At 44.0% G+C, this 285,966-nt stretch overlaps 11 protein-coding genes, 2 long non-coding RNA genes and 1 pseudogene across 56 annotated transcripts; 6 read left to right on the top strand and 8 right to left on the bottom strand.

The window, feature by feature from the left end:
* The first annotated feature begins 32,170 nt into the window (after positions 1-32,170).
* LOC103558218 (olfactory receptor 5P55-like) lies at positions 32,171-33,118 on the top strand. The gene has a single exon (XM_070566047.1). It carries the CDS (start codon positions 32,171-32,173, stop codon positions 33,116-33,118), a length of 948 nt encoding a protein of 315 aa, XP_070422148.1.
* Positions 33,119-54,338: 21,220 nt separating this feature from the next.
* Positions 54,339-55,310, top strand: LOC103558233 (olfactory receptor 5P58-like; annotated as a pseudogene).
* A 23,185-nt stretch (positions 55,311-78,495) lies between these two features.
* On the bottom strand, positions 78,496-82,110 carry LOC139074359 (uncharacterized). Its single transcript, XR_011523890.1, has 2 exons — positions 81,963-82,110; positions 78,496-81,032 (listed from the first exon to the last, which is right to left on the bottom strand). It is a non-coding gene; the product is annotated as an uncharacterized lncRNA (long non-coding RNA).
* Positions 82,111-85,508: 3,398 nt separating this feature from the next.
* Positions 85,509-87,877, top strand: LOC103558219 (olfactory receptor 5J3-like). The gene has a single exon (XM_008531077.2). The coding sequence runs from the start codon at positions 85,667-85,669 to the stop codon at positions 86,624-86,626; it is 960 nt and encodes a 319-aa protein (XP_008529299.1). The 5' UTR covers positions 85,509-85,666; the 3' UTR covers positions 86,627-87,877.
* Positions 87,878-88,430: 553 nt separating this feature from the next.
* On the bottom strand, positions 88,431-100,286 carry LOC139074358 (uncharacterized). Its single transcript, XR_011523889.1, has 3 exons — positions 100,172-100,286; positions 89,480-89,590; positions 88,431-88,680 (listed from the first exon to the last, which is right to left on the bottom strand). It is a non-coding gene; the product is annotated as an uncharacterized lncRNA (long non-coding RNA).
* A 14,109-nt stretch (positions 100,287-114,395) lies between these two features.
* On the bottom strand, positions 114,396-165,915 carry CTNND1 (catenin delta 1). 33 transcript variants are annotated; one of them, XM_070563943.1, is made up of 22 exons: positions 165,800-165,915; positions 165,132-165,280; positions 138,387-138,503; positions 136,868-137,156; positions 134,767-134,838; positions 133,674-133,826; positions 132,769-133,304; positions 128,817-129,280; positions 127,520-127,703; positions 126,552-126,669; positions 125,914-126,067; positions 125,497-125,514; positions 124,996-125,064; positions 124,042-124,169; positions 123,789-123,939; positions 122,861-123,053; positions 122,392-122,506; positions 121,730-121,817; positions 118,964-119,026; positions 118,093-118,196; positions 117,592-117,678; positions 114,396-117,304 (listed from the first exon to the last, which is right to left on the bottom strand). In XM_070563943.1, exons 4-22 carry the CDS (start codon positions 137,060-137,062, stop codon positions 117,293-117,295), a joined length of 2,904 nt encoding a protein of 967 aa, XP_070420044.1. In that variant the 5' UTR covers positions 137,063-137,156; positions 138,387-138,503; positions 165,132-165,280; positions 165,800-165,915; the 3' UTR covers positions 114,396-117,292. The 33 variants fall into 33 exon arrangements, with proteins under 33 accessions (XP_070420044.1, XP_008529300.1, XP_008529302.1 ...); XM_008531078.2 differs by lacking the exons at positions 165,132-165,280; positions 165,800-165,915 and adding an exon at positions 161,018-161,259; XM_008531080.2 differs by lacking the exons at positions 138,387-138,503; positions 165,132-165,280; positions 165,800-165,915 and adding exons at positions 141,510-141,552; positions 161,018-161,230.
* On the top strand, positions 165,740-174,272 carry BTBD18 (BTB domain containing 18). The gene is made up of 4 exons (XM_008531088.2): positions 165,740-166,481; positions 166,639-166,713; positions 167,612-167,779; positions 170,446-174,272. The coding sequence occupies exons 3-4, from the start codon at positions 167,656-167,658 to the stop codon at positions 172,515-172,517; spliced, it is 2,196 nt and encodes a 731-aa protein (XP_008529310.2). The 5' UTR covers positions 165,740-166,481; positions 166,639-166,713; positions 167,612-167,655; the 3' UTR covers positions 172,518-174,272.
* Positions 173,270-175,542, bottom strand: SELENOH (selenoprotein H). The gene is made up of 4 exons (XM_008531087.2): positions 175,058-175,542; positions 174,825-174,970; positions 174,556-174,686; positions 173,270-173,448 (listed from the first exon to the last, which is right to left on the bottom strand). The coding sequence occupies exons 1-3, from the start codon at positions 175,174-175,176 to the stop codon at positions 174,586-174,588; spliced, it is 366 nt and encodes a 121-aa protein (XP_008529309.2). The 5' UTR covers positions 175,177-175,542; the 3' UTR covers positions 173,270-173,448; positions 174,556-174,585.
* Positions 175,543-175,791: 249 nt separating this feature from the next.
* TMX2 (thioredoxin related transmembrane protein 2) lies at positions 175,792-185,000 on the bottom strand. 2 transcript variants are annotated; one of them, XM_070563976.1, is made up of 8 exons: positions 184,542-185,000; positions 178,621-178,681; positions 178,283-178,396; positions 177,946-178,022; positions 177,611-177,717; positions 177,394-177,459; positions 177,185-177,314; positions 175,792-176,644 (listed from the first exon to the last, which is right to left on the bottom strand). In XM_070563976.1, the coding sequence occupies exons 1-8, from the start codon at positions 184,728-184,730 to the stop codon at positions 176,498-176,500; spliced, it is 891 nt and encodes a 296-aa protein (XP_070420077.1). In that variant the 5' UTR covers positions 184,731-185,000; the 3' UTR covers positions 175,792-176,497. The 2 variants fall into 2 exon arrangements, with proteins under 2 accessions (XP_070420077.1, XP_070420078.1); XM_070563977.1 differs by lacking the exon at positions 175,792-176,644 and having other exon boundaries at positions 177,190-177,314; positions 177,405-177,459; positions 184,542-184,730.
* A 114-nt stretch (positions 185,001-185,114) lies between these two features.
* Positions 185,115-191,967, top strand: MED19 (mediator complex subunit 19). The gene is made up of 5 exons (XM_008531103.2): positions 185,115-185,382; positions 190,035-190,291; positions 190,454-190,550; positions 190,867-190,961; positions 191,157-191,967. The coding sequence occupies exons 1-5, from the start codon at positions 185,115-185,117 to the stop codon at positions 191,223-191,225; spliced, it is 786 nt and encodes a 261-aa protein (XP_008529325.1). The 3' UTR covers positions 191,226-191,967.
* An 845-nt stretch (positions 191,968-192,812) lies between these two features.
* ZDHHC5 (zinc finger DHHC-type palmitoyltransferase 5) lies at positions 192,813-216,300 on the bottom strand. 4 transcript variants are annotated; one of them, XM_070563972.1, is made up of 13 exons: positions 215,641-215,831; positions 213,654-213,896; positions 210,763-211,957; positions 203,568-203,689; positions 199,901-200,058; positions 198,944-199,116; positions 198,687-198,789; positions 198,089-198,180; positions 197,512-197,644; positions 196,689-196,812; positions 195,915-196,027; positions 194,618-195,477; positions 192,813-194,145 (listed from the first exon to the last, which is right to left on the bottom strand). In XM_070563972.1, the coding sequence occupies exons 3-13, from the start codon at positions 210,864-210,866 to the stop codon at positions 193,980-193,982; spliced, it is 2,148 nt and encodes a 715-aa protein (XP_070420073.1). In that variant the 5' UTR covers positions 210,867-211,957; positions 213,654-213,896; positions 215,641-215,831; the 3' UTR covers positions 192,813-193,979. The 4 variants fall into 4 exon arrangements, with proteins under 4 accessions (XP_070420073.1, XP_070420074.1, XP_070420071.1 ...); XM_070563973.1 differs by having other exon boundaries at positions 214,465-215,647; XM_070563970.1 differs by lacking the exons at positions 213,654-213,896; positions 215,641-215,831 and adding an exon at positions 215,862-216,300.
* YPEL4 (yippee like 4) lies at positions 216,297-234,287 on the top strand. Of its 3 annotated transcripts, XM_008531090.2 has the most exons (7): positions 225,785-226,008; positions 229,021-229,648; positions 230,594-231,999; positions 232,086-232,410; positions 232,583-232,626; positions 232,978-233,086; positions 233,299-234,287. In XM_008531090.2, exons 4-7 carry the CDS (start codon positions 232,270-232,272, stop codon positions 233,386-233,388), a joined length of 384 nt encoding a protein of 127 aa, XP_008529312.2. In that variant the 5' UTR covers positions 225,785-226,008; positions 229,021-229,648; positions 230,594-231,999; positions 232,086-232,269; the 3' UTR covers positions 233,389-234,287. The 3 variants fall into 3 exon arrangements, with proteins under 3 accessions (XP_070420079.1, XP_008529311.2, XP_008529312.2); XM_070563978.1 differs by lacking the exons at positions 225,785-226,008; positions 230,594-231,999 and adding an exon at positions 216,297-216,376; XM_008531089.2 differs by lacking the exon at positions 230,594-231,999 and having other exon boundaries at positions 225,766-226,008.
* Positions 221,621-225,758, bottom strand: CLP1 (cleavage factor polyribonucleotide kinase subunit 1). Of its 6 annotated transcripts, none has more exons than XM_008531093.2 (3): positions 225,486-225,758; positions 223,666-224,293; positions 221,621-222,742 (listed from the first exon to the last, which is right to left on the bottom strand). In XM_008531093.2, exons 2-3 carry the CDS (start codon positions 224,269-224,271, stop codon positions 222,071-222,073), a joined length of 1,278 nt encoding a protein of 425 aa, XP_008529315.2. In that variant the 5' UTR covers positions 224,272-224,293; positions 225,486-225,758; the 3' UTR covers positions 221,621-222,070. The 6 variants fall into 6 exon arrangements, with proteins under 6 accessions (XP_008529315.2, XP_008529319.2, XP_070420076.1 ...); XM_008531097.2 differs by having other exon boundaries at positions 225,550-225,709; XM_070563975.1 differs by having other exon boundaries at positions 223,666-224,287; positions 225,550-225,696.
* Positions 234,288-257,996: 23,709 nt separating the features above from the next.
* SERPING1 (serpin family G member 1) lies at positions 257,997-271,149 on the bottom strand. Its single transcript, XM_070563933.1, has 8 exons — positions 271,017-271,149; positions 270,448-270,525; positions 268,215-268,638; positions 266,611-266,745; positions 264,257-264,460; positions 263,922-264,061; positions 259,427-259,646; positions 257,997-258,506 (listed from the first exon to the last, which is right to left on the bottom strand). The coding sequence occupies exons 2-8, from the start codon at positions 270,499-270,501 to the stop codon at positions 258,253-258,255; spliced, it is 1,431 nt and encodes a 476-aa protein (XP_070420034.1). The 5' UTR covers positions 270,502-270,525; positions 271,017-271,149; the 3' UTR covers positions 257,997-258,252.
* Positions 271,150-285,966: the final 14,817 nt, after the last annotated feature.

Below are 285,966 nucleotides of genomic sequence, written 5' to 3'. Positions count from 1 at the left end.
TATGGTAAGAATGCTTGACTTGAATTTCAGACATTCCTAGAAGAACTAGGAAAGGAGAATATGACAACCAGGAACAGCCCTTAAAACCAATTATGAAGAGATTCAAAAATAAATTGCATAGATTTCAGGACTATCTGTGTAATCCCCATGTACTCAGAATGTAGCCGGTTTCCCAGTTCTTTAGAGGTGAGTGACTGGGATGATAAATGCCATTTACCATACACGTGCCATCGGGGACGTCATTTCCCCCTCTCTGATCCTCAGGTTCTTTATCCATGAGACCTTGTCTATCAGAAATATGTTGGTTACAAATAACAGAAAAATCAACCCAAGCTCACTTAATCAAGAATTCCAGTTTATGGTCCTGTATAACATAAGAGTCCTAGGGATGTAAGCAAGATTCCCAGGGTCAACTTTCTCTATCCCTCTGTTCTGTCCACCTCTGTGTTGGTGTCACTCTCAACAAGCCCTCTCCACTTGGTGGCAGAGTGACTGCCAGCACCTCCAGACTTATAACTCACACATATAAGTCCAGTGGGAAAGAGAGCACACCTCTCCCACAATCAGAGTGGAAGTCATGAGATGGCATCTTACTGACTCCAAAGGGATCCGGTCAACCACATGGCCAGAGGGATGCGATGTTCTTATTCCTCTCATCTGACATGAGTGCTCACTGCTGGCTTTCCCCACCAAGATGCAACCAAAGTGTCCCATCCATAATCCCGCATTGCTTTATGTGTTCAAGTGGAGTCTTAGGCTGAGTCTTGGAAAAGGTGTTTTAACTGATCAGTAACGTCTGCTAAGGAGCCAAGGCAGTGACTCACAAGTAACACACATTTGCCATCCCTGGAAGACACTATCCAGACCTTCATTCCCAGGACCTGAAGACAGAAAGAATACCAAGTGTGCTTTTATAATTCCAGAGACTCCCAGGAACCAAGACTTTAATTGTGCTTCTATGCCCGATATGGGAAGGCAAAAGGAAGACTTGGGAAAAAATTCATGAAGAAAGTAGCAATTGGAATAATCTTTGAAGAAAGGAAGGAATTATGTTTTAGTTATATTAAAAAGAAAAAAATAAAATCAGAATAAATCTGGCTTCAAACTCTCAATACATCTCTGACTAACTGGCTGAATGCAGAGAACTTAATTAATTCTATCCCAATACCTAGTACACCATCTGGCAGATAATAAATGCTCTTTAACAGTATGTAGAATAAATGGATAACCCCAAGCATATTACTACATCCTCTCTGCCCTTCAGTGTTCTTATTTGAAGAGCCTCAACAGCACTTCTTTAAGGAGTCATTATGAGGAGTCCGCGGGATTATGTGTGTACAGAGATCACCAAACAGTGGAAACTCATTAAGACACTTGACACCTTCATCAGAGTTGCTGTTTTAAAACGTTAATCAATAAAAACATTTACTAGTCTCTAGTATATACTCAGCACCTGGGAATCAGAGGGGATGGAGGTGTGAAATATCAAGAAGAGAGGATGCAGGTCATAACCGTAGAGACCACCAGAACATAAGGTGTTCATTGCAGCAACTTCTCACTCAATCATAACTGCAGAAGTCAGGAGAGGGCAGCAAAGAGCTATGGGGCTAGAAGGAACCCAGAAATCAAGGGAGGATAACCCTTCATCTCTGATGGGGTCCACTCTCCAGGAATGCAGGATAAGGTCTGAAACAAAGCCAGGAATCAAGACCCTCACACTGGCATCCTGGTTCAGCCACTTACTTGCTGTGTGACCTTAGATAAAGCACATAACCTCTCCAGTCTTCCTGTCCCATTCTCTAAAGTGAACATAATTAGGTCTCAAGGCTGTTGTAGAGATTAAAAGAAGTGGAAGAGTTGCTGAGTTCCACAGCAGAGTTGCCTCAGGGCAAAAATGAAGACTGCACACACCCTAAATCAGAAGCAGAAGACAAGAAGAGGTCTGACTTTGAGGATTACATAAATAAATTTTGGGTTTTTTTTTTTTTAACGGTGATCCCTATGTCATCACCAAAATGTAAGTATGCTCCATGATGGTACATATACTCCCTTTGACCCTCAGACACATGCATCCTAAAAAGTGACTGAGTCAAAGACCATGCTTTTTTTTTTTTTTAACTTTTTATTAAGATTATGATAGTTTACAACCTTGTGAAATTTCAGTTGTACATTATTGTTAGTCATGTTATAGGTACACCACTTCACCCTTTGTGCCCTCGCCCCACCCCCCCTTTCCCCTGGTAACCACCAATCAATCCTCTTTGTCTCTATGTTTAACTTCCACCTATGAGTGGAGTCAAAAGACCATGCTTTTGTTCACCAAATTCCATTTCTCTTCCTCCTTCCTGGGCACATGGAAGACTGGTTCTGGCCAATAAAATGTGAGGGAAAGAGATGTCTGTCATTCTCAGAATGAAGTAGTGGAGAGCTCCTATGTGACCCTCCAGCTTGTCTCCTCTTCTGCCACAGAAACTTCAGTTAGCCTCAGCCCCTCTTGTCAACAGGCTTTGGATATCTAAGATGAGTGAGAAATAAAACTGTGTGTATCAAGACAAGGTGTTTGGAATCTATGTTATTGCAGCATAGCTGAAGCTATCCTGACTAATACAGTAACAGAAGGAAAAAATGTTTAAAAGGGAATCATGTGTGGGAACATTAATGTAATAGGATAGAACTTGAGGCCAAAAAGGCATCCAATTTTACAAGATCATTTTATGTTGAGCAAGGATATACTTCACCAAAAAGATACACAATGATACTTTACGAATTTAGGCATGTAACTTCAAAATGTTATAAAGAACATGTGTTAAAAATGTAAGGAATAAAAAGGCATTCCTAAGGGAGAGTCATATGGGAAACAATTGAAGAGGTATGAGAAGAAAAGTGGCACGGCTAACTTGAATTTTGAAAGGATTGCTCTGGCTATTGAATTTTTTTAAATAGACTGCAAATTGGCAAAGACAGAAGCAGGAGGACTAATTTAGAGGCCACTGCAATGATCCAGATGGAAAGCCACAGTTGGTTTGAACCAGAAAAGTAGTAGTAGAGGTGATGAGAAGTGTCGGGTGCTGGATACATTTGGAAAGTAGAGACAGCAGGAATTTTTGGCTGATGGGAGGTGAGGTTCAAGAGGAAAATACCAAGGTTGACCTGTTCCACTAGAAGGATGGATTAGCCACTAATTCATGTGATAAAGGCCTTGGGAAGAACAGGCTTGCTGGGGAAAGACCAGAAGTTTGGTTTCGGACCTAATAAAAATGACCTTTTCAACATATCCAAGTAGAGAGATGAAGCAGGGAACTGGATCAGTGAGTCTGAAGTTCAGAGGGGAGATCTGGGCTGGAGATATAAAATTTAGAAGTCTTTGTCTTATAGATCCTATTTAAAGCAATGAGACTGCATGAGTGCATCTAGGGAGTGAGTATAGGTAAGGAAGAGAAGCCACCCAAGAACAGATCCCTGGATACCTCTACATTATAAGACTGGGGAGATGAGGAGGAACCCACAAAAAAGACAGAGAAGGAATAGCCAACAGTAGGAAGAAAACCAGGAGAGCGTGCCATGTGGGTGCTAAATGGAGAAAGTGTCTCAGGGAATCCGATATTGTCAACTGTGTCAAATGCTGCCAACACATTAAGTAAAACAAAAACTGGATTCACTGGATTTAGTGACATGGAGGCTATTAACAGTCTTGAAGGGCCAAACCCTGGTGGCCTAGTGGTTAAGTTCAGCATGTTCCACTTCAGTGGCCCAGGTTTGGTTCCCAGGCATGGACCTACACCACTTATCTGTCAGTGGCCATGCTGTGGTGGTGGCTCACATACAAAAAGAGGAAGATTGGCAGTGCATGTTAGCTCAGGGCAAATCTTCCTCAGCAACAAAATTAAAAATAAATAAATAAAAATAAAAGTCTTGAAAAGAGCTGTTTTTAGTAGAATAGTGGGAGTGGCTGTTTACTGTTTACTGGAGTGGGATCAAGGGAGAAGAGTTAAAGACAATGAATCAGGACAACTATTTAGAGAAATGTGGCTGTAAATGGATGCAGAGGAATGGGGCAATAGCGGGAGGGGAAAGTGGCATCAAAAGAAGGTTTGGGGTTTTTTTTCAGCTAGGAGAAATAACCAAATGTTTGTGTGCTATTTGTGTGTTTGTTAGTCCTTAAATGTAGAGTGAGAGATTCCATACCCGTTTCCATCCCTTGGTTCCCAGACCCTGTATTCCCACAGAGAGTAAAAGACCGTGATAAACTCGTGATGGCTTCAAAGAAGATACCACATTCCACATGACTCAGTCCCAGTGATGCAGCTGTCTCCAAGCCCTCAATGTCAATCCCACACCGTGAGGCCAATTCATTACAGACGAGTGGTATAGAAGAGCATCACCTCTTTAGCATACTGCTTTTTTTATTAGTCTTTTATTATCAAATGACTTCATTATGCAGAGTCAGTACCACAAGGTTTATAACAAGAAAAAGTTTCCCTGCTCCAATCCTCCCCAAGCCCAGTCTTCACACCCCAAAGCAATTACTTTTAAGTCCTTCATTTGTTTATCATGATTACTGTCATATTTCTAGATCACATGCTTACAGTTTTTTATTTTGTTTTTCATTTAAAGATTTTAACTTTTGACTTCATAAGATGGAAAACGAGGATTTAGTTCTTTTAATCCACATACCACACTCATGTCCCTATAGCCCTTCTGTATTATTTTCTCAACAAAGTTATATCAAGATTTTTAAGGTATTTAAGACTTTTAATTGATATTTAATGTTTACGTTACTAATTATAAAAATATAATTCATGGCTGAGACATTTGGTATGTTATGATCACATACCCTTTCCTGTATGACTTTGTTTTTCCTGAATTAATAATTGCCTTGGTTTTTCATTTGCTTGGTTTTTTATGTACCTATAATTGGCGTATGTTAAACTATCCCAAAACTATTTCCAACCAGAACTAAAAACCCATCTCCACACAAATAGATCAGATAATCCATTAGTTCAGTGTATTCCTCAAAGACACATTTCCCGGGGCCCTGCACACTCCTGCTCCTCTCCAGACTCGTTGCCCTCTTGACCTGATGCACAGGGGCCATCCTAGCACCACCCTTAGGATGGAGATTGCTTTCCCCTCTGTCCTCTTTTGTCCTTTGGATGCTCTGTTTGCTGGATCCTAGCTCTTCCTCTTTCTTAGTTTATTTCCTAATTTTCTACTTTCTCTGTGCCACTTCATGAGGCAGGATGCATGAGAGGTATGTTTTTATCAGCTGCATATCTGAGCAATTCTTTATTTTACCACCATATTAGTATAATAGTTTGTCTAAGGAAAGAATTCAAGGTTGGCTAACACCCTCTCTCAGTCTTTTGAATATGTTACGCTACAGTCTTCTGGTTTTCAAGTGCTGCTGTTGAGAAGTCCACTGCCATCTGATACTCATCTTTTGTTTGTGGTCTCTTTTTACTCTCTGGAAGTTTTGTAGGATCTTCTCCTTACCCCTGCAACCTAAAATTTCATGATTATGTGCCTTGAGAAAATTCTGTTTTCATTTATTTTCCCAGACATTCAGTGAACTTCCAAATTCTGGAACCGAATATCTTTTAGTTCTGGAAATTTTTCTCTATGATTTTTGTGATAATCTTTCACCTGATAGCCCCAAATCCAAAAGCACTGTGGTTCACCTTCTCCACAGAGAAAAGTTACTGTCAATCTTTTGCTGGGGCGAGGTAAGGAATCTAGAGTTCAATCACTCTTCGTTTGAACTTTCAATTGTCTTCCTGTTTTCAGCCCCAGCCTACCCCTACCTTTGAAATACTTCTGTCCCCAACTCCTGAGTCTTTAAGGACTTACTCAGCTAGTGTCTTCTTAGCTTCTCCTTGCCCCTTTTAGGGGCTTAAGAATTAGCTTTCTCCATCTCTCAACTGCTCTGCTCTCCTTTCATGCTCTCTTTGTCCTTGTGGGTTCATATCTTTTGTTTTTCTTTTGCTGACATTTTAGTGGAGTCATGGAAGGGAACACACAAAATATCATATTCTCAATTCCCCATGTTTAACCAGAATAATTCTTTTGTGGAAGTCATTCTTAATTGCTGCTGATAAAATAAAAATAACAATTTCTGAATCATTGTGAGGGTTAGTCTGAGTTCACTGCCAGACAAAGCAGGGAAAAATCTGATCCAACACAGAGAGATCCAGCCCTATGGGATGGGTTCTTCAGATTAACTGTCAGAACAACTCAGAGACAATTAGCCTAAGCCTTGAGGGTATCAGTATACACCAAGCAACCGCCCAGGACCCCATGCTCAGAGAGCCCCATGCTTGGTTAAAAGTTCCACAGTCACTATCTTGAAATTCTAAATAATTTTTAAACAAAGTGCCCCCCAGTGTCTTTTTTCCTGGGCCCCACAAATCATGTAGCCAGTCCTGGATATGCAGGAGGTACAGGAGCCCTGTGTGGACAGTCCCACCAACCAAAGGCAAGGGCAGGATGTATAAAGTCAAAAGCCACCAAGTTCACAAGGAAAGGAGGTTGTCTGAGTCAAAGAATTCATTATGTTGTCAGTTCAGGATTGACCAGGAGTGGAGCTCAGCTCAGGCCAACTGTCAAATCTCCAAGTCCACTTTTGGTTTTTAAGAATTATGTTGTCCCATCAGATTCATTACGTGGGGCACAAATAAGACATCTGAGTCACAGACAGAAAGCAGTTACAAGTTTGCCATCAGGCTGTTTCTCTGTTGATTCTGATCAATTTTCTGAGAAGCAGTTGCTCTAGTTTTTTTTTCCTGATCACTTGCTATCTATCCATCTCTCTAGCGCTCTCTCGCCCCTTCCAGACTCAGGGTCTTGCATGGACAAATCTACATGCACATGCCGAAGATCCAGCAAAAATTTTCTTTATTGCTGCTCAATATTCATTTCTTTTCTTTTTTACTGACAGAAAACTAATATTTGTGTGTGTGTGGCAGTAATGTGGCCAGCTGAAAACTTTGTGTCCCAGCCTCTCCTACGGGCAGCCCTGAGCTCCAGCCATTGCAGTCAAGTAGATTGAGCTGTGGATTTCAATTCATTGGCTATGGATTTCCTGGGGATGCTTTATTTTCTCGACATAGGGGTGATCCCTTCTTTTGCATCTTCACTTCTTTTCTGCTGCCTGTAGCTAGTAAGTGACAGCTAGAGCCGCAACAAGCCACGCAGCAAACTTCCAAACTTCAGAAACTTCCAAGTTTGTGAGTCCAAGTTTGTTGACTTCCAAAAGTGCTCCATTCAGCATTCTTCCAAGTCACAGAGATACAACAATGACAAAACAAACAGCCCTGCCCTTGTGGCGCGTGCGCTCCAGTGACCATCCTGCACTGCAAAGGACAGCAAAGAGAATCACGTGAGCCTAACCTCAGCCTCAACACTCCTCAGCAGCTGAACTAAAGACAGGAACTTACTTGAGAAAAATTAATTTTATTCAGCCCCTTAGGGCTAGCTAATTGGAATAGGAAATGTTAGAAATAGCTTTGACTGGAGAAATTAGAGTTGTGATTTATTTTGGATCTGTGGTTCATTTTGGAACCACAATTAAGAAATAAAATTAAAAGTTTAAATATATGCATATATGTTTATAATTTGTATATGTATGTGTGAGTGTGTGCACATATATATATGCATATATTCTTTTTTAGAGTAAAAGAAAAATAGGCAAAGTAAATGTAGGAAAATGTTATCTTGAATCCGAGTAAAGAACATCTGGGTGTTTGTTATATTGTTCTCTCAATTTTTCTAAGTAAGAAGGGGGAGGGAATCTGTGATTTGCTTGGATCATGTAGGAGGGCTCATGGCCTTCCTAGGAATTAAGTATTTAAAAAATTTCAAGCAAGCCAAACAGTCCACGTGGGGAGGGGCTGCTTGAGCTCCAAGGCCCCTTGGGCCCTTTTCTCTCACCTTCATGGAGGAGTTTACCAATCCTCTTGTAAGAAGTACCTGCTCGGAAGCAAGCCTTTCAAGCCAGTGCTGCCAGTGTCCCTGACGACTGAGACAGAGCCCCCTTCCCAACTCCAGACCAGTTGTTAGTGCCTGCTCACCAAGCAAGGGCTGTAGGGCTGCTGGCATTTGGTGGCAGACTTGCTCCCACACCAGCTCTCCAGCCAGCAGCGAGGTTGTGTGGGCAAAGATGTGGAATGTACCCCCACCACCTGCTCACGGCACCATTCACCAAAAATAATTCGACACTCACGTCATGTCAGTTGGCAACAACAGGACACCAACTGTGGAATGTGTGCCTCTCAAACTCAAAGAGGCATAAAATGATGTAATGTAGGGTGAAAGAAGCAAGCGCGGAACAGTATTTCAGAAGGATCCCACGTGTGTTAGAAAGAAAGGAGGGATGGAGGGAGGGGGAGAGGGACTCAGGGGAGGAGAGGAGGGGAGATGGGAGGGAAAGAAAGATTTGAAAGGAGAGTGAAGAGAAAGACAGAAAAGGAAAAAAGAAAAGAAAACCTCTATTTGGATGTCTGTATGTATATACCTGTTATACACATACACACACAGAAAAATCTGAAAAGACATACATTAACAGTGGTTATTCTTAGAGTATGTTTGAAGGAGAAGGTAAGATTTTCACTTTTTTTCCTACTTGCTCTTGTCTATCGTATAAATTTTCTGAATTAGTCTATCTTAATTTGTATTTCTTTCCAATGAAGAAAAAATAAGCAAAGGACTACTGAATTTAGTAAAAGGACTATTCAAGGCGTCTCTTCCCTTGAAGAAAAAGGCTATTGCTGCCACTTTGAAGCAAAGAAAGGCAAAGTGCAGTCAAGATCAGAGGTCAGCAAACTACGGTCAGTGGGTCAACTGTGGCCTGCCTCCTGTTTTTGTAAACAAAGTTTTATCAGCACAAAGCCACCTCCATTCATTTACATACGGCTTGTAGCCACTTTTGTGCCACAAACAGCAGAGTTGTGTAGCTGTAAGAGAGAGCACATGGCCTGTAAAGCCAAGAATATTTACTATCTGGCCTTTTACAGGGGAAGTTTGCCAATTCCTGGCCTGGATTCATATTTCCCTCTGAAATGAGAGTTGTACAGTCTCCATTAGAACACTGACCAGAAAATTCTTACTCTGAGAGGAAGGGGTAAAAGATCAATTTGAAATTTATTTCTTGAACTTAAAGGGTTAAATCAGCAAATGTCACCTCATCATAAAGGCCATTCCTAGTCACTATGTCAGTAGCGCCTAATACAGCCCTGTCTGTCATTCTTTGTCAGTTTTCTTCGAAGAACGTATCACCATCTGACACTTTCTAGTTTACATCTGCCTCCCCCATCGCAATGTAAGAGCCTTGGGAGCAGGAATTTTCTCAATCTTGCTTGTCCCTGTGTCCCCAGTGCCTCGAACCCTGCCTGGGACATCTTAAGTGCTCAATAAACATTGAATGAATGAATCACAATTCACTGGCAAAATTTTCATGTCAGAATGAAGAGAGATAAAGACTCAGTCAATGGCAACAAGAACCAGACTCTAAAGTTAAAGAAAAAGAGCAGTCAAGCTATGAACAGTCCATGAACACATTTCAAAGATATGAGCTATAATGCTTAGTAATTGTGTATGTGGGTGGGACTCTTCCATTTGTAAGTTGCATTCAAAACTAATGTAGAGAAGAATGTCTGCCTGGGGGAATAGACAGTGAAATTCAATTGTGTCAGGGGTGGGGTGGGAGTGTTTATTATGGTTTATGTGTCCAAGGCAAGGCCCAGAGGTCTTCACCTGAAAAGCGAGGTGAGAAGATGTGGAGAATTCACCCAAGGATGCTCTTTCTCAGGGTTTAGGAGCAGTCAGTAACTTGGAGGAAAAAAGAAGGGGCAGAAGCCCCAAATTGAAAATCCGATCCTTTCTCTTGCTCTTTTTGAACCATAAAGCTTTCAGGAGGGAAAGAACAAATCCCTAAGCTCAGCCTCATCCCCTTAACACACAGGGCACAGAAGGGGTTGAACTAGAAAACGGTGTCCAAGGCGTGCCTGTGTCCATGGGGCTCCAGTTCTGGGGAGGTAGAGGGCTCTCTTTTCCTTCATTCCCTTCATCTCTCTGAGAGCCAACTGGACAGTCAGATGCCTGGAGGTGGTTCACCAACTACACACCGATCTCCCTTCTAAGGGGAGTGGATTTTAGGGAGGGTCCTTCATTTTCCAGCAGAGGGATGGATGAGAGGATGAAAAGACTGGAGACTGTGAAAGGGATTAAATTGCTTTGCTTAAGAACACGGAGAAAAGAGATGAAGGAAATGTGAAACCTTTCCCCTTTGGAAGGAAAACATATATGACCAATGGGAATTTTTATTAGGTTTTGTCATGGATCAAAACTGTCTCCTCAGGATTCATAGAGCTTTTCAGTCTCCCTAAGGCGTTTTCAGTAAAATTGTCATTATTCATTAATCCTTTGTTGCATTTGATTTGCTTTCTGGGAAATGATAACAAGTTCCCACTTCAAGGTGGGTGCAGGGTCAAGAACAGAGGCTACTCATGGTGCCCAGTCACATCTGAGTTACAAGAATAGCCTATTGTATTCCTCAGCCCTGGAGTTCTTATCTCTGCCCAGACTAAACGCAGAAAAAATGTGCAACCTTGAAAGACAGAGACCTATTCACTCTCCTAGGTGAAACCAAAAAACCATGCACTGTTTTAGAAACAAATTAACTCCCAGTTGGCTATTGGATACCAAAGGAAGACAACAATCCATTCAAAGGTAAATTAATTCTTTGTACAAATAACCACACTTGAATACCAGGACTAGTGTGGACCCAAATATGCATTTAAAATTTCTCCAAACTTTGTACAATATACCTCATTCTCTCAGTTGAACAATATAATTGTTTGTCTAAAATGAACTCTGTCTATAATCCCAGGATCCAGGGATTTTTCATTAACCCTTTCACAACCGTTTCTTCCCAGGCAGATACATTTCACCTGGTTAATTTCACCTTCAATCAGAAAATGGAACAGTTACACACCCAAATTTACAGTTTACGATCTTAAAGGAATCCAATTCAGAAATTCCTATTTTTATCATCTGTAGGTCTTTGCTTTTCCCTGCAGAATTGACATCTTTCATCTATAGCTTTTCCCCATGGGTAACGTGATATTTTATACCATCTCAATTACTGATTGGAACCCTCCGGAAATTCATAAAATAAATGTGCAGATATACCTTTTCCCTGGGAGCCTGCATTCCCTAATCTTTGTTTCTATTCAGATTTGGCAGCCTCCATTTCAGAGATTCATCTAGATTTAGACCAGACTTTGCCAATATTTGCTCCAAATTTTGAGCAGTCACCTCCTTCTCCTTTGCTGAAGTCAGGTGGTCTTTATGCATTCCTTTCCATCTGTTGTTAGAGTTGAGGGGAGTGGAATAGGAGGGTGGCATGGTACATACATGATAGCTGAAAAAAATTCAGAAACACAAAAGGGTATAAAGTGAAAGTCCACCCATCTTCCCCTGCCCTGAGGTGATCATCCTTACAGACCTTTAGGTGGATATGGTTAATGCACACACACACACACATACATACACACAGGATCATATTGGACATTTGGTTATATGAACTGCTTTTTTTCACTTGCTCTATATATTCATTCATTCCTCACACATTTAATGAGCATCTATGCTGTTCCAGTGCCCTCTAGACCTTGGAAACACATCAGTGAACCAAACAGACAATTCCCGTCCTCATAGAACTTACATTCTTGTGGAAAAAGCAGCTCAGAAAAAAAAAAGTAAACATATGCTATTGCAGATGAGAATAAATGCTGTAAAAAAAAAAAAGGAGGGAAGGTAAAGAGTTGAGTATTGCTATTTATGTAAGATCAGAAAATATCTCTCTAATAAGATGATATTTGAGCAGAAACCTGGGATTCAAGTCAGACAAGAAACCTTTGGTGGCTGGAGAAGAATGGGCAAGAGGGAGATACAAAGAACCATATGGGGAGTCGGGGAGAGGGCGGAGGTGGCAGGAAGAGGTGGAGTAAGGATTGTAGACTATAGGAGGAGCCTTGACTATCATTCTGAATGAGATGGGGACCCATTTGTGGGCTCTAAACAAAGAAATACTCCTTTTTCTCTCATTGGCACTTCCAACCCATTTTCTCTCCCCCACCACCCTCCACTCCACCTTAAAAATTAAAAAAAGCACTCTCATGCCATCACTATACCATCCAATAGCCCTCATGTGTCTGTCATGTGCAGCCCCAGGTCTCCCCACTCATTTTGTAAAGATTGTTAGCTCTTGGCTCAAGATCACTCTTTTGGTGATTCTGACATCCCTGCAACTCAGAGGTTCTCAATCCTGGATGCACATCTGAATCATCTAGGGAGCATTTTTTAAAAAATACCCATATTAAGGGGCTGGCCCCGTGGCCGAGTGGTTAAGCTCGCGCGCTCCACTGCAGGCGGCCCAGTGTTTCATTAGTTCGAATCCTGGGCGCGGACATGGCACTGCTCATCAGACCACGCTGAGGCAGCGTCCCACATGCCACAACTAGAAGAACCCACAACGAAGAATACACAACTATGTACCGGGGGGGCTTTGGGGAGAAAAAGGAAAAAATAAAATCTTTAAAAAAAAAAAAATACCCATATTAAGATCTAACCCACAAAGATTCTGTTCAATTTGGTCTAAGGAGGACCAAGATATCAATTTTTTTTTTAATTCCCTAGGTGATTATAATATGCAGCCAAGGTTGAGAACAATGTCGTAACTGATTCTTTTAATACCCTGAACTTTCAGCTCCTGACCTTCTTCTTATATTCCATTTTATCAGCCATTCATTGTTATGATTATGCCATAGACTTTGACACTATCGATAACAATCCTTCCATAACCTCAGTTTTAAGCCTTCCACTTTCTTGCCAACACTTCCTGTCTCTCCAGCCTACGCTCTCTAGAATCCCAACTGTCATAAACCCCTGAGACCTAGAGCCCATTGATTCTACCACATTTACAAAGTCTCTCAACCTCTCTACAGCCTCACTTCCCTCCTTACTCAGTTTAGATTCTCTGGTCAATCATTACCATCACCCTTTGCATATACCCTCAACTCCCTCGTCCCTTTATAGTTTCTTCTGTCCCTCCCTGAAAATTACCAAATCTGATTCATGGGCCAGTCTCCTCTGATTATCCCCCAATTCCCAAAGTGTTGAATTCTTCATCCTTACCTCCATGGCGCCTTCAATCAGTAGTATGTAATTCAAAGAATTGTAAGATGATTTTCTTTGCTCTATATTCAGAATATTTCTACTCAGACCTCTAGTCACAAATTTTCTCTATTCAATGCCATGTAGCCTTTTACCTAAATCTTCACTGGGGCTTAACTTGCTGACTTAGGAAGTTATCTTAATAGAGACCTATACCTAACAACATTCAAAAGAATATCTGGTTTTTTTATGTGTTCAACTGATATGAGCTTATGCCACCACATAAAAAACAGGTGAATTTTTAAAACATTGTTAACAACCAGGTTGTTGGTGCCCATCTCCCAAAAATACAGAATCAGCTAAATGCTTTGGGTTCTTGTTTCCTAACCTTATCAGAGACACAGGACTATTTGAGCAGTTTCAGATCCACGTAGAGGTAGATCTTAATTTCCATAAGCCCCTGCCTAATACACAGTTATAACTTCCTGCCAAACACCATCAAAATACTGACCTGGGTCCATTAGTCACATCTGGGATTCCTCACCCACTTCTCGGGCTCCATCCACCGAAAGATGGAGGAATGAAGCCCACGTGAACTTCTACTTCAGCATCTCTAATATCTAACAAGCTTACCAAAACTTATACAAGAAGAGTAAGAATACTTATAGCCCTATAGCTCATCAAGAAATTAAATCCGTACACAAAACTCTCCCACAAAGAAACTCCTGGCCCAGAATGCTTCACAAGTGAAAATTTCAAACATTTAAGGAAACAATAAAAAAGGTAACTTCCTAACTCTTGTATAAGGCCAGCATGACCTAAATCCATATTGGTACAAAAACATACAAGAAAAGAAAATTATAAGTCAATCTCTCTCATGGTAAAAGATGCAAAAATTCTGAGAAAAATATTATCAAATTAAATCCAGTGATTATACATCTCAACATTACGTTCCTGTATCAATTCTTGTGTTTGTTCCAAGAATAGAAACAAAATTCATTTAACATTTGAAGATCAACCAATGTAAGTGACCACATTTTCAGAATATAAAAAGAAAAATTATATGATCACCTCAGTAAATGTAGTATAACGTACTTGATAAAATTTACTGCTTATTTGTGGTTTTTTTTAACCTTAGGTTTTAACAAGCTAGGAATAAAAAGGCGTTTCTTTAATCTGATAAAGCATATCCAGCAAATCAAAAAACAAACTACAGCAAACATCATACTTGATGATTATGTATTGAAGCCATTCCTCCTGAGATCAAAAATAAGACAAGGATGTCCACTAACACCATTATATTCAACATTGTATTGAAGGTCCAAGCCATTGTAATAAATATTGGAATAAAAGAGTCAATATTTGCAGATGATGTGATTGCACACACAGAAAACCCAAAGGAATCTACAGATAAGCTACTGTGAATTGAGCAAGGTCATTGGACACAGAATCAACATTCAAACCTTAATTGAATTTCCATAAGTTAGCAATAAACAATTGGAAAGAGAAATATTTAATTATTTACAATTACATCAAAGTACCTAGAAATAAATCTAACAAAAAATGTGTTAGGCCTCTAACAGAAAACTATAAAACATGACTTAGATAAACTAAAGAAAAACTAAATAAATTGATGAATACACTATGCTCATGTTCAATATATTCAATATTGGAAGGATATTAATTTTCCCCAAATTGATCTATTGAGTTAACACAATTTTAATCAAAATCCAAGTGGAATTTTGTGGAAAGAGACAAGCTAATTTTAAATTTTAAATATTTCATTAAAAATGAAAACATCAACTAGATAGCCACAAGCAAAAGAAGGAAAGTCAACCATTATCTGTTGCGATACACAAAAATTAACTCAAAATGGATTAAAGACTTGAAGGTAAGACATGAAACCATGAAACTCATAGAAGAAAATATAGGCACTACACTCTTTGACATCAGTCTTAGAAGCATCTTTTTGAATACTCAGGCAAGGGAAACAAAAGAAAACATAAACAAATGGGACTTTATCAGACTAAAGATCTTATGCAAGGTAAAGGAAACCAGGAACAAAATGACAAGACAACCCACCAACTGGGAGAAAATATTTGTAAATCATATATCTGACAAGGGGTTAATCTCCAAAATATATGAAGTGCTCACACAACTCAACAACAAAAAAACAAACAACCCAATCAAAAAGTGCAGAGGATATGAACAGACATTTTCCCAAAGAAGATATACAGATGGCAAATAGGCACATGAACAGATGTTCAACATCACTAATCATTAGGGAAATGTAAATCAAAACTATAGTGAGATATCACCTTACATCCATCAAAATGGCAATAATTACAAAACAAAAAATAACAAATATTGGAGAGGATGTAGAGAAAAGGGATCCCTCATACACTGCTGGTGGGAATGCAAACTGGTGCAGCCACCGTGGAAAACAGTATGGAGATTTCTCAAAAATTAAAAATAGAAATACCATAAGATCCAGCTATCCCACTACTGGGTATTTATCCAAAACACTTCAAATCAACAATTCAAAGAGATTTATGCACCCTTATGTTCATTGCAGAATTATACACAATAGCCAAGACATGGAAGCAACCCAAGTGCCCATCAATTGATGAATGGATAAATAAGATGTGGTATATGTATACAATGGAATACTGCTTAGCCATAAAAAAGACAAAATCATTCCATTTGCAACAACATGGATGGACCTTGAGGGTGTTATGTTAAGCGAAATAAGCTAGACAGAGAAAGACAAACACAGCATGATTTCACTCATATGTAGAAGATAAACAAACACATAGACAAAGAGAATAGATTAGTGGCTACCAGACAGGAAGGGGGTTTGAGGTGGGCATAAGGGGTAAAGGTGACTGAGAAATAACAAAGTACAACTGAAATTTCACAATGTTATAAACTAGTATGACCTCAATAAAATAATTTTAAAAAATAGAAAACATCTATTTTTCAAAAGAAGGCATTAACAGAGTGAAAAAGCAAGTCACAGACTAGAAAATATTAGTAATGCATATATCTGACAAAGGAATCACATCCAGCGTTTATAAAGAATTCCTACTAAGTAAGGAAAAAAGAGACAATCTGACTCTTGCCCCACAAAAATGGGTAAAACACTTGAAGAGAGACTTCACAAAAGAGGCCACCCAAATGCCAAATAGTACATGAAAATGGTGCTCAACATCAGTAGTCATCAGAGAAATACAAATTTCAACTATAATGGGATATCATTAAACACATAAAATGGCTGAAATTTTTTTTTAACTGACAATAGCAAATCTTGGCAAGGATGTGGAGCTCATATTCTGCTGATGGAACTGTAAATAGGTAAACCACTTCCAAAAACAATTTGAACGTATGTACTAAATCTAAACAAATGCATACCCTATGACCCAGAAATTCCTCTCCTGAGTATACACCTAACAGGAAGACATAAGCAAGAAGAAACATACAAGAATGTTCATAGCAGCGTTATGCATACCTCGGCCAAAACTGAAAACAATCCCAGAGTCCGTCAAAAATAAAATGAATAAATAAATTATGGGAAATTCATTCTGTGGAATATTATACAGCTGAAGGATGACTCTCACGAGCATAACGTTGAGTGAAAGAAGTGAGTCACAAAGTATACATCCTATATTCCATTTACTTGCAGTTTAAAAACAAGCAAAGCTAATACGTGACAATAGAAGGCTGAATATAGAAGTCAGAATAGTGTTTTCCTTTGGGGGAACAATGACTAGGAGAGAGTACAGGGAGGTTTTGGGGTGCTCGTAAGGAAGGGTAGTTACACAGAGCATTCACTCTGTAAAAGTTCACTGAAGTGTACACTTAAGATTTATGCACTGTATATACAGAATACATCAATTTTTTAATTGTTTTTAAAAAGCCAATCAAAGGAGTGTGTGTTTCTGGTAATAGGGCCTTTCATATCGTTTCTGAATTTTGGCTAAAAGTACAAGCAAAAGACAATTACTAATAAGTACCTACAAATTCTAAGAGTTACTACACATGTTCTTTCACGACTTTTTCAAAGGTGGCCTATGAGTCTTCCCAATCACCCACTACTAAGTTACATGAAGAATAGAGTAGACACTTGAGAGACTTTCATTGGAGCTGGAAGGTTCTTTGGAGGAGAGCTCCTTTGGGGAGAGTGCTCTGGGGAAGGAGAGGGTGTGCTTATTGTTATTCTTATTCACGCCGATAAGGAAGGCTCAAAGAGAAACGTGTGGATATCTTCATTTCGTGAAGATTGGGAGTGCCTACAAGAAGGTGAGACAGCATCCTCATTCCCAGTTGGATTCTTGCTCTGCTAGTACGGGGAGGGTCATGGAAACAGAGTAGAGTAAAGTGAGGAGATTCTAGGAAAGCTGGACAAAGAACTCCTGGCATTTGGAAGTATACATGAACATACAGACTAGAACTTCCTTCTCACCTAGAGAATTTTGAAAGTGGGAAGCTAGTTCTAGCAGGCCAGAAGGAGAAGAGAGAGGGCAGCTCTGAGTCACTCTCTTTTTGCATCATTTTATGGCAGGGAGACGCAAGTTTCCTCAGGCCAACCCAAATTTGATCCATCTTGGAGGTACCCTGCCCATTAGAGCTATGCTGGGCAAGGGGACCTCAGCAATAGAAAGAGATAGAGGTACAAAGGGGCAGAGCTACCGTGAGTCAGAAAAGGTCAGCAAGGGCACACAAAAGGTAGCCCAAATCACAGGGCAGTTGTGCAGAAGTTCCAGGCTTTCAATAGAGAGCATAGAAATAATAGAAGATTTGAGAGCAAAGGAAATTTACTTTCAAACTCTCCAAGAAATGGTTTATTCAGGATTGAAAATACATAGATAGATACGTGATCACAAACAACCACACATCCTACTTAGGGGAATGCTGAATCAAGGGGTTTGGGAAACAAGAATCTCCCCTATCATCCAATAAAGGCCCTTCTTCTCTGAAGGATCTTAAAGCTATAATAGGGAAAGAAAGAAAAAAGTGAACAAGAAAAAACATCTAACCTCTATCCATAATTTTTGGTCCTCCTCCATGAGCTTCTGTAGCCCCACCCCTCATCCCCAACTCCTCAAACATATACATACTCTTTCCCTTTCTCATTCTTCTTCTCTGACCTGGACACATTTGTGAAAAAAGACTAAGAAAGTTCCCAATATGATTTCTCCCAATTTGGGAGAAAAGATGGACAAAATTCAGTAATAATGAAAACAAATCTAAATCAACTGTGCCTAGATGAAGTCTTCCCGTACCTATTTCTCCTCCACTGCATTGGGGTAGACGGTGGTTTCCTCCACTGATTGATCAGTACCTCAGCAACGACTAACATTTCACAGAGAAAGATGGATAAGAAAATAGAAGTGACTCTGAAAAACAGTGGAGCAACTGGAAAATAAAATACCAGTTAAATTTTTTAAATAATAAAATAAAATGTCAGCAAGAGTGAAGAATTCCCTTCAGAGAACGTGGGGCAGGAATGCCTTAGTCCATTCAGGCTGCTATACAAAAACAATGTTGACTGGATGGTTTATAAACAATAGAAATTTATTTCTCACAGTTCTGGAGTCTGGAAGTCCAAGATCAAGGTGCTGGCAGATTTGGTGTCTGGGGAGGGCCCACTTCCCGCTTCATAGATGGCTGTCTTCTCACAGTATCCTCACATGGTGGAAGGGGCAAAGGAGCTCTCTGGGGTCTCTTTTATAAGGGCACAAATCCCACTCATGAGGGGTCTGTCCTCATGACCTAATCACCTCCCAAAGGCCCCACCTCCCAATACCAATAGGAGATGAGGGTTTTGCTTTTTTTTTTTTTTGAGGAAGATTAGCCCTGAGCTAACTGCTGCCAATCCTCAATCCTCCTCTTTCTTTCTTTTCTTTTTTCTTTTTTCTTTTTTCTTTTTTTTTTTTTTTTTTTGCTGAGGAAGACTGACCCTGAGCTAACATCCGTGCCCATCTTCCTCTACTTTATACGTCGGACACCTACCACAGCATGGCTTTTGCCAAGTGGTGCCATGTCCACACCCGGGATCCAAACCGGTGAACCCCGGGCCGCCGAGAAGCAGAACGTGCTCACTTAACCGCTGTGCCACTGGGCCAGCCCCAGGAGATGAGTTTTCAAAATATGAATTTTGGGAGGACAAAAACATTCTGTCTTTAGCAGGGGAGATACTCACAGGGCCTTCTGAAGACCCCACCCCTGATTCTACATGAGAGACCAGTAGACCAAATGCCTACCATGTGGATGTATTGGTGGATAGATTAAAATAACCAGTTAGACAAAACTTGGCCCATTTTCCACATCCCTCTTCCCATAGGCCAACACTCCAAAGAAGGAGAGGACAAGGAGGGAGAAGGAGAAAGAGGAAAAGTGTGATTCCCTATCTCCGTTTCAGGTCCAGGAGAGACACAAAGGCTTAAAACTGATATGAAATTGAGATTTAGGCTTAGACTAGACTCCTTAATATCTATGATAGATAGTCTCCAAAGTTAGACCCCATCAACTCCTTCTTTTCCTGTATGCACATACTGCTCCTCACATCAAGAGGTGGACCCTATTTCCTTTCTTCTTGAATCTGGGTTGATCTTATGACTTTCTTCTTTAAACAACAGAATGCAGTGGAAATGCAGTCCCAGGTCCAGCCTTTAAGCAAACTGAGAACTTCTATATCTTTCCTCTTGAAAGCCAGCTGTCATATAAGAAGCCTGACTATATGAAACCATCACGCTATGAGGAAGCCCAAGCTGGCCACATGAAGAGATTACAAGAAAAAAAGATGTCACCCTCAGCTGCTACAGCCACCCCAACTGAGGCATCAGACATGTGAATGAAGAAGCCATCTTGAATGTTCCAGCCCAGCAGACATCATGTGGAGAAGAATCTCCCAATGGAGCCCAGCCCAGATTGAAGAATCATAAAAATTAATAAAGTGCTGCTGTTTTAAGCTACTAAGTCTTGAGATGGTTTGCTATGCAGCAATGGATAACTGAAATAACATCTGAAAAGGAGGTTTAATTATAAGACTGAAAATGTATCAATAGTTCTTGCTGTGTAACAAGCTACCCCAAAACTCAGTGGCTTAAAAGGCAATAACTTTTCATTGCTCACATATCTGCAGGTCAGTTGGGATTTGCTAATCTAGAATAAGCTTAGCTGAGGCTGCCTCTACTCCACTTAGGAGCCCCAGACTTGCCAGTATCTTCTGGTAGCAATGGCAAAAGGACAAAAGAGCAAACCCTAAAGCACAGGCATATTTCAACACCCTCCCCACCTGCATCACAAATATGAACATCGCATTGGCCACATAGAGTCACCTGGTCAAGCCCAAAGTCGAGCTAATAGGAAGTATACTCAGCCTTGTTGTGACAGAGACTGAAAATCAAATAGAAAGTGTGTAATAAAAAATTTGGCCTTGCCCAAAAGAGGTCTGGCCTTTGCCCTCTACTATAAGGGCATAATCTGTATCATATTTCTAGCAGTCTCTTTGTTTACGATGAAGCTGCCACACCTGACAGTCTTAGGGTAGAAGCTGCCCATGCCAGACAGACCAACCATGTGTTTTCAGATGGGGGCTTTGGATCATGCAGTATCAGTCAACCTGGAGACTGCATCCAACCATACGGGCAATAAATCAATCAATCATACCTACATAAAAAAGCTCCAATAAAAACTCTGGACACCAAAGCCCAGAAGAGCGTCCCTGGTTGGCAATACTCTTGTCACACATCAATGCTGAGAGAGTAATGCATTTTGAGGACTATAGAAGCTTTGCATTTGGAACCATCTCAGACTCTTGCCTACTCATCTCTTGCCTTGGCCAGCTGTCCTTTTGTATCCTTTCCCTGTAATATACCATAGCCTCAGGTATAAGTGTTCAGTGAGCTGTGAATCCTTCTAGAGAATTATCTAATCTGAGGGCGGTTTGGGGGACACCCTCGAATATGGAGCTGCTGTCAGAAGAAGGGTGGTAGTGTATAGACTCTTCCCTCTAACTTTGTAGTTGGACGCTAACCCCCTGAGGTTGTGTCAGAAGTCTCGGGCAATCGTGTGGAGACTGCGCCCTCTAACTGTATAATTGGTTAAACTCTTGCAGTTGGCCTAAACGCCTCATAGAAAAAGACACAGATACAGAAAGAGGTGAGGAAATTGGGCTACTAGTTAATCCACTCTGAGTCCTTCCTTTTATACTTGAAAGTAATTATACATGACCAAGATATCATCAAGGGGTGGAAAGAAAACTCTGCCAGAAGAAAAACGAAGCCATTTCATGTTTCTCAGCCTGTTCATGTTATTCAAGAAAGTTCAGGTTGCTGTTGTATGCTGTTATGCAGTAGAATGTAACAATGAATGGCATATCTGAGGAAGATGGGTGTGATACCTGATGGTAGGTAGGTTAGTCAGGATCTGTAGGACACTCCAGACTCAAACCCTGGATCTCTCCAGACAGCATCCTCTGCCTTTTCCAAGCCCTCTGCAAATCTCTCTGCCCCAGGGCACCATCCTAACTTCAGGAGTCTAGACACTAGATTTTCTTCACACAAACAAGCTATCTGCTTAACAAAACTCTGCGCAATAATTACCCAGTGGGGCAGTGGGACTAAGGGTCTCCAACTGCATAGGAGAGGAGCCAATGCCTTATATCTTCCTCCTGGAGCAGCACCCTCACTGTTGTCCATTCTTATTAGCTCTTCCAGTCCTGAGACTCTATCTCAGGTGGGCTAGAGGTGGATGGAAAAATTGAAGAATCAGGCAGAGAGCCCACAGAGAGGCACCTGGACACCCACAACACAACTTGGTACAGAGAGCCCAGGATTCATTTCTGACCTCTCTCTCACCTCCCTGCAGTTTCCTTCTTGTGCCAAGCTGCCTCATCTCCATGCCCCCAATGAAACCACTGATGGGACAGAACCTGCTATGGCTCATAAGATGGATGTAAAGTGGACTTGCCATGTGGGAAATTACTTTGGTGCAACAGCAGCCTCCTAGTGCATCACCAGGGAGGTTACTGAGCAGAAAGGCTCATGGACCAATTAAGATGCTCAAGTCAAATGGTTTATTAAGTCAATAAAAAAATAGAAGGAGAAGCAAGGGGAAAGGAACAAATTTAGGAAACAGTTCAAATAGGGCAAAAGAACCACCCCACCTGAATCCTGTGTTACACAATGTGTGTGTGTGTGCATGCCTACACACACTTATGTGTGTGTGCCTCCACCTCTCACTCTGTCACTCTCTTGCTCTCTTTCCCTGCCATATCAGCTTCCCTAGTGACATACAGTCATGAGAACATTGAGCTGAAGATAAACAAGGAGAGGACAGGGGTGCCTGGAGCCAACAGATGTTCCATCAGAAAGATTCAGGAGCAAGTATGCCTCACCAATAGCTGTCACTCACCAGTGACTTACTAAGCAAACATGCCCTTTATCTGCATGTCTTGGGCAGAGAACAAGTGGAATCAAAAACGGACATCGGGGGGCCGGCCAGGTAGCACAGCAATTAAGTTCATATGCTCTGCTTTGGCAGCCGGGGTTTCGTGTATTTGGATCCCAGGCACAGATCCACGCACTGCTTATCAAGCCATGCTATGGCAGGCATCCCACATATAAAATAGAGGAAGATGGGCACAGATGTTAGCTCAGGGGCAATCTTCTTCAACAAAAAGGGGAGGATTGGTGGCGGATGTTAGCTCAGGGCTAATCTTCCTGAAAAAAAATAAATAAATGAACATGAGGGCCCAGCCCAGTGGCATAATGGTTAAGTTCAGCACACTCTACTGTGGCAGCCCAGCATTCACCAGTTTGGACCCCAGGTACAGACCTATACCACTCATCAAGCCATGCTGTGGCGGTGTTCCACATACAAAGTAGAGGCAGATTGACACAGATGTTAGCTCAGGGCCAACCTTCCTCACCAAAGGAAAAAGAAAACTGCACATCACCCAAGGGTGCCAATTTAAGGCCTCATGAATATTGAGTGCTTCATGAAACTGCCTCTTGTACTTCATAAATATGTGCTGCTCCTTGGTCCTTTCATGCCTCCTATAAATATTCATCACACATATTCTCTACTTCCTTTCTCCCAAGCTCCTTGGCTCTATACTTAGTTTCTTTTATTTTCTATGGTAGAATCATTCTTAAATAATACAAACATGCATTATAGATCCCTCTGTCAGAAGGATATTCAACCTTATCCTCAAGATAGGGAAAGCAAAAAGCTGTCACATCTCAGGGCCACTCAGGCATGACTCAGATACCTGTGGCCAAATAGAAAGAAATAGAAACGGAAGCCTCAGAAATTCACAAGCAGAACAAGGTGCGATATCTCAGGTGTCAGAAGACAGACTCGGGAGCAGCAGCCGTGAGAAAAAAAGGCTGGCCACACAGGAAAGCAGCCAAAGCCTGTGATAACAACAGGTCTAAGCTGAGACAAGCAGCCAGTATCATTGGAGTGCTCCAGGAGGTGACATTCACAAAGAATGCAGTGTGAATGAGGTCCCCTGAAGTTGTGAAATGTGGCACTGGACCAGAGGTGAAAAAAACAATCAAGAGGTATGCTGGCAGAGAGCACTCAGGGAAAAAGTTGACATTTTGGAGCTAGGCTGCAGCCACCCATTTAGGATTCAGCAACAGGTTCCAGGTCCTATGACAAACAGGATCCCAGTCCTGCAGGGAACACAGATCTAGAGGGAAAATAATAGGAATTCTGTTATCAGAATCTGCTGCTAAAGTGCAGGGCAGGAATCTCATCAAGGACGGTGATGCTGTGGCACAGAGCATGATACTGAATCTGCTTATGCCTCCCCTGAACAACAAGGTGGACTATTTCTCTAGACTAGACCAGTAATATCAAGTAACTCCAAGATGACTGAACTCTGAGAGCCTGGGAGACGTGGAAGGAAACAAAGATCAAAAGCCAGAGATCCTGGCTTTGGTCTTGACTTTGCCGCTTACCAGCTGTGACCTTAGACTGGTCAAGTCACTTCCCTGAGCCTCAGTTTCCCACCCCCCATAATAGGTAGACAATAATGTTTGCTGAGCAGACCTCTGAGGGTTTGTACAAAGATAAATGAGGTAACATACATGCAAGCTATTGTTAAATTATACAAATGTTAGTTACTATTATTATTATTATTAGCAGTGATTTGCTATGCAATCAGAAAAAAATTAGTGAGCCTTAGTGAGTCTCAGGTTTGTCTTATGAAAAAGAGGAAAAAGATCACCAACAACCCCTTACTGTTAAAGAGGGGGAAAACTAATTGCCTCAAGCCCCTAGGAAGATGACATTGTGTGAGCACTGCATGATGGGTTTCTGTGCAATTCTCCCTCTCTGGAGTCTCACGCGCATTAAACTTAAGTTAGAAGCCCTCAGGGGAGAGACTTGTTAAATGAAGAGCGTCAGCCCTGGACCAGCAGCCCCAGAGGTTCCCAGACCTCACACACCAACAGGAGCTCCATCTCCAGGTGTCACTCCCTGTGTATCCTGGACCGCTAATCACTGGCTTCCTGCTCAGCCCCTGGGACCAACTAAACTGAGGCAATTCTCACAGGTCCAGATGGAAGGATAAGAGCTCAGCCAGAAGGTTTCCCAGGGAGGAGAGATCCAAAGATCTGCCAAGACTATTTGAGAGCACCCACCCCTAGAGTGGTCCCAGGTAGCCAACATCATAGAGGGGAAAGTCACTCCCAGGGGTCTCTACGAGCTGGCCTCAGAAGGAGATGGTCCCTGCTTCTCCACAGGTCAGTGCGCTCACAGATGATCCTCACCTCTTTTCCTTTGCTTCCCTTTTTTCCCCCGTACCCTCAAGCCCCTATTTAGAAATAATAACAAGCATTGAATATTTACTCTCTGCCAAAGACTATGACAAGTACTTCAAATGCATCACCTCATTTAATCCTTACAGCAACACTAAGGATGGGTACTATTATTTCCACTTTGCAGAAGATAAGATGGAGTGAGGTTTAAAAACTTGCCCAAGGTCGCAAAATTGTAAGGGCTGGCACTGGCATTCAGATCCAGATCTGGCCAATAGCAAGGCCCATGCTCTTGACTGCTAGGAAATAATGCTTCCCAGAAACAAGCCACCAGCCCCAGGAGCCAGCAGTAGATGCAAGAAACCCTTCTAAAAGGCAATGAAAGGTTCACCTATTTGGTGGCACATTTGCAATGGCTGGGGGTGGGTGCGGGAAGAGTAGTGTAGAATCTCTCTGTCTCCCAGCTGTTCTAGGCCACTTAGATTGTCGCCATTACTCCATGGAGCTGGATTCTTGATGCCAGACATTCAAAGTCTGCATGTCCTCCTGGGCTCTGGGACTGCGGATCAGTAAGTTGTCCCCTGAAATCCCATCAGTGAGGCTACCCCCAGGCCTGGTTATTTAGTTCAGTACCTCTCTTCCATTCATTTATATAAAAATGCATTTTTCTTTAAAGCTAGTTAGATCAACTGCTAATTGCTGTTCTCTGGGTGCACATATGAGCTAGAAAATCCTGTAAAGAAGACCATGAGTTCTCCTCCCATGGCCAGGATTCTCTCTGACGTCCTTGCATCCAGGCTGGAAGAAGAGTGTCTGGTTCTTGGGGGCCTTCCCCTTCAGCAAATCTCCTGCCTTCATGACACTCTCCTCATCCACCCTCCCAAGTCACACTCAGATTCACACGAAATGTGCAGTCACTTTCAGGATCAGCCCGGACACAGAGGTCCCTGTTAGGGACCTTTACAAATAGGGACCGAAAGCCTCCTCCTCTCTGTCCCTCTCCACAGGCATCCAACTGGCACTTGAGCTAAATCCACTCAGGCTGCTAGTCAGCCTGGCTCAGACTCTAAGAGGAATCAGCTGCGGATCTTGTTAAAATGCAAATCCGATTCAGTAGGAGGTCTAGGGTGGAACCAGATTCCACATTTCTAAGGAGCGCCCAGTGATGTCTGTGCTGCAGGTATGCAGGGCACACTTTGGTAACCAGGTGCTAAAGATTAGTGACCACAGCTTGTGAGCATCTGTCCCATCCGGCCTGGAGAGAAAAAGAAAAAGAAACAAGAGAAAGCTAGAAAGGGTTCCCCTGTGAACTGCCAATTTTCATCCCCCAAAAAAGGAATATGCTGAAAAGTCCAGCGTGAAAGCCAAGTCAGAGGCTGCTTGTTAATATTCGTTCTGAGGACCTCCACGCTCTAGATTCCAAACTGCTTCAACCCGAAGGTGCTTTAAGAAAGGGGCTGTTCTGTTGCTAGGTGCTGTTTTGTTGGTAATGGTAAAAGAGCTGCAACAATTTAAACGTCTCTGCTTACCAGACTGCTAAAATGTAACGTTAGGTGGGCAGCACTTTACTGACGTGGAAAGAGCTCCAAGATATGTTGTTAAATAAAAAAGAAAAACAAGGCGTAGAACAATGTGTATAGTTTGCTACCATTTGTATCTTTTAAAAGAGAGAGGAGAATACATATGTACGGGTCTTATTTATAGAAGCAATGACTAACTGGAAAAACACACAAGAAACTGGCAGCTTCTGAGCAAGAGAGCTGAGTGTCTGGGGAATCAGAAGGGGGAAGATGGAGAGGACTTATTTTTGCTGTAGTCCCTTCTGAATTTTGTACCTTAGAAACATATTTCCCATTCAAAAAAACAAAAACTGGAATTGAAAGATAATCCACTTGTTCTTCTTTCTATGCCTCCATCCACCCAAAAATTCAATGAAATTGATTCATTCAACAAACATATTCAAGTACCCTCCTGGCTAGTCCCCAGCAGAGTTAGTTCTTGGAGCAAGTATCAGAATAGCATTTTGTGTTGTTGCTGGGGAAACCCCAAAAGGTATGTGCTCAGAGTATGGAGGCTCTGGGGGTCCCGATTTCCCTTGGGAGATCCAAGAGACCTGCCGTCGAGGGTAAGAACTGCCAGTCTGAGTTCTCTGCAGGAGGAAAAGATTCTGCACACCCGGGTCACCCTCAGAAGATGGGTGAATGGTTAGAGTCTAGGATCCTTCTACAGTTGGATGGCCAAACTAGAATCTGTGACCAGGAACTTCAGATGGGAGAACGACTACTTCCCTTAAAAGCTCTTCTTGTAAGGACCTCATGCTGTCCTTGGAACATGTTCCGTTCTCCTGAGTTCTTTCTGGTCTAGACATCTGACTTTGGCTAGCTGAATTATGGAGTTTTACTGTTTTCTCTGGTCACCCTATTTCATCTCTTGGTTCTCACTAAGTAATTTCTCTAGCTTGTGTCATGTATTTTCCTTTCTGAGGCAATGATCCCTACCCAGTGAAGAGGGGATCATGCCAACTGCTCTCCATACGGTCATCTAGGTTTAAGTGGCAGTTCATCCGTTTGTGATCTCAGCAGGTTACTCAGTTCTCAATGAGGTCGGGATGGGGACAGCACCTCACCCAGGGAATAGCACAAAGAAGAGATTCAACAAATATTTGTTTCCTCCATCATAATGTTTCTTCCTCACTCCACAACTACCCAGGATTATTATAAATACTTCATTCTTTTCACAGCACCTCTGTTTTTACTGTCTCAGTCCTTCCCTGAGTCCCAGAACCCCAGACAAGAGTCGTCCTCCACAATTCACAGAGGAGTACGTAGGGCTCAGCTTCCTACAGTGAGTTGCCCAGTGTCACATCCCAAAGCACAGAAGAACCCAGAACCATACCCAGACCTGGCAGCTCTCAGGAGAGTTCCCTGCACCACACCCCACTCCTCAGAAAGTTAAAGTTCTCAGTCCTGTGGCTCCTCCATATTTCTCCACTCTGTACATTCAAATCCACAGCAAGCTCCCACAACATGTCCTGTTACAAGCAACTTTTTTTTAATGTCCGGATCTTTTGTGCATGGAAAGGATTAAATAAAGCCATTTGCTAGTTGATTATAATATTTTAACTTGTAAATTTAGAACTTAGTTTTCCTTAGGCCATTAAATGCAATTTCCAAATATAATATTTAATTACCTATGTAGTAATGTTTGTGTTAACATTTAAAATAATCACATTTGATCTTTGAGTAATGTTCTCTTAGTCCAAAATCTAATGGATTAAATTCCCCCAAATAATTTAAGCACTGTTCACAATCAAATTCTCTAAACAATTCAAAGTCAAGTCACACACACAAAAAACCATGGAATCAAATTCTCCTAAACATTTAAACTCTATTTATAAACTTGATTAATTAAATGCTCTTAAAATTTTCAAGCTACAGTCACGAATTTAACGTACCTGATTTCCCAAGCCTTTCAAAGAGCTTCATAAGCATTTAAATAATTTCTGAAAATTACTGAATAAAAATGTGTACATTTAATAAATCCAATGTTGTTCAGTATTCTAGCAAAGTCAATCAAACATACATTTAGTTAATTCAGTTTAGCTAATCATCCTCAATCCTGATCATCCTCAAATTAAGCAGATACTCTTAAATGTTTCAAACACCTTAAATAGAATACATACTCAGTATGTGTATATTCAAAGATGTATTGAAATTCATATTGAATAATTGTTACACAAACTTATTGTCTTGTAAATAGATCTTACAGAAAATTATCAATATAGGTAATGGTACATTCATCTGAAAAGAATCATCCTAAGACTTCCACAGAAACTGGAATTACATATTTATGGTTGTCAGTGATTTAAGATGAGTGTTATGGATTCAGGAGTTTGGGTCAAAACCTCAAGATTGGAAGAAGGGAAATGGGTGCTCTTCCCCAGAGGGTTCAACCCACCTTGCATGTTACCAGCCGAGCCCTCTCCTACAGTCAGGTTCTGCTGCTATGACAACAAGGCCCTACAGGCCCCAGCTTTCAGCTGGGATTGAGTTTCACAACATAGTGAATCATCCTTCAATTCTTGTTATTAGTGCTGTTGAGTCGATTCCAACTCCTAGCAACCCTCTGCACAGCAAAGCAGAATCCTGCCCAGTCTTTCTGTGCCATTCTCTACTTTCTAACTCTATATCAGACAATTTTCCACTGCTATTCATAGGGTTTTTATAGCCAATTTTTTCAGAATTGTGTGGCCAGGTCCTCCTTCCTAGTCTCTCTGGTCTAGAAGCTCCACTGAAACCATGGGTGACACTGCTGGCATTAGAAATACCAGTGGCATAGCTTTCAGCCTCCCGGCAACATGCGGCCACAACAGTATGACAACCAACAGACAGGTGGTGTTGTTTTCTGACCAGGAAATGACCCTGGGCTGCAGCGGTGAGAGTACTGAATCTTCACCATTAGACTACCAGCTTTCAATCCTACCCTTACCCCATTCTTATCATAATCCTTCTCCAATTTTTATCACCTGATTTGGGTAACCGGAATTCTGCACTCACTCATCTGGGTAGTCACTATCCTCTTGGCAGCCTGATTTGTCCTGAAGCATCTGTATCTTCCTTGTAGCTTTCATTTACCCATTCAACAACTGTTTACTGAGCGCTTACTATGTGCCAGGCACTGGAGATACAGCAATGAACAAAACTGACAAAAATGGCTAGTTTCACGGCTCTTGCATCCTAATATCAAGACAAAGATCATAAACACAATTAATAAGGCATGTGGATATAGCATGTTAGAGAAGAATAAATACTATGAGGAAAAAATTAAATAGAGAAAAGGGTAGTGAGTGCTAGAGTAAGAGAGGGTTTAGTTTTCCTTTTGCTGTTCCTCCCCAAAGTCCCCAGTACATGGTTGTATATCCTAGTTGTAAGTCGTTCTAGTTCTATGTGAGCAGCCACCACAGCATGGCAACTGACAAGCGGTGTGGTTCCATGACCAGGAAACGAACCCCAGGTCACCAAGGCAGTGAGAGCGCCAAACTTTAACCACAAGACCATCAGGGTTGGCTCAGGATTTAGTTTTAAATAGCACGCTTAGGGAAAGCTTCAGGAGAAGGCAACATTTGAGCCTGAACATAAAGGAGGAGAGGGAAGAGCCATGTGGCTAACTGGATGGAGCAGGAGTGTTCTGAACAGAGAGGACAGTTAGCACACAGGTCCTGAATCACACGTGGCGTGTCCTAAGAGGGTCAAGGAGGCAGACTTAGCTAGAGCAGAGTAGACAAGTGTGAGAGGAGGAGAAAAAGAGGACAGAGAGGGAAAGGGAGTTACAGAGAAGTGACCAACCTCACAGAGGGAGGCTTCGAGGGCCATGGTGGGTTCTGACTTTCTCTTGTGTGTTAACAGAATCATCCGACTGCTCTTCACGAAGGGAAGCAGGACACCAGTTAAGAAGAATTGCAATAATCCAAGCAAGATATGATGGTATTGTGGAACACTGGAATTGGCCACCCCAAGATATATCTCTTTGGCATGAGGATTATTTTGGGCTGGTTACTTTAAAAATTGCAGACAGGAAAGAAACTCTGAAAAGTAGAATTTACTTACCCTTTGTAAAAGATACTTACATTTGTAAAGGAAATCTCTGTCTGTAAAGGTGTCTCCCTGTCTGTACCAGGAAGAAGGGGGGATGACCTTATCTCTAGAAACTCTTATCAATGCAGGCAAGGACTTAAATCTGCATAATAACCTTACTCTTGTTTACTGTACTTTTCTCGTAATCTCCCATAACTGACTCCCCTGGACCCCCAACATCCTCCTTTGTCTTTAGCACAAAGATGATATTTAAGGTGGTGGCTTCAGCCATTTTGGTGAGTTGCTCAGTTTGCCTGAGCCTCTCCCATGTACACGTGTTATAAATCTTTTTTAATTTTCTCCTGTTGTTCTGTCTCATGTGAATTTGATTTGTTTTCCTCCCAGAAGGACCCAGAGCAGGTAGAGGAAATGTCTTCCTCCCCTACAGTGTCTTGCAAAGAAAGGGTAGGAAGTTGGCGTATATTTTGAAGGTAGAGCCAATACGACTTGCTGAGGGATTCTATCAGGGGTGGGAGAAAAAAGGGTCAAAAATGGCTAAAAGGTTTAGGCCAAAACAACTGAAAGGATCAAGTTATCATTACCTGATGAGGAAGATTTTCTTGTCTAACTGATAATTAATATTCATTCATTGACAGCAGGCATGGTAATAGGTAGCCAGCCCTGGTGGTCTGGTGGTTAAGATTTTGTGCTCTCACCACTGTGGCCTGGGTTCATTTCCCAGTCAGGGAATCACACCACCTGTCATCAGCTGTCATACTGTGGCAGCTGCATGTTGCTGTGATGCTGAAAGCTACACCATGGGTATTTCAAATGCCAGCAGGGTCACCCGTGTGAACAGGTTTCAGCAGAGCTTCCAGACTAAGACAGACCAGGAAGAAGGACCTGGCCACCCACTTGCAAAAATACTGGCCATGAAAACCCTGTGAATAGCAGCAGAGCATTGTCTGATATAACATAGGAAGGTGAGAGGATGGTGCACAAAGATCGGTCAGGGTTTTTTGCTCTGCTGTACACAGGGGCACCAGAAGCTAGAATCAACTTGACAGCACTAATGACAAACTGTGATAGATATCAGAGAACAGATTATTTGAGATATTGAGCAACTCTCCTCCTACCAGGAGTAAGAAAACCCAATAGGAAAGATGCATGGACATTTTTTATCATTAAATAGTGCCATTGATTCAACTACAGGAACATCTATGAAATTCAAGGGAGAGAGGAAGGGGACAGACCTCTAAGCTGGGTTTGGAGAGACCAAAGGACATTCCAAGACGAAAATACAGACTATGGAAAGGCAAAGACATTTGCAACAACGTGATGTGTTTGCAGAAATAAATTGTTCAGAATTGCTGAGGGTAAAGTGAGAGCAGGGTAGCCTGGAGGTGTTTCATAGAGGACATCTGGCGGGCTAAAGAACTTAGACATTATCTTGGGGAGACAGGGGTAAACTTTAACACTTTAGCGTGAGTGTGACATGATGGGATTGATGTGGGATTTGGAGAGCAGTCTGCCACTCAGAGACAGATGCAGGTTTTCAGCTTTAGAAGATGAGAAAGGCTAGCTCTTTGATGAGAATGTTAACGTTCTTGTTTCTCCTCCTCTTGTTCACTGTCATGTGGGAAACACACCAGTGAGATGGAATTGGGGCAGAATCACACCACAGTGACGAGATTCATCCTGCTGGGCCTCACAGACCAGGCAGACGAAAAACAACTCCTCTTTGCCATCTTCTTGCTGATCTACTCCATGACTCTGGTGGGCAACCTAGGCATGATAGACGTGATCCGTGCCAGCTCCACACTGCACACCCCCATGTACTTCCTCCTGAGTGTGCTTTCCTTCCTTGACATCTGTAATTCCTCTGTGTTTACTCCCAGGTTGCTGATCAGCTTCCTCACCACTGACCAGTCCATCTCCTTTGCAGGCTGTGTGGCCCAGATGGCCCTCATGATCCTCCACGGCACAGGGGAGTGTCTGCTCCTGGCCATCATGGCATATGACCGATTTGTGGCCATCTGCCACCCTCTCCTCTACCACACCATCATGTCCAAGCGCTTGTGTGTCCAGCTAGTGGTTGTCACCTATGCTATGGGGGTGTTTATTTCAGCTCTGCAGACAGGGAATGCCTTCATCTTGCCCTATTGTGGTCCCAATGTCATTGATCACTACTTCTGTGACATCCCCCCCGTGCTCCAACTGGCCTGCTCAGACACCACGGTGGCCAATATCATCCTGCTCTTCTTTTCTGCCTTGGTCACTGTCCCCACAATCTCAGTGATCTTGGTCTCTTATGCCTACATCCTGGTCACAATCTATAAGATGAGGTCCTTGGAGGCCCAGCGCAAGGCCTTCTCCACCTGTGCCTCCCACCTCACTGCCCTCTCCCTCTTCTATGGGTCTGTGTTCCTTGTATATTTCCAACCCAACCCTGAAAGTGCTTCAGCCTATAACAAGATCTTGTCTGTGTTCTACACCATTGTGATTCCCATGCTGAACCCCCTGGTCTACAGCCTAAGGAATAAAGATGTCAAGGCTGCTGTTCAAATTAGGGTTCTTAACCTGAGCAGAAAAAGAATTTGTTAGAAAGGTGTCTGGCAGCCAATAAAATACAAGACTAGAGAACCAGCCAGGACAGGAACCAAGAGAGGCAAGCCACAGCTAAGAGCCTGCCACAACAATGGTCTGTACAGGCTGCCACCATAGGGGGCATCACCTGTGGGCATTTTCCATTGCTATGGCTGGCGCTGCTGCCCCTGAGCATTCACCACTGCTCAGCTTTTGGACAAAGCCACCTACATTAGCCACCACACCACTCTCTATTGTATCCAACCACGTATCATCTCTAACAGATCCTAAACCTTTTCATCATTCCCTGAAGTTCAAGTCCCAGGCAGGAGCATCCACCTGTTTGGTAGCACAAATATTCTACGTCCGTTAGCATACTACATCCAGCATGGATATCCTACAAACACTGATATCCTACATCCACACTTCTTTCAGAGCCCTGGGAGGTGGAAATGGGACCTCCTTTCACTTCAGAAATGGGAGCTAGATTCTACCTTCCTTCTATCTTGAGAATTCCAAGATATAGAAAGGACCATTGAGCCAACAGACACATGAAAAGATGTTCAGTATCACTAAGTATTAGGGAAATGCAAATCAAAACTACAACGAGATATCACCTCACACCCATCAGCATGGCTATTATTAAAAAGGCAAGAAATAACGAGTGTTGGAGAGGATGTGGAGAAAAAGGAACATCATACACTGCTGGTGGGAATGCAAACTGGTGCAGCCCCTATGGAAAACAGTACAGAGATGTCGCAGAAAATTAAAAATAGAAATACCATATGATCCAGCTATTCCATTTCTCTGTATTTATCCAAAGAATATGAAAACACTAATTCAAAAATACATATAAACCTGTATATTCATCACAGCTTTATTCACAATAGCCAAGTCTTGGAAGCAACCTAAGTGCCAGTCACTGGGTGAAATGATAAAGATGTGGCATATATATACAATGGAATCCTACTGAGCCATAAAAAAGATGAAATCATACCATTTGCAACAACATGGATGGACCATGAGGGTATTATGCTAAGCAAAATAAGTCAGAGAAAAACAAATACTGTATGATTTCACTCATATGTGAAAGATAAACAAACAAAAAAATACATAGATAAGGAGTACAGATGGGTGGTTACCAGAGGGGAAGGGTGTGGGAGAGGGTAAAAGGGGTGAAGGGGCACATACATATGGTGACAGATGGAAACTAGACTTTTGGTGGTGAACACAATGCAGTCTACATAGAAGGCAAAATATAATGATGTACACGTGAAATTTACATAATGTCATAAACCAATGTAACCTCAATAAAATAATAAAAGAAAGAGTTATTGAATACCAAACAGTGAAAATGATACATTTCAACCAGAGCAACCTTCCCTGAAAGGTTCCATAGGGAATGTTGCCCTTCTGAATACATGATTTTGCAGAAACGGTCCATATGGTGTTTGAGTATAGGAGAGAAATAGTAGCCACTTGACTGTAGGAGAGAATGGAGCCCCAGTACAGAGACCTCCACTGTAATCAGCTGGGGACCAGAATGTGCTCTACAGCAATAGTGAGCTATCATTTCTATAAAAATGGCCAATTTAAACAAAATTAAAAGCTGACAGACCATACAATTTTTTTGAGTCAAAATCAAATTACCTTTATGTCTTTAGACAAAATGCTCCCTTATTGTAACAGAAATCATCCTTACTAATTTAAGAGGGGAAAAAGGAGGTGGAACTTATTATGAAGCCCAGATGTCAATTACGTTCTATATCTTTTTTTTTAATATTTTTTTTTATTTTAAGATTTTATTTTTTTTCCTTTTTCTCCCCAAAGCCCCCCAGTACATAGTTATATATTCTTAGTTGTGGGTCCTTCTAGTTGTGGCGTGTGGGACACTGCCTCAGCGTGGCTTGATGAGCAGTGCCATGTCCATGCCCAGGATTCGAACCAACAAAACACTGGGCCGCCTGCAGCGGAGCACGCGAGCTTAACCACTCAGCCACGGGGCCAGCCCCTCTTTTTTTTTTTTTTTTTTTAAGATTTTGTTTTTTTTCCTATATCTTTTTGAGATTCAAATAAAATTGGCTTGAGCCCTGTTCCATGTGTAGTAGAATCCCCACATCCCTACCAAATTGTCTGGGGAATCTGAGGTACAGGGTGTGGGGCTAAATGGCTTCTCTTTTACCTGATCACTTCTAGCTTTGAGTTCCTAAATCCACTGAATTACTCCAGCTTACAAATTGCCAGGGGAGGGGAGAAAGCACAGGGCTAGGAATGTGGGTTGTATAAATGGGGAAGAGAGAAAAATAAAACCTATCATAGGTCCTGTTGGGGAGGAAAAAAGAAAAAGTTTAGGCAGACTGGGTTGAGCCATCACAACTGGTCTTGAGCCCAGTGAAGAAGAGAAGAAGACAATTGCATCTCTACCAGGTAAAACCTCCGTGTTCACCTGGAACTCCACAGATGTCAGAGTAATAACACTTTCTCAGAAAATTAAATAATCCATGGTGAACCTGTTGATCAACACTTAATGATGATATCAGAATCACTCCTGGTTTTGTTTATGGTTTGGGGGTAATTTATCTTAACATACTGTATTGTCAGTATTCGCCAGAGAAACAGAAGCAATGGGAAATAGAGAGAGAGATAATACATGAGGAGATTCACTATAGGAATTGGCCCATGCATTTATGGAGGCCAACAAGCCCCACAATCTGCCATCTGCAAGCTAGAGAACCAGCAAAGTCAGTGATGTAATTCAGCCTGAATCCAAAGGTCTGAAAACTGGAGGGCCAATCGTGTAAATCTTGGCCGGGATCTGAAGGCCTGAGAACCAGAAGCACTGATGTCCAAGCGCAGGAGACGATGGATGCCTCAGCCAAAGCAAAATGAGCAAATTTACCCTTCCTCTGCCTTTTTTGTCCTATTCAGGCCCTCAGTAGATTGGATGGTGCCTGCCCACACTGGTGAAGATGATCTCCTTTACTCAGTCTACTGATTCAAACACTAATATCTCTGGAAACCTCTCGTAGGCTCACCCACAAATAAGGTTTTACTAGCTATCTGGGCATCCTTTAGCTCAGTCTAACTGACACATAAAATTCACCAATACACACTAAGAATATAGCAGGCTCCAGCCAGTGCCCTACCACCATCACTACCCCAACACCCTATTCTAGACTCAGAAGTTTAGGGACTGCAATCTTTTCATGAAAATAAGCCATATGCAAAACAGAAAGCTTTCCTTTGAAAAATAATTTCCTTTAGGACCAATAAGACACAGAGAACCGGGGAACAGAGAAAGGAATGCCAACTCCTCCTTCATCGCCCTGGTAAACTCAGTCTCTGCTTCCTAACTTCACCAATTCCTGAGCACGTGTTGCCCCAGAACCCCAGGCAACCTAGTCACAGACTAAGAAGTAAATAAGCCTCCCACAAATTGACTAGTGAGTGACCTAAGAGGAATGGAGGGAAGACAAGGCAGATGAGTGAGTGCAGAAGCAGCTGACGACATGGCAAAGTTTGCCCAAAGAGACAAGGCATTCAGCTCTGTTGGCCACCCCACAGCACTGCCCTCTTCAGATGGAGCCCAGTCCTTTCCTTCTGTCTCCCTTCATCTAAAACCACATGGCATAGAATCTGATAGAAGTCCTTGGGATGTTGGTTGGAAATTAACTCAAAGTGTTACCTCTCTCAAGAGCACTTGAATTAAATTTTTATTTACGCTATATCTTAAGACCACTCAGATCCCACCCAATGCCTGAAGATCTGGAACTTTCTATTGAGTGAAAGTGAAGCCGAAGGTAAGGTAGAGGGGCAGATCCAGGCACAGGCGGGGTCCACAACTTTGTGGTCCTTGTCAGGCCACCAAAGCACTGGGCTACAACAGACCGCCATCCTAGTGAACAGTCAATGTTGAATGAACGAATGTTGTTACCAGTGACAGGCTCCATCATCTGAGAAAAGTTAGTTAGCCTTGCTGGGCCTCAATTCTGTCCTATGTGGAATAAAGATGTGGTCCTTAAAATCTCCTGTTTACAAATGGAAAGGAGGGTAAATCACTTTGAATCTCCTGGATGTGAGCCTTGTTTTCAAGAGTCTCAAACTCATTTAAATTAATCCTAAAGGTCCTCGGCGGAGGGACATTGTAATGAAGCGGGGAGTCAGCCCTTGGCATTGGGATCTTTAGTGGAAAACTCAAGCTCTCCAGCAGCTGACAGCTTCACTCACCAAGCAGGATGTCTTTTCAGGCATCATTTCAACAGACAGTTTGGGCCAGATGGAAGAAGCAAAATGTAGGTCAAATCGGGGCCTTCCCTTGGAAAAAGAATACAAGACAGTCTACACACATTTCTAGCTAGAGCTGGTCAAAGGCAAGAGTATCACAGGGAGGGGCAGATGGGCAGATACCCTCCAGAATAGGGTCCTGGATCCTGCTTGGGAGTAATCCTGCCTTCTGCACAGGTCAGGATACCAAACACTGTTTCCCCTCTCCACAGTGTCACAGGCCCAGTTTCATCCCTACCCTCTCCAGGACCTCAGAGACACTGGCCACCAGCCCCAAGAAGCTGAGTTAGACAGCAAGCAAGCCTGGCTCACAGGCATTATGTGGATAGGCTGTGGACAGATGGATTTGCTCAATGGAGGGTACCAGTTGATCTCAGAGCCCCGTTCTTCTACTCTAAGATGTTTATAAAGATGATCTTTGTCATCATTCTGAGAAACTGGAGTTTCAAGGCCAGCCCTCCAGAGTCATTATCACCTGGAAAACTCTATGCCCACAAATCTGTGAAGTGCTGCCTGATGAACAACGTGTCTGAAGTAGCCCTTCAGGGTCTGAGGAGTGTGGCTTCCCTTGGGTGTTATTATTGCATTCAACAGTGCAGCTTGTTGTTCTATTCATTTGTGCTTTTAAGGTCAAAACTGTAATTCTTTATATAAATGACCCAATCACTCAATTTACAAAGTACCAGTAAACGAGTGATGTGAGCAAGACTAGAGGGCTCTCAAATTGTGCCCTAGGAAGACCAAAGCAGGAAGCAAGACCAGAGAAGAACTCTAGGATCTGTGGGCAGGATGAGATCCTTCCAATTTTCTTAGGGGTTCCCAAATGACATCTCTGCCTTCATGACTCTCCCTCTTCTGACTTCCCCAGTCACAAGAGTTCTGCTCAGACATTCTGCCCACATGTGGGTCCCTGCCCTGGCAGCCCCGGCAGCCCCAGCAGTGAAGTCCCCATGGGGACCGGCTCCTTGGAGAAGCCATCTCCCAGCGCCTCTTTCTGGCAACCAGAGTTTTCAATCTGTGTGACCATTACAACCCATGATTAAATACATCTCACCTACTAGCTAAATGCTCTCAATCTACCAGAGATCAGTGTCTCCAGCTCCCAGATTGCCCATCCGCCATGGGGCTGACAACTGCTCACACATGTGGAGAAAGCAAAAGAAGCCATTTCAGGGATGCAGTCGAGCTGCTTTCTCATTCTTTCTCACTGCTTTCTCATTCTTTCTCACTGCTCAAGCTGTTTCTGCATTTCAAGAAGCCTGACAGTGTCTTCATTTTACAAGAGGCACAGGCTGGAAGGATCTGGCTAGCATTTTTCCTAAAAGCCCTTATTTCTCCACTTTAACTTCTTCAACCCAATATGGGCTTCATGGTAAACTCTACAATTTCTCCTTTGTGTTTCTTCCTGAGGGCCCATCCTCTGTGTTCCATAAAGCTCAGATTATAGGGTCCCAGCATGATTAAAACCCCAGAGGGCCGGCCCTGTGGCTGGGTGGTTAGGTTCGTGCACTCCGCTGCGGTGGCCCAGGGTTTCGCCGGTTTGAATCCTGGGCACAGACATGGCACTGCTCATCAGGCCATGCTGAGGCGGCGTCCCACATGCCACAACTAGAAGGACCCACAACTAAAAATACACAACTATGTACTGGGGGGCTTTAGGAGAAAAAGGAAAAATAAAATCTTAAAAAAAAAAATACCTTGGGAGAGTAATAAAGCTGCAATATTTTGTTATTTGGGGGGATTTTCTAACGTGTCCATGTCAAACATGTGTGTGTTGGCTTGTTTCCAGAGAAAGCTTCAGGAAAGTACCAGGTACAACTGGCCTTTCTGCCGATACAAAGGGAGTGTTAGACATGGTGCTCACCTTAGATGTGATCCTCTGAGGGACCCCAAAGACTGGAAGTAGTGGGCTCTTTGCCCTTTACTCTCTGATGAGGTAGGACTGGAACATTGGCCAAATCTTCACTTGAAATCCTGCCTTAACATTAGCTAACATTTATCAAACACCTACTAGATCTCAGACACTTTATTTTCATCTCCCAAAAAATCCTCCTAACTACCCCCATGAAGCACAAACTACTAATAGTCCCTTTTTTAAGATAAGGAACTGAGTCACAGAAGAGTCAAGTAACTTGCCTGAGATTACATAATTAACAAGCGGCAGAACCAGGATTGAAACCCAGACTCTGGAGTGCACAGGCTAACCACCATGCTATATTGTCTCCACTATTTAGGAAGTATTTCACGGACCCCTGAGATAGTCTCCAAGGATGGCCACCATTAAATCCTTCCTTTTCTGAATGCACATGCCACTCTTCCCATCAAGGTGGTAAGGGAGGGAGTCTGTTTCCCCTTCCTGCGAATCTAGACTGGTCTTGTGACTAGGGTTGCCAGATTTAGCAGATAAAAACACAGGATGCCCAGTTAAAATTGAATTTCAGATAAACAATGGATAATTTTTAGCATAAGTATGTCCCAATAGTACACGTGATGTACTTATACCAAAAACTATTCATTGTTTATCTGAAATTCAAATTTAACTGGGCACCACGAGTTTTATCTGGCAACTCTACTTGTGACTTGCTTTGACCAATAGCATACAACAGAAGTGACAATGTGCCAGTTCCAGGCCTAGCCTTGAACAGGACTGTTGGCTTCCACTTCCTCCGTCTTGGAACCATCATGAGACCACCATACTGGGAGGAAGCACAGCCTGCCATGTGGAAAGACCGCATAGAAAAGCACTAAGCACCAGCTATCGAGTAAAGCCGTGTTTGCCTTCCAGGACAGCCCAATTGTGAGCTGCATGCAGCTGACTGAATGACCCTTGTCTACACCATGTAGAGGAGAAGAAAAATTTACCTCCAGCTCTGCCCAAACTCCTAACCTACAGAATTGTGAGAAACAACAAATGGTTGTAGTTTTAACACACTTCATGTTAGGGAGTTTTCTTATATAGCAACGGATAACTGAAATAACCCCTAATGGATCGTCCCTGAATTATTCTGAATTTAGTCCCCAAACCTTGTGGGCTCCTCTGTGGTGACCCCATCAAGCCTGGTTTCTGTGCCTGTGCAGTCCTATCCAGTCTCACTATTATTTTTCCTTAGTGAGGCAGTACATCCTTGAGGTTCAGAGCATGGGCTTTGGATCCAGTCAGACCTAGGACTGGATTCCAGATATGTCACACAAAGCTGTATGACCTTGCTCTCTTTCTCTGAAAAATGAGTATGTCAATATTAATGACCTCATAAGGTGGTTTGTGAGGATTAGAAGAGATTTAATGTCTGTAAAGCTCTCAGAACAGCGCCACGTTCTTAATTAGCATTCAGCACATATTAGCTATAGTTATTAGTCGTCCTTATACTGACTAATTTCTCTAACCTATATCAGTCTATTATTTTATCTCCCTTGTTATTTCTACCCAGCAGAGAAAGTGTAGTAAGCCACAAACCATATACCAATGAGGGTGGCAGGGTCTACCATCAAAGAACCATAGTTCTCCATGAGGAGAGACTCCCAGGCCTGGAGAAACATGGTGAGGTGTGTGGCCTTTCTAAGTCCCTCATTATTCCATGCTAGTCCCTCATTTCCTTTTCCCCAGGCCTAGTAGTCACTGAGAAATCACATGCCCCTATATGCAGCCAAGACTTATTAGGTAATGAAGCTACCTCCTGGACCACCCAACCATGCCCCCAAATTTCCTTATTTTTCTTTCTCCATGAACCAGAAATGCCGGGGCAGAAAGATGTAGAGTCATGAGAACATACGAGGAAACAGAAGTTACATGGGTTATGGAATCAGACAGGACTGACTTCTAAATCTGGTTTTGCAACATATAGTCTGGTGTAATTTATAAACAAGAAAATTGTGTGAAGATTATATGTCTTTATGGCAAAAAGCCTAGCATATAGCATGGCTCAGAGTAGATGCTCATTTGATACCAGTTTCCCCACCTCCTCTATTATGATCCATCTGGGCGTTGGCTGCTGGTTTCAGTGATGCAGTCACGCAGAATGACATCATTTTGCCCTTCTGTGGCCCCAGCATCATTAATCACTACTTCTGCGACCTCTGACCCTCTGCCCAAGCTCCAACTCACCTGTGCTGACATTGCCAAGGCTGAGGCCATCCTCTCCCTTTATTCTAATTACCTTCTTGCCCATGACTGTCATCCTGGTCACCTTTTGAAGGATGAATTCCCTGAAAGCCCAAAGCAAAGCTTTCTCCATCTATGCCTTTCATCCGCCAATCATCTCCCTCTTCTGTGGCACCATCATGTTCATATATGCTCAGCCAAGCACTCACAGTGTCAAGGTGATGGGCTAAACTCTGCAGTCCTATAGGAGGGCAGAGCTAGGACAAGTTATCAGATCCTGGAGAGCAGACTGATGACTCTAAACCAAGGATGAGCCAAGGGCCAAAGACTAGAAGAAGAAGGATAAGCTTTCGAAACCCAGGTCAAGATAAGGAAAGCATTATATTTTGACTTCTCTATAGACTGCACCATGTTCACCGCCAAAAGTCTAGTTTCCATCCATCACCATACATATAATGATGTATACCTAAAACGTACACAGTGTTATAAACAAACGTAACCTCAATAAAATTTTAAAATGTAAATAAATAAGAAAAGCAGCATCACAAAGAAGTCAGGGTCAGACATGAAGCTAGACCACAGGTGGTGCCCTTAGGGGCAAGACAAATATTGGATTCTTGCCCTTGAGGCCATTGGAAGTCAAAACTGGCTCATGAAGAGCCAGACTCAGAGTAAAGGGGTATTTCCGGATCCCTTCAGACTCCTGCTTATACGCAAGCTTGTTTGGAGTTAAGCTTCTATGAAGACTCCTCCTCTCTTATCCTGGTACCTGACATTGACCTCTCTTTGACATTTCTTTTGCCCCAGATAAGAGCCAATGGCCAAACACAGCACTTTGGACGCTGCTGTGAAGTAATCTCTTTTCCACCACCTGTTTCCTCACCAGTGCTTGTTTTTTCATGAGCTCTCTACTACCGAACAGCATACAGACACAAGCACATTTGTCGCTGGGACAGTTCTGAATTATTCCTACAGAGTTACATTCCTGCAGACTCTGCTCACCATTGTATCTGGCTGTGTATCTTGCCTCTCCAAACAAACTGTAGGCTGGAGGCGGGAACCAAACCTCATTCATTTCATTCCCCACTGAACCTAGCACAGTGCTGGGTACTTAATCAGAGGTTAAGCCATATTTATTTTTACATATTTCACCTCTTCCTCTTAGGATTTTAGCCAGCACATGATAAAAAGAACATCAGTTGTCATTACTCTACAAGTCTCAGGACTTTAATCAAACACTACTGCTCCCTGAAGAAGGTGTTTTCCCAGTTATGATAATTAGCAACTAATATTATTCAACATATATTATGTGCTGGGCATTCTGGGAAGCATGTTGTATACACTATTTCATTTAACTCTCATAACAATTCTATGAGTAGGTTATGCCTATTCTGCATATGAGGAAACTGAGAGTCCAAGGTCATCTACAGTGCATAACTGATAGAGCCAGGTCCAGCTCATTCCAAAGCCTATGCTCTACTCTAGTGCCTAAAACCACTTGGGTTTTTGCACAAAATTATGCAACGAGTTTATATTTCTACTATTTCCCAAAAATCTGAAGAGCTGTTCCCATAATTTCCACCAGGGCCCACCTTTCTATTAATCCCATAGAGTCTTGAACCCAACCAGGAGTTTTCAGTTTCTTCAGAGCACCTGAAGAGCAGCTTGGAACAGGAAAAATAAAATGGGATAGACGGGGCAGAAAGAATTAGGAAATGAAAAGCTCCTGGTGCCCCTGCCTTGGCACCTCCCCCCTCCCCGATCTTGCCACAAGAGAAAGACCCCAATTCCCTAAGCCAATTACCTCTTCCTCTATCCCTTCCTGCATTGCATGTTAATGCTAACATGGAGTTTTCTTTGTGAGTCACAACAAATAATTAAGCCACTTTTTCTTCTAAGGCAAGTCCAGGCTGGTTTCGAGAGTGGACAAGCAGTGATTCATTGATTGAATCAAAAATTGGGGACTTGGAAAAGAAGTGATGTTGCTTAAAGTAGCCAACTTTATTTATTTATTTTTTTTTTTTTGAGGAAGATTAGCCCTGAGCTAACTACTGCCAAACCTCCTCTTTTAGCTGAGGAAGTCTGGCCCTGAGCTAACATCCATACCCACCTTCCTCTACTTTATACATGGGACGCCTACCACAGCATGGCTTTTGCCAAGCAGTGCCCATGTCCACACCCTAAATCCAAACCAGTGAACGCCTGGCAGAGAAGTGGAACGTGTGAAGTTAACCGCGCGCCACTGGGCCAGCCCCTAAAGTAGCCAACTTTAGCATCTCTCCCTAAAGTCAAAGAAGGGTCGATTGTCCCAGAACCTCAATTTTTCCTTGTGAAAAAGGAAGTATTTAGAAAAGATGGCCTATGTAAGATGTCTTCCAGTCCTGACATTCACATGAAATCTGAACCCTCTTGGCAGCACCATTGAGCTTATATACTGATAGAAGATAGACTGATGAGGCAAACTCCATTAGAGTTACAATACAGGCAATATAACTCCGCTTTTCTTTTTGATGATCATCATTAGAGAAATAAAAATGGCCAAAACAAAAAGCAAAATGTCCTTAAAAAAAACAGGAAGCAAAATGCCCTCAAATAACCCTGGGTATAGAATAGATTGTCAACTGATAACTCTTCAAAAGACTACCAGAAAACCTGTTCATCAACCCAAGCTAAGTTTACTAGACCTACTGTAGTAGCGCAATAAGAGAAAATACAGAATCTCAGTACTGTCTAAAAAGGAGGAAACCAGTGGAAGATATTTACAGGGTTTGGGAGTCTGGACTCAAGTAGTTTTAGGTGGATCTTTCAAGCCAGGGAGCAGATCAGGATTGGACAAAGTTTGGGTCATTATGGTTTGGGATTGGCAGATGCAGAGAGAGAAGGGCCTGAAAATAAATCTTGATAAATAACCTATTGCTTGTTGAGAAAATTGTTTGCCCAGGTGAATAATCTATTGTCTTGATAGGAAAGCTGTTTGCCTAAAGGAGCAAACTATTTGTTCCGATAAATTGGCTTGCAGGAATTTCATGAAGCAAACAGTGAAGTTATTTATTGATTTAGAGTCATATCTTCCTAGGCCTGAATTTCCTGGAACAATTAGTTAAGTCATGTTGCCACAGGAAGTCTCAGTTCTCGGTCCCAATAGTTAAGCTATGTGGCTATAGATGCTTGCCATTGTCAAGTTCAACTTATTATTTTAAAGTACCACTATGAGATGCTATTCTGTTCCCATGTAAACAGAACTTCACCTCACTTCCTCCCTCTGATGACGTTATGTTACCGCCCAAGGGGGGTTGTCTGCTCACCACAAGACATGCCAATAGTCAGGAGGCAAGGTGGTAGGAGAGAAAGGACTTTATTACAGCTTGCTAGCAAGAGGGAAGATGGCCAACTCATGTCAGAAAGAACTATCTCACAGAACAAAGACTACAGGCCAGTTATATACAGAGCTGGTCTCCAGGTGTCGGAGGCGGCTGGTTTCTGGGGGGCGGGGGCGGGGGGCAGATATCTGGTCCCAGTTCCTGGTAGTCTTTCGTTTTATGGATATGCATCAGAGAATGGAGCAATGGCTTATACCCAGATCTTTCAGTTGTCACTGATGACGGCTATCACCATAGGCTCTCTGCCCGGGGGTCATCACATTCCTAGAGAATTCAAAAGAAGAAATTTATCACCTTAAAGCAGCTGGGAGGGGCCACAAAGTCTACAGAGCATATCTGGACTAGTTAGTCAGAGGTCAATTCAAGTAACAGTATGGTTTCTTTTCTACAATATGGCTTCTCTTATGTCAACCTTGTGTTGAGGGGTTATCAATTATACTTGGGTTCTGATGCTGTGCATTTCTCCCACCCTGCAACAGAGTGGGCAGAGACAGTTAACAGGAAAATAATTTCAGCTGGAGAGGAGCTCATTGCCATGTGTAAATAGTCTATCTGTCCCCCGGATGGTTAATGAATCATCAGCTTTCATCCAAAAGGATCCAGGTCATCCAGTGGAACTGGGAACAGCAGTCCAGTACTACGGCAGTGGTGGGTAATTTTAGGAAATATTTTCTATTTAGAAAGACCAGGTCTCCAGCCCCAGATTTCACTGTATATAATTTTTGGCCAAGCACCTTCCCTCTCTAGGCCTCTTTTCCCACTCCCAAACATTTTAAACTAGATGTTCCACAAGAATCCTTTCAACTCCAGCTTTCTGGGTTTCTTTCACTTGGCCCTATTAACATATAGCCACCTTTGATCAAAAAGAGATGTGAAGACAATAAAGGACATCCATTTGGCTGCTTATGTAGCCTTTATGTAGGTTTCACTGTCAGGATATTCTTCAAAAGCATATCATCCAAGACCATGGACATATAATACTCAGAATAAAACCATCACAATACCATATACAAGCAAGTACTGAAGGCTCACAGCAGATTCTTGTCTTTCCCATTTACTAGCAAGTAAGAGGAAAGCACAGGGGCTGGCCCAGTGGTGCAGCAGTGGAGTTCGCACTTTCCACTTTGGCAGCCCGGGGTTTGCTGGTTCAGATCCCAGGTGCAGACCTCTGCACCACTTGTCAAGCCATGCTATGGCAGGCATCCCACATATAAAGTAGAGGAAGATGGACACAGACGTTAGCTCAGGGCCAGTCTTCCTCAGCAAAAAGAGGAAGATTGGCAGCAGATGTTAACTCAGGGCTAATCTTCCTAAAAAAGAAAGAAAGCATAGATTTTTGGTTCTGCATCTCTCTAGGTCCTGGAGGATCCTGCCAGCTGATTTAACTGGTATATAAGAATATCAATATTTCAGTTCTGACTGAGCTTTTCCTGAAAGATTTGCTGGTCAGTGTACCTGAGGAGAGAGAAAGAGACTGCTGCTGAATAACAGCGGGTTTATTGACTGCTGTGCTCGCTTACTAACAACTTAGTTTGGCAGAATTTTTAAGTTTGGAAGAATTTGGTTCCAGACTTTCTTTCATTGCAACACATCACCTGTGAATCAGGTTTGCAAGAAGAGGATCATATAGAACCTGCCACTAGCAACAAGAACCTTCTCATATTAAAAAGCAAAATTGAATGGCCTTGGGCCAATTAGCTAGAGGCAGGCTCAGTAAGTGAAGAAGCAGCAGGAGCCGCCCCTCAGAGGAGACAGGAAGGAACCCTATCTGAGAGGCATGGACGATCTGATTTATAATAGATGAGATAGTGCTGGGGCCATATCCAAGAAAAGATGTTTGCCCTTAAAGAATGTATCGGCAGCTAAGGCTGTTATATTAACAAACACCACGCAAATCTCATTGTTTTACAAGAGCAAAAAGTTTATTTCTCACTCATGTTCACATCCCATCGTGAGTCAGTGGTGAGTCTGCTCCTTTTCAGTCCAAGACTCAGGCTGATATAAGAGAAAGCCCTGTATCTTGGACATGAGGTGACACAGCAGGGGGGAATGAGGGGAGGTAGGGGACCATGGGATGGCTTCTAAGTTTTCTATGCTCAGAAGGGCACAAACCACTTCCATTCGTACTCTCAGGGCCAAACCCAGTCGTGTGGCCAAGCTTAATTTAAATGAGAAAAGAGAATAGATAAGAATTCTTATCTGAGAGTCCATGGAGGAGCATTGACTCTTAGGCATCATAATAAAATCTACCCCAAAGAGGCTGAAGGGGGCTACTGCATGTTCATAAGTAGAGAATTGACACAATGAAGGGGGCAGTTGTGAGAAGGACGTGTCAGACAACTTGTGCAGGTTGGAACGCAGTGGGGAAGGTCAGAGGACACAGCCTTGTTTCGCTTCCGTCAGTGAGATTCCTCAGGTCTCTCCCAAGTGAATAAACCCCCTCTCACCTGCAGGAAACCTGGGCAATCCAGTCTCTCATCTGCTGAGGCCCTCCCCCTGATCAGTAGTCTAGGGACTGCATTTCTTTTACACAAACAAGTCATCTGCCTCACAAGGCCCTTTACTTTGCACAGTGATTTCCCCCAAGACTATGGGACTCCGGGGTGTCAGGCTCCCCAAGGAAAGAGCCAATTTCTTCCTTCCTGGCCTGGGGAAAGCAGTCTCTCTACACTCTGTTCTCGCTGGACTTGGTCCTCAGTCCCATGCCTTGGGATGTCTGTTAGAGAGTTATTTATAACAGTGAAAATTTAGAAAAACCTCATTGTCAACCAATGGGGACCAATTAAGTAGATAAAGGCACACACACACACAACAAAATAATATGCAGCCATTAAATACAATGATGTAGGCTGCTATTTATTGATTGATGTGGGAAAATGTCCATGACATCTTGCTGAGTAAGAAAGTAAATGACAGCTTGTATAGTATGCTTCTCTTTATGGAAAATTACAGAACGCTCACCAACTCCCATTTTCCGTGGTGGTAGGATTTCAGATGACATTTTACTTTCTTAGAGGTTCTTTTCTGTGTTGCTTAAATATTTTACAACTAGGATGTGTTATTTTTTCAAAGACAATAAAGCTATTTTGAAGGGGGGAAAGAATTACATTTTTTTGAAGCAGAGAGATGTGTTTTCAATATTGTTAAGTGAATAAAGCAGTTATGGTATAATCCCACTAGTGTGTGTGTGTGTGTGTGTGTGTGTGTATATGTATATATATAAGAATACCATCGAGCATCTTTCTCAGGAACATTCTGAGGATTAAAGGAAATAACAATTGAGGAAGCCATGTCTAGACCCTTAAAGACCACACATTTGCTGATAACATTAGCACTTTCAGCCACTTCTTAGGAGACCTGAGGAGTATGTTGACATGTACTCTTGAGTGCATCTTGGCCTTGAGAGCCTTTTAAGTCTCAATAACCTGAAAAGAAGAACCACAAGGGACGAACACTGTAAATAAAGAGGGTCTGTCCTGGCATTTGATGGAGACTCCCTGCTCCTCAGGGGACCCCAGACAACCCTCACCAAGGTCTCTCCAGCATCCCTTAAAGACAACCTCGGGTTCCAGGTCCGCTCCTGGGAAAATTAGTCACAAATTCCCACTGGCACGTTTCTGAACTCTAGGAGCCAGGATGAAAAGAGCCAGGTGAATCTTAACACAGGAGCCTTCCCAGCAATAAGGAATCTCAAAGTTTTGTTAGACTATCTGAGAAGGTCTCCTTTTTTTTTTTTTTTTTTTTTTTAAAGATTGGCACCTGAGCTAACATCTGTGGCCAATCTTTTTCTTCTTCTCCCCAAAGCCCCCCAGTACACAGTTGTATATTCTAGCTGTGGGTCCTTCTAGTTGTGGCATGTGGGATGCCGCCTCAGCATGGCCTGATGAGCAGTGCCATGTTGGCGCCCAGGATCCGAACCAGTGAAACCCTAGGCCACTGAAGCGGAGCGCGTGAACTTAACCACTTGGCAACAGGGCTGCTCCGCAGAAGTTCTCTTGAGAAAGCTGCTGGGAGGCAATCAAGGTAAAGGAGAGAGAAACACACAGGAGGTCTCCAAGAACAACGCTCATGGATGGATGGTCTCTGCTCAACCACAGGTAAGTGGGTTAAGGTGTGGAATCCTCTTACCAGTAAAGGCTTAGACTCCTTTATCTTCCCTTTGTCAGGGAAGTGGGAGAATCCCCCTCCCCCTTTTCCTTAAGGTTCTTATGGCTGGTCAAATAATTAAAAAGGCAGGTTAGCAGGAGAAAATCGAACAAAGCTTAATAGCATGTACACATGGGAGAAACTCAGGAGAAACTGAGTAACTCAGCCAACTGGCCGAGGCTGCCTGTTTAAGTATCTTCAGCTAGAGACAAGGAGGACATTTTGGATAGTGATTTGGGCCTTCAAAGGGCAGGAAGGCAACTCACACGGAAATAGGAAAGCCAACGTTTGGTAAGTAGAACTTTGATAAGAGTGGATTTAGCAAGTATCCTCCCAGTCTACTGGATACCCAGAGTTATCTGCGGTGATGGCCTGTCCTGGGAACAGGCCTTTACTTTAAATTTCTTTTAGGCAGTTAGGGGAAAATGTGGACTGTTCTTCCTGAGTCTGAGTCTTTATTGTCTTCAGCTCAAAATAATCTGCATACCAGAGTGGCGCATCTTGGGGCAGCCTGTCCTGAACCCCATCAGCTTCCTCATAAACCATGCTCAAACTTTTCACATCTGATCATCAGCCCCAGCACCTAGGTGAATGGGAAAAAAATCAGAGCTCTGAAGCAGTGTCCAGTAGATTTGAAGTTAATTTCCTTAGGGTTCTACCCTGGGGCCTCTTGTCCAGCCAGCTTTATTTTGTATGCCAGAGACCTTGGAGTTCACCCTGATAACTGCTCTCCTCTTCACACTGGCATCTTCAGTCCATCGCCAAACCCTGACATTTACAGTCAGACATCTCTAAATCCATTTACCTCTATCTGTCTCCACTACCCCGTCTCATAAATCCCTTCTGGATGACTTCAATATCCTCCCAACAAATCTCCCCCATCCATTGACCCTCCTCCAATCATTTCTCCACAACTGCATTCAGAGTGATCTTATCAAAAAGCAAATATGACTACTTCATCCTCCTGGCAAAAATTCTTTAATGGCATCCTACAGAAAACAAATTGCTTAACATGGTGTAGAGTACTGGATAATCATGTAGGCTCTAGATCCTGACCACCTGAATTCACCACCAGCTCTACCACTTACTGAGTCTTTGGGCAAGTTCCTTAACTTCTTTGTGCCTCAGTTTCCTCTTATGTAAAATGGTCTCAGTAGCACATCTCATAAGGTTGTTGAGAGGATCAAATGCAATTAAAGGTGTTTTGAACTATGCCTGACACACAGCAAGCACTCAGTAAATGTTACGAACACTGCCTGCCTGCCTCTCTCAATTTACACCACTCTCTCTCTTTGTCGTCTACCCACACTGGCCTTTACTCAGCTCCTCTTCCTCACTAGGCTTTCTCAGACCTCAGGGCCTTTGTATAGGCTGTTCCACTCTTCTCTTCTATTGAAATCTCTTCTTAGGGAAAATCTTCCTTGACCTCCCTGAGTCAAAGATTTAGGCTCATAGCATTGAGTATCTCCAATTCAGAGCTATTTTTCCCATTGCAGCTTTTCAATAATTTGTATGATCATTTCATTAATGCTTGTCTACCCCTCTAAACTCTAAATTCCACAAGAATGAGCACCATATCTGTTTTCTCCTTACCGTTGTATCCTCACTTCCTACACTGCCTGGCACACAGTAGATGCACAATAAACATATTCTGAATGGCTGAATACATCCAATGATTCTCAAACTTCCATCTTCTACACGGAACTCTCTCCTAAGCTTCAAAACAACATACCCATCTGTCTCCCGGACCTGTGTATTTTGCTCTCCCAAGCTCACTCTACTGAAAATGGAACTCACCACATCTTTCCTCAAACCTGTTACCTGTTAGAGAGAATGACACCACTATTCACCCTGTTACCCAAACCAGGCACCTGGATGTCATCCCTGACCCTCCTCCAGCCTACACATCCAATTAATGAGAAAGTACAGAAAAATCCATCTCCTAAATATTTCCCTAATCTTTCCAGTTCTTAAACTCTCTGAGGGCAAAGATCTTGTCTACCTCAGTCACTATTGTGTCTCCAGTATTAATAATGGGACTTCACTATTCGTGAGTCGATAAAATAACAGTACCCTAGCCAAAACTGCTATGGTCAATTGCCTAATGTAGTTCCCGCCTCCTCTCTAACTTCTCTTGACTACAACTTAGTCTGACCCTGTCACCATCCGCCTTAAAATTCTTCAACAGCTCGCCACTTATAGGACTCTGCTGTCAAGGCCATCCTCCAGAAGGTGGGCAGCGTGCCTTCTGGTTAACAATGATGAGTAGTGGTTAATAAAGGTTAATTTCTTAAAAGCCACAAAGAAATAGTGCCTGGGCTACCCTGGTGGTCTGAAAACTCTAGTTTTTTTAACCATTCATTAAAACTCTTTCTACAAAAATGGCAATTATTTATGAAAACAGCTGAGACTACAAATTACTGATCACTGTACTTTACACCCAAATATCAAGAAATAAAACTTATTGCCTAAAATGGCAAATTCCCTTCCTGTGCCCAGGAAAGAGCAGAGCTGTCAGAGAGAGCAGGAACCCATCTGTGGCTTTGTAAGATATCCATGGGAATAGGAGATGTTCCGAAATTCTCAGGGAATCTCCCATCTTGAGATGGCCTCCCCCTTCATAAGCCTCCCCTCTTCCGAACTTCATAAGCCTCCTCTCTTCTGTCATGTCAGGACACTTCAACACTCTGCCCAAATGCATTCTCATTGCCATGGCAGCCCCTTACCAACGTCTCAGCAGGGGCAATGGAGGAAGCTCTCCTCTTGTTCTCTCAACCAGGAATCACTAGTGGGAATCTAGGATCTTCCAAGCTTCCATCACACCCAGTGTTATTACCAAATCCCCCTTAACTCAACCATATCAGTTTGCTAGAGACCTGGAGCTCATCTTGTGGAATTATTGATGAGACAGACCAAGCAAACTTCCCCTACTAGGTTCATTCTTGTTTTCTCTCTGCTGAGGTCTTTAAGAACCAAAATGAAGAGCATCCCTCTTCTCCATGCAAATTCTGAACGAATTAAGAAAGAAGAGGTAGAAGCAAAGCAGATAGAACGCAAAATACCACCTGCATCACTGATAAAACTGGGTACGGCAGAGCATTGTTTACGGTTGTAGGTAAATCATCTTCTTAAATTGAACCCAAGAAATAGAAGATTTAATGACCTAGTTTTAAGATCTAGATTAGGGAGGAGCACAGCAGAGCCTGTGCTTCCAACAGGCAAGGAAGAGGGCGGAGCGTAACTACACACATGCAATGCTTTATCCCAAACTCACTGATCACAGAAGCCATCCCTCCTCCAGGAGAAGAGGGGACAGGAGTGTTACTCAATGGATGTCCCTTCATAGGGAAGGAAACATCACAAGTAGAGAAGAAGCGTCCCCACTGGTACTCTCCATAGGTAAAATCTGCGTGTATTATTCACATTTTAAGAGACCCAGAGTTGTCAATAGACGCTGACAGCGCAAAGCCATATTACTGGCTTTGATTAGAGACCACCTATTTCTAGCACCCTGGCATGCCCTAAGAGGCCCTGAATTATTCCTCCTTTGTTCCAAACATCATTCAGATGAAACAGAATTCCAAACATTTAACAACCACTATGCCATGGGCACCAACCAATCAGAACAGGCACCCAAACAATCAGAACCAACACTCAACCAACCAAAACAGACATCCAACCTATCAGAGCAGACCCTGGCCAGTATCCCACAAAAGAGCTTCCACTCAGAATAGCAGCCTTGGTTGTTTGAAAACCTAGATAGATGGATCCCAAGAGGAAAACTGGGGGGAGCATGACAACAGTGAAGAGAATTTGTAGAAACATGACAGCCCCCTCTAGGGAGCTTAAGGTGGTAGGTGTGTGTACTCTCTGCCCTGTGCTCCTTGATTAGAGATCTCACCTCCAATTCTGCCTTAAAAACTGTGCCCTGCTTATTCTGGACCGCAATGCCACAAACCTGGCATGTCCTACTGCTCTTAGTTGTTTCTAGCTAAAACACAAGACCTTTGCTCCTTGGCCATGGTTTTGTTGAGCTGGAGTTTTCATATTTACTGTAGCTGCCTGTTCTCCCTGACAAAATTTTTTGTAGTTATTAGTGAATAACTAGTAACTAATGTAGTTACTAGTGAACCCAGACTTTGTTTTAATTTATTTTTTAAATTTTCTCTCCCTGAATTATTAGCTCTGTCAATAGAGAGAGATCAGGAAAGCCCAATCTCCTGACAAATCAGGAGGCCTCCATGAAAGCACAGCAGCCTCAACAGCCAGGAGTAACCCCAGCTGGGTGGATTAGTGTCCTCAGGCTGCTGTAACAAAGTTCAACAAACTGGGTGGCTTTAAATAAGAGAAACTTATTCCCTCATGGTTATGGAGGCTAGAAGCCCCAAATCAAGGTATTGGCAGGGCCACGCTCTCTATAAGTCCTCTTGGGGAAGATCCTTCCTTGCTTCTTCTAGATCTGGAAGCCCCAGACGTTCCTTGGTTTGTGGCAGCATGACTCCCATCTCTGCCTCTGTCTTCACATGGCTGCCTTCCCTCTGAGTCTATATCTTCATATGGCATCTCCTCCCTGTGTCTTCATCCTCTCTTCTTATAGGGACTCCAGTCATATTGGATGAAGGGCCCACCCTAGTAGAGTATGACTGCCTCTTAACTTGATTACTTCTGCAAAGATGGTTTCTGAATAAGGTCTCATGCACAGCTGTCAGAGGTTAGGACTTCAATACATCTTTTGGGGAGATACAGTTCGACTCACAACACTGGGAGAAATGACTGCTGTACTGAGTCACCTTAGATTCTGATGACATTAGGCCTGATTCCCTGTGTCCCTGGCCTCAGGCACCAGCACTGTTGGATCCTTTGTGCCAAATTGATCTTTTCATTTATTTGCTCTCCGAGCCAACACACCAGGCCTCCAACACCCACTAATGATGCCAGTTCCCCACAACACAGGAAATTTGGAGACAGAAAATGATTATAGCTATAAAATAAGCATATGATAATTAGAATGGACTGAGTTCTAATCCCACTTTCCTTATGTACTAACTCTCTTACTTTGGGCAAGTTGATAATCTCTCTCAATACAAAGAGGGACGATATTTAAATGGCAAGATATGTATGAAGTTTCAATAGCTGTTTAAGAAATGAGTTAACCCACGACTCACAGTAGGTATTCAACAAATGCCAGTGTCCCCTCCCCAGTCCCCCCAGCACTGCCCATTCTGGGGCTATTAAAAGGGCTTCAGGCACTGAGCCTGGGTCTGCCTCGAGGACACAAGCATGTCTTACTTGGTCTCTTTGCAGTGACGTGTGCAGCTTGGTGGAGAACTGCACCCAAGTCACCCGGTTCCTCCTGCTGGGACTCACAGAGCCGGAAGGGCCCAAGGGCACCTTCTTTGTCCTCTTCCTGTTCATCTATGCAGTCACCCTCATGGGAAACCTGGGCACGATCATCCTGATCCACACAGACCCACAGCTCCACACGCCCATGTACTTCTTCCTGAGCGTCCTTGCCTCCGTAGACTCCTCTTTCTCCACGACAAACACCCCCCAGTTGCTAGAGAGCTTCCTCACCTCAGGCCAGTCCATCTCCTTCACAGGCTGTGTGGTCCAGATGGCCCTCATGACTCTCCATGGTACTGCTGAGTCTCTACTCCTGGCCGTAATGGCCTACGACCGATTCACTGCCATCTGCCACCCTCTCCTCTACCACACCATTATGTGTCAACGTCTGTATGTCTAGCTGATAGTGGCCACCTATATAGCTTCTGTTGCCAATTCAGCTTTGCTAACTGAGTACATCTTTAAGATGCCCTACTGTGGCCCCAATGTCATTAATCACTATTTCTGTGACGTCCCTCCTGTGCTCCAACTTGCCTGTGTGGACACTTCTGCGGTTGAGGCCATCATCTTCTCATCTTCTGCCCTGATTATCCTCTTTACCATCACCATTATCCTGATGTCCTATGCCTACATCTTGGTGACTATCTGCAGGATACGTTCCAGGGAGGCTCAGAGCAAAGCGCTCTCCACCTGTGCCTCCCACCTCACCATCATCTGCCTCTTCTATGGCACCATCACCTTCATGTATGCTCAGCCAAGCTCCCGCACTTCCATGGAGCAGAACAAGGTCGTGTCTGTCTTCTACACTGTGGTCGTCCCCATGCTGAACCCTCTGATTTACAGCCTAAGGAATAAAGATGTGAAGGCTGCTTTAAAGAGGAGATACCTTGGCAAGCTGTCTTCCCAACCAAGCGTGGAGCACTCTATCCGAAGCCATAGCATGGTAGCCACAACATAAAACATGGATGATATTAGCACTTGAATAGAGCAAAATATGTGCCAGCACTATTTTAAATGCTTTACACTATCAACTCATTTAAGCTTCACAACAACCATATGAAATGGGTACTATTATTATCCCTCAGGAATATGAGGCACAGAGAGGCTGTATAACTGGCCCAAGGTCACATAGCTAATAAGAGATAGAGCCCGAATTTGAATCCAGGGAGTCTGGCTCCAGAGACCATATTCTCAACCAAGACACTATATTGCCTCTTTCCGATGACCGCATCTCACAAGCAGACAATGGGCACTGTTTTTCTTGAGTTCCATACATCATAAGGAAGGACTAGATCAGGGAATTATAAAGCGGTATGAGAGGGTCCATGGGCTTTGGAGCCAGCACACCTGGGTTCACGCTGCCTCTGAATGATTCCCCCTCTTGGCATCTACGTGATCAAGTCAAGGTACACAACCCCCTGGCTTGGTTTTCCTGAGTGAAAACAGGGCAGTCACACCCATCTCAACTGGCTATTGTAAGGTTCCCGGGAGAGTAAAGGGGCTCACACAGGGTCTGGCACAATTATTCACAGGCTATTGGTTTTTCCTCTTCTATGGGGAAACTTCTCTGTAGAACTAAATATTCTTATACGTCAATGTTTTTTAAGAGTGAGACTGTATCATGTAGCTATGATGTTAAATAGCATTTAACTGAATCACAAGAAAGTTCTTCCTTTTCCTGTTCTCTTTTTTTAGCTCTTCTGATTAGTCAAGGTTGAAGTCTGTACTTGGTACTAGTTTAACTTTCAACCTTCACTAATCCAGTCTCCCTCTTTAACAGAGAGAACAAGCCTCAGCACTTACCAGTAACTGGCTACCATTTAATAACGTTATATTGCTTTTATTTTTGTTTCTTATTATGTCACTTTTTATTATGATTCTGATTAAAAGTGTTTTTTAATAAACAATTGTTTAGAACAGTCCAATTTTTCCAAAAATCACAATGCAGGTGATACACAAGGCAAAATATCACAAAGGAGGTAAATGACTTTAGAAACACTGGTATAGATAATTCATATTTTTTAAAACATTTTCACATTTGTTCTTTTATTTGATCTTCACCAAACACTGTAAGATAGGTAAGCCAGGTGTTATTACAGATAAACCAAAGTAATAATAATAACAATAATAAATCTGAGAGGTTGAACTGACTAGCTCTAAGTCTCACTGGACAGCCATAAAATAGCTTACAGCAGAGAACTCAGGGGTGCTGTATCTTGATGGAACCCCCTGAACACATTTCTCAATTTCATTTAAGAAAGTTCTCGATCTTCTTGGCTATAGGAGTTGTCCTCCCTTGGCTTTCCCATTTAGCTTCTTCTGATAACAGCTCGCTTGACATTCTATTATAATGTCCCTCCTCCGCCTCAAACCCCTGGAAAACACACACCGGGCTGAATCCCTCCTCTTCCAGGAAGCCTCGTGAATCTGCTAGGCATCGTCTTCCACTGCCAGCAACAGAGAACGGACTACGACAGTTTGAACTAATGTCTCTTATGATGAATTCTGCCTGGAGAAGTCAGAGAAGTTTCCCAGAAGAGGTTACATTTAAGCTGGGACTAGAATGATAACAAAGAGATCTTTCAGGCTGACAAAGGGATCAGGGAGAAGTCACCCCCGTGCGTCCTGAATGGTGGTGCAATCACATGAAAAAAAAAGGCTAGAAATAGTTCAGACTTGTATGGAGGTTACATGAAGGCAATGGAGATCCAGGCACCTTCTGTCTTTCTGCTCCAGCATCTTTAGTGCATAACTTCTGTTATGGGCTAAATTGTGTGTGACTGTATTTGGAGACAGGGCCCTTACGGAGATGATTAAATTAAAACGAGGCTGCTAGGGTGAGCCCTAATACAATCTGACCGATGCCTTTGTAAGAGGAATTTGGATACACAAAGAGATACCGGGGATGTGCTGATACAGAGAAAAGAGCAGGTGAGGACAGAGGAAGAAGGTGGTCATCATCAAAGGAGAGAGGCCTCAGAAGAAACCAAACCTGCCAGCACATTGATTTTGGACTTCAAGCCTGTTTAAGACACTCAATCTGTGTTATTTTGTCACGGCAGCCCAAGCAGACTAATAAAGCTTCTATATTCAAGGCTGCCTCTTAGCCCAATATGGCTGCTAAAGCTCTAGCCATCAGTTCAATGTTTGAAGAACAAAACCGGAGGAATGGGGAAAAGTTGCCAACTGTCCAACCCCTTTTTTGTAGCCTTTCCTATAACAGCCAGTCACAGCCATTTGCCTCTCATTGGCCAGAACTTAGTCACATGGGAGTCATATGTCAGCAAGGGAGGCTGGAAAATATGGTCATTAGCAGGGCATGTTGCCACCTTGACTATCTTGGGATTCCACATTTAAGGAGGAAGGGGAGAATGAATACTGAATAGGCATCTGGCAGTCTTGGCCACACCTCCCTTACTGCCTACTGCCTAGAGCAGAGGATGGAAGAGAACTGATGGCTCACCCCCAGCCCTGGTACACCCAGACAGCAGGTTGTTTGTGGACAGCATGGTAAGTTTACATTTTTTAGCCAACATAAAAAAATTGATGGATTACATTGTAAAACTCCATATTCCCAGTTTCTCTGGGAAGAAAAATTGAAATAGATCACTCCACCAGCCTTATTCCCAGCACAGCCATAATCATCTGGTGCTGAGTCAAAGATGCCCTTTTAAACAGGACACAGATTCTCCAATTCTTCCCACCCCCATTTTTCCCCACCACTCTTTTTAGAGTGTCTGTGGCCCTTTTATCATGCTCTGAGTTTCTCCTATTAGTAGAGAAAATTTATTGTATTCTCATCTTTAGCAAAAGTGAGAAAGGAAACGTGGACCTACATGTTTCAAGACAAATAGCCAGTGCCTAGAACAATGCCTGGCACACAGAGGATGCTCAATCAGTACTCTTTGAATGAATGAAGATCATACTTACTTTTTGGATGTGAAGAATATCACTATAGGTGTAAAATGAGCTCTCGCAAAAAAAGAAAAAAAGCGTGTCTGTGAAGAAAGAATAAAACCTACCTTCTTCATTTATTTAACGTGTCTGAGTAGCCCTTGAGGCATTTGAGTTTGCAACCCTTGGCCCATGAGGAGAATTCTTGACTCCTTAGTAGTATCTTACAAGCCTGTCCCAACCTAACTTTTCAGGGAGCTCCCGACAGTTCCCACCAAACACCTAGCCTGTGGCCGCACCCAATGACCTGGCCTGGCCTGAACAGGTCATGTATTTGCACACAGCTCTTGCTTTGCTCCCCAGTGCCTGGAACATGCTTCCCCATCCCTTTGTCAGCCTGACAAATCTCTTTGTCATCATCGTAGTCCCAGCCTAAATGTAACCTCTTCTGGGGATTTCTCTGACTCCTACAGATAGAATTCATCATTCCTTCTCTGTGCTCTGGTTTGCCTTTGTTGTGGAAAAAAATTTAAAACTATCAGAATCCAAAGATTGAGTGCTGAGTGAAAAAAAAGAAAAATTTACCTTCAAGCAGGAAGCCCAATCCAGCACAGTCTGGGAAAACTTCGGATCTGAAGATGTGGGAGGAGAAATGGGGTAGTTTTCTAAAGCCAGAAGACCATGAACTGTCCCTTTCCCATGTTAGGAAAGCAAAGTCCCTCAGTATTACCGACTGGCTGCTGACATTTGGGGTTTTTGTTTTGTTTTTGTTTTTTTTTGAGGAAGATTAGCCCTGAGCTAACATCAGTGGCCAATCCTCCTCTTTTTGCTGAGGAAGATTGGCCCTAGGGCCGGCCCCATGGCCAAGTGGTTATGCTTGTGTGCCCCGCTGTGGGGGCCCAGGGTTTCGCTGATTCGGATCCTGGGCATGCATGTGGCATCACTCATCAGGCCATGCTTAGGCAGCGTCCCACATGCCACAACTAGAGGCACCCACAACTAAAATATACAACTATGTACTAGGGGGATTTGGGGAGAAAAAACAGAAGAAAAATAAAAAAGATTGGCCCTGAGCTAACATCTGTGCCCATCTTCCTCTGTTTTATATGTGGGACGCCTGCCACAGTATGGCTTAATGAGCGGTGCCTAGGTCCACGCCTGCGATCCAACTGGCGAACCCTGGGCCACTGAAGCGGAGTGCAGGTGATGAGGATTTTTAGGCTGCTTAATTTTAAAACGGTTTATGATGAGGACTTTTAGGCTGGTTACTTTTAATACTACAGGTGAGAAGCAGGCTCCAAGGAGTGGAATTTGCTTGCTTGTCCCTTTGTTGGGAAAGATTTACATTTCTAAGGGAAACTTCTATCTGTAAAGATGCCTCCCTCTCTGTGCCAGGAAGAAGGGGGATGGCCTTATCTCTAGAAACTCTTAATGCCAGAGGCAAGAACTTAAGTTGGTTGCTGTCTGGCAATCTCATGTAACTGATTTAGGGTGGTGGCTTCTAACCTTTCTAACCTTTACTTAATCCGATTTGATTCTTGTCTAAAAGTCATGGGATCACCCAATGACCAGACCCCACCTGCACTGATACCATTTTAACTTTTTTCATGTTCTTTCCTTTGTCTTCGTAAAGAGATGACTCACATACCTATGCCTTAAATTTAGCCCTTACCCTCAACTCGGGGCAGCAGCAGGAGCTCTGACTGCCCGTGGGTCCTGTCCCCATGCCAGCAGGGGCAGCAGCGGCAGCAGCAGGAGCTCTGACTGCCCATGGGTCCTGTCCCCATGCTATTCTATACTATTCTCTAAATAAAAGAGCACTACTGCCAGATCTTGAGAGTCCAAGAAATCTTTCTTTCGACTCCTCAGCTCACCAACCCCGCATCACAGGGACTTAACCACTATGCCACCAGGCCAGCCTCCAGACGTTTAGGTTTTTAATTGGAGAAGATCTGCCTTGGCTGCAGGTGGTCATCTGGGAACACGTGGTACCTGGTCCAGGTCTGGTTGTGGTGTCCAGCTGCCTCTGCACGTGCATGAGCTTCCTGAATCAGGAGGAATCACCCAGGTAGCAGTGTACTCATCGGCAGGCTAGGAGAACAAGTCAAGGCTGGTTCCTTACCTTCACACCAGCACTCGCACACTGCACTAGAAATGTCGGTTTGTCTTTCTTCTCCATTAGACATGAGTGCCTGGAATATATTGTCTTTTTTTAACCTTATGTCCCAGTCACCCAGCCCCTGGCCCAGAGAGAATGTTCAATTATTGCTTGTTGTTAGAGTCAAATGAGATAATGCAGCAAGGTGCCTAGCATAGTATCCGACACATAGTAGATGCTCAGCAAATTACAGCTCATGTCAGAGGGACACATGAGGCCGAATGATGGGCAGAATCTTTCTCCAAGAACTGGGAGAGATGCCTCTAGCTAAAGCTCAATATAACCCCTGCCGAGTTACAGGGCTGCATCTTCCCTGTAAGGAGTTGCTACCCTTCTCCTCCAAATCAGCAAGCTGCACAGTGAGCCATCTCCCACGGAGACAGCAACGTGGAAACACCCAGCAGTTCTCCTTGAGATGGGCTCTACCCAACTGTGTGGGAGGAGTGGGAACAGGGGGCAGTTCAGAGTCTCATTTTGCCCTAGGTTTTATTGTTGCCTTCATTTTGTGGAGACGGTCACCATGCAGGTGGGGAACTGTTGGGTCAGCCTGTGGCTCTTTCCTCAGCTCTGGGCAACCTCGTCATCACTCAGAACTCTGGCTCTCTGCTCCTTTAAAGCCTCTGCTATCACAAGTCCTCTTTAAAGTCATTTATAATAATTTTAAGTGTGCAGGCATTGTGTTCCCAGCTAGACTGTGAACTCCCTGAGGGTGGGGAGTGTGCCTAACAGAGCTGGGGGTTTGGAATCAGGGCTCAATGAAATCTGGTTGGAAAGCTACAGAATAGACCTGTCCAAACCCCAACAGCTCTGCTCCCCAGCTGCAGACCCTGGAGACCGGGGTTCCTGCAAGAAATTCAGAGGTAAGTTCACAGTTTTATGCCCTCTGAGAAACCCTATCAGCTCTGCCAGCTTCTTCCTCAGGGGCTGACCTCTGCTCCACAATTCTGGTAGAGTCAGGTCTGACAAGGAGCTTCTGGAGCTCTAGGGCAGCTGCAGAGGGAGTTGGAAACGGGAAAAAAAATAGATACACAAGGTAAGGGGAAGAGAGTGGGCAACTAGCCATGGCCCTTCTGGACCAATCCCCTCTATAGACCTCTCTCCTAGAGGGCTTGTCTCCAGCAGGCAGAGGTCTCCACCCAGGGCATGGGGCCTGTGAGTCACACCTGCAAAGGAGAGCTCCTTCTGTCTCCACCAAGATGAGTTCAGGCAGGTTCAGGACTGCAGGGGAAGGGCCATGAGTCACCGATGATCAAGGAAAGAGCCGGGGAATGGGAGAGGGTGGAGCAGACACCTCTGCTGTGTCAGTGTCCACAGGCTCTCTCCTGACCTATGTCCAAGGCCCTTCCTAAGCTCAGGCCAGGGTCTCTCAACCTTGACACTGTTAACACTTGGGACTGGAGAATTCTTTGTTTTGGGGAGGTGGGGGAACTGTCTTGTGCATTATAGAATGTTTAGCAGCATTCCTGGCCTTACCTAAGATGCCAGTAACATCACCTCTCTCCCGGTTGCGACAACTAAAGATGTCTCTAGACATTGCCAAATGTCCCCTGGCGGGAGGGAGGAATCTACCTAGTTGAGAGCACAGGGCTTGGAGGGCTTGCTGGCTCTGCATCTCTTCTTTATGCAGAACGTAGGGTGGGATCTCAACCTTCCTAATCTCCTCTCCTGCAGCTGCCTCTTCCTAGCAATTCCTGAAGATTATCCCTCAAGCCCTAATCCCATTTACTGCTTCTTCTTTCAGGGAAGTGGGTGAAAAAGAGTAATGACCTTGCAGAATTAATCAAGATTCCAGAGTTTAGAGCAGGAAAGAAGAGGCAGGAAGGGACCCGGGACTCCCCATCCTGCAGTAACCGAAAGTCCTGATGGACTGAGGCAGCACTCGCTGCCCAACAGAAACATAAAGCAAAACACAAATACAGACCACAAGTGTCATCTACATTTTCTAGTAGTTAGTTACATTTTTAAAAAACTGAAAGAAATGGGTGAAATTAATTTCAATAACATATTTTATTTAACCTAATATATCAAAAATATATTCACTTCAACACAATCAATATTTAAAAATTAATAATAAGATATTTTACATTCTTTTTGTACCAAGTCTTCAACATACAAAGTGTATCATCTGCTTACAACACATCTCACTTTGGACCAGCCACATTGCAAGCGCTCAATAGCCACATGTGTCTGGAGGCTACCATATTGGACAGTGCAACACTAAGAGTGAAGTTCATCCCTGCCCTTCTCCCAGCACCCTCTTGGGCTTCCAGAGGCCAAGATCTTAGCTACACAGTGAGGCAATCTAGTCTCCAAGTGGGTATTTGTAACTCACAGAACAAGATACACATTTCAAGTGGCCCCTGCCCCATCCAAAATAATGCTCCCTCCTGGGCAGATAACAAAGCCTGCAGGTTGTCTCCCTGGTCCTTTTTAGAGACTTGGACCTCAACCATTCCACTCCACACTCCTTGTCAGGAAGAAAGTTATAAATCCTCAGGGTGTAAATTAGCCTAACCCCACCCTATATACAGACTTTCTCCCAGGAGTCAGGTACCTCCACCCAGCCCTTAACACACCCTGCTAGTTCCCCAAAAGCTCAATTTACTCACGGCTTGCCTAAGCCAGACATCAGATCCACAGGCCCTATGGACCCTGCCTTGTGTGCCATTATCAATTCATTAACCTTTCACCTAGATCTGCTTCCTAGTAGACAGATAATGTGCTCAGTTGAGCTGAGCACCGCTCTTCCACTGATAAATTCCCAAGCCCTGTGGACAAATAAAAATTCCTGGTTAAGGCACCAGACCAAGATCAGGGCCCTTGATGGAGATTTATGGCCTCTCATTATGGGTGGGATCCTTCCCATTCTATTTTGCCAGGACGTGCTTCCTGAAATCAGCTCATCCTGGCTCAAAGACCTTGCAGGGGCTTAGATGGAAAAAGACAGAAAAATGCTGAGGTTGAGAAAGCTAAGGGGAAGAAATTCCAAAATTTTCCAAATTTTTTCTCACTGGATATGTTCCCAGATAATCATTCAGCAGCCTAAAAAAATATATCTGTTGGATGCTGGCACCGTGGCCAAGTGGTTACAGTTCCCCGGCTCTGCTTCAGCAGTGTGGGTTTGTGGGTTAGGATCCCAGGTGTGGACCTACTCCACTCATGGGCCATCCTGTGGAGGCATCCCACATGCAAAGTAGAGAAACATTGGCATGGATGTTAGCTCAGGGCTGGTCTTCCTCAAGCAAAAAAAGAGGAAGATTGGCAATGGATGTTAGCTCAGGGCAAAACTTCCTCGTCAAAAAAAAAAAAAGGATCTCTTTATCTCTAGTACATGAGACCTGGCATATAGCGGGATCTCAACAAATACACCTATGATTTGTTGCAAGTAGGAAACACAGCCCAGACTCTGGAGGGAAAGGGGTCTCTGAGAGGTCTCTGTGTTTGAAGCTCAGAAAAGAATGACCCCTCATCTGCACGGTTTTCCAATGTCCTAACCCTTTATCCACAGAGGCCTGGGTGGACGGCCAGATTTATGGCTCCCAGAGTCAGTTCCAGCACTCTGCCTGCACCAAGACTGCAGTCCAGACTTCCCTCCCTTTGTAGCCATTAAAGCCCCAGGCCCCAACTATATGAGAACTTTACCCAGTCCCCTGCCCATTGGGCCATTGTTCAAGTTCCACTCACTTTTCTGGCTTTTAGGAGCCTCTTGAGTTCTGGCTATTGGGGATTGTGTTTCCTTAGATTTGAGCTCAATCATATCTTTCAAATTATTTTGTTATTAATTTTTTTTTCTGCATTTCTATGTTTGAGTGGGAAGGAGCTCCACTCTCTGCTGTTGAAGTAACTACATTAGGCCCAAGATGGAGTCACTCATGCTAAGCCCCATGTCAGCAAAGTAAAATTTAACTAAGTTTCCGTGCTTTGCTCTCCCAGAAAAGGAAGGTCTAGGTCAACCAATGAAGGCTTGCCTGACAAGTTACCTGACCTGGCTCCACGATTACCCTATGTTCCATATAAGGAAATTAATCCTGCTTTAATCAATCAGAAAATGCTCAGTATAACTGACTTGTTCCTGCTCACTTTGGTCTATAAAAATCTCTCTCCTTGTCCAGGTCTTCAGAGCTCCTTTCTATCTGCTGGATTGGATGCTGCCTGATTCATGACTCCCCGAATGAAAGCCTACCAGATCACAAAATTGTCTGTGGAAAATTTTCTTTTAACACTGCTAAGTCTCCCACACTGATGGGAAGGGCTGGGTTGATTACTAATGCAAATTGGATCATCTGAATTCCCTGCTCCAAACGCTGTATCGACTCGGCATTTCCATCAGGTTTGAGTTCCAAGAGCCTAGCATGGCATGCAAGGCCCCTCATGATGTGACCTGTGTTGTTTCCTGAGCTGCCTCTCAGGCAACCCCATCCTCACACCCTTCACTTTAACATCACTAAAACGTTTGCTGTGGCCCCAAGTCAGCCATGGTCTCTCACACTTCCTCCATTTACATATACTACCTATCTGCCTGGGACATTCTTCCCCCCTCACTTCCACTCAACCTTTATAATTCACCCAAGACGTCATTTTCCACAACACGCTTTCCCTGACGTCTACTCTGCAAGACTGAGTCGATCCCCTACTTCCACATTTGTGCTCTCTTCGTCTGCCCACATCACTTCTCACAGTATATTGTAATTATCTATCGTCACAGAATTTTTTCATTTTCTCAGGGAACACCCACCTCGTCCACCAGGCTAGGTCCCCAGCAACCATTCTGTACTACAAGATCCTGCTGAGAGGCAATTTTTCCATGAAGGGGACAAACCAAGACTTCAGGGATCCTCACTTGCCCGGATTCTTCCAAGGCCCTGGGAAGGACATAGCTATGTGTTCACAGGGGCAGATGTTTGTCGTAAAATCCTTAAAAGAAGGTATTTTAGCCACAATTGGTTAAAACCACTGTATCTTCCCACCTAGATTCCCCCCCCACCCCATCACGCTTTCCTTCCAGCAGCTTTAGAGTGGCTGCAGACAATGTGAGGTCCATCTAAGGGGTGGTTGAGGTGGAAATACACTGTGGTTGGGTTGACTGCATATATTTATATGATTTGTAAATAGTTTCATATTTAGTTAAGTTACTGGTAGTCATCCCAGTGGAGAATGCTTCCAGGAGCACTGCTGTCACCCACTGCGTCAACTCACCCAGCATCGTGCATGAAAGTGCAGAGCCAGAATTCACATCTCTGTACTCATGTGGCCTACAGCATCTGGATGCACTTGGGTTTGCAATGTACAGAGCCAGAAGATACGCTATGGAAACCTCTTCCAACCTTCAGAGTTAACTAACAAAAATATCATGGAATTTTTTTATTTCGTAATGTTTTGGTATTTGTTAGCTTTAGAACATTTCTAATTTGTTGGGATTTATTTCATTCCAAGTGATCATTTTTTTTCCTTCTCCCCAAAGCCCCCCAGTACGTAGTTGTATATTCTAGTTGTAAGTCCTTCTGGTTGTGCTGTGTGGGCTGCCACCTCATCATGGCCTGATGAGTGGTGCCATGTCCTCACCCAGGATCCTAACCAGTGAAACCCTGGGCCGCCGAAGCAGAGTGCGTGAACTTAACCACTAGGCCATGGGGCCGGTCCCCCCAAGTAATTTTTTGTATGTGATCTTTTTCTCAATGAGCACCCCCACAAATCATATAATCTTCAAGCCCCACAAAACTTGGATTTGTCCCTAAACATATCCCCTGCCACAACTAAGCCAAGTTGGACCCCACATTGCCTCACTCAAAAATTCAGAATTGGGATTTCTATGTCACTGGAACTGTAGCATGTAAACACAGGAGCCACGGGGTAACCATGTTGCTGTCGATGATTGAAGTACTGGAGAAAGCCAGTAGGCAGAGCAGCCAGAGGCAGAGTTCTGCCTACTTTCCAGACTCCAGTTCCTGCCTTCTCTCTTTCTGTGCAATCTGTTTTAATTATCTATTGCTGCATGACAAATTATCCCAAAGTTAACAGCTTTAAACAACAAACATTCATTATCTCACAGTTTCTGCAGGTCAGGAATTCCAGAGCCGCTGGGCTGAGTGGTTCTGCTCGTGGTTTCTCATGAGGTTACATTCAAGATGTCAGCCAGAACCCTGGGCACTATAGGTGGGAATGTAAACTGGTACAGCTATCATGGAAAGCAGTATGGAGGTTCCTCAAAAAATTAAAAATAGAATTATCAGAAGATCCAGCAATCTCACTTGTGGTATATAACCAAAGGAAACAAAATCAGGACCTCAAAGAGTTATCTGCACTCCCATGTTCACTGCAGCATTATTTACAATAGCTAGGATATGGAAACAATCAAAATGCTGTCAGCAGATGAACAGAAAAAGAAAATGTGGTATATACAATGGAATATTATTCAGCCTTGAAAAAGAAGGGAATCCTGCCATTTGCAACAACATGGATGAAACTGGAGGACATGTTGCTAAGTGAAATAAGCCAGACAGAGAAAGACAAATACTGCATAGTCTCACTTATACTTGTAATCTAAAAAGTCAAACTCATAAAAGCAGAGAGTAGAATTACTCTCCACCAAGGGCTGGGGGAGGGGGAAATGAGAGATGTTGATCAAGGGGCACAAAGCTTCCATTATGGAAGATGACTGACTAAGTTCTTGGGATCTAATGTACAACACTGTGATTATAGTTAACAATCCTGTGCTGTATACTTGAAATATGCTAAGAGGATAAATCTTAAGTGTTCTCACACACACACAAAATATATATATATATACGTATATATGTATATATATGGTAACGATGTGAGGTGATGATGATGTTAATTAGCTTGATTGTGGGGATTATTTCACAGTGTATAAGCATATCAAATCATCAAAGTATACACCATAACTATATAAAATTTTTTATTGCAATTGTACCTCAATGAAGCTCGGGGGAAAAGATGTCAGGGAGAGCTGCAGTCATCTCAAGGCTTGACTGGGGCTGGAAGAGCTGTTTTCAAAGTGGCTCATTCACTGGTTGTTTACAGGAGGCCCCAGTTCCCTGTCAAGTAGACTTGCATAGGTCCTCCTGAGTGTTCTTACAACATGGCAGCTAGATTCCCCCAGACCCAATGATCCAAGAGAGTGAGCAGGGAGGAAGCCACATGCCTTTTCTGATTGCTATGGGTTGACTTGTGTCCTCCTCAAAATTCATGTGTTGAAGTCCTAACCCTCAGTACCTCAGAATGTGACCTTATTTGGAGACAAGTCTTTACAGAGGGAATCATGTTAAAATGAGGTCATTAGGGCGGGGCTTAATCCAATGCAACTGATGTCCTTGTGAAAAGGAGAACTTTGGAGACAAAGACAGATGTGCACGCAGGGAAAACGCTGTGTGACAATGAAGGTAGAGATCAGAGCGAACACCAAAAGACTGCCAGCAAACCACCAGAAGCTGAGCAAGAGGCGTGGAATGGGTTCTCTCGCAGGCCTCGGAAGAAACAATCCTGCTTTGATCTCAGACTTCTAGCCTCCAGAACTATGAGACAATAAATGTCTGTTTTTTAAGTCACCCAGTTCGTGGCGCTTTGTTACAGCAGCTCTAGAAAACTAATGCAATGGCCAAGTCTCAGAAGTCGTACATTATCACTTCATCCACACTCCATTTGTTAGGAGTACGTCACTCAGTCCAGCCCATGCTCTGGGGGAGGGAATTAAGCTGCACTTCTTGAAAGGAGGACTATCAGAGAATTTTTGGACATGTTTCAAAACCACCACCACGTCCATGAGGTACTTCTGTAAGCTATGATAAATTCCCCTCTTTTGTTTAAACTGACTCAAATTGGATTCCTCAGTTATGCATTCACATGTCTTTATTAAGAATTTATTTATGTGTCATTCCTCTCTAATGAGTTCTTGAGGATAAATTTTGTTACTCGGCCTCCCAGGAACCTAATCTAAGGTTGGGAATATTTGTTCCAAAAATTGATTAATCCATTAATTATGTCAAAAATATAACACATGACTCTTCTATAGCAGTTAGGACTTCACATGGCACTTTCCCAATAAACACGTATATCAGAAACCTACAGTAGAGATCAAATAAGAGAATGGCTGTGACATTTCCAAAAGCATGAGATGTTATTATTTTCTCTAGAGGCGATTCATTCAGTAGATAACTAACTGATATTTGTCTTTTGTACCCTTATATAAGGACGTAAAGCTTTTTCATATAACTTCATACATTCATGCATTCAACAAATATATATGGTCTACTAGGTACTTCATGCTGGACTAAGTGCTGGAGATGGTGTGATGAATAAGAAAGTCATTGCCCTCAAGGAATATACAGTCTGGTATTAAAATCATTGTCAGACCATGTGTCCCAACTATCTCTGGGTGGCTCTGCCTGTAACCATCAGCCTCTCCAACCTGGGCCTTACTTACTGAGCATCCCCCTTTTCTGGGCTCTGGATGCAACATTGAGGCCAAGATCTCCTGCCTTTGAGAAGTGGCTGTTCTAGAAGGAACCAGATGGTCAGAGAAACACAGTTGTCTGAAGCTTAATTTTAATGTTCTGCGAATACTTTTTCCCCTTGCGTGCTGCAGAAGATCTGGGCCAAAGACTGTGAGTGGGTGAAGAGGAATAGAGAAATGAAAAACTAAAAATGACAAACAAGGGAAGCAATGATACATTTTCACTTGAGAAATAACTGAGAAGAGATCACAGGGATTGATGTGGGTGTATGCAAATGATATGTAAATGTGACATCCTTGTCAGCTCAAATTTTACAGTCCTTTTATTTTACATACTTGAGTGTTGGTCACTGGGAGTATTCTGGGATCTGCGGTTTGGAATTTTTGACAGTTAATCTCACCCGTCCTCACCATCTATTTGATCAGGTGATCAGGAGTGAACGTTTTTCTTTTCTGGCCCTTAGTATCTCCTTTTCCATGACAGAGTTGTATACACAATCTTTAAGGTTTCTTCCATCTTTTACATATGTTCTTAGGACAGAGAGTCATAGTTTCCTTTGCCCTCAGTATTTCCAAGGAAACTATCCCAAGATTTGAATGCTCTTAGAAAGCCTAAATTATGCTGAATATATGAAGGAAAGAAAAGAGAGGATAGGAAAAGAAAATTGTTGGAAAGAAAGAACCATAGAGGGAAGGATAGAAAAAGGAAGGAAAAAAAAGAGATGAACCTAGCAAAATGTTGTAGGAAACTCCCCACACTCCATAGGAGCCACAGAAATGCAGAGCTGTAGGTCACCTGTTCCTTCCCAGCAGGAGCACATGCCACAATGTTAGGTTTATATTAGGTACTCAGATTTTTTAATTGTTGAACTGAGCCAAATTGAATTCCATTCCATCAAATAAAGTCCCAGTACTAGAGGTGTCTGGGCAGAGTTTTGATGCCCACATGGATAGGATGTTGAAAAGGAGACTCACACATCAGCCAATGCCTTTTGAAGTGACCCCTGATGTCCCTTCCCACTCTGTGATTCTACATTTCTATGACAATTTAATCAGATTAGGTTGAACTGAATTCCCTGAACCTCAAATTTTAGGCCTAGACACACCTGAATCTGTATTTGCAAATCCTGTTGTAGCCTGCTCTGCCCCAGCTCCAACCACTTCCTCCCATGTCCAATCCCCAATCATCCTTTTGTGCCTAATCATGAAGGAAAGTAACAACCTATGAGATTCTCTGGTCCTGTTCCCTTCCTGAGATGCTATTGGTCAATTTTCAATTCACTTTTCTGTGCCTTTCATTTCCCCAAAAGTCATTCCCTTCTGTTATTCAACCAGTAAATATTTATTGAGCACCACTGTGTATCCTGCTATATGTTTGGAGCTATATGGAATACAGACCATGCAAACCCTTTGGTCCCTGCCCTCCAAAATGCCCATAGTTTCGCTAGAGAGGCAAAACTGTCACAAATTTAGTAATTTTCAAAATGTGCTTAAGGCAGTTTATAACCAAGGATGAAGTGGCATGTCCAAGGTGAAAATACTGTAGGATTTCAGATGAAAGGAATATTCCTTTCAGTTAGGGTGGTCGGGAAGAGGGGAAGTTTAAACTGGACATTCAAGCATGGGAAAGACAAATCTTGATTGGGGAAGAAAGAAAACCATCATAAGCTTGAAGAACAACAAGAAGATGGGAATTAGAGAGGGCATTACATGCAAAGGTCAGACTGGATGGACCTCTGGGGCAGTCCATGCTGAGAGACATGGGAGATAAAGGTGAACAGTTTAGCACAGAATAAGAGGCAGCTATAACCATGTTTCTGAAACCTGTCATCTTCAGCATCTTCTGTCCTTGAGGCTATAATCCAGCCACATTAACACTGGAGGCTATTTATGACTTAAGGATAAAGTGTTTTGTAGCCATCAACCCTCAAAGGCTCATTCCAGCTACTTTCCCCACGAGCACCATCCTAGGAATGCAGTAAATGCTGGGAGTAGCAAGCATTATTTACAGGAAGGTCAGCAATCAGACAGCTGGAAGAGAAGATGGAGTGGGATGTGGAGGCACGAGTGAGAAAGGTAGATATGGGTGAAAGGTTGAGGTGACAGACTGTAAGAAAGGTGGAGGGGTTGGCCCCGTGGCCAAGTGGTTAACTTCGCGCGCTCCGCTGCAGGCGGCCCAGTGTTTCGTTGGTTCGAATCCTGGGCGTGGACATGGCATTGCTCATCAAACCACGCTGAGGCGGCGTCCCACATGCCACAACTAGAAGGACCCACAACGAGGAATATACAACTATGTACTGGGGGGCTTTGGGGAGAAAAAAAGGAAAAAAATAAAATCTTTAAAAAAAAAAAAGAAAGAAAGAAAGGTGGAGAAGAGGAGGCGGAGGCGTACCTGAGATACGATCGTTAGGAAGCAGAGACATGTTTGGACAAAATTACTTACAACTTGCTGCCTGCGGCACTGCATCGTTTCAGCACCCTTGTGACTGGACAGCATTTCCTCCAGGCTTGCTCTTCCTATTGGTCACTCAGAGTCTGTATGCGATATCCTGTTCCAATTCTACCTGAGACTCACCTTTTTCTTCTTCATTCCAGTCACCACTTACCAATCACAGCCATTCACCAATCTTCAGCGAGCTGCTCACTGGATTTCTGACACTTTCTTAGAGATGCCTGCGTTTAGCACCCCAAGGAAAATCTATTCTACTAGGATAGAGTCAAATAGTTTACTCTTTTTGTCTTTGTTTCCAGGAAGACAAAGCTATATTTGGCAATTAGTTAATCTAAATTGCAATCCATAGTCAATATAAGCTATTATTAACTGGAAGCTTACTATGCACCACACACTACACAAATCTACACACTGTGTGGGCTGTATCTCATTTGGTTCTCTCAACATTCCTTGATAGGAATTTTCAACCCCATTTCACAGATGAGGAACTTGGGAGTTATAGCCATTATGTAATTCATCTTAGGCTACACCTCTAGTAAATATCAGAACTAGGATTTAAACCTGGTTTAAGTGATTTCCAAGGCCATGTTAGAGTGGACAACAGGATTTTAGGTAAAACACAAGTTAACAAATTTACTTTATGAGTTATATATTTATTTTAATATGCACTAAAAATACAATTGACATTAAATCCATGGATTTTAGGAATTTCTTTTCTTAAGGTAGGGCTGGGTTCAGTTCGTTTTTAAGTGAGTTTTAACAGTAAGCAAATATTACAAGTCGCATGTAATTTTAGCAAAAACTATGATTGACTTTTAGAGAACACTGGTTAGACTTTCTCTATTATTGAGTGACATTTCTGAAAACTTATCCGATCCCCAATCCGGGAAATTTCACTTAGCATATAATTTCCTTATAAAATGCATATTCAACAAAGGCACACTGAGATGCAAATACTGGGAGCTGAGCTAAATTCACTTACGAGGAGAGTGAGTCACTGCAAACACCAGCAGGACAGTGCAGGTGGTTTGAATTCATATCTCAGCAAAATTGCAAGTTTTATCTCTGATGAATCTTCAGGATTATGAAACTACACATGTTAATTTGGTGAGTTCCTAAATTTGGTGAGTCTGCATTCAGCTCCTACCAGGTACCTGCTTCCTTTGGACATCTAAGACAAAAGACTTACCTAAGACAAAGGAACCATGCACGGCTCTTTGCACATGGTAGGTATAAAATTGATACTATTAAGTGAATTAATAAATAGATGAATGCCTATACATATGCATGAATGAGTGAACAGTAGGTATTTACCTGAAAGTAGGATTTGAATATGTAATGAAGAGAGAGGATATTCAAGATGGGATAAGAGAAAATTTCCATTTTTTTTCTTCATAGAGAAAGCAGTTTAAATATAGACACCAAATCCATCCAGGTCACGTTTTTTGTCCCTCCACTAATATAAGCGCATTAAGTAGTCATTCCTGTCTCCCCTAACAATCTAAGCCCAGTGTTGCAGACCCAACAACCATTCCTCTTCCTTCTGCCTTGCCTGCCTCAAACTCCAGAGGCTTAATAAGCCAGTACTCTCTTTCCCAGTCACCTTTGTGGTTAGAGGTGATAATGTGATCTACTTCTGGCCAATGAGCTTCCAGGAGAAATTAGCTACCTGACTTCTGAGTAAGATATTTGTTCACTGATTAAAACAAGTCTACCATGGGGCCAGCCCGGTGGTGCAGTGATTAAGTTTGCACGTTCTGCTTCAGTGACCTGTGGTTCGCTGGTTCGGATCCCGGGTGTGGACCTACACACCGCTTATCAAGCCATGCTGTGGCAGGTGTCCCACATATAAAATAGAGGTAGATGGGCACGGATGTTAGCTCAGGGCTAATGTTCCTCAGCAAAAAGAGGAGGACTGACAGCAGATGTTGCCTCGGGCCTAATCGTCCTGAAAATAAATAAATAAATAAAACAAGTCTACCATCAAATTTATTATTAAAGAATAAATGTCTTTATCACTTAAGGCACCTTGTTTGAGTTTTCTGTTACCTTTAGCTAGGCAAATGTAATATAGCAATCTAATAATTACACTTAATTCAGCAGATTTTGTTTTTAAGCCCCTACTAAGAACTAGGCCCTCTTCTCTTCTCACTTTCCACTAAGTTTGCCCTCCCTCACAGGTCCTTACTCTTTCTGTTATCTTTACCCCTTGGGAAATATTGGTCTCCCCTCTATTTTACATTCTGTGGGACTGTAAGAAAACATCTGCTTGATTAACTCTACTTCAAAATAGAGAAAGGAAGCAATTAGAGTTTATGCATGCGTTGCAAACATTGTCTCATGTGAACCTTTACAATTACGCTTTGGAGTGGGTACTTTCCCCCAGTTTGCAAAGGGAAACCCTCAGGTTAAGTGATTTAATTAAGATCATACAATTTGTAAAAGTGATGAAGCCAGATTGTCTTAACCTGTTTAATTGCAAAAGCCATGCTCTTTCTACTTCATTCTCTCCCACCTGCTCTCACTTCCATGTAAATTGGTTCCTTTGGGCTTGTGCTGTTTGAACAGTCTACACAATCCAGGTATGCACCTCCATTTCTATATCTGCATGTGTATCATTTACAGTCAGCACTTGGTCATCAGTGTCCGTGGGGAGAGAGCAGTTGCACAGACATTCCAAACATAACTCATATTTGTCTCAGAAACCCACAAGGTAATTTATTTCTATAGCAGATTTTCCTTCTAATCATGTTTTCCTCAGGCTAACACTGAGATAAATTCGAGCTTTCTAAATACTCACCCAGTGATGGCAGGGTGAGAAAGCCCAAGCAGAGAAGGGCAACCACCTGGTAGGGTTGGAGATGACAGTTGAAAAGTAATGCCTGTGTGGATAGTGGAAAGTTGGCCACAACTATCGTGTCCCCAGTCTCTGTATTAGACTACGAGGGCTGCCATAACAAAATGCCACAGATGGAGTGGCTTAAACAATAGAAATTTATTTTCAGCTGTTCTGGGAGGTATATGTCTAGGATCTAGGTGTCAGCAGGGCTGGTTTCTGGTGAAGCCTCTCTTCCTAGCTTGAAGACAGCCACCTTCCTGCTGTGTCCTCACATGGCCCCTTCTCTCTCTGCACAAGGAGAGAGAGAGAGAGAGCTCTCTGGTGTCTCTTCCTCTTCTTATAAGAACACTATTCCTATCAGATTAGGTGTCCACCTTTGTGACTTCTTTTTTTCTTTTTTTTTTTCTGCTGAGGAAGATTCACCCTGAGCTAACATCTGTGCCAGTCTTCCTCTATTTTTTAGTCTGTGGGCCACCAGCATAGCACGGCTGCTAACAGAGTGGTGTAGGTCCATGTCCAGGAACTGAACCTGGGCCACCAAAGCAGAGCATGCTGAACTTAACCACTAGGCCACTAGGGCTGGCCCCTTTGTGACTTCTTTTAACCTTAATTAATTACCTCTCTAAAGACACTATCTCCAAAAAGAGTCACATTGGGGGTTCAGACTTCAATATATGATTTGCAAGGGGGTGGGGGGGCACACTTCAGTCGATACAGACCCTGAACTCTGAAATTAACACAAGTCAGAAGAAGACAAAGAAGATGATCAAGGAAATGAAGAAACAAGTAGCAGCTATAATTTACTGAGCATCTACTATATGCAGCAGGAGGTGCTTTTACAAATAATATGTTATTTAACTCTCATAGCAAGCCTGGAAGTCAGATACTGTTACCCTTCTCTTTCCTCTTTTTTTATTACAGTAAAATATACATACCATAAAATGTATCATTTCAACCATTTTTAAGTGTACAAATCAGTGGCATTAAGTACATTCAGAATGCTGTGCAACCATCACCACCTGTCCATTTCTAGAACTTTTTCATCATCCCAAGCAGAAACTCTGTATTTTTTAAATAATAACTCTCATTCCTCCCTCTCCCAAGCCCACGGTAACTTCTATCCTACTTTCTCTACCTATGAATTTGCCTATTCTAGGTATTGCATATAAGTAGAATCATACAATATTTGTCTTTTTGTGTCTAGCTTATTTCACTTGGCATAAAGTTTTCAAGGTTCATTCATATTGTAGCATGTACCAGAATTTCATTCCTTTTTCTGGCTGAATAATATTATATGCTATGTATATACCACATTTTGTTTATCCACTTATCTGTTGGTGGACATTTGTGTTGTTTCCATCTTTTGGTTATTGTGAATAAGACTACAAGGAACATTGGTGTACAAGTATCTAAGTCCATGTGTTATAGGATGAATTAGGTCCCCCTCAAAACTCTTATGTTGAACTTCTAACCTCCAGTACCTCAGAATGTTACCGTATTTGGAGATAGGGTCATTAAAGCAGTAATTAAGGTAAAATGAGGTCATATGGGTGGGTCCTAATCCAATATGACTGGTCTCCTTATAAGAAAAGAAGATTAGGATACAGACACACACAGAAGAAAGACCACATGAAGTCACAGAGAGAAGATGGCCATCTACAAGCCAAGGAGACAGACTTCAGAAGAAACCGACCCCATCAACACCTTGATCTTGGACTCCTAGCCTCCAGAACTGTGAGAAAATAAATGTCTGTTGCTTAAGCCACACAGTCTGTAGTAATTTGTTATGGCAGCCCTAGCAAACTAATAGACCCTTCTTTCAATTCATTAGGATATGTACCTAGAAGTTCAATTGTTAGGTCATATGGTAATTCTATGTTTAACTTTTTAAGGAACCACCATAGTGTTTTCCATAGCTGGTGAACCACTTTACATTCTCACTAGCAATGCACCAAGGTTCCAAATTCTGCACACCCTCACCAACACTTGTTATTTTCTGGGGTCTTTTTTAACAGTCATCCTAACAGGTGCGAAGATCCTTTCTTCTTAAAAGGTCAAATAAGTTATTACTCCTCACTCAGACTCAGGATGCAGATGCCTGCTTCTGGCTCTGCATCTGTAGTCTCTGTCACTCTTCTCTCTCTTTGAAAAAAGGGAAAGGCTCCTGCCTTCTGTAAGCTACATCTGTGCCCATCTGGAGTCTGTTAGAGGTTGTGGAAAGATCACTTAATGACCCATCTGCTCCTTCCAAAGTAAAGGAGAGCAATTTCATTTTGAGGTAATTAACCTAGAAAGACCCTCACATGCAAGCACGAGGACACATAGCCAAGGATATTCATGGTACACTGGAAGTCTGGAAACAACTTATATGTTCACCAACGAGAAACAGGTAAATTAACTGTTGTATACTAACACCTTGGAACACTATAAGGTAAAATTGCAGTCAAAGTGAATGAGCTATACCTACATTATCATCCTGGAGAGTTCTCTAAAATATGATATTGAGGGCAAAACAGGGCAAAATTGCAAAATCCTGGTGTACAGGATGACACCAGACAGCCCGGGATTGAATCATAGTTCTGCCACCTTCAAGTTTATAACCTCAGGGAACTTACTTAACTTCTGTGCCTCAGTTTTCTCATCTGTAAAATGAGAATAATAATAGTACCTAATGTTGGCATTGAGTGACTAAATGGAATTAATACACGTAAACGCTTAAAACAGTGCTTGGGCATTATTCACAATAGCTGAGATGTGGAAGCAACCCAAGTGACCACCAACAGATGAATGGATAAAGAAGATGTGGTATATACATACAATGGAATACTAATCAGCTATTAAAACAAGACAAAATTGTGCCATTTGCGACAACATGGATGGACCCTGAGGGCATTATGCTAAGAGAAATAAGTCAGACAGAGAAGAGAAATACCACATGATTTCAGACCCAGGAAGACAAGTACTGTATGATCTCACTCATATGTGGAAGTCAAACAAACTAACACATAGATAAGGAGAATAGATTAGCGGTTACCAGAGGAGAAGGGAGTCGGGGGGAGGGCAAAGGGGGTAAAGGGGCACATATGTACGGTGACAGATAAAAACTGGACTTAGGTGGTGAACACACGAAGTCTATACAGAAACTGAAATATAGTGATGCACACCTGAAGTTTACACAATGTTGTAAGCCAATATGACCGCAATAAAATAACTTTATTAAAAACAGACTTAAAAAAACTGTGCTGAGCACAAATAAAAATCCAATAAATAGGAGTTACTATTACTATTTATGGATTCCTATATGTAGTAAAATATAGAAATACAGACTTGCTAAGAAAAATTATCCAAAACTTGGAAACAATGGAAAAAGGTGAGTGGTATGTCCTTTCAATGTCAATATTAAGGCATTGTTTAACAGGCCAGCCCAAGGATTTACTTAGGAAAATGGACCTGATTTGACTCACTGTTTACCATTGATTAAAAGTTCCAGACTTAATGAACTTTCATGTTAACTTACAGACTTTTGTCTAGTAGAAATGTAAATAATATCTGTCTTATAGAGAAAATAGCCCCAAAGTTGACAGTCTATTGCCATCCAGCACAAGAACCACTTGGGTATTTAGCCCAGCAGTCTTCCTCTGACTTTCTTTTAAGTTAATTAAGTTTCTTTCATTCACTCTTTACATTTATAGCTTATAAATACCCATTCATTCAAATGCTCTTTGAACCAGCCTTAACATCTTATGGTTTTCGTCATTGATAAATTGAATAAACTCTTTAATATGTGTTTCTTTTATATTTACATGAGAATCACAGTTCTAAATTCCCGGCTCCCCTCCACCCCGCCACCCCCACCCCCACCCCCACCTCCCCCCCCACCCCCCAACCCCCCTACCTCCCCCCCCACCCCCCACCCCCCCACCTCGCCACCCCCAGGAAGATCAGCCCTGAGCTAACAGCTGCCAATCCTCCTCTTTTTGCTGAGAAAGACTGGCCCTGAGCTAACATCTGTGCCCATCTTCCTGCACTTTATATGTGGGACACCTGCCACAGCATGGCTTGCCAAGCGGTGCCACGTCCCCACCTGGCATCCCAACCAGCAAACCCTGGGCCGCCGAAACAGAATATTCGCCCTTAACCGCTGTGCCACCGGGCCGGCCCCTAATCTTTTTGAAAATTATGCTTTCATAGACTAAAGGATACAAATCAAATTTATGATAATGGTTGTCTCTAGGGAGGGAGAGGCATGGGACTGGGATAAAATACATGAGGATTTCAATGACCTTTAAAGTGTTATTTTTCTGATTGAAAAAAAGATCTGAAGCATATATAGCAAAAACATTTACATTTATTAAGTCAAAGTGGTGGATGTTTATTATATTAATCTCTAAATTTTCAATTTTAAAAAATTTCCAAAAAGTGAAGCCAGAAAGTACTGAGGCATCTTTTTAGGGCAAGATAGAAAGTTCTATGCACTTATTAATCCCAAATTACCGACCAAACACCTTTTAAGAGGATGAAGGCATTGTGTAAAGATTTGTAGACTGGGACCCATGAGACATGGGTTGAAGTTTTGGGTCTAGAACTAATCAGCTGCATGACCCTGGGTAAGCAATTTCCTTTCTTTGAACATCAGTTTTGTTTCCTGTAAGATAACTGAAAAATTACGGTGCGGACCACTCTACTTATGAATTTTATACTGTAAACTAAGTGAAAGGAATTGCAAAAAGTTTTTACATTTCTGTGATGCTTTAATGTTTTCAAAAATTATTATTAATATGCACTCACAGATTTATTGCAGCACTATTCACAATAGCCAAGATATGGAATAAACCTAAGTGCTTATCACCGGATGAATGGATAAAGAAGATATAAGATGTCTATATACAATGGAATGTTGTTGAGCCATGAGAAAGAAGGACATCCTGCATTTGCAACAACATAGGTGGACCCTGGGGACATTATGCTAAGTGACAGAGAGAGTCAGACAGAGAAAGACAAATACTCTTTGAGATCACTTATATGTGGAATCTAAAAAAGCCAAACTTGTAAAACAGTGGTTGCCAGGGGGTGGGGAATTGGGGGATAGGAGAGGTGTTGATTAAAGCTACAAACTTGCATCAAGTAGTAAATAAGTCCTAGAGATCTAATGCACAGGATACTGAAGGATAGTGAATATAGGCAACAATATTGTATTATAACATTCAAACTTGCTAAGAGGCTAGATCCTAATTACTCCAACCAGTAAAAAGAACTGATAATATGTGACATCATAAAGGTGCTAATTATTGCTACAATGGCAATCATACTACAATATAAAATTGTTCAAATCAACATGTTTTACACTTTAAATTTACACATTACATGTCAAATATATTTCAATAAAAAAATAAAACTATTATTAAGGGGTTCAAATATGTACAAAACAGCATGATAAATTAACTCCCATGACCCTATCATTCAGCTTCAACAATTACCAACTTATAGCAGTTCTTGCTTCATCTCAACCATCACCACTACTCTCACCCTGATTTTTTTTACCTTTTTATTTTGATGTAATTAGATATATTTCATATTTATAAAGTATTTTAATATAATTTTTAAATTTGCAGGAATAGTATAGGAACTCTATATACTCTTTATCCAGAATCACCAATTCTTTTCATTTTATCCCATTTTATATATATGTATATAATATATACACAGAATATTCATATATATACAAATTCTTTTCCAAACCATTTATCACTAAACACTTCAGTGAGTAGTTCCTAAGAATAGGTCATTCTCTTACACAGCCAGTACGGCTACCAAAACTGGGACATTTCCCAGCGATAGAGTACTATTATTTAACCCTCAGTTCACATTCAGATCTTGTCAATTGTCTCCAAAGATCCTTCATATTTTTCCCCATGCACCCACCTAGATTATTTTAAAGCAAATCCTAATGTCCTATCATTTCCTAGTACTTTTTTTTAAGTGTCCAAATATATCCTCTTTTTAATGTTGATCCCTCTACTTTGCTGGTGCCTGAGCATGCTCCTGGTCTTCCCACTGGGTGAGCCAGTCCTGACTCAGAAGCACTGCTGCACCATCACATCTCAGTTGAGAGCCCGCTGGGTTAGATGCTTGTAATTCCCTTTAGCTCAAACAATCTGTGATTCACAGAAACATAACCACCACCTGATCCAGTAGCCTCAGCTGAGCCCCACATGATGCAGTCTCAGGACGGCAGTGTCAGCTGACAAATGGATAGGGAGGAAGCTACCCCCACCCTACCTGCCCACAAAGCACAGTCAGAGACAGGAAAAGGAGGGAAAGAGCCACAACTGGGAGATGATCAGTTTGCATTTTTGCTTCTGGTTAACAATTCCCTTGGCTTCTCCATATGCCCATTGGCATTTGCTGCGCTTAGAAGTTCGTTTCATTTCTGAAAATATAATTTTTTAAGTTGCTAATATAAATAAACTACTTATTCCATTAACAAGGTCCCCAGTTTCTCCTCAGATGATTCCCTGGAGGCCGAAGCCAGGAGAGCTTCCTAGAGAGGGTCAGGCGGCAGAACCCCTGCCCCATGTGCCCCCAACTCCCCTTGGTGCTCTACTGCTGCTGAGACACAGAAAGCACAAGAAAAGGAACCTAGCCTCACCCCTACCTAGCGCTCGACCCACACTCCGTGGAACTCGGTGTCACCAACTTGTTTGACCAGTATTAGGGCCCAGGCCCTCAATGTCCAGCAGAGATGGACCCTTGGGTCATTCAGTCAGAATAGCTGGGCAAACTGTCCCCCAGGTTCCTGCAAGCTCCCGAGGGGCAAGATGGCTTTTCTTCATCCAGACTTCAGAATCCAGGGAGGAGACAGGAATTCTGCTGGCAAGAATGGAACCATAAGTGCCAATTCCTCAAGGAGACCCTCACCTCCCTCTGCCTCAAGACCAAAGCAAGTGACTATAATCAACAGGGGATAATTTCTTCTTCCCTGAGGCCTGAACAGGACCGCAGGAGAGGACACAGGGGTAGGTGTGTTTCTAGGACCTCCCCAGAGCTCTGAGCCTCCAAAGCCACCTGCAATCAAGAGGAGATGGAGCTAGCTTTATAAACTCTGATGGGACTGGGATGCACCCACAGCTTCAGTCCCGAGCACCACATTCTGTTTGCTTGAGCTGTGTGCCTTATCACCAGGTCTGGATGTGTGGCCACCCCAGAAACAGATATAAGGAGGAGAACCTGAAAGACATAGACTGGAGTGCAAATGAGTCCCAGAATCATCCCAAGTGGCTGGGCTAAGAGGATCTTGCGTCCCCACTGGAGGTGTGCGAGGCCGGAGAGCACCGTCTGCTAAGGTTGGTATTTGTCTATTGGAAATTCTACTGAGTTCTACCAGAGCTGATTCACAAATCTGAATTTACCTGTTCTCTTCTCCTTCTTTTCCCCTCAAATCCGCACTCACTCCATCCCCTAGTCTGTCAGCCTTTAAGCATTTCCTGAGATCCCACTGCATTCAGGGGTCCCAAGCAATCTCTTCCTATCCATTATGTGTACATAATCTCACTTGTGGTGGGATGGAAGTTAGTGTATATCAAGTGCCTACCCTGTTTCCAGAAGTGTGCAAAGGACATTGACACATATTGTTTTTCAGTCCCCACAGAGGACTCAAAGAGGCTCAAAGAGATTGAGTAACTCTACCAGGTTTCCTGACTCTTTTCAATGCACCTTTTGCCTAGTAAATATTTACTAAGGAGATTAATTTCCACATCCAGGCTGTTGCACTTCCCCATCTCCTCTACCTAGCCTCACCTTCCTCGTTCTTCATGGCCCAGCCTGTGCCTCCTCTTGCTGAAGCCTTCCCAGATGACTCCAGTGCGTTCCTACTGCCGAGCAGGTACCACTCAACTTCACTCTTGTTTCATGGGGGTAAGTTTGTCTCTGAACAAAATTTCAGACCCTAAATGGCCAAAGACATGTCTCACGATATTTTGAACAGTAGTTGTTTAAACACTTTAAACAACTGTAATTGTTTAAGTACTTTGAATAACCTCAATTGTTCAAATACTTTTGGATAACAGTAGCTGTTCAAGTATTTGCTGTTCACTTGATACAAAACAAGGCTCTGCTTTCAGAAGTTAAAATGTGATAAGGAAGCAAAACAATCCAATGGAGGGAAAGAAAGACTGGAAACAATGACAAAGCCCTGTTAAACAATTCTAAATACATCTGTGTGAGTAAAATTCAACTGCCAGATTACAACAGCATACAAAATGAGAATTCAGTTGGGTAAGGAAGGCTGACTAGGAGGGCTGAGGGATGGCTTTGCGGGATTTAAGGAGGAAATCTGGAGGTCCTTTGCAAACTGAGAGGCTCAGAGTACATCTGTAAGTCTGTAAGTCAATGTCACCACAATCAAGAATTATTGAATGTCGTGCCTCTGAAGGAACTGACTGGCCATTTGGGAGTTGGGATGGAAGTAGTAGAGGATTAGGACAGAATGCAGTCTGGACAATGGGAAGCTGGTGAGAGAGGGAGAGTTGGGAGGAGGACAAGAAACCTCATTTATTGGAGAGCAGGATCCAGGAGCTCAGGCTGAGTGGAGAAACTGGAGTCAGGGCACAAAGTTGACTTTGCTAGTTAAACTTTACGACTGAATCATGTGATAGGATTCTGTCCTGACCACTAGGACCCTGACTTTTGGGGTTGTGTATTCTGACCTTTACTACAAACAGAAGGTCTGTGAAAGGCATGAGTGTTCCAGTGGATTCTCCTACAGTCCCATAATCTGAAGCCCAGCTCAGAGAAAAAGGAGAGGCAGCAGGGCAGAAGGCAACATCCTGGAGCAGACTAGTTCTGCTAAGGCCACAGTCTTCAAACTAGGATTGTGTGCTCCTGAGGGTGACGTGAAGAGTTTTCAAGGGATTTACAGGCAAAACTATTTTAAAGGGACCCAATTTCCAGTACCTCAATGTGTGTATCTACTCTTTCTTAAAACCAACGGCCTTGAAAATGCTTCTGTGATGGAAGTACTGTACTCCTTTTTCATCTCCCTCTTCTCAATTGCCATTCTCCCATTTTTGAAAAGAAATACATGATTCTGACCCATTCTGAATCTTAGCATGAGGCATTTCACCAGCATACAAAACTTCCAGGATACCACACAAAGAGGTAATTTCATAAATAGGTAGGTGTTGAAAAAGTAAATGACTTTAATGACTGCCTATAAAATTCTTTTTAAGTCAGATGGAAATGTTTCAACAAAATGGAGGGAGGATCTTTTCAAATTGACAAATGATGGAGCATTAAACATAATTTTTGATGAAACATACCATGTGATTCTTGGCATTAACTAAGAAGGAGGTCAATGAATAGAACGGCATTACTAAAACAAAACTGCTTGTATTCCCATCCATTCATCTGTGTTAACAAGGTTGCTCAGAACTTCCTACTTCATGTACAAAATATTTGCCAGGGATCACTGCTATGAGTGGCCAAAGTACTTAAATAGATTCTTGTGAGCTGGGTTGACCCTCCTAAAACTGTCTGTTACCATCAGGTATACAACGTCGTTTTTCTGGACAAATTCACATGGATTCTTTTTGTGTTGCCCAGGACTACACTGGCACAAAGATCCATACCCAGACAGCAAGTGTGGGGAAGATGCATTCACTCACTGTCAGATTGTCAGGACCAGGCAAGACCTCAGAGATCTTACAAAGCAGATCTTGACTTTGTCATCGAGGAGTCAGAGGCCCGGAGAGAGGAGAACTGCCCAAAGTAACAGAGCTAATAGGCAACAGAGTCAGAACTAGAAAGCAGGTCTCCATTCGGTCAGTCTAGTGCTCTTTCTGCCATACCTTGTGTCTGGTGCAATGGGTGTGCACGAAAGTGAGGCTGTTCTATGTTCTTCTGCAATGTGGCAACACATTTCCTCTTTGTCCTCTACATAAACTGTTTGGATGAAGAGGTTGGTGAGGTTTTCCTACGACTGATTTTCAAGATGTAGCCCAGATGCTCAAAGAGGAGGGAGATAAGGGGCAGAAGAGAGAGGGAAGTGTGGAGAGAAAGGAAAGGACTCTGGGCATTTCCAGTCCTCCTATGGATAAACATCTTGGAGGACAGTCAAGCAAGCACTCGAACACCATTTCCAAGCTGATGGTCTCTTAGTGACATTCAATTCAATTGATTCTCAGAGGACAATACGGTTATGAAACAGAGGAGAGGATGCCCTGAAGGATACTTAAATACAAGACAGAATAAATACTGATATATGCTACAACATGGATGAGGCTGAAAGCATTAAGTGAAAGAAGCCAGACACAAAAGGCCATATATTATATGAATCCATTTATATGAAATGTCCAGAACAGGGAAATCCATAGAGACGGAAAGTAGATTAATGGTTGCCAGGGGCTGGGGGAAGGGGAGAATGGGGAGTGACTACTAATGGGTATGGGGTTTTCTTTTTTGGGTGATGAAACTGTGCTGCAATTAAATAGTGGGAATGGTTGCACAACCTTGTGAGCATACTAATAACCACAGAATTGTACACTTTAAAATGGTGAATTTTATGGTATGTAAATTCAATCTTGATTTTTAAAAAGACATAATGAAATAGTTGTCAAATAGAGTCATGAGCATATTTATAGATACAGGTGCAAGAGATTGGGGAAGAGGTTTCACATTGATCACCTACAGTGTCCCAGACATGCAGATATTTTACATTCATTTGTTTTATTTAAGCCACTGAGCAACCTTGAGAAGTAGGCATATTTTCTTCATTTCACAGATGAGAAAACTAAGGCTCATAGATATAGCTTACCAAGGATACATAACTTGTTGTACCATAGTCAGAATTAAGACTCGGATCTGGGGCTGACCCCGGGGCCAAGTGGTTAAGTCCACACGCTGCGCTTTGGTGGTCCAGGGTTTTGCCGGTTCGGATCCTGGGCGGGGACATGGCACTGCTCATCAGGCCATGCTGAGGCAGCGTCCCACATAGCACAACCAGAAGGACCTACAACTAGAATATACAACTATGTACTGGGGGGGTTTGGGGAGAAGAAGAAGAAGAAAAAAAAGATTGGCACCTGAGCTAACATCTGCCACCAATCCTCCTCTTTTTGCTGAGGAAGACTGGCCCTGAGCTAACATCCATGCCCATCTTTCTCTATTTTATGTGGGATGCCTGCCACAGCATGGCTTGCTCAGCAGTGCCATGTCCGCACCTGGGATCCGAACCAGCAAACCCCAGACTGCGGAAGGGAAACGTGCAAATTTAACCACTGCACCACTGGGCTGGCCCCTCAGGTGCCAATCTTTAAAAAAAAAAAGAGACTAGGATCTGCCTGGCTTCACAGCCCATGTCCTACCACTATGGCACGATACTTCCCATTAGCTTCTTCTAGAAGAAGCCTTATACTTGTTTGGTGTTCTCCCTCACCACACCTCGCACGGTGGTGGGCATGCTCAAGTAATACTGTTTGAGTGATTTTCAATTGTCTCCTCTGCAGATGACACCTGGAGAACTAGCCCTTGCCAGTAGCAACCACACCCCAGTTACCCAGTTCATCTTGTTGGGATTCTCCAATTATGCAGACCTCCAGGAGCTTCTTTTTGGAGTCTTCCTGCTCATCTATACCGTGACAGTGGTGGGCAATCTGGGAATGATGGTACTCATCTTCACGGACTCCCGTCTCCATAGCCCCATGTATTTCTTCCTCAGTGTCCTCTCTTTTCTTGATATCTGTTACTCTTCTGTGGTTACACCCAAGCTGTTAATCAACTTTCTGGCATCTGACAAGTCCATCTCTTTTGAGGGCTGTGTGGTCCAGCTGACTTTCTTTGTGGTTCATGTGACAGCTGAGAGCTTCCTGCTGGCCTCCATGGCCTATGATCGCTTCATGGCCATCTGCCGAACCCTCCATTACGGTTCTGTCATGACCAAAGGGATGTGTCTCCAGCTTGTGGCTGCTTCCTCTGCATTTGGTGGCATTAACTCCTCTATCCAGACTGGGAATGTCTTCGCCTTGCCTTTCTGTGGGCCCAACCAGGTAACACACTACTTCTGTGACATCCCACCCCTTCTCCACCTGGTTTGTGGCAGCAAAGCCGCAGCAGGAGTGGTCCTCTATCTCTTCTCTGCTCTGGTTACCCTTCTGCCTGCTGCAGTCATCCTCACCTCCTACAGCTTGGTCTTGGTGGCCATTGGGAGGATGCGCTCAGCAGCTGGGAGGGAGAAGGCCCTCTCCACATGTGCCTCCCACTTCCTGGCCATTACCATTTTCTATGGTACCGTGGTTTTCACCTATGTCCAGCCTCATGGACCCACTGATGATACCAGTGGCCAAGTAGTGTCTGTCTTCTACACCGTCATAATTCCCATGCTCAACCCCTTCATCTATAGCCTCCGCAACAAGGAGGTGAAGGGCGCCCTGCAGAGGAAGCTCCAGGTCAACATCTTTCCCTGCTGAGCCCTGCAAGCTTGTTTGTTGGAATGAGAAAGGCATAGCATCTTCCAAACCACATTATGAATTGACCTGACTAAGAACAGCCCTGGTTTCAGAGGAAGTGGTAGATATAGGGAATAAACAGCAAATATCATCCTTTGTACAGAGCACTGCAGTTTTTAAAGCATCTTCTTATCCATTATCACATTGAACTCTTGTCACTATATTCTATCGCAGCCATTCTTATGATGATCTAATTTTACAAATGAAGGGTACCTGACTCAGCAAAAATTAGTTAATTATCTAAAGTCATACAGTTAGTGAGAGAGTGAGCATTCAACATCAGGACTTCCACACCAAACCCAGGGATCTTTCAATTACACCACAGCCACAAGTTATTGGCAGCTCATCATAACTTCCAAAAATATCAGACCAGGGGCAGTACAATCATTCCTGTTTTGCCACTGATTTAGTGAAGTGGGGGTGGGCTACAAGTGGCTCAGTTCTTTCTTCCCGTTCCAAAAAGAAAGATGACCAGGTGAAAGTGTCTTTACTTTTTATTGCTACTGCATTTTGCTGAGCTGTCCCGTCAAATAAAACCTCAGATTCAAGAGAGACTTTTCCTCATACATCTGTTTTCTTCTAGCCAGATGTTTGTACACGTCTCATAATTCTCAAGAGGGTGTGTGTGCGTGTGATTTGGGCAGTTATAGCACTATATAAGATACTGTGCTTAATGAGATTGATTCAAAAAGAATTTATATTTGGCCTGAGCATCTTTAAAAATTCATGTAATACAGTGAGTATATGTGTTTTAGAGAATCACACAAATGAAGAAGCTGAACTTGACCTCATTCAGGGTTGCACACTGGAGAGGAAGACATGCTGTTAAACTAATGCAAAGTCCTAACCTGGACTCAGTCAGCGTCACTCTGAGATTTTTGAATCACTAAAAAGGGTTTTTTCAGATCTATCTTAAGGAAACAAGTCTAAATATAGAAAACCTTACTATACAAACAGGTTTATCACAGCATCATTTTTGAAAACAAAAAATTGGAAACAACCTAAATGTTCAAAGGAGGAATAGGATTAAATGGTTTATTCCCTAGAAGGGTTATGATGTAACCAATAAAACCTATATTTCTGTGATTGCAACAATGTAACAAAAATGATGGCAAAAATACTGGGAAGAACATAAAAATGTGACCATCGTATTAGAGTGATAGCACAATGGGAAAAATGTTTTTCTATTTTTCTCAAAAGTTTTCCAAAACTTTTTTAATGATCATGTTTAGTTTTGATACTTTATTCTAAAAATCAGTAATTGAATGAGGTCCCCCAAGTGGCCATGGGACTAGGTCTAGCCAAAGGAAGGTGATCAGAGGAAGATTTCATGTCTTTTTTTTTTTTTAAAGATTTTATTTTTCCTTTTTCTCCCAAAGCCCTCCAGTACATAGTTGTGTATTTTTAGTTGTAGGTCCCTCTAGTTGTGGCATGTGGGATGCTGCCTCAGCATGGCTTGATGAGCGGTGCCATGTCTGCACCCAGGATCCGAACTGGCGAAACCCTGGGCCCCTGAAGCAGAGCGCATGAACTTAACCTCTCACCATGGGGCCGGCCCCGGGAGATTTCATTTCAAGGCATAGACTTTAAGAAGTGGGTGGGTGTTAGGCTCTCCTGACTCTCTATTTCCTCTGCTGATACGTGGAAGCAGGGTACTCCATGGTCCTAGGGCACAGTAGAGCCATGAGGAAGGAGCCCGGTTTCCTAAAAAGACGGAGAAAAGCCGCCTCCTAACTGGGAAGACAAGACTAAGAAATAAACGCTATTTTGTTAAGCCCCGGAAATTTGGGATTTGTTTATTGAAGCTGTTAGAGTTACCTTAACTAGAACAATGAACTTTCTTTAGGGTTTTGGTTTGGGGTTTTTTGGTATTTTTTACCAGCTGATACAGCCCTCTGCTTTCTCCCAGGCTGCCTATCTGAATGCTCCCATCATCTCTCCATCGATCACTGCATCATTTGGAGATGCAGCCCCCAGTGGCCTGTCCCCAACAGCAATACTGGTCCAAGCGATATCTAAAAGTAAGCAAAGTCAATGTCATTTTGACAGTGGCAAGTCTTTCCCTCTAAAGGTCAATATCTTGTGAGGTGTATGCGGTAGTCCTCCTTTTACGGATGAAGAAAATAATATCCAAGTTAAGCAACTCATCCAAGTTCTCAGAGCTAAAAAGAAGACATGCAGGACTTGGTTTTCCAATAAACATTTGAAAAGCTCATTGGCAATTAGAGAAATGAAAACTAAAATCCCAAGAGGCACTTTACACCCTCCAAAATAGCAAAAATTAAAAATCAGACAATCTAAATGCTAGTGATGGCTGTGTGTAAAATTGGACTAACCATTTTTGACAACAATTTGGCATCAAATTAAAAATTTGAACATGCATATACACTCTGATCCAGCAGTTCTATGAGTAGGCATATAATCTAGAGAAATTCTTGCACATTTGCTTTATGAAACATATGCCGGAAATACTTACAGCAGCATTGTCATCGCAAAAAAAGTGGAAGCAACACAAATGTTTGTCAACAGTAGGAATGGATCGATAAAATTGAGCACATTCATACTATAGAAACTAAACAGCAGCAAAAATAAATGAACTACAGATCTGCTCATCAGCACGAATGTGTCTCTAAAACATAAGGTTAAGTAAGGAAGGAAGTAACAGAAGAATGCACACAATATTATTCCACTCTTATAAAGTTTACAAACAGGCAAAACCAAACAATTTTAATATTTAGAAAAGCATTCACAGATGGTAAAGCTATTTAAAATAAGGCAAGGAGTGGTTGATGCAAAATTTGGGATAATGCTTACCTCTTGTGGGGGAGAAAGAGATGAAATTAGGGAGAGGCATGCAGGAGCCTTCTTAGAGCATGCTACTCAATGCGTGATCTCCGGATCACCAACCTCTGTGTCACCTGGGAGCTGGTAAGAAATCCAGAATCTCAGACTCTTCCCGAAACCTACTGAATCACAATCTGCATTTTAACATGATCCCCAGTTGGGTTATAAGCACATTAAAGATACTTGGAAAGTTCTATTTGTAAGGTAAATGGTGCAGACATAGGTGTTTATTTTAGCAATATTCTTTAAATAATATAGGTTTTATTCACTTTTGCATGTATATTTTGCAATTTAATAACATTTTCAAATACATGGTTTTAATAAAGTTTTTAAATGTTTTCAAATATATCTAGAGACAAAGATGAAGACCACAGAGATGACAAAGAACCAAAACCAAACCTAGATATTTACACTCACAATCCAGTGCTATTTCCACAATACCATGCCTTTGCCCCAAGGCAGTAGATGAACTGACTCCAAGAAATTTATCCATTTCTAATTCGTGCTCCAGCTGGGTAGGCCAAAGGCCACCATAAAAATAGATAAACTATTGGAAGCTCCAGTGGCTTGATCATTTTTATTTAGATATTCTAGCATTGGGAGTGGGTAGGAAAGTTATTTTCCTGTCCAGAAAATCCCTTCCTCTCCTGGAAACGCTTTCCTGGAAAATGTTTTGGAAAGTAGAATGCCTAAAATTTGAACTTTATAGTTACATGTTTTATTTATTTGGAAATAAAAGAGGAAGGGATGGGATAAAATTCGGAGACATAGAAAGAATTATAAAGTCTCAAATATGATATAAATGCTTAATTTGGTTTTATATCTGAATGTTATATACTGTATACATGAATATTTATACAAATACTGACAATCAAATTTAAGTTTCTGGTGTAACTTGGCAACTCAAAAATCTTTATTCATTCAATTTATTTAAAATGATATTTTGAAAAGAGAAAATTAATTTCAGTGTTGGATATAAAGATCTGCTATTGGTAATTATGTAAATAATAGAGGAGATTGTGTAAGTGTGAAACTCTTTTCAACGCTCTTTAAAAATTTGTAAAGAGAAAATTTAAACAGTGATCATCTTTCTCCCTTGATAAAGGAGCCTGCAACAAGCTATATCACTGTCAACAGCTTGGTGGACTGTGAACTTCCCTCTGTGAAGTGTTAGCTGATGCTGATTCACAACCTATTTAGAACAAGTGCTTATCTGAGGCCCCAAACTCGCCTGTACAAGAAGTGTGACTTTTTTTTTCTCAGTAAGTTCTCTTTTGAACTCCTCATCTGCCAGATGGCAAAAACATTCCCTCTGGGGCCAGCCCCGTGGCCAAGTGGTTAAGTTCGCCACTCTGCTCCAGCAGCCCAGGACTTCGCCAGTTTGGATCCTGGGCGCTGACATGGCACCACTCGTTAGGCCATGTTGAGGCGGTGTCCCACATACCAAAACTAGAAGGACCTACAACTAAAATATACAACTATATACTGGGGGGATTTGGGGAGAAAAGGCAGGAAAAAAAAGTCTATCAATTCAAGACAATCTCAGTGAATTTAACAGTCACTCCCAACACCCACACACACAAACCTGCTCCTTCCCTTTCTAAGGGCTTAGAGAGTACCCAGGAATAAGGATGGGAAGATAGAGATACTGCCTGACCCTTTGTCATGCTCTGTCCATGCTGGCATTTACTGCAACATCCTATTCCCATCTGGTCTCCAATTGCCAGACCATGAAATCATCGCCATGATCCCATGTCCCAAAAGGAAAGCCTCTCAGCTACTCCTAGAGTGTTGGACACATGCACCCACTCTTCCATGCCCTCTGGGTCTGCGGGAAGGTTGCCTCAGGCTCTCTCTGCCTGGGCCTGCCACACAGCCATTTCTTCTCGATTGCCCCTACACCTCACGAGGTGTGGAAGCTCTAGAGATCGGGCCACAGAATTCCTTCCTAGGGATTCACCAGCCTCTAAACTCACTTCTGCTCTGACTTTCTCCACCTTGCAAGCCTAGGGAATTTTTACCTAGTCTTTGAAAGAAAAGCATTGGAAAAACTGGCTTTGACTGATCACATATTTATACGTTTGTGGTTAAGGCATGAGTTTATGCCCTGGGTTGTTGATGGTTCCAGCTTTTGAAGTTCAAAAGCTTTTTATCACAGAAGTTTTATCTCTGCCTTGAGTTTCCAAAACATATTTCAAACCTCAAAGGCCAGGGATTGACTTTTTTTTGGTATTTGCATTATGTTGCAACAACCCTTCCCCAAGGCATGGCTGCCAAGAACTCTAGTTTGAAGGGGGAAGGATCATTGGGTAAAAAAAATTATCAGGAAGAAAAAAACAGTGTATCAAAATAAGGTGCTGTTACACCTAATTATAAAGATCCATACATTTGCTCCACCACTCCATTTTACCTTTTAGCCACAAACTTTGGCAACATGGTTACAGCATTTTGCACATGTGTTTTAAATTTTGTTGTTTTCCATTATAATTGAACACAGTTGTCAGACTCACTTCAATTCAATAAGCATCAAATTTACTGGTTTTGGCATACCAAATGATACCTTCCTTTGTCTCAGTTATAAAATCATTAACATCAGCACTTTATTTTTTCATTTTTCTCTAAACTTTTATAAATAAGGGCAAATATGCAATAAAATGTTCAAGTAATTACACACACATTGCCATATTTAGATGGCAACAGGGCCAAAATGAAACTATTCGCTGGCAGACAGCAGTACCATGAGGTAGCTTAAAATAGTTATTTGTCTACTGGAATAGAAAAGTCAAATTTGGTATATGAAGGAAGTTTAGAGGTGTGGAGGTATAGTATGAAAGGACCAGTTATGCAAAAGTTTACAATTACCTGAATTTTGATTAATTTTTTGTTCACCCTCACCTGTCTTCACACCTCCTAGTATAAAAAATTATAACAATTTTATTTGTGACAGGTTTATTGAGATTTATAATTCACATACCCTACAATTCATCTAAGTATGGGAAAAAAACACACCTCTCCTGTTCTTGTGTCTTTCTCCTTTACTCTCACACTACTACCACACTCACAAAACTTTCAACACCAGATGTGGGAGAGTGTTTTCCCACACCAAGCAATTCTCGACAATACCAGCTGGGTGTCCTACAATTCAATTCAATTCTGATACCAACCAAGTTAGCACAGACCCCACAGGTAAGGGCTCAGTCCCACGAGACTGCCTCCCACTTCAGATGCCAATTACAAGTAGTAATTCCACTGGTCATCCACAACCTCTGCCCAACTTGGCTACAAATCAGAGGTTCCCATGACCCCACTCCTACCCTTGGATTTGATTATTTGCTAGAACAGCTCACAGAACTGGGGAAAACACGTACTTACATTGACTAGTTTATTACAAAATAAAGGATGTGATGTGACAAAGGATACAAATGAACAGCCAGATGAAGAGATGCACAGGGCAAGGTCTGGCAGGGTCCCAACTGCAGGAGCTTCTGTCCCCGTCAAGCTGGGGTGCACACCCTTCCAGCATGTAGATGTGTTCACCAACGCAGAAGCTCTCCAAACTCCACACTATTGAGACTTTTGTGGAGGCTTTCTCACGTGGGCAAAATAGGTTATTAATTGCATTTCCAGCTCCTCTCCCCTCTCTGGAGAATGGGCAATGAGGCTGAAAACTCCAAGCTTCTGAGTACGGCTTGGTCTTTCTGATGAACATCCCCCATCCAGTAGCCCACCAAGAGTAACCTCATTAGAACAAAAGACAGTCCTCTAACCCAGGAAATTCCAAGAGATTTAGCAGCTCTGTGTGATGAACAAGGGTCAAAGGTCAAATATCAGAACAAAAGATGCTCCTAGCATTCTCATCACTTGGGAAATTATAAGGGTCTCAAGTTCCTGTTCCAGGAACCAGAGGAAGCGACCAATATATATTTTCTATTATTTCACATCACACATTTAAAGTATACAATTCAGTCATTTTTAGTATATTCAGAGTTGTGCAACCATCACCACAATTAATTTTAGAACATTTTCATCACCCCCAAAAGAAATGCTGTGCCATTTAGCCATCATCCTCCAATCCCTCTACACTCTTCAGCCCTTGGCAATCATGAGTCTTTCTGTCTCAATAGATTTGCCTGGACATTTCATGTAAATGGAATCACAAGATACATGGTCTTTTATGACTGGCTTCTTTCACTTAGCATAATGTTTTCAAGGTTCATCAGTACTTCATCCCTTTTTATGGCTGAATAATGTTCCATTGTATGGATTCCACTGTATCGTAATGGCTATTTACTTATCCATTCATCAGTTGATAGATATTTGGATTTTTTCCACCTTTTAGCTGTTATGAGTAATGCTGCTATGAACATTCATGTACAAGTTTTTGTATGAACATATATTTTCAGTTCTCTTAGGAGTGGAAATGCTGGGTCATACAGAAACTCTATGTTTACCCTTATGAAGAATTGCCAGACTGTTTTCCAAAGTGACTGCATCATTTTACATTTCCACCAGTAGTATATGAGGATTCCAGTTTCCTCACATCCTCATCAACCCTTGTTATTATCTGTCTTTTATTGTTTTTTTCCCCCCTGAGGAAGATTAGCCCTGAGCTAATATCTGTTGCCAATCTTCCTTTGTTTTCGCTTGAGGAAGATCAGCCTTGAGCTAACATCTGTGCCAATCTTCCTCTACTTTATATGTGGGTCTCTGCCACAGCATGGCTGACGAGTGGTGTAAGACCCCACCTGGGACCCAAACCTATGAACCCAGACCACTGAAGCAGAGCGCACTGAACTTCACCATTACACCACGAGGCCAGCCGCTATCTTTTATTGTTATAAACATCCAAGTGGATGTGAAGTGGCATCTAATTGTGGTTTTGATTTACATTTTCCTGATGACTAAAAATGTCAAGCATCTTCTTATGTGTTTACTGGATATTTGTACCTCTTCTTTGGCGGAAATGTATATTCAGATTGAGTGCCCATTATTAATTGGGTTATTTTTGTTTTTATTATTGAGTTATAAGTGTTCTTTATATATTCTAGATACAAGTCCTTTAACAGATAATATGATTTGCAAATAATTCTCCCATTCAATAAGTTGTCTTTTCATTCTTTTGATAATGTTCTTTGATGCACAAAAGTTTTTAATTTTGATGAAGTCCAATTTATCTATTGATATGGACTGACTTGTGTCTCCCCACCTACCCCAACCCACAAAATTCATATGTTGAAGTCCTAATCCCTAATATGATAGTATTGGGAGATGAAGACTTTGGGAGATAATTAGATCTAGATGAGGTCATGAGGGAAGGACCCTCATGATAGGATTAGTGTCCTAATAAGAAACATCAGAGAGCTTGCTCTCTCTTTCTCTTTACCATGTCAAGACACAGTGAGAAGGTGGCCATCTGTAAGCCAGAAAGAGGGCCCTCACCAGAACTTGACCATGCTGCACTCTGATCTCAGACTTCCAGCTTCCAGAACAAGGAGAAATAGATTTTCTAGTGTTTAAGACACACAGTCTATAGTATTTTGTTATGGCAGCCTGAGCTGACTAAGAAATTTATTTTTCCAGGGCTGGCCCAGTGGCACAGCAGTTAAGTGTGCATGTTCTGCTTCGGCGATCTGGGGTTCGCTGGTTTGGATCCTGGGTGCAGACATGGCATCACTTGGCATGCCATGCTGTGGTAGGCGTCCCACATGTAAAGTAGAGGAAGATGGGCATGGATGTTAGCTCAGGGCCACTCTTCCTCAGCAAAAAGAGGAGGATTGGCCGCAGTTAGCTCAGGGCTAATCTTCCTCAAAAAAAAAAAAAAAAAAAAGAAATTTATTTTTCCTTTTTTTGCTCGTTTTTGGTGTCATATCTAAGAATCCATTGCCAAATCCAAGGTGATGAAGGTTTACCCCTATGTTTTCTTCTAACAGTTTTATGGCTTTAGCTCTTACATTTAGGCCTTTGATCCTAGCCCTAATTTTGAATTTTTTTTTCCTGAGGAAGACTAGCTCTGAGCTAACATCTGTTGCCAATTTTCCTCTACTTTATATGTGGGTTGTCACCACAACATGGCTGACAAGTGGTGTAGGTCTGTGCCTGGGATCCAAACCTAAGGACTCCAGCTGCCAAAGTGGAACACACCAAACTTAACCACTATGCCACAGGGCTGGCCCCAGAGTTCATTTTTGTATATGGTGTGAGGTAGGGATCCAACTTCATTCTTTTGCATGTGGATATTCAATTGTCTCAGCACCATTTGTTGAAGAGACTATTCTCTCTCTATTAACTGATCTTGGCACTCTTGTCAAAAATCAATTGACCATAAATGTATGGGTTGATTTTTGACTCTCAATTTTATTCCATTGATATATATGCCTATTTTTATACCACTTCTCACACTTTTTTGATTACTATAGTTTTGTATTAAGTTTTGAAATTGGGAAGCATTAGTCATCCAACTTTTATTCTTTTGCAAAATTGTTTTGGCTATTCTAGGTCCCTTTGATATCCATATGAATTTTTTTTTTCTTTTTCTTTTTCTTTTTTTTTTAGGAAGATTAGCCCTGAGCTAACATCTGTTGCCAATCCTCCTCTTTTTGCCGAGGAAGACTGGCCCTCAGCTAACATCCATGCCCATCTTCCTCTACTTTATATATGGGATGCCTACGACCACACACTTGCCAAGTGGTGCCATGTCTGCACTCGGGATCCAAAGTGGCAAACCCCAGGGTGCCAAAGTGGAATGTGAGCACTTAACCACTGCACCACCAGGCCGGCTCCTCCATATGAATTTTAGGATCAGATTCTCCATTTCTGCCAGGAAGCCAGCTTGTTGGATTTTGATAGAGACTTTGTTGGATACATAAATCAGTTTGGAGTATCATTGTTTTAAAAACAGTAAACCTTCCTACTCGTGAACACAGGATGTCCTTTAATTTATTTAGATTTTCTTTTATTTCTTTCAACAATGCATTACAGTTTTCAGAGATTAAATTCTGCACTTGTTTATTAAATTTATTCCAAAGTACTTTGCTCTTTTTGATGCTATCATAAATGGAATTGTTTTCTTAACTTCATTTTTGGAATGGTCATTGCAAGTGTATAGAAATACAACTGATTTTTTTTCATCCCAATTGCAACAACATGGATGGACCTTGAGGGTATGATGTTAAGCAAAATAAGCCAGACAGAGAAAGACAAATACTGCACGATTTCACTCATATGCGGAACATAACAAATACATGGATAAAGAGAACAGATTAGTGGTTACCAGAGGGGCAGGGCATTGGAGGGGTGGATTAAAGGGATAAAGGGGCACATATGTATGGTGATGGATAAAAATTAGACTACTGGGGGTGAGGATGATGAAGTGTATTCAGGAATTGATAAACAATAATGTACACGTGAAATTACACAATGTTATAAACCATTATAATCCCCCAAAAAATTACTTGGGAAAAAAAAGAAACGCAACTGATTTTTTAACTTTATTACATTGAGATATAATTTACATATCATATGATTCACTTATTTAAAGTGCATGAGTCAACAGTAAAAATACAATTGATTTCTACATATTCTGTATCTTGAAAACTTACTGAACTCCTTTATTCATTCTAACAGTTTTTAGTGGATTCCTTAGAAATACAAGATCATGTTGCCTGTAAATAGAGATAGCTTTATTTCCTCCTTTCTAGTCCAGATTCCTTGTTTCCCCGACTCTAATTGACCTGGATAGAAACTCCTGTACAAGAAAAGTCATGAGAGCAGACATCATTCTTTCGCCTTGTCTTAGGTGATTTAGTCTTTCAGCATTAAGTATTATGTTAACTGTGGTTTTTCCATAGATGCCATTTATCAGATTGAGGAAATTCCCTTGTATTCCTAATTTGTTGAGCATTTTTATCATAAAAGAGTGTCGTATTTTCTCAAATGTTCTTTTCTGTACATACTTATTTCTATTATGTCAGTAATAATGTCCCCTCTCTCATTCTTGATTTTAGCAATTTGAGTCTTCTTTTTTCTTGGTCAGTCTAGTTAAAAGTTTTGTCAATTGTGTTGATCATTTCAAAAGACCAACTTCTGGTTTTGTTAATTTTTCTCTATAGCTTTTCTATTCTCTGTTTAATTTCCACTCTAATCTTTCTTTTGTTTGCTTTAGGTTTGGTTTGCTCTTCTTTTTCCTTAAATACTTAAGGTAGAAGATTAGGTTATCGATTTGAGATCATTCTTTTTTTATAATATAGGTATTTATAGCTGTAAATTTCCCTCTAAGTACTGCTTTAGCTGTATCCCATAAATTTTGTTATATTGTGTCTTCATTTTCATTCATCTCAATGTATTTTCTGATTTCTCTTGTGATTATTTCTTTGACTCATTGGTCATTAAGGAGTGTGTTAATTCCACATATTCATGAATTTCCCAAATTTATTTCAGTTATTGATTTCATTGTGGTTGAAGAACACTGAATAATTTTGATTCTTTTACATTTGTTGAGGTTTGTTTTATGCTCTAGCGTATTGTCTATCCTGGAGAATGTTCCATGTGCACTTGAGAAAAATTTATATTCCACTACTGTTGGGCAGTGTTCTATAGATGTCTGTTAGGATTAGTTGGTTTATATTGTTCAAATCTTCTATTTCCCGTTGATCTTCTGCCTACTTGTTTTACCCATTATTGAAAGTGAGGTATCAGAGTCTCTGATGATTATTATCAAATTGTTTCTATCTCTCCCTTTATTTCCATCAATTTTTGCTTTATGTATTTTGGAGTTCTATTGTTAGGTATATATATATACATACATGTTATGTCTTCCTGATGGATTGGCCTTTTTATCATTATAAAATGCCCCTCTTGATCTCTAGTGACATTTTTTAAAATCTATTTTTGTCTGATATCATTATAGCCACTCCAGATTTCCCTTAAGGTTCTGTTCATTTATCTTCATTCTTTTTCTCTCTGTTCTTTGTTTCCAGTCTTTCTTTCCCTCCATTGGATTGTTTTGCTTCCTTATCACATTTTAACTTCTGAAAGCAGAGCCTTGTTTTGTATCAAGTGAACAGCAAATACTTGAACAGCTACTGTTATCCAAAAGTATTTGAACAATTGAGGTTATCCAAAGTACTTTGGATTTTATAATCTTTATTGACCTATCTTCAGGTTCACTAATTTTTTCTTCTACCTGTTCAAATCTACCCTTGAGCCTCTCTAGTGAGTATTTAAGTTATTGTACTTGTCAACTTCACAAATTCTATTTGATTCTTTTTATAATTTCTATCTCTTTATTGATATTCTCTACATAAGACATTGTCATCATATTCTCTTCTACTTCATTAAGCATGGTTTCCTTTAGTTCTTCAAATATATTTATAATGGCTACTTTGAAGTCTTTGTTGTCTGACATCTGTCCCTCTCACAGGCAGTTTCTGTTCCCTACTTTTAATCCCGTGTATAGGTCACACTTTCCTGTTTCTTTAAATATCACATAACTTTTGTTGACGTTGGACACTTCAGATAATATATTATAGCAACTCTGGATACCAGTCCCCTTCCTCTGCCTCCACAGCTTACTGTTGTTTGCTTGTTTGTTTACTGACTGGCTGGACTATTTAGTGAAGTCTATTTCCTCTACAGTATGAAGGCTTTGATGTTGCTCCTCAGAGGGTGCAGTATTGTGCATGTCCACAGTCACACTAGGATGACAGTGAGTTTTAGTAGGGCTCTCTTCTACTGTCTCTTTCCTTGATCACTCCCAGATCTTAGGCTCCACTAATTGCCAGCTTATTGTCCTACTGTTTGTGACAAGGCTCTGGGACATATACTGCTCCATAGTCTAATCCAATTAAATTTGTGCTCCTTTGCAGGGGTAGTTTTTGAGGTCACAGTTTGAAGTTTGTTCTGTCCCCAGGAAGGCTCTTTTTAGTTGTCTCCCTGGTTCCCTCTGGTAAACTAGCTGGTCCATGGTTTAGCTTGTAGCACTCATGAAATTACCAGCATCTTCTAAATTGCTTTCTAACAAAAACTCCACTGTTTTTTGAGAGTACACGTAAACTTGAACTTCCCTACATTCTGTTTCAAATAGTGTGTTCCTTAAGGGAGAACTTTAGAGTTCTCCATTTTAGAGCCTGCCTCTTCCCCCGGGCAAAATTCCAGAGCCAGAGTTTGGAGCTGGGGGCAGGGACAGTGGTTTAATTCTCTCTGAGTGACAGCCTGTTTAAGAGGAGGGTGCTGGGTAAGAAAGTACCCTCCGGTCTTCTCAGTTTGCCCCTCCCAGCGTGTTCTCTCTGCCCTATAAGTACCCAAGTGATTTTCACCCATATCAGAAGATAACCTAAATCTACCAATTTTTCAAACAGCTTAACCTTAGGAAATATCAGAGACATGTTCATTTACTAATTCGGGTGTAGTGGGCAAAAGGGGAGGGGGGGGACCTAATGTGCAAATGCACCTCAGGAAATCTAGGATAAGACAGAACACTAGAGTTCTATTTGCATGAGACTCTTCCCCAGCCCAGTTTCTGCAGAATGTTTCAAGTTCTTGAACGGAGGGAACTGTAAGAAACTGAAAGAGTAAAGCCATTCGAGCAGGTGTGGGAGGGTCAGGGTTGGGGAGGTGATCACTAGAGCTGAGGATCCAGAGGTGGCAATAAGGACTTTTACTTACCAAAGAAGGAAAATTTTATTCCAATTCCAAGGCAGGAACAGCATGGGAAAAAGAAAGCAGGAGTCCTAGCAGAGGAGCCAGAGGGGAAATAACAGCAGGCACAGCAGAAAGAACGAGAACAAAGGAGGCAAGCCTCTTGAGAGTTTAGAACACCCACGGCAAACTGGGTTGGAGTTCATAGTCCATAAACTCTGGCATAATGTTTACTCGAGCCTGAAGTCTCTGAGAGGATGTGGTACAGGACTGAAGTTATGCTTCCACTATTAACAAAATAGACCGCCCCTCCTCTCTTCAGGAGAGAAAAGAGGTTGTTTCCATTTATCCTCTCCTCTCAACTCTATTTACCCACCTTTCATTGTAATATCTTGCTTGTGCACAAACCCTTTGGAGCATTTTTGTTATGTAGTGCAACTTCTAAGTGTGGTAAGACACTCCATTCAGCTAACCTTTCTGGAAAACAGTTCAGTACAGTATATCAAGAGCCTTAAAAATGTTCATAGCTTTTAACCCAGCAATTCCTCTTCTAAGGAAATAATCAAGGGGACAAAGATTTAGGCACAATGATGTTTATTACAGCATATTTATACTATACATAAGTATTATACCTAAGTATCCAACAACTAAGCAAAAGTTTAATAAATAATGTTATATCATTTGATTAAATATCATGTAGCCATGAAAAAAATCATGGTTTTGAAGAATTAACTGGGAAATGTTATAAAACAATGTTAGATAAGAGAAGCAGGTAACTATGACGTTTATATTGTATAAGCTGTAATATGTTTTTTTAAAAGTAGAAAAACACTAGATGGAAGGATGCCAAAATACTAATAGTGGTTGCCTCTGGATGGCAGGACCCAGGATTATAATTGACTTATCTTCTGCTTTCCAAAAAAACAAAATTCCTGTACTTTCTAAATTGTTTTCAATTATATTTTTAAAAATTTTATAGCCAGTAAAAAGAATCAATTAAAAGGAAGTAGCTCAATGACCTTCTCTATTCTCTGATCTGTTTTGAACCTCAGGAAGGTGGCTGGACCTTCTGGCATGTAGACTTAACTCTGCAAACCTCATTACTGTATCCCTCTGTCCCACTTACAAGGTCCTCTAACTCTAAACTACTGACCAGCCACAGGAGTAATGCACCTGAGATGAAGCAAACATTCAGAAGCGCAGGACACCTTGCTTTGGGTGGGAATCTGCATCTCCACAACAGGGGAGGTTCACTGTGGATTAGGGAAAGGCGAGTACAGAAAGAATCCATGAGAGATGGATAACAGGAAAGAGGGGAAAATGGCTCTCTGGGACATGACTTGGCTCTCTAAATTCAGAAATATGCCTGGAAATGAAAGAGACCTGGCCCCATTGGCAGACTCTGGAGCTTCTCCAAGAAGGGGCTTCACTTCAGCCTGAGAGGAAAGTAGTTGTTTTCTTTGGGTGAGGACCGGGACTGCAGAGTTTGAACACCTGTAGCCATGGTTAAGTGGCGGGGAGGGGAAGATGAGATGATAGACTGTGAAGATAAGATGAGTCTTCAAAGCAGAATTCCTGAAATATTAGCGTACTTACAAATTACCAGGGAGATTGTTTAAATTGCTGATACCAGGCTCTACCACCAGAAATTCTAATTTAATAGGTCTGGGGTAGAGCCAAGGACACTGCATTTTTATTAAGCAATGCCCCCTCCCCACCACCACCACCAAAAGGCTTCCTGATGCACGGAGCACAGCTTTGAAAACCTAGAGACTCAGAAATTTTGGGCACAATACTGTGTGTGTATTTTGCTGGAGAAGGTCCGTCCTATCATCAGTTCTCAAGGAGTTCCATAATTCAAGAAGGTTAAGAATTATCTTGATGAGCACAAAAAGAACTAAGGAGGTCTCATCCAAGCATCAAGACAGAGTGATAAGGGCAAGGTTTGAAAAAAGAACCCACAGGGGCTGGCCCCATGGCCGAGTGGTTAAGTTCGCGCGCTCTGCTGCAGGCGGGCCAGTGTTTCGTCAGTTCGAATCCTGGGCGCGGACATGGCACTGCTCATCAGACCACGCTGAGGCAGCGTCCCACATGCCACAACTAGAAGAACCCACAACGAAGAATACACAACTATGTACCGGGGGGCTTTGGGGAGAAAAAGGAAAAAATAAAATCTTTAAAAAAAAAAAAGAAAAAAGAACCCACAAAGCCAAACCATCAGAAAGCTGGCAGAACCAGGAAGGAGCAGAGTGAAAGCCAACGGGGTGGAGACCAGTGAGGAAGTACCCAAACTATTTTCACCTATTTGTCTGGAATGTTAATAGCTTATTTTTATTAGCCACAGGCAACTTGGTTTATGGGGGTGTCGCTTTAAGGTACAGGGGTCAGGGAGACATTAGCTCCAGGGGAGAGTAATGGGAACAAAGGTCAGATTTTCCTAGGCAGACAGACTCAAAGGTTGTGGAGATAATGGAAAAGGTGCTGGGTCTTAAAGTCTGGAGTTCAGACTACTCTAAGAAGCTAGAGTACTGTCAAGCAGGTGTGGTGGGGCGTATCTGAGGAAGCTGTAGTTGAGACAGGGACAGGGGTGATAGAAGCGGTTGCCGTGAGCCCAAATAACAGGTGCCATTCCCTCCCGCTCTACACTATCAGTAATGGGGCACAGGAGGACCAGACTAAAGACACTGAGACTGTAACAAGAAGGGCATGCATTCTCCAGGTGCTCTGCCAAGAGTGGGACAGAAGGAGGAGCTGGGTTCCATCCCATACTCTAGAAGGTGCTGAGAGACTGACTTTGTTGTTAGAGGACTGGGCATATTTCCACATCCTCTTTGTTCTTCTTAGAATTGTGGCCTGGGAAACAACTATTGCAAATATTATCATAAAAGGTTTACCTCCCGGACCAAATCTTCATTAGCTAAATTCCTCTCAAAACAAATTTCTCATTCATTTGTGCTATCACAATAGTCTCTTAGCTGATTTCTCTGCTTCCAATTTTCTGCACTACTGCTCAAGTGATAGTCCTTAAAATATTCCATTGTTCCCCCAATGGCTAGAGAAAGTTCTTAAAGCCTCAGAATCCTGTTTTTAAACAAAATATTACCCAGAAGCCCAACTTAACAAAAGTTAGAAGCAAAGCTGTTCTTGTTAAAATGTCTAAGTGACCCAATGTCACCTCTCTTCAGCCTGACTCTCCCATCCTTGTGGCTGCTCGGGAGGCATGCCGCAGAACCCTAGGTCTCCAGGGTGACCTAGGGTTTAAAACCCATCTGCCTGCATATAGCAGGAAAAGAACTTCATAACCCGAGCACCACTGCTGCTGCCACCACATCCCCTTCCTGACCTCACCTCCTGCTGCTATCTATGTCCCGTGTGCCTCAGCTACCTCGAATGATTAGTTCCCAAATTCCCAAATTCACCATTTTTTAACAATGTTTTATTACAGGGAATTCCAAATACATAAAAATCAGGTAGAATACTATAATGAACCACCATACACCCATAACCCAGCTTCAATGATTATCAGCTCACAGCCAATCTTGCTACACTTATACCCCATCTACCCTTCCTCCCTCTACTTAGAAGCAAGTTTCCTGATAACATTTCATCCATTAAAATTTCATCAATGTTCAAATTGACAAGGGATTAATTATAGCCCACAATACCATGGTCATATCTAAAAAAATAATAATCCCTTAGTAATATCAAGTATCCAGTGTTCAAATTTCCGATTGTCTCATAAAACGTCATCTTTATGTCGGGATCCAAATAAGACCCATGCCTTGAGACTGGTTGATGTATTTCTTTTAATCTATAGGTCTCCTTCCATCTTTTTTCTTCTTGCAATTAATTAAAGAAATCGAGTCACTTTTTTGTGGTCCCCCACCACCCATTTTGTTAATTGCATCCTCATGGTGTAGTTTAACATTTGCCCCATTCTCTATATTTCCCATAAAATAGTAGTTGGATCTAGAGGCTTGATCAGACTCAGGCTTGATTTTTTCTTTTTGCAAAACTACCGCATAGGTGGTATCTGATTGTCTCTTTTTCTGATGTTAGTAGCTGTTGATGCTCAATGCCTAAAATCTATTTATTAAGGATTGCAAAATAGTGATTTTCTATTTCATTACTTCATTTATTAAATGAAATGTTTCTACAAAGAGAAACTTCCCCTTGCCTACTAGGATACCCAGTGAACCATATTCTTTTCACCTCTGTACTTTTGCACATTATTCCATCTGACTTACATGACTTCACATCTTCTCCAATCAGTGGAATCCTAGTTATCCTTTCAAACCAACCTAACTATCACCTCTCAGGGAAGTCTTGCCCTCCCTCTAGTAGAATTCAGCCCTATTCTAATGTTAGAAAGGTATCATAATAATGCTCATCTCATTAACTCATATATTTAATGCCTCCATCCCTAGGACTGAAGCTTCTCAAAGACAGGAATAGATTTTGGCCCTAGCATCTGTGTAAAGCAGTGATTGAACAAATATTTGCAGGATGAATGAAATACTAAAAGAGTCATGACTTCACTTTAGAAAAGTCAGTATCACTTAAGTGACATTATGTAGAACGCAAGTTACAAAGCAACTGGCAATGAGGTAACCATCACTAGAACAGAGTTACCGGAATTCAAGACGTCCTCCAAGAAGTAAAGGTGGAGTCAGAGCTGAGTTACCAAGTGTCCACAGCTGGACATTAACCAAATCAAGAGAAGCGAGCTCGGGGTGTGACTTCTCCAAAGTGCACAGAAGTCAGGGTGAGAATCAAGTTGAGCGAAGGTCCTTCCTAGGAATTCTACCAATCACAAGTCAGAAGCAGGTTGCAGCCTTCAAATGGCTGGCTGGGACTCAAAGCCAAGTGTATCCCACTTCCTGTCTCTGCACTCATATCATGCCTTGAGATGGCAGGCAAAGCAACTCCTACCTTCAAATGAAATCTGAGTTAAAAAGCCAAAATACTCCCTGGTGTGTTCTGAGGGAAGGGCAGGGTGTGATGATTAGCATCTTTGCCCAGGGTCACAGAGCAGTAGGAAGCTTATTTCCAAATCCTCTGGGGAGGTGAGGTGAGGAGGTTGACAGGCTGAACCATGGAGACGGGCAGAGGGGATGTCTGCTCATCCTAACCACAGGATTATAGGCACTGGCTAGAGGTTCCATACTTCCCAGTTTCCTGAGGTAGTGGACTGTTGGGTTCCACGTTGGCCACAAAAAAGTGGCCCAGAAGTAGGAATATGCCAGGATCTAAATGAAATTATGAGAGACTTAAAGTAGTAAACTAGGCAATCATGAGGAAAAGAAAGCAGACATATGCAGCAGAAAAATGTCCATGACATATTTTTATGGGAAAAAACAAAATGCAGAGTAATATGTATAGCGTGCCTGGATTAACTCCATTAGAAATAAGTCTATATTGTATAAGCACATTTAGAAAGATATCTGGAAGGATATACAACAAATTGTTAACAGTAGTTATCCCCGAGAAGTGACATAAAAGGGAGTGAGGAATTTTAATTCTATAATCTGCTATATTAAATTTTGAAGGAAAAAAAAGCTATATAGGGTTTTATCCTTTAAACCAAGTTGTTTTTTTTTTTTTGAGGAAGATTAGCCCTGAGCTAACATCTGCCACCAATCCTTCTCTTTTTTTTGCTGAAGAAGGCTGGCCCTGAGCTAACATCCGTGCCCATCTTCCTCTACTTTATATGTGGGACGCCTACCACAGCATGGCTTGCCAAGCAATGCCATGTCTGCACCCAGGATCCGAACCAGCGAACCCCTGGCCGCTGAAGTGGAATGTGTGCACTTAACCACTGAGCCACCTGTCCGGCCCCTAAACCAAGATTTTTTTAAAAAAAAATCAATGTATGTGGCAGGGTGGAGTTAACGTTCACTGCTGAATGTGCATACCCTTACCAGAGGTGGAGATGCCTGGCAGCGATGGGCTTTGCCAGCAGAGGGCACCCATTTGTTATCTCTTGTACTGTGGGCAGATACCGTGTACTCATACCTTCAGCACCTAGTATATTCTGTGCTTGGAGTTATACAAGGAATAAAAGGGATGTGTGTTCACAGGTCAGTCCTGCAAATCCTCCAGGATCCCTATCATGAGGGAGCTGGGAATCTGCTCTGCAGGGCAGACTCACTGACAGGGGCAACCTCGCACACAGTGGCTTCCTTCCATCGGTCACAGGATGGAAGATGGCACTGCCCTATCGGCTATGCTCACCACTCTTACAGGAACAAACTTCTGAGCAGGGAGACCTACAACCAGAGATTTGTGATTCTTGATAGGCTGCCAAGTGGTGCAGGTCTGGAGTGACAGCAACTAGAGATGCAGTGGAAGAGAAATGAAGAGGAAGCAAAGAAAGAGCGGGATCAAGGGGCAAGCAAGGAAGAGCAGAGAGATGAGACAGGACAGTCAGGCACAAGCTTGATAGTAGGAAGAATCTGAGCTATTGCTCATTTGTGTCCAACTGATAAAGAGGTCCTTCAGGATAGTGAACCTCCATTTTACACTAGAGGGAAGAAGAGTTAAAAAAAAAGATTGAACCCATGCCCTCTAGGATTTCAGACCCCAGAACAAGATCAAAACACTATAGGAAGATCAGAAAAAAACAAACATATCATCCAAAGATGAAACAGAGCAAAGCAAACCTTACTCTGTTGCTAGTTACTTCTTTGCACTGGAAGCCACGCAGGCTTTTTTTATTGTTATTTTTCTTTTGCAGAGGAAGAATCGCCCTAACAGCCGTGCCAATCTTCCTCTATTTTTTAGTATGTGGGTCGCCAGCACAGCATGGCCATTAACAGAGCAGTCCACGCCTGGAACTGAACCCAAGCCATTGAAGAGGAGCACGCTGAACTTAACCACTAGGCCACCAGGGCTGGCCCCCATGCAGGCTTCTTTAAAAAACAAAAAACTGCTCCTAAGCCAGACAGTTCTCTGACATCACCAGCATTCTAGGAAACACACTCTAGTCCTTCTTTCAGTCCTCTTTTTCAGGATCTCCTTTCCCTTCTTAAATATGATATACCACTAGTGTTCAAATCTAAACCCTCTGCTTTTCTCACACTAACATTCCTTGGCCAGCTCAGATAGTCCCATAGCTTGAAGTATGACCTATAAATTGACCTATAGGGTGATAGTTAATAATACTGTATTGTATTTTTGAAAGTTGCTAAGAGAGAGCTTAAAAGTTCCCATCACAAGAAAAAAAACTATGCAGCTATGCATGGTGACAGATGTCAACCAGACTTACTGTGATTTCACAATGTACACAAAACATTTTGTACACCTGAAGCTAATATGTTATATGTCAATTATACCTCAATTTAATTTAAAAAATACAAAAAAAAATCCCACAAAAACCAAACAAATATAGTTGAAGTCTGACCTTTGCCACTGAGTGTAAGCTAAGACAAGTTACTTAACTGCTCTAAGATTTCATTTCTTCATCTATAAGATGGAGCTAATCATAGTTGTTGTAAATATTAAACAGGAACAATGCATGTGAAGCCTTTAACACAAAGTTGGCCCCAAAATATGTGCTATTATTATATATGTTCATGTAATTCCCCTCCTTATAGGGTTAAAGATTAAATGTCAATATATTCAAAGTACTTAAAGTCTTACACATAGAAAGCACTAAGTATTAGCTATTACCATTACTGAATAGACTGGAAATTGATAAACTTTTGTCTCTACACTACAGCCTGGTCTAAGCCACCATCATGTCTTGCCTAGAATCTTCCAGTTTCTTGTAACTGGTCATCTTGGTTCTCCCCTCCATACTATTCTCTATAGCTAGTGATCTGGTCTCCTTGCTGCTTAAAACTCTTTGCCCTCAGGGTAAAGTAGTTTGCTCCAAGTTCCTAGAGGACAAGGGCCTGTGTTCACTTCATTTCTATCACCAGTATAGGGCCTAGCATATCACAAGGTACTTAGTAAATATATGTAGTTTTTTATTCATTCTTTCATTCAGTTAAACCCCTTCCTAACTCCCATGGGCTCTGCATGAAGAGTTCTTCTTTATCTCTCAAGGTTTCAGACATACAGAAAAACCTTGGTATCTTGCTGGGAAGTCTTTTCTCATCCTAGGTCAGAGAAGTCTACGTGCTGTCACAGGCACTACCAGCCTTAAGGGACTCATCCTCCTGGACCTGCCACAAGTAGTCTCTAAGGCTTTAACATTAATTCCTGCAAGGTTCATTCCTAAAGCTCCTAACATTTAAGCACCTAGAACAGGGCCTGACCAAAGAGGCATAAGTACTCACTGAGTGACTAGTGCCACCCTTTCCTAACCCAGGGGCTGGACCTGTACACCACTCGGTTTTGTTATTTTGGGTTGCCCTTGAAATCATCCCTGAAATAGTTGGATACAATAACTGAGCAGAGTAATCATACAGCTAAACATAAATTATATACACATATATATAGAAGGACCTGGTGATTGATACAATAATATTCTATGTGCCAGAAACTGTTCTAAGTGCAAATGTTTTATCTCATTTAATCTTCATAATGACCCTACGTATAGGTATTATTATTCCCATGTTACATATGATGAAAGGCACTAGAAGCTTAAGAAATTTGCCCAAGGTTTCATGGCTGAGTAGCAGAATAAGGACTTGAACTCGGGCAGTCAAGTTCCAGAGCCTGAGTTTAGGGCTGAGTAATATATATATTTATATTTATATATATATAATCATTCTGTATCATATACCTATGTTATCATTCTGAATCATCTCAAACATCTATGAGCTAGATTTCAGAGGCACTAACCCCAACAAAGAGAAAAGAAATAATGGATTAAAGCAATAGGCACTTGAATAAGACATTAGATAGCTCATCTTGGTCCCACACATAATCCATGCCTTCCGGCACAAGTGCACATGGCTTAAGAGGATCATAAAAGAGAAAGAAATGTCTATTGCAAATGTGTGTCATGGAGCTGTATCACCAACAATCCAAAATTGGAATCAATGTCCCTGAGAAAGCCCTTCCTAGAGCCCCAGAAATGATCCATGACCCAGAGATGAGCTTTAACAGCCCAGTGCTCCCGCCTTGACTTCTACTCTAAAGCCAGCAGTCCCTAAAAAAAGAAAAAGGTCCATCTCCCTTATGTCAAAGGGCAGCCTCAAGCCTTAGCCCAGCCCTACTCTGAGTCAAGCCCTGGTAGGACATGGTGAGGCCACTAAGACAAATAAGACTTTGTACTCAAGGAGTCGGCAATTTAGCCAGCAAGATAAATTCTTGGATTCTGTCCTGACCTTCTGTCTTGAAGTCAGGCTGAACAACTCACATACTAGCCAGCAAACAATTATTTAAACTTTGCTTTAATGGCAATTGTCTTGGATCTGTTCTCTTTTCCCCTCCTCACACTTCACTCTCTGGTTCTTTTGCACACATCTACTTCATTTGCCACATACTACACCCCAGTCCTGTGATAGAGATAGGCTTTGCACCGTCTCCTATAAGTGGTGCCCTGGGAGCTCAGCTTGTCCTATCAGAGGTAGCACCAGTTCTAACTCCCTTCACCATCCTCTTGCCTTCTCTCTCTACTTGTTTGGAAGTTTTATGCTCTGTCTTTTCTTTAGTGGTTATTCTAATACGTACATTTAGTTTCATAAAGTCTTAATATGTTTACTCTCCTCCTGAATATAGGAACATGAAAGTTAATGTTCTAATCATCCCAACTTACATGCTATCGTTGGCCAATATTTTAATTCTAGTCCATATTTCCCTCCCACAAATCACACACTGCTTCAAGAGCTAATGCTTACTTTTACCAACCTTATTTACCAATATCTTTGTTCAGTATTCCTTCTCGCATCTGACTTGCCATTTGAGATCATCTTTCTTCTGCCTCAAGGGCATCCTGTAGAATTACCTTTTCTGAGAGTCAAACTCTGCTTTTGTCTGAAAATGTTTGTAGTTAGCCCTCTTTCTTAAAAAAGTTTCACTGGCGCTGCCCTGTGGCCAAGTGGTTTAGTTCACATGCTCCACTTCGGCAGCCCAGGGTTTGCCAGTTCAGATCCTAGGTGCAGACCTACACACCACTCATCAAGCCATGCTGTGGCAGCATCTCACATAGAAGTAAAATGACCTTCAACTCGGATATACAACTATATACAGGGCTTCAGGGAGAAAAACGAAAAACAAAAAAAATGGGCAACAGATGTTAGCTCAGGGCCAATCTTCCTCAACAAAAAGCATACTTAAAAAAAAGTTTCACTAAGTGCCAACTTCTATAATTCTTCTGTTCTTAACAGGATGAAGGGTAAGAATTCGTTTTCTGGCTTTCCTTGTCAATGTTGAGAAGTCACCCACCTGGGCTGTTTTCTATAGGTAGTATTTTCTTTCTAGCTGGTCAAGATCTTAGGTTTTCTGCATTTTGCCTTGACTTCTCTAGATAGGAGTTGCTTTTTATCTTGCTTGGAACTCATTGGGATTCCTAAATCTGAGGTTTGGTGCCTTTCACCAAATTCGAAAACTTATCAGCCACTATCTCTTCCAATATTGCTTCTTCCTATTATCTCCTCCTGGAGCTCCAGATAATATACATTAGATCTTCTCATTTTACTTGTCCTCTATTGTCCATATTTCAACTTGTTATTTTCCATTCTCCTTCTTCTCTTTCTTGTTCTTTGGACTGCATTCTGGATAATTTCTTGACAACTATCTTCCAACTCACTAGTACCCCTTCAATTTCTCCAATGTATTTAATCCTAGTTTTTATTTCAAATTTGTATTTTTTAATTTCTAATTTTTTTTCCAAATCTGCCTGTCGTTTTTTGTCATCTCATTTTCAAACTTGTTTTAGTTCATTAATCAAAATATTTCATCACAGTCTGTGTGACAAGACAAACATCTGAAGCATTTTCAGGATCAGCTTCTGTGTCTTTTTGTCCCCTTTTCACTCGTGGTGCCTTCTTTGTGCATCTTACAATTTTTGAGCAGGGCTGCTCATTTGCCTTGGGATCATGTCTGTGGGAGTTGTTTTGAGGCCTTCGAGGGACTGCATTTGCTTCTGGAAATCATCTGGAGGAATGACCAACTGAGCACCACTTTAAATTCTCCAGTTAAGATTTTTTTGGACCACACAGGTAGCATAAATTTGGACTGAAAATTCCAGAGGTCCATCTTGTGGTTATGAAGTCTCAGGGAAGATACTGTATATATTTTTCCTTCCACCTAGCACCAAGGTTAACACAAATAAGCTCTTTGCTGCCCCCTTCTATAATTTCATCTTTACACTGAGGGTATCCCGACTTTACTTGGAGTCACCTGCTAGACTCCTCATTTCCTGTTTCCCATACCCTGTGCAGTCACTAAAGCAGATGCTTGAAGTCTGCTGAGTTTTTACCCCGAGTAAAAGCTAGCTTTGGCAGTTGTTTACTTCCTAGGATTCCAGTTTTCACTTCATTTTTATTATCTGTGGATTCCGTACTTCTGTACTTGTTCAGCAATGTGTTCGCGGGTATTTTTTTATAAATACATGTTACCCTGCATCTTACTCGTTTCTGCTGAAAGGACTTTTCAGAGTATCTAATCCACTGCAGTGCCAAAAACAGAAGCTTGAATTAGTTCCAACCATACACACTACACTTCCTCCACTCTGGATTCTGACAACAGAGTGAGTTGTAAAAAGGCCCAGAGTCCCAAGTCTGCAAAAGACCCAGGCTAACTTTGCCTTAAAGCTGAAGGAAAAAAGAATTAAGGTGAAGACAAGTGCAGAATATGTGCCTGGCACAATGTCACCACTGATACGCTTTTTCTTTTTCTTTTCCTCAGGCACCATGAGGAATGCCTTATGGCATTCAAACTATTTGTCCACTAGCACACAGATATCGGGGGAAAGACAGCAAGACAGTACTCCCTTCTGTATCCCCAGTAAAAGTGGAAGAACCTGTCTTTTTCAACAATAAAGATAGAGAGGTATATGGAGAGAAGGGTAGCACTTTTTCCTCAGCTAAAAATAAACCAAAAAAGCTAGTTGCTATGTGCTTACAATAATGCTTATGGCTCCTACAATTACAGTAACAGGTGTGAAGCTCTTGACTCAATCCACTTGTGGATAGCTGGCCCTGGTCATGTCATGCTACTTAAAAGGAGAAAAACCTAAGTCAGAATATAATGATGCAGACAGACCAAAATGATTGTTTTCAATGGTGCTTTCCCTACCTCACTTCCTCCAGCTTTCTCTCCATGTATGCCCCTAAATTCTAGGTGGATCAGCTGAAGAATTAATGCTTTAAGTGGCAGAGTCAGACAACAGAAAAAGCCAAAAGGTCATAAGGTTATATGAAAAAGAAATCAGATGAGACCAGCCCCGTGGCTGAGTGGTTAAGTTTGCGTGCTCCACTTCGGCAGCCTGGGGTTTCGCCGGTTCGGATGCTGGGCGTGGACATGGCACCACTCATCAAGCCATGCTGAGGCGGCATTCCACATGCCACAACTAGAAGGACCCACAACTAAAAACACACAACTGTGTACCAGGGGGCTTTGTGGAGAAAAAGGAAAAATAAAATCTTAAAAAAAGAAAAAGAAATTAGCTCTTACAACATCTTTTCTTACTTTTTTGTGCTTTCTTGAGGTAAGTTGTCTCTTAGGAGTGATTTAAGTTTCCAGACACACTGTCTTGACTTTGGCCAATGGGGCCACTTGCTCTCCAGTTGAAGTACCCTTTGTAGCCAGAGGTGACACTTCAGTCAAAATCAGCAACTCCAAGGGATTCTCTGTGCCCTAGAGGGCCCCATATCAGGGGCTAACTTCACCTCTCAGCAGCCTGGGCTTCACCTACGTGACATGATGTGCAAGATAAGAAGTTCCATCTACACACATGCTGCACATCAGCCTATCACTATTACCTCAAATTCAGTAAGCAACTCATCCCTTGAGATAAACTTTGTTTCCTCTATGAATTCTCCCTTACTGTGGTTATCACCACACCCACCATGAGACTAGTATTACTGCCAATGGAGTAAGACCCAGTCATCCTGGATTCCAGCTTGAGGCTAGAACCTTAAGCAAGTCACTAGATCAGTAACTCAAGTTGCAAGAAGTACCACACGCATTAGAATAACCTAGGTGACTTATTAAGATTTCAGATTAAGGGAGTCCCATCTATTGAATCATTTTTTTGGAAATGGAACATGGGATTCTGCATTTTTAACAAGTTTCCCAGGTAATTCTTATGTACTTGCTCAGATGTATAAAGCTAGGTCTAGTTGGTATACAACTTACCTATGGAAATACCTAGTGAACCTTTATTATCCTAACTTCAGATATAAAGGTAGACAAAATGAGAAATAACTATCTAGAAAGACTGGTCCTTAGTTCTCCCTGGGTGAGAGGCTTCCAGTTTGTAACAATGTGCATTATTCAGCAAGAAACAACAAGTGGCCAAATGAGGTCATAGCTTTGAGCTGTCAGAAAGTATGTCACAGCAAGACTCATTACAGCTAGCTATTTCACAAACATGTTAACAAAAATGCCTCATTGAGGCAGAAGAGTGGTTGAGCATAATCTATAATCACTTCCAGAAAAAGAACTCTAAAGGCTCTAAAGGATCAGAAGTACATGGGCAAGTCTTGACAAAATCCACAGGATTCCTAAAGTTGGTGTTAAGTAAGAGATACCAAGAGGCTTCAAAAGCATTACTAAATCAGTGTCAAGAAACTTAAGATATAGGGGCTTTACAGATCATTCTGTTTAACACCTTATTTTAGGTAAGGGCAGAGAGGAGCAATGTTTTTAAAAGATCACAGATCTTAGCTACATAGGATTCTCAGATTGCAATCTATATGAGAAAGGGTCCATCTGTTTTCTTCTCTAATCTAAACCTAACATCCACAACAATGCCTAGCATATAAAAATCCTCAGTAAATATTTATTGAATGAGATAAAACAAATGGACCTATCCAGAGAGGGGAGAAGAGTAAGGTTTATATATAGCTCAATGCCAGTGGATAATAAGGAACATAACAGAAATAAAGGCTACTCACCACTAGCCTGGTTTATCTACATAGATTTAAAAAACCATCTCAAGTGGGGTTACGAAACCTCTTTGGAAAGCAAACTCTTAATAGCTTTTTGGCTCTGTGCTTCAGCCTTCTAGTCTAAAACTACAACTGTCAGGCACAAATCAAGCTACAATGCTTAGGTTTCCTGGTCTCACTAGTACAAGAAAGTTTTCATACTCAAGACCTAAATTCAACAAAATTGAGACATGACATCATCATCAGAAGCAGCTATATATTTTTAATCTAAAGATTGGGCATACAAAAAGCATTTTACATAAATTCTCGAGTCTTTTAGTTATTTAACAGCAAATATGAGCCTCAGAAAAATAAGTTTCTTTCCATAGGTCTTAATCCTTGGCCTCTGCAGTAAAGAGAATCCCTGGTAATCCAACAAGTATTTGCTACCCTATTTGGTAGGACATAAAGGAAGCTATAGGCCTGTCCCTTGTCTTCTATTAAAGGACTGCAGATAGTCTGAGAAGCAACATTATGGCCTATTGTTCAGTACTTACATACATAAGGCTTTTAATTCTACATTTTCATATTTATTAAGTTGGTACGTTCTAATCTTTTAGCCATAAATGTTACATTCAAGAGGGCCATGTAGTGCAATGGGCTTTATTCAATGTTAGTTTTGTCAAATGTTGCAAAAGAATCTCAGTGACTAAGGAAGTCATTAATTCTTTATACTTCCATTTCCTATCTCTAAGTTAGCAATAAACTTCCCATGCTCTACTTGACCACATTTAATTTTTAAGACTTTTCAGAGGAAAAATGTTTCATATATAATTAAAAGCAATGTTGCTTGATAAGAGTTGGGATTGAGCTCCAAAAGAACCCATCCTGGTATAACCCCCTTCTTGGTTGCTCTGGAGAGAAAAAGGACACTGATACATAAAGCAGTAACCAAGATGAAAAAGAGAGAAGAGATATAGCTTGAAGTGAAGAAATGACACAGACCCCCCACATACACACTTTAAAAACTTTATTTATATAAAAAATTCATTTGTTTTTAAAAGCATTAACAAGAGAGAAAGAAAAACAGAAAAAGTATGGAGCAGAAGACATGCCCCTTAGTAGTGTTCGGTGGGAAGGTGGGATTTTTGGTTCTCTGGAATTGAATGTTTAGTGTTTTTATAAACAAAAAAGAAAAAAAAAAAACACTTAAAGGTCCCCCAAAGCCCATGGCTGTTCTATCACCCACGCCCCACCGAGAAAAAGAGCACCAGGAAAAAGAGCAGAAGAGGACAAGAGAAACCAAGAGTGGAGCCAGGTCTAGATGGGGGCAATTCCCCTGTGCAGTATGCTCTTAGGGTCACAGGAAAAGGCTCCTTTTTGCCAGAAAAGGAGTGGGAAGAAACGGGAGGGGGAAAAGGGTGAATAAGGGATTTCAATGCATAGGGAAGGGGAGGGGGTTGGTGGCTGTGCACTTTTCTCCTACCCCATAGCCTCAATATATAAGGGAAGGAGGAGAGAGGAGAAGGATAAATATTTCCAGTTGCACTGAACGGAGCTTTAGATTAAGGGGAGGAGTAAAAGGGAAATAAACAGAAGGGTTAAAAACAAACAAAAAAATCAACCAGCACAGCAGCTGATTCCTCTAGCCCAACCTGCTAATATAGACTAAACTGAAAGGAGGAGGTATGGGGTGGGGGGGACAGACGACTTCCCTACAACCCCTTCAGAGATGATGGTAAATTCCGGGCAACTGAGGAGTAAGAGTGGCACCCCTCACTCCTCCCACCAACCTCATTTTGAGATTCATCAGAATAGGATTTTTGCAAAATCCCAACCATATACTGTTGAGCAAAAGCTTGCTATGGCTGAAATTAAAGGCTATACCAATTCCCAATGGAGAATCTGAGGTTCTCTAGGTCACCTCTCCTCTTCTTTCTGCAATTCAGGGCCAATAGTGGGTAAGAAAGCAACAAAATATAATTTGCAAAACCATGAAAAATGAGACTGCAGAGGCAAAGAAAGGCACATGGAAGGGAAGGAGGAGACGCACCCCAGGCCAAAGGCACAAAGAAGAGGCAAAGCCAGGGGCAATCCCACCTTTGAAAGGGTAAAGGGGGTAGGAGTATGTACATCAAGTCCTTTAGTCGGCCAACCAATCCAGGGAGAAGGCAGGGGAGGAAAGAGCTCTAAGGGTAAAAAAAGGAGAAATAAGGATGGGGAAGCCAGCTTTGAAGCTTCCTGCCAGTTTCAGACTAACTGATTCATGTACATTCCTATTAGCTCTTCCTAGAAGGTTTTCTCCTCCCCAGAAGACATCTTTCTGTTCCTTCTCACCCAGAAAGTCTTCCTTGACACATTCTCCTCTTTCTACAGCCTCTTGCAAATGGCCAGGCCAAGTCAGCAGACATTATCACAGGATGGGAGAGGAGGGTTAAGGGCAGCCTCAGTAAGGGGCAATAGTAGCAGCCCAGGGTTGACATGAGGCTTGGAGAAGAGATGGAGTCTGTAGGTCCTTGATGGTCCCTGCCCTGGAGATGAGGAGAGCAAGGTTTCTTAACCTCAGTTCTAGGAGACTTCCACTTACTCAAGGGCCCTTGCCAGATGGAATGTGCCAATGTTGCCAGCCTTCTTTGCTTCAAAAATAGTCGTTAGGAATAAGGGAAGAGCTTATACTTCCCATTCTCCAAAAAAATTAAAAAATCCCTTCCCCAACAGGAAAAAAAAGCTTGATTAAGAATCACCGGTTTATCAGATTGCTGGACACTGCATATACAGTATGTAACTTCCAAGTCTTCCCACAGCTTCCAGTGAAGATTCCCACTCTCTCCCCTCCCTCCACACAAGGCCAAGAGTTCCAAGGAGAGCTGGCAAAAGAGCTAATCTGCAGCAGTTTCTCAAGATATGCGTATAACTGAGCCAAGGCTTCTTGGGAGCAATTGGAGGGGATCTGGAGAGGGGAAGAGGGACAATTAAGCTTCACTGGAAAAAGCTAGGAGTTGACGGAAATAAGGCAGCCACTTAGGGCTGTAAGGGCAGGAGGCAGCCTGGCAGTTGGCACAAAAGTCCAGCGAAGAAAGGGAAAAATCATCAGTCCATTTCACCACCAAAAAACAAAAGTACATATATTATAAGCCCAGATGTAGCGGAGATAGTGGTGCTAAATCTTCTGCTGTAGGGAAAAAAGAGAAAGAGATGTTAATAGGGTTGGGAATAAGGAGAGCCAAAAGACAGCTGAGCAAATCTGGAGGGAGGAAAGTAGCACATAACGGAGAATCAGATCACCAGCAGCACATCCCAGCCTCTTAAGAGGTAACAATCACAGAAGCATCACCCCCAAGCCCCATGTGGCTGAGACTAGTGTCTCTGGCCTGATCAGATCAGCATGATTGGCAAACTGCTGGCACACAGAGGCCTCCTTCCTCAAGGATGATCTGCGGGGGTGGCTGGAGGACATACCATGGGGGGGTAAGACACTTGGTCCCCCTCATCATCCAAAACCAACACATCCAACTCTTCCTCCAGAGAGTCCTGCCCCTCGTCCGGCTGTGAACACATGCAATTTGTTAGTATGAGAGTAAGGAAATAGGAACCTCATGAGTGTGTGCCAGATCCAGGGAAAATCCCAAAACTTGTAAACTCAAACAAAACAAGATAGTAGTAAGTGAATGACACGACATTCGAGAAAAGGCAAGGACAGGAAGACAATGATGTGAGAATAGACCACATGGCGTTAGTATAAGTAACACGTTTATAGCCTTCCTTCCCCCATCTTGACCATCACAGAATAATGGCTCAAGAAATCCCAACATCAGTCAAAACACTCACTTTTTCCCCAAAGACTCCTACCAGAAAAGGATGCTGTCTTTCACTAGGTACTTTTTTTCCTATTTCACAAAACATGCAGGCTTCAAAATAGAACTAACCTTAGAAAGACAACAGTATATAAAGAGAATTTACCATCAGGGGTGTTCCCTTCAATGGCTCCATTTCACCTAGATCCCCGGATCGATCCAGTGTTCTGCTGTGGTCCCCTCTCTCATTCAGTGTGGAATAGTTGTTATCTAGTGAAAAAAGTACACGAAAACATGATGTTCCTCTCTAGTGTACCAGGTACATTAGTGTACCATATATATTAGTGTACAACATATATTAAGCAGATAAGTGTGAATTAGGCACTGCTGCTGAGAACTGAGCTTTGCCAAATGCTCCAGAAAGGCATTAAGGTCTGGTGGTCCCTGATTTAAAAAGAACTTGAATCTAATCAGGAAGGCAATATATATGAAATACACAGAGTATGACATATGATAATAAAGTTAAACTGAAGAGATCTATCTATAAAGATTACTAGAATTAAGAGGAGAGAGTGAGGTATGCTGCAATAGTTAGGAAGGACCCAACAAATGAGATAGGACTTCAGTTAAGCCTTTGGGGATGAAGAGAATTTAGAAAGCAAATGGGAAATAGATGGCATTACATGAGCCCACCTGTTTCAAGTGAGCTGAAACAGAGTACAGGGGAGAAGAGAGAGAGGAATCCTGGGATCAGACTTTGGCAGTAACAGTTTAGGGACACACACTTGATTCTGTAGTAATGGAGAAGGCATATGAAGATTTTTCTTTTAAACCCTTGAGCATATGGGAATGAAGAAAAAAGTAGATGGATCAAGTTTTCCTAAATGTCCTCACATCCTTCCAAACAGAAATGTCCAGCCAATGCTCTTCCAGGATGGTAAATGGTGAAGGTGCTAGAAAGAACTGCAGAGCCGGACAGTTCTCCTTGTCCCAGTGAAATAGTACTCCATATCCTTAGGCAGGAATTAATCACCTACCTAATGATTTTGTGTTTGATCCCATATTGCTCATCTGAATTTCTTCCCGATCAGGTTTCTTATCTACATGGAGTCAGAAAGTTATCCAGGTCAAAAAACCAACTCTTCAAAATCTAGACTCATCACAAAAATTGCTCTCTAGTCTGTCCTCCCTCCCTCCCTACCATCAGATTTTTACCGAATACCCACTAGATGCCAGGTAGTAGACAAAGCTCTCCTGGATCTTAAAGACATCTCTCTCCTACAACTTGTAATATAAGAAACCATTCACTCTAAGTGAGCAATTTTCAAATCATTTGGTCTCAAGGTCCCTTTACAGTCTTAAAAATCATGAGGATCCAAAGAGCTTTCATTGGTGTGGGTTACAGGTATTAATATCTACTGTACTAAGAAATTTTAAATATTTCACTAAAAATAATAAACTTATTCCATGTTAACATAAATAACACTTTTAATTTTAAAAAAGGCATTGCTTCATGGACAAAAAGAGCAGAGCAGTGGTTACCAAAGGGGAAAGGGGTTGGAAGGTGGGCATAAGGAGTAAAGGGGCACATTTACACTGTGACTGACAAATAACGTACAGCTGAAATTTCACAATGTTATAAACCATTAAACTTCTTTAAAAGAATGGATAAAATAAATTATGTTACTTTCATACGGTAGAATTTTACATTAACTCTTAAAAGAATAAAGTAGAGCTATGTCTGCAGAAATGGAAATCTGTTCATCATAAGTCAAAATAGTGCAACGTGCAAAAACACTGAGTATAATCCAATTTGGTAAAACAAAACTGTGAATCTGTTTATATTTGTACACTTTTTAAATGTCTAAGATACCACATTCTTCATTCTGGGGAGTGGAATTTTACTTCATAAATTTCTGTTTAACTTGCATTACATGGCAATAAGAATCTGTCACTTTTGTGATTTAAAAGTATACAAATGTTTTTTGGGGGGCCGGCCCCATGGCCAAATGGGTAAGTTTGCGCGCTCCACTTCGGCGGCCCAGGGTTTCACTGGTTCGAATCCTGGGTGCGGACATCGCACAACTCATCAAGCCATGCTGAGGCAGCATCCCACATGCCACAACCAGAAGGACCCACAACTAAAAATACACAACCATGTACCAGGGGACTTTGGGGACAAAAAGGAAAAATAAAATCATTTTTTTAAAAAGTACATGTTTTTCAAAGAACAAAAGGCATTGTTTTACATTTTTGGACATGTCTTTAAAGTTTGGCTCAATAGAAGATAGCTGGATTCTCATATCTGCTTCAGCACTCAATCTGTTGTGATGTTATTTTGGTTAAGCGTATGAAGAAAATCCAGCCTCACACAGATAAGAAGTTGGAAAAGGGAGGAGAATTTTAATAGCCTTCTCAGATAATTGTAGATATTCTTTGATAGTACACTAATATCCAACAAGTAAAGCTTCTTTAAGGGTAGCAGCAAGATGGAATCTGAATCCAAACTAAAAATCTCTTCATACGCTGTTAAATTAAAATCCATTGATCTGTCTTGCACTTGGAATAGATCAGTTCCCTATGCATGATTCTGAAACATCATGCATTGGTCACTTGCAAAATACTGGTTCATAGTTATGCAGGTCTTCTAAATGTTAACACATCTCATTACACAATATCAAAAAAACGCATTCTTTAATATCAGCACTGATTTCATTAAAAAGTCCTTTAAGTACTGAGATTTACCAAGCTCACAATGGCAGATACAAAATTATAATTTTCACTTAAAACTTCAGTACTGTCAGTTATCTTTCGTCAAAGTGATAAGCTCACAGCACTGATTTTCAAGAAAACGTCTGCCAAATACCCAAGTCTGAATAACCATAGCTTGTCCGTCAGTCATTTTTTTCCAAGTAAAAATGGTGTTCCATCAAAAAAGTGGCTAGTCCAACTAGTAACTCAATAGCCCAAGTGCTTTTCCTCAAGACAACCACCGTGCTTTGGTATGCAGCAGACTGCTTGATCAGTACTTTCTGTTTCATCAGCACAGAGTATTAGAAAGATGTGTACTCAAGGGTAGAAAGAAAAAAATAATTTTTACAGTTCCATCAAGTATATTCTTAAGTGAAACTGGCTCTTTTTTTAACTGCAAGTACATGGTAAGAAAAACTACAATGACCGTTTGGTTTGGCGTCATTGACCTGGTTTATGTCCAGCCATAAGCACCAACCACTGTTTTTGCACCATCAGCACAAATGTCAAGACATGAGGACCCTCAGACCACATTTCAAGAACCCTGAGGCAAAACCAAGTGTCATTAAGATAACAGGGGTTACAATACACACTTAAGTGAAAAAGAAAACATTTTACAAAACAAAATATATGATTCATCTTTTAGGGAAAATGTGTTTGCTCACATGACTGGCGATTTAAAAGGAAAAAATTAATCATTTCGCTATATATATTTTCGTTTTATGTATCAAACCATTATACTGTACACCTTAAATTTATACAATGCTATATATATCTCAAATAGAGAGACTAGGGTTCACTTTCCAGTCATTTTAAGCCCACAAGCAAAGACAGGGTACAACACCCAGGGTAACTGCCTGTTTTGTTTTACTATCTAATGTTCACGACTAGCAGCTTCTGTGTTACAATCCTGAGGGAAGTATTATTCCCCCTCAGCCAAAAGACTAGCTCATTCAGAAATAAACATATATCCTATTTCTTAGATAGTAAGCCCACTAAAGAATAGCAGATGTGGAATAAAAGCAGAAGGATATGCCCCCTGGATACTGTACCTGATTTCTGGTTCCGGTCAATGAGAGGGAGCGTGCTATCATCATATGAGTGACTGCTCTGGCTTCGAGAAGCATTGTTTAGATTCACCTGGAGGCAAACAAAATGCAACACCATCACAGAGTACTGAATTCACCCATATCTTATCCCTCATGGGCACAGACCTTTAGGTCCCATTCCCAAATACAACTCTCACCAAAAGGGTAAATAGATACCTACACAGTGAAACAAATCAGGACATTATGGCTTCTATTTGTCTTCCTGAACAGGAGATTACAAAGGTACCAAACACTCATACTATCAGAAGTCTCAGAAAATGGCCAACTTCTTTAAAGGGCTAAGGCCGAATTGGGGAAAAGTCAAAAAGGCCATCACTCTCCAACACCACCAGCATTTACAGTATGCTGTGTCACAGAGGAAAACCAGAGCTATTTCAGCAGCAAATGAACTGCAGGCACCATTCTTTTGTGGCGGGGGGGGGGGGGGGGGGGGGGGGGCGGGGGGGGGCGGGGGGCGGGCGGAAACCAAATGATTTCTTTACTAACAGAGACTTGGATCAAAAGCAGACTTAGTGTGATAGTGAAATAGAAGAAACCAGAGACAGAAGCATGACCCTAGACCAAGGAAAAAAAGGTAAAAGTCTCAGTCCCAAGAGTTATTCTACCTGAAAGTCTGATTTCTTCCATCCTTCTTTTTCCAGAGGCTTTCGCAGTTCCTTATACCCCCAGATTGTCTGTAACACAAGTGCTGCTGCTCGAACCTCTTTTTCTGAGCGGTTCCTTTTGAGGAAAGTAACACCATATGGAATTTGGATGTAAGACCAGGGAAGAAGCTGAGAACCTATACTTTCTAATATAATCTAACATGAGAATATAAATGCCAAAATGGGTAAGATCAAGTATTCACCAAGACCTGTATTATGTCCCAAACAGTGACAAAAAAATGTTTGATGGATGAGCCTGTTACCAATTCATGGATCAACACATAAGACAGAAAATGGAGCAATACCTCTTCACACTTTACACGTAAATAAGGGAAAACAACCTTAGAAAACAACAGGGGAAAGTTCCTTCCTAGCAACTCCCCTCTCATACCCAAATTCTTCCAGCTGTAATTTTAAATGTTAAGCTCACCCTGACTTGTTGATCAACACCAGCTTCTCAATACCCTGTGTCTCTCGAAGCTTTTTGGCAGCCTCCAAGTTCTCAGCAATAACTTCATTGATGGTGTTCAAAATAGAGACCACAGTGTCCTCAGAGAAATTCTGGGAAGAGCTCTGTTGCCTTTCTGGCAGATTCTTTACCAAGTTAGGAATAGCATGTTTACCTACAGTGGTAAGACAGAAGGAATGTGTACAGGGAGAATAAGCTGAGCCAGGTTAGGAGGGGCCTAACACTATGCTTAATTGCATTGATCATACAAAGTATAGGTACTGTCCATATGAATCAACTTTCTTCTCCTATAGAATTATCATATCAAAAGAACAAAGGACCTGGAATACCCATGGATTTATTGTCCTTCCTATTCCTTTACTTATTCTCTCCTTCTTCAGCCATTTTGAAACAATGTGAATACTTTATATCAAATATGCTACATAGTCCATTCAGATATTCTAATAAAAACAGGATATTTAATATTATAATAGTCATTATGAATTTAAAAAAACAAAGAGCTGGGCTCTGCCATTTATGAGCTATATTAACTAGGCAAATTACTTAACTTCCCTGACCCTCAGTTTCTTTATTCTGTAAAAAAAAAAAAAAAAATGGACCTTTGCAAAGCTGTGACGATTAAATGAGAACATACAGAAGTGCTTAACAATGCCTACTAACAAAGTTAGTGCTTAGTAAATAATAACTATTATTATTATAGTTTTGAAGAGTCATCATTTCTTGTCTTTCCAAGAACCATTAAACTATAACCTCTCCAACCCTCAGTTCACAAACTAAGGAGGGCTAGGATCCTCCTTCTCTGTCACTTCAATAAGTAAATTATTTAGCACTTGCTAGATTAAAGGCACTGCACTAGATGCTGAGGTATGGTTAATGTCCAACTCCTCACCAATTAATTCTTTGTTGCGAGCATCCACGGCCAGATTTCTCAGTGCTCCAGATGCAGCTTTTACTACCCGCTCATGTTCATTAGTAAGGAGGTCAGCGATGGCAGAAAGAGCCTTCTCTTGACGCAGAGCAGAGCGGATGTATCGACCATACTAGAAGTAGTACATGGGAAGAGGTGGAACAGATTACAAATGACAGCAAACTAGTTAGCTAAGTTCTCTCACCTCCAAATCCATCTTCTAAAAGGTACTCACTGTCCAGCGCCCAGCACACAAGTTCTGGATAGCTCCAGCTGAGGCTTCTAGAATGGCAGGAGTCTTGCTCTCTTTGAGGAGTGAGATGTATATCCGAACCACCTCTGGTTGAAATAAAAGCTCATAGCCTGCACAAAAAAGGGGAGGATGCTACTCAGTACCTACAAACCAGGCTCCGGCTGGTTGAAGTCCAGCCTTAGTACCCTGGAATGATGGATTTATGCTCCTATAGCATTAGGTTCCCTAAACTCTTCCACTCACCCAGCAGCAAACTCGGAGGCTTGACTCCATGCTTTCTTAAGAATAACTAATCCACGGTAAGAGCCAACAGATATCAACTCATCATATGCAACTCCTCTCTCTGCTTCCCCCTTGCCTCTTCTCTCCCAGTTTACTTTGGCCTTGCTGGCACTCAGGGGATTCATTTCCTCACTGATAGCACTCAGGTTTAAGATTCCTCATCTCAAGCAAATAATTTCTAACTTTTAACTGAGTCATTCTGCCCACTTTTACTATGACTCAGCAAAAGGGCCTATCATAGATTTAACAATATCTAAAATTTTTATATCCATAGAGAGCTGTGAATTTTGGACTCACTCTATTGATAAATATAAAGATCCAAACTGTGATAAAGAGGCTTCTTATAATAGGTAACTTTTAAGTCCCAGGAACTGTAGCAGCTACTTAGGATAACTAAGTTTCTGGTCTAAACTACCATCAGGACCTTATCCTATCATCAAGTAATCTGAATAGATGCCATAAGCAGCAGTTCTTTTAAGTTAGAGCTATCATACCATAGAGCTTCCCAATACTTTCACTATCACTTCAGATCCATTAAGTCGGAGAAGAGAGAACAGTGAACACACTGCATAGCCTCCTGCTAGGCTACCAAATACATCTCTGTGGACTACGTTTATGAGACCCTTGAAGACTGAGAAGAAAAAAATAACTTACCTCGAGCGGGACTAGTTCTTTTAGGAAAGTCCACTGTATCATTTGCTGGATCTTCTGCTGGTTTTTTCCCTTTAGAAATTAAAAAAAGGAGAGAAGGGTAAAAGCTTTAAGAAAAGAAGGAGTCCAGCGGGTGTATTTCTTATTCTTCAGTCAAAATCTCTGGATCAGAGATGCAACAAGAGGGGGAAAAAAAATCAGGCCCCTCAGCCTGTCCTAGCAAAGGGCTGTGCAGAAACAAGGACAGAAAACAGGCAGCAGATAGGTAAGATAAGGATAACCACTGTTGTTGCTATTGTCCTGAGTTCTGATAAGTGGGACTGCCCAGAAATAGCATGCCATGAGCCATTAGCTCAGAAGAGCTAACCTTGTTTCAATGGTCTTCCTCAACTTAATTTTCCTACATGCATCCAGAGGGAAGGGTTAGGCAAGGAAACACTAGGGAAGCTAAAACCCAAACATGCAAATTAGAAGTAGATAAGCGCCTTAAAAGATTCCACTCACCTCTGGAGAACCACTCATCTTCCAGTGCGTCACCCAAGGTGGAAAGCAGAGGAGAAATGAAGGAAGAAAAATGCAGGAGAAAGATGTCAACAGGATCATGAGAAATAAGCAGAAAAGCAGAGAGGAAAAGAAAAACACAGGAAACACAAAGGAGGAATGGGGGAGAAGGCCCCAGATTAGTTGAGTTCTCGTCCTTCCCTGCCCCAATCATTGATACCACTACCACCACCACCACCACCATCATCATTGCCTCAAATGAAGCACACGGCGCAGGGGAAGCAGCAGCAGAGCAAAAAGACATCCTAGACTATTCAGATTCCTGTATTGCTCGGTAAGCACTGTAGACCTAAAGCTAGAAGCATTCCTGCCTCTCCCCATCCTACGTTAAAGAGCAAGGAACAAGGAACCAAGACTCACCTTTGCCCTTCTTGGCCCCAAAGCAACTGGCAGCATGTGGCCCTGCATTGTTGGCAACATTGGGAGGGGCCTCTTGGTAACGCTCTGCCTGTGGGATCTCCCGGTGAACTTGATACGACAAGTTCCGAAGGAGGCAAACACAGTTCTCCACAAGCTTGGGAACACAAGACAAAAGGCTTAATGGGAGAAGAGAATGCCCATAGTGATTTCCTAGCAAGTACAGGTTTCCACGATTCAGGTACTAAAATACTGATCCTCAAAAGCACAGCCCAATCCATCATCTCTCACAAGGCCTCTTAAGTGCCCCAAGCTTCGCAAAATCCTTGTAGCCTGAGGCTAATGGAGGGTTTCTGCCACCTTTTGGTGTGTGGCACAAAACTTAGAGTCATTCTGACTTTTTCCTATTTCAAAAAATGTACAGCCTTGGAAGTACAGTTAAACAGCTTTAAAATATATTATATAGGTGAAAGAAATTCTAAAGAAAACAGTTTTCTTCTGAGGTGAACACCTGCTCTAGGAAGGAGGGGCTAGTATAGGTATCTAATGTCACCTGAAAGACTGAGATGATCAGATGTTCAGTCTGCACTAGAGGTACCTCATGACTGCTGTGAATGGAATTCATTCAGCCATTAACTTACCTTGCTGTCTGAATCCTTCTGCCCAATCTCAGCCTGAACAATGAAAATGAGGGCATCCACTAAACCATCACATTCCCGAAGTTTCCGGCGAGCTTCACTCCTCTCTGAGCTGACATTCCTAAGGAGAAAAGAAGAGGCTTCAAGATGACTCAAATTCAAAAATCCTCCCTTAATATCCTTGAGATCTAAAAGCCTCCTCAATACCTTTTCTATTCACTACACAAATAGTGAATACATGCTATAAGCAAGGCACTGCAGTCGAGAGAAACTTGAGTAAGACAGTCCCTGCCTTCAGGGCATTTATAACCAGGCCGGGGGTGGGAGGCAGGTGTAAATAAAGTATACCAACAATGATAATTTAAGATAGAATAGATACTTCTTATACAGAAGTACAAATGAAAAATGGGGAGTATATTGCAAAGAGAGAAAGAATATACTGCAGCATCTGTAGGATAAAAGAAGAAGAAATCAGGAAAAGTTTCATGAAATATAGGCACTTGAGTTTAGCCTGAAAAGATACATAAGGAAAGAAAGGCATTGCAGACTAAAGGAAGAACAGATCTTCCTCACCCCATCTCCTAGCCTTCTAGGACTCTGTACTCTTGTTGCATCTATCACAGCCTGACTTGAAATACAGATCATTGAGGGCAAGGTCATAGACACACACAAGCCCAGGACCAGACAAGTGCCTTACATGTGGTAGGTATTGAACAAATGTTTACCAAATTCAATGAACAAAAAACAGGCACAGCAGTAAGGAGGATGTGTGAGAAACAGCAAGCAAACCGACATAGCAGGTGTATGTGGTACATAAGGAGTAGCGAAGGTAGAAAGATAGGTTGGAGTCGTAGTGTACAATATAGGTAAGAATGGAGGCTGAAAGACAGGCTAAAGAATTTAAACCTTTTTTAAAAAAGAAATCTAAGTTCAAAAGTTCAATCTTCATACTCTGAAAGCCCTTATGTTACCTAAGGCAGCCAGCTGTATTGGTGAGCACCGATTCCCACTCAATATGACGTGGCTTACAATCTTCATTAGGTTCCCGTTCCCAACCAGAATGCGGAATGATCACTTCATCTGTCAAGGCATGCAGTGCATGGTCCACAATCTCCATTTTGATTGAGTCATGGGATGAAAGATTCCACAGGGTTCCTGGCAGAGACAACTCGTCAGACAGTTCTCCAGCACCCAAGACAATATATTTGAAGAATGCCAAAGAAAATCCCCTATTCCATCAATTCTGTATTCTCAGTGACCAAATATCTTGTAATGATATTCAAATTTTTATAAGAAATATATTTTACATTATGGCTCAATACAAATATATCTATCATGAAACAGTTTTATAAAACAATACTTACTATAAGCAACGTTCTCTGGGCTATCTACACCAGTTTCCCAACCTCAGCACCACTAACATTTTAGGTCAGAAAATTCTTTGTTGTGGTGACCTGTCCGGTCCTACGTTAGATGTTTAGCAGTATCTCTGACCTTTACTCGTTAGATGTCAGTAGCACTCCCTTCCCCCGCTCCCAAGTTATGACAACCAAAAATGTCTTCCAACATTGCAGGTGTCCTCTGGGGGGCAAGATTGCCCCCAAGTGAGAATCAACGGTCTACGCTATTTCTTTATCTTTCTTTCTTTCTCTTGTAATTCTGGTTGTGATGCACAAAATTGTGCTCAAGACACACTAATTAATCACAAACCACAACCTGAAAAACCACTCTTCTAAAGCAAGGACCACAAGCTCAAAAGTCTATACATGCCAGCCAGGTGAGTCAGGAAAAGCAGATATTTAAAAGAAATTACAAGAACATGGACAAATGACAAGTGACACTCAGCTTCAATGTTTGGGAGACAATTTCCTATATAGCGGCAGTTGGTCAGAGATAACAGAATGTACTGGGGATTACTGCAAACTTGTGTGGTATTGTGTGATAGCACAGGCCTGAATCAGCTTAGACCAACTACCGCCAGGTAGCAAAACAGATCCATTGTTACATGTTCTTGCCGGTTTTTAACAGAAGCTAAGAATCTGGAATTTTAAGTGGAATCTTCTGGATTTTAAACATTGGCAACCAATTCTTTAAAATTTTGAAAACCACAAGTGATCCAAACAAATCTGTGAGATGAATTTGACCTAAAGGCCACCAGTTCACAACTTTTCACCAAAAGTAAAAGGACTGGAAATCCTTCTAGCTCTTAGCATCTCTAGGGGTAACAGTGACCCTAACCTAGCAGTTTCCCTTGGGCCTAGAACTCACCAGTAATGACTTCAGTGAGATCCATATCACGAGCCTTTCGGAGTAATCGCACAAGGGCAGGAACACCATCACAGTTTTTTATGGCGATCTTGTTATCCTGGTCACGTCCAAAAGAGATATTCTTGAGAGCTCCACAGGCTCCAAGGTGCACTTCCTTTTTTGGGTGGTCTAACAATCCCACCAGTACTGGGATGCCTTTTAGCTTTCGAACATCGGTCTTCACCTTGTCATTGCGGTAGCACAAGTGCTGCAGGTATGCAGCTGCATTGGACTTGACGGCATCCAAGCGGAATCCTAGCATGGCTATTACCTCTGGCAGCTCTGGCTGTCTCCAATTTGGGGGTGGGGGCCCTCCCTTGCGCAGGCTATCCAAGCTTGCTAAACTTCCCCGTTCGTGCTGGGCTAAAGGAGCCCAATAGTACTGGTCTGATGGCACCTCCTCACCAATCATGTCTTCATAGCTCCTGGAGTGTTGGAAGAACCAAGAGGAAAGAGGAATACATCAAGCTGTCAAGTCTGGTTTCATGGAGAGCTCCCATTACCCCTCATGTTCAAGGGAGGAGTAACCTCAGCCCTAGGAAACTAGATCTTATCTCTCCTTTGCATAAATGATATACTGATCAACTTTTCTTAATGAGATAAGGTAATAATTTTAAAGGCATCTGCAATTAGATTAAAACCACCTTTTCCTGCGAAGCTTAGTAGCTTGGAGAGTAATGAGCATTCAGAAATATTAATCACAAAAAAAGAACCAAATCTTGACTGCTTAGCATTTGAATGATATCCAACAGCTATTAATTTCTCTGGGTAGAGATTGAAATAAACCCTCAGACAGCAGAGTTAACCAAAGCAACGGACTCTATGCCACAGAAGTCAGCAAACAACATCTGAGAGCAGTTCCCATAAGCCCTTAGCTAAACAGGAAATCAGGCATTTACACACAGGAAACAGCTGGTGGGATAAGACCCTTAAACACACTTTATATTTAAGCTTCTCCTTACCCTATTTTGGAAATTATAAAAGAGGAGGTGATATAGTAAAAGCAGTACAGGACTTCTTGCTACGTCATATGAGGGCCTGGCTTGGGTACTGATGAGGTATAAGCCTGAATATTAATTTTCACAGTTCATCCCAAGATCATCTCTGCTACTCAACAAATGCGTTTGAGACTTGATTTCTAGCCTCTGATTTCTAAAGACAATACCTCCGATTCTGTCAAAATAGAGACTACTAACCACAATCATATTTAAGATTCCCAGCCACTAAGAAAAGGAACAGAGACAAAGCACAAAGCAACTGAAGGTAAAGAGAATAACAGAGATCATTTTTCCCATTTCAGTACTATGAACAACCGCTAGAGGGTGAGTCTGTCACACTATTATTTATTCATAGCCACCAGGAAGGAAGAGACCCATTATCTGTGAGCTCATCTCACTCTATGGCTCCCACAGGAGAGAGGAGAATCTATTGTGTGAAACTCCAAATAAGCCCATTGTTTGTTCCACAAAACCATTCCCACTGCCACCAAACCCTCAAGGTTAGCCTGAGCAGAGGGCCTGCCTCATAGCTGTCAACATCAACCACTCAACAGTGATTCAGATGAACAAAGCATTTAGTAAAAATCAACATTTTTTAATAGCATTGAAACAAAATGAAAAGATTATATAGCTAAGTTTTAAAAGTAGGCTACTAAACAGCATGTTAGTAAGACTCTTTTTGCAGGGGAAAAATAAAGTCAGAGTATGTTTCCACACATAGGAAAAAGAACTCAAAGGAAATGCACCAAAATGCTAGCAGCTCTTTATCAATGGATGGTGTGCTTTTCTGGCTTTTTCTAGTTTTGCAGAGAGCATGCTTTACTGTTATTATTATTTTAATATAAGCAATTACAAAAACAATTATCATAACCAAGATTTGGTCACTCAAGATCTATTTTCTTCTTTCACAAGCTGTGGATCATGACATTCTTTCCTTTGTTTTACAAATAACAAAGCTGTGCCCAGAAAGATTAAATGACTTGCTTGAGGCTACATAGCTAGTGGCAAAGGCACAACTAGAACCAAGGTCTTTTGGTTCAGTGCTTTTTCCACTAATTACTCTGCCTTGCTGTTTTGTCTGACCTTGCATTACTCTCCTAGGCCCAGAACAGGAAGCAGCAAATGTTCTTACTAGTCAAGCAGGTTTCCAAGTCCAGCGCTACCTGGAACAAACCCAAGAACCAAGCCCCAAACTGTCTCTTTATGTCAACTGCCACAGCTAAGGACAGCAGAGAATGACCTGGCCACCCGCACCCACTTACGTCCAATCACTCTACTAATGAGGGAGTCAGAAAAGGCAGACTTGTCAACAAGCAGAAGGAGCCAACACCCTGGGCAGACTCCTTCAGTGATAGCTCTTATCTACCACTGTTCCAAGTTGCACCAGCTAAGGTCTGGTGCCCCCTAGGAATAAAAGGTGAGTCACATGGGAAGTGGATTAGCTGTCCAAAAGATACCTGAAAGGTGAGTGACTCAGGCTTAGATAATGAGGCCTCTACCCCTGGCCCAGCCAAGTTCACTGTTAACCAAAGCTACCTAATATGAGGAAAATGAGCACCAAGACACTGGCTTTAGAAGGTCATGACCCCATACAGAAATTTAGCAACAGCTGCTAGGATATCCTTACCATCAAGAGATCCATAAATCTTCTCCCTTATTTCTTAGTATTTCTCTTTGCCTGGAAAACACTGTCTCTTATTCATTCTAAAGAGGGGTTGGTAGCCCATAGGCCAAACCTGTTTTTATACAACCACAGAACTAAGAATGGTTTTTATATTTTTAAAAGGTTGTAAAAAGAAGAGCAACAACATACAACAAAAATGATATATGGCCTGCAAAGCCTAAAATAGTTCTACCTCATCTTCTACAGAAAAGATTTGCCAAACCCCATTCTACAGCATTCTCTCAAGGCAAACCATCTACCAGTCCAATCAATCACTCCCTTTTTCACATCACCAAAGAATCTCCAGGGATGAGTAGTAAAGTCAAAATAGGCAGCTACTTAGTGACCATTCAGAGTGTCACTAATGTACCAGCCTCTAAGGATGCCACCCCATTTCACTTTATAATCAAATGTAAGAACCTAAGCACAAAGTGTCAGGGCTTTTGTGAGATCAAGGTTTTGTTTTGTTGTTATTTTTTTTAAAGATTGGCACCTCGCTAACATCTGTGCGAATCTTTTTTTTTTCTTCTTCTTCTTCTTCTTCTCCTCCTCAAAGCCCCCTGGTACATGGTTGTATATTCTAGTTGTAAATGCCTCTGGTTGTGCTATATGGGACGCCGCCTTAGCATGGCCTGATGAGCAGTGCCATGTCCACACCCAGGACAGAAACCAGCAAAATCTGGACCGCTGCATGCAAACTTAACCCCTCAGCCACGGGCCGGCCCCAAGGTTTGTTTTTAATTTGAGATTAAAACCACCACAGAGAGGCTTCTTACATATATCCTAAACTATCTGTTCTCGCCCTGAAAGCCTAAAACCCTCAACTCTGTTCTTAATACCAAACCAGAAGCTGACAAAATTCACAGGAACAAGTGAGTATGCCATAGCCCCAGGCACCAGGCTCCTTTATGGTGCTCCCTATCATCAAAAGGGGGTCAGATCTTAGGCACAAATAGCAGAAACTCTTAGCATAGCAGCAAAGGCCACTCTTCAGGACACAGACCAGTAACCATCACAAGTCATTTTATATAATTAGAATATATGATTTTTATAATGAAAAAGACACAAAAAAGCAGGTTGATACTTAGTAAAATCAGAAAAAAGAAGAGGGTGGCCTTTCACACACACAAAAAAGGCAGAAGAGAGGGGGCCACAAGTGTCTCTGACCCCAGAAAGCACTTAGGAGGAGAAGGAAGAGCTACCCCTTTCCACTGTCTTGGAAAGACCCTATCTTTCCCCTTTCCTTGCCTACCTGAGGCGACGGCGAGGGTCAGATGGTGTCCCAGTCCGACGGGCAGTGCCATAATCAGACATCATGCCGTAATCCAGGTCATCATAGGCTACACTGCGCTGATCATCCTCTAGCCCATAAGGCTCTGGATGAAAGCGATGCAGATCCACACTGCTCCCACCAACCCGAACCTGGGGTTGGGGCCCGTAGACATCCTGTCTACTAGGTGCCCGGTAACCTTCCATGCTGGGCCTATACCGCTCCTCAATGCGGGTCACCCGGGACAGACTGCCATAGTTGTCACTGCTACTTGGATAACCATCTTCATAGTGGCGGCTATATCCATCAGGAGGGTAATGGAAGTTCCTGGGAAGGGTAGCAGTGCCTGCTTGCCCTACATAGGGACCAGGTCCCCCATTGCCATTCTTGCGGAAGTCACGACCCAGAGTCTGGATATAGTTGTTAGAAACGGATGAGGCATCCACAGGCAGCCCATCTGGTCCCATAGGGACTGGCTGTACTGTCCGTGTTGTCACAGTCTTCACTACTTTCTTAACCTTCATGAAAGGAAAGAAAAAATAAAAATTAATGAAGTGAACAATATAAGCTTAAATTCTAGACCATTCTAAGAAAAGAAACAAACCCCTACCTCTAGCTCACTTTAACTGGAAATGCCTTACGATCTACTATCTACCCTTCTCTCCATCTTATAGGAAAGCTACTATAGACCTGGATATACCTCCTCTCTTCTCCCTTCCATTAGATTTTCCCACATCTCTTCTGTCTTCTCTGACCAGAGATCACTTTCTTTATGCCTTCACTACGGATCAGTGGCCCTTCATCCACCCTAAGTTCTTAATCCTTCCCCTAACAGACCATAGAAGACCTCCTCTGTCATCCCAGACCTTATACAAGCCTTAGCTTACAGTGGTCTCTGTGCGTCGAGTGGTTCCATCATCTGAGGTCTCCACAGAGACAACAGACATGGCTCCTTCAGGGTCCTCCTCCGTGTAGGTCTCCACAATCTGCCCTGGCTCCTGCATCCTGGGGATGGTGCTATACAGTAAGTGACTGTGATCCTATATGGAAAAGAGTAAAAGGAAGGAGCTACTACTGAGCCATATATATTAACAATCCCTACCAAAAAGAAGCACTGCCTCCCTGAAGACAGAGACTTCTCATGCATCTTCTATGGGTCCCAGGATTTTTAGAGGCATGGTTGTCCCCATCTTTTAAACTTGAACAAAAGGGGAGAAGATATAATTTCCCAGTTCTAGTCACTTAACAAATATGAACTAAGTTAACTAGAGCCACCCCAACACCCAAGAGACAAACTGCAGATTTAACTTCACAGTTCTTTGTCATCTATGCGAAGATGAACTGTGTTAACGGCAGCTACATCTACATCTGAGTAATCCTCCAAAGAAGAAGTTCACCCAATAGAGAACTTTTTAAATTTTTTTTTGAGGAAGATTACCCTTGAATAACTACTGCCAGTCCTCCTCTTTTTGCTGAGGAAGCCTAGCCCTGAGCTAACATCCGTGCCCATCTTCCTCTACTTTATATGTGGGACGCCTACCACAGCATGGCGTGCCAAGCGATGCCACGTCCACACCCGGATCCAAACCGGCGAACCCTGGGCCGCCGAGAAGCGGAACGTGGGAACTTAACTGCTGCGCTACCAGGCTGGCCCCAAAAACTTTTAAGATGAACCAGAAAATCCCACTAAGAGCCATCTTCTGACTAGCTCCTTGTTACTCTTCAGATACTGGCTAACACACTCAATCTAGAAAAGGGATGCAGTAGTTGAGGGATCAAATACTGTATCAATGGTCATTAAAATTCATTCCAAAATAAAACTGTACATTGAAGTTCCACTTTTTCATTTTCCTAAATGAAAGAAACTAGTTAACAGGCGCTTACAACATGCCAGGCACAAGACAACAATATGCTCTTACAGGCTGGGGAAGTTAAGAAGATACGAATGAAGCAACCCTAACCTTGAGTCAGAGGAATTACCTGGGGTCCGTTGAGTTTCAGATCTGAAAATTTCTGTCGCTCAAGGTCAGCATCGCCCACAAACCGGCCGTTCTGAAACACAGCCCACAAGAAGACAATTCATTTTGTGGCCTTCCTTTGTCCTACCAAACACAAATGATCTTTTTTTCCAAACAGGAAAAGGGCTTTCAAGAAGATATTTGTGGCCTGGAGTCCTTCTGTCAGTACTCATAAAAGAACCACATCACTCTTTAGTCTTAGCACTTTCCCCTAAATTGGAATCAGGCCTGGAACTCTGGCAGAGCGGGTCTCTGGAACATAAGAATGCAAGCTCCATGAGGGCAGAGGGGTTTTTTGCTTTGTTTCATTTTTGGTCAGTTTTGTCCAATGATGTATTCTTAGTGCCTTGAACAGTGCCTGGCACATAAAAGGCACTCAAAAACTATTTGCTGAGTGAATAGCGGAGACTCAGATAAGTTCCCCATCACACAATCTTTTTGGAAAGCCATAAGAATACAAGAAAAGTTGGAAAGGCTAGGTTGGGGAGTTTCCAAAAGCGTTCTTTATTGTTCCATGCATCTTCATGCTCTACCACCATTGGAAACTCCCATACCAGGCAGCTTTTTAAAGAAAGAAGCAACAGATGAGTCTCTCTTTCCAAGTAGAAAGAAAACAAGTACCCCAACTCCCCTCAGGCAAATAGATGTCTCAACATCTTCATCACCAATTATTAGAGCCATAGAACACACATGAAAATGTCATCCTTAAATTGTTCTGTCTTAAATAGCAGAAAATAATCTGAGGACATTATACTACTACACAAAAATCCATTTGACTGCTCCTCTTCCAATAGAATACAGTGAGACCCAGTCACCTTGGGAGACTCTTCCCCCACCCTACTCCCATTACATAGGGAATGTAATGCTGCAGGGAGAGGAAGTTAAACATTACTTTCAGGAAGAAGGAAGGGTGTGGTTTCATGCTGAGCAGAAGTTAAAAATAAAAGAGAGAGAGAGAAACCATGTACTAAATCCTGGAATTCCCCACTACCTCCAAGCCTGAGCAGTCCTGCTCTCCTCTTTCAATATATGCCTCTCATCCCTAACCCTCTATTCTGGTTACCATAAAAATCCTAGGAACATTGCAAACCTACGATCACTGCCTCCAAATTCCTGATCATTCCCCAAGTGGAATTCAATCCTCTCATTCAACATGCATCTCAGCATGAGACCTTCTCTGTCTTAAAAAATAAATAAGTAATCAATGAAAAGGAGTATTGGAGCATGAGCACTCTTCTTAGTTCCCACGAGAGATTTCTTAAGATGCAATCTATCAGGCAATAATGCCTACTAGACACACACACATACACACACACAGACAAAAACCTCAGACAGATTACATCACAGCAAAGTCAGACTAGAGAAACCATAGGAAACACAAGATACTTCTCATTTCTAACACCAACTCTCCCAACTCACATCACAGAGTCGGCCAACCCAGAGACCACTGGCTCCTGTGGTTATTTGGGTTAAATAGCAGCATGATGCTCCCTCTCCAACTCTAACCAACAGAATTAACAATGACCCCTTCCTCCAAGACGTGATTTACACAGCCAACAAAAAGAGCACACTAGGACAACATGGAGCAGGGATACACCATTTATGGACAGTGCTACACCTTCTGAGCACAGGCTGTTCCCTGAGGGAGACTGAACTGGAGCTGAGAGGACAAGATGACCAATTTCCCCAACCACTAAGCAGGCATGTACTTTCCTGAATTTTTGAAACCAAGGGGGGGAAAAAATCAGAGAAAACAGAAGTAACTTGAATACCGCTCCAAACTATATGAGCTACCATTACTAGAAGTGCCTTCCCACACAGAAACCCCGCTCCAGCAAAACAGAGTCAGATGGATGCTTCTACAGATAAAACCACCCAACTCAGCACGGCAGCAATATTCCCTCTCTCTTAATCTGTATTTATCACCCCTAGAAAGATTCATCACGAAGCATGGTCACTGGACAGCCAACCACCACGAGAAGAGTCATATCCCAAGAAGGATCATAGCCTCTCTATGACCATGCCAAAGTCCTACCTGCAGGTCTGATGGAGAGAGGGGTTACCTGATGCCGGCGGGTGAGGGTGCCGTTGGCCATGAGTGGGTTGGCATCTTGTGGTGAGACCCGGACGCGTTCCAGTTGCGCCGAGACGTGGCGCCGTTCCTCCTCCAGCGCCCGGGTCAGCTTCTCAAACTGGGCCTCTTGTTCCTTCACAGAGGCCAAGATGCTGGCGGTCGACTCCACCTCTGAGTCGTCCATGAAGGTAAGGGGCGGAGCCGCCGCAGGGCAGGGTAAAAACTAAGGTGGATCACAGAGGGAGGAGGAAGGAGGGAGAAGGCCCCCTCACTTCACACTACCGGGAGAAGGTAAGAGAAAGGAGAGAAAAGGTCACAGGTCAGAGAAGACAGATGAATTATTAATCCCAGAGCCAAAGATGCCCTCTTGTGGTTTAACTGCAGTGCAGAAAGCAAGCCACCACCAAGCCTGGGAGCCCATCACCAGTGTCTGCTCAAGCAGGATCTTTGCCCACCACCCTTATTAACACCCCACCAGAAATAACTATCGAAAGGAAAGGTACAACTAGATCCAAGTCCCCACACTGTTAGTCTGGGAGGGAGAATGTGACTAAGGGCTATAGTCATGACATGAGATTAAAATTAGATCATTTTTCCCTAAAAAAATTTGCTGGCCTCAACTCAATGAAAGTTGAGACTCCACAGTACATACAAGCACTCACTGTCCTTAGGGGCAAAAGCCCCTTCTAGAAATAAGGGGGCAGTGCAGATCTTACTTAACCTCTCCCAGATCTGAACACTGAAATTGGTCTAATGGCAGCAAAATATACTAAATTAATATGGTAAGTTAAAATGCCAACAAGAAATGGAAGTAGTAAAAAACTTCCCACAAGCAAAGGCAGGAAACAAAACTAAGGTCCTCATATTTAATACATTTATGAAAGGGCCTTTCTACTTTTCCAAACTATACTATAATATTGAGGGCAAAACGTGTGCCTTGGCTAATGGAGATAAGAGAGCAACAGAACCCCAAAAATTCTATGTGTAAAAAGGCACCATTTTCAGTGGCCGTCACTTCTTTGAGTAGGAAAAGGAGCACTAGACTCAAACTATGAAATTGTCCCTCCAAGTGGATCATGTGCTAACCTCCAAACAGTCAGTGGTCAGAACTTCGTACATCTCTGCTATCCTGCTGAAAGCTCTAAACAGACCATATTTTTACCTCTTTCCTTATTCCAACTCAGGGTAAATATCCAAGTATCCAGAGGTTTCATGTGTACTATTTATATGTTAGTTATACAAAAATGAAGAGTTACCCATACCCTATTATAAAAATTGCAAGTTGGCTAGTAAATGGAGGGGCGCTGTAGTTATACTGTTGGACTTAAGAGAGAAACCCCATTACAAGTTGGCTATGGGAGGCTTTTTGGCCAGTCCAAAATATACCATGTTGAAAGGCTGGTTTTACAACAAACCTTCTCCCCTACTCTCCACCCTCTCACCAACCCCTCAAGAAAAAACACAAGTAAATTATTTTTTATTCTTAATAAACATATTTCCATACACACCTGTTAAGAGAAGGTCGTAACTGATTGGTTTAACACAGAACAGCCCAGTCTAGATTCAAAAAATCATGGGAGAAGCATTCCAGCCACCACAGCAAGGAGGAAGCAGGAAGGAGAGAGCTGCAGAAATATTTGGAGGAAAAACGGGAATGAGAGGAAAATAAAATATACCCAACACATTAAAAAATAAGAGGAGCAAGGGCAAGTATTGGGAGAAAGACAATCTGGGAATGGAAGGGAGTAATTTAAAATATGACTTGGAATTGCTTAATGTGACAAATGCCCTTTTGGACTTTGCTCTGTATTCAGATACCTCGACCCCAGATGCAGTTTTCATTAAAATCTAGATTCTACTGTAATGTCAGAGTTCCTGTATTTGTATTTCTGTACAGAACCAGGAGAAGGTTATAGTATGGATAAAAATTTACTTATACCCCCTCTTCCCAGCAACCAAATTGGAAAAAGAAAACTGCTTTTGGAATGCCCTTCCCCCTCCTTTATACCCCTAAGGCAGAAACCTCAAAGCCCAGTCCCAGCATGCCCACAAAGACATTGAGAAAGCAATGCAATAGTCGTGGTGGGGAAGACATGTGGGGACTAGCCTAGGCTGAGCCTTTTGCTTCAGTTCCCTTTCCCACGCTCCCCAGAGCCCCACCAAGCACAAATGCTCGGGCCTGTCTGCCTTAGAGTATATGCAGCATTCAGCAAGCAAGAGTACCCAGAGTAACCGATAAACAGGCGCCCAATAAACTCCTTAATTAATTTTCCATCACTAAGACTCCTTCCAGAGGATCCCCTCTCTAAATTCTTCCTACCCTGGCTCTGGGCTCCCACAATCACTTATCAACTCCTGTTCTTCCTTCAGTCCAAAGCCCCACTGTCGCTTTCTCATATCCCCACCCTACATTCTAAAAGGCCACTCGAAGGTCTTTAATAAGTACCCTTATAAAAAAAAAGTTGCTCCCTTTTCATTTCCATTGCTTCATTTTAAGCACTTGCCCTTATCCGCTATGTACAATGACCTATGAACCTTCCACACCAAGAGGACTCTGAGCTCAAGAGAGATTCTTCCAGTTCTGGGTTTCAACAGGGCCCAAACTGCAGTTACCACTGTGGCAGCCTCCACCCTATAATCTTCTTGGCTAATAAAAGCCCAAACTACCACTATTATGGCGCATACAGGGACAACACTCCCTGTTGCACAGATAAATTGTCATTCTGCCATAAATGGCCACTTTTTGCCCCCACAACTAATTCAATAACGGAAGTTAGGAAGGGTAGTACGGAAACTACCCAGGGCTCTAGGTCAGGAAGCAGTATCTTCTCCTACAACCACGGCCTTAAAAGCTGACCACCTGGCTCTAATTTGGAGAAGAGGACAACACAGTTAAGTAGGAAGAGAAGATCAGATTCCTAGGTCTAAAAGCATGGGGAGATTTTTCTGCCTGAAAGAGGACAGAAGCACAGGCTGTGTAGGATAGAATAGGACTCAGAAGACAGGTCCCAGTCCTGGCTCCACCGCTAGCCAACAACGGCACTAAGTCACTGCCATGTTCTCATCTGTAGGATGACAATACCACTAGCCCAGTGTAACTCAGAATTGCTGTGAGGATCAGGTGACATAATACGTGTTATACAAATGTGAGGTATTAAGTTGTTTCAAAGGTTAGTTTCTGTCTTCCAATTACATTACTTAATGCTAATGCCTCAGCCCAAAACTATTTTGTGAACCAGTAGAGGAAAATAACTGAATCAAGAGCATACCTGGGTTCTAAGGAGTGGACGAGCTGGTTTCCCTACTCTGACTCTATTTACTAGAGGTCCCACCTAGACCAGTGTTTCTGGGACATGGAGTGCTTCTGCCTTGCAGTTATCACAGCATTACACATTTGCTATAATAAGTTCTTGATTCCTTAACTGAAGTCTTAACAGTTTTTTACAGAGGAAAATAGGGAAGGTGAAAAGAACTAACAATTACTGAATGTTTTACATTTATTATCCTGGCAATCCTTACAACAACCCTAAGGAAATTTATCGCAAATGAGAAAACAGGCTCTAGGTGAGAAAATTTCCCAAGGTCTCAGTCAATAGCAAATTTTGAGGGCTGGCCCAGTGGTGCAGTGGTTAAGTTCGCACGTTCCGCTTTGGCGGCCTGGGGTTCACCAGTTCAGATCCTGGGTGCAGACCTACGCACCGCTTGTCAAGCAGGCGTCCCACATATAAAGTAGAGGAAGACAGGCATGGATGTTAGCTCAGGACCAGCCTTCCTCAGCAAAAAAAAAAAAAAAAAAAAAAAAACGGAAAGAAAAAAACAGCAAATTTTGAATTTAAACCTGTATCTATGCCATTCCAAAGCCTGTGTTCTCTTTCTACCACATGCTATCAAGTCCAAAAATACAAGCCCAGTATAAGATGGATGGCCCAGCCCTCTCCTCTACATCCCTTGAGAGTTTTCTTCCCAAACATCACCGGAAAAAGGGAAAAGAAAAGATTCCTATTTTTCTTTAGGTTAAAGGGTTATCCATAATGTCTACATAAAAGATATAAGTGGGAGAATGGAAATAAATGGAAGGAAAAAGAAAACATAAGTGGGGAAAGAGATTGAAGCTGTTAGGCAAGCTATAGTACACTGCCTCACAACTTAAGAGACTTGAAAAAAGCTGCTTCTACATGCCATACATATCATAAAAAATTATACTGTAAACCAGAATCTGCCATTAACCATTAACTGACTTTGGCAATTACAGTCAAGAAAGTCTTATGAGTCCAGACCAACACCTTTCCAAGCTTGCAACTTAATATTTTCAAATGCATCACACTTGCTCTCACTAAAAAAAAGACCACCAAGGAATTCCCAAAGCAGGGGTGGGGTGGGGGAGAGGGGTACGCATAAAGTGAACCCTACTATTCCCCTAAGACTAGATTTTTCTGAGAATAACTGGTTTTACTCTTAACAAGCCATAGGTCCTATAGACCTGAGTCTATAGCCAGGCTCCCACATTTAAGCAATGCCAATGGTAAAAGAATTCAAAACCAAAGGAAGTTAAATTGAATCAAATACCCAAAAGGATCAAACAGTTGGAAAATGCCAATCAGCTAGGAGCTGGGCAAAAAAAATTAACTTACCAATAGCAGAGTCTCTGGAATGATTTGTTCTACTGTAAAATGGCTGTAGAAATATAATTTGGAATTACGATTCTTAAAGGTTAAGAATATAGGCTTTGGGGGTCAGCCCCGTGGCTGAGTGGTTAAGTTCATGCACTCCGCTTTGGCGGCCCAGGGTTTCGCTGGTTTGGATCCTGGGCATGGACATGGCATCGCTCAGGCCATGTTGAGGCGGCGTGCCACATGCCACAACTAGAAGGACCCACAACTAAAATATACAACTATGTACTGGGGGGATTTGGGGAGAAAAAGCAAGGTGGGGGGGAAAGAAGACTGGCAACAGTTGTTCGCTCAGGTACCAATCTTTAAAAAAAAAAAGAATATAGGCTTTCGAATCAGACTGACTAGGTTCAAATTCCAGCTCCACTGCTTCCTAGTTATATGACTTTGGGTAAAATACCACTTAATCTCTCTAAACCTCAGGTTCCTTTTCTGTAAAATGGGAGAAATAAAATAGAGTGGTTGTGTGAGACGATCCACATAAAGTGCTTAGAAAAATGTCTTGACACAGAAAAAGCTATTAACATTGTTACTAATAAAAATACTACTACAAGAGCTAACACAAGGGACTAGAATTTTGGTGGTGTTGGTAGGACTTCTGAATAAACCACATGTCTCCACATGCTCCCCTCTCCCATTAAGTAGCCCTGTAAACTACAAGAATTCTCCACATTCTCAAAAGGAAAAACAAAATAAAATTCTAGACTAGGGGGCCAAAAGACAAGGATTTAAGTCCTGGCTCTGCCAAAAACTAGCTGTGAGACCCCGGAGAAGTTATAACCCCTTCACTTTCTATTATAGTCATGCGTCACATAATGACGACTCAGTACACCACGGACCGCATATACCACAATGGTACCACATCGCCTAGGTGCGTAGTAGGCTATACCATCAAGGCTTGTGGAAGTACACTCTATGATGTTCACACAATGATGGAATCGCCTAACAATGCATTTCTCAGAACGCTTCCCCTGTCGTTAAGCGACGCATGACTGTACTTTTCAGAGTTTAGCTTTAATGGGCTAATATATGAAAACTCTAGAAGGGTGACTCTGACCTCTCTCCTACCTCCATGCAGTTCAGATATCCAAAGACATGACCAGAATCAGGCAAGCAAGCCTCTGCATAAAGAGGAAAACTTATTTTTCCTGAGATAGAGAAGTCTAAACGCCACGAAATAGTCTGAGTTCTTGGGAAAGAAATTTTATCTTCTGTAATCAATCCCAAAGCCAGCTCTACTCCTTTCTTTCTATTTATTCATTATGAAATCAAAACCAATGTCACAAATTTATGCCCACTCTCTAAAAGCAATGATAAGCAAAGCTCCTCTTCCATGTCATTTTAGGGATTTCAAAAGATTTTTTTTTTTTTTTGAGGAAGATTAGCCCTGAGCTAACATCTGCTGGCAATCCTCCTCTTTTTGCTGAGGAAGACTGACCCTGAGCTAACATCTGTGCCCATCTTCCTCTACTTTATATGTGGGACGCCTACCACAGCATGGCTTGCCAAGCAGTGTCATGTCTGCACCCGGGATCCAAACTGGCGAACCCCAGGCCGCCGAAGCAGAACGTGCACACTTAACCACTGCGCCACTGGGCCGGCCCCTCAAAAGCTTTTTTAAAAAGCACACTGAGCTTCCTACTGAAGAATACCAATCAAAAAAATACAGCACCTGTAACACTACAGAAATGTATTACAGAACATTCAAGCCAAGAAAGGTGGGTCTTCTGGATACCTAAAAGGCATTTATTTGTCTTAACTGGCATTTGCCCCCAAATTCAAAGCAATTATTCCTGTTCAACCACACACACAGAAAATTGTGTTTTATTTTTAAATCAAAGGAATATATTCTGTCAGTAGTTTTTCTACGGCTTCTTATCACAAAGAGCGCTTGCACCAGAGTCCAAAGTCTAAGTACCCCACCCATCACTTGATATTCCACCATCTGAAGCTCAGTCATAACAATTCTAGTACTTCTCTCTTAGCTGGGAAGACACTGCCGTACTAATCCCGAGTGCCTGGACGTGATCTGCGTTAAGACCTAAAGAGAACTCTGCTCACTTCACAGTCTCATCTCAACTGAGTACTTCTCAGAGTTACAAAACTGATATTCCAGAAATGCCCGTCTTAGGTGTGAGCATTTTCTGTGCTTCCCTGGGGATCTGTTTTATGCTAGGCCCAGCTTCTCCACTTTAAGAGCACCCAAAAGGCTGACTGAAGGAGTCTTGCTTTCACAAGGACTGGATCTCACTGTGTCCACCCTGAATCTCTCTGATGAATTAAGGGAGTCTCTGGCAAACCACCCGCCTTTTAGGAAAGAGTGATACATTCTATCTTATCGGAGTTTCAGAGAAAAGAAGGAATTTAAAATAAATATATAAAAGTTTTTTAAAAATACTCCTTGTTAGAAGGAGGTTGAGCTGGCAATCTCTAGGCCAACAGGACACCTTAAACTTATTTCAGATTTAAAATCCTGACCCAAAGTTAACCGTCAGGATTTAAAGTTTTTACTATGACTTTAGAAGAAAAATCACCTCCATCATCATGACCCTAAATTCAGAAACCAGATGGAACACGCTTCTTGCTTTCTTTTCCCCTCCCCCAGTAATCTGTGAACCCCCCAAACCATACCATACTAAAATGGCTAAATGCTGGACAGGCTTTCAAGCAAAGGAAGGGTGTGGCTCTCAGCTAGTGAGGGGGCCCAGGACTGAAAGGGAATGGAAAGAAACAAAACCTGCTTCTCTCTGGAGCATGTGTGACACACACACAGGACTGGTCTAACAAGTCCGTCTGATCTCTCAGGCCAGGCTGCCTCCTTCTCCTCCCCCATGACCCACGTGCCTTTCCAAGGCCCTCCACTGGGACAGATTACACGGAATTTTCTCTAGATCCTGGGAGTCTGAGACACACTGTGTTACTTACCTGAATCCCTGTTGCAACCTTGCCAAAGGCGCCTCACCTAACCTTATAAGGAGAAAGCAGAGCTTTAGGGAGAGGCCGATAAGGAAACAAAGATAAAAGGGAGGGGCAAAAAAGAGAGGGAGGTGTCAGACTAGAGGAAGGGGAGAGGCCAAATGCCTTTCTCCTTCCTACAAGAGGAGGGAGAAAAAGAGAGGGAGGTCAGGTACAGAAGGGGAAATGAGAAAGTCTAATCAAAATGGAAAGGTATTGTTTAACTCTTGTGTCATAAAAGAAAAATCCTAAAATTAGCCAGGATACCTTAAACCCTTCCCTACCCTAGGGTAGGGGAAAAAAAAATTCATGGAAAAAAAGCTTAACCTTAGGGTTTTCTAGAGGTCACCCAACTGTTTGAGCTCAAATTCCTTTTTTTAAAGAGGCAGCTTTTCACTAAACCCCCTTACTTTCTATCTATGGCACTCCCACCATCTCTTTGCCCATCATTTGAAGACAACTTGGAAAAGCTGAAAGCATGGAACTGAGTCATATTTACACAGTCCTGCCTCCTCAAAGCCCTGAAGAAAGCAGTAAGACACCTCTTCCATCAGATTTCAAGTACACCTCCCTTTTGAAAGAAAGAATAGAGCGAGGTGTGAGTCTATGAGGAAATCAGAGAAAGTGTTCAAGTCCTATCTCAGCTATAGGATAGCTAACTGAAGGAAATGTTTCTCCTTATCTAAAAGAAAGAAGAAAATCTGGGGCCGGCCCGGTAGCGCAGCAGTTAAGTTCGCACGTTCCGCTTTGGCGGCCCAGGGTTCGCTGGTTCGGATCCCAGGTGCGGACATGGCACCGCTTGGCAAGCCATGCTGTGGTAGGCATCCCACATATAAAGTAGAGGAAGATGGGCACAGATGTTAGCTCAGGGTCAGTCTTCCTCAGCAAAAAGAGGAGGATTGGCAGCAGATGTTAGCTCAGGGCTAATCTTCCTCAAAAAAGAAAGAAAGAAAGAAGAAAATCTGACCTTCCAGGGGAAGAAAAGTTGCGAATTATTAATTATTGATCTTCTACTATAAATTATCACGCATAATCTTCTCAACAATTTCTGAGGCAATGTTGGCCTCTTTTTATAGATGAGTAAACTGTACATCAGAAGCATTCAGTAACCTGCCGAGGTCATATAGCTAATGGAAACACATCTGTTCCACTCCAAGTCCATGTTCCTTGTCCTTGATAGAGAGAAAGGAGTATGAACTTTCTATGCTTCTTGTGGTTAGAAGTCATTCTAACTCAAATAGAGAAATTAACCAAAAGTAAACTTTTAGGGGAGGAGTGGAAGGAGGTAGGAGAGGCTGGGGTGCAAGCACCTAGACCTTTGGGTCTTACCTTCACATTAAAGAACAAGACCTTACTCACAGTTCCGTGGAAGAACAGCTTGCAATCTACCTCAGATTTCCCATTTTATACAGAACAAGAACTCAGGAGGGAAGGTGCAAGGGACAAAAGTAGTATAACTTTGTACAAAATGACCTACCTTTCCAGTGGAAGGCCTCCTCTAGAAATCTGGCCACATACCACATTCTCTAATCACCCCCACCTCAAGGGAGAAAATCTAATCACAAATATCCCTACTCTAATTTTTAATGTGACATCTCACTAAACCAAAAGCAGAGATCAGAGTTGGGGTGGGAGACAGAAGGAACTAGAAGGAGGGAAGACTGTGCTAGCCAGCATCAGCACAGAGTGGAGGGATTGTTCTAGCGGTATGTTAGCAATCTGCCTCTAGGGCAGCTGTCCTCCTGGGCATCAAAGGCCAGTTTGTGTGTGTGCTCAGGGACTAGCCAGCTTGGCAAGAAGTTGAGGACTCAGCCACCCAATCTGCAAAGCAAGAAGAGATGCCTGTTTCACAGCTGGAATGGCGTGCAGGGAAAACACAAAACAAGGGGAAAAAGAAAGGAGGAGGGGAACATTGAGTGCTACAGGTGCTATTTCAGTCTAGACAGAGGCGGGAAAAATCCTAGGAACTACCAACCATCCTCTAGTTAGTGCAAAGAGAGAATTGCCAGTACCTCTCAATACTGAAATCAAAGAATGGGTAGGTTTCTCTAGCTCTGTGTGTAGTAGGGGGTACCAATTAGAAGGATGAGACCTAGAATGTAAAGCCCCAGCATTGCCTGTTTCTCTCTGTCCCTTTCAGACCCAACAAGGCATCTTAAATATATATACAGTAAAAAAAAAAACATACAAATAAACATCTATCTCCTTCTAGAATTCCTTTCCTTAATTCCTTAATTAAATCCTAGAGATTTATAAATAATAGAAGCACACACAAAACTCAGTGAGATCCCCAATTCTAAGAGATCGGGGCCATTTATATAACTCAAGTGCTAAGATGCAAAAGGCCACAGTCAGAATTCACACTCCCTAATCCCTCAGAGTAGCTAGACGCTCTGAGACCCATTAGACACACAAAGGCTGCTCTCTTCTCAGTAGAGCCCTGTAGCAGAGCTGCTCTCCAGGGACAAAGAGATTTCACAGGAGAACCACAAAGACATCGCCCCTCTCCGTTCCCCCACTCCCAGCTTTCTCACTTCCTGTCACAGTAGCACCAGACCACAGTCTCCCAGAAACAAACAAATACAAAGTGCTGGATTCTGGGCTGCAGGCCAACCACATTCCAGGGCATCCTGTCTACCAATCACCAGCCAGAGCTCCCACTTTGCCCTGCTCAGTTCCTTATCATGTTCGGGAAAACAACCCTCCTCCCTGCTCCAAGCCAACACTACATAGGACAAAGCTCAGGCCTTTAAGAATCAGCAGAAAGATACTGTGTGTGGATCTAAGGGTTCAGAGGGGGTGAGGGGATTTTTAAGATTCCTACTTGGCAAATTTCTTCACTTTGGAGGCACTCTACTGGGGATTTTAAAGCTACTGCTGCTATTATACTCAGCTCAGCAACATGTGATACTTTCCAAAGAAAGCTTCATCATGGCAATCTGATCGCCAATCTAGATTCAGTCAATGGACTATTCCCACCTGGAGAACTACTTTAGGCCACATCCTCTGTCACCTTCTCTATCACCCTTTTCCACTGTTTTCAAAGTCTTTCAAACTCTTTTTCCCCACAGCCATAAAGTTGATTGTAAGAGGCCCCACAGAAAACAAACAAAGGCAGCAGACTCCACCCTACAAAGAGGCAGGATAGGCACCAGCAGGTGCTGGGAGCAAAGTTCCCTACTTCCCTAGGGGATGAGAGGCAGACCACTAGGAATTGCACAGTAGCCCTGGGAGCAAAGAGGTCAAGACAGCAATCTCAGCTTTTCCTACTCAGTACTCCCCCTGGAGTGGGTCAGGGGCTGTAGATTTGGAATCTTGTCAGAAAAGAAAGCCTCCCTTCCTAATAAGGTCCTTGGCTGATTCCAAGAATGGGATGAATGATACATTTTTCTGTTATCTTGTACAAGCCCACTGGATGTTAGCCCTAACCCCCAGAAGCAAAGATGCAGATAGAAGTCAAGCTCTAATAGCCAGAGATTTTTGAAATCCAAAGAAGGAACACCCTTTACCCAAAGGGCTCAAATTTCCTTGCAAAAAGCATAGCACTAGGCTCAGCACAGAGTTCTCCAACCAGAAGATCATTCTAAGCAACTAACTAGTAACATGCTATCATTTCTCATCTTTTCTCCTCTCTTCCTCCTTGACTCCTTCCCCCTTCTTGGATCTGCTAAAAGCACACTGGGCTGAACCCTGATTGAAACAGTACATGATGCAAAGGAGCTAAGTCTAAAACAGCAAAATTCAGAAAGAATTAATCTATATCTGGATCTGATATAACCAGGTAGAAAGACATGGGGCAGGGGCCGGCCCTGAGGCCGAGTGGTTAAGTTTGCATGCTCTGCTTCAGCAGCCCAGGATTTTGCCAGTTCGGATCCTGGGCGTGGACATGGCACTGCTCATCAAGCCATGCTGAGGTGGCATCCCACATGCCACAACTAGAAGGACCCACAACTAAAAAAATATACAACTATGTATCAGGGGGCTTTGGGGAAAAAAACGAGAAATAAAAAACCTTCAAAAAAAATTTTTAAATAAATTTTAAAAAATAAAGAAAGAAAGAGATAGGGCAGGGATATACACAATAGTCTGCCATTCTAAGGCTGGATAGAAAAGAGACTATTTAGGGGCCAGTCCAGTGGCACAGCGGTTAAGTTCACACCTTCCGCTTTGGTGGCCTGGGGTTCGCCAGTTCAGATCCCAGGTGTGGACCTACACACCAGTTGTCAAGCCATGCTGTGGCAGACATCCCACATACAAAGTAGAGGAAGATGGGCACAGATCTTAGCTCAGGGCCAGTCTTCCTCAGCAAAAAGAGGATTGGAGGCAGATGTTAGCTCAGGGTTAATCTTCCTCAAAAAAATAAATAAATAAAAAGAGAATATTTAGCAACACTATATTTTAGAACAGAACTTCAACAGCAGGGCCTAGTTACTGCAAACTCTATCGTGGAAGCACACCAAAACCAAAGTGTAAGATCTCGTACCTAGCACTGAATCAGACTAATTCCCTTTTTCTCTCAAGAGTAACTGAAAAATAATTACAATTTCAGTATTCTTATCCAATTCTCCCTCATTCATAGCCCAAGACAAATAAATCAGTCAATTAAGTACCATAGTGTGAGGCAGATATACAAAAAGCAGATAAAAATAGTAGAGTCAAGAAGGGGGCTGTTCGGAGATACTTTCAAAAGAGTTTTTTAAAAGGAGGGTTAGAAAAGACACACCCCAGACAGAGAACTGGACACACCCTTATCAATGCTGCTGCTGCTGCTGCTGCTGCTCCAAAAGGATGCTTGGCGAGTTCTCAACCTCAAACTGAACAGGTGAGACAGAAAGGAGTGCTGACTCAGAAATACAGTCACCCCAGCGTGTGAGGGAGGGAAGGACACCAGTACAGCCAAGCAATTACAATTCATATTACTTCACCAGAGGTGCTGGTTCTAACTCTATCTAGCTGTTCGCAGACATGTTTAGAAAACCTAACCAACTGAATAATGAATAAGGAAAAAGTCAACGGAGGGGCCTAAGACTTAAGCTGAATACTCAATGGTTGAAAATCTAACTTCCCACATACCTCTTTCTCTCCAAATCAGGCCCAAAGCTGAAAGAATTAGAGGGAGGGGAGGCAGAGAAAAGAATGTGACTGGGAAAGGTTTAGCTACATTCCAACTAGCCAACATCCCACATAGTATTAAGAGTGCCTGAGAATCCAATCCCACTACATGAGAGTTGCTGGGACTCCGCTAACACACATCCAATTCCTCTGTCACCCCCCACCCCCAAACACTCTGAAAAGAAGCGTAATTGAGATAGCTTGATGAAAGCACCAGCTGTTTCCACCACTCTCCCTTCCCCCAACCCCAGAGACCACAGTTCAAACTCACATCAAACACTTAATACAATTGACTGGCCAGTAGGAAGGAGAAGCCTGGACTAAAATAGCAGGAAGAATGCCAACTGGCCCCACTTAGAAGGAATGCTTTCTTGGCTCAATTTAAAAATTTGAAACCTCTGTCATCCACTCCCCTCTGCCCAGTTATGTTCTCCTTTCCACAACCTACCCTCCTTCAGTGTCAAATGGATTTCAGTTTCTTCTCTACAACTCCTTGATCTATTTTCAAATGTCAAGGAATACAGAGGAGATATAAGGCTGAATGTAAAATAGTGTCTGGGAGATTGGAAGGCTTCCTGGACTGCAACAGCCAAACCTAGCAGAGGGCTCCCACATAAGGGGGGTAGGGGCGGCCTGGCCCAGTGAGGCAGTGGTTAAGTTCGCACGTTCCACTTCGGTGACCCAGGGTTTGTGGGTTTGGATCCCGGGTGTAGACCCACGCACCGCTTGTCAAGCCATGCTGTGGCAGGCGTCCCACATACAATAGAGGAAGATGGGCACGGATGTTAGCTCAGGGCCAGTCTTCCTCAGCAAAAAGAGGAAGACTGCCAACAGATGTTAGCTCAGGGCTAATCTTCCTCAGAAAAAAACAAAAGAAAAGGGCAAGGGGACAGGAGCCCAAAGCACCCATCCCTGTGTTTCAAGTAAGGAAAGAAAGGAGCGAGTGTTATGCTTCTGCACTTGAACATTGATGGTAACCTGACTTTCCAAGGCATGAGTAGCCAGTTACAAGTATTAACGTGGGGCTGGCCCCATGGCTGAGTGGTTAAGTTCGAGCGCTCCGCTGCAGGCGGTCCAGTGTTTCGTTGGTTCCAATCCTAGGCGCAGACATGGCACTGCTCATCAAACCATGCTGACGCAGCGTCCCACATGCCACAACTAGAAGGACCCACAACAAAGAATATACAACTATGTACCGTGGGGCTTTGGGGAGAAAAAGGAAAAAAATTTTTTTAAAAATCTTGAAAAAAAAAAAAAAAGTATTAACATGATCAACCCCTCCCCCACCCATACTCTAAGTTAGCCAGAGTTAGCCAAGGAGGAAGGGAAGGAAGCCAGCACTTCCTTTTCAGACAGGAAGTAACATTGGCCCTTCCTGTTGCATTTTAAACAAATTGTCCAGCTGAGTTTAATGCTAACATCCTCTCCTGAATTTGTTCCACAATTTCAAAATGGGGAGAAAAAATAGAGATATGGTCTAAAATTTCCCTTCCCCTTAACAGGCAAGTCCTCCAAACCATGCTAAGTGCTAGCATAACACCCAAATCAGGCAGTGACATCTGTAATTCCAAAACAATACAAGATACAGAGGTAGAAACCTTCAAATTAGCCACCTTCTCACAATGTCTACTACCTGAACTATTCTCCTCTACTTCTCGTATTAATTAACCACTCACCTAAGAAATCACATAGATATGTAGCTTTACTCAAATGTTCAGGTTTTGTGGTCCTCAAACCTCAGTGACCAGAATCACCTGGGAAGCTTTTCTAAAAAATACAATACATCAAGCCAGCCCTGATGGCCTAGCGGTTAAAGTTTGGCACACTCTGCACTCCATCTCAGTGGCCCAGGTTCAGTTCCTGGGTATGGAACCACACCACTCATCTGTCAGTAGCCATGCTGTGGTGGCAGCTCACCTAGAAGAACTAGAACTTCCAACTATACACAGCTATGTACTGGGGCTTTGCAGCGGGGTTGGGGAGGGTGATAAAAAAGGAGGAAGATTGGCAACAGATATTAAAGTAGGGTGAATCTTCCCCTGAAAAAAAAAAAAGCACAATCTCCCAAGTCTACCTCCCCATCCCCTACAAATCAATTTATGGACGGAATACTGAGAATTCATATTTTTAAAAAGCCCTCAAAGTGATTCCAATAGTCAGCTGTTGGGAACCACTGTACTGGCCTATCCCTGACAACCCTCTGACCACCACATTCCTCTGGCAGAAACGGCACTGATTACAAAATACATTATTTGGGCCTGCTTTACTGTTCACCAGACAGCTCAGATCATTGTTTGGTCTGGATTAGAGTCTCTTTGAAAGCATGGATTTAAATATAAGGATGGCTGGAATGACACAATCCTAAATCCTATAACCTGGACTCAGACCTAGACGAGCAGTCTCACTTCTTTGGAATCCTGAGTTGCTACATTGGAGGATATCCCTATTTAGATTGCAGATTGGACAAGTGGATTATTTTTAAAATGACTTAGTTTCCTCCAAGGAACAAAGAGCTGTGTCACATATTTAAAGATTGGTTCCATATTCCATCCCAAAAGAAGTCCAAAGTCCTAAAGCTAGCATTCAAGACCCTAGATAATTCTAGCCCAGTTGACAATATAATAGAAATAACCAGAAACTCTGGATTCAAGTGTTACCTCTGATACTTATCCAAGAAAATCACTTTAACTTCTGGTTTGAGTAAGAGCAAATGAGTAGCAAAATGTTTTTAGAAGAACCATAAAGAGAAATATCTTCACAAGGAAGCATGTATCACTAAAGATTTAGGAAAGATGAATGGCATTGAAAGACATACTTTCAAGACAACTACAACATCCATAAATGCTGAAGTAATACATATCAAGCAGTTATTTAAAGCAACTTCAAAATTTGGGGGTCTATGATTGCCTAGAGTACTTCCTATGCAAGATAATACAGTTACCTGACCAAAAGAGAGGGAGACGGAAGAGAAAAAAATGTTTCTGGATTGAGGTCATCTCCCAAGGACGGTATTAAGTAACAGGATGACAACTAGGTATAATTAAAAGGAAGAATAGAGGGTAACCAGGTCAAGTTCCAGGGCTAAACTTCAAACTAAGAGAGAGAGATGGAGACAAAGAGACTCTTTAACTGAGAGACAGACTAGCTAAACCAGAAATCTTGAGAGGGAAAGTAAGAATGGGTGATTCAAGTACTCTGGTAATCAAATATCCTGTTACTGTCATATATGGGGCTGTCATAGGACAGCAATCACTAAATAGCTGGTGCTTCTTCCTCAGTCCTACCAAAGTCAACCAGGCCAAGTGGCTCAGTACATACTTTAATAACACTGACTGCTTGAACATACATATGGAAAGGGAAAGCAGACATACAGTTAGTTATTGGGGATGATCATCTCCCCTGATGTGCAAGACAGATATGGATTTGGTGACCTATAAAGTAGTCCCTGAAGCCATTAAATCCCAATGATTAGGGTTTTGGGAAAGCAGGAGCTTTTTGGTCAAATGAGGAAAAAAAAAAAAAAAGCAGCAGATAACTGGGGCAGGCACAATATTTGGTCAAAAGCACATAAACCAAACCAACAAATACACTCAAAAGGAAACTGTACCAGATCTGGGCTGTCACTTCTGTTCACAGAAAACTGACTATGTAGATAAGAAGGTGAAGAAACACTATTTCTCTGGGGAAGAAAATTTTAATCTCACTTCCCAAACACATACAAGCTTATTCTCAGTAGTTGCCCCACTAATTATCATTCTCCAAGACAAGGGTCATCAACCTATGCAAAATCTGCCACTCTGCAAATTACTTGCTGACTATACTCACATGGAGCTTCTGCAACGGGACAAAGATGGAGGCTAGGTCAGGTGTTGCCTCAACTGCTTACAAAGAATACACAAAAAAAACTGCTAAGAGCTGCTGTCTCTGGGGTCTGAAGTGAGGCGGAGACAACTTTTCTTTGTACTGTACAGTGCACGACAAGGTCCTGTATTATCTCCCCTTCCTCCCAACCCACATCTCATTGGACCTCCCTGAACAGGCTACTTCTTCCCACATCTCTTGCTCACTGGTAATAACCAGCCTCAGGGCCTTTGCACTTTCTACTTACATCTACATAACTCAACCCTCATTTCTTTTAGGTCTCTCTCAAACAAATCTTAAAAGTGAGGCCTTCCCTGACCACTCTATATTAAAAAACCTCACTCCCACCCTGGCACTTCTTATTTACCACCCTACATATTCTGCTTTATTTTATTCTTCATAGTATTATCACGCTCTGACATACTATATATTTACTTACTTATTTATTATTTATCTCTTTCAACTAGAATGTAAGCTCTGTGAGGTCTAGTTGGTATACTGTTTATTCCAGTGCACAGCATCCAGCAGGCTCTAAAATTTCTTTCAAATAAATGAAGACATTTTACTTTCTCAATGAAAACAAAAGTTAAATCTTAGAAAAATAAATCAACTTTGTTTCATTTTTCTTTCTATACTTTTTTTCTAATTGTGATCCTAGGCCCATCAACTGGGGTCTCCTGTAGCCTCACCTGCAGATTTGGCTAATCTTCAGCAGAGTAGACATTCAAATGGCCAGCTTGGCTCTGGTTACAAAGCAGTCAACAGAGAGTAGAACAGCAGAGAGGTTACAGAACTCCCTCTTCATTCCAACAAAGAAACAGTGGAAACAAATCAGATTGGCACCAACTTCTCCTTTAAAATAGACTATACTCTATTTTAAAAGTGTGCTGAATATACACCAGCTATTTTATTTCAATGAGATTTACTTCACTTGCAATGAAATGGGAACTGTAGGTGCTCTGATAAAGGTATTGAAAAGCTGACCTAGTTTCTATAACATCTTATGTCCTCAACCATCAGAATATATTTAGGTTTCTTAAAAAATAAGCTCCCTAAAAGAAAAATCTTTTCACCCCGGAGACTTCTCAACACGATCCTGCATGCCAATATAGAACAACATGGGAAGCACATATAAAACTGGTAACTTACTCTGGGAAAAGTAAATTTCTTTCGCTTTACTGTCAGCTGAATCAAAATGAGTAATTAATTAATAAATGTGGATGAGATCTGAAAGTCAAAAAGACAAAAACTAACCTGAATTACTAGAAGAAACCAACCTTCTTGGATCACAACAATTAATCCTAATCTAGATCTAATTGAAATCAACCAGAAGCAGAATCCTAAAACTTGTACCTTTAGCACGAGTACAATTTATTCTATAATAAGAATCAGAAATTTCTTCCATATTAAATGTTAGTGAGGCAAAGTGATGCCCATGAAGACCACCAACCTAAGGGGAATAAAAGATAGGGGAGGCAAACAGGGAAAGGGAGACACCACAGAACAGGAAAGCCAACAAAATGGAGAAAACACAGGAGAAATCAGTAGAGGGAAATATGGGTTTACAAAAATGCGGAGAGCTGGGGGAGTTATGATAGGAAGCTATGGAGCGCCAATAGAAATTAGTTTAAACACCATTCAGAACAGTAGTTTCACGGGTTATTTAGTATGAAGGGAAGGAAAAAAGAGGAAAACTTTAGAGTGGAGGAAGCCTAAAAGTTTCCAAGTAAGGCTGCATCTAACACATATATTTCCCACAGTCCACAGTTCGGCTTTTCCACATATAAGAGGAGACCTCTTTCTTAGAAGCACACTGTTCACAGGAAGCATTGATGAACTCAAAATTTCTGCATGTCCCAAGTTTGCAAACATCCATAAATAAGGGTTGAAAATAGAGAATGATGTTTTCTGGATATAAAAGAGAGAGATTTACTTCAAGAAAAGGGAGAGTAAAAGCCTGCCTTCATTTCTATGTAATTTACTTCTCGTACAATCATTCATACTGAATGTTATCCTCCAAAATTCTGGTTGGACAAGTAAGATTTCAAGGTAAAGAATCTGGTTCAAACTCAAGAATAATAAACCCAAACAAAGCTTTTTCAAGCCATTCTCTGCCAAAATTAAGGTTTACCTTTGGATGCTAGAGTTTGGTCTGTCTCTTATAGATACAAAAAGGTGGGAAAAACTTCTATCGCTTTTTTTCCCTAAAATATCCAAATCTCTGAAGAAATTAGTGCACGATATTCAAGTTTTGCCACCTGTTTCTCTTCCCCTACTCACACCTCACTTTACTGTATTAAAAGTTATCCATGCCCATAAAACCTTTATCTTGGACAACCCTACCCATAAAACTCCCCAAACTTGACTATTACTAAAGACACTTTTTTCCCCATTAAAACAAAAAAGCAAGTTAGTTTACCCATTCAGAGAGCCCATTTCTTCTGAATATAAACATCCATATTTACCATGTAGTCTCAGGTTTTAAGAGATCTTAAAGGGCATTTATTCCAACAGACAAATGATGTTTGAATTCATTTAATGCTTTAATTCTAATAGCAAACAATTGCAAGGTATTCCCATGAGGTGGGCACCATTCTATGAATTTTACATATATTAAATCACTTAATTGTCACAGCAATCCTATGAGAGTTAATATCATTGTCCTCATTTTACAGACAAGGAGATCAATGCATAGAGCAATTAAACAATTTGCCCAAGGTTACACAGCTAGTAAGTGGCAGAGCAAGAGTTGAACTCAAGCAGTCTAGCTCCAGCATCCATGCTCGTAACCATATGCTAAGCTGTCTTGCCTCTCCATATTTGTGGAACTCTCAGATTGGAAATTCCCTGTTTGGTCATATATCAATCAAACAATATAGAACAAAGCATTTGTGGCAAAATGTTAACAATTGGTGAACATTACTAGTGAAATAGGTGAAAGAAGGGTATACAGGGAGTAACCGTGCTATTCTTGTAACTTTCCTGTAAGTCTGAAATTTTTTCAAAATAAAAAGTTAAAAGTTGCTTTTATCATCACATAATGAGACATGTTTTGAGAAAGTGATGAGCAAATTATCTACTGGCCAGCAAAGAGGGCTTTAAGAAAAGAAAACTCTGGATCCTTATAATGTCCCCACTATATGCCTGATCTAAACGGCACACACCACTCAGCCCACACCAGTCGGCCACAGGCCCACTGAAGGACTCACTGGAGAGGAAGTGGCCCTAAAAATGGGGAACACTGGTCCTGAAACAGAATAGTAAATGTGGGCACTGTTCGCAGTGCTTAATATATAATAATCAACAACATGCAATTATTCCAAGTAGAATTAGGGGAAAAAATTACTTCCAAAAATATATTATAAAACATAACTAAATACAAACCAATCCATATTTCTCTTATTAGTTCTGACCAGACAGGCATTCTTCCCTCTTTACAATATTCCTGCCAGACTATATCAATGCTTTCTACTGGAAATGTGGGAGGCAGCTGCATTTAAGCAAAGCAATCCCTATTTCAGCTTCTTATGGTATTTAACCCCTTTTTCGAGGGAAGAGAACATGAAATCACATACAGAATACCTAACCTACGGTTCATTCCTTTAGGCATGTTTCTTGTTACTATTATTCTAAATTGTCCATGAAAATTAATTTGGATTCTTAAACTCATAAACTTCCCATACATTTTGTGAACGAAATCTCTTGAAGATTCACAGTGGAAGCAGTGACAAAAAATACAGTGATATCTAAAACATACTTTCTTTGAAACACTGATGTTCAAAACTATCATCCCAAGCTTTTTATATTTTTCTTAACAGGTATAAAAACCACTCACTTCCAACATGGCTGAACGCCAATACGTGCCTGCTGCTGCCCTGATATGTTCTAGGTAACCAGTTCCTCTCCCCTAGCAAACGGCTACATTCAAGATTTCAGTGCTTGAAGTTAACAGCTACCTATATTATGAAACGAACCAACCAGGACGCTTACTTTTTTACACTATTCTTTGGATCACTTGCCCAGAAAGAAAACAGAATTAAAGAAAAATTGAAATGTTAAATCTTCAATTATTTCCAGAAACTTTACTTAAAAATGGAAGGTAGGAGATGCGTAAGAGGTTGAAACTACAGACTGCAGTAAAGTTTCAAAATTACATTGCGATTTTATTAATCCATATTGTATTGCTTCCTATCTCAATTTCCTTTCAGCCTTCGCCAAAAGTCCCTCACTGATTCCCATCAAATGCCTTATTTAACCAAGCCTTACTGAACACCTCAGTACATACCAGACACGAGGATAGGTGCTAAGAGAATATGGAGATAAGACAGTACCTACACTCAAGCAATTCAGTCTAGAGGAAATGACAAAAATAAATAGACAATTTTAATACAGTGTGATAAACATTATTTGAACTACCTGCTACAAGTCTCTCCCTGAAAGTCATTCCAAACCACAATGGCAATAGCATTCCAAACCACATGCCTGAAAATTCTCTGGAAGAAAAAATTTCACTGATAATCAAATGAAGTTTGAGGCATTTCCGATAAGTTTAAGAAATTAGGACAGCAATGGTGTGCATATGGAAAGATCCCTGTTCGAAAGATAACATCCATTCCAGCAAATTCAGCTCCCCATGTGCTTTATGGAATATGGATTTTTTACATACATTATCCCAACACAGAGTGGGTTGGAAATCTAAGTGAAGACTGACCCTCCACAAGATGAAACACTCTTGCCTCTAGCAAGGGCTCATTTTAGTTCTGGCTCTTGTTTCCATTCTCTCTGGAGAATGGCAGTGTATTAGTGGTTAAGTCCACGGACTTTGTAGTTAGTCAGACCAGGGTTTAATCCTAGCCTTGGCCACTTACAGGCAATGAGATTTTCAGCAAACCTCAGCTTCTCTGAGGCTCAAATTCCTTAGCACCCCCCCCCCCAAAAAAAAGCCAAAAAACACAGTTGTTGTGGGAAATTAAGTAAATACTTTATGCAAAATGCTTAGCACACAGTAAAAAAAACAAGGGAGGATGGGAGAGGGAGGACTAGCAGTTAGTAACAGGGGACCATCAGGTACCAAAATAGAAAGAGATCAATTATACAGAGCTAATCATTTTGTTATTCCAATTGAATAGTGATCTATGCTTGATTTATTTGCATCCATCCTATCTCACCCACCCGTCCCTAGAGAGCAACTACCTCATAAACCTAAGGCTGAAATGCAATTATTCGGGAGCCGGTTTTTTTTTTTAAGATCTCCAATAGCCCCAATTTTTATACTAGCTGAGAGAACATGTTCTAGCCCCTCTGACTCTCCATAATTGGAACCCTAAGAAAGGCACTAGAATTCTAACCACCCAAAGGAGACCCCCACCTGGAACACAGACCCGCTACCTTAGTCACATAACAAAGAAACCAACAATATATAGGAGTCAAACAAGGAAAGCAAAATCTGCACAACTCATACTTACTTGTCATCATTTTTTACCCCAAAATCAAAATGAGCAAAACAAAAAATAAAAGATTTACTTATTCACACCCCTTATTATATTTCCTGAAAGAACTAGGAGAGGTGAGGTAAAAGACAAACCTTCCATCTTATCATCCCAAAGGCTTTACAGTACACACCAGTCAAAACAATGCTTCAGTTTGTGGAAACAGTCCTGGACCCTAGTTAACTAGGATACTCACTGCAGCTACACAAAGCCCAGTATCTAAAGCTGGACCCAAATCACCACCACTCAGTCATCCAGAACCTATTTTCAAACTGCCTTTGTACTCCTTCTTCAGATTCCCTCATCCCTCCCCCTAAAGGTTGAGTGGGAAACTGACACTGTGGCAGAAACAGAATCAACCCTCCAAAGATCCACCAAGAAACCTCCCTAGGCTGGAGTCAAGGCAGAGGGAACATTTGAAAGAAATGTGGAAAATATTAAATAAGAACTACAGCCCAAGAGCCTATACACGTTGTCTTTTTTTTCTTTTTAACTGCACTTGCTATAATTATGACATCCAGACATTAAAATTTTACTGTAGTTCTTGCATAGATTATAGTATATTAATAGGAGGAACAAAGTTCTGTTTCCCCTGAAGCCACAACCTCAGAAAGATGAAATCACCTTTCAAGAAATACTTTCATTCTAGAAAACAAATTCAAGGAAGCGTTCTACTCTAAAAAGAATTGGGAGGAGGGAGGCACGAAACCAGAGGATTACTAAAGATACATACCAGTTTAAAGCTAATGAGCAGCTTACATATTAAGGTCCATCTTGTTACAATTAGGGCAGTATCTATTCCAACCAGAATTTTCAGACTGATTCGCATTTTCAAAGGGAGAAGGAAGAGAACACCCAGTTTTCAGCTACTGATGAGTTGGCTATATAATTACCTAGAATCAGTATTTTTGCAAGAATGTATTTGCAAAAACAAAGCATACCTTAAGATTAAATATAAGATATGAAAGCACTCATGGGCCTTCAGCTCTTACAGACTTTTGATTTCACAGCAAATTAACCAAACAAAAAACTCACCTCCAAGAAAACAACTTTCAGTTTGGTTTAAAGATAAGAATTCCCCTTGTGCTTTCTCAAATGCATTCTCAACACCAAAGTCTGTACGTGTTTTCTCTTAGCCTAACCTTATTTAATCCAAGGCCGTTTCAGAGAGCACAAAGCTGAAAATGTTTCCAGGTGTGTTGCCACTTTACTCAGGTGAACTAAAACACATGCTTAGAATTTCCTTATCCCTTTAAGGACATAAACCAAACATTACTGTACTTGCAGACTGAACATACAACACCTCCACAAATCTTTGCAATCAAAGGTAGTTTAAAGAGGAAGGGAATGGCAATTCAGTTAACATGGATCCATTTGTTTTCTTTTATAAGGCAAAGCACGGAGGCTAGATCTAGCAGGAGAATAAGGCTCCCACCCACCACACCTGGAAAAGTAAGAGGGATCCACCCAGGAACAGCAAGGCTGAAACTGATCTGGGCTGCTCCAACTCCCTGGGGAAAAAATACCACCATTTAAGCCGCAAAGCTCCTTGCAACTTTCCACTTCCACAAATCTAATGATAAAAGGAGAAAAAAGTTTTGAAACACATGAAGAACCATCTGTATAACTAGCTTCCGACCGGACAAATTCCTTTCTCAACCCACAAGCAACATGCCAGAAAAACCAACTTTCGGTTTGGGCTCCGAAATCAGAATTTTGTTAGCTTAACCCAGAAAAAAAATATAAAATCAAAGAACATATCAAAATGTAAATCTACAGAATCGCTCTCACCCCGCTGAATCGATTCACCACCCCAATATCAGAGAGACCTAGAAGTTTGTTTCTGGGTCTTGAATATTTTACCTCTTTCTTCATACAATAAAATACCAAAATTCCCCAAAGTAAGTAGAAAAATTAGTAATTGCTTAAAAGTCACCCGTCAGCATAGCAGACTCTTGTTTTTAAATTCCCTCTGGGTACCATAAGACGAAAATTCGACTTGGCTTATCCTCCTTTACCCGTCTGTACACACATTTTTAAAAAGGCACACACCTCAAATGTGGACTTCTAAAAACCAGTCCTTTAGGAAAGAAACCCAAGGCTTCGTCAACGAGTTGAGAAAGACAAATCCAGCAAGGCAGTTGATTTTTCGCCACCTCTTCCTCCTTTCAGGATCTTTCCTACTCTTCTCTCTCTCTCTCCCTCTCTCCTTTTTTTTCTCTCAGATCCAACACCTAAAATGGAAGTTGCACCCAGCCAAAGGCTAGAGAGCCTGGGTGGTGACAAACTGATCTAGCAGCCCTACCCCCTCACTTTCCTAAGTGATGTCAGCCCCTGAGAACTTCCAATAGGAGCCAGGCATAAATCAGGGAGCTGATTTTATCCAATAGGAAACTTTATTATAGGAAATTAAAAAAAAAAAGGAAAGAGGAGGAGAGAAAGAGACGGGGGGAAGTTTTATATATATATTTACATTTAAAGTGGAGACTATACAATCTCTGAGGAATTACTGCAGAGCTCCAGCGGGGGCCAAAGGAACGAGGGCTTTCTAGAATGGCACGCCTAAGCCTCGGTTCTCTTTGACGGTGGGGGTCCTCGCTCCCTCTCCCTTCCTTTCCGGGTTGGGAAACAGAAAAGAGCTGATTTTATTTCTCTGCTGCTATTTGGTTTGTTGCTTTCCACCCCAAAGCATTTTCCCAAAGGAAGACAGGAAGGAAAGGAGAAATCCGAGAAACAGGACTACTATGTATTGATTGGGATAGTAGGGGATATCTGAGGTAAACTCTCAATTTCATTGTTTTAGTTTAACTGCATTAGAGCTAATTAGAAAAAAATAAATGCCTGGGTTTGCTAACAGTTTTTAGTGTCTATACTTTTAACTAGAAGGAAACTGAATCCACTGGCTGTTGAGGAAAATCACTGTCTTCCCCTTTGTCCTCAAATCAAAATAACGTGGGTTTGAGGGGGAGAATAAATGAAATCCAATAAACAAGGAATATATTTAGAGAAGATAGCAGTGTAAGGAAAAGTCTCACATCAAGAAAATTTGATTTCTTTGTGAACTTCAAGCTTAACACAATCTAGTTCATACATTATCTTTTTACACGCGACCTACATAAAGAATTATACAAGTATTCTTTTTCTGAATTAAGAGTTGTCCTTAATATGTGCTTAGACAGTTAGGCCATGAAGGAAGGGATTGGATTTTTTTTTTAACATGCTTGACAAAGACTAGTATCTTATGGTCATTCAGTGGTTACTAAACAAAGAGGATAATAATAAATTGAAAATTTCCTTCTTTCTTACTGAAAAATCTAAAACCTATCCTGTAGACTACTGCCAAATGAATCTTCATAAAGTTTTCATAATCTAGAATAGTGGTTAAGAGCATAGATTCTGCAGTCAGATTGCCTGGCTTCGAACCTTCCTCCTCTGTAAGTACACTTACTTGAGTAAATGCACTCCTACGTGATCTCGGACAAATTATATAATCTCTCTGTGCCTCAGTTTTCTTAACTATAAAATGGAGATAATAACTATCTCTCTCTCACAGGACTGTTGTGAGAATTAAAATACATATAAAGTTCTTAAAACAATGTATGGCATAGAGTATAAACTCACTAAGAATGAGTTATTATTATATTTCAGAAGCCAAAAATAATTGCCAAAGGAAAACAATCTGCACGAGAAATGCTCATTGGTTCCTAGGTCAAAACCATATTCTAGAATATTCTATGATTTTCTAGAGATGGATTGGTCTTGTTTCCTTTACATCACTGCTAACTACTTGCAAGTATTTTGCCTTCCTTTTTCGTGTATGTGTGTGTATGTGTGTTTTCCTGTCTCCCCCACCCGAAGATAAGCTCCATGAAGGCATGAACAGTGTCTTTCTAGTTCATATTGTACCCCCCGAGCTCAGCCTTATATCTCACATTTAGCAACAGATGAATGAGTGAATGAAGTCTCTTGGCTTACTAGTTATGTAATCCTGAACAAGTCATTTAACATTAATGAATTTGTAGATAACATTCAAAATAAAATTATAGGGGCTGGCTGGTGGTGTAGTGGTTAAGTTCGCACACTCTGCTTCAGTGGCCTGGGGTTCGCCTGTTCGGATCCTGGGCATGAACCTACGCAGCACTTATCAAGCTATACTGTGGCAGGTGTCCCACATATAAAGTAGAGGAAGGTGGGCACCGATGTTAGCTCAGGGCCAGTCTTCCTCAGCAAAAAAAAAAAAAAAGAGGATTGGCAATGGGTGTTACCTCAGGGCTAATCTTCCTCCAAAATAAAATGATATACAAATCAAAAAAGATAACTCAGTAGTGAAAAAGTTGTTGAAATTTATCTGAAACAGCTATCTCCAAATAAAGCATCACAGCATTAATAGTCACTAAAGGAAAAACGGTTTACACTCAGTTAATAGAAAATAAAAAGACTAGCTCCACTTGGGTTATTTTGAGCACCTACTGTGAACTAGGTACTCTTCTAGATGTCAAGGATAATGGGATAGACAAGTATCCTGTTCTCAAAAAGCTTACATTCTAGCAGGGGTAGAGAGAAGATTAGAAATAAGATGTCAGATGGAGCACTATGCAGAGATTTACAACAGACTGATGAGAATGACTTGTTGCTTGTTCTAGATTGGATGTCAGGGACAAACCTCAGGAGAGGTGACGTTTAAGTTGAAATGTGAATAGTAAGAAGCAGTCAACCATGACAAGATATGAGCAATGATAACTATTAATGCCAAAGCCCTAAAGTGTGGGGCTGAAACATACTGGATCCAGCAGAGCTATTGGTAACAAGAAGGAAGGGACAGGCAGGAATCAGAATATGAAGGGTTTGTAGGTTAGAGGAAGTTTCGATTTTATTCTTAGGTAGAGGAAAGCCTATGGGGGTTTTAAACAGCAGAATGACATGATCTAACTCACATTTGGAAAAGATCTGGCTGCTTATGTGACAAACGGATTAAAGAGGATGCAAGAGTGAAAGCAAGGAAATTAGTTTGAAGGTCAAGCTGCAGTAATATGGAGCGGACGACACTGGTAGCAATTAACAATGGGGAGAAGTCAATGGACAGAGTTGATGTTTAGGGATCCAGGGTTGTTTTTTAAGTTGGTTTTTTTTTTCTTTTTTCTTTCTTTTCTTGTTTTCTTTTGAATGCATGGAATATTACATTCTGTGCTCAGTTTTACAACTCTCAAACTTTAACTTACCCACCCACAACCATCACCACTTACACACAAAGAAAAACAAGACACCATAAAATGGTGAAAAATTAAGGAAGAGCTTAGAAATAAAATTGTATTTTAAAAAGCAATATGTAAATTATATAGAGCAGACTGCTGTGCTGTAATGAAGCTACTTGTAAAACAGACTGACTATAAATACCAAAGAGAAGAAACGAACAAAACTCAACTACAAAAACACTGGCTATGCAAACAAAGGACAACAAAATAATTTTACTCGTTTCTACCCTCTGGTGGCTATATGTTACCATCCCATGGTTGTCATTTTTGAAGCCGTGAGTAGGATGACCATTTATCATTCCCTTTAGAAATTCTACTAACACAAGATTTAACTAACATGGTCTTGCATTAAAAAAAAAAAAAGGAGTCCTCTCCACTTCTCAAAAATTAATATAATCCTGATAACAATATATTCACGAGGGGATATAATATTTCTATTTTCCTTACAACTCCACAGAGTCACCTGGGCTGGTGCTCCACCTGCCTAATCAAGTCTTGATTCCACAGTAACAGATGTCATAAACAAGCATGGTTCTGCCTTCTGTCTTTTTTTTTTGATTGCTTGCTTGCTTTTGTGTGTGTGCACGTGCGCTGCTGACAACGTCTAAAATCTGTCCTCCGTCTGCTAAATTTTATGTCCTTTCACGAATTGCTTCCTCTTCAAAATAGGACAACTGCAGCCCAAAATGTCTTCGGTTCCTTGCTTCTTTTTCCATTTTAAGAGCAGAGACCTCAAAGTAGGGAAAATATTACCTGACTTGGAAATTCCCCCCCGCCACCCAATATTTCAGCCAACCACCTCAAACCCTTTTTGCAAAAGTATTAGATATCAATAGGACATATTTGAGCGTACTATACTACTCACCCCTCTAGTTTTGTCCCTTTGCAGGTTCCCTTTCTCTCAGGCATCTTACCTTTCTGCCTCCAGTTGGTCTCAGAGGGGCTGCTCCATTTTAATTCACCACATTTTGTCATCAACGGCTTTGTCGTTCAGAGCTGGACATCAGGGGGACATCTGACCAAAGCCAGGACCGGGTCCTAATGCACACAAGGGAAAGAACCGCTGTCCAGATTTATAACATGGGTTAGCATTCTCCCCAAATGTTTAATCTTGAGATCATGCAATTTTTAATATCATCCCTGACACCAGCTGTTTCCACTCAGGAAGTGCGCTAAATCAATCAGCTCTGGAAGGACATCAGAGACCACTCCAGACCGGAAGTTCTGCAACTCCCTTGGCCACCAGTTCTCCGAGATTTGGGGCTGAAGTGGTATCTGTGAAAAACGTGAATTCAGAAACTAGCCAATGACCTTGTTCCAGAACACCGCTGCGTTGGGAGACACCCAGATTAGAGATGTGGGGTCAAGGTGTGAGCAGAGCCATCCAGAGGCTTTTTCCTGCCTTAAACCTGCAGTGAGGCCATTTGCAACGTCTTCAAAGGGAGGCCGGAAGTGTCCTTCAATGGCCTGGGAGCCTGCCCTCTGGCAGCGTCCGGCCCCTCTTTTTGGCGACTTTTCATGGAGCGCCGAACGAGAAGCCCGGCTTCCCTAAGAATTCCTCCCAAGCTGGCCCTTCCCCTACCTCTCGCGGCAGCCGACTCTCTTCCCTCAACCCTCAAGTCCCTCGAGACTTAGCCTCCCGCCCAAAGCGCTCCTCCTCCTGTCATTGGCTCTCCGAGGAGCCTTCGGCCAATGGGGATGACGTATTCCGGCAGTCGTCGGCCCGAGGGTGGGGGAGGGGGAAGGACGTCGGGCCCCGCGACGCCGAGCGCGAGGACGGCGGCGCGAGGTGTGTGGCGCGGGCCGCGTGGTCTCCGCCCCTCAGTGTCACCAGCTGCCAGTGCATAAGGGCACCGGGGCCCGCGGCGGTGCCAGGGCGCCAGGGGGTGGCTGCAAAGCCCGTGCGGCCAGAGGTGGCGGTGAGGGTGAGCCCTGAATTCGGGCCTCCGGGATCCGCACGCTCCATTCCCAGAAACCTTCGCGCTGAGAGGTCTCTCTTCAAAGGAGTTGGGCCGGGGCGTCTGGAGCGTGCGGGGCACCCAACTTTGCAGGGCCTTCCCTGAAGCCTTGCTTTCTCCGCCAACCCCGCTCCCCTTGGTTCTGAACGGGCGAGGAACCCTCAGGCCGTTGACCCACCTGTGCTGCTTTCTTTGCTAATCGTCCCCGTGAGAGGCCGGACATTGGGAGGAAGCAAGGCGGGCTGGACAGAGGACCCACACACAGAGAGGACGGCAGGAGCAGCTCCTACTGCAGGACTATTGCAGGTTGGATCTAGGGGCAAGGCTGGGGGGATTGGGAAGCTTCCCCAGGCCCTAAGTTTGGGCCCTTGCAACAGCTGCCATCCTCCACCCACAGCCAGGGATTAGCAGTGAGCCTTCCCTTTCTTAATTTTCCTTTCTGCTCTTTTTTTTCCCTTGATAGTTTGGCGTGAACTATTTGCATTCTCAGTGCCACCTGACAGAAAAGTGCATGCAGGAAAGGAACGTCAGCTGTGCAGTGAGTCTGGGGGTTTCGGTGCAAAAAGCCGTAAATGTAGTAAGCCTGAAGTCCGAATATCCAGGTTCTTTGGGGAGGGGTAGAATGCTTAATGATCCTTGCTGCATGGTTAGCCAGGCAATTAACCAGAGTGACAAACCTGAAAGCTAAATTCTTTGCCAATTTCCAGGCCAAATCAGGCTTGCTTTGGTCAAGAGTATCTGAACCAAGGGTGGCAAGGACCTTATTTCTGTGAGAGACCTTCCCACCCAGTCCAGCAGCTTCTTTTCTTTACGGTGCACCCTCTGCTGGTTAGTGTGATAGTGAGCTAAGAGAAAAGATGTGTACGACTTTCTGGGGATCATTTTATGCTCACTCCTTAAAAGTATTAAATCGAGGATTATACCCATGGAACTTGGAAGTGTGGTGCTCAGGAAGAATATGAGTAGTCAGCACTGTGGGAGTTGAGTCTCAACAGTTGAGATGTTGAGTGAGGAAGGTTTAAGGATAATAATAACAGCTACCATATTGGGAGGGATATTTATTATGTGCCAGGCACTCACAGTGCTAAGCAATTTTACCTGCACTGACTCATTTAATCTTTAAAACAGCCCTGCTAGGTAAGTGCTGTTATTATTCCCTTTTCATAGATGGGAAAAGTGAGACTCGGAAAAGTTAGGTCATCTGCCTGAGATTATACAGCTATACTAATAAATATAGCTGAGATTCAAATGTAGGTTTCTCTCTGAGCTCCCACATGTAATCACTATGATATTCTTTCTTGAGATATCCTTGGCATAATTTCTGGGCTTACGGTTTCTCAACTCATGCTATTATCTCTCACTTTTAAAATTTATTTCAAAGGCAAAAAACCAATTAGGTATCACCATGCTTCTGAAATGTATTATCTCATCCACAGGAATCTGATCTGAGAAAACATAGAAGGTTTGTTAAGGGACCAGTATGTGCTCTCCCGCCAGTCCCAAAATCCTGTACAGGAATCCCCGGTTCCTCCGGTTAGCTTTTTTGCAGCTTCATCACCAGCAACAGAGTGGTGTGTTCTGTGATGTCCTTCTGCAGGCAGAAGGTAAGAGACGTGGGGACTAGTTGAAAACACCATAGAATAAGATAAAACGAGTTTAGGATTGGGGGTAGAGGACAGACCCAGGAAATGTGTTATCATCGCCTTTGAGTGCTGTAAGCTATTTGGTAAAGAGCTGTTTGGTTCTAGGACACTTACTGTTTTCAAGAGTGAAAATGAGACTATGCTCTTTTTCTCTTAAAAAAATGAAACTAATTGTGAAGTTTTGTAAGCGTAGAAGTTCTATAAAACATGGATAATAGTATGGTATTGGGGTGGTTGTGAAGATTGAGTTAACATATGTAAAGCACTTTGAAGAGTGCTTTTAATGTACTAAGCACAATATAAATTTCAGATGATACTTTTACATGTTTTCCCATTTTTTTCCCAAGCTGTTGCTTAATTTTTTTCTTGTCTTCAAATTGATGGTTTTTGTTGTTTGTTGTTAGACTTAAAAATATATAGCTTATTTCCACCCCTTCTCTTTACACTTAAAATGTTAAATCATCATGAGGTAGAGCCTGGTATAATGTAAAAGGCCCAAGACTAGGAGTCAGAGGACCTGATTTAAGTCCTAGCTTTGTTACTTGGGGGCTGCATGACAAGTGGACAAATGATTTCATCTCTCTGGAGCTCAGTTTCTTCATTTATAAAAAAGATTTTGACAACCAACGTTGTGTAGCACTCTACAGTTTGCAGAGTAAAACAGTATAGTATAGTGTCTCATTTGAGTCTCATAACAGCCTTAGGAGATAAGTAATGTTATATGGTACCAGTTCTACAGATGAATGAATTGAAGCCTGGAGAGTTAAGTGACTTGCCTGTTGGTTCTCTTAGTAAATTCTGAGTTGGGATTCATTCCTTTATTCAAAATAAAAAAGTATCAGTTGCTTGTACACTGTACTAGCATGGGCATTCAGTATCTATGAAGATAAAGTCCCTCCCTATAAGGAAATCATGTAAGGAGGAGACATGCAAATAACCAGTGCATTCAAGTAACTATGAAGTATAATAAATAACATATTGGGGTAAGTATAGGCTGAGAGAGGAGCATCTTTCATAGACCTGAGGAGGTTGAGGGACAGGGTTAGGGAGATTTCTTGGAGGAAAAAACGCCTTAGCTGAGATCTGAAGGACAAACAGAAGTAGGAGAAAGTGTGGAAAGATTTTCACAAACAGAGAGAACAGCATGTACAGAGATTTAGAGATGTGGCCAGGGATTTGTGAGTGGTTCATTACGGCTAGAGCACAGACTACAAGAAGTGTGTTGACCGGAGATATGGCTAGAGAAATTAGCAGCAATTTAAGGTATTTAAAGGTTTTAAGAGGAAGGTCATGATCAGATACCTGCTTTACAAACAGCACTTGGGATACATGAGAAGAGTGATTGGATTGTTATTGAGCCCAAATAAGAGGCTGTTTTGGAATCCAGGAAAGAGGGAACGGTGGCCTGAACAAAGGCTTTGAGAACAGAGAGAAATATATGGTTTATAAGCTATTAAGGAAAATTTACAAAACTTGCTGCAGTTAAGAGCACAGACTGCAGCCAGACTCCCTGGGTTAAAATCTTGTCCCTGCTGTTTACCACATAACTGTGGGCATGTTACTTAATTATGCTATAGTTTACTTATCTGTAATAACAGCTACTTCACAGGGTTGCAGTGAAGATTAATTAATACTGGTAAAACCCTTAGAACAGCACCTGGTACATAATAAGGACTCAAGAAGTATTAGCTTTTTTAAAATTAATGTTTGATTAGGTACAGAGGGTAAGGGAGAAGGAAGAATCAAAGATGACTTCCAGTTTTCAGGCTTGGGCAGCTAGGTGAATGTGGTACCTTATTTTGAAGTAAGAAATAGGGGAAGTTTTTGCGGGTGGGGAATGATGGGTACTTTTTCTAGAAAGGTTGCGTTGGAGGTACTTGTGGGACATCCATATAGACATACAGGCTTTGGCATATTTAATGTCAGGAAAGAGATCTGGGCAGAGGTAGGATCTGGGAGTCATCAGCAAGTCTTTGGTAATTGAAGCCAGGAGAGAGACCTAGATTGCCCAGGAAGTGAGAAGGGGCATAGTGGCATAAAGTGAGAAAAAGGTGGCATAGGACAGACCACTGCCTAGCAGGCAGTGCCTAAAGGTCAGGAGAGAATTGAACCCTGATTGTCCACATCCAGAGCTCATTCTCTATTAGACCATAAGAAGCTTCTATAAAATTTTTTAAACTCTCATGTGAGTCAAAAAAATTTATTCAGCCTCCCTCCTTTGTGTCAAGCAGCGAGTATACCTCAGTGAGAAAGACAGACAGGGTCTCTGCTCACAGAGCTTCAGTTTAGTGAAGGAGATAGACAGTGACATTATAGATAGCTAAGTGCTATGATAGCTATGGAGTATCTCTCTGTGCCCAGGAACGCCTAATTTCTAGACTTGGGGTGGGATGGGGGAAGGCTTTCTGAAAGAAGTAATGTCTAAACTTGATTTTCCAGGATAAAAAATGAGTTAGGTACGTAATGGCAGAAGATTCCAGGCAGGTAGAAGGAACAAATTTCTCTACTTGAACTTCCGTGGAGGGAAATTGAGAGAAGGGCCAGCACATTTGGCTAGTAATCTCTCTGCTTAGCCCATGAACATGCTAGTCTGCATGAGATAACAAAGTGTTTGTGTCTCCCTCCAGGTGAGGCAGTCCCAGCCCACTGCTGCATCCTGTCAGCCTGCAGCCCATTCTTCACAGAGCGCCTGGAGCGAGAGAGGCCAGCCCAGGGCCGGAAGGTGGTGCTGGAGCTGGGGGGCCTGAAGATCAGGACACTCAGGAAGCTGGTGGACTTCCTGTATACCTCAGAGATGGAAGTTTCCCGAGAAGAAGCCCAGGATGTGCTTTCTGCTGCCCGTCAGCTCCGTGTATCTGAGCTAGAATCCCTTCAGTTAGAGGGTGGGAAGTTGGTCAAGGCTCCTCAGGGCCGAAGACTGAACCGGGAGTGCTTACAACCTCCAAGTGCCGCACCAATCTCTGCCAGGGTGGTGGCATCCAGCCGCCGCCCTCGAACTCCACTGCCTGTTACCCAAACTCCCGGTCCTCTTGGGGCTGTGAGATTGAAGTCCTCAGGGAAGGAGGAGGGGCCCCTGGAGAAGAGCAACCGACAGAATGCAGAGAACTTGTCTGGCACTCTTCTGCTCAAAAGGAAGGCCAGAGCCTGCCCAAATCCACAAGAAAAAAGCTCTTCACCATCAAGCCACAGTCAGGGACCTAAAGAGAACAAGAGTGACCCTGCCCTTGGTCCTACAGCGCTTTCCCCACCCAGCTTGTACCCCTCTGTGGATGAGCGACTATTGCCCAGAAAGATCAGGCTGAGTCGCTCAAAACTGTCTCCTGATGTCTGTACATCTAAGCCTTCCAGCATTTCAAGTGGACCCAGCTCAGTGCCCACAGCCCCTGGCCGGCGTCTTTGGCGGCAGAAGAGTATAAATAAAGAAGTGCCAGAGGACAAGCAGAAACCAGGGAGAGGTAGTCCTCTACAGAACACCCCAAACCCCTCTAGTCTCGGAAAGACAGGTGGGAGCAAGAAGCGGAGCCCTGAAGTCAGGGCACCTCATTCAGACTCTGCAGAGGAGGGGCAGGTTGGGAGAGTGAAACTTCGAAAGATTGTCAACGGGACATGTTGGGAAGTGGTGCAAGAGCCTCCCCTCAAAAACTCTCAAGTTAGCCCTCAGACCTCAGAACCTGGAGACTTGGAAGAGTCCCCTCCAGAGACTCAGCCATCCTCCATTAAGGAGCAGGAAATGTCATCTGCTAGAATAGGTCTGTGTCAGGACTCCCCCCTTTGCTCTAGGCTACAAGACATTCTGCTCTCGGCTAGCCGCTCCCCGGACCACCAGGTGGTGAAGTCCAAGTTTGGGTCCAGTTCAGAGCTGGTAGGGAAGGAAACTGGGTTGGATATTGACTGCAGAGAGCCCTATGCATTTGACACAGCCCTGCTTGGGCAACCCTGTGAAGCTGAGGAGTACCGAATCACAAGTGCTGCTGCCACCAGTGAGCTGGAGGAGATCCTTGACTTCATGCTCTGTGGCTCAGATATTGAGCCACCTATAGGGTCTCTGGAGAGTCCTGAAGCTGAGGGCTGCAGGACCCCTAGTTATCACCTGACGGAAACAGGAAAAAACTGGATTGAAAGGGAAGAATGGTGTTTGCCAGACATGGAACTCTGGCCCAGGGAGCTCACAGGACTGGAAAAGGAACCTGTTGGTGAGAGCAAAGAGCCAGTTGAGCCCTTTAGCCCCCTTGTCATGCCCTCTGAGAACAAAGCACCAGTTGAACCCCTTAGCCCCCTAGTCATGCCCTCTGAGATGAGTGAAGAGGAGGTGCTTTCAGTGGGAGGCTCTTGGACTCCAGAGCTGGAAATCACCAGCTCCCAGCCACCGGATGGTCAGAAAGACAAGCTTGTCCACATTGACTCCTGTGACCCTCCCCAAAGGTCCTATGAGGACCTCTCGCCTCCATGTTCAAACTGGGTGAAGACTCCGCTGGAAGTGTCCCTAACTATGGATGAGGTATTGTGCCCTTCTCCAGAGGCAAGCAAGGTGGTGTCTGGCAACTCTGAGTTGTTGAGCCCACTTCCTGCTAGCTCTGAAGAGGAAGAGATTGATGTGGTGGACTGGACATCAGAGGGGAGGCTGGTGCCCACCAGTTTTCCCTCCGTATGGCCCGACCCTTCCTCAGAGTCAGAAACAGAGGTAGACATACTAACGTAGTGGAGTGGGGAGGGCAGGTCAGGGGCAATGGGAGGGTAGGAACTGTTGACCAGCAAAAGGTGTATCGACAGAGGCTAGCATATGCCCTGTCCTCTTAGCACAAGAGGCAGGTGTACCCATGGCTCTCTGTACGTCCCTTCCTCCCCTCCCCAGGCTTTCAGAGCTGGGCAGCAGTACCACAGGTAGAAAACCATCTTATTTCTCTGTAATCTATTTTCCAATTAGTGACAAACAAGTGGTCCCTAACTCTAGTGGGTCATAGGTAACAGCCGAGGCCAGGTTTCCCAGATTATGAGGCACCTATAGTCACTGCTAATATAGGAAAGGTTGAGGAAGAACACCCTCTGTGATGGGAATTTCGTGTCAGAGAAAATATTCCAGGTGTGAAGCAGTGCCGGCTTGGAACATTAAGTGGGTGGGAGTGACAGGACATTGTCCAGTACCTAATGTGTGTGCCTTATTCATTGCCAGTATGGGAAGTCTAGCGAAAACCTCTGCAGGGGCCAGGAAGATGTACTTCCATCATCACTTCCAAGAAGTGAGTTGAAAAAGATACAATTGTTTAAAAAAAAAAATAAATTACCTTTTCCCCATAGTTTTTACAGATATTTCACATGCTTTACCAGAGACCCTAGGAGCTCCAGGTTAATTGGTAACCTTAGGCTATGAAAAATACAAGTGGGACCAATCCCATAAGGCTGGCTTTGTCCATCCCTTAAGATCTAAGATTAAGTTTGACTTTATTACTCAAATACTTTATTTCAACTTTTATTAAACAAACCAAATCCAAGAACTTCTCAGTGCTTTACTACAGGGTTGCCTCACAACCAAACCATCATTTCTGGAGGGGAAGAAACCACAGCTTCAGGCACATGACTGATGTTTGGCCATGTACCGTCATAAATGTTCCAACAACACCAGGGACCGAAGGCTGTGAAAATAAGAGCGGGAAAAAGGTTAGAAAAGGAATCCAGGCAATCACAAAAGCCCCAGGAAGATGTGCCTCCACCCTTGAACCCACAAACCTCTAAGAGAGCACAAGAATTGCATCCTCCCCCCACATCTCAATATAACAAGCCCCTGACAGTATGCCAAAGCACTGTATGAAGCACTGGGGATAAAGACCACAGCCAGATCCTCGTGACCAGGAGTGAGGTACTGAAATGTAGTGTTACCATACGGGACCATTAACAGAACATACTAGAAACAAAAAACTCGAGGGCAGGGGTAAGCATATGTCAAGTTACACAAAGACTTTGCTAGTATGGGGCTGGCCTGGTGGCGCAGCGGTTAAGTGCACACATTCTGCCTCTCGGCAGCCCGGGGTCCGCCGGTTCGGATCCCGGGTGCAGACATGGCACCACTTGACAAGCCACGCTGTGGTAGGCGTCCCACATATAACGTGCAGGAAGATGGGCATGGATGTTAGCTCAGGGCCAGTCTTCCTCATCAAAAAGAGGACTGGCAGCAGTTAGCTCAGGGCTAATCTTCCTCAAAAAAAATAAATAAAATAAACCATTTAAAAAAAAATTTTGCTAGTAAAATGGGAAAGTCATGACTCATACAAATAGACACTTGTCAATGATTTTGTTTAACTCATAAATGAGGGTAGCGGTGGGATCCACAACCAGTTCAAAGAATCAAAACGTGCCATCAAGGACGTGGAAAATGAATTTTCTAACAAAAACTGGTCCATACCCCCAAGGCAGTAACTGCATCTGCAGAGACCACAAATTGTATTTCTATAAAGAATCATTTACATTGCCGTCAGTACCCCACGACTTAGCTCCAAGACCATGAAATGAAACATGGAATTAGTAAAAGGCACACTAGATAGGAAACAGTGATTTTTTTCTTTTGAAGGTTTCAGTTTTTCCTACCAGGAAAAAGGGAAGGAAGTATTCCCAATAGAGGAAATCCTGAGAGCAAGAAAAGAGTTATGAAAACGTAGCTCCTGCGTGAAATGAGGGGTAACAGTGAGGGCTGCTACGCAAACAACCAAACACGATTAATCCACTCCCCCGCCCCCATTTCAAACCTCCGCGTGAGGACTTCTGCCCAAACCTCCCTACGAAAGGTACTTCTTCAGCTCTTCCACCACCTCTTGAGGGTCAGGGAACTTGAGTTTGCGCGGGGGCCCCTTCTTAATCCCAGTCCAGAGCTCCGCACCTGGGAGAAGACCGAGTAAAGCGAAGTTACTTTGGAACCCACCACATCTCTCCGACATCATCACGTGCGCGCGGTTTGAAACCCGCGCTTCCTCGCCTAGCACCCGCGCCCCTCCCCCAGGCCCGGGCCCCTACTCACTGCTGCCGTCCGGGCGCAGCAGCGTCACCTCGAAGCTGCCCCTTCTGGGCTTGGCAGGGTTCACCTTCACTGGAAGCTCGGGGGCCTCCAGGCGCAGCGCCTGGCTCAGGGCCGCGGCGTTGCGCCCGTAGACGCGTCAGCTCGTGCTAGGGACAGATGGGGAAGGTCAGAGACTGCGGCCCTTGGTCTGCGACGCCCTCACTCCCCTCCCCATGACTCTCCCGGTCCCTTACCAATGCTCGATAACGACCGTCACCTCCTCCACTCCCTTGCCGCCGCTGGTCAGCTTCTCTCGCTTCTCGGCCACTGCGACCGCCGCCTCGGCCTTCCGCTTCCTCCCGCGGGAAGCCATGGCGCCTGGAGCCCGACGGGGAACCGAGCCGACCAAGGGCGGGAACAGGGTGGAGACGCGGCCACTGAGCGGGCACGGAGCAGCGGACAGAGCCGCGCCGAGAGCCAAACCGCAGGCCAGAAACTCCGCTGGCGGAACAAAACCTCTCCGCGCGGCAGAAAGCGTGGCGCTGGGCGCACACGTGGTCTAGAGGCTGGACCTCCGGGCACAGCTACGCGGCACGCAAGTGGGGGGAGGTACGGAGCACCGGACCAAACCATAGCGCGGGGGCACGAGGGGCGGACCCAGCAGGGGCGGGGACTACGTAGCTCTGATTACAGGCTTGGCTTCACAATGGCTTTTCTGTAACCGCGCGTCCAGCTAACCGTGTGCGCTACGGCCCCGCCCCTCCCCAAAACCTCCTCCCTGGGACCTGCAGACCAATCCCAAACCAAGTCCACAACCTAACTCTAGGATTAGGGAAACCAGCCTTTCCCAACTCTCCCCAGTGCTGGGAACCAACAGCGCGCAGTGGTGAAACTAATCAGGTTGGCCTTTGAAATTAAGATGGGCACTTCCTCTGCAGTTGCCTGGCTTTTCAAATATAGGAGTAACACAAAAAGGCACAATCAAAAGGAAATTCCAGTCTCTTTTATTACGGAAAACCATCAACCGGGTGTGGTGAGCAGGTAGAAGGGTAAGTGAAACCCCAATCTTACCCAGGGACTTTCTCCTCTAGGCCCCACTACCTCCCACTCTCCACAAAATAGGGGGATTATTCATTACTATCTTCAATGAGAAAACTCTGTGGTTAAAGGTTTCTCCTTGGGAGCAGTGACAAAGTTAAGCTTATACTTTTTAATGAAGGCCACAGACCAAGCCAGAAGGGCCTAAAGCAGCAAGGGTCCTTGAGGGAAAAACCTTAGTGCTGACTCCGTACCCCAGCATCTTATATTAGGATTTACTTAATCTAAGTATCTAAGTAGGCTGTGTAAGTCCACGAAGAGGAGTAATGAAACCTCACTGTGGTGATGTGTGAGTGGTGGACAGCAGCTGACACACTGACCCAAGCTTGGAGGGAAAGCATTTCCTCCTCCATCATATGACATCTCTCCCTTCCTCTAGTGCAACAGCAGTGGAGCCCTTCCTGGAGGAGGCCTGTCAATTCCCATGATGCCTCTTTAAAATCAGAAGCAGTGCCCTGCCCCACCCAGGCACAGCCAAACAGAGAAAACATAAACAAAGGGCTGAGGCCGCAGGCAAGGCTTGTGGTTAGAGAAGGGGCAGGGCCTCAAAAATTCCTGGCACTGACAAGAGAGGAAGCACTGACAGGGCAGGGATCCTATTTTTCCTTCTTGCTTTCCCCATCTGGCACTGCAGCGGGGGTTGGGACTACAGGCTGCTCCTCAGGGATATTATCTCCAGCCTTTGACAGCTTCTTGGCCCGTTGATAGAGCTCATTCAAGCTGAATTCTCGGATCACATTCTCCTGTGCAAAAGAGATGCACACATCAGGGTTCAGGTTGGAAGGGAGAGTACAGAGCCTAGGAACTAAGAAGTATTTAGACACAGTCTCTAGGAAAGGAGGAAGCAAAGGACAGAAATCTACTCTAACTCCTTTTTTGGGTACCTGGAAAAGTCAACTAATATCTAAGTACCTATTATGTGCCAATCACTGTGCCAACAATTATAGCTATATTTAATGTAATCTGCAAAACAACCCTATGATCTGAGTGTTACTGTCTCCAATTTACTGCTAAGGAACCTAAGGTCTACAGACTATAGGTACAAGGGCCTTTGAGACTAAATCTTAACTCATAATTGTTCCCCAGTACTAGCAGGTCTGGCACATGGTAGAAGCATAATATAAATTTGCTGAGAGAATTCATGAATGAGTTCTAATAATTAGTCCCCACCCTCAAAGCTTGTGGGCAAGTGGCAGAGCTAGGAATCAAACCCAGGTTGGGCTTCAAAGCCCACCCACTGTTCCATACCCTTCTCCAAACCACTTGCCCACTCTTTCATGTACCTCAGAGAAAGTCCAAGAGACAGCTCGTCCTTTCTTGTCAATCTGTGGCCGCCGCATGACCTCCTTGCCACCTTGGAACAGGATCAGGGTAGGGAGCTGCTTGGTGAGGGGTGATGTGCTCACTTTGTACCTTCAGGGCCAAGAAAGTATTCTGTAAACACATCTGTATACATTACGCAAAGTGATTCCCTGCCCAGGCCCTTACATACCGGGTACTAACATCAGTGTAGCGTCCAACGTCCACCTTCCCAAAATTTAGCCCTGTACAGTTGTACCTGAGAAGAACATATTATTAACATAGTGAAACAAGACAGATTGGGGGGGGGGGGCGCCTTTGACTGTAATGTGCAAAAATCAGGGCCAAAAACAATGAGAGAGAAGGTACAGCATCTCCATTTCCATCGTCCCTCCCTTTACAGTACTCACTTGAGGGAGAGGTCAGCATAGATAGGAGCAAATGATTGGCAGTCATTAGACCAATTGGCAAAGAACTCCACAATCCAAGTGACCCTCTTGTCCCGCTCCAGTTCTTCCTGCCACACACAGGGAAGAAACAGTGAGCTGGATCACACAGGCTCCTGGGGAGGTTCAGACATTAGCATCTAATTCCCCCTCCTGGCTCCCCCTCTCCCCTAGATCCCATAATAAACCATCGTGCCCAACTTCCATTCTGAAGCACTGTTGCTCCTGCTAGTGAGTAAAGAACACAACTACAAAACCCACAAGGGCCCCAAGAAACAGAAGGGAGGAAGGACACTCACATCAATGGTTTTATCATTGAAGTACTTGATATACTCAGGGCCCATATACAATGGGGGCTTGCACGTCATCAGGAACACTAAACACAGAAAAAAGACATCAGAGGAAACATAGAAAGCCTTGGGCAGGGGACTTACTTTCAAACCAACTCAGATTTCAGGCACCAAAGATATGTAGACCACTGACACATTCCCTTCCTCTTAAATAAAGTCACTGTAGATTCTCATTACCTGAGCCACATCCACAATTAATTAGGTACAAGATATGGAAGAAGGGTATGGAGAAACTGGTTTGGGATTGGAATGTGGTTCCCACAACCAAGTCTTCCAGTCTCCTTACCTATGCAGAGTGTGATGTAAAGCAGGCCCATGCGAATATCCAGGCGGAAGAAAAGAATTGCATTGGCCACTTTACTAAACATGAAGATGTTGCCTATATGCTGCTCCACAGTGACTGAAACACAAAGACGTCACAGGTCAGGCTGGGCTGCACGCTCCTATATCCCATTATTTGTCTCTCTTCCTGGAGTACTTTGAAACGGGAGAGGAGGAAGGGGATAAAAGTCCAAGATCAAATTCAGCCTTGGCTTGGAATGAGGGACTCTCATAACATCAATGAAAGCACTTCCAGAGGCATTAGGCCTAACCTTGAGAGACGAAGAAGCAGGCTAAACTTACTGGATCTGCGGTTCTTCATCATCACAATGGCACTGAGGAACATCAGGATCTCTACTTCTCTCTGGGACAGAATCAAAGTGACAAGAGAGCCATGAATAGAGATGATTTGGGTGGGCAAGGAAGCCAAATATGGAATAAAAACCAACAGAGATCCAAACTGCGAATGGTAATGTTACTGCACAGAAAGGGGCTTCTCTGCCCGATGCACATAAAAACAAGCCAATAATTATACCACCAGCATTTGAGAAAAGAAAAGGCTTTATTGCAAGGTCGACCTGCAAGGAGACAGGAGGCAAAGCTCTCAAATCTGTCTCCCCGATTCACTGTTTGGGGTGAAACATAAGAGGTTAGGGAGAACAGGCTGGTACGTGGAAACACTGGCGGGGCAGGTGTCAATTGGAGAGCTTCAAACATTTACAGTAAGGTGTGGAAGGGGTTTTCACACCAGGTCTTCCTACACACTGGACCCCTCGCTTCTGGTAAGAATCCGACTTTCAAGTTCTAATCATGGCCCAGTCCTTTGGTTCCATGGTGGGGGGGAATCTTTGGTTCCGGTGTCATTTCAGGTCAAGATTTTCTCCTCTGCACATGTTCTGGCTACGTGACTTGCAACTTTTTTTGCACACTGCCTCTGAAAAACAACTCTTAATCACTCTGTTGATAAGATGAGGTCAGCTCAAACTGGTCCTAGAGGGCCCGTGGTTACAGTAACAAGAACGAACGAACTGGAGACAGCTAAGGTATAGCGGGAAGGACAACCATCAGAAGATCTAGGTTCAGGTTCTACCCCTGCCACAAACTGGCTGGTGACTTTCAACAAATCACTGGAGTAACCTCTGAGCTTTGGTTTCCTCAAAATGCTGTTGTGAGGATGAAATGAGATAACAGGTATGAAAGAGTTGTATAAAGTATTTAGCGTAAAACTGTATGATATTACAACCAACTCAGTATGACCCTGGAAAAACAAAACTTTTCCAGGGAAACTTGCTCAGTAATATTCCATTCATACAATATATGCTTATTCCATTTGTTTGGTTTTGCTTAACTTAAGTCACTCCTCTCCACCTAATCATCAGTGAAATCCATGCACCTTTAATTTAATTTGAGAATCGAAGGAGGCCTTTCAGAACTCTCAAGGGCCCTTTTTGGTAACCTTGGCTTATAGTTCTTTCTCACCTTCTAGAATGTAAGCTCCATATGAGCAAGTGAGACACACAATAAACATGACAAAGAAACAAGATAATTTCAAAGAGTAAAGACTGCAATGAAGAATAGCAAAAACCATGTGAGAGAAAGCATGGGAGGAAGGGCAACTATACATTTGATGGTCTGAAGCCTTCCATACCTTTTGTTTATAATACAGGGACCCAAATCATTATTGCAGACAGAACCGGTCAACAGCAATTTACAGGTAGGAGTCAGGGACCTAGGTTTGCAGCCTTGATCTCCAAAAAAAAGTAACTGACTAGATTTAGAAATGGACGTGTAGGGGCTGGCCCCGTGGCCGAGTGGTTAAGTTCGCGCACTCCGCTGCAGGCGGCCCAGTGTTTCGTTGGTTCGAATCCTGGGTGCGGACATGGCACTGCTCATCAAACCACGCTGAGGCAGCGTCCCACATGCCACAACTAGAAGGACCCACAACGAAGAATATACAACTATGTACCGGGGGGCTTTGGGGAGAAAAAGGAAAAAAATTAAATCTAAAAAAAAAAAAGAAATGGACATGTAAAGTGGGGGTTAAGGAAGACGACACACCTTACTAAATATACCTGAGCAGAAATTAAGAAGCATTTTCACGAATGAAATTGGTTTAGAATTGGGATTTACAATTGTGGAAAGGTGAATTTTAAAAGGGAACTGTGGTCAGTCAGAAGACCAAAGATGGGACTACAAGGAATATTCTCTCAAGATAGAGAATGAGTCTATGACAAGAGCTGGCTATGTATACTCCAAACCTTATTTCCTTTTCCTCTTGGGCATACTGCAACTAGACTCCCAGTCTCCTTGCATCTAGGTAGAACTGTGTGACTAGTACTCCTGAATAGAATGTGAGTGGCCACTGCCCCTAGACAGTTAAGAAGGAGTGTATCCTTGAATTCCAGCTTTCTTTCATCATCTGCTCGCTGGATGCTGGGATGACGGTAAGGCCATAGGCTGAAGACAGAATGAGACTGGGTTCCAGAATAACTGTATGAAGCAGAGGCCCCCTGGTCATTCTGCTTGTTCATTCATTGTTTTTAAACTTTTTATTACAGGAAATTTCAAACATACACAAAAGGAAAGAGAGGATACTAGAGGGTAAGAGAATATGCCACCCCAAAATATGCCACTTTGGCATAAGGATTATTTTGAGCCTGAAGGTAATTAAGAAGTAGATACAAGAAAAGTTCCCGGGGCTGGCCAAGTGGCGCAGCAGTTAAGTTCACATGTTCTGCTTCTCGGTGGCCCAGGGTTCGCCAGTTCGGATCCCAGGTGTGGACATGGCACTGCTTGGCAAAAGCCATGCTGAGGTAGGCATCCCACATATAAAGTAGAGGAAGATTGGCAGTAGTTAGCTCAGGGCTAATCTTCCTCAAAAAAAAAAGTTCCCTGTTCTCCCTCTGTTAGTCTAAAAGCAGGATATAAATTTTCAAAGGTATCCCTCCAACTCTCTCTACCAGGAAAGACAAAAGTTAATCAAGGGAGATAACTTTAGACCCTATCAGCCTGGAGACTGCCCCAGAAGAATCTACCTAGCAAACTAGGCTTTACCTAGCATTAGTTTCCCCCAGTTTGTTGCCCTTGGAAGCCTAAAACTGCTTTCCTTTGTCCAGTTGTTTCTCCACAAATTTATCATACTTTGCTGAAGATGCTGCATAAGTAGAGTTCTAAGCCACCCCTTAGAGTTATTCATGTTTCCTGGGGCATCTCCTGTGTATGCATGAGGTATACATGTTAATAAACTTCTATTTGTCTTTTAATTGTCTAGTCTGTCTTTTATTACAGGCGTTTCAGCCAAGAAACTCAGAAGAGTAGAAGGAAAATTATTTTTCCTCCTCATAACACTTTAATGAACCCCTTTTACTCAGCTTCATGGCAACATTTTGCCAGAATGGTTCTATTTCATCTATGCTACTCACTTTTTTTGCTGGGGAAACTTAAAGCAAATTCCAGTTATATCATTTCACTATAAATACTTCAGTGTGTATCTCTTACAGATATGGAGATAATTAATTAACTTATTTATTTATTTTGAGGAAGATTAACCCTGAGCTAACATCTGCCACCAATCCTCCTCTTTTTGCTGAGGAAGACTGGCCCTGAGCTAACCTCAGTGCCCATCTTCCTCTACTTTATATGTGGGATGCTTGCCACAGCATGGTTGACAAGTGGTGCATAAGTCCGCACCCAGGATCCGAACTGGTGAACCCTGGCTGCTGAAGAGGAACATGCAAACTTGACCACTGTGCCACCAGGCTGGCCTGATAAGGACTTTTTTTTAACAAACCCAAATCCCATTATCATATGTAACAGAATCAACAATAATTCCCACTGTCATCTAATATTTGGTCCTTATTCAAATCATCCCAGTTATCTCAAGTTGTCTTTCTATAGTTGTTTGTTCAAATCAGGAACAAGCAAGCAAAATCCACACACTGCATTTGGCTGGTGTGTTTCTTTGGTCTTCCTTTAAACTCTGAAGGATACCTGCCCTTCATTTTTACCCCCCAGCTATTTGTCTGGTGAAGGCATTGAGTCACTTGTACTGTCAACTTTCTTGCTTTTAAGATTTGGCTGCCTTCATACTCATGGTATGTTTTCTTCGAATGATAATCCTCCATCTCCCATATTTCTTGTAAAATGGTAATGAAATTTAGAGGTTTGAATACAATAAAAATCCAAATTTTTTGCCAAAATTGTATCACAGGTGGTGCTAGGTACTCCCCACTGCATCCTTCAGAGGACACATCAACTTTTAATCTGATGGTTTTAGCATCCACAGATGATCACTGCCTAGATTTATTATTTCATTAGGTGCTGCTAAATGATTTTTAAATTCTATCATTCCTTCTGTATTAATTCAAATTCTTCTATTAAGAAATCAACATTCCCTTATCAATTATTTGATTACTCTGAAAAACTGTATATATAGGAAAAGCAAAACGCTTCTTTCCTTTTATTTAATAAAATTGAAATAAACTTTTATTCTGTTAAGCCACTAAAATTTTTAAGTTTACCTGTTATTGCTAATATTATTTACTTTAATATACTAACTTCCCAATCACCAAGGTAAATCTGTAAAACAGGGATTTTCCAGAAAAACAAACACCGGCCATAAACCCTAAGTAGTTAAAAAAAAAAAAAGTCTAGGGGCCAGCGCGATGCTGTAGTGGTTAAGTGTGCGCATTCTGCTTTAGGGCCTGGGTTTGTGGGTTCAGATCCACGGCGCAGACCTACACACTGGTCATCAAGCAACACTGTAGCAGCATCCCACATACAAAATAGAGGAAGATAGGCACAGATGTTAGCTCAGGGACAATCCTCCTCAAGCAAAAAGAGGAAGGTTGGCAACAGATGTTAGCTCAGTGCCAACCTTCCTCACCAAAAAAAAAATTCTATCAGAGTAATAATAAACTATAAAACTTCCAATATCTTGCATATTATTAGATGAGTATATAGAGAAATTAATTATATAAAAGGTCCCTACATTTATTAAAATCTTTGGGGCTGGCCCCGTGGCTGAGTGGTTAAGTTCGCGCACTCTGGTGCAGGAGGCCCTGTGTTTTGTTGGTTCGAATCCTGGGCGCGGACATGGCACTGCTCATCAAACCACACTGAGGCAGCGTCCCACATGCCAAAACTAGAAGGACCCACAACGAAGAATATACAACTATGTACTGGGGGGCTTTGGGGAGAAAAAGGAAAAAATAAAATCTTTAAAAAAAAATCTTTATTACTATCCACTTATATTTTTGAGTTCCATATTGCTTAAAGTGGTATAGAATATCAGATAAAAATAGGATCTTTTGAAAATAGCAGGGCAACATTTGAGCTAATTAATAATACTGTCTGGAAAGGACAGACAAAGCACTAAGGAGTAAACGAGATGGAGGATAAAAGTAAACGAGTAGCTTCTAGTAAAGGTCAAGACTCATTTGAGAGGGCTGGAAAAAAAGATAAAAACTCAGGATGACCCTCCTTCCTCAGAATACAGATGCTGCCATACAGCAGAGGGCACAGAGCTTCAATTCATTTTTCTGAGTGGTCCCTCCACTCCTACCCAGGAAATACAGCAAGAGGCTTGAGATAGATTTCTCTACAATGTATTTTTTACAATTCCTTTTCAATAGGCTTAACAATTTTATTCACTTTTGCATTCTCAGGATGCAGCACAGTGCCTAGCATAAAGCTCGCACTCCGGAAATGTGAACTGAATTAAGAAATGGCTGACAGAGGGTGCAGGTACTATGGCCAGAAGAGTGGTTTCAAATCCCAGTCACTCACTAGTTGTGTGACCTTGGGCAAGTCGTGTAACCACGCTGAGATCAATTTCTTCATCAATAAAACAGGAACACCATTTGCCTTGTTCACCTCACTGGCTTCTCAACGGGCTTTACATATGAGCAGCACTGTAAAACACTGCACATGTGTTGAGTTGGGGAGGGCTATTGACAACTATGAATGGTAAGATGGAAAGATGACTCCAGAGTCAGAAAGAGCCAGGCTATCGTCCAGGCTAACCCGCTGTTTTCCTATCTTAATTGAACATGCAGAGGTTTAGACTCGAAGAGGGTCCAGGCCCTACACTCTAATGGTCTGTTAAGTCCGCTACAGGCTCAGAACCTCAGGTGTTCTCACAAAGCTGAACCTCGGGGCCCCCGGATGCACCCGCGGGGGCAGGGACAGTCAAGGTCGCGGGGTCCTCAGCGGGGGTCGCTCACCCAGTCAAAGTCACACGGGTTGCCGTCTTCGCGTTGCGTGGGGAGACTGTGGCAGAGCGGGGGCAGCTTCCTCACGAGTAGGAAGGCAGCCGAGAGCAGGGCTGACAAAAGGTAGTAAGGTCGTGCCAGCCATCGTGAAAGTCGCGGCACCGAATACACCAGAGCAATTAAAGGCGCCAGGACCGCCATCTTTTCAGCCGGAGCCGGGCCCGCAGCTCCCCGGCGTCGGTTGGTCAGGTAACCGCCTCTCCCTCCATTGGGCCTGGTCTCGGATGCACCGCCTCTGGACCCGGAATTAGATCTCTGACTGGACTTTACGATAGGTCAGCAGTGAAAATGGGATTTGACATTTTATTGGCCAATGTGGCTGTCGCTTTTCCCGCCTAAGTCATTTTATTGGATATATGACCCCGGCTGGCAGAGAGAGAATTTAATAAGGTTAAATAGCGCTTCCTGAACGTTCTCATAAAGCGACGGAAGTCCTTGCCGGAAGAAGGTAGGCGGGGCCCGAGGCACTCCAATGATAAGCGGCTCCTGGAGGAAGAGGGCGGTACCCCGTGAAAGGATTGTCCAATGAGAATCACCAATACTAAACAACCAGACAGCGCCGGGGCGGAGGGGAAGATGGAGAATTTCACGGCGCTGTTTGGGGCTCAGGCTGACCCACCACCGCCCCCAACCGCACTCGGCTTCGGACCTGGAAAGCCTCCACCACCGCCTCCCCCTCCTCCGGGCGGGGGACCCGGCACAGCTCCGCCCCCCACCGCGGCCACGGCCCCTCCTGGCGCCGACAAGTCAGCGGCTGGCTGTGGTCCCTTCTACTTAATGCGGGAACTGCCAGGTGAGTACAAGGCCTAGCCGAAGCCAGCCAATCAGATCATAGCGAGGAGATGATGGGCGTGGCTCTCAGCCGGCTGGTGGAGGTGAGAGGTAACCTAGGCAACGCGTGCCGGGACTTCGGGGCTCTAAGTTCGAAGGGCTCTGAGGATTCACCACCAAAGGGATGACATGAGTTCTTGTGATGGCTTGCGAACGGGAAGAGAATGCATCCCCATGACCATCTTTCACGCCTTATCAGGCCCCTGTCCCTCACACTGGCTTATGCCTCCCTAAAAACTATCCAGGGTTCGAGTTTGGAACGAGAGAGTCCGGATTTAACATCCCCGCGGATCTAAGGTTTTAGTTTCAAATCTGCGAAAAACTTGCTGTTGGTTTTGGGCATGTTGCCCTCCTCAGGGCCTCAGCTTTCCTCATCTGTTTGAAGAAGTGATTCGAATTGAACTAGATTCTTTCATTTCAAAAAATTATTTTGTTGAGCACCTACTGTGTACTGAGCTCTGTTCTAAATGCTGAAGACACAGCTGTGAACAAGACTGACAAGATCTTTGCGTTTTTCGGAGTTTGTCAGTGAAGGAGGCAAAGAGTACACAAGGTAATATCAGATAATGGAGAAAACGTGATAAAGAATTGAGGGGGAGGCCGGCCGGTGGCGCAGCGGTTAACTCCGCATGTTCTGCTTCTCCGCAGCCTCGGGTTCGCTGGTTCGGATCCCGGGTGCGGACATGGCACCACTTGGCAAAAGCCATGCTGTGGTAGGCGTCCCACGTATAAAGTGGAGGAAGATGGCCGTGGGTGTTAGCTCAGGGCCAGTCTTCCTCAGCAGAAAGAGGGGGGTTGGCAGTAGTTAGCTCAGGGCTAATCTTCCTCAAAAAAAAAAAAATTGAGGAGGGAGAAATCCTTTAGCTGAAGCCATCAGAGAAGCCCTCTCTGAGTAGATTATGTTTGAGCTAAAACATAAGCGCAGCGGAAGCGCCATTTATGAATAGGAGAGACGGATAATTCTAGATACAGGAAATGAGATTAGAAGCCCTGATGTGAGAAAAAGCTTGGGATATCTGAGGGACAGAAGACCTGCTGGACTCCAGTGACATGAACAAAAGAAAGAGTGATAGGAGGTGAAGGTGGGAGGAATAGGCAGAGGCCTTTTTAAGGCATTTAGATTTTAAGTTCAGGGGGAAGCCATTTTAACATAGGAGAGTGACATGGTCTGTTATTTATTTTTAATCCTTCAAGCAGCTACATTAAGAAAGGAAAGTGGGAAAATCAGTCAAGAGTTACTGTTTAGGAGTCCAAGAAAGAGATGGTTTCGACTAGGTGATAGCAGTGGAGGAGAGAAGTAAATGGATGCAGGATAAATGTTTGAGGTAGAGCTGATAGGAATGAAGGACTGAATATAGAAGTGAAGGAGAGAGGAATTAAGGATGATTTGGAAATTTTTAGCTTGAATAATTGGGTGGATGGTAGTGCTGAGACCAGGAACGAGCAAGTTTGAGGAGGTGGAAATCAAGAGTCGTTTTGGACATGTTAAGTCTTCAAGATGCCTTTCAGTTCATCCCATCCTACTGCTACATCAAGAGTGGAGGGAAGGGGCCGGCCCGGTGGCCAAGTGGTTTAGTTTGTGAGCTCCAACTTCAGTGGCCTGGGGTTTGCCAGTTTGGGTCCTGGGCACAGACCTACACACTACTGAGCAAGCCATCATCAACTCATCAAGCTGTGGCAGCATCCCACATAGAACTAGAATGACTTACAACTAGGATACACAACTATGTACTGGACCTTTGGGGAGGAAAAAGAAGAGGAAGATTGGCAATAGATGTTAGCTCAGGGCCAGTCTTCCTCACCAAAAAAAGCGTACCTTAAAAAAAAAAAAGTTGAGGGAAATAATGAATATCAGTACAGTACTTTGAAGTTCACAGTGCAGTTATATATGTAATAGTATTGAATAGAGAGGCTGCCTTTCCTTTGCTTAGTTAGTGGTTCACATCTACCAGCAGTTTCTTTAACCTTACCTGTTCTGATTGTACCTATTTATATCAATCAGTTGATAGATATTGAATATCTGTTTTGAGCAAATGCTGGATGTGTAGGAAAGGGGACATGGGGTGAGAAAGGGAGAGAGATTAATAAGCCTGTTCCTTACTTTTTTTTTTTTAAAGATTTTATTTTTCCTTTTTCTCCCAAAGTCCCCCAGTACATAATTGTGTATTTTTAGTTGTGGATCCTTCTAGTTGTGGCATGTGGGACGCCACCTCAGCATGACTTGGTGCGTGGTGCCATGTCCGTGCCCAGGATTCGAACTGGCAAAACCCTGGGCCACCGAAGCAGAGCGCGTGAACTTAAGCACTTGGCCACAGGGCCGGCCCCATGGTCCTTACTTTTAAGTGTATTTTACTTAGGGATACAAACTATGTTGTTTAAGGATAAAGTAGTGACTCTCTTTCTTGTCAAGGCCAAGCTCATTACTTTGTGGTCATGACTCACGACTATTAAGAACTACATGATGGTTTTCAAAATATGTCCCTTTTTATCCAAAATGACAGCAGGAATAAGTTGTCACTTGAGCTGGACCTTGAAGAATTCACATGAGTGAAGAAAATTAGGAAGAATTTTCCAATAATTAGGTCAATTTTCCTAAAAGGAATTTCCTAAAAAGAAACAATATGAGGGGTGTTTTTCTGAGGAGATGATGGCGACCCATTTGGATGGATCAGCAGCTTTGCAGAGGGGATTAGTGGTTGATCAGGCCCCGAAGCTAAGTCACAGTAAGATGTGTTTGACGGCAAATGCCAAAGGAATTTGAGCTTTTTCCTGAGGGCAATAGGAAGCCACTGAGATTTCTGAACTGAGGAGTACTGCTCCTAAAAACATCTGGAGAATGTGGGTGCCATGTATTGAAACAGAGAAACCATGAGTAAGGTGAGGAAGATTTGGAGTTCAAAAAAACAAATTGAAGCTGCATGGAATTAAGTCAGAGGAAGTTGGAAAGGCAAGATTAGTTTTCAGGAGGGCTGGGGACAGAGATTTATAAGTCATCCTCATAGAACTGATTGTTCTATGAAGCTGGATGGACTCTTAGGTTAAAGAGTTGAGAAAAAGCACAGAGTGCCATCTCACCTGAGCCTTGAGCATAACCACCTGGCAGGAGGAGAGCTGAGAGAGGGGAAAAAATCAGGATACTGTTATGGCAGGAGGCACTGCCTAGGAGTTATGAGGAGAGGTACTGTGGCATTGGGTCTCCAGCCATTACGGTAGACATTCTTCTGAGATATTTGGCTTGAAAAAACAAGGCAAAGAATAGGGTAAGGCCTAGAGGTCTGAGGGAAAGATTCCTTCTTCATTTAATAGTTATTGAGCACCCACTGTGTCTACTGTGTTGGGCACGAGGGATATATGAATGAACAAGACATTGTCGCTGCCCTCAAGGGGCTCACAGTTCAGAACCTGAGTTTTCCCAAGTGAATGATTATAAACAAGCCACTTTTGTCATTTGTACCCTTTGTGTTCATCATAACTCTAGATGAAGTTGTAGGCTAGATATGTCCACCCTTGCCACTGGATCCTTATTATATTACTAATAAGTTTATATTCTTTGAAAAAAGTCAGCTATGCAATATTTGTACTGATAATGCCTTGCATTTGTATAATACTTTATCCTTTTGAATATGTTCTCATTTGAACCTTGAAAAAAAATTTAGTGTACTTAAGATAGTTATAACCCCATTCCATAGATAAGAGGAAACCGAGGCATAGAGGACAGCCAGAATTAGAATTCTAGTTGCCCAACTTCTGAGCAAACGTTTCTTTCTTCTAGGCAAAGTATTACAGTCGGTATGATGTGGAAGAATAAAAATGGTGATAAAAGTTAGGCAGCAGTAGCTAGAAAAATCTCCTGGCTGTTTTTCTATGTAAAGGTGATTAATGTTTCTTCCTAGTTAAAAAAAAAAGGTGGGGGAAGGGCTGGCCCAGTGGCACAGCAGTTAAGTTCGCACGTTCTACTTCAGCAGCCCAGGGTTCACTGGTTCGGATCCCAAGTGCCGACCTACACACCGTGTATCAAGCCCATATATAAAGTAGAGGAAGATGGGCACAAATGTTAGCTCAGGACCAGTCTTCCTCAGCAGAAGGAGGAGGATTGGTGGCAGATGTTAGCTCAGGGCTAATCTTCCTAAAAAAAAAAAAGATCCTTGACAAGATACTCAAGCCATTGGGTCATACTTGGCCCTTAGCTTGGTTGTAGCTGAGCTGTGAGGTAGTAGTATCCTGGTCATGTCCGAGAGTATAATTTCTCACTAGTACATTTTATCAAAAGCACTCAGAACAGTGTTTAGCAGGGAGTAAGCATCATATTATTCTGGTTAGTCCAAGAAGGGAAGAGTGTCTCCTTCATGGGGTTAGAGCAGTTTCCATCTCTGCCCTGTTTGGACTTTTCCCTATTTTTTTCTCGTTCCTATTCCAACCCACCATCCTATAGTATTTTATTTTTAGTATTTATCATGTTATTTACTTTTGCTGTTTGACTTTAAAAGTGAATTTAAATTTTGTGATTCACACTTACAAGATTCCTTATTTAGGCCAAAACATAGTCCTTCATTTTCCCTCAGGGTCAGTGACTTAAAAAAATTTTCTACTCTTGGGACTAATCCTGTTTTGCAGGCAGCACAGAGCTTACCGGCAGCACCAATCTGATCACACACTACAACCTGGAACATGCCTATAATAAATTCTGTGGGAAGAAAGTGAAGGAGAAGCTAAGCAACTTCCTGCCTGACCTGCCGGGGATGATTGATCTGCCTGGTTCCCATGATAATAGCAGCCTCCGCTCCCTCATTGAGAAGCCCCCTATTCTTGGTGGCTCTTTTAATCCTATCACAGGGACGATGCTGGCTGGCTTCCGCCTCCACACTGGCCCGGTGAGTCCCCTCTTGGGGAGGAAGAAGGCAGATGGGGGGGCCTGAAAGGCACGGAGGTGGTTTTTCTGTCCAAGTCTGTTCCTTCGTAACTTACTGAGCAGAACAGATGATGGGAGCAGATGTCCTCCCTCTACTCACCTGGACTTTCTTTGGTTCCTTCAGTTGCCAGAGCAGTGTCGTCTGATGCACATTCAGCCTCCCAAGAAGAAGAATAAACACAAGCACAAACAGAGCCGTACCCAGGATCCTGTCCCCCCAGGTAAGAAGTGGTTCTATTCAAAGGCAGAAAACCTGACATTCTGAATCTGGTTCCACCTTCCTCAGTTAAAAGCCGAATTAAGTTCGCCACGGAGCCCTGGACTCCCAAATTCTCCTGACAAAAGAAACTGACGGAATGGTGTCTCCTGGGCAAGTAGCAACTTGCGACAGGGGCTTTAGCAGTGCCTCCATATCCTTTCTGGCCATTTGAAGAAAAGCAATTGCCCTTGACTAGGGGTTGTCCTGTAGTCTTCAGAGTTCCTAGCTATAGGGAATCTGGAGCTCTGTGGGTGATAGACACCTAATGTCTCCTACAGAAACACCATCTGATTCAGATCACAAGAAGAAGAAAAAGAAAAAAGAAGAGGATCCTGAAAGGAAAAGGAAGAAGAAAGAGAAGAAGAAAAAGAAGGTAAGGCAGGGGCTGGTTACTACAGCCCACTGCGTTCCCCAGTATCTCTCCCCTGTCCTAGGTGGAGTCCTTTGCCTCAGGTTGGACCCAAGGTAAAACCCCAGGCAGGTTCCAGTTTTCCTCTGGACAGCCCTGGTCAAAGCCAAGGCTACTTCCTAAGGTGTTCTCTTACCCCTCCTTTCTTGTCTTCCCCAGAACCGACACAGTCCAGACCACCCAGGTATGGGCAGCTCTCAGGCCAGCAGCAGCAGCAGTCTCCGCTAACAGGACCACTGGACTCTGTCAGAATGGCTTTTCCTGCCACACCTAACCTGATGACAAAAGCTGCCTTCCCGGCTCTTGGACACCGCCTGGGGAGCATCCCCTCTGGGTGGGACAGAAGCCAGCTCCTGCTGTGCTCGGTTAAGATTAATGCATTGTAAGAGAAGGGCCATGCTTTTCTAAGGCGCAGCCCAGTTGGCTTTCTCAGTGGACATCTCTTCCTTTCCCAGGAAGCCTTCTTTTCATCTCTTTTGTGCAATTTGTCTAATTTAGGACTTTACCTGATTTGTTAGGGTTTTTCTTTTTTTAAAAAAATTGTGTTTACCAAACTGGCTGAAGAGTGGCTGCCTGTTAAGAGGTAAGTGCCTTTCCATGAGTCAGGGTTTAAGCCAAGGCATGCGAAGATCTGAGTGGATTTGGGTCTTGTCGTGTATTATTTGATCAGCAGAGAGGGAAACAACCAGAGTGAGATTGGGGAACATGGTCCAAAAGTGAGGCAGAGATTGCTAATACCTGTCCACAGCGTAACACTCTGCCCATAATGTTGAGAACCAAGCACCCGGATGATCTTCAGACTCCATCTGAAGAGCTGATCCAGTTAGGGCTCAACTGTCTTCTAGGTCACTTTTGTGTTGAAACAGTAGCCACTGAAAAAGCACCCACAATCACCAGTGTATTTCAACAAGGTTGATTCTTGGTCAAGCCTATGATTTTTTTAAATAAACCTCTGGCAAGCAAAAGTAAATGCCTCTCTTGTCTGTATAACTTTTGACCTGCCTCATTCCTTAGTTAAGACAATGAAATTATCTGGCCAATGTGAAAACATTTCTAAGCTTTTAAGCAACAAATAGGCAGCCTAAACTAGCAAAATGTAAAATAAATCTGTTCAGTCTTTGCAGCAGGTCAGGTAACTGAAAATATCCATAAGAAAATCCAAGTTAATGTAATCTGACTTGAAGCTAAATTTGATGTACAACAGTTAAAATCTGTTGCTATGAGCCAAGGGTGTTCTTAGATCAATAGGCAGGAAACCACTCATTCAGCTCCAGTTCTAATCTAGGACTTCAGAGCAAGAGTTTATGTATTTAAGTTATGGATAGTGAAAATAAAGGATTCTGGCCAGTTTTCTGAGATTTAGTGTCTGAGGATGCCTATTTAAAATTAGGGCATAGCCTTTTGCTTTTGACAACTGGAAGAGAAAATATGAGAGATGAAATTGAACTGCCACCCATTTATCCCACCAATCTGCCTTTAACAGGCTTTCATACTTTGATCATCCACTGTGTCACCTTTGGCTACATCCAAAATGAGCTTTTCTTTCCAGAGACAAAATTCTCTATTAAGGAACATCTGTGTCACAAGTCAGGAGTTCTCTAAGCTTTGAGACAACAAGAAACTTTGGTGATTACAAAAGGTTTTTTCAGGAATTTTTGAAGTAAATCTCTGAAATAAAACCAGGACCTGTTGTTTTAACTATAGTCCTGCCTAAAGATGGGCCTGGACAAGAGAAGCTTGAGGTTTTCTTTGTAATTTCCCACCAGAGATCACTCACCCTGCCTTAACCAGACAAAATAACACAAGTCAGGGGGAGCTGGTTAGATCAGGATTTCTTTTTATTCCTTGTTGGTTTAAAATGGCTAATCAGAATAAAAAATAAAAGGGCCTCTGTCTAGAGGCTGGGGTCTCCCCTATTTAAAGGTTAGAACCCAGGTATCCCCTCTACCCAGCACCATACTGAGGTGGGCTGAGGGGTAACCCCCAAGGGACAATCGGAGGGGCCTAGGCCTGCCACTCCTTCTCTCTATCCCAGTTTTTGGCATGTGATGAAAAATATTGCTTTTTGGATTCTTCTCTCCCGGCCTTGGATTTAAAAATAATGTTAACTGTGTGAAGTCGGGGCAGGCTTAGAGGGGACTTGAAGAAGCCCACCCTAATACCTCTCCCCCAAGGAGGGGGGATTATCCAATATTGTTTCTGGAGCTCGGCCAAGCTCTTTTCCTGATCTCCCCACCACCACCAAAGTCATGGGGCTGTGACCCCTTTCCTGGGGAAGCTAAGTGCCAATGAGCCTAGAAAACTAACTCTCCTCTCCAGGTCCTTCCCTCCTCTGATCAAGACCCCAGACTCGCCTCTCCCCGGATTTCTTTCCTGATCACTTAGCACCAACAACAGGGGGTGCTATTTCCTTAGTTGGTAACTGGGACAAAAGAGAGGGAACCATGGGGAAAAGGAAGACTTGATCGATGTCTCCCCTCTTTTCCTGCTGGTCTGAGGAATGGGAAGAGTAAGATCCCCCTCCTTATACATATCCCTCCCTCGTTTTCCCATCCCAGGATAGATATATAATTTCTTTGATATTTATAATATATATATATATATATGTACACACACACCTGGTAACGCAGAAGAGGAAAAAAATAGAATCCGTAACAATAATAAAAAAAATTATTTCTGGTTTAAAAATGATCTGGTTCCCTCCAGGGCGAGCAATTGCACAAATGTCCACTGAGTCTGGTCCAGGGGTTAAGGAAGGGAAGGTCTTAAAAGGTGAAGGGGGTTTACTACCCCAGTCTCAGGGCCCCAACTCTCTGACTCCCCAACCCCACTGCATTTTATAAAACACTCCTCATCCTCTTGGATTCGGTAGTTTAAAAAATGTCCATGCAGGGGAGAGGAGCCCCTTGAGGAAAGGAAGGTGGCCACCTGGGGCCCTTTGGTGTAGGCGCAGAGGCATGGGGGAGGGGAGGTGCCAAAATCTCACACCGAAATCTCATAGGTGGTGCCACCCACCCCTGACACCTTTTTGACTCCTCCCCTTGTGGGGCTACTGAGAGGTGGCTGGCCTGGGCCAGGGGAGGCTGAGCCTATGCTCTTGGGCTGCCCGTTGGATTTGCTGTAGGCGGTCTTGAGCTGTACTTCATCTCTGGGAAGAAAAGAAGAGAGAGATGTCAGGAAGTGGGACACAAAACACAGAAAAGGGAGACAGTGTAAAAAGTTAAGAGAAAAAATGAGGTACTTTTCTACATATACACTTTCTTACACAAACATTCCCTTTTGTTTTATTGCTCTGCTTAAAACAAGCCTGATTCTCTTTCTCCTCTATTTATTCCTTCTCTCCAATAGCAGCTATCTTGCATGCTTACTCTCAGGCAAATAAATTACTTTTTAGGAAGACAAGATTAAGAAAAAGTATCTGTCATCAGTCTCTTAACAGAAATGGCCCATGAAGGCAGCGGAGTGAGAGTGAAAACGAAGACCTGTCTACAAGCAGGCTAATCCTGGGTCTACAGGCACTGAGTACAAGTGTAGCCCTGATCCCTTTGGCAGGGCAGTGTGCTAACAGGGCGGTATGCTAATTTTAAGTCCCCTGAAGGCCAGGATGGGCTAATACTTACTTGGGTGTCAGTAATGGCTGCAAGGCCACTTCTTCAGTCTCAGAGACACCAGGTGGGGCTTTTTGGCTGCTGTAAGACATAGATCTGCCCAGGTATGGGGCAGTTGGGCCTGGTTCAGGGGAACCTAGTCCCCGGCCCCTCAGCCCATCTGGCTTGCCAAAACGGGGAGCAGCTGGGCGTCCCAGTGGAGTCTTGCCCAAGGGTGATCTCTTCGAATCATCTGAGGAGGAACTAGTACGAGGGGCATGGCCTGAGCCTGGTGTTGACTGAATGCCTGAGTCCCCCAAGCCTGGTTCTTCCTCACGGCCTGGGAGTGGGGGTGAGTGGCGTAGCAGCTTCTCTCGTTCCTGGAGGGAGGCCACGATATGGCGCGACAGATTGTCGTACCGGACTGGTGAGGGCTCTCGGTGTGTTGGGCCGGTTGGCACCAAACGTGGGTGCCTCTCGGCTTCCCGTTGCTGGGCCAGCCGGGCTGACAGGAAGGGAGAGGTGTAGCCTAAAGGTGGGTCTGGCTCAGGCCCTGCCTGCACTGACTCAAAATCAGGGCTGTCTGAAGGAGTGAGCAGGCTGTCATAAGATAGGCTTCCATTGCGTGTCTGGTTGGCGAGGCTCTTATAGGAGGTGGAGGTTGTGCCCTCTGAACGAATGGACTGCAACTGGCCCAGCTCAAAGCCTGTGCCCTGGGCCGACTTGAGGCTGGAGGAGCGTGAGCCACTGGATAGTGGATCGAAGTGAAAACTCTTGCCAAAGGTGGGAGAACGGAAGCTCTCTGGCTCCAAGCTGGGCTCCGAGCGGTAGCTGGGATGGCGGCTGCTCTCTGCAATCGAGGTCGGCTCCTTCAAGCTGTCCCCACGACTCAGCTGAGGGAGAAAGTAAAGCAAGCTCTTAGTGCTCCTCCCCTTGTGACAGATGCTAGGCCCCAGAGCCCATGGAGTCAGTCAAAAACAATACTTGTTATATGCCAGCAATATGCTTAGAACTTTTACATGCATTATCTTGTTTAACCTCTAAAGCAAATCTATGAGTTGGTACAAATATTTCAATTTAAGATGTAGAAGATGAGGCTTAAGAATTCACATATGATGCTATAAGCAGTGCCTTTATCTAGTAGGCTGCTTTGGCCCCTCCTTGATGAAGGACACACTATCAAGGAGATTCAATCCTACTAATGCCAACAATTAGTAAAATGCCTTTTGTTTTCTTTTCTTCCCTCTGCCTCTTCCTTCCCTTCTCCCAATCTTTTTCCCAGAATAGTTGGCATACATTACGATCCCAATTCTTAGAGGGTTCTCAGTACCTTGGCGCTGGAAGAATGAGGCATGGCGGCTGATGTACTGCTGCTACTGTAGCCTGGCCGATACTTGTACATGGTAGGTGTAGGGGGACTGTCCTTGCCCAAGAGGCTGGTATCTGCAGGAAAAAAGGCCCAAGGGGCACCACTTTACAAGCTGTTCTCTTAACCTGGCTAGAGTTCCTTAAAGAACAAGAGGAGAATAAGGCAGGAACAGACTCAGCAAAAGGAAGTCCCAGAAACATGATTTTGCTGAATTCAAGACTAAAGACTCGGGGCTGGCCCCGTGGCCAAGTGGTTGGGTTCGCGCGCTCCGCTTTGGCGATCCAGAGTTTCGGCAGTTTGGATCCCGGGCGCGGAAATGGCACTGCTCATCAAGCCATGCTGAGGCGGCATCCCACATGCCACAACTAGAAGGACCCACAACTAAAAAAAATACACTACAATGTACCAGGGGGCTTTGGGGAGAAAAAGGAAAAATAAAATCTTTAAAAAAAAAAAAAGACTAAAGACTCATACCAGCCCAGAACTCAGAGTGAACCTATCAAACAGGTCTGGGATGTTCTATGGTCTGTCTAGAGGTTCACACTTCCCCCTACAACAGTCCAATTCACTGCCGATAGCTAACTGGCATTCCCTTTCTCCCAGCTGTCAAAAGAAGTGGCTCAGGTACTACCTGTTGGATGCTCTCAGCCACACGACCAGTACTACCTCCCAGCCCTTGCCTGTCTCCTCTCTATAGCTCACAAGTAACCTCCTCACTCCTGCCGTTGTCCTTACCCTCATTAGTAGCCAGGGTGAGGTGTGTTCGTAGCCCCGTGTAACGGCTCAGGTCTGGCTTAGGAGGTGGTGGAGGTTCAGCATCCGCAGACTGGCTCTCTGTTATCTCCAGGCTTCCCTTAGACTGCATAAAGGAGGGGAAGTCAGATTTGGAGAACTGGGCATTAGGGCAACTCAAAGTATGGAACTGGCATAAGAATGGGGGTTGGGAAGTCGATTATCATATATTTCCAAACGAACTGGAAGACAAGAGTCAGTTTGGGGATGGTACTGGATAAAGAGAAGTTGTCAGCAAGGGTTTAATTCTGTCACTTATTTGTTCATTTCCACCAACTACTACTTATCAAGCTCCTACCATGTGCAAACTACTGTATTGAGTCCTATGAAGACATGGAAATGAATGAACTCAATTTCTACTGTCAAAGAACTTACAATCTAGGGGCTGCCCTGTGGCTGAGTGGTTAAGTTCCCACGCTCCGCTATGGTAGCCCAGGGTTTCACCTGTTCGAATCCTGGGCACGGACATGGCACCGCTAGTCGGGCCATGCTGAGGCGGCATCCCATATGCCACAACTAGAAGGACCCACAACTAAGAATATACAACTATATACCAGGGGGGCTTTGGGGAGAAAAAGGAAAAAAATAAAATCTTAAAAACAAAGAACTTACAATCTAATGGAGAAAAGAAGATATGTATTTAAGTAATTTTAACACAAGTCAGAAAGTGATAAACACTCTGAGATGTAAACCAAAACAAGTTTCCATCTCTTTGCCCTGAGTGAGAGTCCGCAATTATCTAGCTTGACTCCTCTAAACTCCTCACCTTACTTCTCCTCAGCTCTCCCTGGATGCCATTGTCCATGATCTTCACAGTTATCTGCCCGTCTGACACATCTGGTCGAAGGAAGGGAGGTCTGATGACAATTGTCTTCTCTTTCTTTGGTCTCCCCAAATACCTGTGTATCAAGAGTGAGAAGGCTTTCATTCATTCATTCATTCAAAAATATCTTTTGGTTGCCTACTTGTGTAAAAAATTTTTACAAATACAAGAAACAGTCCTACCAGGACAGTGAAAAAAGTCAGCGTTGAACTGATTCCTTTGAAATCATGAAGAACTGCAGCAAGACTAGGCCTCTGGGCAGATAGCGAGCACAAGGCACTCAGAAGTAAATCTCACCCTCAACTCTCAAAGGAGAATAATTCTCAATTCTCAAGGGAGAATACCTAAAGAATATCAACTAAACTCACAGGGCCCACTAAAGGATGGCAAGTCTCTCCCCTGGCGACTTCTTAGAAGAACCCTTCTTAAAAGGCAGCCTCCCACCAGACCTCCCCTATACCAGAACAAGCCCAAAGAAGACAAGTTTTGACCAAAGGTGAACCCAAAGAGGTAGATGTACCTGGGTGCTGGGGAACTGCAGAGTACACGGCTGACATTGTTACAGCAGCCATTGGTGAAGGGGTTCACACCTCCCCGGAATTTACCCGTAACCTAGAGGGAGGAAAAAAGGGCCAGATCAACCACACAATGGGACCTTCACTTCCAAAGGCCAAAACACAAATCAATGACAAATTACTGTGCACCCTCTACCTGGGAGATGTAAAAATGAGTAAACCTCATGTAAAATGGGGATAAATAGCTCTCTGAATATTGAAAACTGAGATAATAAACATAAGATAAGCAAATAAGGTTAGCTATTATTATATGCACGAAAAAAACTGTTTTCCGTTAAGCAGCACTGTCAGCTTCTTGAGGGTTCGCCCAGGTCTTTTATTGTTTCTATAAGCTCAGAGCCCAAATTGCCCAGTATATAGTGGGCATTTTGTAAATGTTAACAAGAAATGGTCTCTGTTCCCATGCTTACGTGAGGAACTCGGACACATCATCATAAAAAGTATTCATTAAGCATTTGTGAAAGCACTATGCTATACACTAATCAGAGGGCTAAGGGACACAAGCCCTGCTCTGCAGGAGTCTCCCATCACTTCTCCCTGTACCTGTTCATTGGTTGTGCGTCCCCTAGCCACCAGCACCACGTGAAATCCCGTGAGGCCAGCTACAGGGATGAAGAATAAGCCAGCCACACACATCACTGCCATTCTGAAGCCAAACAGTCAAGGAGAACAGAGAAACATGCTCTCACCTTCCTCAGCCCATACTGTAGCCATCTTCCCTTTGACCCTCACTACCACAGGACTCACCTTTCCTCATTCTTTCCCCTCCCAATCCCACAACCCACAGGCTTGAAGGATACGTGACAGCCGTGCGGACCCCTGAGAGTTCCTCCATGTGGTAGAGGACGTAAAGGAGGCCAAAGCCAAACACACCCATGATGTGTGCTGTCAGGGAAAGGAGGAAGAGGAAGAAATAACGGTAGTTCCGGCGACCAATACAGTTGTTCACCCAGGGGCAGTGATGATCAAATTCCTAGGGGCAAAGAGAGAGAGACTGAGAGGCATCCTCAGACCACAGCACTACATCACTTCCGTCAAGAAGAGGTATAAATGGGAGAACTTAAGTGTTGCTTTTAGTAATTTGTGATCATCATCATCATTTAGTTGCAAAATTAAAAACAGCTTCATGCAGTTTATCCTGCTCTATCAATCTATAAGGAAAACCTTCCAGAAGTTAATCAAAGGCCAAGGCCATCTCTCAAAGTTTATCCTTTGTGACCAAGGAACACTGAAAGGGATCGATGTCAGAAGCTTTGCAAAAAAATCAAGATTCATGAGAAAGAGGCTTGGAAGGAAAATCTGGTAGGCAACTGCTTAAAGCTAAGTAAAAATTGATTGGAAAACAGGGTTAAAAATAAAAGACAAGAGTTGGAGAAGGACAGGGAACAAGAGAAATATAATGGAAAAGTTTTAATGCAACAGCATGCTGTAGTGGAAGCAAGAAATAACACAAAGCCAGGACAAACAACGAAAAAGATGAGCCAAGAGAAAGAAGGCTGGAGCTATGAATCTTAGTGCTGGGAAAGCCTATGCCCAGTGGGGGTCCCTCCTGTAACAGAAGAAGATTTATGCTCCACCTTTCATGTGTACATCATCGCTAACACTTTTTGAGAGAGCTAGAACACACAGTCCAGGGAGTCAGCCAGGACTATATTTCAATCAAGGCCAAGAATCCACAGGATTCAGTTCTTCTTCTATGGGTAGAAAGAAGAGAACTTAGGTTAAGCATCAAGGCTTACCCTACTCAGGGTTCTTACCTCCACACAATTGTCACAGACACTGCAGTGGGAACATCGAGGAGGACGGTAGAAGCGGCAGGTGGCACACCATTTCATGCGCACCTGGATGCCCTTGATCTCCACTGTTTTGTAAAGAGGAGCTCGGAAGTCATCTTCTTTGTCTTCATCCTCCTCCGCTGTAGAGAGGAAAAGTTAATTGAAAAACAACCATGCTAGAACCATACTGGGCACTAGGAATACAGTGATATTCAAAATATGGCCTCTGCTTTCAAGGAATTCAGGCTAATGGGTGAGAGAGACTAGGAACTAGTAACTCTAACACTGTGAGATCAGCTCTATCTATACACAACACTATGGGAACATAGATAAGGAAGCAACTGATCTCTGCACTGGGAAATGAGGTTCAAGAGAGTATGACTCAGAGGTGGCGCTGATATGGGTATGCTAATATTCCTGGTTTACATATGATGAAAATATTTTAAAAGAAATAGATAATTTACATAACAAAGCACATATATCATGAGTTTGCACAACAGTTCAGTATCTACAAAGTACACGACTGAACTACAGTAATCCAAAAGAGCAACTAACACCAACCTTTTCCCAAGCACAAACCCCTTGCTCAAAAGGTCTGCCCCTACTCTATTAATTCCCTATACATATTTCAGTGTTGTTTGTCTCTTTACCTGAATGCCCTTTCAGTTTTCGGCTATCAGAAACCCACCATCCCACTCCAAAACTTAAAGAACATTATTTGCCTTCTCATCTACAGTGTGCAATTCTTACTTTTTATTATTAATGTAGGAAAAAACACATGTAGGAAGGAAAAATTAAACAAGTGATGACATTAGGTACTAAAAAATAAGTTTTCAAATTTACTGACTTAGGGAAATGCTTACAATATAAATAAGTGAAAAAATGCAAGGTAAAGAACTGTGCAAACAAAAGATCCCATTTTGAAAACAGAAATAAAAATACATACACATATGCTACAGATACATGGTATATATAAATATTATATATATAAATCTTCAAAATATTTGAAGGAAATATACAATATAATAGCAGTTATCTCTCGGCTGTGAAATTATAGGTATTATTTGTCTTTTTTATACTTTCTACATAATGAATATTCACTACTGACTAAAATCTTTACTTTTTTACAAGGAGCTTTTCTTTTAAAGAAAAAAATTCAAATGCTACTTACTTTGAAATATCTGATCCTTCCACACCATCATCTACCAGAAGTGAGCCCTTTCTTGTCTTAAAGTACCACAGTCATGCTTCACTTAATGACGGGGACTTGTTCTGAGAAATGCGTCATTAGGTGATTTTGGCGTTGTGCAAACATCAGAGAGTATACTTGCACCAACCCAGATGGTATTGCCTTCCCCACACCTAGGCTGTACAATACTAATCTTATGGGACCACCATCATGTTAGGTGGTCCATCGTTGACCAAAAAGTTATTATGTGGTGCATGACTGTATAATTCTTTGATTACTCTTCTAACTTATCACAGAGTATTTATTCATATAAATGTCTTCCCTTCTACACTGAGCTATTTAAAAGCAAGGACCTTTTAAAAAAATCATCTCAAATGACCATAATAAGGCCTACCATATAAGAGAGCAATAAATATTTGATAAATGAACACTAAAATAGCCCTCCTTGGCTTTAGGGACTCAAAGTTCCTCCAGCTCACTTAATCTTTGAAAGAGAAGTCACAAATGAAGTAGTGACACAGGCTTGATGAGCACAATGAATTTCAGAAAGATCTCATCTCACTCAAGTTGCTATCCCAATCCCATCTGTCTCACTCTTACAGGGTAACTTTACATTTGAGAGAAAAAGTAGATATCATAAGCAACAGTCTTCATCAATTTCTCTTCTTTCTACTTCTTACTTTTTCCACTAATGATGGTTCTTCCTCTCACCTCCTGTCCCAGAAACAGCCTACTTCTTCTGTAAGCACAATCCTTTCAACATGCACAGGAAAGCATCTCCTTCCTACAGAACATCACTCTTTAATTATCCCCTTTCCTCAGCTTCAGCTTCTCTCCCTTCTCTGCTTCAATCTCCTTATGCTACCAACATGCTAAAGCCTTCTGTATCATTAAAAAAAAAAAAACTCTCCCAGAAGATATTCCATCTTCTCCTTTCTCTGCTTAACTTCTTGAAAGAGTAAACTTAATACCCACTGACTGCTTCCTCATTTCCCATTCACTGCCTTCCAAACGATTACATATACACATACACACAAACACACTATTAAAACTATTCTTGTAAAAAAGAAAAAACTATTCTTGTTAAGATCACTAATTTCTGAGTTTCCATACCAAAGGGCAATTTTGAGTTTCTACATTATTGGGTCTAATTTCTTATACTGCCAACCATCAGGTACTTCATGAACTTTCCTTAGTTCCCACTCTGTCCGGTTTCTCCTCCTACTAACCTTTCCTGATCAATCCCTCTCAGTGACTCCTCCTTCTTTGCTCATTATTAAAATGTCAATACTAAAAAAAAAAAAAAAAAAAAAAAAGTCAATAATGGTCACGTCTGACCTTGGTTCTGTCCTAATCTCATTCTACTTTCTCTAGACAATCTTACAACTGTTGCTTCAAATACCACATGGCTGAAGGCTCTGAGATCAAGGTCTTTGACTCTGACTACTCAACTGCCCACTGGATGACCCAAAAGTCTCCCAAATTCAACATGTCTGAGATGCTCTCTTTGTCTTCCTTCCAAACCTGTTCAACATTCCTTTAACTCATATCTTGGTTTATGAAAATCAGCATCCAACTTGTCTCCCAAGTGAGGAACCGTGAAACTACCCTAGACAATTCCTTCACCCTTTCGCTCTCCCGCAATAAGCAATTGGTTATGAAAAATTCTGTTCAGTCTACTTCCAAAAAATCTGTAAATCCAACCTTGAATTCAAGTCTCATCTGGCTTGCATTATTGCAATATCCTCCCAAAAGTTATCTGTACATTCTTACAAGAATTATTTTTATAAAAGGAAATCTGATTCTGTGATTCCTCCAATTAAAGACCTCTTTGTTGTCCAAAGGAAGAAATATAATCTATTTAATTTAGCATATAAAATCTTTCACAATTTGGCTCTGGGTTTATCTCCTGCCCCTTTCTGGTCCCACCATGCCCTCTATCTTCCACCCAACTGAGTTCAGCATTTCATGGTTACAAGCATCTACACACGCTGCTTCCTCTGCCTAGAACACCCTTCCCTTCCATCCTCTACTTGGTAGTCTTTCCTACCTCCCCTTAGCAGCATTTCACCAATTTATCTGGGCAGATATAAGTGTACCCTTTTCTATGATCTCACAGAACCTTGATCATGCCTCTATTACAGTTTGTATCACACCATTACAACTGCCTAATTCATCTTAGATATTATTGTACCTAGCATTAATGCCCAACCCATATGCTTGAAATAAATCTCTGCTGAATGAATAACGGAAAATCACAGAGTTGACCCAAAGTGAATCACATGGCTAGAAGTTGTGACATATATTCCTGAAGACCCTGACCTGCCTTACATCATTAGACTATACAAGAAATCCCAAAACCTGAGGACTCCTAACGCCCAGGATCAAATGTGTGTGTCTAAAAATCATTATTTTTCAAAGGTAGTAAGGAGCTTCCAAGAGAGGAGAGTGAGATCTTACCTCGAGGGAAAATCCCTGGGTCCATGAAGGTGGCCATGCTGAAGTTGGCCAGCACAAAGAGAAAAACAATCGCATTGTAGATGGGCACTGCAGGTGACACATAGAGGCTTAGTCCTGGACAGCTGCACAGATAATAAAGAAAATGAGGGGCTGCCTCTAACACTTTGGGACACCAACCATACGAAAATCTACAAAGATTCAGCCCTCACACCTATATATAAATCTTGTGTGGTTCACTTTTGCTGTCTCAAATTATCTTTATCCTTCCCAACAAGCGGGCCTATTTTCCCACAGAAATGCTCATTTTAGATCAAGCTACAGAACTCAGAAACCCTCCTACCATAACCCCTTGCACTAAGGTCTATGTTCTTCAGATTCATTATTCCCCTGTCTATCTTTCCATGTTTTGGAATCTGTCCTTATCCCCTTTTAAACCAGGCACAAGAGCTAGGGACTGAGTATGTAAGTGACACCAGCTACATTCCCTTCTCTGGAGCAGCCTGAGGCTTCTGGATCCCAGCCATGCCCCACTGACCTGCACAGTGGCCCAAAGCATGGGATACCAGCTGCCTCTCTGGCTCCCAGCTGGCTTTGAACCACTCTCAACTGCCTAAAGTTTCTTCACTGCGTCAAATATTCCTGAGAGTTTTATTCAACTAGAGGCTAGATTTCAAGGTGGAGAAAAGAAAAAAAAAACACAACATAACAATAAGGATGGACATCAAGTCACAGAACTGGACCCCTTGAGGTCTAGAGATGAAGAGTGGAGGAGAAAAAAAAGACAAGATAGCAGCCCTAAATCAAAAGAAACTGGCCCAACATATCCAGTATTCCACAGGGTCAAATCAAGAGACATACTTTAGGTAACTTTTCTTTGACAAAAAAAGAGTGCCCTAGACCAGGATTAAGCTCAGTCTCTGCTAGGATTTGAGTCTAAGCAGGACTGCTGCAAGAACTCTTCCTTTCTGTGGTGACTTCCTGGGAGCTGGAAGTTTCAGAAGAACATCTGATATGCTGCTTGCTTTGTCAGTAGTATCAAACGCCCTCTCTCCTGTCTCAGTTCAGGAGGAACTTCCCATTACAAGACAGCGGCTAAATACCCTAATCTACTTTGTGGCTGAGAACTTAATCTCTGGAATTAGGACAGCATCTGTCCTTGTCCCCTTTATCTAGACCAGTCACAAGGAAAGAAGAGTTCACTGAAGGAAAGGAAAAAGGGGCCGGGAGAACAAGACAGTAAATGAGTCTGGAGAATTAATCCACAGCAGTCCTGGGTTCTGTTAAGAGAGGTGATCTGTCTCCATCAAAACAAAAAGCGTAGCCCTGAACAGTGATTCAGAACAATTCACAGGAATTGAGCTTCTTAATGAGACATAAATAAACTAATGATAAGAGACAAGACTGTCACAAAGCATCTCACAAGTCTCTGCCACCACCATCCATTTATTCAAATTCCATTAAGCCGTTCATTTAAAAAAAAAAGTGAAGTAAATATTTATTACATGCTGGCTTTTTAGATAGTAAATAGCAATTAACTCTTTGCATCTCTTGACAGTTCAGTACGTAATTGGGAGACAAAATAATGTAGAGTGAAGGCACTGATTTCAAGGGCAGGACAGACCTTCAGTCACAGCTCTAGTTTTATTCTGTCAAAATCTCCTACGGAAGCCTCTTCCTCTGGGGATTCTTTGGTTCAGAAAAGACGTCCCCTTACCTTGACAGGGTTTGGGGTGGAATACAATCAAGAAGGAAGAGTCCTTACACAGCCCCACCCAAAGCCTGATATCCTAGGCTCCTTAGGAGGGAGGGAGAGAAACTGAAAACCAGTCATCCAGGTCGGAACCCCTCCCTAGTATTAGCTGTCACTTCAATTTCCGACCAGGGAAGAGGAGAAAGGGTGACTCACTTGATTCCTACAGCCTGGGAAGATAATTAGAAGGGAGAAAGAAATTAAATCCTCAGAACACTGAGGTGCCCATGATTTAAAAGTCTCATTCCTAGAACTGGCTACTGTGGCCTCTTGAGCTTCTGAAAAAATAAGGATACCTCCATCCCTGCGGGAAACTAAGGTGAATGAGAAAGAGACAACAGCCCCCTCACAAGCCCAGATGTCAATCTTTGCAACCCCATTCTTTCTTCAGCTTCTGCATTTCCAAACAAAGCAAATCACTCAATTTCATGGGTATCCTGCCAACCACCTACCCTGGATAATGAACTTTACCCCTACAAGCTTCTTGATATCAACCCATCTCAGTTGAAGTGTGTAATCCTAGAATCGAGTTCCAACACTAGTTGCCAATAAAGGTTACCCCTGCAATAACAGTATCTAGAAATAATGCAAGTTACTCAACTTCACAGGCAGTATTTGTTCCCAGATTCAAATCAAAGACCCATCGCTTCCAACCTCAGCACTCTAGCTGAGGGAACACCCCACCAAGGAGAGGCATATGTGAGCACAGCCTGTTCCCGCCATATCCTATATTGTGCTTGGCTTGAGGAGAAGCTTGCCGTTGCTATAGTACTTTGCCAGATTCCTAGGTGACCACCCCAAGTGGCCTGTCTGAATCTGTTGCCTTTGATGGAAGGAGATGAGGCCTGAGCTGAGGAGGAGTTGCTGGGGCTTGTCCTCAGCCTATGGCAGTAATCATAGAGCTCCAAAGCATAGGGAGTGGCTGTAGCCCAGGCTGGCTGACTCATTGATGAGACTCTCAGACTTATACCATCCCACGAAGAACAGGTTCTTCTGCCCACCCATTCAGCACTGCTGTTTTCACGGCCAAATAAAATTGGGAGAGTGGATTCAATACCCACACTCCTAAAAATCTGTTTCCTACCCCTCTCTAACACTTCCTATTACAAAAACTGTTTAAGTTCCTGGTAAGAAAAACAAAGTAGGAAGCAAGAAGCTTTGGATTTTAATCCCATCTTGATCAATGCTTTGCCAGTAGGCTTAGGTAATCCACAGGAAACTCTCCAAGCTTATTACTTCAGCTACATAATACAGATATGAGAATGAAGGAGACGATGTTTGAAAAGATTCTGGGATTCTTTTTAAACCAGCTGGCTTAATACTGAGCATTCAGGAGATAGAAGACACAAGGAAAACATTACTAACTATCACCATCATCATCAATTATCATTCCAGCTCCACCTTCATCCCTAATTCCACTCCCCCTATTATGAGGTATGTACTAGAGATTCAAGAACACTCAAAACAGAGGCAGTAAGCTCCTGAAGAATAGGTCTATGCATTCCACCCATGCCTAGCACATAGTTTGAGTACATGACTAGTGTTTCTTTTGATGAGGCAAGGCTGAAATGAATATCCCACTTCCTGCCCCTGGGGATCCTCAAGATTCTATGGGAAAACAATCTCTCTCCCCTTCAGGGTGCGTAAGTTTCTCTTAAAACACTTGATTTGTCGTGTCTTACTCAGACTTTCAAGCAGCAGAGTACAAGATGTAGGACTTGGGCACTTATTCCTGGATGAGAAAACAACGTGGGAAGGAAAAGGAACAACCACTGCTCAATTAATGCCCTACATCACGAGGCTGCTCCCACTCAAATCAGGTGCTAGCACCTCTGCAGTCATGAAAAAAGGACCAGAGGGAGAGTCACTGAGGTTGCCCAGCTCTGTGGGTAAAAGGGTCAGGAGGGACTAGAGGTAGAAAGTGAAAAGGAGCAAGCTCTCTGGTGTACGGGACATTGGAAAGACCATCATGGATCTCTGGATAGCCCTGACTTTTGTCCTTCCCACAGATCACTGGCAGCAGAGATTTTACCCCCATGCCCTCTCTGCCAACTTTAGAAATAGACAAAATGAGACAGTAGCCAACTTAACTCACAGCTCGAGACTTCTGGGGATACAATTCAGTGATTTACTTCAAATGGTATTTCCAGGAGGCCCAGTAAAGTCTCAGGGGTCCCCAGGAAGGCAAAGAGGAGACACCAAGTAGCTGAGCCTCTAAGCACCAGCCTCACTTGAACCAGAGCAGCCTTGCTCTTATGTTTTATATACTCGATTTCCACATAAGATCTCACTTGAAAAAAGGGTCATGATACTTAAATAAACTGCTCGAGGTCAATATCCTCATTATAGAGAGGAAGAAACAGGTCCACAAGGGTTAACAGACTTTACCAAAATAAGTCTCCTGACCCCCAAACAGTGCTCATTCCTACTACCTAGCACTGCCCCCTTGCCAATCACAAAAGGAGACTAAACCAAGATGGCTAGGGCTCCAGGCCCATTGTCTTAAATGCAGAGTCTAGCACCGAATTGAGAGGGGGAGGGTTACTTTAGCAGCCACTCTCCTTCCCAAATAGTGAAAAGGGAAAAGAATTCAGAAAGGATCCTCAGTAACTCTCCCGCTGAGCTTTAGTACTGGACAAATTCAGTGAACAAGAGGGAGTAGAGGTCTAGGGGGAAGGCCTCAACTGTTCTATTCAAGCTTCTTGGGGGCAGATCACCATTTTTTGATGACCAAATCCAACTGAAAACTTCTGCTTATAGCTTTCTCTACTTGACAAAGCAAAATGGAGGGTAAATTGTTCCTAATTAGTTGAAGCCTACATGCCTCCACTAATTACGCCTGCCAATTAAAAGGGACTCTTCCTCCTATTCCCAGTCCTCTAGGTCCCAAAGTAATTCTCACCTGGGGCTTATACTGATGTAAGAACAGACCGTTGTGGCCTAGTGAAGAGAATGGAAGAATGACAACAGAGTGGTTACAGATTTAAGGCCCCAAATAGGAGCTGGTTCGAAGAGCCTTCCTCTCATCTCTATTTGAAACCATGAATTCTTTTTTAGGTTGTATATGGTTTTAAACAGGTGTTTCTTCAAAGAATTGAACCTCAAAAGGGATAGAACCCATGGGAGAACAGTTTCTGAGAACAGTAGCACCTCAGCCCAGATACAAGCTGGCCCTGGAACTAGTATGGTCAGACAGTGAGGAAGAGATGAGAATTTCCGAGGCACCAAGAGCAAGGTGATAGAGTAAGATAAACAGCGTGTTTATGTCTCCAGGAGGTGGGCAGGAGAGACCCTAAGATGGAAAAGGGAGCCCAAAAATTGGTCCTGAGGAAGCTGCCAGGGAGAAGTCTTACTATGACTTAAAGGCTTTTCTCACTTTGGATTAGAGGCAATAATTTCAAATAGAGTCAATACTGTCTTCCAAAATTCTTTGTCCCAGGGCTGAGAGACCATGGAATAAGGAGGGCCCCTACTTTTCTGAAGGGAATGGGAAAGCAGGTTAAATAGCTTCAACAATCAGCTGAGAAAACACCTATGTCACGACACCTCTTGATGGCAAAACTGGTATAACCAGCCAAGCACTTCAACGGTTCCAGATCACCAAGTTAAGAACTTGCCCTATTCTCAAGAACAGATGAACTGAAAGACAGAAACCACTTACTCCCCTGAACTTCCTAGCTTCTCCAAAGGCTCTGCATTTTGGGAAAATAGACCCTCCCCAACTAAGCAGCTCTAAGGGTGTCAAACAGACCTTGTGTATATCCCTCTGACACAGCACAGCTGCTACAAGAATACTAAGATCCCATATAAACATCCCTTGGTTAAAATGTTGACTCTATACTGGCCATAACAGCAGAAACCAAAACAAGTGTGATACTGAAGACTCACTCTTCCTTACTGGTAGTCAATGTGTGAAAGACAGAACACTGAACATACTGAGTTTAAGCAAGAGAAAAAGGACTAGGAAGAAAAGAAGTCAAATAGAAAAGAGTAAGGCTGCTCCAGACCCCTGAGAAATCCAGCAGGCATGCTCTGGCTGGAGAGCTGGGGCCAAAGAATCTGCAACTTCCACTCTTCAGAGGAAGAGGTGAGAAATAGGATGATTCTCCTACCTTAGATAATACATTCATTCTGTCCTTGTTTAAAAACTAACCAGAAAAACATCGCTATCACTTTGCTGACTCTTTTAGCCAAACGACCCATATTTTTTAGAATTCCTTTTGGCATCTGAAGCTCAGCTTGGGGGGTTTTCCTTCCCTCCTATACCAGATTTAATTTCTGTTCTGTGTTTCTGCCCATAAGAGTAACTGCCTCCACCCCAGCAATTCCTGTTTCATTCATCCTTCAATGAGTCCAAACTGCTTTTATTCCCTATCACTTTAATTCTTTATCTTCCTCTTCCCAGCCACCTCACATTGCTCTAAACAGCCCCTCACAATTAGGTTTGAGCCTGAATCACGGCAAAGTGAACTCCTCAGAAAATCTAGCACGCTCTGATTGTTCCAAGAGCTACAACCAGAACACTAATTCAATGACTCAACAGTTTAAGGCTCAGAAGCCTGGTCCATGTTCATTTATAAGCAGGTAACAGCAAAAATGCTTGCCAGGTGGTCGACAGCTCAAATACTGGGGAAAAGGGGAAGGATAAATCAGTTTCCTCCGGTAACAAGCAGATGAACAAAGTCTGAATATCCTAAGTGGGAAATCTTTCAATACCAACTGCTTTTCCTAATGAGACCAGGGAACGGGAGAATTACTGCCATTCCCTTCAGAAGGAACTAATGTAAAGGAAGTCTTCTAGGACTCCCTTCCTAAGTAAAACTTGCCCTTTCCCAGCGGCCTCCAGTTCTCCAGGCTCCAGCTCTTAAGAATACAGAGCAAACCATCTGAACAACACTAAAAGGCAAAACCTTCCCACTGGTATATCTTCTCAATCAATTCTGAAATTCTCCAGTACTCTCAGTTCCCACAATCTCAAATCCAAGCTTCAGACATCCTGAGAAAAGCCATTACCATCTGAAAAACCTTTCGTCTAGTCTAGTTCTCTCTCTCTCATAGAACTGATTACTTAAGCTGCTTCAAGCCTCTCTGGTGGTTTCCTCTCACTTCCTTCCTAGATCAGGATCATCTAATGATGGAACTGGGTAGGAAAATATGAAGACATCTGGGATTCCAGAGGAAGGGAGGCAGAGGAAGGTAGAGGATTCAAAGGAACAAAATTTATAACAAGTCCAAGAGGACAGGATTTTTCTCACTCTTCTCACCATGCCTCTGGGATTTGGATTTACCTGTATCAAACATCAAGCACTCCCAGTCACTTGGCTTTAAAGCCAACTAGAAAAACTCAAGTGAAAAAATACCCCCTCACCCCCCCACAGAAATACCCCCAAATTACCACCCCCCCCCCAACACCCCCTCAAATACCACCGCTGGGAGAAAACTCACGTGAAGGCAAAGAAGAGGGTCGTAGCTCCCACTAAGAAGATGGCGGCTGCTGAGACCGGAACATACTTGCTGGGTTTGAATCTCTTTCCAGACTCTGCGGGCATGTTGGAGCTCTGATGGGAGATCTGCCCTGCCGCATAGCCCAGGCCCACACAGCGGCAGAACAGACAAGAAAATGGGATGAGGGAAACAACGGAGAGAAGAGTACAGAGGGAAACCAGGGAAACAGAAAATTTAAAATTATCACCCTTCCCCCTCCCAAATAAAAACCAAAGGTCAAAAGATCTCAAATGAAGGAAAGCACATGGGAGGGGGAAAGGTGATTCCAAACGATGAATAACCACCTCCCCAGAACAAGGCAGAAGGAGAGATTAAGAAATACAACTTGTACAATTTAAAAATTGGAGACAAACAGTAGGCTGTACACATGCAAATGGTTGCAGGTGGAGAACATGGGCAGTCAGACAGATCAAGGAATAGCTCATGGATGGAGGCAAGTCTTCAAAAGGAAAGAAGGGGATAATATCAGGGCAGAGCAGGACACTTCGGGCAAGGAAAAATTCTTCCGAGGAGACACTGCAGCACCTCCACGACTACCACACTTCCACAAAATGTGAGCTGCACCTAAAAGAGGTGTGCCCTGTGATTCTATTTTAATCCATGAAGGAACCTGGGGCCCCTTCCAGCTTTAGAGAAGCTGTTTCTACTGCAGTCCTTGTCCTTTTTAGGCAGTTTTCTCAATGCCACCACTCCCACACCTTGACTTCAGGGCTTGTCGTCTGGCAATGGTGGTTTAATTTTATTTATTTTCTCTTGATGGCTAAAGCTGGGCAGCAGCTGTTACAGGGTTGAGTTGTAAATCCTTTTCTTTGAAGGGGGAGGGAAAATAGGAGAGAGAGAGCAAGCTTGTCTGTCTTCAATCTCTTCTTATTATTCCCAAGCCCTTTAAGGGCTCTGTTTCCTATAGAGTTCATGCAAAACTAAAGGGAAATGTAAAATCCCTGAAGCCATGTTCTTCCCAATAAGCAAAATAAGATGAAATCAATTCTGTTCGAAGATACTTTTGAAAGGGTAATGCGGATGAAAACAAAGTTCCAAAGAGGTCCCTGTTTCCAGGTTAGTCAACGTCTCTGATCTTTCTTCTTCAATCTTGGGCTTTCTGGATGCAGAGTTCAACTGGCTTACGGTGCCTCACCTGGAGAAAAACAAGAACCTTTATCAGAGAAATTCTTTCAGAGTATTTAACAACATCAAGACTAAAACCCCACAGGCTACTCTGTTAAAAGTGCCTTTGCTCTTCACTTCTGTGTAGGTGGGAAAGGTCTGTGAATTAGGGGGACAAGGGATTCAGAATCCTTCACTCTTCTAAGTACTGTTCATTTTGGAAAGAGAAGAACATGGCGTCACCTGGCCGAAGGTCATCAAAGAACAAGCTTTCATAAGGGGCCCATCTCACCTCACACCAAAGGGCAGTAACAAATATCAAGAATATCAAAATCTAAAAACAAACAAGGGCACAGCAGCAAGAGCAGTCCTAGAAAAGAGGTTTCTCTTTGGACAGAGAGTACATATTGATACAATGAAAAAAGAAAAAAAAAATAACCTCAAAATTAGGACAGTAAGTCTCATTTCCTTTCTGTGTACATCTCTCTCTCTCTCTCTCATCCCTCTATGCTTTTTAGTTATAACTCTGCAGAGGCAGAAGCCGAATTTTTGGTCTTCTGGAATAACCCATGAAAGAACCTAGGTGAGAAATGTTCTTGCACTGAAAAGTGAGATGTCCTCTATGAGAAACTGAGGCATCATAAGGGCTGGTCCTTTTCTTTCCAATTCAACAGTTTTTTATTCCTACACTGGCCTGTTAGGAAGTCAACTTGCCCCACCTTCCCAGATATGATTAAGAATAACAATTATTTCTGTTGATGGTAGTAGCAAAATAACACTAGCGCTTTGAATTTCATAGGATGCTTTTCATCTAGTGATCTCAAAGCACTTAACTCACATTATCTGGTGACACAGTCCCTTATCCCACTCCACAAAATTGAAGGCTGGAGAATGCCTGAGGCCATTCCACTGAATCACTTGAGCAACCAGGTTCAGAACCCAAGAGTTCACACAGCCCTTTGCCGACAAAAACCCTTTCTACCTCGGGGCTGGCCCCGTGGCCGAGTGGTTAAGTTCGCGCGCTCCGCTGCAGGCGGCCCAGTGTTTCGTTGGTTCGAATCCTGGGCGCGGAAGTGGCACTGCTCGTCAGACCACGCTGAGGCAGCGTCCCACATGCCGCAACTAGAAGGACCCACAACGAAGAATATGCAACTATGTACTGGGGGGCTTTGGGGAGAAAAAGGAAAAAAATAAAATCTTTAAAAAAAAAAAAAAAAAAAAAAACCCTTTCTACCTCTTTCTCATCCATTACACCGCCTGCCCAGTCATGACAACTTGGAATCTGCGCACCAAAAATTTACTTAAGTTAAAATTTTAAAATAAATGTCTTGGGGCCGGCGCTGTGGCCAAGTGGTTAAGTTCGCACACTCCACTTTGGTAGCCCAGGGTTTTGCCAGTTCGGATCCCGGGCGCAAACATGGCACCGCTCACTAGGCCATGCTGAGGCAGCATCCCACATGCCACAACCAGGGGCACGCACAACTAGAATATACAACTATGTACTGGGGGGCTTTGGGGAGAAGGAAAAAAAAAGAAGATTGGCAACAGTTGTTAGCTCAGGTGCCAATCTTTAAAAAGAAAAAATAAATAAATAAAATAAAATAAAAGTTTTATTCCACCCAAGTGGTCTAGTATTTCCCTTAATACCAAAGGCGGAGAGCAAAATATCAGAAGATTTGTTTTGTGAAATACAAATATGCCCCAGAATTTATCACTTCCTCTCTTACCTATGGCATGGAAGGCAAAGGCGCCTTCCTCCAGGACGCATCATCTCTCTCTTTAAAATATAGAGTTTTAGGGGCCAGCCCCATGGCCGAATGGTTAAGTTCATGCGCTCCACTTTGGCGGCCCAGGGTTTCGCCGGTTCAGATCCTGGGCGCGGACATGGCACCGTTCATCAGGCCATGCTTAGGCAGCATCCCACATGCCACAACTAGAAGGACCCACAACTAAAAATACACAACTATGTACTGGGGGGTTTGGGGAGAAAAAGGAAAAATAAAATCTTAAAAACAAAATAGAGTTTTAGAGGATCAAGCAGCAATATCACAGTGAACACCCAGAGATTATAAGAAATTGTTAAAGTCCTAAAAAAGATAAATCCTCTCTAGTCCCTGATTTTATGATTATTTAACTCCCAGTTTCCTATATGAATCAAAGCCCACCTTTCTGAATTTAGGCCTAAGCAACTTTATTAACAATGAGAAGCAAATTCTTGGTTTGTCGACAGTACTCTTAAAGTAAACTTTCCCCTCAAAACCCCAAAGATTAAAGAAAGTGGAAAATTGCACTGCTTATATTTTATCTACAGTAGGATATCATTTAGACAACATATACTATTTCAGATTATATTTTCTGACAGAAAAAAAAACCCACATGGGTTAATACTGCCACATAATACTGCTCATAAAAGCCCACGCAATTTGGGGGGTACAATACTGGGAAACAAAAGAGATCAGTATCTGAGAAGTTTGGGGGATACGCATTAGAAGGGACAAGACAAAACCTAAGAATTTACTGACTTTAATAAAGACGTACCAAGTCTTAGCAGAAAGAGGTACTTTGATTAGTAAGGATGAGACGGCGGGGTGAGTGTGGTTCCTCAGAGCCAGCAGTCTGGATCCACACCAGGATGAGAAAGGTGTGCAAGAATGTGCATGATATACTCAGGCACAGAGTAATCTATGGAATGGAAATATGCAGATAACAAACTATAGACCATGTGGTTTGAAGGCTTTCAGGAAGGTTTCATACAAGTACCTCCTTAAAGCTGTGAATGGATACGGGCAGTACCACTGACAGCACAAGTACTGCTTGCTGAAATAAAGTGATGCAATAACACAATACAGTAAACCTGAATAAAAGTAATCACGGTATCATGGAGTAATCCACATGTCAAGAAGCTGGCTGAAGAGTCAGGGAGAAGTTTAACATGGGTGTTATCACTATACACCGAGGTAGCAAAGCACATCATGGCAATATAATTCTTGTAAGCATTAGGTGGGTTTTAAAGAACGGGTGATAATCAGCATTCTGAAGAGAGCTGATAGAGTACAGAGGGTTACTGGGATAAAAGAACAGGGATGCGACTATAAGATCAACCCAGACAAGATGGCATTAACCAGGAAGTGAAAAATCCAAGGCAGAAAAATGGTTTAGAGTATAACACATATCCGATCCTACACGTCTTCTCAGAACTTTAAATCACTTTCTTCCTTCTCATTTCAATGTTTTCATTGGGCCAAGCGGGTAAAACAGTTTCCATCTCCCTGTCCCACAAAGAGATTCCTATAGGTAAAATATCGGCAAACACATTAGAGCTCCACTTGTAAAAAGTACAAAGTACTAAAAGCATGGAGCACCCGGCTGGTGGGGGTAGGGGGAGGAAGCTGACGGATGGGAGAAAAAACAGGTAACAGGATGAGGCTTGAGCCAAAATAAGTATCAGCAGAGTGGGGAGAGGGAGCTGAAACGCAAAGAGCTAACAGGAGAACAGCACCCAGTCCCCACCAAAGAGCTGGAGCACGGAGAATCACCGCATGGAGCAGAGCTGGCTAAGACCGAGAAGACGGAATCCGCGGCGGCAGGGCCCACTGGGGTTGCGGGAGCTGGCTGCAGGGAGACGGCAGGGCCGGGGGCGGGAGGGGCGGCGGCTGGGCGCCAGACGCGGAGGGACCCGGGTCCTGATATAGGACCCCGCGGCCCGGCACTAACCCGTTCTGAGCCCCGGCGGCCGCGGATCCCCGGCCTCTACTCGTCGTCCGTTTCCGGGGCCCACGGGTCCCGCTGCAGTTGGATGGCCCGGCCCGGAGGAGGAATGGAGCCTCAAACCACCTCCCCCTCCTCGGTCCCCCTTCCCTAGAGGTCACTCTCCCCTCCCACCTCGCTGGCCCGGCACTTCCGGTTCCGCAGAGGCCAGTGTCCCCGGTACTCACCCCCGGCGCGGCTCCCGTCACCGCCGCCGTCGTTGTCGCCGCCGCCTCCCGGCAGTGCCGTCCGGCCTCTGAGAGGCAGTGCGCTGCCCCCGCACGCTCGACGCCCGCCCTGCTCCGCGCGCTCCCGCCCGGCGACGCTCGTCTTCGAGCCGGCGCGCGGCCGTTGCCCTCAGCGCCGGGTCTCGAGCCCTCCCAGCGTTCCCATTGGCTCTCTCTCCCGGGCGCGCGCGACGTCTCGCGCGGGGCACGTTTGTCTCATTCATGCGGCTCGCGCCGCCGCGCCCGCCCCCGCTGACTCTCCCATTCACCCATAGCCCCCACCCCAACTCCCCTCCAGGGCGTGCGCGCGAACGCCGGCGACCGCGGCGACCTCGTGCTCTGATTGGACGCAGGAGCACAGCGCCGTACGCACGCGAGACAACGAGAACGCGCGCGCAAGGCCGTCGGGTTACGCAGACGACTGGGAGAGGAGGGTTGGCGTATTGCGCAGGAGTCAGAAATGGGGAAATGGCCGGGTGAGTCTTCCCTTTTGCGGCGTTCTATTTTATATTCCTACCGTATCCAAGCAGAAGTCCTCGGAAGTAAAAGATAATTTTGTGTCTATGCTGGAAGTACTCAAAAGCAAGCAGCTACCCTCTCGAATTCACCAATCCCCCTCCAACTAAGTGTGGTACAGTCCAGACAGACTTTTGGCACAACCAATCACCGATGGGCCTCGCCGTCTTCCTGCCTAAATAGCCCTCCCCCCTCTGTTTTTTTTTGTTTTTTTTTTTTTCCTCCTTTTCTTTTTTGATGGCGAAAACTTTGTTTAAAACAATCTTGATGGAGCCGTCCTCGGTCGGGCGAATTCCTTGGTACCAGCAGAATTCCAGGATGATGGAATGATCTGGACTGCGGCTTCCGCATGGAGGGGCCGCCGGGACTAGAAGAATCAGCGTGGGCCGAAGCTCCTGCCAAAGGCCGGGGAGGAAGAGGAAAGAGAGCGGGGCGAGCGCGAGCCTGGGAGCCGTAGTGCCAACCATGGAAGGAGGCGCAGGGAGTGCGCGCCATCTGCGGCGATGACAGCCCCCCATAGTGCCAGCCTTCTCTTGGCTCCGCTTAATTCCCTTAGTTTCTCACTGCAACCCAAGAGATGGGCGCCCACTTCCTTAACCTCGCCCAACCTGGGAATACAGACTGGAAGGAAAAGGTTCTCTAGGAGCTCCTGTCCCTGGCGAGCTGCTGGCCAACTCTACCTGGAACACAGCGCCATACTTTGCCCTAATTAGCCCTAGAGAGCTGTCAAACCAAGAGCAGGAATAGGTGTACTCTCCTCAGTTAGCTCGCGGCCGTTTTTCTTTTGAAACCAGCTCTGGATGTTACATAACAGTTTTTCGAAAAAGTGTTCCACCAGCCACTTCTCTAAAGCCAAGTTCCTCGCCTGTAAAGTATGATTCTAAATGGTGCGTTCTGTCTTCAGGTTTGGTGTCAAACGTTGCTGGTTTAACTGTGGTCTGATACTTTAGCGCTAGGCATCAAGGTCTACTTTCTGTTTTCTGGGGTATGGTCTAGTTCCTTCTCTGGCATGGCATGTATATCAGGTTTCAGTTCATTCTGTCCAAGGGCTTCAATCCACCATTTATTGCAACACACTCAAGAGTTCTCTTTTTAACGACAGTGTGTATTAAAAAGTGAAATATTTTTTCACTCATATGTGGGAGATAAACACATAGATAAGGAGAACTGACTGGTGGTTACCAGAGGGGAAGAGGGCGGTGGGACGGCGAAAGGGGTAAAGGGGCACATATGTATGATGATGGACCAAAACTAGACGACTGGTGGTGAACATGAGGCAGTCTACACAGAAACTGAAATATAATAATGCACACCTGAAATTTACACAATGGTAAAGCCAATATGACCTCAAAGTAATTTTTTAAATGAAATCTTTTAAATATTTTTGAAAGATAAAAGGTATTATTGGAGTACAATATTTCTTTTATTTATAGAGGTTTTTCTGCCTGTAAATCAGGTTAATTTGTTTCCTTAAGAAGAAATCAAATTTCATGTTTCTATTATCTATTTTTTTGGGATTTTAAGACTTCATTTCCGGGGCCGGCCCCGTGGCCCAGTGGTTAAGTTCGCGCGCTCCGCTGCAGGTGGCCCAGTGCTTCGTCGGTTCGAATCCTGGGCGTGGACATGGCACCGCTCATCAGGCCTTACTGAGGCAGCGTCCCACATGCCACACCTAGAAGGACCCACAACTAAGAATATACAACTATGTACTGGGGGGATTTGGGGAGAAAAAGGAAAGAATAAAAAAAAAAAGACTTCATTTCCCTAACTTCACAAATTAGGCATCTTTCTTTTCCTACTTTCAACAGTCTAAGAACATGTAAATTGTTTTTTCTCTTGGCTGGATAGTGCTAAATGGGAATAAAAACTCAACCTTCCATCATCCAGCCACACAGACTAAACTGCCCTTGGACACTGGACGCCTACCTCTTAGCTGGAAGAGCACTAATGATTGCATAATCACTATCCCAAGGTTTAGAGAGAGATTCCCTTTTCTTGTCGAGTTTTCCTTGGGATTATGCAAGATATTTCCTGGAAAGGACGTTTAATAGAACATAAGATTTAAAGTGGCAGCCACTTTTGAAAAGTATTGCACAGTAAAATCTAGGCTAAAATAATGGGATGTCCAGACTACCAGACTTCAAATAAATTACTTTGCTATGTATGTCATTAGACCTTTTGGTTTTTCTAGTATAGTTTATCTATACTTTTTCAAATCCTCTTCACTTGGCTTTCCTCATGCTGATAGATGGCAAACCACAGGGTCGTTTTTAGTTCAACTCACTGGTAAACAAACAGGCAGACAAGTAAAATGCTACCCTTGAGTTGAGACGTAATCGGAGAGGAATGCCCTGTCTTTCGGCACCAAAACCACCAATGACTTCTGTATGTTTAAATACTGCTGCATGGGGCCGGCCCAGTGGCGCAGTGGTTGGGTGCACACGTTCCACTTCGGCCAACTGGGGTTCGCTGGTTCGGATTCCGGGTGCGGACGTGGCACCGATTGACAAGCCATGCTGTGGTAGGCGTCCCACATATAGAGTAGAGGAAGATGGGCGCCGATGTTGGCTCAGGGTCGGTCTTGCTCAGCAGAAAGAGGAGGATTGGCAGCAGTTAGCTCAGGGCTAATCTTCCTCAGAAAAAAAAAAAAAAATCTGAAAAAAAAAAATACTGCTGCCTGCCCTTCTATCCTTATGAAATGTCTCTGCTTGTGTTAAAGGACAATTTCTCCCCTTGTGCTCTGGATCCCATTCCCTTCACTCTTGCATTTTCTTCTGAAATTTTTCTTTGACATTTAACTTGAAAAATGAAAAACAGACAGGGCCAGCCCTGGTGGCCTAGTGGTTAAGTTTAGCATGCTCCGCTTCAGCGGCCCAGGTTCAGTTACTGGGTGTGGACCTACCCCATTCATCAGTGGCCATGCTGTGGTGGTGGCTCACGTGCAAAAAGAGGAAGATTGCTAACAGATGTTAGCTCAGGGCGAATCTTCCTCAGCAAAAAAAAAAATAGAAAGAGAGAAAAATATACAGAAAAAAACAGAATAGTGTCAAGAACACACCAATAGCCATCATTAAATTCTCTCCCTCTAGAGTCTGTTAATATGCTGAGAGGCATCCTACCTATCTAAAAAACTAACAACCCTACCTTGACCCCATATCCAGGCCTGCCTTTCTTAGCAAAGCTTTTTGAAAGAGTTGTCTATAGTTCTCTCTCCTTCTTCAGTTTATATTATCTCCTCAATATATTTCAATAGGACTTTTTCTCCTACTCTTCCAAGACTGCACTCTTCAGGGTCAATACTGACATCCATGTTCCCAGATCCACTGTCAGGTCTCCTTTGCTAGCTCCCATTATACTTCACCTCTTATTGGATTGCCCTGAAAGTCCATCTTCTGCCTCCTGATTTCCATTTACACAGTTCCTAAGTGACTTCATCAAAAACCACTGCTTTAAATGCCCTCATAGGCCAATAGCTCCCATGAACTGTCAGCCTTAACTTTCCTCAACCTTCCAGATTCATGTTTTCAGCTGTCTACCTGGCATCTCCAAATGGATGACTAACAGATCAAACTTGACATTGCCAAAGCAGAACTCTTGATATTCCCTTATCCCCTCCCTGTGTTTCCCCAATCTCATATCCTATCTAGTTGCTCAAGTAAAAAATGTCATAAGCATCTTTGATTCTTTTCCTCACCATTCCCATCTGCAAATCCTATCAATTTTATCTCCCAAATATCCCACGGCAATCGATTCTCCAACTCCACCTCTGCTGCCCTTGTCTAATCCCCCATCAATGCTCATATTGAAACCACAAGTCTGCTGACTTGTGTCCTTGCTTCTACTCTTGCCTCTATCTCCATAATCATTTTCCACACAGCAGTGATCTTTCCAAAATGTATTTTTGATCATGCCATTCCTGTTTAACCACCTGCTATGGTCTGAATGTTTGTGTCCCCACAAAATTCCTATGTTGAAACCATAACCCCCAAAGATCCATGGTATTAGGAGGTGATGCCTTTGAGAGGTGCTTAGGTCTTGAATGCAGAGCCTTCATGAATGGGATTAGTGCCTTTATAAAAGAGGCTCCACAGAGCTCCCTTGCCCCTTCCACTGCATGAGGACACAGGTAGAAGTAGACAGTCTACAACCCAGCAGAGAGCCTGCATCAGAACATGATCCTGCTGGGGCCTTATCTGGGACTTTCTAGCCTCCAGAACTGTGAGAATTTTCTCATGTCTATAAGCTATCCGGTCTGTGTTATTTTGTTATAGCAGCCTGAGGAACTAAAACACCACCCCTCTGCCATCATTTCCCACTGCTCTTGATTGCAGAAGCTCTCCACAATCTGATCTTTGCTGCCCCTGCCAGCCTCAATTTCACCACTCTCCCCTTGATTCACCACTTCAACCACACATCAAAAGGCCTTTCCCTTCACCAAACACATCAAGTTTTTTTTTTTTTCTTTCTTAAGAGTTTTGCACTGTTTCCTTCCACGAGGAAGATTCTGCCCCAGTTTCACACAGCCACTCAGGTCTTAACTCAAAATATTTGCTCAGGAGAGGCCTTTCCCAACCACCCAATCTAAGGTAGCCCCCCAGTCACTGTTCCTATCACCCAATTTTAAGTCTCTGTATAACACTTATCTTTGTTTATTCTATAATGTAAGCTGTGTAAGACTCTGTCTATCTTGTTCCCCGTCTAGAATGGTTCTTGACAAACAGCAGTTGCTCGATAAATATTTGAATGAATGAAGGGCATCAGATACTTATTCAATAATCCAAGTCCAAACTAGGAACACCAATCATTTGCAAGAGATCAAAGAGAAAGGGCTTTCCCAGCTTCTAACCACCGGAAAGCTCAATTTACACTTTGACTTAGGGCCTGGTTCTAATCAAACAGGCAATAGGAAAGATAGCTGCAGCTGAAAAGAAATGAGCTCTGGAAAATTATTAGATCTGAAATCTCATCCCAAGTTTATTACTAGCCTCTTTAGTCCCTCATTATAAACCCGACACTGACAACAGACTTAACATCTATTTACAAAAGTGCAGAGGAAATGGGAACCATCATAAAAATTCACCTGCTTGGCTCTCAGGTGGGCTCTTGGTTTCCCCTCCTCTAAGCATTTAGCAATAAATCATTCCAATAATGTTTCTCTAATGCTTAGGGGGAGAAACAAAATTTTAAAAAATTATACCAACTTCTGTGATATGGCAAAAATATTTATTAAAATATATTTTTTCCCCAAGTTTGAACTTTATTGGAAGGAATCCTCCTAATTCACTCTTTCATCCTGGATAAATGAGATAACAAGTACTCTATACAGAATATAAGGCAGTGATAAAAAACCCGTCCTAAAAATTAGTCCGCATAGTAGCACAGTGAAAGAAATGGGATTCTCCAGGGCCTCAGAGAGTTCAAAGTGGCACCTTAGGTGATCTAAGAAATCAATTATATTCTCATGGTTTTCCTCGTGGGTCAAGATTAGAAGACTTAGGCCGCCACCACCTGTTTTAAGAGGTAGAATATATGCTTCCTACTAGTCCACCGTTTCCTGGTCAGCCTGGCCTCAATAGAGTCTCAAACCCCAGTCCATCTGCCTTTGGTAACGGCCAGATCTCTATACCCCAGGCAGCAAGGCTTCCTGCTGATCCCTACTTAAGATCCATGAACCGGATATCCATGATGAGAAGGAAGTTCTTAGGCAGTGGGCGAGGGGCTGGAGAGAGAACGGTAAACACCTGATGCTCTAGGTCCACACTGGTCACCACAATGAAGCCAGCCACACTTGTCTCAGAAAGGTTCTCCTCTGTGCCCTCAGCAGTGCTCACACTCAGGAGGTGGTGCACCATATCTCGGCCAGGGGTGACAGGTACTAGCTTGAGCTGATTGTCCTCCTGAGACATGCCCAAAGGCAAACAGGAGTCTGGGATGGTGGGTGCCCCAACTTTGTAGATTTTCACATCTGAAAATTTGACATTGAAGGCATGGGGATAGAAACAGCCCCGGAATCCGTAGAAATACTCACGAATACGCTCATCCCTACATTCCCGCCGGAAGTCTTTGGAGCGCTCAACCACACCCCCTGATTTGGGGAGCAGCACAGTGCGTACAAAGTGAGGCAGGTCCCGTTTCAGTTCATTGTACAGTCGTTCTTGATCCAGAACCACAACCACATCCACCTCAAAGGCTGAGGCTGCATGCACCAGGGCCTGGTAACCTGAGCCCTTGACCCAGCCACAGGTGTTAATGACACAGCCACTCACAGAGGCCCTTCGGTTCACTTCACACCGTTGGTTGAACACATCTGCTAAACGAGATGTAATCTGCAGAAGAAAGGATCAAGGTGAGGGGGAAAAAACACAAAAATGAACAAACCTATAGCTGTTTTGTCCCACTTTAGAATAAGTGGTATTAGGTACAAGAAAAATGACATTTTTTTTTTTTTTAAAGATTGGCACCTGAGCTAACAACTACTGCCAATCTTTTTTTTTTTTTTCCTCCTTCTTTTTCTCCCCAAAGCTCTGCAGTACATGGTTGTATATTTTAATTGTGGGCATGTGGGACGCCGCCTCAGCATGGCCTGATGAACGGTGCCATCTCCACACCCAGGATCCAAACCGGTGAAACCCTGGGCTGCAAAAGCAGAGCACGAGAACTTAACCACTCAACCATGGGGCCAGCCCCAAAAATGACGTTCTTAATGGCTGTGATTTTGACCCCATAATATGGATTTAATTTTTATTTTATGTTTCTTCTGTCTCCTGTTTCACGTCCTAAGTGGAAATCTAATAAATGACTCAAGAATAGGTCCACAGAAACGTTTAACCATCTGCAGTTGACTTATATTTGAAACTGTCTTTTCCAAAATCATGTGGCGGTAATTCCAGCTGAGGGGGAGCAAAGGGATGGCCATACACAGTTGTTTTTTTTTGAGGAAGATTAGCCCTGAGCTAACTGCCGCCAATACTCTTCTTGCTGAGGAAGACTGGCCCTGAGCTAACCTTGGTGCCCATCTTCCTCTACTTTATATGTGGGACGCCTGCCACAGCATGGCTTGCCAAGCAGTGCCATGTCCGCATCCGGGATCGGAACCGGTGGACCCCGGACCACTGAAGCAGAATGTGCGAACTTAAACGCTGCGCCACCAGACCAGCCCCCAAACCCAGTTTTAACTAGCAAACTTCTGCACAGCTTCCTACCCTGATAGCAGCCCTTCCCGCCACCCCACCTTCGCTCTGGCTCTGACCTTATTATAAAGCTTGATGTTGGTGCCAGGAGTAGTGGAGCCAAAATGATATACCAAAGGGGCCTGGATAGAGAATCCCTCTTCAACGTCTGCTGGCCGCTCAATGTAGAGGGCCCCCATGGTACCAGGAATGGACACAGAGCCCTGGCCTACATCCAGCTCCACATAAGTGGGACGGCGGCCCAAACGCACTGCATAGTTGAGCAGTAGACGGCACACTGTGGACTTGCCCACATCAGTGGGGCCCACTACCATCACCCGGGGCCCTCGCTCTTCTTCCTTCTCCGCCTGCCTCCGCATCTGCTCCAAGGCTGTATGAGTGTTGAGGTAAAGCAACATAGGGGTATCCTTGGAGACATAAGCCACTTCAGTGCGGCCACTCAGCTGTACAGAACAGCCATGCCAAGTGAAAACTGCCACCTTGGCACCAGCATCAAAGGTGAATTTCTTGTTTCGGGTCAGCTCTGTGCCGAAGATTTCTGCCATGCCAGTCAGCAGCTCCAACTGAACTGACTGAGATGCCTCCACCTCAAAGCGAAGTTCTGTTTCTCGCTCTAGTTCGAATTTAGTTGTTGGCTTCTTGTCATCACTGGCCTCCTCTCCCATCTTTTCCGTGTAGCTGCTGTACCTAGAACACAAATTAAGTATCAGAGCTAAACATAGTTGGGACTCTGTTCAAAATCCTCCAGTGGTTGGGCCGGCCTGGTGGCGGAGTGGTTAAGTTCTTGGGCTCCTAGCACTGCTCATCAAGCCATGCTGAGGTGGTGTCCCACATGCCACACCAGAAGGACCCAAAACTAAGAAAAATATACAACTATGTACTGGGGGGCTTTGGGGAGAAAAAGGAAAAATAAAATCTTAAAAAAAAAAAATGCTCCAACCAATGTTCCCCCCCCTTTTTTTTTTTTTGGTGAGGAAGACTGGCCCTGAGCTAACATCTGTTGCCAAACTTCCTCTTTTTGCTTGAGGAAGATTGTCACTGAGCTAACATCTGTGCCCATCTTCCTCTATTTTTGTATGTGGGACACAGTCAGAGTATGGCTTGATGAGCGGCATGTACCTCCATGCCTGGGATCCATGCCAGTGAGCCCCAGGCCACTGAAGTAGAGCAGACGAACTTAACCACTATGTTACCAGGCCGGCGCCCCTACCTTGCTTTATTTTTCTCATCTCTGGATCACCATCTCTCTCTCTATCCCCACTAGAATGTAAAGGTTGGGCATTTTCATTTGTTGCTGTATCTCCAGTACCTAGAATAGGGCTTGACATCCTATAGGCACCTCTACAAATACGAGTGACTAAATCATTCAGACATAAGAAAAAACTCTATCTACAGATTGATAGACTTGATTACATCACTTTCATCGCTCCCTTCTCCACTCTATTGGGATATTCTAGACTTAAGAACGCAACAGATACTCACTCCCCAGTCCTCTTAGTCAACAAGAAAGGGCGTCTGCCATCTGGATGCAAAGAAGAGAATACCGGGTTTGGACTTAGAAAAGAGCATTAAGGCTCCGCTCAGCAAGTACTAGTAGTGTCTTTGGACAAATCACTTAACCTCTCTCAACATTTTCCTCAACTGTCAACTGGAGGCAGTTACACTTCCTCACTCAGAATGTTGTTCTGGTGCTTAAGAGGGATGACTGGAAGAAAATATTACCTCGTAAACTAGAAAACGCCGAGGAATAGGGAAGAATTATTTCCGATCCCGACCGCAGCTCTAGGTCCAGCATTTGTCCCAGCCTCCCCAGACATCGAAATCCTCCCAGGCCCCCAGGAAGCTACACACAGTTGAGTTCCTGAGGTTATTATCTCACCTTGCACAGCCACGAGCCCAAATGGGTAACCCAAAAAGCACTTGCAGGTAGGACCTAAACCCACCTACAAGCCACGCTCCCACAGACCCACGCCGGAAACAAAGGCCGTTCCGCACTTGCGCAGTGGAGGAGACGCGGTCGCGCGATGCCCCTTGGGAAATGTAGTTGTGCTGGAACAGCCGCGAGTGGTTGAGCTCGCGCCGCCGCTCGGCCTTCTGGGAGTTGTAGTTAAAGGATTGTTTTGATCGTGACGCCGAAAGTGGGAGGGGCGGCGGCCGTCATTGTTCGCGAAGCCAGCCAGAGGAGTGGCAGTTACGCCCCCGCACGGGGGCGGGGCCCGGCCAAGAGGCCAATGGTCACCGAGGCGCGGCGGTTGTGCACTCTCGCCCTAGTGTTCTCGCTCACCTGGAGCCTGGAAAGGGAAAGGACGGCGGGAAGGAGGAGGACTCACAGTCTAGGTCCCGCGATCGCCTGGAGCGGGGGAAATTAGCAAAACCCCATTTGGACACGAGGAAACTGAGGGGTAGGGACAGGGAAGGAAAACAGCCTGTCAGGGGCTAACCTGGGCTATCATCCTCTACCTGACACAGTGCTTGGCACCGAGAGGGCATTAAAAACATTTTTTAAATAAAAAAATAAAAGTCCAAGAATTTCTTCCACTTAGACTATATATATGTCAGTCATTATCCAACAACCTCTCTCCTACGGAGTTTTGTTGGAGACTCTGTTTCCATCCCTAAATCCCTGACAGTGATATGAGGCTGATCATCTACCCCGCAGGCAACAGGTTGGGCCACGTCTATAATCCTCTTCTCGCGAGTTTGGGTTTAGGAATCTTGTATTCTTTGCCATGCCCCTTGCTCCCGGTGTGACTTTGAGCAAATCAAAGGCTTAAACTCTTTCTGTAAAATAGGGATAATAACAGTACCCAGCCTCTTAAAGTTGGTTTGGCGATTAACGGAATGATGCCTGTAAAGTACTAAACACAATGCCTGTAACATAGAAAGCATCTGATGGTGGCTCCTAAGTTTTTATTATAGGTTGGGGGGCTATAATAATGCCATCCATTTGTACAGTAGTTTACATTTTTCTAATCCCTTTCAGGTATCTTCTTCCACAGCCAGCTTGTAAAGTCAGTTTTATTATCTCCAACTTCAGATGAGGGAGGAGACTAAGATAGCTGAAGGGACTTGCCCAAGCTAGGACTCAAACCCAGGATTTTGGCGTCCGAGTCCAGTTTTCAACAACAACGAATACTTAGATAGTGTTAGATGCCAGTTACTGTTCTATGGGCTTTACTGTTTCTATGGGTGTTAATTCATTTAATCCTCACAAGAATCCCGTGAAGTATATACTATAATTGTCATCCCACTTTATAGATGAGTACATTTTTCAGCACAGCTCACGTGGTTAATCCTGCTTGAGAAGCCTGGGAAGATTTTCTGGGTTGCCTTTTTCCCCACTGGCTCTACCTTAGCACTCACTTTCTAACAGTGCCATCCTCACTTCTCACTTCTCACAGTTTTTCCTTTGATGGTTTGCTTTAATTATTTCATCACTCACCATTCACTCATTAGTTCTCCAATAAACCATTAAGTATCCCCTAATCTTTCACCATTCTTCAAAACTTTAGTTTCAGTCTTCTAATTGCAACTTTTCTCCCTGAGTGACCTCATCCTCCCCTGTTTCCATACAATCTACCTCCCAGATCTGTTTCTTCGCCTCCACACTCTCCCCCTTGAGGCAATTTCTCCCAATTATCTGAAGGTCATCTTTATTTGGATATAGCCATCTCAACTCAAATTTAGGGAGAAAAAAACCGTCCCCTCCCCCATTTAGACTGCTCTCCAGTTTGCTTTTTCAACAGTCAGGACACATTAAGAGCATCTGTGTTTGCCTACATTCTCTTTCCTCACTTTGAGTCTCTCACCAAGCACTCCTGTCATTTCCATCCCACTCTCAAATAACACTGACCTCATAAGTCTTTTTCATTCTTCTCTCCACCAAAATCTTGGTTTTCTTCCTCAGTTAATTTAAATTAATTGGTATCCTTTTTGCTTCCAAACTTTCAATCCTTGCCCTGAAAACTACTCATCTTCCTTTTCCCCACTTGCCAGTGTTTTCCTGAACAATGGTTCCTCAAATTCCTCCTCCACTTACATTTCCTTTCCCATCTGCTGCCCAGACAAGAACACTTCTCTCCCCTTTCTTTACCCAGTTCTCCTTCTCAATTCCAAACCTCTGGTAATATCACTGAAAATACCCACATTGTGTTTTCAGAATTTACCTTAAACCCCAGAATCTTCCCTGATCGAATATTCAGGGTTCCTGTTATTTTTTCTTTTTTTTTTAAAGATTTCATTTTTTCCTTTTTCTCCCCAAAGCCCCCCGGTACATAGTTGTATATTCTTCATTGTGGATCCTTCTAGTTGTGGCATGTGGGACGCTGCCTCAGTGTGGTTTGATGAGCAGTGCCATGTCCGCGCCCAGGATTCGAACCAAGGAAACACTGGGCCGCCTGCAGCGGAGTGCGCGAACTTAACCACTTGGCCACGGGGCCAGCCCCTCCTGTCATTTTTTCATACCCAGTTACTAATGCCTCCCATTAACCACATTTCCCTATCTTAATTTTCTCCCCTCCTTACATGTGAAAAGAAAAACAAACCACCCACAAGTAGTCCTTTCTAAGTAACTATCTTTGTCGCACTTTATTTCCTGAATGTTAGCCTCTGTCAGAAATCAGAGTTTTAATTTTAGAGGTTATGTTCTGTGTCCACATACTTTAGTGACATGCACAGGGCAACGCTCCATGAGAAATATTCTGAGTCAAATAAAACATAACTGGAAGCTGATAGAAAAACAGCATATATTCTCAACATATCAGAATCTAATAATAAATCCTCTCTGGGTTTAGGGATATTAAGTTGAGAACAGTCTTGCAATAACAGTAACTACTGTTCACTAAGAGCCTAGCATGTGTTTTTTAGGCACTTTTTAGGTGTTTACATGTTATCTCACTTAACTTCACAGCTCCATGACGTAAATATTAGCATTATTTAGCAGAAGAGGAAGACTGGGGCACGAAGGGATCAGTCAGTTGCCCATTGGTTCCTGGTGTGTATATTGGCAGAGCTGGGTTTCCAACTCAGGTCTCTTTGAGACCAAAGCCAGACACTTGGACCACGTCTGAAGATGCAGCTCAACTGCTGTTTTGTGAGCATCTTCTGTATGCAAGGCTCTGCGCTAGGCATTGCAGTCCTGGGATGCAGAGAGGAGTTCCCCAGAGGACCTGCCTCAAAAAGTTTACAGCCCAGTAGAGAACCTTATGTAATGGAGGTGTTTCTGTTCACGAAGCACAAGTAATTTGGAGGTAGTTGATGAGGTTCCTGCATGTGAGATATCATATATTTAGTCTATGACTCCTTCGAGGGGATTAAGCTGAGGCTTTGAGGCTTGGAAGTGCCTGGTGCAAGCTTAGGGGCACAGTTTGCCATATGTGACAATTAATATATCTTTCTTTTTTTCCCTGTGTCAGGGCTGCCGTCCGAGCTGAAATGGGAAATGCATCATCTTGAATGTGTGTGCCTGCGGCTGACTCTCTGCATCCATCTCTCACCGTCACCAGCCTTGCCACCTCCTTTCGTCCAGCCCTGCCACCCGTACTCCATCCTTGCCCAGCCCTGTCCTTCCCCCAGGTTCTATCTCCTTGGCCACACTGCCTTCCTCCTCAGCAACCAGCCTCACCTCTCGCGCGCCCCCCTCCCCATCCCATACCTCTGCTTCCACCCCCCTACCTCACTCCCCCAGCCCCATCCCTCCTTGCCTGCCCCCTCCCTTCCTTCCGACCCGCCTCCTGTGTCTCCCAGCCCTGCTCTGACGTGGGAGGTGAGGGGGGTGGGGGGATGGATGACTCACAGTGTTATGATGCAGTTCCACAACACACAGCTACATTCACCCACAGACCGAGGTACAGACGAGAGACAACCTCTGGCCCCCTAGCAGCTGGCCACCTTTGCAGCCCCAGTCTTGAGCCCCCAACTGCCCTCCCCCGCCCCCATCCCCTTCCCAATTGAAGGAGCGGAAAGAGAAGAGAGAAGAGTGAGCAGAGAGATTGAGAGAGAGAGAGAGAGAGATAGACGGAGATCTCTGGAGCAGACCTCAAGGTGAGGGGGCAGCCCTTCTCCAAATGAAATTTTTTTCCCTTTGCAAATTTCCTCCTCCTGCTGCGTGTTGCTTTCTCCCCTTTGCAAAAGCATTATTCATCCACCCTTTGTCCTCCCTTCCCCCTCTCCGCTGCCTCCGCTCCTCTCTCTCAGCTCCTCCATCCCTCTCCAAGCTCTGGCGGTTCCCGCACTTATTTCCCGGCAACTTTGGCTGCAGCATCAGGCTTCACTGTTTATTGTTTTGCTGCTGGTGCAGACCCCCAAAGCCCGCCTTGGGAGCTGGCTGCGCTGCTAGTTATTTGGACCATACCATGCCGAGAATGTCAGCCCGGGGTGGGGAAGGGGGGGCCGGAGCCTCAGAGCAGATGAGAAAACCCATTGCAAGCAGGTGTCCCCCTCCCCTTCCCCCCCCCCCACTCCCCACCCCAGAAAGGCACGGGATTCGCACCTGGTTCCTTGAGCCTCCGCCTCCGGCGCCTCTGCTGTCGGCACTGGTTGCTCAGCAGCAGCCCCCCCCCAGCCCTCCCTTTCCCCCACCTCCCACGGTCCAGCCCCATCTCACTTGGGGGAACATCCTCTCCCCAGCACTTAGCTTGCCTTTGTTTTTTCCCTGTCATTTGCCCAACTTGCTTCTCCCTGTGATCGGACATGGGGGAAGAAATGACCCCCACTCCCGGTCCTGTGAGTGATTCTGTGGCCTTCTGTGCTGCCTCTCCTTGGCTTGCCGGGGAAGCACGGGGGAGAGAGAGGGAGGGAGGCGTGCCGGAGGCTGGGGAAGGAGCCAGAGAGCAGGGACCTGGCCAGCCCCCTCCCTGAGCCCCCTGAAGAAGGTGTGCTAGGTGCAGCGCGGCAGAGGGGAACTTGCAGGCAAAGTTGAAGGCAGACCTGTGAAGTGGATGCCGAACAGTGTTCTGCGGGTGAGGAGGGCCCGTTTTCTGCCACCAGAGCCCAATGTCACCCTGAACTCAGCACAAGGTGTCTTCCCGGGGCCCAGCCGGGGGAGAGGACCGGAAACTGAAGATGGTCTCTGTTGCGGGTCTTGTGGAGACTGCCTGGAGGCCCCATGAAAAGCTGGAGCAGATGGGGTGCTAGCGGCTACCACAGAGAACAGCACAAGAGCCTGTTTGCCCCAGCTACTCCGAGCCATGCTGCCTCTGCTCTGCTTAGTGGCCTATCATTGCCAGAGCACCCAGCTGGCATCTCTGAACCACACTTGGGCTAAACCACTCACAAGGGGCCCGAAGGCCCTGTGAAGGAGAAGGCAGCACGTCACCTGCTTATCAGAACCAACAGTGGACACCTCCCTTCTTATCCTCTGCCTCCAGCACCCTCAGCCGCTTTGGGGTTGGAGTCTGAACATCTTCCTCAAGATTCCTAATCAGAACCCAGCATTATTTTATCTTCTGTCACCCACAGAGTCACTGCTGTTTGTCCCTGCCCCAGGGAGAAGGTGGAAAGAAGCATTCTCTGCCTTGTATCCCAAAGCACAGGTTTTGAAAATAAGAGAGTCCCCTCTGCTGCTGCCCATTGTAGACGCTGCTCCCACACTACACCATACAGCCCTGCTTGGCCGCGGAGTGCTGGCCTCCCTGACGCCGTCCCCATTTCCCATTGCTTCCAGCTGTTAGGTTTGCCTGAAGGAAAGATAGTCTCTCCTACAGTAGGATGCTTAAGCCCTTGACTGAGGGCTAAGGCAACAGTTAGTAGAGAGTAGTAGAGAGAAACTGAGAGCCCCAGGGGCTAAGACAGATAGGCGCTGCTTCTGGGCCGGAATGAGTGGAACAAGGTGCAGGATTGGGTGACAGCCACGTGTGAGGTCTTTGGTACCCAGAGACATCCACCACATTCTAGTTCCCAGAGTGCAGGATCCCAGCCCCAGGAGATGGCTGAAGCAGGGTATGTGTACCTGCCTGCCTGTCCTCTCTCCCATCACGCCCGGCCCTCCCTCCCACACAAAATGTATGAAGGATCGACTGCATTGCAAATGGAGGCCATGGGAAAGAAAAACTGCCAGGCATCCCCAACTTTTCAAAGGCTTTGAGCCCCAGAGACACAGAGCCTACCAGTGCGTGTGGGAGGCAGATCCTCACAGAAGAACCGAAAATCAAGAAGAGAGCACTTGCAGATGACGTTGCTCCCATGGCAGCGTTTGTGCCAGCGGGCTGCTCTCAGTGGAAAATGGTAGAGGCTGCTCCCGCCCCAGGAGGGAGAGATACCACCTCCCCGGCTACGGCACCAGAGGCCTGGAACTGCTGCCAGGCTAAGCAGAACAGACGTCAATCCAGGGGACAGGGAGAAACGGAGCTACTGAACGCTGAGGGTTGATGGTGATGGGGGAAGGAGGGGCAGAGGTGAGCTGAGCCCCATCTTCTCCATTCCCTAGGAGGGGCTCCTCACGAGGTCACGGCTCTCCTGATGTACCTTCTCCTCTTCCCAGGTGACTTCTATTTCTATCTGGTTCACGTCTGGGGGGGCCCTGGCCGGGCAGCCCCCCCACATTTCTCCTGCGCTGAAACACGGCTCTAGCCAACCTGCTCCGCTGCTTCACCTGCGACCGTCTGTGTGGGGGCTGCACGGCGCCAGCCCCTCCTGCCCGCCAGGGCATCGTCCTCCAGCCAGTCATGCCTAGCTGTGACCCTGGCCCAGGGCCTGCCTGCCTCCCCACCAAGACGTTCCGCAGCTACCTGCCCCGCTGCCACCGCACCTACAGCTGCGTCCACTGCCGCGCACACCTGGCCAAACATGATGAGCTTATTTCCAAGGTATGCCAAGTGGGGGCCCGGCACTCCTCTCCTCTCTCCCACCAGGCTTGTCCAAACATCACCTGGAGCTGAGGCAGCGAAGCCCGTTCTCCCTCCTCCATGCCCCTGGGAGATTCAGGCAGCGGGACCCAGGACTACCCCGTAGTCACTGTCTGTCCTCTGTTCTCCACAGTCCTTCCAAGGGAGCCATGGCCGAGCCTACCTGTTTAACTCCGTGTGAGTCTACCTCTCCTTGGGCATGTGTGCTCGTGTGTGTGAATTTTCCTCTGTGGAGAAAGGGGGTGAGCCATCAGAAGGTGGCCTTGCGCTTTCTGCTTTTGCCTCTACTTTTGCAAAGATTCAGAAACTCAGTCTGCACTTCCTTTGTGGGGAGTCTGGGCAGAATTGGAATCATCACAGCACTAGAAGGCCCGGGCCCTAGTCATGCAGGGGTGGATTGCTGAAGGCAGGGGCTTCCAGTTGGGCGGATTAAGATCTCTCCCCATCGAAGTTCCTTTGGGCTGTTTGGGGGCTGGACTGACAGAGCAACCGTACTGGGTGCTGGGTCCTTCCTGTTTCCTGAGACAGGGTCAACGTGGGCTGTGGGCCAGCTGAACAGCGCCTCCTGCTCACTGGGCTCCACTCAGTAGCTGATATTTTCTGCGAAAGCTGCAAAACCACACTGGGTTGGAAATATGTAAGTACCTGGAGAGAGGCCCACCCTCTAAAGTGGACAGTCTCCATGGCCCTCCAAGCCCCACTGACCACATCAGGTCTTTGCAAGGTCCAAAGAGGGAAGAGGGATCGGAGTAGGCGGGGGACCCTTGGGAGCAGGAATGATACAGGTGGCACTAGGAGGGCCTAGGGGGGAACTACTTTGTCCTACAGTCACTGCTTCCCCTCCCCCAGGAACAAGCTTTTGAGACGAGCCAGAAATACAAGGAAGGGAAGTATATCATCGAAATGTCACACATGGTGAAGGACAACGGCTGGGACTGAGGGGCTCAGGCAGGCTGTGCCCTTCCTCCGCATGCCCCACCCTCCCCACACCTGTCCCCTGGCCCTGCCAAGCAGTCCATACCAGCATGAGTACTGCCCCACCCCTGGGGGGAACCCAGCTCCCACCAACCCCTCCCCCGCCTCCACCCATCACTCCCAGGCCCCTTTGGAACAGGGGTCTGGGGTACCCCAGGGGTGTTCAAGGCTCAGGAGTGGGCAGCAGTCAGGGAGACAGAACTGGGGCAAAGGGATGGTTCTGGGTCCTTCTGGCCCCAAGGTCCTGAAAATCGAGGCGATGGCAGGGCGTAGACTCAGGCAGAGAGGACCTTAGGAGGAACGTTTTTGCTCCACCTCTTTGAGTGAACAGAGGACAAACCTTGAGTCATGGGGCTGGTAGATGCTTGGCCACAGAATAGCAGAGAAGAAGCTTGCGTTGGAGTGAAATTTTGGCCTCAGATGCAGGGAGATTCCAGAATCTCTCGGGGGGGAAAGTTTCCCACCCCCATTTGTAGAAGAAAGGATTTGGGGGTGGAAGCAAAAATCCCAAATCCCAGGCCCTGGGAAAAAAATAAAAGAATTACAGGGGTTTCCATTTCACTCCACTTGTTTATCTTGGCACTGATGAGGCACTTTGGATATCTAACCTTCACCATTGGGTGGGGGTGGGGAGAGCTGCCCCTGTAACAGCCCCACCCCCAGATGGCCGGGTCCAGAGCGAGCAGTCTTTACCGGCATTCTCCGAGGTCCAGCCACTGCTCCCTGGAATCCAGTCCTTTGGAGGGGAGGTGGGAAAATAATGCTGCGGGGTCAGGCTTCCTCGTGGCTGCCACCAGCGAATGAAACTTTTGTATGATACATAAAGTGTTTGGGTCTATTTTTAATAAAAAGGGCAACTGTGAGGCGTTCTGTCCTCTGACTTTCCTTCCTCAAGCTGGTATCATATGCTGTCTAGTCACACACATCCCCGGGGCCTGTCCCTGTGTGCCACTAGGGGGCAGCAATTGCTTTGTCTGTGGCAAAGACTCCACTTGAGCTTTGAGAGGGGATGGGCATTCAGGTGAGCTTTTGCTTAGTAAGAGGGATGGCTTTTGTGAGTGGTATTCCAGCTGGAGCATCCAAAACAGCTCGTCTTCCAGAGCCCTTGATAATGAATCTATTTTTGCCTGAGTCCAGGACTGAGCACCTGGAAGAGGCTGATGCGAGAACAAGGGTGTTCTTGCGTCCCACTGCCTCTCAGCCCGGTGTAACGTTTTGGTCAGCTCCTGGCCTCACTTAAGGCTAAAAAGAAAAATCAATCAGCCAAGGTGCTGCCCTGGCAGTTGACACAAAGTGGAACAAAACAGCTCAAAATCGCAGCATCAATCCAACCGTGTGACCCAAGTGGAATTTTTGGCAGTGATGTGAAACTCCTATTGTTGTTGGGTCACCAACCACTGCAGGCAAGACTGTACACATCATAAAAATCACTTTTGGTCAGCTAGCTTGTTATTTCTAGATTCATTCATTGGTATTGCAAATATCTGTAGAGCGCCTCTTACTCGCCAGGCATTGTGTTAAAGCACTGGGAATGCAATGGAGAACAAGGCAGCCAGGGCCTGACCTCATGGAGCTTTCAGTCTAGTGGGAGGACAAACAGTAACAGACAATTCCAGTAGAAGGTGTCAAGGGCTCTGAGCAGGGATGCGACATGAGCTCAGGAGCTCATAGGAGAGGCTTAACCTAGATTTGAGGAGTCAAGGAAGGCTCCACAGAAGTGATGACTATGATGGCACTTGAGGTTGAGTGAGTAAAGGGGAAGCGTGGATGGAGAAGGAATATTTCAGGCAAAGAGAACTGGTGAGTCAAGTGGCTCCAGTTAATTTGAGGAAATAAAAGCTTCCTATAGCTGGAGTAAAGGTGCAAGTGGTTGAGAGATGAGATGACACAGGAAAGACAGAGGCCATAAACCGTTTATGGAATCTAGATTCATCCCCAGGGCATTGGGGAGACACTGAAAAGGTCTTGTTTTTCAACAAGGAGTGGCATCATCAAATGGCTGTTTTGTGCCCAGAGAAGAGGCTCAAATAGAGATGTTAATAGACTGAAGGAAAGGACATAAAGCGAACTGTGCCATCTCAAATACTGTTGTTAACATCAAAATGGAGAAGCCCTGTCTGGGCAGAAGGGCAGAAGAGAACTGGAAGACACGGAGGTGCAAAGAAGGCAAATGCAAGCCACGAAGGAATGATGTCCAGCACCTCCATTTGAGAGGCCCCGGGAAGTCGGTCTCGTCTTCAGCTTCTACATGCCTGGTGAGGCCTAGAGATCCGCCTCTCAGGCTCCAGCAAGGGATCTAGAAACCCTGTCCCTCAGTCCCACTTCTTGCACCAAAGTTCAGGGTGGCTTCTCCAGCCCCAAGCTCTGACCCTGAAAATCAGGCACAAACTTGCTGCCTTTGTAAAGCTCTCCAAATCTGCCTCTCTCTCAATTTACTTTAACAAGTTCTTATTCAGCCAACTAGGTACTGTGGGAAACAGAGAAGTAAATGGCACAGTCATTGCTCGCAAGTTCCTTGTCATCTCTCCTGGAAGAATCATTTTGTGGGCCTGGCTCAAGGGATCTTGTTTAATCTCTAAGATCAGGCCATGGGCAGTACTTTCCAAATCTTGGATGCCCAGACAGGTGTACCCTTGAGAAGCACCATTATTAAATACCCTGTTGCCAAGAGGGGTTGTGCTAGGAATGGCAGGTGGAGATGAGGTCTCCTTTCTACGCCCCAAGAGCCAGCGAAGGAGCTGCAGGTGTGGAATGCCAGGGGCACACACCTGTCCTTGGGGAGCAGTCCTTTCAGGTTAGCTGTTTCTTGTGCATCCCCTTTTTCTCATGGAGCTCTACTCTGGTCCTAACAGCGATTCTCCCAATCTTCTCCACCCACCCTCCAATCCCAGGATGCCTGAGAACTCTTCCTTAGTCAACAAGCCACCACTTTCATCCTTAAAGGCTTGAAACCTTGGAAGATACCCTCATACAACCAGCAGATGGCATCAAAACCTTCCACCCCACAGCTCAGGCAATCTCCCAGTTGAGACAAGGTCCTCAAACCTCTCCAGATGAGGGTGAGCTATCAGTCTTATAGCTAGGCTCCGCAATTTAAGAGCTGTACAGCCTTGGGCATACTACTTAAACTTTCCTGGCACTCAGTTTTTTCATCTGTAAAATGGGGATGTTACTTGCCAAGAAGTTACTAGGGTTCACCATAATGTATGAAGCGTCCAGCACACCGACTGCATGTGGAAGTGCTTCCTTAAATGTGAGCTATTGGTATGATTACGACTAGTGAGGCTTCCCAAATCCCCACCAGGGTAGCTGATTGGTGCCCAGATGGGAGAGGAAGTCTCGATGCTGAGGAGGCAGCCGGCGCTGGGGAGCACTACATGGCCAATGCCCTTTTAACATTGCACTGCTAGTGGTAGGTGCAGACAGTAGCACAATGTGAAAAGAGCTCCGGCCCGCAGCAGAGGCATGCCGGTCCTGCCTCCTCACCCCTTCTCCCAGGCCCCGGCCCACTCAGCTCTCTTGGTCCCCCTCTGCCCCTTCTCTTCCGTTTTCAGTGTTAATCCTCTATTTTCTCTCCACTCCTCCTTTTGCCTTCTACCTCACACCCTTCCCAACACCGAGACTACCTTTTTCTTGAGGTTTTGGGGTGGAAGGACAGGGTCTAAGGAGGCAGCTGAAACTTGACACTCAATCTTCACAGGAAGTGACTGGTAGAAATCCCAAGAGTTTGGGGACACTGGCATGACGCTATGTTTATCTGGATTTGTATCTGCCAGCTTCCCTTCTGGAGGAGTTTGCTGACTGGGACCACCGAACCCTCTCTTCTGCCCTACTCCAAGCTCTCTCTCCTTTTTAATTTAGAGGAAGGGGAGTTCCAGGACCAGAGGGTGGGGGAGTAGAATCACAGGTCCTCAGGCAGCACAGAGAAGCTTCCAGGTCTGGAGGTGAAAGCTGCAGGTGAAGCCCCACCCCTGCATCTCCTCTCAGAGGAATTCAAAATCCACTTTATGGATGCAGCATCAAACAAAATGTTGAGGCTGATTCCCTCTCTTGTACTGAGCCTTAGGGACAGGCTTTCGTGGGCATTGGGATTAGAATGAGTTGCTTCCTGTTTTATGCAGACTCCCATGAGGGAGTCTTCAAACTCGCCCAGAACTTCCCCATCCTATCCTAGCAGTAGGGACTTAAACCCTGGATAAACAGTCCTGAGACTGATTAAAACCCAAAGTCAGAAGACTGCCCTAGAGGGACACCTGGACAGCCAAGGTTCAGAGCTCTAGCGTGGCACATTCCTGGCTAGAGCTGTGGTCCTGAGAGCCCAACGCCAGTTCTGACCTGGTGAACTGTGTGCAGCCCAGAGGGGCAGAGGCCGTGGGGTGATTCCTGGGTGCACTCATCAACGAAGGCCTCTGGCCGATGGAGTGACCCCCTGAGAGATGCCCTCCTCCCCACGCCACAGCCAGCAGGAGGAATGGAGGACAGAATTCCAGTTGGGAGCTCTTCCTCTGGGCTTCCCCTCCAGCTTCCTCCCACCCGCCTCAGGAAGCAGGAGAGGTTCTCCCCCAGCTTCCCAGGCAGCGTTTGCTCCTGTAATCTGCAAACATGGGGCCCCCGTCCCACAGTCTGCACAGTTCTAATGGACGGAAACCAAGGCCCTGCTGGGTCAGTCACCAGGCCTCTGTTCCTAGGTTGGGCAAACCAGTCTCAGCTGGGAACTGGATCATGTCAACAAGGGGCAGAGGGGCAAAGGCAGGACTGCCCGGCAAGCTGCAGGGAGGCTAGGGGAAGATTCTTCGCCAAGGCGTGCCCAGACCCCTCCTCGAAGAGAGAAAAGAGAGGGGCCTGGAGCCAAGATCCCCTCGGCTCTCACACCCAACTCATTCCAGAGCGGGCCCTGCGATTCACCAGCCAGCAGGGCCCCTCCCCCACCTTAGGCCCAGGAGCCATCCCCCAGCTCCTTCCAGAGGCGGGTGTAGAGACCGAGGAGGAAATGGGGGAGGGGAGGCCCCGGCTCAAGTTCTCTCCGCTCCCCCTCCTCATTGGCCACCATCTTCCGGCCCCTGCCCCCCAGAGCAGCAGGGGATGGGGCCCTGCCTGTGGAAGGGAGAGAAAGGGCAGGTGGAGGGTTAGCTGGAGCAGCAGGGGCAGGGGCTGGCCCCAACTGTCTCCTCCCACCCCCTCCCCGCAGCCATGGCGACAGGAGGAGGAGACCAGGAGGGTCCTGAAAGCCATGTTCTGTGAATGAGATGAGAGGGGCAGGGGGAAAGTGGGGGGGTGAGGGGCTCTCTCCCTCAACACCCAACTGTGCCCCCCCGCCCCCCACGCACACACCTCGAGGCTGGACCACACACGCGCGCACACGAACTCCCAGCCATACTTGCTGCACAACTCAGCCCTCACTACACACTTACCCGAACAGCAAGCACTGGAGTGTGAGCACACGGCTCCCCTACATCCTCGCACTCCTGAATACCCCACAGCCCTTAGCTCAGGAGCGGGCCTCACACCCACACACGGCCCCTTAGCTCCCCCCACAACTTCTCAAGATGCAGAACTCCTGCCCTGCTCCAGCCCTTCAGGCCACTGTGTTTCCCTCTGAACACACCCGCCAAGTCCCCTGTGCCCCACACCCTCACACACACGCCCGGGCACGGACAGATGGCCCAGCCTCAGCCCTGCCCAGCAGAGCCCCCCACCCCTTCCCCACCACACCCCCGACTGGAAAATGACAGTGAAGCCACCCCAGCAAGACATGCCTAGTGCTTCCCAGTTACAGTTGTTCCGAAAGGAAAAAATAGAAGAGATGCCCCCAAGTGGAGGAGAATGAAGAGGGGAGAGAGAAGACGAGAGAAAGAGCCCAGACCACCCCCCTCCCCTCCCCGAGAGAGAATAAAACCGAAAATCGGTGGCGTTACCCTTCTGGGAGCTCACGATACCTACACATTGCTCTTCGTTACGTTCCTCTGCCTGCCACCTCCTTCTTCCCGGGCTCTTTCTCTGCCCTTCCCTCCCTCTTGGCTTCCCTCCCTGGCCTCGCTCCCCGTCTCTCACGCCCTCTCGCACCCCGCCAGCCCCTCTCCCCGGCCGGGCTCGGATCCCCCGCGGCCGCCCCTCCACCTGCCCGCCGGGACTGAGATCCGGGGGCCGGCCGGCCGCTGCGCCCTCTCCTCTGCCGATCTCGCTCTTCCCCCCTCGCCCCCTTTCTCCTTCCACACTCCCTGCCGTCCATCTTGAATACTTGGGATTCTTGAATGGAGTGAGCAGGATCCGCTCCCCCAAGCTCCCATTGGCTGTGGGTTAACCCTTTTGAAACGAGATCCTCCCTCCCATTGGCTGCCAGACTCCCCTCTTCTCCCCCAACCCCCATACCCTCCGCCTCCCAACAGCCGGCGAGGTCAGGGCGCTCCCGGGCGCCCCCTCCCCCGGCTTCTCACCCCCCCCACCCCCACCTCAGGATGCCCCTTTTCCCTGCTCTTTACATCCCGCCACCCCACAGGGCTGCAGGTGAAGGCAGATCCAGTTCCCGCCAAATGCGGCCCCAAGGTTGGGCAGGCAGAAACCCTGTTCCCAGATGCCCCTTGTGCTGGACTTGGAGACCTTGGAAGATACAAGGGGTACAATTTCCTGTCTCCCTCCAACCCCTCCTTGAGCAGAAGTACCTCTCCAGCAGGGAATCCGCCCAGGCTTTCAGCCTCACCCAAGGCAATAAGATTGCTCAGAGAGCCAAACAGCCCCCTGGGCTGGGCAGAAGAGGGCAGCTCCGGAAAGATCTGTAGCTAGTCAGAGAAGCTAATTCCCTGAATGCCGCGGGGCAGGTCTGACCCTACCAGGAATGTGCAGCATCTGGAGCTCTGCTCAGTCACAAACATCCCCTGGGACCAGCCCAGCCGCCTGGCCCACATGCTGGGCCCACTAGGGGCTCTGAGTTGGGAGCCCAGAGAGGCATGGAAGAAGGAAGCAGCAGGGAGTGGAACAATGAGTCAGGCCTGGGAGTCTGGTACCTTTGTTCTCTGCCCATAACATGTTTGGCGAGGTCATGTCCCCTCTATGGGCCTCAGTTTCTTCATTTGCAAAAGATCGGTCTAGGAGAGCACTGTCCTATAGAAGTTTCTGTATGAAGATGGGAATGTTCTATATCTGTGTCATCCAATAAGGTAGCCACTAGCCACATGTAGCTATTGAGCACTTGAACTGTGGCTACTGTAACTGAGGAAGTGGCTTTTAAATTTTGTTTAATTTTAATTATTTTTAAATAGCCATGTGCAGCCAATGGCTACCATATTGGACAGCGCAAGTCTAGAATCCTTGTGGTTCTGCTGGTGAACAACATTCTATGATTCTTGTCCGGGGGAAAAAAATCCTTTATCAGGGCTGACCCGGTGGTATAGTGGTTAAGTTTGGATGCTACACTTTGGCATCCCAGGGTTCGTGGGTTCTGATCCTGGGTGCAGACCTAGCATAGTTCACGGAGCCACACTGTGGTGGCATCCCACATAAAATAGAGGAAGATTGGCACAGATGTTAGCTCTGAGCCAATCTTCCTCACCAAACAACAACAACAACAACAACAAAACCTTTCTCTTTGTCCTCAGGTACAAAATCCTCAAGATTCAAGTCACAAATCACAAATCACGAAGGGCATCCAAGCCCAGGAAATGAGGTTCAAATCCCTTCCACCTTTCCTGCCAGGAATCCTTTCCTTATGACTGTCAATCTCTGTTCTGACAAGGAAGCTGAGATACACCCAGGACACAATGGAAGATTAGGGATCGTAGGGAATTTGCAGGTTTACCCAACCTTCTTGTTTTTTTCAAGGTTAGAAACCAAGATGTTGATGAGGGTAAGGATAAGGGACGTCACTTGCCCAAGGGCATGCGCCAAGTTGATAATTTTGCTTACAAGTTAGCACAAACTGTAAACTTAGTACATTTCTTCAGGGGCTCTGCACACCCACACACATGTACATCATTAAGTTCATTCAATAAATGTACTTCCTTGACCCGGGACAAATGGGAACTCTGGTTGAAACCAGCCAATGTGGCTGATACTGAGGAATAGGCAGCTCCATGGGAGGCCAGATAGGCTCTCCGACCAGCACGTGAAAACCCAGCGCTCCCCAAGTATGCCAAGGTTACAAGAACATGGGCAGCCCAGAACCTGTTCCCTGAATCAATGTGGTTGAGAGACCCCATCGTGGCATCCCCCACCATGCAGAGAGGAAGCCGTAGGGTGGAAGAGTGACTCTAGGTTCATCCTTGGGCTGACCAGGAAGCAGAACTATCAAGGGGCTGAGACTTCTGCAGGAGGAAAGGTACAGAGTGTCAGGATTCTGGTAGCTACAGGCTAGGACTGGCACTTTCAGGGCTCTAACCCAGCAGAGAGAGAACTGCCACAGGGAGGTGGTAAACAGGACAGCGGCACCATCCTGAACTTGTACAGAATTTGTCCCATCCCCTTCTCCAGAGGGCCTCTATCTGGGTAATGTGCTGTGGGCGAGGGGAAAGCACAGAGTTGCCTGGGGAATGGTTTCTGTCCTCAATACTCCTTTACTACCAGGCAAAAATTGCTAAGTGACTTCTCTGGTGACAGACAAAGAATTCAAAGGAGAGAAGTATTGCTCCCAATGGAGAGTGGAATCTAAGAAGGCTTCCTAGAGGAGGCAGCATCCAAGACTTAAAGAATAGAAAGGATTTGGACACAAGATGGGAGGAAAGAGGAGAAGGAAATGCCAAGGACAGGGAACAGCACAAAGACTGAAAGGTGGAGAGATGACGGGATGTGTTCAGGATGGGTTGGAAATTCAGTGAGAACCTAGCGTGTACGAAGGGGAATAGCAACGATGGAAAGGCAGGTGGGACAGATCATGGGGGTCCCAGTGTCCTCTGCTCAGTTCCAGTGACATCATTTTTCTTGAAGATACTCTTACCCTTTTCCCTGCCAAGAGATGGCTGCCATCTGTTCATCCAGCTACCCCAGTGCCTCCACCCTCAGCTCTCTGCTGCTTCCTCCTTAGTCTGCTGACCTCCTGTCTATGTTCCACAAACATCCTTCCCAAGGTAGAGTGGACTCCAGTTCCCCATCAAAGGCTGGACTCTCCCCAGTCCCTCTCAGTTCAGTCTCCAGTCTCTGGATTTGCTGTGCCCAGGTATGAGCTGAATGCAGAAGGCTTCCTTTTTCACCTACCACCTTCCAAACCCCAGCTTGGCCCCATCCCTTCTCAGGAAAGAGTCAAAAATGGAGGCCAGGAACAGTCAGACATGGTCCAACCTGTTATAAGAGTATAAAAAATATGTGCCCAGGAGCTATTTGGCTCCCAGCCACCCCAACCCACCTCCACGTCCTTCCCTCCTCCTCTGGGAGTTCCAGAATGCTCCTGGGCTTTGCAGTAGCCTCCCTTCCCTGCAGTCCCCACAGCAAGTCCAGGACCATTCTGGAGCTGCCCCCTTTGCCCTCCTCCCTAATCTCCAGAGTCCACCCACATCTCTATTTGGGTACACCACATAGAATTCTGTAATTGTGAGATGGGAAGGCCACCGCCCCAATCTTCCCCCTCTTGGAAAGACTGAATCTGAAACATCAGAGAAATGTTGCCTCCCTGCGTAGACATGAGTGGAGCTAACTTGGTTGCTAATTACCTGGCTCCTGATTCACTGAGATGACACAGACCTTGCCATGTGAGCCGCTTCAGTTTCCCCTCCATAATAGCCTGCTTCTCTCAACTACGTATGTGGCTGAGCACTCCTGTGTGGAAGTCTCTGGAGTCATTGTTAGGAAATCTTCCTGGCCCCAGCGTGTTCACAGTTGAGGAGTACAAGGCAGACACTCTATAAAGTAGAAGTCAGATGGCAACAGGTGCCCAGATAGACGCAAGAACCTTCTTTCTGAGGCAAACCCATTTCCCTGAGGTCTCGATCCTATTCTTGCTTCATCAGTTGCCCCATTTATTGAATCTCCAACCCCTTTCCATGAGCCTTGAGCAAGGGTCAGCAAAGTGCGGCCCATGGGCCAAATCCTGCCTTCTGCCTGTTTATAAATAAAGTTCATTGGAACACAGCCCTGTTCATTTGGTTAAGTACTGTCTACGGATGCTTTCACACTATAATGGCAGAGTTGAGTGGTTGCAGCAGAGACCCTATGGCTGGCAAAGCCTAGTGTATTTACTAACTGGCTCTGTACAACAAGTTTGCCATCATCTAGTTTGTGGGCAGTTTTGGACCCTGTTCTCAGAAAGATATAATAGAACTCAAGGCAGGCAACTGAAGTTACTCTGAGCTAGGAGTGGAAGGACACAGCCCAGACTTTCCCCTCAGCCTACATATATGCTCAAGTCTTCCCACAACCTACTTTGAAATTTCTCACAGTGCTAGTCAGCCTACTACATCTCTCCTGCATGTCCCACCCATTCTTAAACCCATACAGTCTGGCTTCTGCCCCAAATTTCTACTGAAATCGTTCCCACTAGGGTCACCAGTGACTTCCTCATTACTGATCCACCATTCTTTTCTCAATCCTCATCACACACAACCTCTCTTTGGCATTTGCCTCCCTTGACTATATCAGTCTTAAAATGCCCATGGCTTCTGGATTGGATTGCCTCCTACCTCTCCAACTGTTCCTTCTCAGTTTCCTTCCTGTGGGTCTTCTTCTTCCCCCTGCTGCCTAAATAGACACATTCTGCAAGGATTTGTCCTTGGTTCTCTTCTCCCTTCATACTTTCTCACTGGACAAAATCATCCACCTGACTGATTGCAACGGTCACTTCTGTGCTGGTGGTTTCCCAATATACAGCTTCTGAATGGAAGACCCAGATTTCTAAGAGAAGGCTGTGACTCCTCAGATGCATGTCTTACTGACCAGACAGGCTGAATTTGTCTAACATCAAACATGTCTTCCTACACCTCTGCCCTCACCTAATCACCTTTACCTCTTTTTCCATCTGTCCCCAGATTATTGCTATTCCCAAGAGATCTGCCCTTGCCTCTTCTCTCCTTTATCCGTTCTTAGAGTTTCAACAATTGCCTGCACGTGAATCACTGCCAAACCTATATTTCCAGGTGTGTTTGCAGTTACCTCCTTACATTACCAAATAGATGTGTGAGGTAGACATCTGGTGCTTTTGCCTGTCCAGATCCCATCCCCCTTCTGGTAACTACACCTTAGCTTTCCTCTGGGGAGGCTCTTATTATCTACTTTCAGTCCCACGGTTCACATGAACCTGACCTCATCTGCCCCTTCAGGGGCAGTCACATAACCAAGATATAGTAGTTGTCTATTACTGTGTAACCGATTAGTCCCAAACTCAGTGGCTTAAGACAGCACATATTTATTTTCTCAGTTTCTGTGGGTCAGGAATCTTGGCAGGACTTAGTTGGGTCCTCTGATCATGATCTCTCATGGAGCTGCAATCAAAATGTCAGCCCAGGGCTGGGGTCTCATCTGAAGGCTCAGTGGGGAAGGATTTGCTTCTAAGCCCACTTTCATGGTTGTTGGCAGGATCCAGTTCCTTGAGGCCTGTTGGACTGAGGGCCTCAGTTTTTTGGTGGTTGTTGCCTGGAGGCCACCCTCAGTTCCTTGCAACGTGGTCATCTCCAACATGGCAGCCAATGAGAGAGAGAGTCTGTTAGCAAGATGGAAGTCACAATCTTTTGTAACCTAATCACAGAAATGATAATTCCTCAACATTGCCATATGCTGTTAGTTAGAAGTAAGTTACTCAAGAGCAGGGGATTACACAAGGATGCGAATACTAGGAAATGGGATCACTCAGGGCTGACTCAGAGGCTGTCAACCACAGCAGATTTAGACAATTAAATCACAATAATTGATGCAAGGATGGGTATCCAATCCGAGTCCATCAGAACTAGGCCTGAGATGTTTGTTGGAACCTTTGGAAAAGTGGCATTGCTCGGGTTTGTTACGCTTGAAACTACTCGTGTCATAACTGCTGCCACGTAGAGGAGAATCTGCCTAAAATGAAAACATAATAGAGAACAAGATGGCAAGAGATGGTGAGAGACAGATGCCTGATAACATCATCTGAGAACCTGATACAGCCATGCCGACAGCAGAACCTCCGTAAGCCAAGACATTCCCTCTGCTGCTGACATCGGTTTCAGTTGAATTCTATCACCCGCAACCAAAAGCTTCCGGACTGATAAAATGTCTCAGTGATACCTGGATTCAGTTTGCCCAAACCCAGTTTAATTATCTTACCTTCACCTTCCCCACAAACCTGCTTCTCTTTCTAGGTTCTATTTTGCAATTAGAAATGTAAGACAATTGCTTAGGCTGCAAACCTTGGAGTCATCTTTACCCCTCCTCATCTGCTGTGGAAATTGGAATAGCTCACACAACATGGGTTGATGCTATAGGACCAGAGGAGAGACCTCCTGCTTTATAAAGATGGGGAGGCTCTGAGGTGACCCACTGAAATACAATCTTAAACATAAACAAGTGACTCTAGGTTTTTCTCCAAGTCATTAGAATCTTACAGAATTTCTGGATGTGAATCACATGATGTAGAGGATGAGAGTAGTATATCTGACTCTCATATCAAAACACACCATAGGGGCTGGCCCCGTGGCTGAGTGGTTAAGTTCGCGCGCTCCGCTGCAGGCTGCCCAGTGTTTCGTTGGTTCGAATCCTGGGCGCGGACATGGCACTGCTCATCAAACCACGCTGAGGCAGCGTCCCACATACCACAACTAGAAGGACCCACAAGGAAGAATATACAACTATGTACTGGAGGGGCTTTGGGGAGAAAAAGGAAAAAGTAAAATCTTTAAAAGAAAAAAAAAAAACACACACCATAGACTAAAGTGAAATTCTGGCAAACTGCCTGGTGAGTCTGTGGTTAGGAAGGCACCCTGGGCTGGATTTGTGAAAATATTCCTTCCGTCTCTAAGGCAGATTAAAAGAAATTGTGTCATTTGAAAGTCAGTCATAATTTCTTTTACATCTTTTGCTTTCAGGTTCCAACTAGAATTCTAATGTTTGTCTTTCTTTCCCCAGACCACCTTCATCCAAATTGCCCTAAATCCTGTGCATTCTCCCTCTCAGATGTGTCCTGTCCTCTCCATTCCCCTGCCAGCCTAGTATCCACCTTGGGGTTTTCTATCATCCTCTGAACAACTCTCTTTCCAACGCCCACTCCACTGATGGAGTGTATGAGTCCACAACCCAAACCTCAGATCATTCGTCTACCCCAAATTGTGACAGCTCCCCAGTGCCTAGACAATGCTTCCTAACATTTATGGGGTCATGGACCCTTCTTTAAAAAGCTGATGAAAACTATGGGTAACTCTTTCTAGAAAAATCTGTATTTTGTGTTTGGGTGTACATTTCAAGGGGATCAAGAATCCTCTGGAGTCCATTTACATACCACCCACCCGGCAACTTTCCCTCTCATCTCCCTCCAGGTTAGACCTTCTTAAAGAGGGTATATTCCAAACTTCTTAGCAAGGCATTCAAGGCCTTGCAAACTTACCCTGACTTGCCTTTTCACCTGCACCTTCTGCCTTGAGCTGTTATGTTGTTTTCTGTCTGATTTCCCACCAGACCAAGAGCCTCCCTCAGAGCAGGGATTGCCACCTTTTGTCTGCCTTGCTGGATCTCCCCAGATGGAAGGAAAGTTTCTCAGGAGCATCAATCAGAACACCTAGCTTAGTGCTGGATAAATTGTTGGTCCACTGCCAGATTTATTTATCTATTTATTTTTATTTTGTTGTGGCAAGAACATTTAACAAACACTAAATATGAGATCTACCCTCTTGACAAATTTTTAAGTGTACGATGCAGTGTTGTTACCTATAGGCACAGTGCTGTACAGCAGATCTCTAGAACTTACTCATCTTGCTTAACTGAGCTTTACGCTAGTTGATTAGCAATTCCCCATTTCCTCCTTCCTCCAGCACCTGGCAACCAGCATTCCACTCTTTGATTCTAAGAGCTTGGCTATTTTAGATGCTTCATATGAGCAGAATCGTGCAGCACTTGTCTTTCTGTGATGGCTTTGTTTCACTTAGCATAATGTCCTCAAGGTTCACCCATGTGGTCGCATAATGCAGAATTTCCTTCTTTTTTTAAGCCTGAATAATATTCCATTGTATGTAGATGCCACGTTTTCTTTATCTATTCATCTGTTAATGGACATTTAGATTGTTTCTGTGTCTTGGCTGTTGTGAATAGTGCTTCAATGAACTACTAGATTTATTAATTTCTAGCAGCAAAAGGGCTTTAGGATGATGGGTCTAGCTGATATGATACAATGTCATATGCTCCAAATCAATATTTGGGGAGAGTTCTGATTTCAAAACTTTTCAGTTTTAGCGGATCCCACAGGTACAGGGCCTTCTCAGACCTTGTGCTATGATTTTGCTTTAGAAATTATAGATGCCCACTGGTGAACTTACCACATTTGCCAGGAATCCTTTTTCAGTAGCTGGGTCCCTTTGGAACCCCAGAGAAACTTAAAGAACTGGCTCAGTTGGTGAGTTCATTGATTTCATACTGTCGCTCTGACTCAACCCCAACCTCCAGCACAAGCCAGGGTGGGAATGTCTCCTATGTTCCTCCGAAATAGACATTCTGAGAAAATCTGGGGCAAGAGAAAATTGCTCCTCTTCAGCTACATTTCAAAATTCCTCCCACATTTCAGGCCTCTCCCTAAACCCCCCTCATGCACTGGGACATTTCATATGATGTGGTGGAAAGTGGAAGGGAGATGTTATCCCACGAAAGTGCATGTTCGGGAGGGACTGGGACTATATCATGCTTAGCACTGTATTTCCAGTGCTAAAACAGTGTCTGGCAAATAGTAGGCACTCAACCGATACTTATCAAATGAATGGGAAAATGGGAGAAGTCAATGATCTTGGCTTCAACTTGTACGTGTCTTGTGATTTCATCCAACCATAAGCCCTGAAGGATCTGGGTCCTACTAGACATGCCAGCACCAATGGGATGACTTCAAATTTCTCCAATGTGCAATATATGCAGCATCAATAAATCAGATGTACTTATTGTGTGCAAGGGCCTTACATGATGGTATCAACATACTATGATCTGAGTTGTCAGTTAATATTAGATTCTACTTCATGACCCATGACGGCTACTCAAGCTCCAGCCATCATGTTTTATTCCTGCCAGCAGAAGGGAGGAAGAAGGACTGAAGAAGGGTACGCCTCTCTTTTAAGGACACCTCTCCAAAATTATCTATGACACCTCTGCTTACATCCCATTAGCCAGAACTTAGTCACATGGCCACAACTAGCTTCAAGGGAGGAAGTAACAAGTGGTCAAGTAACCAGCTGAAAATCAGAGGTCCTATTATAAAGGAAGAAGTGGGGAACATACGGTGGGGGAGATTGTTGATGTGGTTGGGGAAGTGGTTTGACACGGAAAGTCTGGCCTTGCGAAACCAGAGAACTCTCTCTAAACTCATGCCCCCATCACTGCTCTTATCTATGGAGTGATGGTCACGAGCCCAGTTCCACCTGAGGGTGGAAGAGTCTGAGCTATGTGGTTAGAAAGCTCGGCTGCTGGAGTGACGTGGTTGTAGGTTCAAATATGTTTCCAGATCTCTCCTTTCCTCCCTTTATGAAGCTAGGAAAACAATACTCATTGTGCTGGATTGTATTTTGGGAGTATTTTACTACTGGGAAAGCCCTGGGACAGTACTGTTGTCCATGAATGGTGTTTGTGTGTGTGTGTGTGTGTGTGCGCGTGTGTGTGTATGGTAGAAAACGTATAACATAACATCTACCCTTTTAACTATTTTTAGTGCACAGTAGTGTTAACTATATGCACATTGTTGTGCAACAGATTCTAGAACTTTCTCATCTTGCACAACTGAAACACTACACCTATTGAAAAACAGCTTTCCTTCTCCCTCTCGCTCCAGCCCTAGGGCAACCATCACTCTACTTTCTGTCTCCATGATTCTGACTACTCTAAGTATCTCAAGTAAGTGGGATCACACAGTATTTGTCTTTTTGTGACTGACATTTCACTTAGCATAATGTCCTCAAGATTCATCCATGTTGTAGCATATGGCAGGATATCCTTCATTTTTCTTCTTTTTTTTAAGTTAGTGTTGAGTTTTTGTGTTACTTTTATTAGCTTTTGATTCCCGCACCAATTTGTGAGCATCAATTCACACTTCATACACATATGACACAGGCTTGGAGGGTTTTTTTCTTTTTCTTTTTCTTTTAAAGATTGGCCTTGACCTAACATCTGTTGCCAATCTTTCTCGTTTTTTTTTCTTCTCCCCAAAGCTTCCCACTACATAGTTGTATATTCTAGCTGTAGGTCCTTCTGGCTCTGCTATGTGGGATGCCACCTCAGCATGGCTTGATGAGTGGTGCCATGTCCGGGCCCAGGATCCAAACCAGTGAATCCTTGGGCTGCTGAAGTGGAGCCACCAACTGGCCGCAGGGCTGTCCCCAGGATCTCCTTCATTTTTAAGGCTGAGTAATATTCCATCTTATGTATATGCCACATTTTCTTTATCCACATTACCAAGGGATGTTTAGGTTGCTTCCACCTCTTGGCTGTTGTGAATGATGCTGCAAGAATGATGCTTCTCAACAGAGACTAGTTAGTGTCAGAGACTAGTTCTCTCCTTTCTTTCAGTACCCTTGGGGGGCCCTTCATGGCTTTTATATTCCTGTGTTTAAATAATTGTTAGGTTAAACATCTTAGGTGGACACAAACAAGGTGGATGGATTTGGGAATTCTATAGTTACTAAACATCAATTAGAGGGAAGGGAAAGGGCCCCCCAGGACAGTAACAGAGTGTAGATGCTCTTTAGGTGGTCTATTTGAATAGACAAGGAAAGGCAGTCTTCACGGCCGTCACATTGTTTAATCCTAGAGCAGCTAAAACTCCAGACTCCTGATGTTTACTTCCACGAAGCGTGCAGAGCCACCCCCCAGTTCTGACTAAAGCCGTCCATCCATGGAATCCTAAATCCTGACCCCAGGGATCAAAGGCCTGGGGCTGTAGTGAGGAGGAAAGACCACCCAAACACAAATGTGTAATTCCCCCTGCTGACAGATAGCTTGTGAGGTAAGACCCTTAGCTGATAATAACTCTGAGAAGCTGTGCTTTGGTATTCCTTCCTCCAATGGTTTCTTGAAAAACATCAATGTCATTACTATAAAATATAATCTTTACCCAAATATGGACATTGCACACTTTGAACCAAGAACGTTTGACGTGCATTTATAGGCATAGATGGTTCCAAAGAAGCACAGTCTGAACCAAGTTCCCAGGGAGCTTCCTAGTGGTTGGAGTGAAAAGGCAAACACTCATGAGCATGTTACAGATTATTCCAGGCAGTATGCTGCTGGCTGGGAAGAGCTGAGGACACTGCCGGCAGATGACGGGTTGCGCTGTACTCGGAAGAATGGCAGCATTTAAATTAGAGGACAGGATTCAAAGAAGCATTTTTTTGTTTAGCTTTGCTTTGTTTTAGCCCATATATACTGAGTGCCAACTCTGTAGATGCCAGGCTCCATGCTTGAAGCTGAGGAACATGACAAAAAAAACATGCTCTCTGCCTTCCAGGAGGTTTTCAAAATTATTTCAGCAGGGGAGCCGACTTTTCTAATGAGGCCCACACTGCCCTGGCCTCACCTCTGAAGGGGCCCCAGAGGCATCAGGACACTTAGTCCCCAAGAATACAGCTTGATGAACAGGGGTTGGGGACCCAGGCCTGACAGTATGGCTGTGGCAGGAGAGCAGGAGTTGGCTCTGACTGGTACCCCAGAGCCAGCCAACAGTCAGGCGTGCTGTGACCACACCAACACTGTCCACGGTGAGGGTGTGGCCATCATCCAGCACTGCGCTCCTCTCACTCTGGCTGGCTGTTGACATGCGTTTTCTCCTCAGCCCCTGACCCTTGGCCCTTGGGGCTGGTATTTAGTCTTCCACTGTGGGACTCTCCTTCAGACTTTGGCTCTTACGCTGATTTAGGAGAGATGAGGAAGAAGTGCCAGTGGGGTTTCCAAGAAGAAATGCTCAGCAAGAAGCAGGCTCTTCAAACCTGAGAAAGGTGAGTTGGGGCGTCCTCTGCATGGAGGTGGGGTGGGTGGGAAAAGTGCGGGGGTCCTGGGATATGCAAATAGCAGACTCTCGTTTGAATACCATCTCTAGCCTTCCCAGCTGGGTGACCCTGAGCAAATTATTTCTTAGAGGCTGCTTTTCTTCATTGGCAAATCTGGCAAAATAATACCAAGTCATGGGATTATTGCAACGTTTCCATGAAATTCTGAAAATGAAGCCCAGTGTGGGGCACACGGTAAAACCCCATTGAAAGGGGGCTATGCATGGGAGGGTCTTGGGGTAGCTCCGCAGGAGCTCTCAGGGTGTGTGGAGAAGAGCAGAAGGCTAACAGCTGAGCCAGAGCATGGCCATATTTATGTTTTTGGAGAGGACTGAATACACGGCTAAGACACTTTTCCCTCTGTGGAGCCGATCTGCGATCTGCAGTCACTCAAGGAGAAATGGGGTGGAATGGGGGAGGGGGCTGGGAGACCCAGAGGCAGGCTACACAGCTTGCCTGTCACTCGGGGATGATGGATGAGTCTATTCCATGGCTTGTAATCAGTGCTGACTGGCTCTGAGAGTCTTCCCTTGGGGGAGTGCTCCCTGCTCCTCCCTGCCTGGGAGGCCCTCCTCAGGCACTGGGGCTGGGGCTGGAAGTAAAGTTTGCCCTGAAACTCTGGAACAGAGTTCCAGAGGCTGGTGTGCCTGTGCTTTTGTACACGTGTGTGAATGTGAGTATATGTGTATATTCGTGACTCTCGTATCAGTGTATGCATGTAAGTGCATGCACATATGTATGTTTGTGAGTACCTATATGTATATGTGTGCATATATGCTAAGTTGCTACTCAAGACAAAGATTAAATATGCAATGAGAGGAATACAGAAAATGCTAGACTTTTGTCTGGCTCGCTTGAAGCAGACTTTCAGTTTCAAGAAGTCACTTGAGGGGCCGGCCCCGTGGAAAAGTGGTTGAGTTCACACGCTCTGCTTTGGTCGCCCGGGGTTTCGCTGGTTCGGATCCTGGGAGGGGACCCAGCACTGCTCATCAAGCCATGCTGACATGGCATCCCACATAGCTCAACTAGAAGGACCTACAACTAGAATATACAACTATGTGCTTGGGGGCTTTGGGGAGAAGAAGAAGAAACAAAAAAACAAACAAAAAGATTGGCAATAGATGTTAGCTCAAGTGCCAATCTTAAAAAAAAAGAATCACTTGATTGGCCCCTCTTAGTTATCCAAATGATGGGCAGCCCCTCTCCTGAGGGAGGAAATAACAAAGACATCTGTGCCTTGATGCTACTCTCTGAGGTACCTGGTGGCCAAAGCAGGTCAGGATGGAGGAAGTGTTCCAATTTGCATAAGAGTTTTTCTGAGATGAGGGGAATTCGTATTTCCCTAAAATTTCTTCCTAAGATTCGAAATTGTGGAGAGCTTTTGGAATGGATGACTGTAATTTCAACTAAGACTTAGGACAAAGTAAGTTCTCTAAAATAAAATTACCTTGAGAGAAGTGGAATCTAGGTTACTAAGCACTGGAGTCTACTCACAGCTCCCCTGTTCATCAGCTACGAGACCTTGAAGGAGTAGATTAATTGCTCTCTAAGGCTGCATTTTTCATCTACAAAAAGGGGATAAGAATGGTGTGATGCTCTCATAGATTATGCAAATTTGAACAATTGCAATTCCCCCTAAATTGAAAAAAATCATCAAGGTTGCACGATTTTGAAATCAGTGAGTGGAGCGAGTTGTAGACTGTCTTTGCAACCATTGCCACACAGCAGCATCACTTGAGCTGGCAAAAGTAAACAACCGCCTTCAGTGTTCGTACCATGTGAATGAAGCTGTTGTTATGTACGTCATAACTCCTGAGGGTGACGCTAATGACTAATGTGCTGGTATTTTAATATATTCAACATTATCATTTAAAATATTTTCTGTATCCTAGAATGGTGTTATCTCTGAGTTCACTAAGTGGTGATGTTAGTGCCAAAAACACTCTCCAAAATCAATAACTTTGTAATGGAAGTTAGCGATGAGAAAACACTATGAAAAAGCCCAAATAACTCTCATGACATGCCAAGCAGTTAATTTAGGAGTGCCTACTCTGTGAAACATTAGAGATTTTAGTGTTTAGTAAATAAAAAATAGCATCAAGGCAAACATATTCTCCCGTGGTTGAAGATTCCTCTCCCAACCTTTTATAAGTGTCAAAAATATAGCGTCAAGTTCTGTAAGTCTTGAGTTATCTGTCTTCAGTAACATATGCTTTTCATAAGGTGTGATCTCCCCTTAAATGAAATCATGTAATCCACGAAAAATTGTTAGTCCAGCGCCTGAGGGCTGGCTCGGTGAGTGCTCTACGCGTGTTAGGTAGCCCTCACTATTGTTATCAACCCGACCGTAGGGGTCTGTAGGAATCAGGCTGGTTCTGACACAGCATGTGGCTCAGGCCGGAAGCCTTTCGGAATCCAGGCAGAACTTGAAGGTGCTGATCTTTGGGAAACAGTGGCTGCACGAGTGTCAATCGTAAACTTTGGAATCCAAGTTTAAATTCCCACTTTGGCTGTTTAAGAATCTGGAACCTCGCAGGAAGCTCCGTCTGTCCAAAAGGCTACGCAGGACAAAGTTTCAACAGCGACACCATGTGGCTGAAAGGAGTAACTGCAATGGAACCCTGATCAGGCTACAGAGTTCTTTCTCGGAATACCCTCAACCAAACCCGCCTGTGGAGGATGGTGTAGTTGGGGATGGGAAGCAGATCACCGGAACTAGGTTGGCCAACACGCAGAACTTTGTCTCTGCCAGAGTAGGACTGCAGGCCAGGGCAGGCGAGTGGGGGGTCTTAGACGTGTGTGTGCCTAGGAGTGCATGGCCCTGTCTGTCTTTCTCAAAAGTAACACATGCAGGTAGAGGGGCTGGGGTTGTTAAGCATGGCACAGAGCGAGCAGAAGAAGAGTAAAAATTATGTGCAAGCGAATTGAAACTTCACGTAGTAACTGTTTCTAATATTACAATGATATACACAAAAAGCCCTTGATTCTTGGAGGAAAATCTCAGAGCAGCAAGTTGCTGGGGAAAGCCAATAGTTTCTCTACAAATATTTCAGACATTGTGGTAGATTGGAAAAGTGGCCACAATGATTCATGCTTCCTTATGTCCATGTCTTTTGCAGAGTGACTTTGCAGGTCTTTTAAGAAGTAGAGACTCTTTCCTTGCTCTTTGAATCTGAGCTCTCTGGTGACTGACTTTGACCAGTAGAATGAGGAAGAAATAATGTTCTATTACCTCCTAGCTTTCGACTCAAAGGCCCTGCATGTCTATGCTCCCTTCCTAAGACTCATGCAGGCTCCATGTGAACAGGACCAGACCACCCTCCTGGAAGATGAGTGACCAAATGGAGCAGAGTCCCTCATCTGTCCCATCTCAGCCGAGGCACAAGGAGCCTCTACAAGCTCAGCAGAGCCGAACCTCATCAGACCCTCCAGCTAAACCCCCAGCTGACTGCGGCAGGCACATAACCAGGGCCACCCTAAACCTGCCAGGCCTTCGCTGTCTCTACGACTCAAGAGCTAAATAAATGTTTGCTTTTAACAAATAAACCCCAAAAGAGTGACACATGCCCTCTTACAAGAAAAACCTCAGAACAGAAAATATTTAAATTCTCTTCACTTCCAGATCCTCCACTCTTTCCAGATGAGTAATCATCTCCTCTTTCCCTCTCCCCAGATGTGGTCATTCATTCATTGAATCATTCATTCACGCCAGTAGATTTATTTTTTGTGGTAAGGCGCTTCGCTAGGTTTGGTGCAGGGCATAAGAAAACACAGATTTGATTTATAATCTAATTTGGGCAGAAAGGAAATAGGTCTAGCCAAATAAGCCATCTAGTACATTTGAATTTAGATAGCATGGGATCAATTTACAGCTGTGTGACCTGTGAATAGTTACTTAACCTTTCTGAGTTTTACCTTCCTTATCTCACAAACAGGAATACCTGGCTCTCAGCTTGGAGGGGAGGATCAAAAACTTTGCAGAGTACTGTGCCCATGGGTCAGAATCACCTTCCACCTCCTGACTTTGCTTGTTCACATTTCAGGTTGGCACGGAGCACCACCTTTCTCATGTCAAGATGTCCGCAGGGAGGGGGGAGTCTTCCTGAATGTGGGAAGTATCTTTGCTCTCAGCAGTTCCTCACATAAGAATCAGGGTGGGACCAGCACAGACAGGAGTTTGGCGTCTTCCCAGCAGCCTGAGATTGACTTTTGAGGCACTGAGAAGGGAAGGGCCGGAGAGATCACTCCGTAAATCAAGCCTGGTGAGAGTGGTGATCTCTCCATGCCCATGGAGTTGCAAGTGAAGTCTGGGTGACTCTTGTTTGGTTCGTGGCCTTGGCAGGGAGACTGAGCTGCAAGGAAGGCCTCTGACCTGGGACCTGGCATCTTGAGGTTTTGCCCCAGAAAAAGTCCACATGGGAAGCCAGGTCCTGAGGCGCCATCTAAGAGCAGGAAGCAAGCAGCAGCAGATGAGTGACAGGGTAGGGGATAAGCCGTGAATACCCCCTATGTCTTCTTTCTTCCCCTCTCAGGATCCCCTGACCTCAACCAGAACATGTGTGAACTAGAAAGCACACTGCAAGTTTGGGTCACTTCCCATCCTGTATTTCAGCCTTGAGCTTGACATCCCAGCCCAGGACCATAGAGAAGAGGACCAGCACAAAGTGCTGAGAGCAAGCCTGGCTGTAGTACCCAGCTAGATCAGTTACCACGCTGCCTCCCCATGCCTCAGTTTCTCCTTATCACTGGAGTATTCTGCAAGAGGGGGATGGGGAAGTTCGATTCTGCAGGTGGGAGAAGTCCCTGGAGCATATATCCTGGTGGCTTTGATGGCCTTAAGGAAAACACTCACCCCACAGAATCACCTCACTCAGGATGAGCTTGACATAAGTTGAGACCCTATTAGGAAATCAAATCTCCACGTAGCGGGGATGCTTGATAAATGTCTGTGGACTGATGGCCAAATCCCCATGTGTAGTCATGCTACGCTTACCTCAGGACTGTCTGTGGTTGGAAACTGACCTGCACGTCTGAAGTGCGTGAGTTGGGAAGGTGGCACTGGGAGGGGGCAAGGATGACCAGACCTGAAGCCCAAGGCTGAATCCAGAAATGACAGCACATTGTGGTTGACAATGCTGTAACAAGGAGAGGGGATGAGAGGCAGAAGAGATAGACACAGTGCAGGGATGCAGAGAAAGAAATAGAGATGGGATGAGAACGGGAAAGAGGGAGACAGAAGGGCTAAGAGCTGGGCCATCAGCGAGTCTATGAGTAGAAGCTAGAAATGAGGAAAACCCATTAAGAGAAATCAGAGAGATGAAAAGAACGCTGTGTTAAATTTATCTTCCTATCTGTCTCCCCCAACAAGCTATAGGTTTTGAAAGCAGGTACTAGGTTTAAGTTGTCTTTATAGCTCTGGGCTTAGCATAGTGCTCTACACATGCTAGGTACTAAGTTTGTTGAATAAATAAAATATTAACAGAAGGCAGGATTTGGGGGCCAGCCACGTGGCCGAGTGGTTAAGTTCACGCGCTCCGCTTTGGCGACCCAGGGGTTTCGCCAGTTCGGATCCTGGGTGCAGGCATGGCACTGCTCATCAAGCCATGCTGAGGTGGTGTCCCACATGCCACAACTAGAAGGACCCACAACTAAAAATATACAACTATGTACCGGGTGGCTTTGGGGAGAAAAAGGAAAAATTAAATCTAAAAAAAAAAAAGGCAGGATTTAAGATAGAAGGGCAGACATAGAAGATAGTGGCTATGAGCTTAGACTTAAGAGTCATAGAGACATGCTTTCAAATCCAGTTCTGCCGTTTCCTAATAGCACGATTATGAGCAAGATTCAGCCTCTCTGAATTTAGCTTACCATATAAAGTTTTTGAGGATTAAATGTCTGTGAAGCTCTTAGCAGACTGCCTGTGTCAGTGCCCAACAATGCCAGCTACAATTATTACTGTGACAAATGGATTGCATGACTAGCCCCCAATTAATGACTTTACCCTGTAATCTTGGAGTGACTTTCCACTCTAACCCTAGGTCTGGCCGTGTGACTTGCCTTGGCTGACGGGACAACGGTAAACTTGATGCAAGCAGAGGCACAAAGGTGTGAAAAAGATGGCTCATTTCTGACTCCTTTCTTGGAACCTTGCCATTGCTAGAAGGATATAGGAGACATGCAGAAAGCCAAGGTGGCCTAGTGGAGGCCATTGGAAATCAGTTACCCCCCCAACCAACCCATCAACTATGACAGATACATGAGAGAGTTTAGGGAAGATTAGTCAGGTCCAGCCCAGATCAGCAAGACCACTCAGCCCCAACCCCAAGACTTACGTGAAACAATAAATGGTTGCTATTTTAAGCCACTAAGTTTGGAATGACTTGTTACACAGCAATAGCTAGCCAATACAGGGGCCATGGTAGCCCTTGTCCTCTAAAATCGAAAGGCAAATAAGAGAGGAAGTCATGGTCTGCCAGGTTTTATTTGTAGAGTCTGGTGTACTTGTACCAGACAAAGTTGCAGAGAGTGATTTAAAGAGTCACAGGGATGACAAAAGCAGGTCCTTTCACAAGACCCTGAGGGAACCCTTCAGGTGGAGGGCAAAGGACCCAAGGTGCAAGGTGGCTGGGGGCAAGCCCAGGCAGGCAGCAGCAGGGCTGCAAGTGGAGAGCTGAGGTTTGAGGGGTAGGGCTTGCCCTTGCCCGGTCCTCTGCAGGTCTTAGGCCATGGGGTCATACACTCGCCCCATGAAGACAGGGAACTTGTGCTGCTGGTCCCAGAGCACGAAGAGGAAGGGCTGATCCACATGGAAGATCAGCAAATTGCGGGCCACAGACACAGCCGTGGCTGCAGCCGCCTCCACCCCGGACTCCATCAGCTCCAGCGTGATCTGGTGCTGCATCGCAGAAACCTGAAGATCCGGGTCCTCAGTCATCCTGCACAGGTTGAGGTCGTAACTAAAGTCAAAGAATTCTAGGGCATAACCAGAGAAAAATGATGAGTCAAAGACTAGCAGGAAACCCTCACCTGCTGGAGAGAGTTGTTCTGAATTTTCTGGGTTGGTCCCAAGACCCAATATTCTCTTCTTCCTCCTCCCTTGTTTATCAAATTATCTATCGCACCTTCTGGTCCAGTTTGTGGGATGCTCTCTCAGTGGGCCCATCTTCACTCCAACCACCACCTTCTCTCTAGAGGTGAGAGATCTTGCCTCCACCACCTCCCCAAAAACCCCTGAAAAATGATGTCATTGCTTCCTTATCAACAAGGATGTTGGAAGTGAGGTAATGTATCAGAAAGAGGTCACATGTTACCAAATGAAGTTATATACAAGGGTGATGTCATATACTAGGAAACAAGATCATCTATTAGGAGGTCAAGTTCTATAACAGAAAATGAAGCTGTATCTGGATGTGAGGTGAAAGATCAGGAAGTGAGGCCAAAGGTTAAGAAATGGAGTTTCTGTTGCTTCTCCTAAACTCAGAAGCTTCCAGAGCCTCTTATCCAGGTAGCTTCTTGTATCTTCCCTGGGGTGGTTGAGTGTTATGAAATATCTCTGGGGAAGGAGCACTCACAACCCACCTTGGTCGCCTGTCCCAGGGTCTATGTCATAATGAACCATAGTGGAAACAGTGAAGAGTTAGAGACGTAGACTGGTGTTCTAGCTCACTCCTAACTAGCTCAAGGGATGTTGCATAGGTCATGTAAATTTTCTGAGTCTCAGTTTCCTCAATGATCCAACGGATATTAGCACCTGCCCCTCTAACTCATAGGATGGAGGGACAGCCAGAGAGGATAGATGTAAAAAATACTCTAGCTTATGCTACCTGCATTTTAGGGATCCCGCCCCGTCTCCTCTGATGGCCCGGGAGCAATGCCAAGCGGCCAGGGCTCACCTAGCTTCTCCATGATTGTCAGCATGTCCTGGCTACTCTTTACTTTGATTCGGGGAATCATCAGGAGAGTAGGCTGGATCTTGGTCATCTCCAGCTTCTTCAGGATGGCCTTGAAGACAGAGGGGCTGAGAGCCTGCTCCACGTCTTCAAGATGTTGTTTCATGTCCTGGGGCACCAGGATCACCAAGCTAAGGTTGTGGGAGAGCTGCAGTTGTCCCACCTGGGGAATAAGATGCACTTGATCAGTCTTCCCACCCCAGCTCTCTCCTGGCTCCCATCCTCTATGTCCCAAGGCTGATCTTTAGTCTGCTGCTACAGTCTGTGCTATTTCAACAAGCGGCAGCCAGGCCTAGGTTTCCAGGCTTTGCCATGAAATGGGGATGCCAGCTGGGTGAATAGTGCTGGTTTAACTCGGTGCTGGTGAGATGCAGAGGAATGAGCAGGAGTCAAGGATCAGACCCTGACTCAGCTATGTTAATCTAGGCAAGTATTTGATCTGAGCCCTGTTCCCTTCCTCCAAAGAGTGTTGTGCGTAAAGTATATAAGATGCAAATTATACCTCCAGTTATTAGGTCAGTCCTATTAAAGACTTTTGGTTTTTAAAAAAGATTAGCCCTGAGTTAACATCTACTGCCAACCCCCCTCTTTTTGCTGAGGAAGATTGGCCCTAAGCCAACAGCTGTGCCCATCTTCCTCTATTTTATACGTGGGATGCCTGCAACAGCATGGCTTAGCAAACAGTGCGTAGGTCTACACCCTGGATCCAAACCAGTGAACCCCAGGCTGCCAAAGCCAAGGGCACAAATTTAACCACTGGGCCACTGGGCCAACCCCGAAAGACTTTTGATGGCTCTTTACTGCCTATGAGAGTATGTGTAAGTCTCTTAGCGCGGCATTCAAGATTGTGTACAAGCTGATCCTGGTCTACCTTTCCAGTTTACCATTAGAAGGACTTTCAACTGGCGGCCAGACGTAAAAATGAGATAAGTACAGCAGCCATGGGGCTAATAGAGGAGAGTTCTCAACCCATGGCAAAAGTGCCCCCAGTGGACATATAGCAATATCTGGAGACACTGTGGTTGTCACAGCTTGGGGGGAGGGGGCTCATGGTGCTACTGACATCCAGTGGGTAGAAGCCAGGGATAATGCCAAATCCTACAATGTCCAGGACAGCCCCCCATAACAAAGAATTATCCAACCCAAAGTGTCAATACTGCCCAGGCTCAGAAACCCTAGTCTAATAGGATATAAGAGACTATCATTAAAAGGGCATTATGATTGAGGTTGAAAGATGGACAAGAAGAATCTAGAGTACAGAATTCAGTTGGGTACTGAAGAAATTAACTGGATTGTTGGAATTGTAAAAAATGACCCAGGGGCCGGCCCTGTGGCCGAGTGGTAAGTTTGCACGCTCTGCTTTGGCAGCCCAGGGTTTCACCAGTTCAAATCCTGGGCGCAGACATGGCACCGCTCATCAAGCCATGCTGAGGTGGCATCCCACACGGCACAACTAGAAGGACCCACAACTAAAAATATACAACTGTGTATTGGGGGGCTTTGGGGAGAAAAAGGAAAAATAAAATCCTAAAAAAACGTTAAAAAAATTAGGGGCTGGCTCGTGGCCGAGTGATTAAGTTCGCACGCTCTGCTTCAATGGCCCAGGGTTTTGCCAGTTTGGATCCTGGGTGCGGACATGGCACTGTTCATCAGGCCACCCTGAGGCGGCATCCCACATGCCACAACTAGGAGGACCCACAACTGAAAATATACAACTATGTGCTGGGGGGCATTTGGGGAGAAACAAGCAGAAAAAAAAAAGATTGGCAACAGTTGTTAGCTCAGGTGCCAATCTTTAAAAAAATAAAAATAAATAAAAAATAATAATTTAAAAATTAAAAAACGACCCAGAAGAAGCAGGTTGCAAACCATTGTCAGCTGAAGAACATGGACAGGGGTTCCTGTTGAAATAGGCTCCAAATAGGGTATACTCATCTGGGCAATATGTGTCCATCAAGTCCTGTGTACGGCCTTTGAATATAGGACCCAGAAATGACCATATTGCGGTCCTGAGTTTTCATACGAGTAACCTCATACCTGAGTTGTGAATCTAAACCTCCTAGTTGGGTCAATAACCATAAGTCCCAAGAAGATTTAGAATTAAGTATGGGAATGACAAAGTAAACCAACTCCATAGTATTAAGGCCGTAGTACTAAGTACAGGGTAATCCATGTGTTTGTTACTTAAAATAGACTTTATAATTTTTAAGAGAATCAGAAATGCTACTTTTATGCTTTTAAGCAAAAACGTGTAGGATAATTTCATTAAGTTTGAGAATGCTGTTGAGATGTTGGTTGAAGTGATTTACGCCTGAAATTTAATTGTCAGTTCACAAGTGGGCTTTAGGGGCTAGAAAGATGTGGCCAAGCAGGGTTGTAGTTCTGCCTGTCAGGTATCGGACATGCTTAAAAAGAAAATCAAGGGGCTGGCCCTGTGGCAGAGTGCTTAAGTTCGCACGCTCCACTTCAGCGGCCCAGGGTTTCGCTCACAAGGCCACCCTGAGGCGGCATCCCACATGCCACAGCTGGAAGGACCCACAACTAAAAATATACAACTATGTACCGGGGGGCTTAGGAGAGAAAAAGGAAAAAATAAAATCTTTCAAAAAAAAAAGAAAATCAAATATATTAAATTTATAGAGTATCTTTTTAAAGTATTCCCATAAGCTCAAAATGCTTATGGGAATAGTCATCATATTTGTAAATGGAACAAATGCTTTAAAGGAGTTTAATCTGTCCGATAGGGCGTAACAAAGAACAAATCAAAGTTTTTATATGAAAATTATTATAAATAATGTAGCAAATTCAGCTTAAAATTAAAGGCTTAAGACTTTGCTTTTCAGTTTACAACATCAATACATGAAATCAACTATTTGTTTAAAACCCAAGGAACTGTAAATAGTCTTTTTTTTGTGCACAAAACTCTTCCTCCTTTGGCATTAAAAAACCTCATTGATACCCTCTTAGCATCCCCCAAACATGCCATATATATTCACCCTGCTCTGCCTTACACATGCTATTCTGGCTTTGTTAAATAGTTATGAATGGTCAAATACATTGAAAAGGGATGGATGGATGGATGGATGGATGGATGGATGGATGGATGATGCAGGGGTGGGTAGAAAAAGGCATGAGTGGTTAAGAATGGTCAAAAGTGGGGCCAGCCCAGTGGCATAGTGGTTAAGTGCGTGCGCTCCACTTTGTGCCCTGGGGTTCACAGCTTTGGATCCTTGGCGTGGACCTAGGACTGCTCATCAAGCCACCCTATGGCAGGATCCCGCACAAATAGAGGAAGATTAGCACAGATGTTAGCTCAGCGCCAATCTTCCTCACAAAAAAACAATGGTCAAAAGTGACCTCCTCTATGAAGTCTTCCTAGCCACTCACACTAGCATCCTCCACTGAATTCATTCATTTATTCACCAAAAAAATACTGAGCACGCATATGTGGCATTGTTCTAGGCCCTGGGGATATTGTAGGAAACAAGACAGGTAAAGTCTCTGTTCCCAAAGAGAGAGGCAATATCTCAGGGAGCAAGAGAATACTGTGAGCAAATAAAGAACATAATTTTAGCTAGTGATAAGTACCACGAATATCATAAAACACAGCGGTGTTACAGGCTGAAGAGAGGGCTACTTGGAGGGAGGCCTCTCCACCAAGGTGACCTCTGAGCTGACACCTCGGTGACCAGAAGGAACAAGTTCTTGCAACTCTGACTGAAGAAGGGTCCAGGCAGAGGGAAAAACTAGGGCAAGCTCCCAAGGTGGGAATAAGCCTGGCATGTTCCAGAAACAGATGCTTTCCTTCTTGGCCTAGTAGCAAGTCACTGGGTGTCTCCCACTGTTTTCTATCTCATAGGTCTGGGTCTTGCTGTCCTAACAAGGCACAAATATCTGGTCACCGGGTGTGAGACAGTTTACTAACGAGAATCTTCTGGCCTCCATATTCTATCTTCCCTCCCTCCCTACCCAGTGAAATTATGCTGTTCGATTTCTGCTAAGGAACTTAAGCCGTTTAACGTTGTGCACACATGCACTTACCACATATATGCACACACGGATATACCTATATATACACACACGTACACATGCTATACACGGGTACACACAGGACTTACTAAGCCACCAGAGTCTCCTGGTGGGCTGACTGGAAAGAGAAACAGAAGCACAGAACAGGATCACAACTCACTTTTTGCTATTCGATGCAGTGGAGATGAATGAAGAAACTTTAGAATCCTGCTTTCCAGCCTAAAATACACAGTGCCTGCCTCGGTCAAGGCTGGAGAGGGGAGAGGGAGAAAAGATAGCATGGAAACACAGATGGAGTAGAAAGCATGAACTAGTAAGGGTGTGCCCCAAATGGAGGGGGCCGCTGCAGAAAGGAGATCAGGATGCACAAGAGGCTCTGAAACAGCAGTGGGAAGGGCCGAGAACTGACCTTGGCCTTCAGAATCTGGTCAGTGAAATGGGCCACAGGGTACTTCTTGCTACTCATCATAAGCACTTTTTTCACAGAGGATTTAACGTAAAAGGGCTCCATCCTGGTATTTTTCGGATCAAATGTTTTCTTCCACTTGGCTAGAAGGAAGAGAGGGGGAGGGTTACTCTAATGCAGGGGGGGAAAGGATCAAGAGGTGCGGGAAGCCCAGTTAGCAAGGGGGGGGGCAGGTACAATGGGGTCCTGCTGTAGAACTTTGGCGTGGACGGGTTTTGAAGCCAGGAGGGGAGGAAGGATTCAGCATGGGAAGACCACCTTGTCCAGGGCCCCCTTACCATTCAGGGAGACGGCATTGAGGAGGACAAGGCGAGCGTCGGCGGGCAGGCTGTCTAGCAGCCGGCTGATCTTGTGGTTGGTGTTCTCTGCCACCCAGGCGTTGATGAGCTCCAAGTTGACTTGACTGTCATTTCCCAGGACTCTGGGGCTGCTGCCATACAGGCTCCGAGAGGCGTTCACAAACGCGTTCTTTATGGCCAGGTCTGGGGGAGCGGCAGGTTGAGAGAGGGAGGCATGAGTCCCCTGAACCCCTCCTCGCTTCCAAGAGCAGGCTTTGAGAGGGAACGTGCTCCCCGTGACTCCTGCTCACTCCAATGAACACAGCATGCTGGAGCAGGGGTCCAGCCCACTCTTCTGACAGATGTGGCCAATGAGGGCCGAAGAAGGCAAACCCTGAACTCAGAGAGCTCATCCCAGGCCCTTGCTGCCTCTCCTTGCCATGTGGCCTGGGCTCAGCAAGATAACTCTTTGAGATCTTAACGTCTGTTTGCCTCTGTGTTCCCTCTTTTCTTCCTTGAATTCAGCAGGGAACAGGGTCTGCGTTCTGGCCTGGGTGGAAGTTTGTGACAAGACTTCCTGGGGCTGGCCCTGTGGCTGAGTACTTAAGTTCGGGCGCTCCGCTTTGGCAGCCCAAGGTTTCACAGGTTCGGATCCTGGGCGTGGACACGGCACTGCTCATCAAGCCATGCTGAGGCGGCGTCCCACATAGCAGCGTCCCACATAGCACAACTAGAGGCACTCACAACTGGAATATACAACTATGTAATGGCGGGCTTTGGGGAGAATATGAAAAAAAAGAGATGGGCAACAGTTGTTAGCTCAGGTGCCAATCTTTAAAAAAAAAAAAAAAAAAAAGGCCTTCCTGGCTTGTGCTCTCCAAAGCCCAGCTTCACTAAAGAAAAATGTTTGAAAGAGAAATTTTTCCTGGACTAAATAGACAATATTGAATGCAGTTGTATTTTCCACCAAACTAGCAAAACAGTTGATTTATAGCAAATAAGTAAATATAATGTTTCTTGAACATCTGAGTCATACTTTTCCCATCTCTAAAAAGATGGGGTGTTTTTTTTTAGATAATAGGGTGATAGGTGCATTTTCTTTTTCTGGTTCTCTGTATTTTCTCAGTTGTCTACAATGAATGAGTATGGCTTTTAAGGTAAAAAAAAAAAGAGGAAAAATTATTTTTCCTTTATTTAAAGAGGTGATCACACTAGATCTGTAGTTTTCAAACCTTTTCTTTTTTTAAAGATTGGCACCTGAGCTAAGGTCTATTGCCAATCTTTTATTTTTTCTTCTTCTTCCCCAAGCCCCCGCAGTACATAGTTGTATATTCTAGTTGCAGGTCCTTCTGTCTGTGCTATATGGGATGCTGCCTCAGCATGGCCTGATGAACGGTGCCATGTCCACGCCCAGGATCCGAACCAGTGAAACCCTGGGCCTCCCAGGCAGAGCCCGCAAACTTAAGCATTCAGCCATGGGGCCCGCCCCTCAAACTGTTTTTCTTTTTTTGAGGAAGTTTAGTCCTGAGCTAACATCTACTGCCAATCCTTTCCTTTTTTTTTTTTTTTTTTTGCTGAGGAAGACTCACCCTGAGCTAACAGCCGTGCCCATCTTCCTCTACTTTTTATATGTGGAACACCTGCCACAGCATGGGTTGCCAAGCAGTGCCATGTCCACACCCAGGATCCAAACTGACAAACCCCAGGCTGCTGAAGCAGAACATGTGAACTTAACAGCTGTGCCACCGGGCCTGCCCCCTCAAACCTTTTTAAGCAGCAGAACTATGTTTTCAAATAATGTCATGTCTGAAGCCCAGAGTATAAATGGGCTCTGGCTCCATCTCCCTCTCACAGGAAGTGGTACTCCACTCCCCAGTGCGCTCGCTCCACCGCGACTCCTGAAGCAGCCCTGCAAAACCCTGGGGCTCTAGTGCGCACAATTCAAATACTGCATTTGATCATTTTGGGAAGCTCACTGCTCTTACAGCCTAATTAATAATATAAGACATGTAAATGACAACAAATTCATACAACACAAAAGGACAAAGACGGGAGTCCCAAGACTCCCTTGATCCAGACTAGCAAAAAAATTTTTGCTTAATTTACGTTGATAGCTCTCTACTCACGAATGCAGGACATTCTTATTCTAAATCGAGTTGAGGAGTATAAACGGACCGTCTCACCTGGAGAACTCTCCCAGCTCCTGGAGCTGCCCGGAAAGTCTGTTAAGGCTCAGCTGCTCTGCATTCCATCCCTGCCACATTGCCTCTTGTCCTTTCTTTCCTCCGTGCTGGGTCCCCCTCTGAATCCCCCAGGACCTTGCTCAGCAGCTGCGTCCCACCCAAAGCACTCACCTGGGCTGTGGAAGATCTGAGAGGCTGAGCTGAAGCCTTTAGACCTGAAGGCCTTCATGGTCTGGTGGACACAGGCAAAGTTCATGGGGTACGAGAGGACGCTCTCCAGGTTTTTCTTGGTGCTGTCCCCAGCCCCTAGAACAGAGGTCAGAGATGACGGAAAATTGCAGGAGGAGCAGGGGACCCGTCATTCAGGACTAGGTTTGCGGGCCCAAGCTGGAATGGGGGGTTGTTGCCTGCTATGGAGGGAATCACTATCATCAGAGCTGGAAGCGTGGTTTCAGAAGACAATACACAGGTCAGAAAGACAGGGCTGGGAAGTTATAATCAATCAAAGGCTTCTCCCGGGCTTTGACTACTCTCCTCCCCCATTTTTCTACCTAATTCTAATCCACTCATCATTCAAAGCCTGGTCCCATCACTGCCTACTCCACAGTAACTACTATTTAGTTGGTTTGGCTTTATAAAGGTTCGCCCTACAGGCAGGGACACCGGATCACTACGAAGAGGAGACATCAGAGAATCATAAAAGAGGATGGATAGTCAACATCCTTTCGGTTACTCATTATTAAACATTTACTGTACACATCTCCTGTCCAGTAATAGATACATCTATCGAGCACTTACTTGGTTCTGGGCATCAGAAGTGCTTCTCCCATATTAACTCATTGCATCTTCACAAGAACCCTTTTATATAAGAACAATTACTATCCCCAACACAGGTGAGGAAACGGAGGTTTAAGAGATTAAGTATTCTACTCAATTTAAGATCCTAGAGTTAACAGGGGAGGATGGAGACAGCATTCAAGCCACATCTTTGGGGCAATAAAAAATTAACTGAAATCAATCAACTGAAACGTGCCTCCCTGAAGACATGTGGCAATATCTGGAGACATTCTGGTTGTCATAATTCGGGGGGTGGGGGCGCTATTGGCATCTGGTGGGTAGAGGCTAGGGATGTTAGGATTCTGGGAGTCGAGAAGAAGAGTTCTTCTATGCTCATGGTACTGTCTCTAGTACCCTTCCTGGAATTCCCCTCGGGATGACAGCTCTGTCCCTTCTGCTTGCAGCAATTCTTTTGTGTCATTCCTAGAGTAATTACTCCTCGGGACTTGACAGTGATCCCTCAGGAAGGCAGAGGGAATAACTTCTTGACCTCCCACTGACTCAGGTAATGGGCCGACTGCTTAATTTCTTGAGGTTAATACAATTATCTCCATTTTACACCTGAGAACTCAGGCTCAGAGAAGTTAAGTGATCTGCCCCAAATCACACAGCTGGAAAGCACTATTACCATGATTCTACTCTATGTCTATCTCTCATTGTTTCTTATCTCCTTCCCCTGAACCATGCTGTGTGGCTGGGACGATGTGTTATGCGTTCTTCTATAGTCCACAGGGTTTTATAAGCAATAGTGCCTATTAAATCATTCTTAAACGAAGGAATCAATGAATGTTCAAGAATTAAAAGATTACTACCCGCGGCCCAAATGTAGCCCATTTTTACAGCTTCCTCCCCAAAGCATAGCTTTCTAGGTATCTGAACTGGGGCCCCTCATGGGAGCATCTAAATGCACTCTGGAGAGAACTCAGGCAGGTTCTTACCAAGCAGGACCTGAGTGAGGAGGCTGGCGATGCTGAATGGGGAAAAGGCCATGTTGCTCCTGGGTTTCTTCACTGCTGAGAAGGCGTGGTACAGCTTCACGGAGAAATCTGTCAAAGCGTCCCCCAACATCATCTCTGCTGAATGATTGCCCAAGTCAGGGCAGGAGATGTCAGGCTCCGGGCAGCCGAACTCAGTAGTGGGCTGGGTAGTTGGTTGAGTGGTAGATCCCAAAGTGGCACTAACTGTTGTGTTGGTCTCCTTGGTTTCCGGCAAGGTGGAAGAGCTCACCGTGTCTTGAATGGATACTGTCTTGGGCACAGTTCCCTTCAAGATGTCCAAGATGTCTCCTTTGCTTTCTCCTTGCAAGCTCTCTGGATCTGTGAAGCTGTGGTTGCTATCATCAGGATTTGAGGCGGCTCTATGCTGTGGGTCAAGAAACTGAGTTTCACTTTTCTTTTCTTTTCTTTTCTTTTTTTGAGGCAGATTAGCCCTGAGCTAACATCTGCTGCCAATCCTCCTCTTTTTGTTGAGGAAGACTGGCCCTGAGCTAACATCTGTGGCCATCTTCCTCCACTTTATATGTGGGACGCCTACCACAGCATGGCTTGCCAAGCAGTGCCATGTCCGTACCCGGGATCCCAACCAGCGAAGCTGGGGCTGCCGAAGAGGAATGTGCGCACTTAACCGCTGCCCCACAGGGCTGGCCCCCTCACTTTTCTTCCTATGACGCATAGTCCCTTCAAACACTCAAAGCAGGAAGAGAGGGTGGCGATGAGGAAAATATCTTGTACCAGAGAATAATCCCTGGGAAAGCCTGGTTGGGGAGAGGCCTGCCCTGGAGCCACCACCACTCATTCTCTCCGAGCGGGGGGCAAAGCACATGTGGGGGTAGGGGGTGGGAGCCAGCAGGGATATCCTCTGCAGAAGATGAGGAGCAGGCAGGGACTGTTTTATCTGAGCAATTACTGCCATCTAGGAAGTCGTTTGCCATACTTTGCAGCTGAGTATCAATTGCCATTTATCTATGTTTTTGCAATGTCTCTAAGTATCTGCCTGTCTTTGCTCACCTGCCTGGCCTGAACAGACATTTGAGCTTGTGTCCTTTGCTTTAGAACAGTGGTTTTTCAAATCATGGGTTGCAACCCATTTAGTGGGTATTGAAAACAATCAGCATTCCAAAAGGAAGGAAGGAAGGGGGGTGGTGAGAGGAGAAGTGGGGGGTAGGGAAGAAGGAAGGAAAGGGGGGAGGAAGAAATAGTAGGGACCAGGGGCTCTCAATCAGAGACCATTTTGACCCCCAGGGGACATTTAGCAATGTCTGGAGGCATTTTTGTTGCTGTAGGAGGAAAAGGGTATGGGAGGAGGACGGAGACGCTACTGGAATCTACTGGGTAGAGGCCAGGGAACCTGCAAAACATCCTACAATGCACAGGGCAGCCCCTCGTTAGCAATGAATTATCCAGCCCAAATGTCGATAGTTCCCCGGTCGAGGGAGCCCGTTATTACCCCATTTCACTGAGAAAAGAAACTGATGCTGAAACACATTCAGTAACTAGCCCAGGGTCTCCCAGAAGCTGGGGGATAAACTAGAAGTCAAACCTCCGTGTCTGGTTCCAGATCCCTTAGGCATCATCATATCACCTGCTGAGTCTCAGAGGTCACTGCAGATGCCAGCTTCCACACACACACAGACACACACACACACATGAACACACATGCAAAGCCAGCATGCACCTTTCTCCTGGGCGCTCATCCCTTACCCCTGACTTCCCAGACCAGGGGGACCTGTCATTGTGATTGACCCCTGCCTAGACCCAGGTGTGTCTGTACCAATCCTCTCCTGTTTTCACAGCCGGCAGCCTCTGGAGAGCCCCAGTCTCAGCAACCAACCCTCAGCTCCCCCACCAGCCGGGTTTTCCACAACAATGCCTTGCTTTTATATCACAAAATGCTGTCCATGTCCCTGCTCTCTTTGATCCTTCTGCTTTATTCACCACTTTATAAATCAGGACATGTAGACTTGGAGAAGTGACTTGCTCAGGGCCACCGGAGCCGGTATGTAGCCGGCCAAGATTGGAACCTGCGTGGGTCTGAGTCCCCCGCTCTTTTCAGTCTCTACAAAGGCGGGTGGAAGAATCACACTTGCTGATCCCAAGTGGAGCTCTCCTCATTCTCCGGGGCCTGAAGGGTTAATCCTCAGCCCCACCCCCACCCCACGACGGGGCCACTCACCCCAGCCAGCAGCAGCAGCAGCAGGAGGGTCAGGGGGGTCAGCCTGGAGGCCATCTGGGCGGCGACGTCTGTCCGGACCTGCGAAGTCAGCCAGACTCGGAGCCAGCTCCGAGCTCCGGGGCGCAGGGGACGTCCACCCCACCCCTGGGCCCGCCCCCATTCCGTTCCAGGCCCTAGCCCCTCTGTGTGAATTCCCTCCGCCTCCCTCCCCGGGCCACCCTCTCCCTGGCTCCTCCCTCTGTTTTGTTTTTCCCCGAACCGCTTCCCTTTCCCGGCACTGGCTGGCCCAGCCTGTCCCCCCATGCCCGGGTCTCCGTCCATCTGTTCCATCAGGGGGGTCCTGCTTTAGCAAAACAATGAGGCCAGAGGCAGGGGGAGGAGGAGAGGTCCAGAGAAGGCTGGGCAGGACAGCCCTGGGAGGAGGAGCGGGAGGCAGAAGTCTGAAGAAGTCTTAAGTGGAAGCAAGCCTGTACAGACTGCAGAGATAAAGGGGGGCAGAAGCTGGAGGGAAAGGACTTGAGGAACGCCCCCCTCCCCAAACCTCTTCCCTCCATCCCCCAGCGCCAAACCTGCTCCAAACTCCTGGTCCAAACTCCTGGTCACTGGGTGCTCCAATGCAGACTGAGTGCATAGTCCCACAAGGTTGGGGAGGGTGGGTCAGTCTTAGCTATTGGCTGGCCTAGGACACTACCCAGTTACAAATTAAGGGTGATTGATCGCTGATGTGAATTCCTGTAAATCGGGATGGGATGGAACACTCGGTCGGGCTTTGTGGGCCGGGCCAGGCATTTCACCCAAAGCCCTCAGGAGCCTGGGGGGTTGGGAAGCTGAGGTGGAGCTCTCATCACTCCACGGCCCAGCGTTCACCCCCATCTTCATGGGACATGATAAAAACAGCACAGATGCAAAACGTGCTCCACAGTTTACAAGCAACCACATTCGGGAATTGCTCATCTCTCTTGATCCTCAAAGTAACCCTTTGGAAATAGGCTCCATTGGTTCAGAAACTTGGGGCACTTAAATGTCTGGTGCATGATCACTCTCTCTTGGAGATAAGTCGCTAGTGGACCTAAATCAGAGGCACCCAGCCCAGCAAACGTTCGCCTTACCTACAAAGAAGAAAGGGACTGTTGGGGACCGGCCCGGTGGCGCAGCAGTTAGGTGCGCAGGTTCTGCTTTGGCGGCCCAGGGTTCGCTGGTTTGGATCTCGGGTGCGGACATGGCGCTGCTTGGCAAGCCATCCAGTGGCAGCATCCCACATATAAAGTAGAGGAAGATGAGCACAGATGTCAGCTCAGGGCCAGTCTTCCTCAGTAAAAAGAGGAGGATTGGTGGCAGATGTTAGTTGAGAGCTAATCTTCCTCAAAAAAAAAAGAAGAAGAAGAAAGGTGGGGTATATGGAGGGAGACAGTATCCCAGGAACCAAGAGACTTGGCTGTGAGACCTGTCTTGCTGTGTGACCCTTGATAAATAAAAATGGCAAGCAATAGGATATATTGGAGTATATGAGGAAGCCATTTGGTATAAACCTAATTCAGCCTGACTTTGTTTTTTCCAAAAGGGCCTGACTGTGGCTATTGAGCACGCATTGCATATCTGCTTAGACATTTCCTATGGCCAGAGCAAAAGCCCTTGAGATAAAGGTGCAACTTCCCCCCACATTGGCATTTCCTTAGGGATAAGCATCTTTCCTTAGGCTAGGAACCGATTGCTGCACTCACCTGTGACCACCCAGCTCACCTGTGACCACTCAGCTGGAGACAACAGACTGCCAACCTGCTGCGTTCACTGAGACAGAAGACCTACCTGCTATTTCCATCAATCACTGTGCCAACAGAGCAGTCTCGCGACTATTGTAAAAGGGACATTTCAATCCTATGTGAAACATCCTCTCTGGGGGTACATAACCACTCTGTGCACCCCACTTCTTTGTGCCCTTTCTTCCTTCGGGAAGAAAGGCCCTGGGTTATAATCCTCAGATTTAAGCTCAGAATAAACTCACCCAAATTTTCATTTATAGATTAGTTATGGATTATTTTTGTCGACACCCTGGCAAGTTGCTTTCCCTCTCAGCACCTAGCTCTCCTCTCGGGGTTGCCAGAACAAATACAGGAAGCCCAGTTAAATTTGAATTTCGGATAAACAACACAAAATTTTTTTGAAAGCATGACAGTGAAATGTTGGAACATACTAAAAAAATTAGGGGAAGGGGTCGTATATCTGAAAGTCAAATTTAGCTAGATATTCTGTATCTTATTTGCTACATCTGGCAACCTTACCTCCTTGGCAACACAAGGGGGGTTTCTGATGACCTAACACAGCTCTAATGTTCTAGGATCTTCTCACTGTTGGGCCTGGCCTGTTTGGCACTTTCAGGAAAGTTGGCTGCTAGCAACAGAACTGCTACTCTAAGAGACTGACCAGGGACAGAACTGGGAGGATATTTGTGTGTCTCCTTGGGGGTCCTTGGGAAAGACCCATAAAGACTCTGTACCAGGGGCTGGCCCGGTGGCGCAGTGGTTAAGTTCGCACGTTCCGCTTCTCGGCGGCCCGAGGTTCGCCGGTTTGGATCCCAGGTGCGGACATGGCACTGCTTGGCATACCATGCTGTGGTAGGCGTCCCATGTATAAAGTAGAGGAAGATGGCCACGGATGTTAGCTCAGAGACTTGGATTCAAATCCTGCTTTTCTACTTATTAGCTGTGCAAGGGAACGTCACCTGTCTGAGGAGTCAGTTTCAAAATCCAGTATGGGGATTGTACTGTTTCCCCTGCAGGGTCATTTTGAGGATTAAGTAAGATAGATTTGAAAGCACTTAGAAGGTGCTTGAATATGATAGCAGTGTTTGAGTGGCGATGACTAATTTCCCATAAATTCCCGAAAAAGTTGCCATTTTTGTTTCCCGTTAGAGTGGTCGTAAACTGGTTGCTCATGGATGGAGTCTTCCATGAAGGGTGGGTTTGCTCCTTGAACAAAGCATGCTTGTAGGCCCACCTAGACTTTTAGCTTCATTTTCTGATGAGACGCATAATGCAAAAAGAATGCAAGTGCTGCCTAGAGTCTTTGTGTTTCTAACATTAGGGGAAAAAACCCAATTTATAGCGAACTACGATTCATAAAGAAAATTACATAAAATAAATATGCAATTTAACAAAATATTATACAGTTCACATCCACGTAACCACCATGCAGTTCAAGAAATAGCGTATTATCAGCATGCCAGAAGCATCTCATCTGTTCCGCTCTCAATCACAATTCCATTTCCCTCCAGGAAATCACGATCTGAATGTTAGAATGATCATTTCTTCACTTTTCTTATACATTTGCCACCTATGTTACCATTCCTAAACAACATAGTTTTGCCCATTTTGGAAGTTTAAATAAATGGAATCATGCAGTATGTATTCTTAGTCATCTATATTATCTCACTCAACATTATGCTTTTAAGATTTATCCATCTCACTGCATGTAGCTGTGGTTTGCTCATTTTCTTTGCTGTATAGAATTCTGTTATATTAATATACCACAATTTTTTCTTTTGCGGAAGATTAGCCCTGAGCTAACATCTGCTGCCAATCCTCCCATTTTTGCTGAGGAAGACTGCCCCTGAGCTAACATCCGCGCCCATCTCCCTCTACTTTATATGTGAGACGCCTGCCACAGCATGGCTTGCCAAGTGGTGCCATGTCCACACCCAGATCTGAACTGGTGAATCCTGGGCTGCCGAAGCGGAACTTGCGAACTTAACCGCAGCGCCACTGGGCCGGCCCCAATATACTGCAATTTTCTCTATCCTACTATTGATGGACACTTCATTCCAGTTTCAGGCTCTTCTGTACGATGTTGCTGTGACCATACCTGTGTCCCTGTTTCTCTAGGCTATACACATAAGAGTGTCACTGCCGAGTTGAAAGATGTGAGCACCTTCAATTTTTCTGTCATTTCCAAAGTGGTTTTACCAATTTAAACTCCCACGGCACTTTTTAAAACTGTTGTGTAAGACCTTGTGATGGTTAGTTTTATGTATCAACTTGACTGGGCCATACTGCCAGGGTATTTGGTCAAACATTATTCTGGATGTTTCTGTGAGGGTGTTTTTTCAAAGGAAATTAGCATTTATACATATATATATATATATATATATAGACAGACAAACACAAAGGTCAGTCTTTGTTTTATTAAGGCCTTTAACTGATTAGACAAGGCCCATCCATATTATAGAGGGCAATCTGCTTTATTCAAAGTCCACTGATTATATATGGTTATATGTATGCATACACACACACACACATCTTGTTGGTTCTCTTTCTCTGGATAACCCTGACTGATACAGACCTAAAGTTAAGGCTCAATATTATGTGCTGCCTTGACATCTGGTGAAACTGAGTGGGCCTTCAATGTCCTATCTGCAAGACCCTCTCCCCACTCTCCTGCCTTGGATAAGGTCTCCTAGCCAAACAATCCTGTTTATCAAAGAGATCAGACCCAGTTCCTGATTATCTCTGAGTAGCAGGCTTCAGTTCCCTATTAGCCTGCAGAATTATTCAAACAAGTCAATCACGTTCTCCCATGGGAACCAGCGGGTACCCCATCCTCTTGATTCTGCAAAGCCTGCTTCCCACAGCCCCTGGTTATTCGCTGTGTTCCACGTGCAGCCTCTACGTGACCCTGCATGGCATGTGATGTCGTCCTCCCTCAGGATGTGAGTATATGTGACCAATAAGTTGCTTTGATCTCATCTGTCCAGTGGCAGGTGTCCTGTGTTTGGCCATCCCCCTAACTATAGGGTGGGAATCCTTCCCTCACCAAAAGAATGAATAAGAGGATTAAAACGAAAATTTACTCTTCCATCAAATTCCCAGCAATGCCTGCTATTGCCATAATTTAAACTTTTAGCCAATCTATTAATGTCTCACTATGGTCTTAATTTTTATTTTCTTGATTACTAATGAGATTTCATGCTCATTGTCCATTTGGATTTTTTCTTTGGTGAAATGCCTTGTGGCAGAAACTGATTAGCTGCGTTCATGAAAGTTGTTCCCTTTGTTTCTGCGTCCCGTGCAAGTGTGTGACCCATGTGGCTGAGATATAGCTAATGGAATGCTGGGCAAACCAACACGAGCAATTTCCAGACCTGGTCTTGAAAAGTCTCCCACCCATGAAATTCTCTTTTCTCCCCCATCTGCTGGCTGGATGTTGACGTCCGGGGTGACTTTGGAGGCCACATGTTGAAGGTAGCTGAGTGTCTATCAGCCTGGATGCCTGAGTGACTTTGTGGAGCAGGGACTCCTCTGATCAGGAACATCCAGCCTGGACTTTACCTGAGCAACTAATAAACTTCTATAACTTCTGTTGGATACGGCATTGAGATTTTGGGGTTCATTGTCTACCTTAACTGATATTTGCTCATTTTTCTATTGGGCCTTTTCTTTTTTTTTTAAGATTTTATTTTTCCTTTTTCTCCCCAAAGACCCCCTGTACATAGTTGTATATTTTTAGTTGCGGGTCCTTCTAGTTGTGGCATATGGGATGCCGCCTCAGCATGGCCTGATGAGTGGTGTCATGTCCATGCCCAGGATCCGAACCAGTGAAATCCTGGGCCACCAAAGCAGAGCTAGCGAACTCAACCACTCGGCCACGGGGCCGGCCCCTGGGCCTTTTCTTTTGATTTAGGAGTTCTTTTTGGATGCAAGTCTTTTGTCAGTTATATATGTTGCAAATATATTTGTGGTTTGCCTTTTCATTCTATTAATATTGTCTGTTGAAAAACAAAAATTCTTCATTGCAATAGGGTCAAATTTATTACACTTTTCCTTTATGAGGAGGATGATTTTGTGTTTGTTCCTAAAACTTTTCCATTTGTGCTTAAGAATGTATTCTCTTGCTTTGTCAGCTAAACTTTTTTTAAGGAGGGAGGGGCCTTTCATGTTTAGGTTGACAGTCCACCTGGAACTGATATTTTCTTCTTTTTGGTACAGTGTGAAGTAGAGGTACGACTTTTTTTTCTCCTGTGTGGATATCAAGTTGTGACAGCTTACAAGTTTGATATCTAGTAGAACAAATATTCTTTTTTTTTTTAATTTTTATTTTTTTCGGATGTACATCATATTTCAAATTCTGGATACATTACATCATGTTCACCACCCGTACACTAATTATAGTGCATCCCCTCACATGTGACCCTAATCACCCCTTTTGCCCTCCCCCCCTTCCCCAATGGTAACCACCAGTCCAATCTCCAATGCTATGTGTGTTTTTTTTTTTTTGGTCGTTTTTATCTTCTACTTATGAGTGAGATCATATGGTATTTGACTTTCTCCCTCTGACTTATTTCACTCAGCATAATACCCTCAAGTTCCATCCATGTTGTCACAAATGGCCGGATTTCGTCATTTCTTATGGCTGAGTAGTAGTCCATTGTGTATAAATACCACATCTTCTGTATCCATTCGTCCCTTGATGGGCACCTAGGTTGCTTCCAAGTCTTGGCTATCGTGTATAATGCCACAATGAACATAGGAGTGCAAGTATCTTTATGCCTTTGTATTTTCAAGTTCTTTGGATAAATACCCAGCAGTGGAATAGTTGGATCATATGGTAGATCTATCCTTAATTTTCTGAGGATACTCCAAACTGCTTTCCCTTGTGGCTGCACCAGTCTGCACTCCCACCAGCAGTGAACAAGGGTTCCCTTCTCTCCACACCCTCTGCAACATTTGTTGGATCCTGTCTTGTTAATTATAGCCATTCTGACCGGGGTGAGGTGATACCTCATTGTAGTTTTGATTTGCATTTCCCTGATAGCTAATGATGTTGAGCATCTTTTCATATGCCTGTTGGCCATCTGTATATCTTCTTTGGAGATATCTCTGTTCAGATCTTTTGCCCATTTTCTAATTAGATTGTTGTTTTTTTTGTTGTTGAGCTGTATGAGTTCTTTGTATATTTTGGATATTAACCTCTTATCTGATATGTGGTTTGCAAATATCTTCTCCCAATTGTTAGGTTGTCTTTTCGTTTTGTTGACGGTTTCCTTTGCTGTGCAGAAACTTTTTAGTTTGATGTAGTCCCATTTGTTCATTTTTTCTTTTGTTTCCCTTGCCTGGTCAGACATGGGACTTGAAAATATGCTGCTCAGACCAATGTCTTAGAGCGTACTGCCTATGTTTTCTTCTAGAAGTCTCATGGTTTCGGGTCTTACATTCAAGTCTTTAATCCATTTTGAGTTGATTTTTGTGCGTGGTGTAAGGGAATGGTCTACTTTCGTTCTTTTGCATGTGGCTGTCCTGTTTTCCCAACACCTTTTATTGAAGAGACTCTCCTTTCTCCATCGCATGCTCTTGGCTCCCTTGTCAAATATTAGCTGTCCATAAACGTGTGGGTTTACTTCTGGGCTCTCAATTTTAGAACAAATATGCTTATTCAAGAGTGCCTTTGTTCTTCATTTTATTTTTTTTTTTTTTTTTTTTTTTTTTTATTAATGTTATGATAGATTACAACCTTGTGAGATTTCAGATGTACATTTTTGTTAGTCATGTTGTGGGTACACCACTTCCCCCTCCGTACCCTCCCCCCACCCCCCCTTTTCCCTGATAACCACCAATCAGATCTCCTTCTCAATATACTAATTTCCACCTATGAGTGGAGTCATATAGAGTTCGTCTTTCTCTGACTGACTTATTTCGCTTAACATAATACCCTCGAGGTCCATCCACATTGTTGTGAATGGGCCAATTTCGTCTTTTTTTATGGCTGAGTAGTATTCCATTGTGTATATATACCACATCTTCTTTATCCAATCATTAGTTTCTGGGCATGTAGGCTGGTTCCACGTCTTGGCTATTGTAAATAATGCTGCAATGAACATAGGGGTGCAACGGACTCTTGAGATATCTGATATCAGGTTCTTAGGATAGATACCCAGTAATGGGATGGCTGGGTCATAGGGTATTTCTATTTTTAACTTTTTGAGAAATCTCCATACTGTTTTCCATAGTGGCTGTACCAGTTTGCATTCCCACCAACAGTGTATGAGGGTTCCTCTTTCTCCACAACCCCTCCAACATTTGTCGTTCTTGGTTTTGGATGTTTTTGCCAATCTAACGGGGGTAAGGTGATATCTTAGTGTAGTTTTGATTTGCATTTCCCTGATGATTAGCGATGATGAACATCTTTTCATGTGTCTATTGGCCATATTCATATCTTCTTTTGAGAAATGTCTGTTCATGTCCTCTGCCCATTTTTTGATCGGGTTGTTTGTTTTTTTGTTGTTAAGCAGTGTGAGTTCTTTGTATATTATGGAGATTAACCCTTTGTCGGATAAGTGGCTTGTAAATATTTTTTCCCAATTAGTGAGCTGTTTTTTTGTTTCAATCCTGTTTTCCCTTGCCTTGAAGAAGCTCTTTAGTCTGATGAAGTCCCATTTGTTTATTCTTTCTATTGTTTCCCTCAACTGAGGAGTTACAGTGTCTGAAAAGATTCTTTTGAAACTGATGTCAAAGAGTGTACTGCCTATATTCTCTTCCAAAAGACTTATTGTCTCAGGCCTAATCTTTAGGTCTTTGATCCATTTTGAGTTTATTTTGGTGTGTGGAGAAAAAGAATGGTCAATTTTCAATCTTTTGCATGTGGCTGTCCAGTTTTCCCAGCACCATTTGTTGAAGAGACTTTCTTTTCTCCATTGTAGGCCCTCTGCTCCTTTGTCGAAGATTAGCTGTCCATAGATGTGTGGTTTTATCTCTGGGCTTTCAATTCTGTTCCATTGATCTGTGGACCTGTTTTTGTACCAGTACCATGCTGTTTTGATCACTGTAGCTTTGTAGTATGTTTTGAAATCGGGGATTGTGATTCCGCCGGCTTTGTTTTTCTTGCTCAGGATTGCTTTAGCAATTCGCGGTCTTTTGTTGCCCCATATGAATTTTAGGATTGTTTGTTCAATTTCTGTGAAGAATGTTCTTGGGATTCTGATTGGGATAGCATTGAATCTGTATATTGCTTTAGGTAGTATGGACATTTTAACTATGTTTATTCTTCCGATCCATGTGCAAGGGATGTCTTTCCATCTCTTTATGTCATCGCCTATTTCTTTCAAGAGAGTCTTGTAGTTTTCATTGTATAGATCCTTCACTTCCTTGGTTAAGTTTATCCCAAGGTATTTTATTCTTTTCGTTGCTATTGTGAATGGGATAGAGTTCTTGAGTTCTTTTTCTGTTAGTTTATTGTTAGTGTATAGAAATGCTACTGATTTATGCACGTTAATTTTATACCCTGCTACTTTGCTGTAGTTGTTGATTATTTTTAATAGTTTTTCTGTGGATTCTTTGGGGTTTTCTATGTATAAGATCATGTCGTCTGCAAACAACGAGAGTTTTACTTCTTCGTTACCTATTTGGATTCCTTTTATTTCTTTTTCCTGCCGAATTGCTCTGGCCAGCACCTCCAGAACTATGTTGAATAGGAGTGGTGAAAGTGGGCACCCTTGTCTTGTTCCTGTCCTCAGAGGGATGGCTTTCAGCTTTTGTCCATTGAGTATGATGTTGGCTGTGGGTCTATCATATATGGCCTTTATTATGTTGAGGTACTTTCCTTCTATACCCATTTTACTGAGGGTTTTTATCATAAATGGGTGTTGGATCTTGTCGAATGCTTTCTCTGCATCTATTGAGATGATCATGTGGTTTTTGGTTTTCATTTTGTTAATGTAGTGTATCACGTTGATTGACTTGCGGATGTTGAACCATCCCTGTGTCCCTGGTATAAATCCCACTTGATCATGGTGTATAATCTTTTTGATGTATTGCTGTAATCGGTTTGCCAAAATTTTGTTGAGGATTTTTGCATCTATGTTCATCAGTGATATCGGCCTGTAGTTCTCCTTCTTTGTGTTGTCCTTGTCAGGTTTGGGGATCAGAGTGATGTTGGCTTCATAGAATGTGTTAGGGAGTTCTCCATCTTTCTCAATTTTCTGGAACAGTTTGAGGAGAATAGGTATTAAGTCTTCTTTGAATGTTTGGTAGAATTCTCCAGAGAAGCCGTCTGGTCCTGGACTCTTGTTTTTGGGGAGGTTTTTGATTACCGTTTCTATTTCCTTACTTGTGATTGGTCTATTCAGATTCTCCATTTCTTCCTGATTCAGTTTGGGGAGATTGTAGGAGTCTAGGAATTTGTCCATTTCTTCCAGGTTGTTCAATTTGTTGGCATATAGTTTTTCATAGTATTCTCTTATGATCTCTTGTATTTCATTGGTATCTGTTGTGATTTCTCCTCTGTCATTCCTGATTTTATTAATTTGCGATTTCTCTCTTCTTTTCTTGGTGAGTCTGGCTAGGGGTTTGTCAATTTTGTTAATTCTTTCGAAGAACCAACTCTTTGTTTCATTGATCCTTTCTATTGTCTTTTTTGTTTCAATATCGTTTATTTCTGCTCTTATTTTTATTATTTCCCTCCTTCTACTGACTCTGGGCCTTGTTTGTTCTTCTTTTTCTAGTTCTGTTAGGTGTCGTTTGAGGTTGCTTACGTGAGCTTTTTCTTGTTTAGTGAGGTGAGCCTGTATTGCGATGAATTTCCCTCTTAGGACTGCTTTTGCTGCATCCCAAATGATTTGGTATGTCGTGTTCTCATTTTCATTTGTCTCCAGATAATATTTGATTTCTTCTTTAATTTCTTCAATGATCCATTGTTTGTTGAGAAGCGTGTTGTTTAGTCTCCACATTTTTGCACCTTTCTCTGCTTTTTTCTTGTAGTTGATTTCTAGTTTAATAGCGTTATGATCAGAAAAGATGCTTGATATTATTTCAACTCTCTTGTATTTATTGATGTTTGCTTTGGTTCCCAAAATATGGTCAATCCTTGAGAATGTTCCATGTGCACTTGAGAAGAATGTGTAACCTGCTGTTTTTGGATGAAGTGTTCTATATATATCTATTAAGTCCATCTGGTCTAATTTTTCATTTAATTCTATTATTTCCTTGTTGATTTTCTGTCTGGATGTTCTGTCCATTGGTGTTAATGGTGTGTTGAGGTCCCCTACTATTATTGTATTGTTGTTGATGTCTTCTTTTAGATCTATTAAGAGTTGCTTTACAAATTTTGGTGCTCCTGTGTTGGGTGCGTATATATTTATAAGTGTTATGTCTTCTTGGTGGAGAGTCCCTTTTATCATTATATACTGTCCCTCTTTGTCTTTCTTTATCTGTTTTGCTTTGAAATCTACCTTGTCTGATATTAGTATAGCGACACCTGCTTTCTTTTGTTCATTATTAGCTTGGAGTATTGTTCTCCATCCCTTCACTCTGAGTCTGTGTTTGTCTTTGGGGCTGAGGTGTGTTTCCTGGAGGCAGCATATTGTTGGATCTTGTTCTTTGATCCATCCTGCCACTCTGTGTCTTTTGATTGGGGAGTTCAATCCGTTTACATTTAGAGTGATTATTGAGACGTGGTGGCCTACCACTACCATTTTGTGTCTTGTTTTCCGGTTTTCTTCAGTTTCCTTTGTTTCTCGTCCCATGGTTTAATCTGTTCTGATGTAGAGCTGCTACTCTCTGTTGTTGTCCTTCTACTTATCTCCTCTGCTCTTGGTTTTGTAGTCCCTTTCCTTTTTTGGATTTTTCAGGAATGAGGGTTTTCCTGAGGATTTCCTGAAGAGGAGGTTTTGTGGCAATGAACTCCCTTAATTTTTGTTTATCTGGGAAAGTTTTTATTTCTCCATCGTATTTGAAGGATATTTTCGCTGGGTAGAGAATTCTCGGCTGTAGGTTTTTGTCCTTCAGATTTTTGAATATATCATTCCACTCTCTTCTAGCCTGTAAAGTTTCTGCTGAGAAATCTGCTGATAGCCTGATGGGGGTTCCTTTGTAGGTTAGTTTCTTTTGCCTGGCTGTCCTTAATATTTTCTCCTTGTCGTTGACTTTTGCTAGCTTCACTACTATATGGCGTGGAGTTGGTCTTCTTGCATTGATAAAGTTTGGAGATCTATTGGCTTCTGTCACCTGAAGATCCATCTCCCTCACCAGATTTGGGAAGTTCTCAGCCATTATTTCTTTGAATAGGTTTTCTGCCCCTTTCTCCTTCTCTTCTCCCTCTGGTATACCTATAATCCTTACGTTGCATCTCCTAATTGTGTCTGATAATTCTCGGAGAGTTTCTTCATTTCTTTTAAGTCTTGCTTCTCTCTCCTCCTCTGCCTGCAACAATTCTATATTGCCATCTTCCAAATTGCTAATTCTTTCCTCCATATTATCGGCCCTACTGTTCAGAGCATCTAGATTTTTCTTAATCTCCTCTATTGTGTTCTTCATTTCCAGTATTTCTGTTTGGTTCTTCTTTATCGTATCAAACTCTTTTGTGACATAGCTCCTGAACTCGTTGAGTTGTCGGTCAGAATTCTCTCTTAACTCAGTGAGTATTTTAATGATGGCTGTTTTGAAGTCATCATCATTTAGGTTATATATCTCATTTTCTTTGGGATTGTTTTCTGTGTATTTGTTACTTTCTTTCTGTTCTGGAGATTTGATGTATTTTTTCATATTGCTTGATGATGTTGATTTGTGCCTCCGCATGGAGATAGAGTTTAGTTGCTCCTTTCACTTGTTTCAGCTGCTGCGGTGGGGGGAGCAGCTGTTTATACTTCACCAACCAGGAACCCTGTCCGTAGTTGCTAACTGGGCCTGGGCCCCTCTTCGTAGCCACAGTGGCCCTTTGGATTCCCTCCTCTGCCGTGGGGGCCGTCACGGGGGGCTTCAGACTGCAGGTGCCTACTGTTGTTGCCCACCTAGATGCGCTCTCTCCTTGGGGTCTGCAACGGTGTTATGGGCTTTTCCAGCGGCCAGGGGTGGGATCACTTTTATTTGTCGCTCGGTTGCTGTCGGCACCCACCAAATCTCACTTGTCCTCTATGGGTCGCAGGAGAGCTATTGGCATCTTCTACAGTCTGTGGTTAGTACACCTAGCTATGCTGCTTTTGCCCTGGGGTCTTCCAGCCTTGTGGCTGGCGGTTGGGTGCCTTCTACTGGTGCTGTGCCGAGGCTTTCCCTAAGGCTTCTGTGAGCCTGTAGGGTTTCCCCCTAGGCTACTAAGCTGGGTCTCTGGAACTCTCTCCAGCCCCAGTCCTCTCCGAGGTCTCCGGCAATCCCTAGCCTCACCTGGTGGGCAACGGCAGCTGGGGGTCGCCCCGCCCTCTGGGCTTCTCTCTGGGCCTCTGCCGGGAGCTCTGAATGCTCAGCGTGTCCCCTCTGCTACCGGCAGACAGAGAGTTTTGTCTGCTGCCCAGGCGGAGCTCCGGCGCTTCTCCACCGGATCGCCGGACCCGCCTTTGAAAGTTCCCCCGCCCCGGTCCTCTCCGAGATCTCCGGCAATCCCTAGTCCCACGGGGCGGGCAACGGCAGCTGGGAGTCGCCCCGCCCTCTGGGCTTCTCTCCGGGCCTCTGCCGGGAGCTCTGAATGCTCAGCGTGGCCCCTCTGCTACCGGCAGACAGAGAGTTTTGTCTGCTGCCCGGGCGGAGCTCCGGCGCTTCTCCACCGGATCGCCGGACCCGCCTTTGAAAGTTCCCCCGCCCCGGTCCTCTCCGAGATCTCCGGCAATCCCTAGTCCCACGGGGCGGGCAACGGCAGCTGGGGGTCGCCCCGCCCTCTGGGCTTCTGTCCGGGCTTGTGCCGGGAGCCCTGAGTGCTCAGCGTGGCCCCTCTGCTACCGGCAGACAGGGAGTTTTGTCTGCTGCCTGGGGGAGCTCCGGCACTTCCCCTCCGGGTCGCCGATCCGGCCTTTGAAAATTCCCCCGCCCCGGTCCTCTCCGAGATCTCCGGCAATCCCTAGTCCCACGGGGCGGGCAACGGCAGCTGGGGGTCGCCCCGCCCTCTGGGCTTCTGTCCGGGCCTCTGCCGGGAGCTCTGAATGCTCAGCGTGGCCCCTCTGCTACCGGCAGACAGAGAGTTTTGTCTGCTGCCCGGGCGGAGCTCCGGCGCTTCTCCACCGGATCGCCGGACCCGCCTTTGAAAGTTCCCCCGCCCCGGTCCTCTCCGAGATCTCCGGCAATCCCTAGTCCCACGGGGCGGGCAACGGCAGCTGGGGGTCGCCCCGCCCTCTGGGCTTCTGTCCGGGCCTCTGCCGGGAGCTCTGAATGCTCAGCGTGGCCCCTCTGCTACCGGCAGACAGAGAGTTTTTGTCTGCTGCCTGGCGGAGCTCTGGCGCTTCCCCACCGGGTCGCCGGACCCGCCTTTGAAAGATCCCCCGCCCCGGTCCTCTCCGAGATCTCCGGCAATCCCTAGTCCCACGGGGCGGGCAACGGCAGCTGGGAGACCTCCGTGCCCACCGTGTCTCTCTCTGGGACCCTCCGGGCGCCCCGAGCACCAGGCCGGGTCTCCCCGCCAATGGCGGGGAGAGACTCTCCCCGCGGGCTCAGGTGTGCAACTCCAAAGTTTCCCTCTGCGTTTAGGAGTAATTGCGGGGGGTTTAAGTAGGGTTCTGGTCACCTGTTTCCACCGTCGCTCCTCTGTTGTGTTCTCGCTCCTGCCCTAGCTGTGTGTGGATCCTCTGGGGGCGTCCGTTGGAAGAAAGCCGCTTGCGGGTACTAGGCTGCCCGTCGGGGTCGGAGAGTTTTCACCTATTTCCACATCCTCCCGGAGGAAAGTCCGTCCGCCTTCCGATGTATAGTCGCGTGGGTGTCTCAGACGTCCTGAGATGCTGTCTGGATATCCTTTGTCAAGCGATAAGTGTCCAAATAATTGTAGACTCGAAGGGCGAGAGACAAAGAGGACTACTCACGGCGCCATCTTTGTTTCCATCTTCGAGTGCCTTTGTTCTTGATCTCTGCATTTCTATATATATTTTAGAGTCAGTTTGTCATGTTCCACAAAATAAAACAAACAAAAAACCCTCTTGGGATTTTGACTGGTATTACTTTACATCTACAGATCATTTGGGGAAAGAACTGACAACTTCACAATAGGAAGTCTCCTAATAAATGAATAGATTATAGCTTTCCAGTTATTTGCGTCATCTTTGGCATCTCTCAATATAATTATACAGTTTTCTCTGCAGATGTATGCCTCCTGTTTTTCTTCATTTTATTCCTAGGTACTTGATATAGTTTATGTTATTAAACACAGTTTATATTTTAGTTTGCTCTATATCATTAAAAATAATTTTTTTTAAAGATTTTATTTTTTCTTTTTCTCCCCAATGCCCCCCAGTGCATAGTTGTATATTTTTAGTTGTGGGTCCTTCTAGTTGTGGCATGTGGGATGCCGCCTCAGCATGGCTTGATGAGTGGTGCCGTGTCCACGCCCAGGATTCGAACTGGCGAAACCCTGGGCTGCCGAAGCAGAGCAGGCAAACTTAACCACTTGGCCACGGGGCCGGCCCCTAAAAATCATTTTTGTGCCTAGTTCCCCCTTTCTTCTGTTTACGTAGCAAGGCTTGGTGTTATCACTGGCTAGCAGTCTTAGATTTTGTATTTATTCTTCAGCTCCAGGTTCCTGAAATTTGGTTCCATTTGGGTCTTCAACCATGGATCCTAATTTGAA

Source organism: Equus przewalskii, chromosome 11, assembly GCF_037783145.1.
Source record: "Equus przewalskii isolate Varuska chromosome 11, EquPr2, whole genome shotgun sequence".
Taxonomy (NCBI): domain Eukaryota; kingdom Metazoa; phylum Chordata; class Mammalia; order Perissodactyla; family Equidae; genus Equus; species Equus przewalskii.
This window is presented reverse-complemented; position numbering and strand designations above follow the sequence as displayed.

Bases quoted from the DNA above. Each gene is read 5' to 3' on its own strand.
- LOC103558218 (XM_070566047.1), top strand. From the start codon at position 32,171: ATGGAATTGGGGCAGAATCACACCACAGTGACGAGATTCATCCTGCTG.
- LOC103558219 (XM_008531077.2), top strand. From the start codon at position 85,667: ATGACACCTGGAGAACTAGCCCTTGCCAGTAGCAACCACACCCCAGTT.
- CTNND1 (XM_070563943.1), bottom strand. From the start codon at position 137,062: ATGGACGACTCAGAGGTGGAGTCGACCGCCAGCATCTTGGCCTCTGTG. The intron at 133,305-133,673 runs GTAAGCTAAGGC...CCTTTCATGAAG, and splicing joins CTCGACGCACAGAGACCACT to GTTAAGAAAGTAGTGAAGAC. The intron at 119,027-121,729 runs GTACAGTATCCA...GACTCCATGTAG, and splicing joins TGACCGGAACCAGAAATCAG to ATAAGAAACCTGATCGGGAA.
- BTBD18 (XM_008531088.2), top strand. From the start codon at position 167,656: ATGTGCTCTCCCGCCAGTCCCAAAATCCTGTACAGGAATCCCCGGTTC. The intron at 167,780-170,445 runs GTAAGAGACGTG...GTCTCCCTCCAG, and splicing joins TGTCCTTCTGCAGGCAGAAG to GTGAGGCAGTCCCAGCCCAC.
- TMX2 (XM_070563976.1), bottom strand. From the start codon at position 184,730: ATGGCGGTCCTGGCGCCTTTAATTGCTCTGGTGTATTCGGTGCCGCGA. The intron at 178,682-184,541 runs GTGAGCGACCCC...ATTCTGTCCCAG, and splicing joins ACCCGTGTGACTTTGACTGG to AGAGAAGTAGAGATCCTGAT. The intron at 177,460-177,610 runs GTGAGTACTGTA...TGTTCTTCTCAG, and splicing joins TATGCTGACCTCTCCCTCAA to GTACAACTGTACAGGGCTAA.
- MED19 (XM_008531103.2), top strand. From the start codon at position 185,115: ATGAGAATCACCAATACTAAACAACCAGACAGCGCCGGGGCGGAGGGG. The intron at 185,383-190,034 runs GTGAGTACAAGG...CCTGTTTTGCAG, and splicing joins CTTAATGCGGGAACTGCCAG to GCAGCACAGAGCTTACCGGC. The intron at 190,962-191,156 runs GTAAGGCAGGGG...TGTCTTCCCCAG, and splicing joins AAGAGAAGAAGAAAAAGAAG to AACCGACACAGTCCAGACCA.
- ZDHHC5 (XM_070563970.1), bottom strand. From the start codon at position 210,866: ATGCCCGCAGAGTCTGGAAAGAGATTCAAACCCAGCAAGTATGTTCCG. The intron at 203,690-210,762 runs GTGAGTTTTCTC...TTATCTGTGCAG, and splicing joins ACCCTCTTCTTTGCCTTCAC to CTGTCCAGGACTAAGCCTCT. The intron at 197,645-198,088 runs GTACATCTACCT...CTTGATACACAG, and splicing joins TGCAGTTCCCCAGCACCCAG to GTATTTGGGGAGACCAAAGA.
- CLP1 (XM_008531093.2), bottom strand. From the start codon at position 224,271: ATGGGAGAGGAGGCCAGTGATGACAAGAAGCCAACAACTAAATTCGAA. The intron at 222,743-223,665 runs GTCAGAGCCAGA...TTTCTTCTGCAG, and splicing joins ACATCAAGCTTTATAATAAG to ATTACATCTCGTTTAGCAGA.
- YPEL4 (XM_070563978.1), top strand. From the start codon at position 232,270: ATGCCTAGCTGTGACCCTGGCCCAGGGCCTGCCTGCCTCCCCACCAAG. The intron at 232,411-232,582 runs GTATGCCAAGTG...TGTTCTCCACAG, and splicing joins ATGATGAGCTTATTTCCAAG to TCCTTCCAAGGGAGCCATGG. The intron at 232,627-232,977 runs GTGAGTCTACCT...TTCCTGAGACAG, and splicing joins GCCTACCTGTTTAACTCCGT to GGTCAACGTGGGCTGTGGGC.
- SERPING1 (XM_070563933.1), bottom strand. From the start codon at position 270,501: ATGGCCTCCAGGCTGACCCCCCTGACCCTCCTGCTGCTGCTGCTGCTG. The intron at 264,461-266,610 runs GTGAGTGCTTTG...CCGCTCCCCCAG, and splicing joins TCAGATCTTCCACAGCCCAG to ACCTGGCCATAAAGAACGCG. The intron at 259,647-263,921 runs GTCAGTTCTCGG...CTTATTCCCCAG, and splicing joins ACCAGATTCTGAAGGCCAAG to GTGGGACAACTGCAGCTCTC.